Below are 288,358 nucleotides of genomic sequence, written 5' to 3'. Positions count from 1 at the left end.
TGAAGCCTACTATAAAAATGAAAAAGAAAACTCCTTGATAGTCTTCTATAAAACACAATATTCAAGAATGAAACATAGAAAGTAAACACTGTGTACTGCTAAATATTTAAAAATATAAAAAACTGCTACACAGATTCCATTTTAAGATATGCAATTTCACACTTTCTAGAGGGGAAAAAATAGAAATAATGTAAAATGCTGTATAAAAAAAGGAAGCACTTTGCAATTTATGTATTCTCTGAGGTCAATTCCCATAAACTTCCAAAAAAAGAAAGAATCCGAGTGCCTAATCAGAGAGGAAATGAAAGAGGTGGAGTGGTTTGCATGCCATTATACATTTGCCTGAAGCGTAAACCACATTTTACTTTATTCCAGGGAGAATAGAACCTGGCTAAAAGATGCAGATGAAAAATTTTAAAATCAACAGCATAATTGGGATATGCTTTGGTGCATTTTTCCCAAAGAAATATAGATATATTTTACCCTCTGATCAACCTAGCATAGGCTATTAGACCCTAGCATAGGCTATTGGACCCCAGGCTGTGATCTCTTTGTAGTTTCTTGCTAAATAGGAGTAAGTACCTAGCAGCAGCACAATAATATCAACAACTACAACAAAACAAACAACAATATTAATAATAACAATACCCACCGTTTATTGAGGAATGGTTTTGTGGATTCTATTTTATTTTTTAAGAAATTCTACAAATCAATAGCATATAAACTTCAATTAAAAAGTGATAAATGGAAATTAAAACAGCATAAAAATACAATTTACATCAAATTTAAGGGAAAAAAGTGCAACCTTGCTAATAAATAAGGTGAATTAAAACAGGACTCCATTTCCATCGTGTTTTTTTGTTTTGTTTTGTTTTTTGTTTTGTTTTGTTTTTTTGAGATGGAGTTTCACTCTTGTTGCCCAGGCTGGAGTGCAATGGCACAATCTCAGCTCACTGCAACCTCCGCCTCCTGAGTTCAAGTGATTCTCCTGCCTCAGCCTCCTGGAGTAGCTGGGATTACAGGCACCCACCACCACGCTCAGCTAATTTTTGTATTTTTAGTAGAGATGAGGTTTCGTCACATTGGCCAGGCTGGTCTCAAACTCCCGACCTCAGGTGATCCACCTGCCTCAGCCTCCCAAAGTGCTGGGATTACAGGTGTGAGCCACCATGCCTGGCCATTTGTTTGTTTTTTAATGAAAATACTCAAAGGAGAGGGAAACAGGCTCCCATCCATCACTGAGTATTAGAAATTGATAAAACCTCTCTGGAGGACAATTTGGCAACTGGGATTAAAGCCTTCATAATGTGCATACTGTTTGACCTAGAAATTTCTTTTCATTAAACTTATCTTCAGGAATGATAAATGTGTACAAAGACTTATGTATAAAGATATTTATCCCAGTATTTACAGAAGTGAAAACATGAATATAACTTAAATGCACTAAACAGATATTTAATAAAATTATTCTGGCACAACCAAATGATGGAATATTGTCCAGGCCAAAACAACATGCTTTAGCAAAATATTTAGCAATAAAGAAAAATATTAAAATATTTTCAAGTGAAAAAAACAAATATAAAAGGATGTTATAATTCTAGTGATCGTGGCTTTGCACACCACACTTAATTTTCCCTGGGCCTCTATTTCATTATCTTTGAAATAAAAAGGCTGGTCTGAATGATGGCTGAGATCTGTTTCAAATCCCCAGTGCTAAGGTTCAAAATTTTTTGGTTTTGACTGGAAAAGTTTCCCTCTACGTTTAAGAGCTAGCTAATGGCTTCTGGCACATTCAGCTCTAGGCCAAATCTAATATTACTCCATCAGTAGGTGCCACTAATTCTAATTAAACAAATTTTATTCCAAGTGAAAGCCAGTTTAAACAGGCAGGGGGGGATAGACAGCATCACCCTTTGAGCTATACTATGAAGGCAAATTTTGTTTTTCAAAGTATTTGGTAGCATTTCACAAATGGTGCTGACACTCCCATTTAAGCTTCAGTGTTGGTCAATCACACCACCATGCAAATAACTTCAAAGAACTTGTTTCAGTGAGGGTTATCCAGGAACACAGAACCAGTAGAATTGAGAGGGGGAGAGAGAAAGAGAAAGAGAGAGAGAGGGAGAGAGAGAGGAATTGGCTTATGTGATTGTGGGGCTGGCAAGTCCAAAATCTGTTGAGCAGGCCAGCATGCTGGAAACTTGACAGCAGAAGTTGATGTTGTGGTCTGGAAGCAGAATTTCCTCCTTTTCTAGGTAATCTCAATTTTTAGTGCTAAGGACTTTCAACTGATTAGATGGGGCCTGCCCATATTATCTACAGTAATCTCCTCTACCTAACGTCAACTAATCATAAATGTTGACCACATCTGTAAAATAGCTTCCCGGTAACACCTAGATTAGACTTTGATTAAATAATTAGGTGCTGTAGCCAAGCCAAGTTGACACATGAGTATTTTTCTCCTGACACCAGGCTGCAATCAGTCCCTCTAAAACAACACAAATTTTGCTTGGACTTGCAAGTAAAAAAGAAAATGGATTGAAGAGGAGTAGAAAGAGAAGCACTTTTTTTAAATGGGTAGGTCTTGAGAGAGGTCTATTTATTCAAAAATGTGCAATGGGACATATGGAACTGAGAGTTTTGGGGGCAGGAGGGACAGGGTTGGACTCTGAATAATTTGAATCACCAGGAAGGCAATGTGCATGTACCAAGAGACTGGAGATGTCATGTGAGAAGATGGAATCTGGAGGAGGGAAAATGAGGACTAACAGCCTCCTGGCATTTTGTTTGATGGTTATAATGGTAACATTAAGCCCTGGCGATCATCTCCTGCTGCCTTGGCTGGTCTACTGTGGGTTGCCAATGCCTGCCCTAGGCTAATGAAGTACATGTTGCCTCCATTAACAGGAAAAATCAGAGTTTCTTTTAAAATAAACTTACCAGTTTAATAAGAAAGAAAATGATAGTCCATAATCACCATTTAGGTTTCAGGTACACAGATAAATGTCATTTGAGTTTTGAATCCTAGGAATTGATTAGGAATATGCTCTTTTTTACAGTTTCAAAATTAAGTGATTTAGCATATCCTTGACTGCTCAGCAAAACACATTCCGTTCTTCTATATCCAACAATCTGCCAGCAGAACTCCCCTATTTATCTAGCTAACCAGCCTTTCAAAACGATTTATCAAGGGCCTACTATTTCACTAAACAGTGAAAAACTTAAAATTTTAGAATCAATCTTGACGTTCGCCTCCTGTCTATTCTACTCCACATATAATAAGACTTCCTATTCACTGCCAAAGTGATTGATTATTGATTATCATGTTTTTCTCTTTTATTATAAACTCCTAAATCTCCCCTTCCAAATATTTCTCCTTTGAGTACCAGGAAACTCTTCAGAAAACAAAGTTTGTACATTTCACTGCCCTACTCAAAAACTTTCTACAGTTCCTCATTTTTTTTATAGAATACATTTTATTTTCTTTATCAGGGAATTCAAAGCACTTCTTATCTAGACCTACCTCCCATTTTTTCCATTTAAGGTATACTCCAGTTTGAATACATTCTGAGATTTTCTGCCTAGATGGCTTTGCTCAAGCTGTTTCCTACCAGAATGGCTATTTAACCTTAGCCCAGTAATCTGTATTCCATATATAAGTCAGTCATTTTTTTCAACGCAAGTGGAAGAAATTGAGCCAAAACTATCCTACACATAAAAGCAAAATTGTTGGCTTATGGGCTAGAAAACTCCAGAAGTACAAAACTGCTTCAGGCCCAAGCAGAGATCTGGATTTACGTTCTCAATCTATTTCATTTCTTTATGTGAGCTTTACTTTCAGGCAGTTTCCCTGTATGTGGTGACCAATTCGTAAAATGATTATTTAAGAAGACAGAGGAGGGAGATCAGAGTAGACATCTAAGCAGATGAATATGGGTAAGTGGAGCCTTGCCTTTGCTTGTGTCTGTAGCCACTTTGCAGAGCCTAGAGGCTGTTTTCCACTCAGCTTCTATTACCAATTATCAGCCTTTGTGTAAAGAGCTCGCCCTGACTGTGGCACAGCAGGCCTAGGCATTTGCTCTGGCCTTTCCTTGCTGTGTTAAATCCACATACCCTAGTGTATGAACCAATATGTTTACTTTAGAAAGTCATGATTTGAGAAGGTTGTACATAGTTTAAAATGCAAGTTAGAACAAAGCAAATGGTCTGAATTATTTAAAACAAGCCTTACCAAGACAATAGCTGTCACTTATTTCTGTAGTTTTTCTAACTCAACTGATGAAAAATCATTCAGCTTTCAAAAATTTCATGCTGTCATTTGGTTACCTTGCCACTAGATGAAAGACATTTATAAGGATCATGACCATACTGTGCGAACCATAAAACATAAGCCCTAGGTGTATTTCACTGACAACTTAAAAAGAGACTCACTGCCTGAACTTTGAAGTGAGCCATTCAGTGTCTTCCCTTGTTGGGGGGAATTTATACATATACGTGTGTGTGTGTGTTTGTCTTCCCTTGTTGGGGGGAATTTATACATATACGTGTGTGTGTGTGTGTGTGTGTGTGTGTCTTCCCTTGTTGGGGGGAATTTATAGATATACGTGTGTGTGTGTGTGCGCTTACTTTAAGTAATCAATAAATCACCACTAAATAAAAAATTAAAGGTAGAAGAGTCTAGATTTGATAATTTCCTCACTATTTCTTACCTGCCTTTGAACTCGTATTGGAGCCCAAGGTCCACCTCAGTAGTTTATCCTTGATATCTCTCCTGGCTCAGCACCAGAGCCCCTCCATTGCTTATCTCTCCACTGCTGGATTATGTCTCCCTGGCCATACACGGCCTGTGTTACCTACTTGGTCAGTGCAAGATAATCAAAAGAGAAGGATTTATTTTTTCCTTCTCGTGAAGTCATAAAATTTTCATTTGGAGGTCTCTTAAAGTTATCCTAATCCATCTATTTATCGTTGATAAAATTAGGCCTGAAGAGGTCAGGGAATTCTTCTGTCAGCATTTAGCTAGCTAGAGGCCAGGCAGGAACTAGGACCGTCAATTTTAGGAAACAAAGTTACACATAGCTCAAGCTAAAAGTGCTAAATAACTGATAGGAGGAGGAAATGAAAACAGTAAAAAGGACAGTGACATCATACTGGTTAAAGGAAATTAACCCCAGCACCACTGTGGTTGTCATTCACCTGTTCCACCTTATCAGTCTCTCCTCTCCTTCTAGGCCAGCGGTTCCCAATGTCTGGGCCACACACCGGTACTGGTTTGTGGCCTGTTAGGAACCGGGCTGCACAGTAGGAGGTGAGCATTACTGACTGAGCTCCACCTCCTGTCAGGTCAGTGGCAGCATTAGATTTTCATGGGAGTGTGAACCCTACTGTGAACTGCTCGTAAGAGGGGTCTAGATTGTGCACTCCTTATGAGAATATAACCAATGCCTGATGATCTGAGGTGAACAGTTTCAATGCCAAAAAGGTTGGGCACCGCTCTTCTATGCTCTTGTAAGGATTGTGCCTCTTGCTTTCCCAGTGGCTGGGTGAGGCCATAGGACTGTTTCTCTGCATTGAGCTGGGAGTGGAAGTGATATGTAGCCCATCACCTGGGCCAATGATTGAGCACGATAGACTATAATACTTGTTCTTCCTATTGACTTCCCATTGAGTTGCAAGTGACATGCAACCCCTCAACCTGAGTCCCCGAGAAGGATGATGAGGATATGGAGTGAAAGTCCTCAGCTGACTTATGTTGGATCTCTAGGGTAAAAAGAAATGCCTTTGTTATTTTAAATACTGATATTTGGGGAATGTTTGTTAATTGCATTACAACTTAACTCTGTCCAATATAGGCATGTGCCACATAACAACATTTTGGCCAAGGACAGGTGGGTGGCCAGGAGGTGGGGGACTGGGGAATCATAATGGAGATTGGGTTCCTCAGTTCCTGACCAGGCCAGAGGAGCCAGATGACAGTGTCCCCAGGAGTCCTTGGCACGCCGGTGACGCCAGCTCAGTGGACCTAGTCTGAGTCACATGGATAGCTGGCACAATGGAGACAACAGCTCTCAGCTGCAGCCAGGGAGCCACTCCTCCTGCAGCCAATGTGGCAAGACTTACTGCCAGCCCGGTGACCTCTTGAACCACCACACTCACAAGACAGACCAACACTATTGCCTGCTCTACTCCCAGGAGTTCTTGAATTCTGTGGCCACTAAGAGCCACAACCACAACCACACAGATGCCCAGACCTTTGCCTGCCCTGACTGTGGCAAGGCCTTTGAGTCCCGCTACAAACTGGGCAGCCACCTCTGCAGGCTCATGCCAGGGGCCACAGCCAGGGGCCAGCCCAGATAGAGGAGGCCAGATGTCCCAAAGCTTGGACTGGGGAGGACGAGGTGGGCCTCCGTGGTCAAGGGAAAGCCCAGGAGACCCCACTAGAAACACCAGGAGGCCCAGGACAGAGTGTGCAGAGAGCTAGAAGAGGATAAGGGGTGACGTCCACAGTAGCTGAGGACAAGGAGCGGCCCTTCCGCTGCGCCCAGTGCAGGCGCTTCTACCACCAAGCCGGCAGTCTGCTGACACACCAGAAGACCCACACCACGGGGCTGTACCCCTGCTCCCTCTGCCCCAACCTGCTGTCTTTTCAGAACCACAGCAGGATCCACGCGGACCCCAATCACCACCACTGCAGCATCTGTGGCAAGGCCTTCCGGACAGCTGCCCCACGGGAGGGCCATGGGCGCACCCCACCCCGGGAGGGGACTTTCACCTGCCCCCATGGTCCCTGACACTTCTGCCACAGAATCGGCTTCATGTAGCACCAGCACCGGCTCCAGGAGGAGTGGACAGTGGCAGGCTCTGGAGCCCCAGTGGCACCAGCGGCAGGCAGAGGGGACTTGTCGTTGCCCCCTCCACCCACTCTCACGACCCCACTTCTGGGCCCTTAACCCCAGTGGCCTGCAGACCTCAGCTTCTCCCTCTGAACTTCAAGTTTACAAAGATCAGAATCTGGGGGAGGGGGTGCGTGCAGGGAGGGGCTTGATCTCCACGTTTTCTCAGGAGTAGTTTGGGCTCCCCATCTCTTCTCCTCTCCCCTTGTGAAAAGGACTCAGATCTGGCTTCTTTCCCAAGAAGAGGGTGGTGTGCTCTTCGCATCCCTGTCCTTGAAGGACCTCCTTCCCCCAGCCTTTATCACCGTACTCTTCCCAGTGCCCGCCTCTGCCGAGATGCCAGGCCACCCTCACCAGCCAGATTGCAACACAAGGGAGCAGGGATGCAGAGTGCTATGGGTGGGAAAGTTGCCTGTGGAAGGGAGCCTTTTGCTACAATTTGTAACTTATTTTCTAAAGTCTATTTTGTAACTATTTAAGTTTGAAAAAAAAAAAAAAAAAACTAAAATTGCTGCCCTCCCAAAAAAGAAATTTTCAAAACAAAACAACAAATATATATACATTTGTGTATATATATGTATATATATTTGTATATATATGTATATATTTGTATATATGTATATATATTTGTATATATGTATATATATTTGTATATATGTATATATTTGTATATATGTATATATATTTGTATATATGTATATATATTTGTATATATGTATATATATTTGTATATATATGTATATATGTATATATGTGTATATATACATATATACATATATGTATCTCAAGGTAGTCCCATAAGAATATAATGGACCTAAAAATTCTTATTATCTAGTGTCATTTTAGCCCTCATTAACATTGTAGCACAATACATTACTCATGCATTTGTGGTGATGCTGGTGTAAACAAACCTACTGTACTGCCAGTCAAATAAAAGTCTAGCACATGCTATTGTGTACAATTGTGCACTTGATAATGACAATAAATAGCTATACTAATGGTGTATATATTTACTATACTATAATTTTATCATTATTTTAGAATGAATAATTTTTATAATAATTCTAATTATTACAAAGTTCACTATAAAACAGCCTCAGGCAGGTCTTGCAGAAGGTATCCAGAAGAAGGCCTTGTTATCATGGAAGACGACAGCTCCATGTGTGTTAGTGCCCCCTGAAGACCTTTCAGTGGGACAACATGTGGAGGTGGAAGACAGCGTTCTTGATGATTCTGACCCTAAGTAGGCCTAGGCTAATATGTGTGTCTGTGTCTTTGTTTTTAACAAAAAAAGCTTTGAAAGTAGAAAATAAATAATTTTAAAAATAGAAAAAAAAGTTTATGGAATAAAGATACAAAGAAAATTTTTTACAGCTGTACAATTGGTTTGTGTTATAAGCTAAGTGTTATTACAAGAGTCAAAACTTTAAAAAAATGTACAGTAAGTTAAGGCTAACTTATTAAAGAATGAAAAATATTTGTATAAGTTTAGTGTAGCCTATGTCCAGTGTTTATGAAGTCTACAGTAGTGTGCAGTAATGTCCTAGGCCTTCAGGTTCGCTCACTATTCACTCACTGACTCACCCAGAGGAACTTCCAGTCCTGCAAGCGCCATTCATGGTAGGTACCCTATGCAGGTGTACCATCTTTTATCTTATGCCATATTTTTACTGCACCTTTTCTATGTTTAGGTATCTTTAGAGACCCAAATAATTACCATTGTGTTACAATTGGCCACAGTACTCAATACAGTAACAGGCTGCACGGGTTTCTAGCCTAGAAGCCATAGGCTATGCCATACGGCCTAGGTGTATAGTAGGCTATGGCATCTAGGTTTGTGTAAATACACTCTTAAATATTCAAACCATGATGACATCACCTAATGATGCATTTTTCAGGACATATCCTTGTCCTTAAGAGGTGCATGACCATACAATTATCATGCTGCTACACAATGTTTTGTTTTGTTTTGTTTTGTTTTGTTTTGTTTTGACAGAGTCTCATTTTGTCACCCAGGCTGGAGTGCAGTGGTGCAACCTTGGCTCACTGCAACCTCTGCCTCCCAAGTTCAAGCGGTTCTCCTGCCTCAGCCTCCCGAGTAGCTGAGACTAAAGGCACACACCACCACACCCAGGTAATTTTTGTATTTTTAGTAGAGATGGGGTGTCGCCAAGTTAGCCAGGCTGGTCTCGAATTCCTGACCTCAAGTGATCCACCTACCTCAGCCTCCCAAAGTGCTGGGATTACAGGCATGAGCCACCACACCCGACCCATAGTTTTTGACTCTTATTTCTTATCTGGCATTTGCAAAGAAAGGAAGTAGGACCAATAAGAGTAGAGAGTTTGAGTCAATGCTGCATTTTGGATCTAAACTACAGTTCTATCACTTCTTGTGTGGCCTTAAGAAAGTTACTTAACCTCTCTGGGCCTTGGTTTCCCAGAAATTAGTGATACCACCATTTGAAAGGGTCTTTATGAAGATATAGCAAGCAAGCCATACTATCCTGAAGCTTTTCAGTCACTCAATTAACTGCTGTTTCTTACTATTGCCATTAGAAACCAGTTCTTAAGGTTCCCAAGCCACTGCTCTCTGCATGACACCATCTTATCTCACATTCCCTATCTTACAACTCCTGCTTCTGTTCTGAATACGTAACAGACAAGAAAGAAATGGCATCATATTGCTAAGACTGTTCACCTGACACCACCACACCACCACTCCTGCCCTCCTCAAATCATTCTTCAATCAGTAAACTCAATTTTTGAATTTTCCTCTTTTCTGGGATACTCAAATTTCAGAGCTAGAACTATATGTAATTCCAGTTGCATATAAAAATTCTTTATGTCAGCAAGGATTAAATGCTATTATTAATGGCTTGAGGTAGGCTAGTAGGGTAACCAAGATTTCCTTTGGAAACCTTTCTTCGATGAGCAAATTTTCTTTTATATAGAAAAATACAATTTGGACAGGATTTTTACCAGAAATTTAATTTAAACAGAGATAAGCTCATAAAGAGATATGAAAGTGAAGCAGGATTTTCCTCTCGGCCCCTTTGCCAGACTCCCGGCAGGGGTTCCCCGTCTACTCTGCCCACTGCGCTCAGCCCTTTACAGGAGGGAGCATGTGAGCAAATGAGTGTGGGATCTGGCCAGCCACTCCAAGCACTGACACAGAAGCAAGCACCGTGCAAGGCCTGTGGCCAGAGCAGGCATGTTGCCTCGAGGGGAACACAGAAGCACCCAGGCAAGGGTTCCTGTGACCCTGAAGCCCTAGAGGTGGTGTTAGTGAGCTAATCAGCTCTTTTAGTTCCACTGTCCACAGTCCGATGGACAGCAGCGTGTTAGCAGCTCAGTCAGCCCCTGGCCCTGTTGTATGAGGCAGCTGCCCTCTACTGACAAGAACAAAAGGACAGTGTCATAGCCTTTCTGGGTACCCACACTCTGTGGGTCCCAAGCTCTTGTCCAGCATCCAAGAAGAATGAGGATATGCTGACAAAGAGTGAGCAAGGCAGGGAGTTTTATTGAGTGATGAAACAGCTCTCCATGAAGAGGGGACACGGGGGTGGTCCCCCTACCTGAAGGCAGGAAAGCCCCCCCGCCAAGTGACTGAGTCCAGGGCTTTTATGGGCTCAGAATAGGGGAGGGCAGGCCATTTGTAGTACTGGAAGAGGCAACATTCAGAAAGAATCAATGGGGAAAGGGCAGGCAAACAGGAGCAGAAGTTCTCACTCTGGGTCACCGGTTTCATTAGGGATCAGCAGTCTGGTCTTTCAGCCTTCAGGCTGTGTTTTGGCTTGAAGGTGGGGTTTACCAGGAACTCCCCCTCATCTGCTTAGGCATTTGTCTGCCTCCTGTCACTATCAAAATGAGGTATATTTTCTTGGCTAAAAAAGAAAAAGAAGATGTCCAGTTAATGAGTGTTGCCACCCAGAAAAGGGGAATGGATTCAAGTGATCAATTTAATGATGAAACAAAAATCATGGATTTAACCTCCTGAGATATTAAGGGTTTAAATTGCCTTGAATGTGATTACCAACACTGTTTCAGCCCACTCACTTCTTTGGGCAACAGAATTTGCACTGACTAATTTTGCTGTTATTGATAGGACACTGTCATGTCAATATGACGTATGGCACCTTCACAGAATAGGAATAGAGCACCTTCTTACAATAAGTATTGAGTTCCTTTGATGAAAAGTCTCCTGTGTACACACTGCGTTGGGTGTTCTAATTTCATGCCTGTCTCTTGTTAAGCCCACTCTTAACAATTTAGCCACTGGACTCCAAGTTTATTTTCATGGATAATTTAGGTTATATCTTCACATTAGTTATTTCTAACTGAATTGTATTAGATTGCTTTCTCCCCACCTCTGTTAAATTTCTGTTCATTCAAAAAGTAAGAGTAATGTTTAATATTATTTAAAATGAACTGTGAGTTGTAAAGACTAGGCAACTAAGTGACCAATTAATATGATGTCACGTGAAACATTTCCTTCAACAGAGCAGAATTTCCCTAAAATAAAACCATTTCTCCCCATGCCTTTTGGGGATACAGAGAGGAAAAGTGAGTAAGTATGGATTCATGAAACATTTTTTTTATTCACATTCTGACCAAGGCTGTCAGAAGGTACAACATACCTGCAACATTTAGGGAGATCACATGTCCTCAGGGAGCGTTTAACTGACACATACACAAATTCTTCCCTCCTGACTTAATCTCTGTCACATGAACCCACCCAGATTTCTCCCTAGACCTCCCACTATTCTCTGTACCACTGGGGATAGCAGGAGACAACTATTTACTTCATTTACATAACATCGAACATGATACCACTCAGAAGACGGATCCATGGTAGAGATCAGCTAAGATCTTAGATTTACTTCATTGTACTTGAAATGTGTACTATAAGTACTGTTCCTTCTGCAACTGCAAGAATACAAATATGGTATCGTCTATTTCTTCTTATCATATACGCTTCTTCACAAGTGCCAATTTAGCACAATTTCTCTGAAGTTTACTCACTTAACTCAGTTTAATTCCCTCCACTATGATTGATAATTTCTGTTGGTCCCACACAATAGCTTTCCTCATTTTATCCATATTGCCATTCAACACTTTCAAACATAGCAATAATATGGCATTCCCCAAATAAAATATTGTCTGGAAATGTTAACATGTGTTCTGGGGGGAGGGAGATAGTCATTGGTTTTTGAAAAGCTTGGGAAATATTGGATTAAAGATTTTTAAAATGTCTTTATTGCAGGTCTTTTCAGAGTCTTTACACTGTTACGTGCCTCGTAAAGTGCATAAAAAGGAATACAGAACATATAATCCCATGTACTCTAGGACCACGGTTCTCTTTTTTAACTTAGCTGTCACAGAATCATTGCATATGGAAAACAGTGCTAAGTTCAACAGCAATTAGTTCGGGATTACTAAGTAACACTCCATAAAATAGCCCCACCTGTGTGGCAGTCTTTTTGCTACAGCTATCATATTTATTTATGCTATTCCTTATACCTATTCCTTATACCAAAAAAAACTTATTATGACCTCAAACATGATTTAAAATACCATAAAACAAAAACTAAATGAAAACAGAGACATCAGAGTGGAAAAATATGGAAATAATGCTAAAGTAAAGCCAGAGTAAAAAAAAATAGGATATAGAAATTTATTCTAGAAAGTCCAATCCTACACAAAAGCTAATGGGGGTCAAAATTGCCTCTCAGTTTACAGTCAAATCTAAAAGAGAAAAACAATTCATTATAACATTTATAATTGTCCTATAAGATTAAAAGTTACCAGATGATTTGGAAAGGCATAAAATTTCCTGGTCCTATGGGCTGAAAAATGTTCTCTTTTGGCTCTTTTTAAAAGAGACAATGTGTGATTTAGCATAATGATTTCCAAATCCAGCTACATATTAAAAATCGCTTGGGAAGGAGCATAAAATACATCTTCTCAGTGCCAACCACGAAGTTACTGAAGTAATATTTGTAATATGGTCCCTGGGTGATTCTCCAACCAACCTGCAAGATCAGAAGTCAGGAACTCCTATTTTAATAAACAATGTCTTACAAATGGCTACGTTACAGTTGTTTGAGAAGTTACCTTGGCCCAAGATTTCACCTCCACAAGAAAACATAAACTTGGTCAATATCTTACTTGAAGTTATTCTTTTAATGTATTTTCTGTTGTCCCATTGTTCAATAGCAGAGGAATCTTTTATAAATAAAAATTATATTTGAGCCCTACTTCTCTGAAAGCCTGTGATTCCATTACCCAATTGAAGTATTCAATAAAGTCAGTGAATATTTATTTGGAAAACACTCAGCTACAATAAAACACAACTTAAAAACAAAAACTTTCATTTATAAGCAAACTCTCTTCTAACTCGAAACCATCAACATTAATTGGCAACAGAATTCTCCACTTCTGAAAGCTACATAAACAAACACAGATGTCAAACAAGAAACAAATTGTTAGGGTACACAAAATTATCTCAGTTGCCTTACAAGGTGACACTGAATATATTAAACAAAAGTTGGAAAGAAAATTTAATTTACAAATCTCACAAGAATATTGGTTTTATATTATAACAGTTAGTTCTTATACTGTGAATTTTCCTGCAAGGGGGGAACACCAATGGAGTATAATCTCTAGAGATTTCACACGGTAGTACAAAACAATAAACAGATCAGAAATTATCTAATCAATGTTGGAAGAAATGTCAAAATAAAAGCACAGATTTAAATTCCTTTCAGAGATGCTTAAAACTACTTAGTTTTGAAAGAGGAGAAACTGAGATGTTTCTTTTTAAACAATGTTCAACAGACAGTTGTAAGGATGGCCTCAAAGAGTGGCAAGACGTCACTTGATCAACTTAGGGTCAGAGGGCTTATCTTCACAAATTGCTGCTGTTGGTTGAAAATGTTAAGGACCGCAAGGATTTTGTTTTTTTTTAATTTATCTCAAGTCCAAAATGAGTAAAAAATTTAAAACCCAGCAATGGTGAGAGGGGCAAGGAAATAAAATGTTGCTCAATCAGTGGAAGACCCTTATAGCAATCAGAAGCAAGATTGACTTTCCCAGCACTAGACTTAAGTCACGGACCATTGGACTGCAATGTTGTGGAGCAGTGGTTCTCAGGCTCCAGTGTGTATCCAAATCCCCGAGAAAGCCTGACAAAACAGTTTACTAGGCCAGATCTCCAGAGCTTCTGATTCAGTGCGCCTGGGCAGAGGCCGTAGAATTACCATTTCCAACACATTTTCAGCAATGCTAACTCTGTGGGTCTTGGACCACACATTGAGAACTTCAGTTGTAGAGTATGGGTGACAAATTCACATTCCTGTAGAATCTAGAAAAGGTTACTAAACTGAAACTAATTGCTGCACTGGGCATACATAGGTTAAGTATTCTGGTTTCTCAACTTATGTCAGAATCCCAAATTTTTATGTGAAATTGCTTGGTTTTTAACCATTGACAGCTGATTTTTTTTAAACACTGAGTGAGCTAAACAATACACATCCATGGGCCTGATTGCATCTCAGAAAGGTAATTCTGTTTTAAAAACATAGATTCAGTGTCCTTCTAAAACCAAGGTCAAGTTTAAAGACCCCAGTTGTCAAAAAATAATAAAACATCAAGAAGTAAAAACTATAATAATAAATATCTTGCATCTTTTCCAGTTTACTAAATACTTTTTAGATAAAAAAGTATCCTTAAACCCATAAACGAGGTAAGGATTTTACTGTTATTTCTACTTTCCAGATTGAGAACCTCAGAGAAAATCAGAGAAATTAAATTTGCAGAGTTTTAAGACTCTATTATGAAAAACTAACACTATTTTTCTATAGCAATAGCTTTATACTTTTAAGGGTAATTCACAGCCACGTTTAAAAAATCTCCTTATAACATTTGGGACAAAAATCCTTTTAAAAGTCTAACAAATGTAGATTTGGCTTGGGTTCCAGGCTGGCCCCAGAGCAGGTAGGATGGGCAACCACCAAGGGAACTATCGTCAACAAGAATTATTGAGTGGCACTAAATTCAAAGCACAGTGCTTGTTAAAATAAAATCTCCTGTGGAACTTATGGAAAATGCAAATGCCCAGCCTTCACTTCTGAAGACGCTGATTACAGAAGGCTAAGGTCAATGGAAAGAAATGGCCTTTTCCACTGGCACTTGTCATTTATACTTCAAAACTCCCAAAGAAGATGAATTTTGATGGGAAATGTTTTTATCCCCTCTGTATTGTAGTTGATCAAAAATTGTGACCATAAAAAGAAAAAACAAACTTATTATGGAAATCTTCAAGGAAAAAAGTACTAAACTGTTTCAGTGGATGAAAATCTATTCTGTTTTTTTCAAAATAGCCAGAGAAAAAGATGATTCAGTTCTTTTGAGACATTCTATATCCAATAATTTTCAGTCCTAGAAGTTATTCTTCTCTGGCTTAAGCTTTTAGTTGAGCATCTGTAGTTTATGTGTTCTTAATTCATGACCCACAACACATTGACCTCTCCTACACATTTTTCTGTAATATATCACACACCACAGCCCAAGATCTAAGTGATTGGTGAAGTTTCTTAAGGAGAATTTTTAAAAAACAGAAAAGAAAGAATGACCATATTTTTCCAAAAGAAACATCACGATACAAATAACAGCTTTCCAAGTGTTTGAAGTTAAAACCATCCAAAAAAATGATGGACATTGGTTATTTGATACAATATGAGCATCTACATGTATAAATCTACTGGTAAAGTGTACGAATCCAGCCTCCATTCTCTCCACTCTGAGACCTGAATGCATAATTGTCTTCCTGCTCCCGGAGAAGAGAAACAGGAAAGGCATGGGCTTCAGAATTACACTTGCTAAGTCACGTGACTTAAAGCACATCACTTACCTTCTCTGGGTCTCAGATTCTTCCTTTGACAGAAGAAAAAAATAAAAGAAGAAACAATTATACTTACGGGAATTTCCATGAGGATTAAATGAAAGAAATGACATATGCGAATGTGTGTATATCAGGCCTGCAGTAACTTCTTGATTTATTTTTATTTTCTTCCTGTCTTCTCTCCTCCTGTTCCTGCTTTCAGCATTTGCTACTAAATCTGGTTAGCATAAATCAGGACTTCTCAGCCTCCTCAGCACTATGGACATTAGAACCAGAAATTTTTTGTCGTTGGGGCTGTACTAGGTATTATAGGATACTTAATAGCATCTCCATGCTCTCTACCCACTAGGTGCCAGCAGTACCCTCCCACACACAGTTGTGACAACCAAAAATGTCTCCCAACATTGCCAAACATCTCATGGAGGGAGTGGGGAAGAATCAGTCCCAGATGAGAACCTCTGGAGTAAATACAGGGTCAGCTGTAAGAAACAGACTCAACTTCTGCTTGCCAGTTTTGACCACTCATCTGAGAGGAAAGAAATAAGTGAGTGAGTAGCCTTAAATGTATCTATCTTTAAGTCCTGGCATTAGAGGGTATAAAGTAGAATTGTCAAAGTAATAGATGACCAGCCTCTTCACTAAGGTGGTATGTATTTGAAGGATAAAGACAGAAACAAAAGAACAAATCACATTTCTGAAATGTTTTCATCTTCAGACAGACTTTTAGATTATAGCACTATTAAAATGGTAATTCTCTTTCTCTCCGTCTCAATCCATCTCTCTCCTTCCCTGCCCCTCAACAACATCAAGTATACTTTGGGTCTCAATTAATTAGTGTAGTAAAAACAATACTAAAATGCATACTTTATTGAGAACATTTCTGAGCTATAGTATTGTGAAGAGAGTATCTTGAATAAATAAATTGTTGTTTTAAACTGAATTCATGATACTATTAAGTTTTCGACTTCATAGTCTGGAAAGGAGCATTTCAAAGATAAACTATCTTGATATTTTCATTTCAAAGACAGGTAATAAGTGGAATACAACAATTTCCAGGGGACTCCAGACAGGCATAATCTACTTTATGCAACCAGTCACCATTCTGAGGCTTCTCAAAGAGGTTTACTTTATAGTCAGTGTGAGCAGCTGCAGGATTTGTGGTGATGGCACTGCCTACACAGTAAAGATGGATTACTTGATTAATAAATTCAGAGGGAAGGAGATAAGAGGGGAGGACAAGGTGAAGTGCAGAACTAAAATGAAAAGATAAAATAGGTAAGGAAAAACACAGTCAGGTGAGGAGAGAAGGAAAAAGCAGTTAGGATGCTGCCTTTTTGTGTGTTGAATATTTGGATACACTATTTCTGAGAAAATGTGATTGTGAAATATGAAATATTCTCTTCTACCTAGGATATATTCCCCCTCCCTCTCATATCTTACTTTATAGGTAACAAATGTACTCGAAGATATACAACGCTGATCTATTCCAACTGTTTATGAGACACCTGTCTTTTCAGAGCCAATAACAAGAAAGTATCCCTGTACCTAGGGAGTCCAAAGTAATAGGAAGGAGAAAAGTGTTTCCATCACCCAGTATGAATAAGAAAACTGAAGATTAAACAGAGCACTGCTTGTGCTCTGGAACTTGCGGTTAATTTAATCAGACGCTCTTGTGGTTTGGGGTCTTAATGAGAAAAAAGCAAGTTTTCTTGATAGCTGAACTTTTTTTAAGTTAGAGAATTACAGGCTTGAAAAATGCAGAGGAAAATGCATCCCATAGGAGAAGATGCTGTGTGAAAAGGTAGCAGCCACTCTTCAAGAAGATTTAAGAGCATCACAGAGTTTATGAGGATTATGCAGCATCTGACTATGTGAGGACATCTGCATGCAATGCTCTGGCCTGAAAGACTGCAGGACATGCCCTTGTGAAAACCTCTCTCTAGGTGATCGGGAAGGACAAGAGTCTTTTCCTACCACTGGTCCTAGAGATAGAATAGGTATCTGTATATCCCGTCAAGCCAGAGTTGCTCAGTGTTCCAGAGAAAGAGCAGTAAATAAGCAAGTGTGTTGATTCACGGGCCCTGAGGTATACGGCTTGAATATAAAGATTAGGGAAGCAAGCCAGGAGAGCAAGCTTCCGCACAGCACTGGGGCTGCCTCTGCCCAGGCAGTGGCTTCTCTCTGCAGTGCCTTTCATGGTTTTCCTCCCCCCTCTGCCTTCCCTCCAGGCTTGGGCTTCTGTCCTGTCAATCAAGCCCTCACCAACATTTGACCCATCACCTCCTGTCATGTACATGAGGAACAGCATTTGAGTTAAAAAATCATTTGAGGTGCAAAGAGTAAATGACTCGGTCACAACCACGCTTCGAGACCCTGCAAAAAATCAAAAAAATTAAACAGATCTCTCCTGACCGTTTTTCCACTCAGGACTCTCTCTGCCCTCTACCCTCCAGTCAAGACTTACAGAGTCCCACATGGAAAAATATCATTAGCTACCAAGTTTGTCAGTGTGAAATCTTCACCACAACACAAAAGACAACTGATTTGATATTCAAAACAAATAAGGGCTCCTAAAGTTAAGTGTCCTGAGTCAGTGTCCTTTGCTTAGCTTCTGATCTCTCTGTTTCCTTCATAGGCAATGAAATGCAGGTTCATACTGCCCTGAGTCTCCTCAAACAAGCTTGGATGGCAGAACTGCCTTGATATGCTGTCCGCTCCAACAGAGGCTACACACGTGGATTTCTTTCAGTCACCAGCTAAATTAGGGATTGTCTTTAAAACGCCCTCTGTGTCTTTAACTATGGATTATAGTAGGGAACTGTCCTTCTGAAAATGATGATATAACAGCTGGGCATGGTGGCTCAAGCCTGTAATCCCAGCACTTTGGGAAGCCAAGCCAGGCAGATCACTTGAGGCCAAGAGTTCAAGACCAGCCTAGCCAACATGGCGAAACCCCATCTCTATTAAAAATACAAAAACTAGCCAAGCAGGGTGGTGGGCACCTGTAATCCCAGCTACTCGAAAGGCTGAGACACAAGAATTGCTTGAACACAGGAGGCAGAGGTTGCAGTGAGCCAAGATTGCACCACTGCACTCCAGCCTGGGCAACAGAGCGAGACTCCATCTCAAAAACAAAAATAAAAAATAAATACGAGAATGATGATTTCTCTCATGTTCTATGAAAAAATTCACCATTTAAAGACACCTTAAAATGAAGGCATATGGTGTCAAGATATAGGAGAGTAAAGCAAGAAGTGCTAAAGAGAAGCACTCAAGGTTTTAACCAGCATTTTATAACCAGACATATTCCACTGGGGTCCTGCAGAGCAAAGGCCTAAGCACTACCCCCAACGAATCCTAGAACCACAGCTCTTCAGATTCGGAGGGCCCTTACCAGTAATCTGATCTAGACCAAGTCCTTTTACTTACAAAATATATAAAATAAGAGACTCGTGGCGGTTAGGTTCATTTCCCAAGATCACCCAAGCTATGTTCTGTTTTCTCATTGCCAAGAACTTTGAAAGATTCCCATTTTACTCTACTTAAAATCTAACAAGTTAGCCTGCCACTTTAACGTGAATGCTAAGAGAAGTCTTAATGCAAGTCTCCTGGGTCAGAGGCAAAGGTCTTTATTACTCACAGCAACAATAGCAGCCAGAATATCAGCACTTTCTTGTGCCAGTTCCCCAAGCCCCACTTTCCACGGGGAGATTTAAAGAGGACAAGGTGGTACCTGCACACACAGTGGATTGAGTTATAGGATGAAAACCCTAAGGTTAGGAGATCTAATTCTTGTACAATGGACACTAATCATGACTGCTCTTTGCTCCAAAAAGACATTCATGATCATTAAGAAACCAGAATCAAGACAGTCCAGAGCAAAGGTAGTCAGTGCCTCTTCTTGCATGCTGTGCAGAAATGTTGGAGCATGTAGAGAATTTACTTCCAACAACATGCACCCTCTTTTCTACATTGTGTTCACTTTTGGTAAATTTTTCTGAGTATACCAATCACTCAGTCACTCTGATCAATCTTACCAATTGAGGAAAGGACCAAATCTGTTAATTTGCCTTGTGCAATATTTCATGAAGGCTGCTATCACAGCCGGCTGAACAAACTCCATTAACCATTATGATCTACCTTAAGAAACAAGGTTGACTTTATTATGCTTTGATATGATTCTCCATTTCATCTAAGTTATCAATTAACCTAGGGTACAACACAATGTATTTGTGATTGCATGTACTCCATCATGGCCCACAAGGAGAAAATGTAGGGCAATTTTATTATCCAAAATAATCCAGGCAGTTTGTGAAAGCTGACCTGAAAATAACAGGCTAAGGACAACCTCTACTGTGAATGACTCCATTGTAAGGATAATTGCCCAGAGCATGCATAAATAACTAATCAGTTATATTTCTGGGAACAGTAGAAGTGGTTTGTGCCAATTCAGCCTAGAGCTTATAAGAGCGAATGTGTCTCCTCCATGCTTTCTTTCCACTTCCTGCAGGTGCATGCAGATTACGAATTGCCCAGGAAAAGATGGAGACACAGTTGGAAGACAAATGAGTCCCTGAGACACTTCACCGAGGAGAACCACCTTGTATTACTCATGGTTCTCCAGAGAAACAAAACCAACAGAACAGATAGATAGAAATATAGGTAGGCTGGTAGATAGGCAGATAGTTTAGATAGATAGATAGATAGATAGATAGATAGATAGATAGATAGATAGATAGATAGATAGATAGATGATAGATGATAGATGATTAGATAGATAGATAGATAGATAGACAGACATATAGAGAGAGATGTAGATGTATCGTAAGATATTGGCTAATGTAATTATGAAAAGGAGGCTGAGGCTATAATCTGCTGTGTGCAAGCCAGAGACCCAGGAAAGCCAGTACTGTCGTTTTAAGACCTGAGAGCTAAAAAGCCCATGCTATAGATTCCAGTTCCAATCTCAAGGCCTGAGAATCAGGAGTACTGAGGTCAGGAGAAGACTGATGTTCCAGCTCAAGCACTCAGGCAGAGAACCAACCAATCATCCCTTCCTCCACCTTTGGTTCTATTCAGCTTCTCAGTGGGTTGGATGAAGCTCACCCACATGGGAGATGGTCATCACTTTTGCTCAGTTCACCAATTTAAATGCTAACCTCTTCTATGAAGTCACACTTTACAAAAACACCCAGAAATAATGTTTAACCAGATAATCTTGGAATCATGTGATCCAGTCAAGTTGACACATACAATGAAATATCACACACCCACTGATGTGAGCATCTGTTCTGGGATATTATGAGAAAAGAAATTAACTTTTTTGTGGTATCACAGATTTTCTGACTTTCAGGAGCCTACACTAAATCATGATGTAGCAATTCCACTTTTAATGTGCTCCTCCCAAAGAAATATACACACATGCAAAAGAAGCCTCAGTGATAGCAAACACAGCTTAAACAAACCATGATTGACTCAGACAATAAAATACTATACAACAGTTAAAGTGAGTATGCTAGATTCACATACATCAATATGGTTAAATCTCAAAAACATAATGCTGACTGCAAAATGCAAGGTGCAGTGCAGTGATATATACATTCTAATGTCATTTATATAAAATCATAAACCACATAAATAACAGTATGTTTTGTTTCTTGATATCTACATAGCAAGTAAAAATTTAAGTATTCAAGGAAATAACATAGATCAACCAACTTCAGAATAGCAACTATTTCTAGAGAGCAGGGAGTGGAAGTAATGCAAAGGAGAGACATTAGCTCTATTGACAACTATTCTATTTCTTTAAAAGAAGAGAGAGAAAGAGGTCTGAAGCATATATATATATATATATATAATGGCAAAATATTGACATTTATTAAATCCAGGTACAGGGTGCATGGTCTTTATTACATTATTTCATATGCTTGTCGGCATGTTTGAAATATTTCATAATTAAAAATAATCTTTCAAGCAATATAGGGATATTTCTGTATTCCCAGAGGTCTGTCACTGTGAACTTCTAGAGTTTATCTAGCCTACTTACATGTGAAAATCTTTGGGGAGAAAGAGGCATAATTTTACTAAAAGCAGGATGTTATAGAATTCATGCTCTCTAGGGAAATAAACAACACACAGTAGCTGCTTCAGATGCATAGTCAACAGGGAGTCATCCAATTTCACTCATCTTCAGCAAATGCAGGGAATCAAATGCAAAATTTAACCCTCTGGGGCCATGTTGTGAAGCCATGGCATTCCCTGAAGATCTTCAGGTACATGAAATAATTAATGGACTATGCTCACCCATAACTAATTTTCTCATCTCTAAAAGAACTTATGGAAAATTGTCTTCATTTAACTAATCAGAGTATAACTCAACATGAAGTAAAAATATTTTTACATTTTTTAATCACCTCAGACCACTGTTCAAATAGTAGTTTAAATGGATTAAAATTGTTTATTCAGACATGGGAGTGAAGTGGTAGCTGTCAAGTCAGCATGGGACAAGCCCTACCACCTCTACCATGGGACATTCCCTAATCATCAAGTCCCTAGAAAGTTCCCCCTCTTCTAACCTCTTAAATACTATATTGAGTCTACCCTTAATTTCTACTTATGTCATTAGCCAACATCTATCAGACATTGTTAAATCAGTTGAATATGCCTTGTTTCATGCCATAGCACCCAGTACAAGTCTTACACAGATTAAATGTAAAAAAAAAACAGGACTTGTTTTGTATAGACCACTAGCCAGACTAATAAAAAGAGAGAACAATCAAATAGACACAATAAAAAATGATAAAGAAGAGATCACCACTAACCCCACAGAAATACAAACTACCACCAGAGGATACTATAAATACTTCTACACAAATAAACTAGAAAATCTAGAAGAAATGGATAAATTCCTGGACACATACACTCTCCCAAGACTAAACCAGGAAGAAGTTGAATCCCTGAGTAGACCAATAACAAATTCTGAAATTGAGGCAGTAATTAATAGCCTGCCAACCAAAAAAAGCCCAGGACCAGACAGATTCACAGCAGAATTCTACCGCAGGTACAAAGAGGAGCTGGTATCATTCCTTCTGAAACTATTCCAAACAATAGAAAAACAGGGACTTGTCCCTAACTCATTTTATGAGTCCAGCATCATTCTGATACCAAAACATGGCAGAGACACAACAATAAAAAAATTTCAGGCCAATATCCCTGATGGACACCGATGCAAAAATCCTCAGTAAAATACTGGCAAACTGAATCCAGCAGCACATTAAAAAGCTTATCCACCATGATCAAGTCAGCTTCATCCCTGGGATGCAGGGCTGGTTCAACATATACATATCAATAAACGTAATCCATCACATAAGCAGAACCAAAGACAAAAACCACATGATTATCTCAATAGATGCAGAAAAGGCCTTCAATAAAATTCAACACCCCTTAATGGTAAAAACTCTCAATAAACTAGGTATTAGTGGAACATATCTCAAAATAATAAGAGCTGTTTAATACAAACCCATAGCCAATATCATACTGAATGGGCAAAAGCTGGAAGCATTCCCTTTGAAAACCGGCACAAGACAAGGATGCCCTCTCTCACCACTCCTAGTCAACACACTATTGGAAGTTCTGGCCAGGGCAATCAGGCAAGAGAAAGAAATAAAGGGTATTCAAATACGAAGAGAAGAAGTAAAATTATCTCTGTTTGCAGATGACATGATTGTGTATTTAGAAAACCCCATTGTCTCGACCCAAATTCTCCTTAAGCTGATAAGCAACTTCAGCAAAGTCTCAGGATAAGAAATCAATGTGCAAAAATCACAAGCATTCCTATACACCCATAATAGACAAACAGAGAGCCAAATCATGAGTGAACTCCCATTCACAATTGCTACAAAGAGAATAAAATACCTAGGAATACAACTTGTAAGGGATGTGAAGGACCTCTTCAAGGAAAACTACAAACCAATGCTCAAGGAAATAAGAGAGGATACAAACAATGGAAAAACATTCCATGCTCATGGATAGGAAGAATTAATATCGTGAAAATGGCCATACTGCCCAGAACCTACAAGGAGCTTAAACAAATTTAGAAGAAAAAAAAACAACCCCATCAAAACGTGGGCGAAGGATATGAACAGACACTTCTCAAAAGATGGCATTTATGTAGCCAACAGACATGAAAAAAAAAAAGCGCATCATCACTGGTCATTGGAGAAATGCAAATCAAAGCCACAATGAGATACCATCTCATGCCAGTTAGAATGGTGATCATTAACAAGTCAGGAAACAACAGATGCTAGAGAGGATGTGGAGAAATAGGAATGCTTTTACACTGTTGGTGGGAGTGTAAATTAGTTCAAACATTGTGGAAGACAGTGTGGCAATTCCTGAAGGATCTAGAACATTTCTAGAAATGCCATTTGACCCAGCAATCCCATTACTGGGTATATACCCAAAGGATTATAAATCATTCTACTATAAAGACGCATGCACACGTATGTTTATTGCAGCACTATTCACAATAGCAAAGACTTGGAACCAACCCAAATGCCCATCAATGTTAGACTGGATAAAGAAAATGTGGCACATATACACCATGGAATATTATGCAGCCATAAAAAAGAATGAGTTCATGTCCTTTGCAGGGACATGGATGAAGCTGGAAACCATCATTCTCAGCAAACTAACACAGGAACAGGAAACCAAACACGACACGTTCTCACTCATAAGTGGAATTTAAATGATGAGAACATATGAGCACAGGGAGGGGAACATCACACACTGGGGCCTGTCGGGAGGTGGGGGGTAAGGGGAAGGAATAACATTAGGAGAAATACCTAATGTAGATGATAGGTTGAAGTGTTCAGCAAAGCACCATAGCACATGTATACTTATGTAACAAACCTGCACGATCTGCTCATGTATCCCAGAACTTAAAGTATAATAAAAAAAAAACAGAACTTGTTGATTAAGTAATATCTGCAATAAATAGTCCAAGTTTAATTTTAAGATTATGTGGCCAGGTTGTTGGTTCATGCCTGTAGTCCTAGCACTTTGGGTGGCCAAGGTGGGATGATCTCTTGAGTCCAGGAGTTTGAGACCAGCCTGGAGAAAATGACAAGACTGCATCTCTACAAATAACTTAAAAAAAGATTAGCTGGGTGTGGTGGTATGCATCTGTAGTCCTAGCTACTTGGGAGGCTGAGGCAGAGGATCCCTTGAGCCCAGGAGGTCGAGGCTGCAATGAGCTGTGGTCTTCCCACTGAATTCCAGCCAGGGCAACAAAGCAAGACCCTGTCTCAACAACAAAAAAAAAGATTGAATTGTGTGACCCTTAGATTGAACTTCATACTCCCACCTCACCTTACTTTCCAATCCAACATTCAGCCTTTGGCATGTGATCAATGTTTCCTGATAAATCAGTCAATCGAATAAATGAATAAATAAATTCAAATGTCATACACAGTTATGGGTAAGGACACATTTTTTTTTCTATTTCAAATGATGAGTTTGGAGGCGGAAACTGATCATTTTGCATTTAATCTTCTTTTTGTCTTTCCTCCATTTCTTCTACAAGGAGAATAGATCAACCATTTGCTAACTACGCTCCAGCACAATCATTCCTGAGCTGTATACTTAATGTGGCAGGAAGAGCAAATCAAAAGCTAACAGCATGTGTCCCATCCTTTACCTGGAAAAAACAAAGATGTATTGAAAGGCCAAACCTTGGTAACGAGGTAGGCTTCACAAGAAGGGTATATACCATATCGAAAATTATGTCACCATAATCTATGGCAGGGAAGAATTTCTCAGGCAGTTGAGACATATTAACTTTGACACATCCATTATTAGCCAATGACAAAATAACAAAACGCTTATAAAAGGAATTGAAGAACTAACACCTCAGGACTAATGAACACAGCATCTGTAGGAAACGTCTAAACAAGGCCAAAGTCAAAATCTCTACTTCATCATGGTATCAAAACCACAAACCAAGTTTTCCCCATGTTAATTTAGAATATGGATAATGTGGACAATGGATTTAAATATGCAAATAATTATAATTGTGAATTTTAACCCAAGATTTGCCCTTCCTTTGTTCTCCCTGCAAATCACAAGCTGAAATTACTGAATGTGTTGATTTTAGATTGGCCAGAGGCACTCCCCTCTAGAAGCCATCAGTGGATTTCTTTTACCTAGGAATAATGTTCATGCTCTTTAGCAAGACATTAAATGTCCTTCATGTCCAGGTGCTAATTTATATTTAGAGGCCTGTATCCTATGACATCCCTCCATTGACCTTGTAGTTTTTACTTGCCAATCTATTTACCAACCCAGGAATAGAACACTGATATTGTTTGGCTGCGTCCCCACCCAAATCTCATCTTAAATTGTAACTCCTGTAATTCCCATGTGTTGTGGAAGGGTCCTGGTGGGAGATAATTGAATCATGTAGGCAGTTTCCCCCATACTATTCTCATGGTAGTGAATAAGTCTCATGAGATCTGACGGTTTGATAAGGAGTTTCCCCTTTTGCTTGTCTCTCATTCTCTCTTGTCTGTCACCATGCAAGATGTGCCTTTTGCCTTCTGCCATGATTGTGAGGCCTTCCCAGCCACGTGGAACTGTGAGTCTATTAAATCACTTTTTATTTGTAAATTACCCAGTCTTGGTATGTCTTTATCAGCAGCATGAGAATGGACTAATACAAACACATTCTTCTACTTGGTGTCTTTCTTTGGTGTCTCTTCTTCTTGGTGTACCTTCAGTCTGGGGGGTTCTTCCATACCTTCTCCCCCACTGAAACTTCTAATCATCCTCTAAGAACCAGTTTAGTTGTTGCCTCTTCTATGAAGCTTGCCCTGATTCCTCCAGACAAATTAAATATTCTTCTGTGGAACAATAGCAAACTTCTTGCACATTGATTGAGCCCCATTAACAATGACATCTTGTGTAATTGAAGACTATTTGAATGTCTTTTTCCCTTCCTATATTATATACCCCTATGGTTAGGATCTATTCCCAGAGTCACTGTGCTAACATGCTGCTTTGCATTCAAAGGGACAATTTATATATATATTTTTGATGACTGAATGAACAAATCAAAGTGTAGAGTTGTTTATGGTACATTTTTAACTTGTGATATTATAATACATAGACCATCCAATAAGCTATAAAACCATTACAACCAAAGGAAATAGGAAGACAGGTAACCTACAGAGTAGACTTTAAACAGAGAAGAAGAGTAGGATAGCAACATGAGGTGTTTATTGCTATAAATTTCTCTCTTAAGATACGAGAGCCAAACTTCAGTGTAAAATTAATGCTTCAATGCCATATAAGGAGAACACTCATTTGGGGACCATTACACCTGAATTCATATTCTGACTCTACTATTTAACTCATCAGGATCTATTTCCTCTTCTACATAATGGAAGAAGAAAGCTTTATCTGTCAGTGCTATTGTAAGGACCAAGTGAGATAATGTGTGTGGTAGAAATGGGGAATGGAGATGAGAGAAAGGCTACTATTAGGAGATTAACCCATGTGTTTTTCCCGAATTACTATAAACTCTGGTCAGGTAGAATTCTATTGCCTCAAGGAAGGCATCAAACAGCAGAAGTAGAGTAAACGGGAGCCAGTCCTTGGGTTTGGAATTTCAGGAGCCTAACTTGAGAGGGAATGGAAAAAAAAATCATGTGTATCTATCATCAATTTGGAAGAGTAAGTTATAAGTAGGAGCTAACTTTCCTTTTTCTTACCCTCACTCCAGGCTTCACCTTTTAATGATACAAAATGTTCCAGGCTGGACAATGGAGGCATCCATTTAGATGCTGCAGGGCAAGGAAAGCAGAACCTTCTAAGGGTACCCAACGCCCGCTGAGCTCTGGGGAGAATGGAGAATCATTGTGTACGTTTATGGGATTTGAGAGCAAAGGAGGCCTCTGCCTCATTTCTCATGAGGCAGCAAACCCCTAAGAAGAAATTATTGAAACGTACGTAGAGAAGAAAGAGCCTTAAAAATTCTCACCACATCCCTGTGGCTCAGTGTGGCCAAAAAGTAATAGGAACATCAAATGAACCTACTGTGACACACAAGCGGATGAGGCCTCCCACAGCCTCCCAGAGGTCCTACAACCCCAAGTGGGAAATATATCATATTTTCTGTAAATCCCAAGGGGGCAGAAAAGATGCAAAGACAGGCATATCCAATGGGACTTTCAGGATGGGAACAAGAAACAATATAGTAGGTCTTCACAGGTGAGTGACAATTACCTGACAACAGTGAGGCAGATGACAGGGACCTGCCCATCCAACATCTCGGTACTGTGCACTTCCCCTCACCCAGAGAACAGATAAAATCCCAGGGAAAGAAGAGAGGGAAAGACTGAATTAACTGAACTAACAGGGATTTAAGTTTCTGACATCCAAGAGGATGGTGTTTCATAATAGAAATTACATTAAGTTTTAGAAAAAAAAAGAAGGGAAGTTACATAATTTATTCCCCTGAGTTTATAGACCTGGGCTTTACTTACACAAAGTGTCCAGCCCAGAGTTGACATGGAGTTCTCAATTAATGTAGTTCCTTCCTCTCCTCCTCTTACCTCCTGGATGGACATGATCAGGATTTTGAATGGATATTTAGTATCTTATACAAGACACAAGGGTTGATACACTTTTTCTGTAAAGGCAGATCATAAATATTTTAGGTTTTGCATGCTGTAGGCTCTATTGCAATTACTGTATGCTGCCCTTGTAACATGAAAGCAGCCATAGACAATACATAGACAAATGAGCGGAATGTTCCAATAAAAATTTATTTCCAAAAGCAGGCAATGGCCTAGATTTGGCCTGCAGGCCATAGTTTAGTGACCCCTGGACTAGAGGAAGGGAAAGTGGCTGAAAGAGGCTATTAAAATAATTATGAGATAATATAGACTTGAGTTAAGATAGCACCTGTAGGAATAGAAAGGCATAAATAAATTAGAGAAGAGCAGGCAAGCAGCTACAGAAAGAAGGATCAGTGAACAATTCACATATGATTCTACCCTCGTAGACTGAAAAAAATGAGATAGTACTGAAAAAAATGGAGCACTTTGAAAAAGTGTGGAATCCTAAGAGAGAAGAGAATATAAATACCTCCCTTACCACAAAGGGTCTTAGTGCCCTTAATTCTACATATGTAGAATTCAAAAGCAGAAAGAACAAGAAAAACAACTGTTTCTGCAGGTTCAAGCTGCTACACTTCAGCAGTCATAATAGGATAATATAATATTTCACAAGTGCCGTCTGGACTCGGTGCAGAAGTCATGGTTGAAAACTCTTCAATTCTTCATGCAGGCAGTTTGCTGTGCCCGAAACCCAACCACTTTTCTTATCAGACGTCTACTCTCCAGAGCCACTAGGCACATATCCCAACCTCCCCAGGGCCAGGTAGCAAACAAGCAGGGACAGCATCTATGCCCCAACTCCCAGGAATTATGCAAATTAGCTGATCCCCAGGAAGCCCCTGAACCTAACTTCCTCTCACTTGCCACACATAAGTCACCTGCTACATTTTCAACTTGCTGTTACCCCAACTCCAGGTGCAATCCTCTCTGTGGCCCTTCAAGGCAACCTTCTCTCCTTTGGAGCTGTAAGTAGTAAAGTGTTCTGCCTTTCATCTCTCTAATTTGTCACTGTGCTGTATCATACCATCAAAAGAATCTTTAAATCTTTAAAGCACATAGTTACCTTATAATATTGACTTGAGAGGTGATTGGAGAAGAAAACTTTTCCAAATCTGATTTTCCTCCAATTCCCATTTTAGTCAAACGGTTCAGTCAAACTGAACACTACATGTATAACAGCACTTGCCCAAACATTTCCAAACAGTTTTCCAAAGCAGAAGCAAACATTCAGAGAGAAAATTGAGGAAAGGGACTTGCCATTTGATTATCACAGTACATCTGTTTTTTAAAAGTCAATCCCACAATGTTCCTAACAGGAGGTTATTTTGCTACTCCTAAAATGCAGTCAGCAAATGACATCAAGGAGTGAACAGACTCTCCTTGATGAAAACTGGAGGAAGCTTTGTTAGTGGGTGCCTCCACCCATGACTGTCACATGTAAATCACTGATAGGGATTGTGAAGTTCCCTGGAAGTGGATTTGAGTGCTGTCCCTGCAGGATTTCCATTTCACAGGCATTTGTAATCTGCTGTCTGTAAAACTTGCTTCTTGCCATCTGTTCTGAATTTGTCACCCTTAGTTTACATTATCTAAAACTGTAAAGGAGATTGACATTAAGCATGCAATTTGAGATTTTACTTCTATCAATAAATTCGCTCGTAACCACCAGTTTGGGCTTTATGTAGCTTCTCTCTGCTCTCCAACATTGGTGCACTTAAATACCACTCTAGATGCCCTTCACTTCTGTTTCATAGCCATTTCTTGAATTCCCCTTCATACCCCATCCTGTCCTCTCCCCTCAACATGCTGCTTTCCCCCCATTCCTGGCTTATCCTGCTCCTCCTTGAGTTCCTTTTCTGAGCCCTCTTTTTACTCCCGCCTTCTTGGCCTTTTCTTCATTTCTTATTCAGTACCTCCAAGAAGCTTCTCATTGCTTGATCTCTTTATTAAAATATTTCTCCAAATACCAATATCTAGGGCCTCCTCAAGACTTTGTTCCCTAGAAATAAAAGATTTTGTCTCAAGAAGTAACAGAAAGAGTATAAACTTCAGAATTTGGACCCTATAGTTTATCAGCTTAGTTTCCTGCCAAGTCACTTAAACTCTCTGCTATGGTCTGAATGTTGGTGTCTCCCTCACATTCACATGTTGGCACTGAAACCCCAATGTAACAGTATTAAGAGGTGAGCCTTTAGGAGGTGATTTGTATGAGATTAGTGCCCTTACAAAAGATGTTAAAGGGATCTGCCCTCCCTTCTGCCATGTGAGGACACAGTGAGAAAGCTCCATGTTTGACACAGAGCAGACCCTCACCAGATATTGAATCTGGTGGTGCCTTGATCTTGGACTTCCCAGCCTCCAGAACTGTGAGAAATAGATTTTTGTTGATTATAAATTACGCAGTCTAGGGTATTTTGTTATAGCACCAGGAATGGACTAAGACATTCTATAAGTCTCTGTTTATTTATCTATGTAATGGGGATAAAAAAGTTACTATTACACAGGATTAATGTGTAGTAGTAACACACATTAAGATGTAAGATGCAAAGTAGTGCCCAATAAATGTTATCTGTTGTTTTTAGCAGTGGTTTATAGTCTAATTAATGTTCTAGTTGAGTTTAAGTTATTGGCTTATTTACCATCTATATGTAGGATTCTCAATTCTGTCTTTTCAAAGTATGACTCAATTATTCCAACACACTATTTTATATTTATGGGTATACTTTGCAAATCTGTTGAAAGAATCTTAATTATAAAGGCTGAGGTAGAACAAAAATAGGATCTTCAATGTAAAGAGATAACCCACTAGTTGGACCAAGAACTAGGGTCTTTATTTTAACAACTATCAGCTGAAAGCTAATTTTAGAAATCCCAGTAAGTTACATTGCATTTTGACACTCCTTGGGAAACTTTGATCTGAGCTCAGAAGTTTCCAGTTCTACCACAGTGAAGGTGTTAATTTATACTCAGTTTGAAGAGGACAAAACACCACCATATTTGGGGCTATTTGTACAATTGTTTGGAACTAACTTTATTTTATTCCTTTTGCCCTTTCTTTATATTCTAACCTCAAATACTGCCCCTAATGAAGAGAGCCATCACCTAGGATCCTGGATGGTGGCAATAGCTAGGGTTGTCCTGACTTTCACCCAAGGCAGGGTGCATACAACCCATAAATATCTAATCTATGAATTCTCTTATTGTTACACAATAGGAAAAATATTATTTTTAGCCCAAGGCCTATTTACTGCCTAGATTTACTCAGGACTGAAGCTCAAATTAAGGAAGAAGAAGGAGGAGGAGGAGAAAGATGAAGGAGGGAGAATCACAATCCTTTTTTAAAAAAAAGTATATATACCAAAGAATTATCATAGAAACAAACATTCAGGTAGAAAATTTAGAAAATATAAAAATACACAATGCACATAAAAATGACTCAAAATACACTACTAAATGATAACAATTAATCATTGTTAATAATTTGGTACTTTCTCACAGGGTTTAGTATACATATTATCACACACCAGCATAGTATGAATTGAATTATTCATGCATTTTAGCATTTAACTTGTGTACAGATTTCATGACCTATTTATTGCTTTTCCCAAGATGAATCGTCCTACCTCATTAAATTCCTATAATAGCAAACTGTTCTATTTAATTGAATTAATATTTAGAGGCTTAATTAATAGAAAGAGGGGAAATCGTTCTTGAAGAAAAGCAGGAACATTTCACAATTCTTGACCCAGCCATATTTAATGGATTTCTAGGGATCTGATAGCTAGTTTAAAGACAGAATGGTTTGAATTTCCAAAAATCTACATATAGGCCTTTCCTTTAATTCTTTCCTTTAGTCTAACCCAATGGTTTTCAAATTTCAAAATGTATAAGAATTACTCAGTAGTTTGTTATACATAAAACTGTGTATTATTATTTATGGGTGAATTAAAATACCTCTAAGCATGATTTTCACTATAAGTGATCTCTTAATTAATAGATGACTTAATTTTATGTAATATAACTTTACTATATGCACACATACATTACTGTTACACAATGTAGATTATTAAATAACCTACTGATTTAAGTTAATACAGACATTTTTCCATGTTATTAAATATTTATCTACAACATTCCTGGTAATGGCTGCATATTATTTCAATCTATGAATGTACCATACTTTAATCAATACTCTACTTTTGAAGTTCCTAAGTTGTCATTAAGCAATTACCCCTCTTAACATGCCAAAATGTGAGTTCAGCTCGATTAAAGTGAAAATACCCATAATCATTCAGAAGGAATTAGCACAGCTCTATAGCCCCCTTCTCCATCTTATAACAAAGACTCAGATGGAGACTCCAAATCCAGGAAAACAAACAAATTAATTATGTTTGGGGTTATTTCATGTTCCTGAGAGAGGTACTTTCTCTTCTCTAGAGTGTGCAAATACATAGATAAGTCTAATCTTTCTTCCTTGGGGGAATCAGAAGAACAAATGACGTCATTAGATGGAAGGTGAGAGCCCTAACGTAATAATTGATCTGGTAGGGACCATCAACAACTGCTAACACTGAATGAAAGGTTGTTAAGAAAAATGATATCCACACAACTTCATAATATCATCCACAGATGACTTAACATTTTCTTACATTTTCAAAGAAGAGAAGGTCTATTGATCACTGCTTGTTTCATATGATTAAATGTGACACCACCAATAGTGGTAAACCTGATGTTATGTCATGTAAAAAGACATAGACAAGGAGGAGTGACATCAGTAAGATAGCAGAATAGAAAGCCCAAGTCCTGCTTTTCCAGCGGAGAAGACACTGATTCAAAAACAATACATGGACCAATTCCTTTTGTCAGAAACCCAGAAATGAGCTAAAAGACTTCTGCACTGTGGACAAGTGTAAAATCAGCCATATCAAGCCAATAGACGAATCTGTGGCATCCAGTTACCATAGTCCCTCCCTCTGGCTCAGTTTGATGCAAAATGAGAAAAAATGCCCAGCTCTCAGCTTATCTCTCAGCAGGGGGAAAAAAGTCTGAAACACAAGTTTCAGACTCTTTGTGGGGCTATTGGAGGAACCAGTTTTTCTCTTGCCTGAATCTAAGTGCTGGTAGGAAGAGGTGCCAGGTGTGGCGCTATTGAAAACAAAAGCAATAATTTAGACTAGCACACACTTACTGGCCCTAGTCCCTTCCCAGCTCAGCATGAAATAGGAGTAAACAAATCCCCATCTCCTGGTTTCCAGCTAGGAAGAGAAACAGTTGGAACATGCATACAATATTCCAGCTTTTCAAGAGACTGCCCAAGAGAATTGAAGAAATAGAAGGAAATTACCTCAACATACATGTAAAGCCTACAGTTAACATGCTGCTCAATGGTGAAAAACTGAAAGGTTTTCCTCTAGAATCAAGAACAAGACAAGGATGCTTGTTCTCACAATTTATATTCAGCATAGTACTGGAAGTTCTAGCTGGAATAGTTAGGCAAAGAAAAGAAATAAAAAGACATCCAAATTGGAAAGGAAGAAGTGAAATTATCTTTTTTCAAAATTGACATGGTATTGTATGTACAAAACCCTAAAGATTTTACTTTAAAAAATCTGTTAGAATCAATAAATGAATCCAGCAAACTTGCAGAATAAAAAATCAACATGAAAAGTCGGTTATATTCTTATACATTAAAAACAATTAATCAGAAAAGGAAATTTTAAAAATAATCCCATTTACATAAAAAAGAATATGATATTTAGAAATAAACTTTACCACTGAGGTGATATGCTTGTACACTGAAAACTAGAAAACAAGGACCTAAAGAAATAAATAAGATAGAAATAAATGGAAAGACATCCTGTATTCACGAATTGTAAGACTCAATATTATTGAAATGTTCAAACTTCTCAAAGCAATCTACAGATTCAATGTAATCCCCATCAAAATCGTAATGGCTTTTTTTGCAGAAATAGAAAAAAAATACTAAAACTCATATGAAAATATAAAGGACCCTGAATAGTCAAAACAATCTTGAGTAAGAACAAAGCCACCTGCCACATACTTTTTGACTTCAAAACATATTACAAAGCTACAGTAACCAATGGTACAGTGTAGTACTGGCATAAAGACAGACATGTAAACCAATGGAACAACAGAGAGTACAGACATAAAGCCACATATACATAGTCAACTGATTGTCAATGAAAATACCAGGATACACAATGGGGAATAGATAGTCTCTTCAACAAAGAGTGTTGGGAAAACTAGATATCCACATGCAAAATAATGAAATTGGACCTTTATCTTATACCATACACAGAAATCAACACAAAATGCATTAGAGGCTTAAATTTAAGACCTGAAACTATTAAACTCCTAAAAGAAAATGTAGGGGAAAATCTTCATGATATTGGACTTGGCAATGATTTCTTTTATATAAAACCAAAAGTACAGGCAACCAAAGCAAAAATAGGTAAGTGGGACCTACATGAAACTAAAAAGCTTCGGTGCAACAAAGGGTAGAAAGTCAACATACGGACTGATGGAAAATATTTGCAATCCATACATTTGGTAAAAAAATTAATGTCCCAAATATATACAGAACCCCTCCAACTCAATATCAAAAAAGCAACAAGTAACTTCGTTAAAAAATGAGCGAAAGTATTTGAACAGGCATTTCTCCAAAGAAGACACACAAATGACCAAAAAGTATACAAAAAGATGCTCAATATCACTAATTATCCGGGAAATGCAAATCAAAACCACAATGAAATATCACCTTAAGCCCGTTAGGATAGTTATTATCCAAAACAACAACAATACCAACAACAGCAAATAACAAGTGTTAGAGAGTGGAGAAATTGGAATCCTTGAGCACTGTTCATGGGAATGTAAAATGGTGCAACTGCTATGGAAAATAGTATGGAGGTTCTTCAAAAAATTAAAAATACAACTACCATGTGTTCCAACAATCCCACTTCTGGGTATTAATCCAAAAGAATTAAAATCAGGATCTTGAAGAGGCATATGCACGGTCATGTTCATTGAAGCTTTATTCATGATAGCCAAAAGATAGAAACAACCTAAATATCAATCAACAGAAGAGTGGAGAAAGCAAATGCAATACATACATGCAATGGAATACCACTCAGCCTTAAAAAAAGAATGAAATTCTTTTATATGCTACAATGTGGATGAACCTTGAGAGCATTATCCTAAGTGAAGTAAGTCAGTTACAAAAGGAAAAATATTGCATGATTTTCTTATATAAGGTATCTGTAGTCAGATTCATAGAAGCAGAAAGTAAAATGGTGATTGCCAGGGAATGGGGGAAGGGGAACTATTCAATGGATGTAGAGCTTTACTTAGCAAGATAAGAAAGTTCTTAAGATCTGATGTACAACAATGTGCATCTAACTAAATATTTGTACTACATGCTTAAAAAGTCAAGAGGGTAGAGCTCATGTGTGTTTTTTAGCACAATAAAAAAAAAGAAATGGACATGACTGCTGTCTCACATCTCAGGATTGCTATTTTACTATTAACATTTAACCATAAAATCTCAGTGGCGTACAACAAATAAACATTTACTTTTTGCTTGTACATCTGTAGGTTGGCTGGGGTTCTGCTGATCTAGGCAAGGCTTGGCAGCAAGCTGAGTTTTCAATTCAGGTTGAGTCTGTATATCACTCAATTTTCTGCGAGCCGGAAAATGTTTCTCTTATGTAATGGCAGGAGCACAGAGGATAATCCTAATTGCTCTACTAAGTTCGACTAAGTTCCCATTGGCCTTAGCAAGTCAAACTCAAAGACTTGGTCAGGAAATATGCTCCACTAAGGAATGTTGGAGAAGAAAATGGGAGAAGAGTAGTGAAACTTTTTTGGACACTAACTTCTATACCACAGTCATTTTTGCAACATTCCTGCCAAACAAAGGTCTAACTTGATTCTAATCAAGAGTGAAGAATCAGACAAATCCAAAATAAATGACATTCTACAACTGGCCTAGATTTTTGAAAGAAAAGTCTTTGACACAGAAAATAAACAAATGAAAAAGATGAGGAGAAATTATTTAAATTAAAAAAATACTAAATGCAAAATTAAAACTTGATTGGATCCTGGAATTATAATAAAATAGCTATAAATGGCATTTTAAGACAACTAGTAAAATTTGAAAATGAACTGTATGTTAATAGCATTTGAGTCTTTTTAAATTACTTGGGTGTAATAATGATATGGTGGTAAACAGGAAAACACCTTTCTTTATTCTTAGAAGATCAGTGCTAAGGATTTATGAGTGAAATGTCATAATATCTATAATTTATTTTCAAGTAATTAATCAAAAAATACATGTATTTATATAGAGATTGAAAAGGTGTATTTATATAGAGATTGAAATATATGTTAAAATTTATTTAAAGTTAACAATAAATTAATCTAGGCAAAAGAAAAATAGATAGTCATTGGACTATTCTTTCCCCTTTGTTGTAGTTTCCTGATTTTTTTAATGTTAAAAGAAAAACAAAGGGTTGAATTAATTGCCTGAAGAATTCAGGACAATTTTAAATCACATAGAGGAAAACCTAGGGGTTTTACATTGAATTAAACAGATTGAGGGCTATAAGAATTGTATTCTTTGGAGGATTGCTTAGTGAACCATTTCAGTTTGCCCCATACTGGTTGTAAGATGCTCGACAAACCTAATACATTGAGGGCTTGATACAGAGCTTGGCCAATTAGAGTGCACATTTTAATTTGATAAAATAATTAATAATGATACAGATAACTAAAGATTAGGGAAATATTTGCAGGTAGAAGGTAGGGATCCCAATAAAGGACAAAATAACTTCTAGGCCAGGGGTCCCCAACCCCTGGGCCATGAACCAGTACTGGCAAACAAGCAATGCTTCATCTGTATTTACAGGCACTCCCCATCTCTCACATTACTGCCTGAGTTCTGCCTCCTCTCCGATCAGCGGCAGCATTAGATTCTCATAAAAGCACAAACCCTATTGCGAACTGTGCATACTAGGGATCTAGGTTACACAATCCCTGTGAGAATCTAATGCCTGATAATCTGTCACTGCCTCCCATCATTCCCAGATGGGACCGTCTAGTTGCAGGTAAATAAGCTCAGGGCTCCCGGGGATTCTACATTATGGTGAGTTGTATGATTATTTCATTATATATTACAATGTAGTAATAATAGAAATAAAGTGCACAATAAATGCAATGCACTTGAAAAATCCCAAAACCATCTCTCACCCTGATCCATGGAAAAACTGTCTTCCACGAAACCAGTCCCTAGGGCCAAAAAGGTTGGAGACCACTATTCTAGGCCAAAGAGGCCCAGCTGCCAGAGCCAGGGTGTTTCCCCACACCTTAGTAATTCTGGAAAATCTGTTTATATGATCATGCCTCCATCCCAAACCACACTTTCTGGAAATAAAATCTGCTTTGGTTTCTGTGAGTTACTTCCTCAACAAATGCATCGTTTACCCAACTCAGAGTTTCTCACCAAGAACCACAGCTCATGTTTCTTGTAAATAAGTTTGATAAAGCTCATTAAGAATTTGATCTTTTTCAAGCATCAAATTCTCACTTTGCTTCTGATCCCAAAAGATTTCCTCTTGTGGCCCTGGGTCCCTGTTCAGGGAGGAGCAGGTACAAAACTAGAGAGAACAAAAGTAAATTTGAACTTGGCTGTTATTATGCATATCCCCTGAGTGACTATTTTCTTATCTACATAAAATAAATTCAGCAAACGTTTTCTGTTCCTCAATCTCTTTGGGGAACTGCAGTCCATCCTGATGAGGAGTCTGCTCATTAATAGAAAGGGGAGTTTAAAGATTTAGTATTGTTTAATTCCCATTTTTCTACAAAACAGAAAAAGCCAGTTTTCTCAGTAAGGCCAGTACCTGGTAGAGAATAAATTTTATCTCAGGGAGTCACTATATTTTGATTTATCTAAGCTCTGGTGGTAATATCATTTTAAAGTCATTATTTAGCACTTACTTAACTATGTTTCTGTTTCAAAAGAAGTTCAGTTGTATAATCAACCTCTGAGAAATATCCATGTGGTCAAAGATAATTTTATCCATAAGGTAAAGTTGGAAGACCTTTGGATTTTTCATTTCTTTACTCTTTTATTCCCTTATTTATTCATTTCTTTATTATACATCTTCTCTGTCCCAGTTTTTATTAGTTTCAGGTTGCCTCTGATGGCGATTCTAAAACCACAGCTTTCAAATATGAATCAGGATTTCTCTCTCAAATGGGGCTAGAATCAACAAAATCCCCAGCTCCCACCCACACACACCCTCCATGGCCTTCCTTGATTGGGAAGCCAGTACTGTCTCTGTGCACAGGTCTCCTGAGGCAAGTATGTTTCTTCAGACCAGTGCCAACCTTGACCTCAAACTGCCGGATTTCAGAGTCTTCACCACTTCTTTTGGTCCAGGGAAAGTGAACTAGGCAATTACACCTGGTATAGTAAGCACTTAACCTGACAATGTTTAACTTCAGCTGAGAAATCTAAAGTGCCCTATAGGAGACCCAAGTGTCACTCCACATCTTAGAAAAGTGCTTTGTGTCTGTTTGCTTTTTTGGACAAAATAAACCTGACTTCTCAAGGCCAAGAAAAGACATATCGAATCTTGGTGGATTTACAAAGAACCTGGAAATATAAATCATCTTGCTTCTACTGTGCTGTCTTCAATGGCACTCTAGTGCTCCATCAAGAAGGAAACTATAGCCAGAGGGACCCTGGGCAAGGCAATTGTGTCTAAAATAACCTGAAGAAAAGTGTCTTTGGGCCCAATTGTTCTTAAGTTACAGAGGAGAAAGGCCAAGGGGCTTCAGTTCACAAAATTACTGGATGACAAGTTAAGATTAGAATTTACAGCTCATATTCCTAGTCCATCATCCCATAGTCCCTACTATTCCTACCTTTTCAGATTTTATCTTCCACTTTACGTATATATGTGGCAAAATCCAAAAAGAAATCTGGCATCAATAAATAGGCAAAAGTTTGACCTTCTGCCCCCATAAGTTTCTTTCTATTACTTACAATAATTTCTTAAAATTATGAACCCTGCCTGAAACATGTATAAATAAAAGGCATGATTTGAACTCTTCTGATTTCTATAATAAACTTCTGTTGTCATCTACCTGTGAACCAAATGTTGTCCAGCTTCTTCAGACCAACTATTGATGTTTTGCCCCTCTTTATTTAATACCATCAACAATGTTAGCCACAAGAAAATAGTATTTTCCTTAGCTCTCCAATTTTAGGAGTGCCTGAGATTTCATATGTGATTAAAATGCCTTGTTGTTTTAATAATATTACTAATTCTTCTTAATAAACATGCTAAAAGAGAAGGAACTTTATATAAATATCTGTATATATATGAAAGGTATATATAGGTACTATAGATACATACATACACATATACATATATATTTAAAAAACACATTTTATTAGATCTGTGGGTAAAAATATGCATAATAAAGGCAAAGACGATGTTATGGCATTATTGCTTTCTTGCAATTTTTAGCACACAGAATACCACAAAAAATATCTGATTAAAATACTGAGATTTTAATTTTTAATTGCTATACAGTACCACATATCTTTAAAGTACCTGAGTGTATAAGAAACTGTTCTTAATATACCAAATGTACTATAACTCATAAAACTGCAGCATAAACTCAGCTCACCAAGAAAATATTATTTTGAGACCCTGAGTTTCCTGATTAAAAACTGTAGGTAGTTAAAGTCATAGCTGCTTTGAGACTCCTAAAAAGTAACTACATGTGTGAAAAAAAGGACAAAGAGGTATTCCAAAACAAAAGAAGCCCTCTGAAAAATAAGTCTCTAAAAATACATGAAAAGTATTGCAGTCTTATGCAGACAATGGAATGCTGATTTGGAAAATATAAGTGTAAGAACGGACAATGACAGATTAAAACTCATTAAAAGTAAATCAGCTCATTGTGTATCCTTAGCTGAAGGAAAATGATTCTTTTGTAAAAACATGCGTGCTCCTTTTTTCTTGTTATATACAATAATCCAGCAAGACAGTTATCAGGTATTTTAATGTCTATTCCTACTCCTATGGTGTTGTATTCTACAAGAAAAAAAGAAAAAAAGACCAAGGCATCCAGGACATATGAGAAACTTTGCTGAAGAAACTTTATTTGACCATCGGCCACTGGGCTGAAACAAAAAGCAGACAATACTGTCATCATGGTCTCTGTGGGGGTTTTATGTGGAATTCTAATTAACCAACCCTCATTTTCTTTTCAGATATCGAAAAAAAAAAAACAATCTGACTAAAGTTCCTAAGGAATTTGGAAGGAAAATATGAATTTATATGTGGCATACATTAGAGGGGGCTCCCTGCAGATTCTTCAGGAGACTACTTGAGCATCTGTTTAAAACATTTCTCTAAGTCTTGAAATTGAAATGCCACTCATCAGAAATTGAAACCACTAGAAAATACCTACTTACAAAACAGAAAACTGTAGCATTCCAGTGTCTTGGGGTTGAAGAATAAAGTTTAGATGATAAATTTCTGGCACACAAATCCCCTTTGTAAGTCTCTATTTAATGGCCAGCCCATCTTGGACTATCAAGCCCCGTGAAGGACATGATGGGGTGGCTTGTTCATTGCTCCATCCCAAGGGTTAGGGAGCACAGTGGCTAGGACACAGAAAGTAGCCAGTAAACATTCGTTAAGATTTTTTTTCCAGTAACTTCTTTCTAGACATGGAAGAAGCAGAGAAAATGAACAAGATCAGCAAACCTCAATTGAGAACTAGGAGCCTTTTAACAAAGGAGCAGAAAGAGAATGCAGAGAAGTAAATCTTCATCTCTCTTTGTTGCTGGGACTTTTCTCCCCACCTTTCGAAGAAAAGCTCATGACAGTAATAATAGTAACAGTGGCATAAGGTAAGAGCATGCACAGCTATTAATAAATTTGCCAGGTTTTCTTTGATCTTTAACAAAGCATCATATTTGCATGATTTGGCCCAGGAGTCAATAATCTGCTGGGAAATCCGTGAACCACCGATGTATTTTCGAAAAATTCTTAATCAATCAACACAATGTTGGGCATCAGAATTCAGTATTTGTTTTTGAATTATTGATCAGTACTCACATTTTAAAACCTATAAAATTTGCTTTAAAAATCTGAAACCAGTACAGATGTTCACTCATATGATGAGAATCATACAATGTAAAACTCAATATACCCGATACAACATTTTGGTTTTAGGTACCTGTTCATTTGGGAAACATCTGTGACATGTTTGGAAACCAACATAGGTGAAACACGGAAGACCTACAGACTCCCAGATAGGCTGGTGTCTATTGCTGCCTGTGAATTATTCTGAGCCAGTATCTTGCTGTTCATTTGCTTCCTCTGACTTTGATAATTATTCCACTAGGCTGCATAAAACCTGTTTTCACTCGGGACACAATTACCATAGGTAATTGCGTGTGGGCAAATATCTGCCCTTCCATTGGGTAGTCACAGCATCACCCGTGTTCCAAAGCACCAAGCCCCCTTTCAGGGATGCACTTGACATGTCATTGTTGAAGTAATTAGCACGCTTAGGGTTTTTAAAAACTGTATAAAAGCATCAAATTTTCACCAGAGACTTTTTGTTCTTGTCAAAATCTCTACCATAACAACCTGTGAATTACAATAGAAGGTAATTGGAACACAATGTTCCATAGGAACATGTTGAAATATGGAGCTATCTCTCTACAGCATTAGCTAGGGAGACAGGTGCAAATATTTCCAAGCTCTCAATGCCATTTTCATGAGTTTCTGTTCACACTGTAACTAAAGAATTTCAAGTGCATGAGCCTGAACTAGTCACAATGGAATGATGGCACAAACACATTAAAAGCAAGGAGTGTTCTGTGTAATGCAGACAAAGCAATTCAAAGCACAATACAGAATTTAGAGATTTTCAGTGCTCACTTGTCTGCACTGATAGCAGCAATAGCAATATCGATTTTATTTATTTACTTGCATCTTGATCCAAAAGCTGTAAATGTACCTTATAAAATACAAACAACACAATAGGGTTCCTTTTTTAGCAACTTCAGAACTCCAGGAAAAAAAGAAAAAAAAAGACAATAAAGTCAGAGGTGAAATTAATATAAAAAATGCATGCTATGATGTCCAGATTTGACACTGAGCTTTGTAGTAACACAAAGAGAGAAACATAACAAAATTCAAGATGTCATTTTTCAAGAGAAGCAAAACAATTCCTGGTAAGCAGACTGGTAATTCTTAAATTCTAATTCTATTTGGTTTTAAATGACACCTTGTGATTTACATTCTCCACTGAATTTGCTTTCCTAAATATTATTGATTTTTAGTTATAATGAAAGTAGCTGTATTTATGAACACACATCTTCTAAACTGACATTACTGAAATTTGGAATTACTTGAAGTATATTATAAAATCAAACTTTTTTATTATGATCAAGAACATTTTAAGAAGAGAAATGTTTAAAATGTAATGCACATTGGATAATTAGTTTCATGAAAATTTTGCTTTAATTTTATATATACAGTTAGCTCTTCATACCCACAAGTTCCACATCCATGGATTCAACCAACCACAAATAGAAAATATATGGAAAAAAACACAATACAAAAATCACAGTACAATTAAAAATATTATAACTTTTTAAAAAATATATATATAATGTGGACAAGTAAATAGTTAGATAGAAGAAATAAGACCTAATGTTTGATAAATCAGCAGAGTCACTATAGTTGACATTAATCTATTGTACATTCCAAAATAGCTAGAAGAAAATAATTCAAGTGTTCCTAGCATAAAGAAAAGATAAATATTTAAGGAGATGGATATCCAAAGTGCCCTGATTTCATCTTCACGCATTATATGTATCAAATTACCACATGTACCCCCAAAATATGTACATCTCTTATGTGTCAATAAAAATAATTTGAAATACTGTACAATAACCATTTACATTGCATTTATATTATACTAGGTATTATAAGTAATCTAGAGATGATTTAAAGTATATGAGAAGATGTGCATAGGTTATATGCAAATACTATTCCATTTTATATAAGAGACTTGAGTATCTATGGACTTCGGAATCTTTGAGGCAGAGAGGTGGGAGGGAGTAAGATTGTGAGATTTAAAATAAATTTTTTATTATGAGTGGTTGTTAAAAAAATTGTGAAAGCCCTTGAGCTAGTCTGAAGAAGCGTCTGCTCGCGTTGATTGGACAACCACAGGAAAGCAGACATGAAAAATCCACAGAATAGAGATGAGAGAGAGGTCTGTGCTTCTGCTCCTTGTGCAGTGAGAGCGAGTAAGGCAGCTGTAGGTAGAGGAGGCAAGTTCTCTGGAGGATTCTAAGTAAAGCTTTATAACTGCAGAAAGTCCCAAAAGACAATTATCTTCAACTACTCTCTTGCTACTACTTTTGATGATGAATTTTAATTAGTAGTATTAAGAAGAGGAGATAATAGATATTAATGTTATCTTTAAATCACAATTCAAATGTTAATACTACACCTGCTTCAGGACCTAGTTCCAGGGAATCTGGGTCTGTGTGACTCTTCTACCCTCAACACTCCTAGGCGCAATCAATGGCTTCCTCATTACATGAGGATGCTACATGCCTCAGCTGGAGTCCTGACAACTTTCTCGTAGGCCCTCACTGGACTCAGAACCTTAAAAGAGAGATGGTGCCTTTCCAGCTGTAATCCCACTTCTCAGAACTTTGTAGACACTCAAGGCATATTTCTGGATAAAATGAATGCATGAATGAGTAACTGAATATTCACATTACTCCTGTATTTCTATGATGCAATCAAAATTTGTCCTCACAGCGATGAACACCTGACATTCCATGATTCTATAAGGGTTTAAGAATTAAGAGAAAAAAGGGGGGCTTTAATGTTAATTTAATACATTCTAATTTTTCGAATCAGTGTTTGACACGTATCAAAGATGGCAGATCAGTTTCAATTCATGCACTGACACTTAGGGACTGGCAGCAGTTCCCCGGAGTACCATGAGAGAAAACGTTCCAAGGCTGGCTCTGAGCTGAACTGGCAGAAGTGAACACCCAGATTGTTGAATGGTGCACACGAGAAGTTGACATTGGCTCACAAGCCACCTCTATGATCTCCAAATACTTAATCAGAAGACCAGAATATTCACCCGCAAGGGTACTGAAAATTGATTTTGTTGAAAGCAACACTCCCAATTGTCCCAGCTCCTCCTGAAAAACAGCTGACTGTAAGGAGTTTGGGAATGAGCAAATAACTCATGCGTATGTTTCATTCACTTCGGTTTCATTGTTGACACTAACAGATAGTATAATCATTAGTTCCCAGGAGGGATAGACATCAATGGAATTTATTATACAATATCTCTTCTCCTTGGGGTGGGGCAGAGAAAGAGAAAGAACAGCCACATAAACACTGCAACTCCTCAAACAGGTATTTAATAACTGCTATTAATATTTCACAGTAATTTTTTTAAATGAAGTGAGCAGCTGTGGTAATTGTAGTCAAGTTGTCAAAACTTTTCAGTGTTTGTTATTTTTTGATAGGCGGCTATTCCCCCATTTCCTCTAGGATCTGCAGGGTTGAAATAGGGTAAGCAGCTGTCTTAAATGCTACATGAGGCATTCATTTCAAAGAGGGTCTTTGGTTTTGTTTCTTTTTTCTTAGATCCGTGTTTATAACCAAGATCTCTGTGAAGTAGAAAGCAATGAACTCTAGAGGAAATTGCTTGCAAACAAAAGAGAGAATTCAAAATTACAGGTCAGAGCCATTTGCTTGCAGTTATAATGAAAATTCATGGTTAGATTTCAGAGCACTACTTGATCATTAAAGCATTGTTTGTAGTACCTTACTTGGGAAATTAGATAATGAGCTCTTAATCTCACCCATACCTCCAAGTAGTTCTGAATAAAGGTAAGTCACCAACAGTTGGAAGAGTCCCATTAATGTCCTCTAGTTTGAAGAAAAGCTTCCTGATGTAGAGTAGGCCCATGGAACCCATTACCTCCCACTAAAGTTAAGGAGAGCATTATTAGGGAGAGCAAAGTTAGGGAGAGCATTATTACAGAACTGATGAGCTGAGCTGGAGGAAACACGGTGAAGCCCACAAAAGGGAATGCATCCTGCTCTGGACAGAGAGGGATTTCAAACAGAACATTTAAATAATAACAAAAAAAACACTGAAAGAGCCCAGTTAGGGCTGCATTTGCTGCTAGAATTGCTCTCCATCTGTCCCACCTCCATATCCTCAGACCCCAAGGAATGTGTAGAAGGCAACTCTCAGGCACAAACTGTAGCTGAGGGAAGGAAGGCTAGGTGGTTCTGAGAAAGAGAAAACAGGTAAATAAGAGATCTGGGTAGAGCCACTCAGGTTAAAAAGGAGCAAGATAGAAAGGAACGACATGAAAACTTTGCAAACAGACTATAATCAAAAGGAAAGAAAGAAAGAGGGAGAAAAAAAGAAGAGACCATAGTATGCAAAGGGAAAGTAAAAACTCAGACAGCCAGTATAGAAGAAAAATCATAGTACTACAAATGTAAGCAGTTAAAATATGCATTATTTAAAAATTAATAAGAACACAGCATCTGTAAAACAAATGCCCAAACTAAAGTGATAAATAGCAATAATGAAATGAAAGGCAACACACTAAATACATTTGAAACAGGAACAAAAGGATGCACACGATTAACAATCAATCACTTAAAACAGGGGTCTTCAGACTTTTGTGTAAAGGATCTAATAGTAAATATTTCAAACTGTGCAGGCCATGAGTTTCTGTCTGTCACAGCTATGGAACTCTGCTGATGTATCCAGAAAGCAACATGTAAACAAATTAGCATGGCTGTGTTCCAATAAAACTTTAGTTAACAAAAACATGCAGAAGGCTAGATTTGGCCCATGGGCTCTAGTTTGCCAACCCCTGCTATAGAGAACTGAATATATATGAAATAGAAAAAATATTCAGAGATAAAACTCAGGAAAATTTCATAAGACTATATAAAGAACTGAATCTCCAGGTGACAATAGGATGCTAGACACCAGGAAACATTATACAGATCATTGGTGTGATGCAGTATGACACTAATGAGAAAGGAAGTATAGTGATTATGGCCACACTGTGGAGCTGTAAGACTTGGGACTAAATCCTGGTCCTGCCACCACAATTAAGGTTCTTCACTTAAATGTGCATTACTTTACTTGTCAGATAAATATGAATAACATTACCTGCCACCTCAATAAAATGGTCTGAGGGATTAAAAATATTAATATACATGAAATTCTTAGAATAGGACCCAGACATAGCAATTTGGCTGTGATTATGATCAATAGCCAAACACATCCAAGTTAAATCATCAACCTTTAAAAATAAAGAAAAATATCATGCAGGAATCTAGACAGAAAATTACCCGTAGTAGGAAAACTCAGATTGGCCTCATGCTTTTCCACAGCAATATTTCATTCCAGAAGTCAACAGAACAATGTCTGTAACATACTAAAAGGCAGCCTGTGTAACCAAGAATAGTACACCCAGTCAAGTGTTGCAAGCATAAAGGCAATAGGCTGGCATTTTCAAATATGAAAGAACACTAAGAAGGAAGAACTTATAATCCCCTTGCTAAAAAAATAAATTAATAAAAAAATTTAAAACTACATGACAATAAAATCCAACCAACCAAGTGATAAATTAAAAAGTAAACTCAGTAATGGAAAAGTTATGGTAAAAGGACTAGCACTGAGCAGAGCTTCCATTTAAATAGAGAACTCATAATGATCAACAGAGGGAATTATGTTTGCAGAACAAAATGTAATGCCACAATGCTGACCAAAAAAAAGTAATTTGAAACAAAAATCAGGATGTAGAGGGAGGGGAGGAAAGGTGAAAAGTAGAAGAGTCCTTATCATCCTAGCAGGTTGCCTATAAATATTATTTAAAGAAGAAATATGTAATTAGAAATTTTTTTGACTTCAATCTTGTAAAAAGTCTTTATGTCCTTAGTGGGATGACATGAAAATTACTATTTCTTATTGATGAAGAAACATTGGCCATCCTTTAAATGTCACTTCAGCTTCTTTTTCTTCTAAAATTTAAATAAGTTTAAATAAGCTTTAATCTAAATAAAATTAAACGTAGTATTTTTATGCAGAGAATGATTGCACTATTTCAACATTATTTTTCACTTTTATATTCAATTATTTATCCATTCACTCTCTATATGTCTAGAAAAGTCATGCGGAATGAACAGAATGATGTTCCTCAAATAATTTTTAGATGACAGAGTTTAGGGTGATTTCTTTTTTCTTTGTATTATGTGGGTGCAAAAGTAATTGCGGTTTTAAAAACCGCAATTACTTTTGCACCCACCTAATACTTTACTCCATCATGTTTTTTGACAAGCAACATATGGAATTTCAAGCTGTCTGCCAAAGTCCTTTCTTCCTTCCTGCCTACAGTCACGGCTATATTGTTTCCCGCCCTCTCTCGTACCCATGCATGTCTATGTGACTAAGTTCTCTTCAACAGATGGTGAGGACCAAAGGAGTGTTCAAATTTCACCAGGCGTGATCCTTGACCTTTTCTTTCTGCTCTCTGCTTGGTGACTAGACCCAAATTAGAAAGCATGTGTTGTAAATGGCAGATGTGTCAGGCCACAAGTGTGAAAAAGTGTGTGGAAAGAGCCACTCAACAGCCACAAATGTTCACCTTCGTTGCGTTGCCTGGTAGAGCAACAAAGGTTGAGTTCTTATGCCATGTTATTGTGATTCTTCTTATAGACCATCCTATTCTTTTAGTATAGTTAACAGAAGCATGCATTATTTTATTAGAATATATAGTAAGCCAATAATCTAAAAATAGAATCAAAGTAGTCTAAAAAAATAAACAAAATGGATGAGAAACTCTCCGCCCATAAGCCACAGATTCTGATTAGTCTGGCAGTAGTGTAAGAACACATGTGGCCACCCCATCATGACTGAGGGTGCTCTCACAGGCTGGGGGGCCTAGTGGTAATGACATAAGAAGTCTCTCAAATCTTTTGAATTTTGACTTGTTTTGTGTGTCTACTTTTTAGAGAAAGTTGAGTTTATAATGCTTCAGATTATTCAAGACCGTATGCTCCCCCTGAGTGCAGAGGATATTAGTCTTGAATATCATTAACCTTGCTATCCAATCAGACATTTCACTTGGTTCTAAGGCTATCAGCTGGATCTAGACCAAACTATCATCTCTAAACACTCTTTCATACCATTTAAAAAATTAATTTTGACACAGAACCCTTTTTCATAAATTAATTTAATTCCTTTGTCCAGAACACAGTCAGGGAAATATTGCCAATATTCCATCTACTGTGTTTTTGACAAGTAACAAGAGATTATGACCCTATAGCAGTACATAAGGCTATTGAAAGCCAGTGAAATTCTTTGGATCATTTGGATACTAATCCTGGAAGCTAAGTATTTATAGGAAAAAATTATCTGAAAACTGGAAGGGACCTCAAGAGACCATTTGGTCCAGGCTCTTCTGAGTAAAGTATCAGATATTTTTCTAAACTTTTTAATTATGCTGCAAGATGACAGGTTTCCAGATTTTATTTGTCACCACTGAGATAAATGGTTTTCAAATAATCACTGAGGAGAGGAACGTGGGAGGTTAAAATAAAAACTCTCATTTAGTTCCCTTCACACATCTGCCCCTGGAAAATCTTTTTTGAACTCCAGTTTTTTTTTAATTTTATGAAAGAACAAATTGGAGTATGAAAGGCATGAGAATCCTAAATGTCTGGCTCACTTCCTCTCAAGGAATAAAAATCTTTCAACGATGTGTTTATAAGTTAGAAGCCAGACGCAAACACTAATTTTTCAGTCCAGAGATATCCAATTTCCATTATAATGAATTTAAATCTCTGCAAACTGGAGTGTTTTTAGAAACCATGCCAGTCAAAGATGTCTAAAACAATGTTGCTTGATTCTTTTCCTAAGTTAGCTTTATACCAATTAGCTATTATTTCTAGTGAGTAGTCAGCCCCCTCAAAGATAACCATTCTATTCTCTTTATTCTTGACTATCTTATTAATTTTGACATTTTTCCTTTTATACATTAAGGTAGCAATAGCAGCACTATCAAATTCATCAAGTAGAGAAAGATACTTCCAACTTGAAATCTAATTAATTTTTCATGTTCATTATCTTTTAAGAGTGTTTCTTGGAAAAGGACATTATCAGCTCCTCTTTTCATGATAATTGATGCACTGCTTCCCCCACCCTTTTATTTTTTTCTAATAGGTTAGGAAAGACCTTTAATATTTACAATTCTTGCCAATGACTTTTTAAAGGATAAGTATTAAATATGTCATTCAAGATGCATAATGTGTTACAAAAATTAGATCCATTAGAATAAGAAACTCATTAAGGGGTAAATTTAAAGAGTTTACAGAAGTACACCATTACTTTGTGAAGTACTGAGTTGTTAATACAAAACATGCTAACATTCATTACCTTTTGTTAAAGAAATCCTATAAACAGGAAAACTCTTTAAGTGAAAACATAACAAATTCTATAATGAATATTTTGAAACACTGGCTCTCAATTACATATAATAAACCACCCTAAAGGAAAAAAAAAATGAATGTTAAGAGAAAGGAGTGAGCAAGTTTGTCCATCCACTTGTGTTTCAGGAAAGAAAAGGGAAATAATCAAAGCTACTCCAAGTACCTAAAGTACTAGCTGTGCATTGAAAAAAAATAAATAATAAACCAATATTTTATGTAAAATTGTAATCATTCTTAATGCTGGCAGTAAAAACACAGAACTGAGTTAACCTTTTTTTTTCATTTGCCATTAGGAAACAATTCCCTATAATACGCCTACCTACTAAGTCTGCTAAAGGAATGTCTGAGACTGTGAAAAAGGTCCCAGTCTCTCTTCCTAGTTGTTCTACCCTGATGAGCCATAAAACTAAGGGTCACTAATAACTACAGGAGAGTCATCAACTGTCAATTAAAAGAAAATGCATATAGACTTTTTAGTATTCAGAGAGAAGGGAAAAAAGTAGGGTTAAGCCAGCTGAAATGAAGGGAATCCTAACTAGCAGGCTAGCAGGTTCCTTAAAACAGTACCTGCATCTAAAAAAAGTGAGGGCGAAGGGCACGCACCAGAGCCATCTGCTTTTCAAACTTAACTTGTGACAAAGCATTTGTCTCTTCAGAGATAAAGATAAATTGAGTCTCAGAGAAACTATTAGTCCTGATCAATCCAGGACTGCCTAGCACGACAAAAAGAGAACAGAAGGTCCAAATCCAAGCTACCAGTAAGATTTATCAAAACATACGCTAGAGTGTTATTCACTGTCTACTCTTTTTTTAACCAACCATGATGTTGTAGATGCTAATTCTGTCCTTGCTTCCATAGAATACCCTGAGTTGTCTTCTCAGCAATGGAAGCATACTCTCTCACTTGGAATCAACAGAACATATTAGCAAACTGAAGTCATAGCTTTTGCCTAATGAAGGGCATTTTTCTCTGTGAAAATCTGGCTAGTTCATTAAGTAGGATCGAAGCCATATACTCAGTTTCATTAGGTACATGTCTATGCAACTGAACTATCCAGCCCAAGAAAACATTAGAATGCATGTAGCATGGACAGAGAAATCCTGAGGATTCACATAAACATATACCTTTGCTTCTCTACTCAGGCATAGATTTAAGAATATTAAAGAGCATATTTAAGGGAATAACAAAACAGCTAGCAATTTATTTTTAAAAAGGAAACATGACAAAAGAAAATTAGAGAATTGAAAAATTTTACCTGAATGATTCCATGTCTCACCATTGGAAGAGAATGGGGTTTGGCATTTTTTTGAAGAATTTACATGGCAAAGCCCCTGCTGGGTAATCCACATCCCATGCCTAAGAATTCACACCAAAAATAAAGCAGGCTCTCAGCAGGCATAGTTGCTTTTTAAGTTGACTTAGAACATAATTTTAACACTTTCTGAAATTATAGGATTTTTTATGCATTTGTCCTACTTACATCTCAGTTCTTTTTTGTTATCATTAAAAAAAAGATGAGCAAAATTCAGAGAGTGAGGCTAAAAGGTGAGCTGTTTTATAAAGAAGAATAAGCTAACACTTCCATGGTCATGACATATAATGCCATATAATTTGAGAAGAAAATAAAATGAATCTCATCTTCAACCTATGAGTCTTCAAATGTGTTCTGAATAAACCCAATCATGACACCATTATCTTCTCCATTTAGTTTTCAATTAGATATGCAGGGTTTAAATGATCACCTTTCCTTAGGAATATACATGCTCTCTCCCTATAAGAAATACTATTTCCTGTCAACGTTTTGTTGATACCTTCTTCAGGAGAGCTCATTTCTGTGTCCTACAAAGGTGGTTCTGCTGGCATGATCATTATCGTCATTAAGCATTTGTGAAGCACTTTAGAGTTATTTACTAGAACTCATGATATGCCTATAAGACAGTTTGGTATAATGGTCTTCTTATAAATGAGAAAATGGAGGTTAAATAACTTAGCCAAGGTTACACCGATAATTTGGATAAAAGACTCAAAGTCCCTGACTTCCTGTTTAGTATATAAATGAAAACCCTTAAGTGGCATAAAAAAGTTATCTGCTTCAAAACTTTACACCTTAACGGTTAGTGGGCATAAATAACTAGAGAGATGGTGTTTTGCTCTAACCCTGTGGCTGACAGAATTGTTTCAGTAGATCTGTGATGTCAGGGCCAGTGTCTCTCCAGTTCTCTTGGTGGTCCCTTCTTGATCTCAAGATGTTAGCTCCAGCTTCAGGCAATATGCCTGCGTTGGAGTATAAAAGAAAGAAGCTGTGTTAACAACCCTGTAGATCCCCATCAGGAAAGCAAAAACTTTCCAGAAAATCCCCAGTGCAATTCTACTTAGAGAGCTTTGTCAAGAGAAGTTGATCATATGAACATTTAACTTTCCATTCTTCATAATAGATCAAGAAACGCAGTTGTGCTGGTCAACCAACGGTATCCGCCAAAGTCGTTCACAGAATTTTCTTTTGGATATTTATTTGCTAAGCATTATTTGGTTGCATTATATGCTAGCATTTGTTTAACAGATCAGTGGGAGCCAGCCCCCTAATATTTTTTAACTGGGATAAAACTAAGTTGAGAACATTTTATTCACTGAATTAATTTGATGAGCAGAAAGAAATGATACAAAGATAGCCATAAATTAAGCCATAAATTAAGATAGCTCTGCATCAAGCGGACCTAATAGACATCTACAGAACTCTCCACCCCAAATCAACAGAATATACATTTTTTTCAGCACCACACCACACCTATTCCAAAATTGACCACATAGTTGGAAGTAAAGCTCTCCTCAGCAAATGTAAAAGAACAGAAATTATAACAAACTGTCTCTCAGACCACAGTGCAATCAAACTAGAACTCAGGATTAAGAAACTCACTCAAAACTGCTCAACTACATGGAAACTGAACAACCTGCTCCTGAATGACTATTGGGTACATAATGAAATGAAAGCAGAAATAAAGACGTTCTTTGAAACCAACGAGAACAAAGACACAACATACCAGAATCTCTGGGACACATTCAAAGCAGTGTGTAGAGGGAAATTTATAGCACTAAAAGCCCACAAGAGAAAGCAGGAAAGATCCAAAATTGACACCCTAACATCACAATTAAAAGAACTAGAAAAGCAAGAGCAAACACATTCAAAAGCTAGCAGAAGGCTAGAAATAACTAAAATCAGAGCAGAACTGAAGGAAATAGAGACACAAAAAACCCTTCAAAAAATTAATGAATCCAGGAGCTGGTTTTTTGAAAAGATCAACAAAATTGATAGACCGCTAGCAAGACTAATAAAGAAGAAAAGAGAGAAGAATCAAATAGATGCAATAAAAAATGAAAAAGGGGATATCACCACCAATCCCACAGAAATACAATCTACCATCAGAGAATACTACAAACACCTCTATGCAAATAAACTAGAAAATCTAGAAGAAATGGATAAATTCCTCGACAAATACACCCTCCCAAGACTAAACCAGGAAGAAGTTGAATCTCTGAATAGACCAATAACAGGCTTTGAAATTGTGGCAATAATCAATAGCTTACCAACCAAAAAGAGTCCAGGACCTGATGGATTCACAGCCGAATTCTACCAGAGGTACAAGGAGGAACTGGTACCATTCCTTCTGAAACTATTCCAATCGATAGAAAAAGAGGGAATCCTCCCTAACACATTTTATGAAGCCAGCATCGTCCTGATACCAAAGCCTGGCAGAGACACAACCAAAAAAGAGAATTTCAGACCAATATCCTTGATGAACATTGATGCAAAAATCCTGAATAAAATACTGGCAAACCGAATCCAGCAGCACATCAAAAAGCTTATACACCATGATCAAGTGGGCTTCATCCCTGGGATGCAAGGCTGGTTCAACATATGCAAATCAATAAATGTAATCCAGCATATAAACAGAACCAAAGACAAAAACCACATGATTATCTCATTAGATGCAGAAAAAGCCTTTGACAAAATTCAACAGCCCTTCATGCTAAAAACTCTCAATAAATTAGGTATTGATGGGACGTATCTCAAAATAATTAGAGCTATCTATGACAAACCCACAGCCAATATCATACTGAATGGGCAAAAACTGGAAACATTCCCTTTGAAAACTGGCACAAGACAGGGATGCCCTCTCTCACCACTCCTATTCAACATAGTGCTGGAAGTTCTGGCCAGAGCAATCAGGCAGGAGAAGGAAATAAAGGGTATTCAATTAGGAAAAGAGGAAGTCAAATTGTCCCTGTTTGCAGATGACATGATTGTATATCTAGAAAACCCAATTGTCTCAGCCCAAAATCTCCTTAAGCTGATTAGCAACTTCAGCAAAGTCTCAAGATACAAAATCAATGTACAAAAATCACAAGCATTCTTGTACACCAATCACAGAAAAACAGAGAGCCAAATCATGAGTGAACTCCCATTCACAATTGCTTCAAAGAGAATAAAATACCTAGGAATCCAACTTACAAGGGATGTGAAGGACCTCTTCAAGGAGAACTACAAACCACTGCTCAATGAAATCAAAGAGGATACAAACAAATGGAAGAATATTCCATGCTCATGGGTTGGAAGAATCAATATCGTGAAAATGGCCATACTGCCCAAGGTCATTTATAGATTCAATGCCATCCCCATCAAGCTACCAATGACTTTCTTCACAGAATTGGAAAAAACGACTTTAAAGTTCATATGGGACCAAAAAAGAGCCCGCATCGCCAAGTCAATGCTAAGCCAAAAGAACAAAGCTGGAGGCATCACGCTACCTGACTTCAAACTATACTACAAGGCTACAGTAACCAAAACAGCATGGTACTGGTACCACAACAGAGACATAGATCAATGGAACAGAACAGAACCCTCAGAAATGATGCTGCCTATCTACAACTATCTGATCTTTGACAAACCTGACAAAAACAAGAAATGGGGAAAGGATTCCCTATTTAATAAATGGTGCTGGGAAAACTGGCTAGCCATATGTAGAAAGCTGAAACTGGATCCCTTCCTTACACCTTATACAAAAATTAATTCAAGATGGATTAAAGACTTAAATGTTAGACCTAAAACTATTAAAATCATACAAGAAAACCTAGGCAATACCATTCAGGACATAGGCGTGGGCAAGGACTTCATGTCTAAAACACCAAAAGCAATGGCAACAAAAGACAAAATTGACAAATGGGATCTGATTAAACTAAAGAGCTTCTGCACAGCAAAAGAAACTACCATCAGAGTGAACAGGCAACCTAAAAAATGGGAGAAAATTTTCACAACCTACTCATCTGACAAAGGGCTAATATCCAGAATCTACAATGAACTCAAACAAATTTACAAGAAAAAAACAAACAACCCCATCAAAAAGTGGGCAAAGGACATGAACAGACACTTCTCAAAAGAAGACATTTATGCAGCCAAAAAACACATGAAAAAATGCTCATCATCACTGGCCATCAGAGAAATGCAAATCAAAACCACAGTGAGATACCATCTCACACCAGTTAGAATGGCCATCATTCAAAAGTCAGGAAACAACAGGTGCTGGAGAGGATGTGGAGAAATAGGAACACTTTTACACTGTTGGTGGGACTGTAAACTAGTTCAACCATTGTGGAATTCAGTGTGGCTGTTCCTCGGGGATCTAGAGCTAGAAATACCATTTGACCCAGCCATCCCATTACTGGGTATATACCCAAAGGACTATAAATCATGCTGCTATAAAGACATATGCACATGTATGTTTATTGCGGCACTATTCACAATAGCAAAGACTTGGAACCAACCCAAATGTCCAACTACGATAGACTGGATTAAGAAAATGTGGCACATATACACCATGGAATACTATGCAGCCATAAAAAAGGATGAGTTCATGTCCTTTGTAGGGACATGGATGAAACTGGAAACCATCATTCTCAGTAAACTATCGCAAGGACAAAAAACCAAACACTGCATGTTCTCACTCATAGGTGGGAATTGAACAATGAGAACTCATGGACACAGGAAGGGGAACATCACACTCCGGGGACTGTTGTGGGGTGGGGGGAGTGGGGAGGGACAGCATTAGGAGATATACCTAATGCTAAAGGACGAGTTAATGGGTGCAGCAAAACAACGTGGCACATGGATACATACGTAACAAACCTGCACATTGTGCACATGTACCCTAAAACCTAAAGTATAATAATAAAAAAAAGAAAAAGAAAAAAAAAAGAAAGAAAGAAATGATACAAAGATAGCCATAAATTAAATTTAATGGATTAAATCCATGGTCTAGTTTATTGTGTTCTAATGAAATATAGTTCAAAAGTTACTATTTTAGTATAAGTAGCCACACATTTTCTAGCCTGCATGCCTTTCTTTTCCTTGTATCAGCCCCCAACAGATATATTTTCTTCATCTTCCTCCTTTTTGTTTATCTAAATCTGATTGCTTTTAAGGTTTGGTTCAGCTCCCACCTTTTCTATGAATGTTCTCCATCCATTTAACCCATGATTCAATCACTTATTCGGCATAACACACAACGTTATCTTGCTGGGACATTCAGCACCTGCTATGGGAGCATTTACCAATTATAAAAGTTCATTATATAATTTTTTATTTACATTTGTCTCACATCCCCAAGGAGTGTGGTCTCTCTTCTGTTTTGTATACATCTACACAGCACAATATATAGAACAGCAGCTAACACTGATTGAACACTCAGGATGTCAGCTAAATAATTTCCACGTATGATCTTAATTCTTTCAACAACCCTGTGTGACTAGTACTATCATTATCCTTGTTGAATAGATGAGGTAATCCAAATTCAGAGAGGTTAAGCAACTCACTCAAAGACACAATAAGTAATGCAGCTTGAATGTCAATTCAGGCAACCTCTCTTAATCACTATGCTTCTACTCATTCTTCAATGAAAGAAGGAAGATGGAAGGAAGGAAGAGAGGGAGGAACGGAGGGAGGGTAGCAGTCAGCGAGGGAGGGAGGGATGGAGAAAGGGATGGAAGAAATAAGGAAGGAAAAAAGAAAGACCTGGAGTGTAGCAAGAATGGAAAAGGCAAGCACGCAGGTAACAGGCAGAGATGGACTTATCATAAGACTAATGAAACTTAAGTGTCAGGGCCCTGCAATCACATAGGCTTTTCCCAGCCCTTGAGAGGGGCTCTAGCAATATGCTTTTGTAATTTTGTGAAATTATCAAGAGACATTTTAACTGCAATTACTTAGGACAACTTTCTCTTTTCATTCTGACTCCGCCTCTGTTATACTTGCCCTTGTGTTCAGGGGCATCGGAGTGGCCATGGGTAATTTGGGATCCAATTAAAGTAAGTTGAGTTTAGGATGTATTTGGATCTGGCAGAATATATTTATGTAGTGTGCAGTCACTTGCTATATAGCTGCTATTTTCAATCATCCTAGTATAGAAATGGCTTCTAGGAAAATTCCCATTGCCCTTTGTGTCAACTCAACAGCCTCGTTATATGAAGGTACCATATATCCCAAAGATAACCTCACCAAATGAATGTGGGCTATGCTGCCTGGCGCCAAAAGTAGATGGGAGTGCATGAGAAACAAAGCTTGAAACACCTGGAGCCAGAAGCTAGTCTGTAGAAAATTCTTTCAAGCATTGGATATGTAAAATTATAAGCAGGGAATCTGCCTAATGCCTAGTCAAAATGGAAGTTCTCGCCTTTCAGGAATATTCTAGCCAATGCAGATTATTCCATTATAAAGATTCTTATATTTATTTTCTTTGTAATGGGAATTGTACCAAATAGAATTTATCAGTATCCCTGTGTTTGTAGGGCGCAAACCTGTGATAGGCTACAAACAGCAAATACGTCTGTGAGTGAATCCACATTTTATGTATTCTCATGTGCCTTAGAATGACACTACCAATAATAAAAAGTGTAGCAATAACACACTTTTTTGAATTGTCAATAGAAAGACAAATTCCATCAACTGTAATAGAGGAAAGAATGGATTTTATTTTTTTCTTGATATATACAGAGAGAATTACAAAATCTTTGCCCTATAAATAGGCAATTAAAAAGCATATGACCAATAATATAGAAAAAACGTTGGTGTGTCAAGTGGTAAATTAATGAAGGGATACAATTTTTTTATAAACTGTATGATGATTGTGGTTTTGTCGGCTTTTAAAAATTGTAAGTTGCTGTCATATATTTTTATTTTAGATGAATATTAATTTTATATTTGCAACTTTGTATTCCATTTCTTAAAGAGGTCCCAAATATTGCCCAAGCTTCGGGATTGCTCATAGCATGATTCTGCCTCTGAAAGAAAGAAGAAAGATAAGACTGTCTAATCAGCATGTAAATGTTTCCTTAAGGAATAACACAACGCGTACACTCTTACGAAAGACTACAGATGTGAGCAGCGAAGATGTTCCTCAGGATGGTGAGAAAAGCATCCTTTCCCCAAGATGATAACTATGGAAGTTCGTTTGAAGCCTCTGTTAGAACTCAGGATTATCCAGACCCTTTGAGGGGAAGCTGGGTTGCCAAAAGTGGAAACAGTATTCATCAGTATAACTTTTGAAGATATTCAATATTTGTCTACATACAACTTTTAGTACACAATCAAATATACCAATTTAGTATAGTAATAACTATATGCAGAATAAGCAACAAAATTTTTAAACTAGCTAAGGAAGAGTTCAGTTTCTGAAGCAGAAAGGATGGAAGCAGTTGGAGAAGACTCTCAGCAAGATGAAGTTGCACCAGTGACTAGAATAGAGAACCATGTATGAAGATGAGAACCAAAAGGAAAATGGCAGCAAAAAAAGGGTTAGCAAGGAGAACTCAGAAAAATGGAGGAGGAATGAGAGCCCAGCACTGATGCAGCACAGCTCAATTAAGAATTGCTTCTATCCACACTTCCCCAATTTGAGGGTTTATGGAGCTAAATAAATGAATGGCCGTGTCACAGGGCTAATAGCCCAGTTGGGGTGAATACATTGTCAGCCTAACTCTCATTAGCTCAGGCTATTACTAGAAAAGAAATAAGAAATAAATAGAACTAAATAAGAGAGAATGGAGAAGACACTGAGAATGTAGGAGAGAGATGAAAGAAGAATGACCAAAAAGAAGCCCCACCCATTGTGGAGAAGGGAGGGGTCCCCACTTAGACTTGAAGATGTTCCAGATCCACAGGTTGTCCACGCTCTGACTCTATCCCATACCATAACACCCCTTTCTCTGCTTTTACCAAATACAATTTGTTGGTGGAGAAGAGGATTCTTGAGGTAGGGCTCAACTAGAGCCTCAGAGCAGCCAGTGATTTTCTAATAGAAGGCAGGACAAAAAGAATCAAGGTATCTTGGAATGAACTGTCAGCTGCATTTTCCTAGATACGCCCAAATGGTAAGAATAAGAGTCAATGTTTGTGCTGAGTATGAGCAGACCAGACATTAGGCTACGCACTTTGAAAACATTTATTGTGCACAGCAACACATTGAAGTGGCTATATTATTTTCATTTTATAAGTTGAGAAAGTTCAGGCCTAGAAAAGTTAAGAAATATGCCCAAGCTCACATAGATACTAATTGGTGGAATTTTAGGGTAGTCTTCCTGAATACAGAGTTGAGGTTCTTTAAAACTACATCATAGTAACTACTATTAAGTTAGACTCAACTCTAACTTAGATTAGAAGTAACTTCCGTTTCTGGTTTTGCTCACTTAAAGCTGCAGATAGGATGTTATTTCAATTCTTTTCATTTTTCTGCCTTTTACATTCACCCACGTACATCTGTGTCTGCAGAAAATGCATTTCACTGCCTTACTTCCTCAAGTAAAAAACATTAGAAGAGTATATTTTGAATCTCTCTTTTTTCTTTCATGTTTCTTGATAGAAAAAAACATCCAGTCTCTTGTAGCAGTCTCCTAAGGTAGCACTCCATCCAAAAGCTAAAGTCAGATTTTTGGCCATGTTATGTATCCCACCCTCAGAGGGTAATGAGCTTAGGTTCCATCAAGAAACACCCAATGACTTCCAGCATTCCCTTAGAATAGAATCTCAGTTATCAAGTCATTCATTATAGATCGCTCTTTTGCATGAAGATTGAAGATAACTGTGCTTTTCTTTAAATCTCAGTATCTTACCAGTTTAGTACATTTATACACTTACAGAAAATAGCTAAGGAACTAATGGCCCACAAAATTTCTTATCTTAGCTTGAAACTGTGTTTAAGTTAGAAGCCACTAGTTTTCGCTTTACCCTTCTGTAACTTAAAATATCCAAAGTTGAATTATACTGTTTTACAATATAATATGTAGATTATTGTATTCATAAGTAGAAAACATTAACAACTTATAACTTTAAAAGAAATTTAGCAAACGTGACCAAATTATAAATCTTTGAAGCAGAGAGTTCTCCAAGACTGTGGTGAATTCTAACATAGATATTATAGTCATTTGGAATATATTTAAGATTTCACTGAATGCTAGTGTATTTTCTAACACGTGACTAACAAATAGCAACCCTGGGCTCCAGTGTTATTTCAAACATTCACACTGTATAAGCTCATTTTAAAGGTATAATGTTTAAAGGTTCTAGGCCTAGGACAAAAGTATGAAATATGTGTCCTGAGTGAAGAGCCATGGTCCCTGGGCTGCTTGAATCTGTACCAAAGTGTCTGCAAAATTTTGGATCTTTGGATTTGGATCATATATATAAAATATTGACTTTGATATTGAGTAAGCCACAAAACTTCTGTGAATTCCAGCCCCTCCTTTGTATAATTGGGACCGTAATGCCTCTTCCATCGTTAGTTGAGTGCTAAACACAGTGTGTATAAAGCACAAAGCATGGATAAGCACAAGGCGTGGATCAGCCTATAGGGCATCTCTTCTTGAATATCTTCCAGGCGCTTTAAACCCAACACATCCCAAAAGTGAACTTATGAATTTCCCTCCCTCCACCATCATGCTTGTCCCATTCCAATGACTCAAATCAAAAATCACAGGAGGCATCACTAACTCGCCTCTTCTCCTTGAGTTTCCATATCTAGTTGTACCTGCAAATGCTGTCAAAACTGTCCTCTTAACAAATCTGGTCTCTGTCTCCTTTTATCCTAGCTGGAGTCTTCATCCTTTCTTCATGGAATCATAGCAAGAATGACTGGTCTTCCTACTTTCTGAGCTTTTTCCCTCAGATCCAAACTCCCCATTACTGGTAAAGTGCTATTTCTAGATTGAAAATCTGATACTCTTTCTCCCCCATCTAAATCCTTCCAGTGATCCTCTCATGACTCCAGCATCACCAAGTCGAAGCTCCTAAAACAGAATAAGGCACTTAGTGTCCTCATGTCCATGATCATGATTTTACTCTTCACTGCTAACACTGCTCACCCCACATGCACTGTAACGTTAGCAATACCGGGCCACTTGCAGTTCCTGGCAAGTCCCCCATGCCCAGAATTCCCCCACCCACTTCTCTTCCTCCCCTAGATCGGTGCCACTTCATCTAGACAGTCCACAGCAGCAGCTTGTTAGAAATGCAAATGCACAGGCCCCTTCCCACATTTGCAGATTCCTTTCCTTCCCTTATTTGCAGATTAGGCCTTTATAGAAAGGCCCCTTCCCTTATTTGCATATTAGGTCTTTATAGAGCTAATGAAGTTAACATGAGGTCATTAGAGTGGGCCCTAATTCAATATGACGAGTGTTCTTATAAGAAGAGGAGGCCGGGCGCGGTGGCTCACGCTTGTAATCCCAGCACTTTGGGAGGCCGAGGCGGGCGGATCACGAGGTCAGGAGATCGAGACCACGGTGAAACCCCGTCTCTACTAAAAATACAAAAAATTAGCCGGGCGTGGTGGCGGGCGCCTGTAGTCCCAACTACTCGGAGAGGCTGAGGCAGGAGAATGGCGTGAACCCGGGAGGCGGAGCTTGCAGTGAGCCGAGATTGCGCCACTGCACTCCAGCCTGGGTGACAGAGCAAGACTCCGTCTCAAAAAAAAAAAAAAAAAAAAAAAAAAAGAAGAGGAAATTTAAACACAGACACATAGACAGGGAAGATCATATAAAGATACAGGCAGAAGATGGCCATCTACAAACCATGGAAAGAGGTCTGGAACAGATTCTCCCTCCTCACCCTCAGGAGGAACCAACCCTGCAATACCTTGATTTTATACTCTGGCCTTCTGGATTGTGGTACTTATTTATATCAGCCCTAGAAAAAAAAACACTGTCATCCCTTAGTACCCGTGGCAGATCAGCTGCAAGACCTCCCTAAGGATACCAAAATCCACAGATGCTCAAGTCCTTTATATAAAATGGCATAGCATTTGCATATAAGATATGCACATCCTCTTATATACATATACTTTAAATCATCTCTAGATTACCTCTAATGCCTAATACAACGTAAATGATATGCAATAGCTGTTGTACTATATTGTTTAGGGAATAATGACCAAAAAATGTGAGTACAGATGCAATCATCCACTTTTTCCTTATATTTTCAATCTGTAGTTGGTTGAATCCACAAATGCAGAACCCACAGTTAGCAAGGGCCAACTGTGCAGCAACCCAGATTTTTTTCCTTACAGCCTTTTCATAATCCCTGCAACCAAGGAAGGGGTGGATGAGGCCCTTCAGAGGATATAAAGAAGATGGGATATAGGAGCAGCTCTTGCCAGCTGAAAAGTAGCACAGAGCCCATCAAGAGTCAAGGGAAAGAGCTGAGCTGGGGGAGAAAGAAAGGGAGAAAATGAGGACATAGAGAAGAAGAAAAAATACGAAAAGAGAGAAGGCTCAGAAGTGTCTTAAATTTCTGCTATCCTTAACTATAGAGTTGAAGTTCTGAGAAGAGGTACAGTAGAAACACCCCTTAGAGGTATTGCTTCTCATTTATCCGGCAGTTTGCAAGCCCCTTAGAGACATTCTGAGTTGGTCAAGATGCCAGAGCATTATGGTTCCAACTGGCATGGGGGTAGAAGTACAATTGTCTGGGGGGAATGTCTAGGTGGATGGATAGAAACAGTACCCCTGATTCTCCCCAACCCAAGGATATAGAAGCCCCATGTGCTCCACTGGGGGATATGTGAGTGCTGAGGGAAGTTGTAGGCTAAGAGAAGCGTGAGTAAGAACAGAGGCCACAGGATCAAGTCAGGGTCAGGATGACCAGAGGTGATGGTACCTCTGACTCTATCAGTGCAGATATTGATACCAGTACAATGCTCAGAGCACAAGGCAGGACCAGCCACACATCAGTGGACACCCGCTAGCTTGCTCAGTGACCAGATAGGGTGAGATATTGCAGAGAATGCAGGCAAAATCCCAGAGGACAGTAAGTAAACAATGGTCTTTACTACCATGTGAACGCTTAAGCATCTGCTTGCACGCAGAGGGTATCTCACACGGAATAGAGACAGACAAGGCCCTCTGTGATGGGAGAAAGAAGTTTGAACTTTGAATGGATTAAATGTTTACCACAATATAAATCTTATTTTATACTAGAAGATACTGAGCTTCAGGTACTTGGTAAATGGAACTTTTTGCAGCCATCTTCCACCCTGGGAGGAAAGGGCCTCCCAGGTAAGGTAAATTTAGCTATAAGATAGTCATTATTTTTATCTTGATTATCTGAAGTGTACTGAGTAAATTTCTAACCCCATCCCATTAGATAATGAGCCTGAATGACAGGTAGTTTAAACTAAAAACAAACAACAACAACAAAAAAAAACTAAAATAATTGACATTTTATTGTGCAAGGAAGTGCCACACTAGGCTCTGCAAGGGATTAAAAGATGCCTAGAGAAGCAGATCCAGAAGGCTTGCCAACTCACAATTGTTACTGTTTAGTGGGCACCCAAGGCAAAAGTTTCCACTGCCTAAGGTGACATACTTCGCACTCCAACTTGTCCTTCTGGTGTGCAGTGCTGAATCCTTCTTAAAGGCTTTCAAAAATAGGCTGGAAAAAGAAATATTATGATGGGGTGAGTAGGGTGGGATAAGTCATACATGGAATAATCTCCACTTTCAGAATCAATGAAGCTTGTGGTTTACAACATTGTGGTTTAACTCTCTATGCAGCAAGTCCGCATCTCCTAATCTATATTCAGGTAATGATTTTGAGTATCATGCAGCTTGAAAACTTGAAGTGAATTTTCTGGGTGGTTAATAAGTGATCTGTACAAGTATTAACGAACAATGACCGTGCACTGGAACCAATGCTCCCTAAGTGTTTATCTCATCATTACTTCTCTAATATCATAGTGTTTTGCCTCCTTACTTTCCTGGCTCTTTACTGTGAGCCAGTGTTTCTACCTTGCAAAATCAGGCATGCTAAGTGGGGACATTGGATGTGTATCCACATATCCTTCAGAAGTCATACCTGAAAGATGTGACCAAATCTCTGAACTGTTTTCTTTAACTTTCATTAGTGTCCAGTATGCCCTCATATAGCCTGAAATACCTGTATAGGTATGGAGATTTCAAATAGATCAATCTGATTTTTTCTTGAGCAGCCAATATATGCTATGTACTGTCCTGAATGATAATATATTGAAAAGATGGAGACCATATAGTCTCCATCTTAAGAACTGTTTACAGAAAATTCAGAAGTCTACATTTATAAGAGATTTACATGTAATAAAAACATTTAAAATGTGATACACCATAGTCAGTCCTTATCCATGGGGGATGCATTCCAAGACCTCTGGTGGATGCTTGAAGCCACGAATAGTATCGATCCCTGTATAGGCTGTGGGGTTTTCTTCTATAAAAACCTACCTATGATAAAGTTTAACTTATAAACCAGGCATAGGAAGAGATTAACAACAATAACTAATGATAAAATAGAGTAATTATAACATTTACTGTAATAAAAGCTATCAGGCACTGTGGCAGTAATTCCTGCAGTTTGAAGTGTAACAATAAAACTAGCATGAATTTCTGTTTCCTTCTTTGCAATTTCATGGACAGAAGATTCATTCTTACCATAGATCTTACCAACCGTGGCATAGAATTTTTTATTTAAAAAGTGCAGAACTTTCACTTTGCACTTAAAGCAAGCACTTTAAGGCTTTTCTTTGGTATATCTGAATTTCCAGCATCATTACTCTTGCACTTTGGGGCCATTATTAAGTAAAATAAGGACTACTTGAACACAAGCACTATATTCCAAGATGGCAACTCAGTGACTAACTGGCGGGCGATGTAGACAGTGTGGATATTCTGGACAGAGAGATGATTCATGTTACAGGCAGGACAAAGTGGCATGGCATGAGGTTTCATCGTGACAGAATGGTGGCAACTTAAAACTTAGGAATTATTTCTGGAATTTTCAATTTAATTAGACCATGGATGACTGCAGGCAACTGAAACCTCAGAAAGGAAAACTGAGGATAAGCGGGGAGTACTGTGTGTGTGTGTGTGTGTGTGTGTGTGTGTGTGTGTGTGTGTGTGTGTGTACATTTCTAACAATTGTTCCCCACAGCAATTCTATTCATTAGGTAACAGTATTAACTCATTAGGTAATTTTATAGATGAGGCAAATTGCCTAAAGTCCTGTTGCAGCTGAATTGTGGTGAATCTACTATTCAAACCCAGGGCTCTCTAACCAGTATCAAAAGGAACACTCTTATCTCACATACATTTCTATTTTTGAAAATACTGCACAAGAAACTCCATAGCATAATATATAATATAGACTCTGTATCAGCTAATTATCAAAATTACCTGAGAAGCTTTTTGAAAAAGAAAATTACATATGTATATGTATATCTGGGTTTCACTTCTAGAGATTCTAACTAGGTAGATCTGGACTGACTTACAGATCTGGATTTTTATAAAGCTACCAAGCCAACTTTAACAACCAGTCAGGTTCAGCAGTTACTGCCATAAGAGCTCTAGAAGCAGGTCTACACAGACCAATGAGAGAAAGTGCTGAAAAATATTCACATTATTTATTGTACTTTTAACAATTAATTCAGAACAAAAATAGGGGGAAAAGTAGCCAGGAATCCTAAAACATCTTGATTAGTCAAATTTTTTAGAGAAAGGAAGTAATCTTTCTTTATATGATAATCAGAGTATCACTGGAAACTGGCTCATGGGGTATGAAAATAGCTAACCTCTTGTCCCTTGAACAGTAAAAGCTACGGTCTTGCCAGATATGTGTTTTTTCCCCTAAATTGGTTTCCCCTGGGATTTTTCTGCTAAGTTTGTGTATCCACAGACTGGGATTAACTTTAAGACAGTCAATAAAGGCGAGACCCTGCCTTGAGTGATAGACACACAGGTACGTGGGTTGTCTGTGCAAACCTTCAGGGAGAACAAGCATTGCCTTTTCAGGCTTTTGCTTCCCCCACCTGGGGCCTCAGGTCATGCCCTATATATGGTGGGCACTGAAAAATATTTGTGGACTTAGGGTCTCATCCTTTCTTGCTTCTCTTCGAATTATTTCTCTTGAATTCATAACTTCTTCCATCAAAGAGTTAAACCTTATGAAAAAGAATAATTGATTATGCAAGATTAACATAATATGATTCTTCTTTAGTCTAAATATCTGAGTTCTCTGGGGATTAATTATGTCCAGTCCCCACCCACAGTATTGCCCTTCAATCCCAGAATAACTTGCTATGGGTTCAAGTCATTTCAAGAGTAGGAGGCAGTCTCCGGGTGCTTAATTATGTATGTAGAAAGGAAATCAAAAGTTCCTCAGTGTTGTCTATCATGTATATAAAAGTAAGAAAATGAAAGGAGTTTGTTGTCACAGATACTGCCACCAAGAACAGATTTCTCTTAGTCTGTCCCTAGAAGACAAGATAAAAACGAAAAGGTATAAAGGTATTTTAAGTTTTTAGTTGAACTTAACTTGAGCACTATTGTTTCTCCACTCAAACATCTCATTAACAAAAGCACCATAAACCTCAAATGTCAACTTTGAAAACTGTTATATCGGCACCAGTCATTGTTGTTTTTGCTTTACCTCTGCCTGTCAAACTCACTTACTCACTCATATTTTCTCTCCGCTTCATTTGTAATTTCTTGGCTAAGGTAGATGAGTAACTATGATGAACCAAACTCCCAAGTGTCAGAAGGAGACTAGAAAGAAAGCTATTGTGCACACACAAATCACTTTTATGCAGTGTGACTTGTCACAGTAAAAGGCCTCTCTTCCCTGCCCCCTCCACTTACATAGACTTTCAGTTCTGCCCCACCTCCTATTCCCAGCAAGATTGCAGAGGTCAGGGATAGAGAAAGCAGAGTTTATCATAGCAGAAAGTGAATGTGCTGAGACTAGGTAGCTCGGAATGTAGGTAATGGACTGTAGAAGCAGCTGTCTGCAGGTCACCAGGTCTATTCCAGCCCAATAGAGGAGTCTACACATCCACATCTAATGTGAAGTCTGGAGATGAAGTATTTTCTGGATAAAATAGTTGCCTTTTTGGAGAAAAAAAATATTTTATATTAGAAAAACTCTCGTACTGAAGTGTAAATATCCTATTTAAGTATAAATATATTAGATTTACTATCCTTTTTTTTTTTTTCATTTTACAAAGCAAGAATTTATATGAGGGTATTGCCTTTGGGTGATTCTATGTTAATTGCTCTTGTTCAGACATGCTATGCATAGAGGTATCAATGGACCTGATCCCCTCTCCTAGCTTTATGTGATATGGGAGAAAATGGGCCACAGATGAAGCAGCTATAATTCCATTGGAAAAGAGAAGAGTTACAATTACCTCTTGCCCTGATAGTATTTTAAGATTCACGTCAATGTTTATTCACTCAGCAAACATTGATTGAGTACCAAATATGGCCAATAAATGGACTATGTCCTGGGGTTACAGTGGTGATTAAATGTGGAGGACATGCCTTCTTGTACTTCTGGAGCCCGTGATCTAGCAGTGGAGAAAGACAATTTTATAACTAATAGCAATCAAGTGCAATGTATGTTGCTATGGGGAAGTTTAAGGAGCTACAGGAACAAATAGCAAGAGGAGCTAACCAAGGCCTGAAGGGAGGGATGGCTCCCGGAAGAAGTGACACCTAAGAAGGACATGAAGTTAGAGTTTTCTTGGCATAGCGAAAAGCATCTGTGAAGGCCTGGAGGTAAAATAGAGCTTGATATATCTGAGGACCCAGAGAAACCAAGGTTAGACATGCAGGGTGAGAGAATGGACTAAACAAGAGGCCCATTAGGTCAGCAGGGCCGGCAGCGCTGGTGGAGCCAGCACCACCCACAGGAACACCTGTCCTGCTTCAGGGCAGTGCTTTCAAGATCTCTGGTTGAAACTCTCCCTACTTTCCATCCCAAGAATTCCACATCATTGCCACATTCCCTCACTTTCTTCTTACTCTCAGAAGAGGGCCTCACCTCCTCCTTTAATGAGGTAATTCCCTCCTGTATGGCTCAAGATGGTTCTGTGTGTTCATTCAACTTCTCCTTGCTCCCATTTCAGAAGAGGAAGAGCCAGTCAATATGAGAAGCCAGCATGGAACATCTACGGGGCTTAAAGCTTTGTGCTGGGAATTGAGTGGATACAGTTATGAGGGAGAATGCCAACAAATAAAGCTAAGAATAATAACCCCCACAGCCCTGTCTCCTCTGTGGTGTCAGTAGACTAGGTCAGGGGGCAGGAAGGAGAGTCTTGGGAGGAATAAGTGAATAAGGGGATCATGAAACTGAATTTGAAAAGGGCAAGGCTCTGGACACATATCTGTTTCTTCCTTTCCTATCTTTCTTCTTTCTTCTTCTGAAGCAGCATTTGACAGGGGGGTGAGGGGACAGAAAAATAACGTGGAAGGAGGTGTGTATTTTCTGCATGAAAAGCAACAAAACAAAAAAGAACAAGAGTCAGGCCTAAGACAAAGGGCATGAGGGGTGACCTTGCTCTGGCCTCTGAGAAAAAGGATAAAATGTGGATCCGGAGTCCCTCCTGTCTAGCACATCAAAGTAGAAGAGCAAATAGGAGTTCAGGGAATAACAAAAACAATTACCAAAGGAAAAAATAAAAGAGCCAGGCTGCTTGGTGCTTTCAGGAACTGGGAGATATTGACAGAGGAGAATTAAAGAAGTCACAGAATCACCTGAAGCCAGCAAGCAAGACATGCACATCAAATTGAAGAGACACATTGCCTTCAAGAATGTCGTACTGATTGCGAATCTCCCATTACAACTTACTTATAAGCCAACTCAAATTTACTTAAGTGAGTCAAGAGGTGTCATCAGGAGTCAGCATCTCTCCACCATTCAGTTCTGTTCTCCCCCATGGGGCTTCATCTTCAGGGTCCATGTGGTGGCAAGATGACCCCCAGCAGCTCCAAGACTGTAGCATCTTGGCTTTGAGTTCCACTGAAAGGAGCACTTCTCTTTCCTCACCAGATGATAAAACTTTTATAGCTCTTACTCTGTGACAGACACCAGTCTAAGAGCTTTCTCAGTGCTAATTCCTTTGATCTTCACAACAATCCTGTATTACACTGAGAGACAGAGGAGTGAGATAACTTACCGAAGTCACTCATCTAGCTAGTGACAGAGGTAGAATTTGAGCCCAGCTGTCAGGATCCAGAGTCTGGCCTATTTATCACCATGCTACAGCGCGATGTCAGTGGGGGGAAGTGGATCAGGTGTGTATTCCTGCGCCAATCCCCTTGAATTTGATGCTTTGACTAGCCAGATCTGAATCACATGCCACACAGATCTGGAGCAGACTCACCGCCACCTGAACCCTAGGCTGACAGTAGTCAGGATGGTTATCCAGAGAAAATCCAGGATGCCACCAGCAAAGGGAAAGGAGTGAACAGATAAACAAGATGTCCACTACAGAGTAGAAGCAAAGTGCTGCCTACCCACACCTCTGATCCCATTCCCACCCATCTTCTTCTCTCCCCCTCTTTTCTTCCCTTCTGCCAAATACACAGAAATGTTATGTACACTGTGTACCAGACACACAGATGGAACATTAACTAGAACAAAGACCTTGCCCTCAGAGAGCTTATGTTCTAATGAAGGTAGTGACACACAAAATATAAATATGTAATATTCATTGGTGCTCTGAAGAAAAAGCAGAGCAAGGGGCTAAGAATGACAGCAGAAGGAAGAAAGAGTGCCGTTCTATATAGAATGGTCAGCTGAAGCCTCTTAGATGGGGAATATTTGAGAAAAGATCTGAATAAATTGAGAGGCAGTGATCTGTGCAGATTCTGAAGAGAGATCTAAGAATGAGAAGAGCAAGCCCAAGGGCCCTGATGTGAGAACGTGCTCAGTGAGTTCCTGGAATGGCAGGGAGCCAGCGTGGCTGGAATGGAGGGAATAAGAGAAAGTGGGAGAGAATGATGCCAGAAGAGCTTCTCAGTCTGCTCCTTCAGGGTCATCTTGCCCAGGCTGTAGCTCCTCTCTGTGAGCAGATAACTGGGAACCTAATCTCTTGCCAAAGGAGTAGCCCCTATTTCCAACCACCTCAATATAAAAATCCCAGTAGCATCTCAGACTTAACATGTTGAAACTAAAATCTTCTTAGACTCAGACCTGGTTCTCCTCCCAGCATCTTCATATTTGCTGGCAACTACATAATTTCCTGTTGCCCAGAAATGAAAACCTTGAACTTCTCCCTTTCACCCACCAAGACCCATTCAAATTGTTTTCATTTTTATCCTCTTCCTGAAATGCCTCTCACATCTGTTCCTGATTCCATTCTAGGAAGACTTTCATCATTTCTGATCACAGACAATTGCAACAATCGCTACCTACACTCACAATGTCCACCATACTCCTTCCCAAGCTGGGCATTACACAGCTGGGAGACTAATCTTCAGAACACACAACCCTAATCACTCCTGGGTAAATCTCAACACATTCTAATGCCTTCCTGATCAAACGTAAACTCTCAATGTGGACTTAGTTAGTACTCAAGGTCTTCAATAAGGAAGATCCCAGAATAATATTATAGCCTTGGCTCCTACTTCCAATCAGCCAAGCTGAAATCACTTGTCCTTCTGGGCTTCTCTACCTTGCTGACTTAGTTTAACATTTTCTTCTGTTATGATGTATAATTCCAATACCACTAGTGACAAAAATCTTTTCAACCCTTCAAGGTTCCGTTTAAATACCTCCTTTCATGTGAGCCTGTCTTTATTCCTCCAACTGGAAGTAATTTCTCCCTAATCACTTCTCAAAACCCTATTTATCCCATTTCATCTTGTTTGACAATATAGTCTTTTATTTCTCCAAACTGTATTCTTAATTTCCTTCTCCAAAGCTGTTTCTCCTCTCTCTTTTCCCTTCTCAATAAATAGCATGGACATTTATTTATATTTTTTCAGGTAAAAATCTAAATAACACTTTTGATTCTTCCCTTTCATCTCACATACATACCATCAGTAAATACTGCTGGCTCCTGTTCTGATAGCCTCCTATTCACCCCACTGGTGAGGGAAGAAACCCCCTCCCTAAATAGTATGAAGATGGCAAACACACAACACTGGGCGAATGAGAATGACAGCAGTTTATTAGTCACATATATTCACAGCCCAGGGAGGAAGACACTAAATGCTGTGTAGGGCCACATTGGGGTTGCATTCAGGAACAGAGTAAACAAGAACAGGCTGTGGGAAGCACGCTTTGTAGTAACAAGAGTCTGGGGTGACCCCTGGTTCCAGTGGGAGGATATAATTGGCTTGTTTGAATAATTTTTCAGACCAACAGAGAAGTGAAATCCATTAGCTTAAGGACTGGATAGGGTAGAGCTGGTCCAACTGATGTGAGAGCTAGCTGGATGGGGGCATATCTGAGGATTGCAGGGGGCTTGGGCTCGGGGTTGGGGCCCTGTGAAGCACAAGGTTGTCAAGACAGCACTTCATATTGCATCTTAATTTTAACCCTTATACCACATTCAGTACCTTGATAACTTGAGGTTAATTTAAACCTTGTTGATAACTAAGATTTTTAGAGAGTGGAAGCATTCCCCTTGGAAGGGTCATCAGCATTAACCAGGAAGGATAGGGCCACATGGTGGAGTAGACATCAAGAACATGAACTTAGAGGTAGCTCCCTTTATGGCCACTGAAGATAATTGATAGACCCGTGGGGCGTAAGTGGAGGAAGCGCACATCCCTAGGGGTGTGAATTGAGATTAATCAACACCTATGGCAATAGTGATACCCAGTAGAGGGTCCATTTACTACTTGATAATTTAAACAGGAGTTATCTGGGGAGCTCATTAGGCCTCACAGTGAAACCAGTTGCCTGGTTTATAGTAAAAGTGGAAGTTCCATTGAATGTCTTCTTCAAGAGCCCAGCATTGTATATTCTGAGAAGTGAATGAGTGTCTTGTCAACATTGGTGATGTCTGGAACTACTTCACAGGAGCTAAGGAGTGCACTGGTGAAGACTCGTGTTGTGGCCTTAGTATATGTAGAGACACCTCTTAACTTGATTTATATTTTTGGTATCTATGAGGCAAGATATTTCCAAAGTTTTTTATCCTGAAGGGGGCAACCCTTAGGCAGTAGTCCAAGAGTATGTAAAAATGTGCAGATGGGGCCATTTATTGGGCAGAACATCCAGTTAGGTAAGATGACTGTAAAGGTTGGCCAATTGTGCTTATCCTTGGGTACCATCCTTCATCAGGGCTGTCTTGGTTAAGAGATGGGAACCAGCAACATTCCACTCGGCTCCATCACATAGGATGATGGCAATTCTATCTGTGAAGTGTACAAAATCTCATTGCAAATAACTCCATTAATTCCAAGGAGTTTCCTGGGTAGCCAAGGGTTCTGGAAAAGTGGTGTCTTTCTCCAGTGCCAAAACATGGCAAGAAATTAAGGACAGAGAAGGCCATCCTCTCCTGCAAGTAGAATATACAGATGGCCCAGATTTGGCCCCATCCTGTAGCAAAGAGACCTTGGCAGCCATGCTGAGCTTTGAGGGTGACATAAGGCATAATGGACAGCTGGATATGGAGGGTAACAGGTTCACAGTCTGTTAAAGCCTCTGTTTCCAGGAGAACCCAGTAAGTGGCCAGCTATTACCGCTCTAATGATATATAGTGCAGGTCTGAGGAAAGGCAGCTTCTTGAATTAGAAGTCCATGGACAACTAACTACGGCCATCGTAAGTAAGCCAGCGACTCCAGTGGCATAAGGAATGTTACTAAAGGCTCTACAACAAAGGACTCTGTAAGGGCACTAAGGGAAATTCCTGATTATTTCAACTGGACAGATTCTAGAATCTTTCGTTGAGAGGGGCTCATTCAAGGTGGGCTGATTTCAAGTGACAGCCTAAATATGTCAAGTAAAAATTTAAAATGTGGACTATGCTGCCTTCAGAATCCCAAAATTACTTAAAAAAATGGACTTGTATTAACATTTGAAAAGGTCAATAGCTGTTTGTTTTTTGATACTGTCAGGAATGAAACATCTCTTGATTTACCAATAATTTTCAAAAATGTAGCCAAGGTGGCAGGGCTTTATACTATGTGGGGCAATTGCCTATTCCCTTTTTATAAGCTATTTTATATTTTCATGTCCTTAATTAATGTGTCAAATGACCTCAGGAGGATGTCATCAATATATTTTCATAGCAGTGCTTCTGGGAAAGGTAGATGCATTGAAGACATTCCTTGCAAAGACTGTGTGCAATGGCAAAGCTGCTGGTGTACTCCATGGGCAGCCTGGTAAAGGTGTGTTGGGTCCCTTCAGAGGGAAAGGCAAACTGCATCTCAGAGGCTGCTAAAATAGGCACTGAATAGACTGCATTAACTAAACCTATAATAGCAAAATATTTACTGATTGCTGATTAGATTTTTAAAAAGTAATTTCAATAATATTTGGTGTTGAGTATGGGGACCTTAGCAGATGCAACCACAGGATTAAGACTATAGTGATCTACAATCTTCTATTATTCTTTCTAGGTATAAGAAAGCACAAGATTGGGCTGTCAAATGGAGAAGTAGTGGAGATAATCATCCTGTTACTAATTAGGTCTTATATAATGAGGTTTGATCCTTTAAAATCCATGTTTATATTGGGCCATATTAATGATATTAACTAGGGGGGTTATGTAGTTCCATTTTGTCAAGCCAATTTTTAGGTGCCAAAGACTTAATCTAATTTTAATTTTTATTATTTATTGATTGAGTCAGATTATCCATGCTTACTGTGAGACATTTTAGAGCAATGGGTGCTATGACCATGGGAATTTATTTACCAAAGCAATAGCTTTGATGGTTAAGGTGAGGCATACCTGTTTGTTATTTTATATTCAGTAACTCTCCCAAGATTATAGCGGTAACTTGTTTAAAGTTAGTGGAAACCCCCCCCCAGATATAACAATAATTTGAGCCCCAGTGTTGAAGTACATGAAGGTCCATGAATTGTTAATTTCAACAGATGTTAAAGTGAATTCAGAACCTATATCATAGAGACACTAAAGCCAATTAGCACTGCTTTATCTTTTTGCTGTTTAAATTATTTCTAGTAAATTTTGAATTTCAAATTGGGCCAAATTGTGGACCTATGTTTTAATTTAATTACATATATATAAATTACCTAAATTTAAACATGTATATGCACATATGTTTAAATTTTCTCTCCTGCTGTATCCAGGTTTCTTTCTCTCCCTCTTTTTTTCTGTTTGTCACTGGATATACTTCAATGGGGAGGGTCCCCTCTACTCTGCCTATATTTATAAAAAGTCTTCTTCCAGAGAGCCTCAGTATTGTTAGGCTTAGGTGCCTCCCAGGTGGCAATCGTTATGGTTTAAGGGCCCTGGGTTTAAGTCAGGTTTGCATAAACACCTTTGCTGTGCCACAGGGATACCATGAGTGTTTTGTTGTTTGGGGTATTTTTCTAACCCTGAGGATTAGCCTGTGTTGTGACAAAGCCACAGGCAGCCCAGTGATGCAGCAAAACAGTGCTGGCCTACAGCCCAGAGGCTGGGGAATAGAAACCAGCCTCTGCTATAACACTGTCTTTTTCTGCAGGGTGGGCTCCCCTCACCTACTTATTTTCTTTCTGTACAAATTTCCTCAGTGTATTTTGGTTTCTGGCTGCATTAAGCCATGGATTTCAGTTTCTGTCTCCATCCAGTCACTCATAGTGCAGACATTCTGGCCCTATCCAGAACCAGCTGGTTAGCAAAGAGCAGATAACTAAAGCTACAAGTTCTTGGTAGTGGTTGGGCCATCCTGCTTTTGCCATCCGTTGTTCTGATTGCCTCCTATTCACTCCATTGGTGAGGGAGGGATTCCTTGCTTCAATCAGCACAACATGGACAAATACAAGCAACCCAACACTGGAGATGAAAGCAGCAGTAGTTGATTTGTCATACATTCTCACAGCCCAGGATAAAGGACCATGCATACCATGCAGGGTCCCACAGGGTTGCATGCTGGAACAGAGTGAACAAGCAGGGGCTGCTGGGGAGAGACTCTGCAGTAACAAGAGGGTGCAGTGACCCCTGTTTCCCATAGGAGAATATGATTAACTGGTTTGAATAATTTCACAGGCTGAAAGGGAAGTGAAACCTGTTGGGTTGAGGACCTGCTAGAGTATAGCTGGTCCAACTGACGCAGGGACTAGTGGGTGGGGAGTGTAATAGCAGGGAAACTTGCAGTGACGACTCTGGGGTTCTGTGAAGCTTAAAGATGTAAAGGCAGCAACTGCAACTTCATTTCAGGCCCCAAAGTTCTATCCCCTGGATCCATCCTGAATTTCATCCACTTCTCACCCCCTCCATGTCTACCATTGAGTGCCAGTTCTCGCCTCCCTCACCTGTTCTACCCCAATGGCCTCCTGTGCAGTACCTACACTTCACTCTTCTCTCCACTGCCCAACACCACCATAGCCCATAGACTTTACCCATGTCTATGATAAATGTCTGCATTTTCTACTCAAAATGCATCATTATACTCACATCACACTTTGAACAAAATAAAAACCTTTGGCATGGCCTATAGGATCCTGAGATCTGGGCTCCACTTCCTTTCTTTCCCAACATCAGTTCCTGACTACTCTTCTCATTGCACACTCTGCTCCAGCTACACGGTCTTCTTTCCTTCCTTCCACTAAGTCAAGCTGCTTGTAATCTAAGGGCCTTCACACTTACTGTTTCTCTACATGAAGTCATCTCCCAAAAAATATTTGCAAAACTGTCCCTTTTCATGATTCAGGCATCAGCTTTAGCATCACCAGGCTGTTCTTACCATGCTTTATCTTCTTCATAAAACTCATACCTACTGGATTTTATATTACACATTCTTCTTGTCTGTGTATCTCCTACTGCAATATACATTATAAGGCAGGAGATCTTTTCTGTCTATTTTCTACTATATTCTCAGCATCTAGAATGTGCCAAATATATAATAAGCATCCAGTGGTATTTGTTAAATGAAATAATAAATGAATAAAGGATATGTGTAAAAATGAACAAATGAAATTGTCTGTATCATACTTGGCACAAAGTAGAGAAATATTATCTATCCTCATTAGTAGGATTATTAACATTATAGGCTGACCTTTTCCTAATTATGAGCATGCACTGGGGGTCATATTCTGATTAAGTTTACTTGTTATTATGACTTAGAAGCCTCTGAGGAATGGCACACTTCTTAATGTCAGGCATATCTCATTTTTATTCTTATTTCTCCCCAGCAGCTACACTAAGCAAACACTAGGTGCTTAATAATTAAGAAGCACACATACCGTGTGTCAGTTCCCAGTCTAAGGACTTTATATTTATTAACTCACTTAATTTTCATAAAAAGCTTGTGAGATGGATACAGATGGACACTCTTGATATCTTTATTTTACAGATGACGAAATTGAGGAACAGAGAAGATAAGATATTTTCCCAAGTTCAATTCAGTTAATAGATTTGTCAGCCAGGGCTCTACCAGAGAAACAAAACAAACTGAGAGACAGAGAGACATAGAGACAGAGATAGAGAGAGACAGAAAGAAACAGAGAGTTCAAAAAATTGTCTCGTGTGATTGTATAGTCAGCCTGGGCAAGTCTGAACTCTGTGGGGCAGATGAGCAGCAGGCTAGAAACTTCCAGGCAGGCGCTGAGGCTGCATTCCACAGGAGGGATTTCTTTTTCCTTGGTGAAACCTGTTTTGCTCCTAAGGCCTTTCAACTGATTAGATAAGGCCCACTCAGATTATCAAAATAATCTCCTTTACTTAAAGTCAATTGACTGTAGATGTTAAGCACATCTACAAAAATGCCTTCACAACACCTAGATTCATGGTTAATTGAATAACTTGACCTAAACAACTTGACACATAAAACTAACCATCACAATAGATTTGAATCCAACCTTCTGACTTCAGACCTAAATTCTTAAGCATTGTGATACCCTGTGTTTCAACCAGTATTTTTTGAATGAATAAAAATGAAAGAATGACTCCATCATGACAAAATGGATGACTGTTGTACTTCCTGAAATAACTGTATTCTCCCTCTCACCTGTCCTCAGCCTTGTTGAATACTTCAATTTGTAACTTGTTTCCAGGATTCTTTGAGCAGGGCCATTTAAAATATATTTGAAAAGAGATTTGACGTGTGAAGCTTACTCGTTTTCTAGCCAGAGGTCTCTCTATATGTTAGGGATTTGTAGTGGAAAACTCACAAATGGAATTTCAACACATCTGAATTCAAATATCCTGGTTGCCTGACAATAGGATTGGCAGCCTAACAGCTTCCAAGCTGACACCATCTTGCTTTCCTGGAGAGAGTGTCTAAAAGCAATTTACACATTACAGAGGGCTGAGAGTGTCTTTTCTTTATCTGCCATAGAGAGCACAGTAACTGATATCAGTATAGACAATCAGAAAGTTACCTCTATATCCTCCTTAGACTGACTCAGAAGTTGAATTTTGAGCATCAATCTCCTTCTTATCACTCCTCTACTTGCTTAGAGGCTGCCATCTTGCTTCCTAAACCACCAATCCATGCCTTTTCCTACGTATTGTCAGGAATTCATGACACCTAGGAATTACTAATTAAGCCTTGGAGGATACAAGAATTTTCTTTTGCTCAACTATTTTCCAGTCCTACTTCATTTCCTTTTGAACCAATCAACTGTTTGCAGCTTCTGCAGACTGAGCTTTTGAATAAGAGGTCTGAAACAAAAGCACATCTGAGAATGAACACCTGGAAATGAGTACACTGAGTGTAGTCCCTGTTTGAGGCTGTTGTTACTTCTTTTTAATTCTCTCAGATACTATAGAATGCTACTTAAATTTGTTACTCAATTTCCTTTAATAAAAACGGGATAATTGAATTCAGTAAATATTGGCTCAGTGTTTACTTCACAAAAAGTACTCTGAGGGAAAAAAGTTTGAGTAGAACACAGGCCCTTGAAAAGCTTTAACTATAAGAGGGGAGGAAAGCACACAAATCTAGGGTAGGTACATAAGAGAAGTTAAAGCTATGAACATTCATGAAAGCCGGAGCATTTCAGACTCTTTCTCTCTGGGGATCGATATCTATAGGCTGGCCTTGAGCTGAGCACTGACGATCCAGTGAGTGCGTAACAAAAAAATTAATATCCCTCTTTATGTGTGAGAAGACAGATAATAAACAAATGATAAGTACATGAGAATTTCAGCCAAAACTAGACAGACCAATGGATATGGAGTTTCTCAGGGAAGGAATTATTTTCTACATGATAATTCAGGACATCCTCTTTGCGAAGGTAACATCTGAGCTCAGTCCTGAATTTTAAGAGGCAGACATTTGGGGCTAAGTAGATTCTACACAGATTGAGCCATACATGTAAACTCTCTGAGGGATATCTATACTTCAGTTGTCCAAGGAACAGAAAGAAGGCCCACAGAGCAGGAATATATAATATAATAATCCAGGAAAGAAGAGTAGGCAGTGAAGCTGAGGAGGCACCAGAGACCAGATCACCTAGAACCATTGCAAGCCACTGTGGGGTTTTAAGCAAGGACTGAAATGATCTGATTTATACTTTTACAAAATCACATTGGTTTCTGAATGGAGAATTATTCATGTGGGTCATAAATGGAACTAGAGGGACCACTTGGAGGGCTGTCTGCTTCGGCCATCCAGGACAGCTGCTGGCTTGGACGAGAATAGGCACTGGGGAGATGGTAAGTTCTTGGAATCTGGGTAACATTTTTTGGTAACATAATTGATACTTGTTGACAAATGGTGGAAGAAGGGAAAAGAAGAAATCAAACAGACCCCTATGTTTTTTCCCAGGCAACGGGGTGCTTGATGATGCCATTCGCTGAATTGGGAAGTGCCCTGAGATAAACTGATTCAGCAACATATAGACGTGCATTTTATACAAGATGAGAAACATGGACAAAGTCCTAGAATCAAGAAAGGAAGCAAAGCTTTCAGGAAAGTCAGTGAACATTTGGCTGGAAAGCAATATACATGTCAGGAAGCTAGGGGGCACTAGACTGAAGAGGCCAAGGTTGTATATTAAGGCTGTATAATATTGAAGGCCATGGGTGCTGTGGTTAGGGTGAAGGGGGTAAGTATTAGACAAGGAAGCCACAAATAATTCAAAAAATAAGAAAAACTGGAAGATCCTTATGCACAGACTTATTGCTGCCTTAGTAAACCCAGAAACCAAAGGGACCCAAGTTGGCCACTCAAAAACCACACAGGCCAAGTACAGAAAGTGCCTATAGGCCATCAAAAACTACCCAAGCTTTGTCAGGACTCTTGGAGGTGGTTTTTATGGACCCACTTCCTCTGAATGCTGCTCTTCATAGCAGGCAGATGGGCACCTACTTATTGAACAGTGGCAGAATAGACTCCCTTCCTGACAATCCCATTGTGTGGGATCCAGAATCTTAGTTGCCATCATTAACAACAAAGAGGCTATCAAGAATAAGCTATCTGAAACTCTCAATATCTTTATAAAGTACATCTAAAATATCAGTTTAAAGAGAACTTGGGGGTTATCTAATTCTCTTTCCAAAATGCACTGTTGAAACATTTTCTCCACCTAAACAAGGGCCATGATTTTCAAAGAAAGAAGGAGAAACCACACCCTCTCCTCACTGTTGCATCAACATGGCCTGGAGACCATTCAGGCCGAGCACAGTGGCTCATGCCTGTAATCCCAGCACTTTGGGAGGCCAAGGAGGGAGGATCACGAGGTCAGGAGATCGAGACCACCCTGGCTAACATGGTGAAACCCCGTCTCTACTAAAAATACAAAAAATTAGCCGGGCGTGGTGGCGGGCGCCTGAAGTCCCAGCTACTCAGGAGGCTGAGGCAGGAGAATGGCGTGAACCTGGGAGGTGGAGCTTGCGGTGAGCCGAGATCACACCACTGGACTCCAGCCTGGGTGACAGAGCAAGACTCCGTCTCAAAAAAAAAAAAAGATGGCCTGGAGACCATTCAAACCACACATCTACCTCCCGGAATTGCTGAAACACCTGCATGCCCCACCTCCTTGCCCAGGGGTATGTGGCTCCCCACCTTTAGAAGGATCCACATGGAAAAACGGAAGGCTGAGACCTTCTGAGTCAGGGTGCTACAGGCACTTGCTTTTTGTCCATTTAAGTCACTGATATGCAATTTTATATCAGGAGGCAGAGTCTAAGGAAAAGAAAAAGGATCAGACAGCTTTTTGAAACCAAATTATTGCCTCTCTGACAGATACCACTGTGCCACTTACAAGTATTTTTCCTATTAAGTTTTAGCAAGTACAAGGGCTATAGTAAATAACCTTTCATCTGCAGAAGCCTTTTCAAGGAACAAATAACGAGCAATGCAAAGTAATCCTGAGAGAAGTTTAAAGAGAGATCGTATCACCTGAATTTAGAGTAATAGAATAGAAGGAAAAGTGGAAACCTATATACCATTGCTTTGGGGAGGGAGGCAAATAATCCTTCTTTCTAATATATAATTTATATGCAAATTGTTGCTATTATAAAAATAATTACACCTATTTGGATTGGAAAGATATATATTGGAAATATATATTATATATATAAATAAATATATATATGAGATTACATATATATGAGATTACATTTGAGGCAATGAACAAAATCTGACATTAAGTAACAATACTTTGAAACATTTAGGAAGGTTTTGTTATCAAATAATTAATAGAGAATTCAATTTTTACTTTCTTATTTTGAATTTTTCTTTTTTTCTCTCAGCTAGAGGAGAGAGATGATTTCTGTGGCATATGATGGTAGACTTGTTACGAGGTAATATTTTTATTTTTTCAAGGCTCAACTAAACTTTGTATGCAGTAATAACCACATTTCCAGGAGAAGTTAGGAAACCTCATAATGTTACACATGAAAAAGAAACAACAAGACCAGGAGAATGCTGGAGTTTGCACTGGTTTGAAACAAGCAGTGCATAGCTAATCAGTCAGAAAACCCTGGATTACAACCAAACCATAACAGAAGAATATAAATGAACACAGGGCATACGAATGATTCTTGCTAGGGAAAAAAAAAAACTTGAATTATCAAGTAGTTTTCTGAAAATTGAAAAATAGCAAACACTCGATTATTGGCAGCACACGTCCTCGATTAGGCAAATCTGTGTGTCAGTCAACTAGAATATACAATAGAATAATTTAGGTTCATTCTCTCTCAATCTACAGACATAATCATTTTCACATGGAAACTCGGCAATGTCACACCTCATTTCTCAGCAGACTTAAGAACAGTGTGCAGTCTTGAGGTGTTTTGGATCACCTTTACAAAATGAATCCCAGTACATTTCCACTCTCCTTACAGATTGTTATCACGTACAATTAAATCTAAACTGCACTTGTCAAAACAAGATAACAAATCACAGTCCCTGGTGCAGTAGCCCTAGATTTCTTTTTAATCATCCTTTGTCACCTGCTCTCAAAGTTTACCAATTGAACCATTTGCAATACAATCCCAATACTTACCAGTAAGACAGCTATAGTTAAAACTTTACACCAACAAATAATTAGTACCTAACAGCTTTATAGGATGTTTAATGAAGTGGCAGTAATTTTCCAGAAATAAAACTTCAGAAAAGTGACAATTCTTTTTTTTTCTTTGTCTTTCTGTTTTGGAAACTTGTATTATGATAAAATAAAACCAAAGCCTAATTTAGAATCTAAGATCTTTAGAGGAAGAACACAGTTTTACATGTGCATCAACAGACTGAATGACTTTGTTCTTTTCAGTTTATCAGTTAAGATGGGCTATGGCACCAAATCTCAGTGGCTTAACATGACAAAATTCATTCTTCATGCATGCTAATACCTAATATAAGGTAGCAGTGGAGGCCTTGCCCAATGTATTCATTCAGGCAGGGACCAAAGCAAACAGAGGCACCATCTCAATACATGCTTCCAAAGTATAGAAAGGAAAGCCACACATATCACTTCTGTTCAATGTTCACAAATCTTTGGCAAAAGCAACTCACAGAGCAAAGCCTATATTCAAAAGGAGGATAGATGTATTAGTCCATTTTCATACTGCTATAAAGAAATACCTGAGACTGAGTAATTTATAAAGAAAAAGAGGTTTAATGCACTCAGAGTTTCACGTGGCTGAGAAGGCCTCACAATCATGGCAGAAAGCAAAAGAGGAGCAAAGGCATGTCTTACATGGTGGCAGGCAAAAGAGTGTGTGCAGGGGAACTGCCCTTTATAAAACCATCAGATCTTGTGAGACTTATTCACTATCAGGAGAATAGCATGGAAAAAACCACCCCCATGATTCAATTACCTCCTATGGGGTCCCTCCCCATGACATGTGGGTATTATGGGAGCTACAGTTCAAGACGAGATTTGGGTGGGGACAGAGCCAAACCATATCAGTAGAGATGTACAATCCTACCGCATGCCTAGAAAGCTACCTATTTCCAGTATTGAGGCAATAGTTTTATAAAATGTTCAATATTCCATATAGACAAAACCTGAAATTATCAATAACAAAGTAAATAAATGAACCACAGAAGAAAATCTTCTGCTATTTTAATTAGAATCATACATATTCATTTTCCCCTTCGGGTCCCCTACTTACACATCAATCAATGAACTACTATAATAATAAGTGACAGAATGGATTCTTACCCTGCCAGTATTGTGTGGTCGATGCTGGTACCCAGAGATCTAGTCTGGGAGCCCAAAAATGAAATAGGTTACTGACCATTGTAATACTAAAGGGAGCTTGACCATGTTGTTCATAGGAAGTTTTGCCTCTGCCCATTTGACACAGCCATTCTGATGCCATTGTTTTATCCAGGGAGACATAGACAGCTAGTTTGACACATCTACTTTGACACAATCTTGTCAAAATTGCAAAGGCCAGATGTAATAATATTTTGTATTGTTGTTAAAATATGTAACAGATATTTCTAACCTTCCGAAGCCTTCCTTAACACCAATATACACTCTAGCAAATCATAACAGAATGAAAACATTCTTTGTGTATTATGTTTATTATGTAATAGTTATAAATTCTTGTCACTGACCTTCATCCTATTATTGAATTTCTCTCCATTCTTTAATGTCAACTCCTCTCATGTGTTTGCTAGCACTTTCAAACATTCTCTACCCTCCTCATTCCATCCCAGAGTCAGCCCCTTCCTTGCTTCTCTTCACTGATATTGTCTAGCCTCAGCATGTACAATCACTGAAAATTATTCATAATATATTTTTATCATCTGTAAATCCATGTTTTGCCTTCACAGGAGATTTTGTAAAATATTCATAATAATTGGTACTCATTAAGTGTTGGACCAAAGATTGACAAAATAATTTCACAATTAATCCACAGGAATTTGAGAGCTACTCTTCTCAGATACTCACAGAGAGTTTAATTTTTGTATTCCTTCTTTACATTTGAGATTTTTCTATCACTTCTAACCGTCACAATGGCCACCTGTTCTTTCCTTCTTTTGTAATGTATGTGTCCTTTATCTTTTCAATGTTAGACTGTGAGTTCCATCAACAAGTTCCCAAATGAAAATATCCCTTTTTAAATTTTGTTTCTTTCTATTTTTTTTTTTTTTTTTGAGATGGAGTCTCACTGCTCTGTCACCCAGGATGGAGTGCAATGGCACAATCTCAGCTCACTGCAACCTCTGCCTCCCAGGTTCAAGTGATTCTCCTTCCTCAGCCTACCAAGTAGCCAGGATTACAGGCGTGTGCCACCATGCCCGGCTAGTTTTTATATTTTTAGTAGAGACGTGTTTCACCATATTGACCATGCTGGTCTCGAACTCCTGATCTCATTATCCACCCACCTCAGCCTCCCAAAGTGCCGGGATTACAGGTGTGAGCCACTGCTCCCGGCCTGTTTGTTTGTTTCTAAAGTTGATAGATGCCTTGAACTAGGGGATCATTTATTATCATTATTTATTGACTTATTATGAAATGACTTAAGATGGCATAAAAACAATGGAGCCTGACATTGTCCTTGATCCTGTATGTACGTGTGGCTGGTGAGTATGCACATAAGCAGCTCATAGATGGATAGATATATAGATGGTAGACTCTTTCAACCAATTTTAAATTGGATGCAGTCTTTCAATTTTGTTGCCTTCTGAGACTTTAAATGTACATTTTAGTTGATAATATAGCATTTTTATTTTTTTAAAATGGCCCTAAAAGAGTGTTACATGTGGGATGGTGGTCAGAGGTAAGTATCAGAAATACACATCTCAAAACATTACCTAATAATGAATAATAGAGTTTTAAATAAGGGGAAAAAATAGCAGTGGGACAGAAGCCAGGAATGAAATGTATACCACCTTTGTGTACATTACTCATAAGTATATAAATGAACTTAGTGAGTTTTTTCTTTCTTATACATTAAAATATCTTAAAGTCAAAATTTCTGCTTCAAATTTTCAAAATGTTGTTCATATTTCCCAGGATTGTATATCTGAATAACAATTCTATTTATTTCAAATGATCTGCAGACTAACCTCAATGTGCAATGCACCGTGCTTAAGTGTTTTAGAATAGATTAGAAAAAAACACAGAGCTTGACCTAAAGATCTCCTCAACTGAAAAGATAGGTGTGGTAAGTACCATTGAGGGTAGAGAGTCACTAGCCCTGGACGATGGCTCTTGGACTTCAGAGAAGGGAAAGCTAATTTAACAGACTTAGGCCAATGATTTAGAAGTCCACTGTTTCAAAGAGAAATGTATATCCATTCTCACATATGACTATCCTTTGGAGGTTGGACCTGGGTTCATTATTCAGAAAAATTTGAAAGCTGAATCCACCAGGCAGGTTTAAGTGTGAATTCCCCCAAATTTATTTTCTGAGCATGCAAAATTTGATCTTCAAAATGTCAAATGTGTGCAGAAGACACTCTGTGCTGAGATGCACGCATCTGTTGAAGTGCCAACTGGTCTGGCCAAAGAAAGAACAGCTGCCTGAGTCTTGAGGCAGAGATAGGTTGGAGACATCTCTGCCTCCAAGGCTAGTTCACTTAAAACATGGTCGGTAAGAAGAAAAGCCTCACCCTTATCCTGTGCCTTGAGCATCAACATCTGTTTCCTAAGTTCTCAGTGAACAGCCTGCTCCTGTTTCTTCACAGAAAATACAAATAATCAGCATTTTTCAAATAGCAGCCTCATGGTACCTGCCAAACAGAGGCCATGTATTTAGCATGTATTTACTTAGACAAGCTTTCTTCCCATCATGGGCCTGAAAAGAGTGTTCTACTCTGCTAGGTAGACACCTGGAGATTAATGCTTCAATTGCATTGCCAGGTATGCTACTTTTTGCTGTTATCCTCTTGTATGTCATTGTCTAAAATATATATATATATATATATATATATATATATCATATGTTACATAAGTGAAGGGTGAGTTGTGGAGAGAAAGAGTTTCAATAGATCCTATAATTAGGTTTTCTATCTATTAGGTTTTATTAGGTTATAAAAATGAGCTCCATAATTAAGATTCTGTGGTCACCCCTCTTAAGGACTCAGTATAATATTTGTTGAATATGGTTGAAGTCCACCATTTGTATCATGGAAATGCCTCCTTGGAAAAGTATGTACATAAAGTCATTCTAAACATCTTAACCCTAGGCAACATTGTAAAGTAAGTTCGTGTTTTATCTTCAATGATGTCTTTTTTCTCTAAATCCTTTCTTCATTAGATTCTAATTTTTTGAATTCCCACACCAATGGGAAAACTATTGCCTCCTGATGCCCCATCCCTCCAGTCACAGGGAAAAAAAAAAAAAAAAAAAAGGTACTCTGATAAATTCTCACATTCAGCAAGTTTACTAGTCCTAAACAATGGGAACACAATGGATTGCTTCTGTCAAGTTGCCTATAGTCAAGTGAGGGCAACAGATATGTAAACAACACCTCCTCTCTACAATTACAGCCTATAATAATCAGTCTTACAATAAAAGGAAGCTCAAATTGCAACTGGAATACATAGGGCATCAGTCACCCAGACTCTTTAGACAGCGTTCTAGAATTGGTGACAATTATTTTGAATCGTGACAAAAAATCAGACGATATCAAAGCAAAAATGGGTTTATTCCAAGCAGAGGCAACAGCATGTGCACAATCACAGAAATGAAAAAGGGGATGACCATCAGGAGTGTAACCCCTCCCAAGATGGGTTCACCTAAAGCCAGGTAGAACCAGCTGGAGCCGAAATCCCAGATTCTGGCCTGTGGTTTTGGGCTCCACACACTACAGACAGGCCAGACACATAGTCCTGACCTCAGTCACTCTAACACTCCACAGAGTTTTTGTCCTAGAAAATCCACAAATTCTTCATGCTCCACCTCACTGATTAAATTAAAATTAAGCCCACTATTAGCAGTCATTTGAATTCTTTGTATGATCAGAACATCAAAAATAGGAAAATTGAATAATGATACAACTATAATAAACATTTCCGAGTACCATGTCAGGCACTGTTTATAGAATGCACACATATTAACTATTTTAATCCTCACAACCCTACAAAGTAGGTGTGCTGATTATCCATTTTGTGAGGCATGAAGAGATGGTGCTGATAAGAGGTGTAACTGGCATGCTGGGCCCAGCACCAACCTCCCACACCTCAGAGCACACATCATTTCTCTGCTTTGAGCTGAGGTTTCCGGGATCATATGCTTGGATGCTGCTCACTGCCTGATCCCCAAATCCTAACTCTAGACTTCCTGATGGCAACAGAAGGAGCAAATTATAGACTTTAGAACATTTAGTTTTTATTCCTATTTTCAGGAATTAACCCACGCCAGCCTCACAATGTCCCTAGAGAGCTATGTACAATTGTCCCATTTTATAAATGGAAAGCCACTGCAGGTTTCTAAGCAGAAGAGGAACAAAATCAAGTTTGCACTGTGCAAAGATCATTCCAGCTACAGTGTACAGAATGGATTAAAGAGAAGGAAGGGTGAATGTGGGGAGAGGGGTTAAGAGGCTATTGCAGTGAGGGGGGTGAGAGATGATGGTGGCTAGGCCCCAGGTGGGGGCAGTGAAAAGGACAGAAATGAGCACATTCAAGAGCCCTTTAGGAAGGGGAACCCTCAGTTCATCCTCCACATGGCAGCAAGATTTGGAAGGCAAGTCAGATAAAAACTGTCCTCAATTTAAATCCTTTCAAAGGCTTCCCGGTGCCCTTGGGATGGAATCTGGAATCATTTCCAACAAGACTGTCTCCAGGCCTCTCTCTGCTGTCTACATTGCCAGCCCCTGGCTCTCTGTTTCCGTGTTTTTCATGTGCTAATTCCTCTGCCTGAAGCCCTCTTCCGACAACTTCCACACTGAGGACTCCCCCTTGTTTTTTAAGTCTCAGCTTAAATATCCCCTCCTCCCAGCAAACTTCCTGGACCATCCCATCAAAGTAAGTACCACACTATGACCTACCTCAATGCCTCATCCTTTCCCTTCCCAGGCCTTAGAGCAATTTTTCATCATTTGTCTGTTTCTTGTTTACTACCTTTTGTTTGTCATGAAGAATGTAATATCATGAGAGCAGGAGACCTATCTGCCTTGTTCATCTAGCACAGTGCCTGCCCTGCCATGTAGGGAGTTCTCAGTAAATACACTTACCAAATTCACAAAGCAATACCTATGGACAGCTTGGGAAGCTCCCATTTTCTAGCAGGCAGAGTTAGCTGGGTGATGGTGACCTTCTCCAACGACCAGGTTTGGTGGAAAATAATCAGATTTTAGGTCCAGAAGCTACATGTTAAACGTCCCCGAGATTTTTCCAAGAAGGTAAAAAGAGCGAATGGCCTATAAATTTTCAGACAATATGTACAGCTTGCTAAATCGTCTTTTTACTGTATTGTCTGTTATACCCATATTTTGTTTCAATTTCTTAAAAGTTGCCAGCACAATGAGAGGCCACCATATTTAACTAGATGATCAAAATAGCAAAAGGTCAAATTGAGCTGCATTTTGATTACCGAGGAGATCTTTCTGATTACTAAGGGAGAGACCCCAAGGGATAGGTACAGTTTTAATTAGTTATTAAATTATTTCCTTTTACATTCTGGAGAATTTTCTATTTGAAATCCCACTTCCAGTGATTAATCTTTATCATTCTCCATAGAAGGCAATGTTTAGAAAATTGAATAATCCCTATATTCTAACTCAGGAAATTGAAGTAGGACGAGATTACCCTGGCCAAGAAAGAGAGTGATTTTATGGCTGAGTTGGTTTCAAATTCAGAGTATATCCCAGGCTTTCAACACTCTACTAATGAACTGTGTACTATTTTCATTTCTGTTTGCTTACATGAGTATTCACCGAGCCACTAGCACCATATAAGATCAGTATCCAAGCTACAAAGTCTTCTCAAATTGCTAACACCAGACATAGTTCAGATTTTTAAATACCAGGAAGCAACTGGGAACAGCTGCTTTTGAATCAGACATAAATCTAAGCAATGCTGCCATATAGCAAAAGGGAAAAAAAGACCTTGTCTCATTAAATAGCTAACAGGAGAGTGTATCTGATAGTAAAATCTTGGCAGAACATAAAATACCTGTTTACTGCCAAAATCTAGTCACACAACATTAAGGTTACCTATTTAAGCACAGAGCACTGGCTTCTCATCATATGTAATTCTATCAAGGAGTCTCCCTCATTGCCTTTAGAGCGGGTAGAAACATGACTGCCAAGATAACCAGGACCCATCCTCCCAGGAATTTATAGATAAAAATTAATTTCTCAAATGGTGTCCAAAAGCAAATCAGTGACTAATGGAGACTATCGAGCAAAAGCATAACCAACCTCCTGGAGCCTGTAGCAGCCAAAGCTTTTGAATAATTTTCCAGGACACCTCCTCGGCAGAGCACATAGACAAAATCCCATCTGGGTGTTATCAACAGGAACTATACAGACATGGTCTGTTTATTTTTTTTCTTCTTCTTTTTCATGGCCCTCCTCCAATTATTGTATTTGGGTGTCTTCAGTTTGTTATAGGGCAACCAACTCATGACCAGAAAAAAAAGGTATGTGTATATATAGGGGTGTGTGTGTGTGTGTGTGTGTGTGTGTGTGTGTGTGTATCCCTTTTTTTTTACTTGTACACAGCTAAAAGATAATTTCAAGAACAATCCTGGGGAAAAATATCCCATGGGATATTTTTAATCAAGTAGCACAACATTTCTGATATAAATATTGCATAGGGACTGCCATGAAAATAACCCATTAAGTAAAATATTCCAAAATCGAATCTAATAAAGCTGGATAGAAAAATCCATTCTTCTGCTTTGGAATAGAATGTATAATAAAACTAGGGAAATGTTCACATGCCATTAAACTACACAAGCCTAGGGTAATCCAGAGCATTCACAGAAAAGCACAGTAAGAAATGGGAAAATGAAAGGGTGATAGCATTCTGCCATGGCCACGACTAATAGATCTACCTTCAAATAAAAGAAAAAGAAAATCAATTCAGTTAGAAAGATGTCAGGATGGAGCAATTATTCATGGCTAATTACTTCTTAAAAGATGATGACAATGGGTTAGTTTTCCCTGATATTGATGAAGGAAAACCTTTGGGGAAATCATTTGCAAAGGTTAGCAAGGATATGAATTATTCTCTGGTATGTTGGAAGGCAAAGCAGAGGGAAGAATAAGTAAAATACTAGTACAGCCTAGTGAAGGTCATCAAGACAACTGAGCTGATACTATGAATTACCGTTTTCTAAAATCCAAACCTGTCATCAACGTGTCTCACAGTGAATTATTTCCTAGAAAAGATGATTTGTTATGAAATATTCAGTAACTCACCAGACAAATGACTTTAAATAATTGTATTCAGTAGTACATTGTGAAAGCCAAGATTAGATGTAGTTGTTCTACCTATAAATTAAGAATCCTTTTGAAACAATTACTATAATACTATTTTAATGTGTGTTCTTGGCTTTGGCCTTAGAAAAGTTGGTGGTGTGTTTATTGACACCTGCTCACAGAATTCACCTGCAAAAAATTTTTAAAAATGGTAGTTTTTGCAGGCAGTCTTTGAATATAGGTTAATTATAGATTATAGCCTATAGCTCTGATCAAAGACCATGCATATTTGTAAGAAATGAACAGACTGTGGCATATTTGGTCTATTCATTTTCATCATCAAAAGCACCTATAACTAACAAGAGGAGATGTATATCAAAGAAAACCTTTCCCCTTGGTATGGTGAAGCAGGGGCTGCCTACTGTACACCAAGATTTTAAATCAACCACTATTTAAACTCTCTGTCCAAAATACATACACAGTTGGCTCTCTGTAGCCATGGGATCCACATCTGTGGCCTCAACCAACTACGTACTGAAAATATTCAGGAAAAACACAGACGGTTGTGTCTGTACTAAACATGTATAAATTTTTTTCTTGTAATTATTCCCTAAACAATGCAAAAAAACAACTATTTACATAGCTTTTACATTGTATTAGGTCTTACAGATAATCTAGAGATGATTTAAAGTGCGTGGGAGGATGTGAGCAGGTTATATGCAAATACTACATCATTTTATATAAGAGACTTGAAGCATCTGTTGATTTTCGTATCCTCAGGGGATCCTGGAACCAATCCTCCGTGGATACTGAAGGGCGACTGTATATGTATATAAATGGATTTGCATATACTAATGTGTATCTATGAGATCATATTTAAGGTCATGTGTTACCCCCAGACAAAAAGACATGCCACTGAGAACCATTAATAATGGCTGATGTACAGACACACTTTGAGCAGAAAACATGTGTGTATTTGCTCTTGTCTAAAGCACAGTGAACAAAATAAAGATTAGCTAGTACTGTTTAGTCATCCAGTGTTTGACACTAAACTTGAGTCAGTTACTGAGACAACAGGGTTAATTCCTGCTTGCACAGAAATTTATTTTTCCTGACTTGCTGAAACCACAGTTGCAAATCCTAGTTTGTAAAACAGTTAAATGATTTCATCTTTCATCGGGCATTTTACTAGTCTCCCCTCTCTTGTTATTTCCCACTACTCCAGGTTGACCGAGCAGTTCCCTGACCTTCCCAGCTAACCCCAGCACTCTGCAGCTTTTGCCTGAAGCAGTTTTAATTGTGTCAGTCCCTCTACCTGCAGTGCTGTCTCTCCCTTATATACCTCTTATAGACCAATACATACCTCTACTCTTTGTTACTGTAGCTTATTTATACCTCACTTATCTAGCACAACCCAGGAAGCCTTCTCTGACTGCAGCAGCCCACAGTGAGCCCACCATTCTCTGGCAGTCCATACTGTCAGACTTCACATTCTCTTACTACCTCATGTGATTATTTGTCTTTAATAATTATGTCAGTTATAAACCACTTGAAAGCAGGCCAGTGCATAACACATCTCTGTGTCCTTAAAAATAATAGCATCATATCTCATTTATAGTAGGGGATCACAATATATTTTGATTCATGAATGGATTGATTTTAAATGGCCTTCAATGTTTCTCCAGATTTTATGTGGGCAAATTAGCCTATAAGCAGATGGCATGCATATAAGCAATTAGATGAATTTCTGTTAACCATAACATACACGCCAAAATTCTACATCATGATGTTACTGTATAATAGAATTACTCTTAATTAAGTCAATAATGTGAAAAACAAACTGTAGAAAACAGTCGTTATTATCTTAGCTAAAATTTGCCCTTGTTGAGATCATTATTTTAAGTTAGGAAATTCAGTGATCAAGAAAATGGTAACTCCAAGTTAATTTTCCTTTCATTGTTCTTATTTAAGAATGTTCATTCATTGCTTTTCAGAAAAGCTATTAAGAAAGAGGAAAAGTTGAAGACAGAAGCCGAATAAGGAATTATTTCAATGGAAGATACCTGCAATGAAACAACTCTTCCCTTCTTTTTAAAAACATTTCTAGAAATGGGGGGAAAAAATGAAGAAACAGATCGAGGAGGTGTCAGACTCTAACACTCTCAAACCTGAATATGGAGTACAGTATAATGAAACAACAAAGTCCCCTTGCTAAGTCTTATCAAACATTTCTGAAAACATACATTAGCCTCTTTTTCCTTTCAATATGTGACTGTTCTGCCAGAGTGTTGCTTCTTAGCTGGACATTTTAATTCAACAATGAGAAAGAAAACCCTCCTTTTACCATCTTAACAGAATCAAGACATTAATGGGATCAAATTGTCATGGTCCAGAGGGATTCCAATAACTGATTTTCTATCCTCAGCTGTGTAAGGGAATTCACCATGTCTATTTGTTCATGCATATTATAAACATTTTCAACATCTTTTGTGAAAATTTCATTATAACCAGCTAAGGGCATTGGTTTTTCAAACCTCTGTAAGTGTTAAGAAGAGTTTGGGTAGGCTCTCTTCTGAATAAAAGAATGATTACTCTGATTGTTCTTCCTAAGGAATATTTTAAGATTATGAATGCATTGTATCATGTGCATTTAACTCAACTCTACTTTTTTATGAGCATCTAGTGGGCTCTTAAAAACACAATAAAATTTGAGCTAAAATTCCACAAAAACTTAGATAAGAGAAAATTACCTATTTCTGAATCCTCTTTGGAGAATGTTTTAGAGAGTTTGAAAAAGGACATTGATGGATTCCTGCAGAAGAAAGTTTAAGAAGTAATAATATCTGAGCTGAGTGGAAAAAAAACAAAAAGATGCTGAAGTGTTTCCAGTGTATTCTGCTGATGCTTTAAGTTCTACACTGTAGTAATTGGAATGGGATTTCATTACGAGAAGTTTTTACCCAATCACACCAACAGCATCCTTGTAAGAGTGATGGAGACTAAGCATACCTGTGATGACCATTACCATCTAGTCTCCAGGGAAACAACTCACGAAGTTATCAAAGCTATAAAAGTATAGAGGAAAAGCATAACATGCTGCCAACAAGCCCAGCACTCCAAAATGCTTAAAGCTTTGAAGCTTTAAAATAAAATAAATAAATAAGTTACAGAATTCCACCTAAACAGTCATGAAGAAAAATAGAGACTTTATTTTGAAGATTTTAATACTACAAACAACACATTTCCCTTGAGAAATATTACTCATATTTCTTTTTTCTTCAAAGAATATACAGATTTAGTAAGATTTTCAAGTACAGTGCAGTTGAAAGTTTAGGTAAAGTTAAAATTAGCCATCAATGCAGATAATTCTATTATAAGTTCTTTAAATATAATAATTATCTGTGCTTCATGTTTCTATTTTTGCTTCCAGAGGTGTGTGTCTAAATAATACTTGAGCAAGACATTTAATAGAAATCTGTTATATATGACGGCAAAATTCTCAACTCCAAGCTCTACACCTGGGATGCACATTTTCCTTCTTGTCCAGGGCTGTCTTTGAAATTCATGGGCTCTTAATGCAATGTGGTAAGTGGTTTAAGGGCAAAAGGTGGTGTTAGCTGGTGGATCTTTTCTCTAGCCTTTTTAGTGATCCTCAGTCCAACTCAATCTGAGAGGCAGTCTCCTGTTTTAAAGTTCCTGCTTAGTGAGGAAAGATGGAGTGCCCAAAATCTTTACTACCATAGGCAAGAGGATGTGCACACCAGTACAGCAGCCTCAAGCCTGCCTTCTTCCGAGCTGGACTTTCCCAGCTTCTGCCATGTTGCCCTCAGGTCTTAATGGCGTTTGTCAAGCCTAAACCACTCTGGTTCTAGCTGGAATTGACCAACAGTGGACCAAGAACATCTGGTTTGTACCTCCTAACTTGGCTTACTCTGTGAGGTAAGAAAACCAAACTTAACTATCGCTAGCAGAGTCCAAAGACAAAGGAGAGAACAAAGGTGAGAGGGGTAATTTTAAAAAACTTCAAATAGCAGGTGGTTCTGAGTATTTATTTTATAGTAAATACAGCAGACTCCTGTTGTCTGCCTAGCCCCCATCTTCAGCAGAGCTGAAGCTCTGCTCTTGAGGGTCAAGGAAGGCAGGGGCCCTCTTCTCTCCCAGAAAAGAGAGAGAACCCTGCCTAGGGAAGAGGGAGGACGACAAGGACAGATCTGCACATCCCTGGAACTCTCTGAGCCCAGAGTTCATTCCTTCTCCATTTTTAGAGTATTCTTCCGCTTTAAATATACATATTCTATCCTCGATTCTTTTTTCCCCCTCCAATAACTCTCTTCGAAAAAGTCTGGACCCTTAGCTCCAATGATCAGGGAGGATTCAATTTTTGTGAAGGCAGAAATTTATGCAACTTTGAAGAAGAATGCAAAGTTGCAAATACGAAATGAGGTATGAAAGTGAAGGTTTACTAAGAATAAGAAAAGAAAACACAACACATTAGTGGGTAGGTCATGGCTGGTCCTAAGTGCTACCCACCAGGCCCCTTCTACCATCAGAAGATTTAGACTGGGGCTGCCACTGCTACCAAAACTACGACGCCTACCCTCATTCCCACTCTGTCGATTTCCTTTTTACATAATTGTGCTTTAGAAAATTTCCCCTTTTGCAAATAAGGTGCCTAGTTAGTTAAGAGATTTCATTAAGGCTTATGGGTCTTTTGTGCAATATTTCATTAAGCTGTTGTATATCCTGTTTGATAACTACAAAAGGAAATGAACACAGTTATTACAATTTTAAAAAACCTTTCGGACAAATCTTTACTTTCTTTTTTCCAAGCGTTCTATTTTGTTTTACATACATTTCTAAATCACAACCACATGTAAAAATGAATTTTATTTTAAAGCCTCACCATTGCTCTGTAAAATGCACATAGATTTGCAAGATAGATAAAATATAGACTACAAATTGCTCTCAGTAGTTAAAATTCAATTTCATTGATGAAATTATGGGAAAAGGTTCATTTTCTGGTGCTGTCTCTGGGTTTTTTGAAATCCTGGTTGCTGGCTTACTCACTAATTTGGTAATTTGCAATAGGCTTCCCAGTCATTAGTGCAAATTAGCAAGGTTTAGCTATAATGTGAATATTAATATCTTCATTTAGAACCATTCCACGTGCTTTCTCCTGGTTTCTAAGGACAAGTTGTTTTTTGAAACCTTGGAGAAAGGCTATACAAAATACATGAATATGATGTTTATGAAAAGGCATTTGGTAGCCCACACATTATTTTTCATCTCCTATGAATAAAATGTCAGTGACTTTGGTAATATTGTATTTCCAAAGCCCCAAAGACTGACAGACAGCCTCATGCACATATTGTGCTATATTAAAGGAATATTGGTCCTTGGCTAGAAAGGATTTTCTAACCCAGTCTGAGCAATAACCACTTGATCACACATCTCGCTGGAGTCTAAGCTCCTGATAGCAGAATATGTGCCTCTCATTTGCTGGCTCCAAGCCCTCACTCAGCATTCTGCACAGTCACTGGGGCTGTGTGCCTTCAGCTACATGACCTCTGGGGCATGCTGGAGAAATGTTGCCTTCTGTCCATGACCCTTTTAAGACCCTTTAATGTCTTCCAAAGTTGTCACCGTGGCGCTCTCTTGCTTTCATAATTCTCCCTGACAACCACTCCTCCTCAATGCCTGCTTTCACTGTAATGCTATAATTTAAGTGCATGCCACAGACTTCCACTGTCAGTGTATTTTTTCCTAATAGAGCAACACTGGAATTTTTCTTGCAAATACACCAAAACTAGTAACTCATGAATTTCTTAAGGATAACCTTCTCAGCCTAGAACCTCATATGGCTTCGCCTGACTCAGGCCTCAGAGAATTCCGATGCTTTCTCCCCATTTCTTTCCTAAATGTGGCATGATTTAAATTTAACACTTGTAATCAATCAGCTTTCAGGCAAGAATGATCACATGAAACAATATCCTCATGAAAAAGAAAGATAAATGTACCAGCTGAGACCTCCAAACAAGACAGTAAGATGGATGGGGGCATGAGAAATCAGAGTTCCTTATTTTTCTGAATTAAATCACCTTAAACTTATAGTTCTAATATTCCTGAAAGAATATTGAGGTTTAGATTTGAATCTCTGACACATCTCAAAAACTCAGTTTCCCTTAGTTGTAAAATGAGGATAAGTAATATGATTTCACAAGGCTATAGTAAGCCCTAGGAAGAAATATATGTAAAATACTTAGCACAGAGCCTGGTGCATAGTTGAGCCTAAATAGATAGTGATGTTATTGTCTTAATTGAGTGTATTATTTATGAGGTATGTGCCTGATTGTCCACTCTGGTCCTTGCTGGGGCCCTGGGGTTGACTACTAGTGAAATAGTCATTGACAAGGTTAGGCTCCTAATCCAAGAAGGATTCTGAGAGTAGCATGTGTACAAAGAGGCAGAGAGGCAAGCCAACTCTGGATTCTTTCAGAAATTCTAAGACTCATAAAACAAGAGATTGTCCATACTGAATTCAAAGGGCCAAGTGCAGGAAATGTTAGGGCCAAGATTTCAGAGTTGGGATGGAGATGAAGTCAGAACAAGAACAAATGGGGCACAGGTGACAGCCATCCTGCACCTTAAATGCAGGTGCCTATTTCCAGCTTACTCCTCTGAGCCAGTGAACATGTGGCTTTTGGACAGGTAGGACAGGTGTAAAGGGTCCGAAACGGGACAGAGAACATAGAATAGAAGGGATAAAAATGCTTTCAGCAGCCGGGCGCGGTGGCTCAAGCTTGTAATCCCAGCACTTTGGGAGGCCGAGGCGGGCGAATCACGAGGTCAGGAGATCGAGACCACGGTGAAACCCCGTCTCTACTAAAAATACAAAAAATTAGCCGGGCTTGGTGGCGGGCGCCTGTAGTCCCAGCTACTCGGAGAGGCTGAAGCAGGAGAATGGCGTGAACCCGGGAGGCGGAGCTTGCAGTGAGCCAAGATTGCGCCACTGCACTCCAGCCTGGGTGACAGAGCAAGACTCCGTCTCAAAAAAAAATAAAAATAAAAATAAAAATGCTTTCAGCCCACCTGAGCTATTTTTTTAAATGCTGCATAAATACATTTCTAATACTACCACCTTTGGAAAATACCTGTCTTCAAAGCCTATCTTCCTGAAAGACCACATTTTCTATAGACCAGCAGTTCCATTTCCTGAAAATCCCACACCTGCTACCCAAAGTCACATTCCCTGCTGTGCAGAGGCAGCCAACAGATCCAACAGCTGTGTACACTTGAACTGCATGGCAAAGTGACCCTGTGGGGGCAGAGGGCTCTGTAGAGCATCCCTCAGAATCGCCTTGGCATGCCCTCTCCAGCTGCAGTCAATCTGTCAACAGCCTTTGTTGGGCATTTGTCCTCAGGGCTGTGGACAGTTGTGTGAACCAATGTGGGGTTCTTTCCAGGAGAGAATGAGATGTGACCTCCTCTACACAAATGTTTGGGCAGCCCCTTCACATGGTTTTTTTTTTTTTTTTTTTTTTTGGGCACTGAAAGAGGTTTTTTTATTTTTTTTTTTTTTTTTTTTTTATTATACTTTAGGTTTTAGGGTACATGTGCACAATGTGCAGGTTTGTTACATACGTATCCATGTGCCATGTTGATTTCCTGCACCCATTAGCTCGTCATTTAGCATTAGGTATATCTCCTAATGCTGTCCCCGCCCCCTCCACCCCCCACCCCACAACAGTACCCGGAATGTGATGTTCCCCTTCCTGTGTCCATGAGTTCTCATTGTTCAATTCCCACCTATGAGTGAGAACATGCGGTGTTTGGTTTTTTGTCATTGCGGTTTTTTACTGAGAATGATGTTTTCCAGTTTCATCCATGTCCCTACAAAGGACACGAACTCATCATTTTTTATGGCTGCATAGTATTCCATGGTGTATATGTGCCACATTTTCTTAATCCAGTCTATTGTTGTTGGACATTTGGGTTGGTTCCAAGTCTTTGCTATTGTGAATAGTGCCGCAATAAACATACGTGTGCATGTGTCTTTATAGCAGCATGATTTATACTCCTTTGGGTATATACCCAGTAATGGGATGGCTGGGTCAAATGGTATTTCTAGTTCGAGATCCCTGAGGAATCGCCACACTGACTTCCACAATGGTTGAACTAGTTTACAGTCCCACCAACAGTGTAAAAGTGTTCCTATTTCTCCACATCCTCTCCAGCACCTGTTGTTTCCTGATTTTTTAATGATGGCCATTCTAACTGGTGTGAGATGGTATCTCACTGTGGTTTTGATTTGCATTTCTCTGATGGCCAGTGATGATGAGCATTTCTTCATGTGTTTTCTGGCTGCATAAATGTCTTCTTTTGAGAAGTGTCTGTTCATGTCCTTTGCCCACTTTTTGATGGGGTTGTTTGTTTTTTTCTTGTAAATTTGTTTGAGTTCATTGTAGATTCTGGATATTAGCCCTTTGTCAGATGAGTAGGTTGCAAAAATTTTCTCCCATTCTGTAGGTTGCCTGTTCACTCTGATGGTAGTTTCTTTTGCTGTGCAGAAGCTCTTTAGTTTAATGAGATCCCATTTGTCAATTTTGGCTTTTGTTGCCATTGCTTTTGGTGTTTTAGACATGAAGTCCTTGCCCACGCCTATGGCCTGAATGGTATTGCCTAGGTTTTCTTGTAGGATTTTAATGGTTTTAGGTCTAACATTTAAGTCTTTAATCCATCTTGAATTAATTTTTGTATAAGGTGTAAGGAAGGGATCCAGTTGCAGCTTTCTACATATGGCTAGCCAGTTTTCCCAGCACCATTTATTAAATAGGGAATCCTTTCCCCATTTCTTGTTTTTGTCAGGTTTGTCAAAGATCAAATAGTTGTAGATATGCGGCATCATTTCTGAGGGCTCTGTTCTGTTCCATTGATCTAGATCTCTGTTGTGGTACCAGTACCATGCTGTTTTGGTTACTGTAGCCTTGTAGTATAGTTTAAAGTCAGGTAGCGTGATGCCTCCAGCTTTGTTCTTTTGGCTTAGGATTGACTTGGCAATGGTGAAGGACCTCTTCAAGGAGAACTACAAACCACTGCTCAATGAAATCAAAGAGGATACAAACAAATGGAAGAACATTCCATGCTCATGGGTTGGAACAATCAATATCGTGAAAATGGCCATACTGCCCAAAGTAATTTATAGATTCAATGCCATCCCCATCAAGCTACCAATGACTTTCTTCACAGAATTGGAAAAAACTACTTTAAAGTTCATATGGAACCCTTCACATGGTTAAAGGCCCTTTTCCCCGCCCTATCTCTTGCTATTGTGTGTCATAACTTTCCTACAGCCACCATCCTGGTACATCTGTAAATGTTTAATACTTTAACACAACATGCCTCCTCTTTAGACTCCTCATGCCTGTTCTTGAAATTCACCGAACTCTTTCCCCACAAGTTATCACATGCTTCCTGCTGGTCAATGTGCACCCACTTCAAAACTTAATTTTTCAGTGTAGTGTTTAAGGGTTTAGTCTAGGGAAGGAAAAAAGAGAAAAATAAAAAAGTGAAAATGTGAGCTTCATGAAAAGGGAAAATCAGAACAGATTGCAATAAAGCTAAACTGTCTATTCATTTGAATCAAATGCTATAAATTTCTAAGCATAATGTTTGACAGTAAACTGTCATCAAAGCAACAGACTCATTATAAAAATGCTAAGGGTATATAAATCTCATTGACTGCTTATCATTAACTGTACGGGGTGCTGATAGGAAATGCCTGGTTATAATTTATATTTCACTAATAAGGTCCATTTTAGAGTATAGCTGTCAAATCTATTACTCACCTTTCCCCAGTTTTATGGTTGTTCTGGACAGCACTGAAATTGAATGTTAAAAGTGTGGTTTCAAGCGTTATCTTTTCCTCTAATATCTCATCCTTGCATATTGAAGCATGCTTCACCTTTAATCAGAACTCAACAGCCAGATTGTTTTTCAGAAAGTAAACCAAAAGGTGGGGGGGAGAAACATTCTTTTTAAAAGGCAAGACAGAACAGAGTATTATTTGCCCACTTTCAAAATGTAAAAGGTAAAATGCAATTATAATATATCCCAATTATTTTATTCTTCAACATGCTATCCATATTAATAATTTGGGGATGAGGGTTTTGGTGGTCTGGGGGAGGTGGCTGTAGTGACAAAAAGCTGCCAATAAGTTATTACCCTTTGGTAGGCACAAGACTAGGTCCTTCCACTTAGGTTATTTTATTTATCTTAAGGCTGGTTCAAGGACTTCAAGAAGTTTAATCAAGAATTATACCACATATTCATAACCTCCCAATAAGGAAAAAAGTCATTCATCCCACACACGATGTGTAGAGCACGGTATGTGTGCAAGGAAAATATTAACACAAATACCAAAAGAAAGCAACACAATGTTTAACTGCCAGCACACTTTAGGGTCCATATTGTTGGTATGCAAAACACTGAAAAAGTCTCAGTAAACGTTAAGTTTTCATATTGTTGGCATGTGATAAATGGAGTTACGTGTTGACTCTCCAGTGCACCAGTTATTGTTCACTAGACACTTCCAAGGTATCAAGAAATAGAAAGAAGATTCTAGAATGTATCAAGCTTATGCATTAGGCAAGGATATAAATTGAAGGCCACAGTGGGAGTTGAGTTTTAACAAAATGTCAAATCAATGAAGAATAGGTTTAGAGTAATGAAATCACAGAACTACTAGGTCAAGACCAGCTCTGAACTGAGGAGTTCAAATGTGGCAGGTCTAAGATAAAGTCCGCTGGACAAGGAGTTGTCCCCAGCCAGTTGGATTTGACTGTGAAATGCTTCCTCTTTGATGGCCATACCCTTTGTGTATTTAATGCAATAGTATTTATGAGTTCTCCTAGACCCAAAAGATTATAAATTTTAAGCATGAAGTCACTGAACGGCAGTACCACTCCACAGAGGCACTATTCTCAGAGTCAGTGCCCTTGGAACTTCTGGTGTTTCTAAAAATTAATGCCACTGTCTAGAGGACAAGTGGGAACTATGTTACACCAAATTCAGCTCCAATGGGTCTGGGTTTCTAATCCTCCAAATAGATCATTCAGGTCAAAATCAACATGATAGATTATGGAGAAATTAGTTGTTCATGTCATTGATGCTTAATGTTAGTATCCTACTACTACTCCCTCTGAACTCTGCTATAACTCTCCAGAAACTTCCCCTTATTCAACAACTCTTTAACTAAAAATTGTGTAACTTCTACTAAATGCCCATCTTGCTGTTTTCCTAAATATTTTGAGAATTCTACATTTCCTCTTAAGATCTTGTTCCCTTTCCATTCTATGCAACCAACTAGCATTCAGCTTATCCTCCCTTTGTCCTGAGCCATAAATCCTTATCTACTCTATCTCTTCTAGTCTCCCCTTCAGCCTTTTAGTGAGATGAAAAGAGCGCTAGTGTATTTAGTCAACCTGAATGAAATCCTGCCTCAAACATCACTAGATATTTAACTTGAAGAAAGTCACTTAACCTCTCTGAGCCTTTTTCCTCATTATCAAAATGAACATGTAAATCTGATCTAGTGTGCCCCTGCTCAAATATGTTCAATAGTTCACAACTGCCACAGGAGTAATCTCAGCTCTTTTCCACTTACATTTGACATATTCTCAAGGGCACAACTAGCTTTTATAGTCACTCAGAGGAGGTTACAGATAGGGTATTGGAGAGGTGTAATTGCTACTCCCCAACTGCCATTTGTCACAACTTCTATGATAAAAATCTCTTATAGTGTATAAAGGCTAAGTTCCTTTGCTTGGCAACCAAGGTTCTTCATAATCTGCCTGCCTCTGCCTGCCCGTGGGTAGTCCCATCTAGCCCAGAACATCTCCCCTCCAAGTGTCCCCACCCCAACACACACACACACACACACACACACACACACTCTTTAATACCCAGCAATACTGAACAACCGTGCTTTGAACAACCATGCTCTCTTTTGCCTCCAGACCTTGGTATATTTTCCTCCTCCTGAACTGTTCTGTTTTCTTTCTTTTTTTTTTTTTTTTTTTTTTTGGTATAAACTTCTAATTGTCCTTGAGGTCTCAATTCAAATTCTATTCTGACCAAAAATTTCCCTGACACTGCCCACCCAAGCAAACTGTGATTCTTCTACATCTATCCTCTTTCTATAATTTAAACCCTCTCTTATAGCAGTTATCACTGGTGATTATTTGCAAGGCTAGCAGCCCCCTAGATGTTAAACTTTTCAAGGGACTGTGCCGTTTGATCTCATTTCCAGATGTGCACAGTACCCAGCACATTGTAGTTGCTCAATAAATATTAGAAGGATAAATGAATGTTACCAATCCTTCTCCAAACCTAACCAGAAACTTCAAAAAGAATAAACTATTGTCCAATTTTGCAGCTACGTAAATATGGCATTGGTCTCATACATCCTCCTGGCACTGTGTTCATAATGAGAGCTGAATAACAATTTGCTCAGATCATCCCAAGCCAAATGTAACTTCATCTAGGAACTTATCAAAATTGACCACATATATGAAGTCACACAACCCTTAAAGAATCATACAGGATCAAACTGTGCAACAGTCACACTCACTGGAGCCACTGACTCTGCAGAGTGGGGAATGGAGGTAAAAAGATGAAGACAGCAATTTGGTGCTTCTGAGGATCCATGAACATTACACAAGGAAAAACTGTGCTGTTTAATATTTGGTTACATACCTAATATTAGCCAGATATTTCACTAAGGTGAGAAAGCACATACCATAAATCCATCTCCATAGGTGGAAAAAACTTCAATGCATATATATCATGGATAGATAAATGATGATACGACTTCCTTAATGGAAGCAAATGTGTGTGTGTGCATGTGCGTGTGCGCATGTGTGTGTGTGTAAACTATGCAACTAAATGCTTCTAGATAGTCTAATCTGGCCAAAAAGACAGTCAGAATCAAACCTGCGTGCGACAAGCAGAGTAGTAGAAGAAATAAGGCAATCCTCCTCCTAATTTAAGCTCACCTTCTTCTTACCATAAACCAGTGAGAGTATGCAATTCAGTTAGAAACACTGAGATAACAATAGCCTCAGAAGTGCTCCTGAAACTCCAGACATGCTAAGCAAAGAAAAGCAATTTTTATTTTTTGCTGATAAATGGTTTAATCAAACCTAACAGATGAGGCAATATATTTTAAGAACATTTTGTTGTTCAGATCATGGGGTCAGTAATTTTCTTTGGTTGAAACACATTACAGTGTAACTGAATATGTGTTGTTGGGGGGTGGTGAACTAGTGAGGGAGGATGACATAGATCTCCTGCAATAGGTAGTGTATTATGTTCTATCTAGAAAATATTTTATAATTCTTATGTTTCAGAAATGTTATAAGAGGAGAAAGGCATCAGAATTGATAGGTTTCCTGTGATTTTGCAGAAAGAGAATAAAATAGCAATGCAACATTATGTCTCTCAAAAAGAACACAAAAATATAAAAACTAAGGTAATAAAAGAATAGATGTTAAATTTTAATACAGCTTTCAAAATTCAACACATCTTGTATATGGTAGGAAGCCAACTTTGGCAAAAATAAATGATCACTAAAAATAATGATCAGGTCATCAAATTACTGTCATGTAATTTATACAATTTAATTCCATAAAAGAGATGATCCTAGGCTGTAACGTTAGAAAGACACTGCTTTTCATGGCCAGCTATCCCTATGTCATAGCCAAGAGCTTCCAGCATTCGAAGCTGTGTATCATGTGCTTACAGATTTTGCTTTATGTTTTTGCACAGGCTTTTTTTGTGCATATATATATATATATATATGCACAAATTATATATATATATATAATTTCAATAGTTTTGGGGGTACAAGTGATTTTTGATTACATGGATGAATTGTATAGTGGTGAAGTCTGAGACTTGAATACACCAGTCCTGAGTAGTGTACGTTGTACCCAATATGTAGTTTCTTATGCCTCACCCCCTTCCCACCCTCCCTCTTCTGAGTCTCCAATGTCTGTTATACCACTCTGTATGCAATTGTATGCCCACAGGTTATCTCACTTATAAATGAGAACATATGGTATTTGGTTTTCCATTTCTAAGTTATTTCACTTAGAGTAATGGCCTCTAGCTCCACCCAAGTTGCTGCAAAAGACATTATTTCACTCTTTTCTTGGCTGAGTAGTACTCCATGGTGGATATGTACCACATTTTTTTCATCCACTCATCAGTTGATGGGCATTTAGGTTGGTTCCATATCTTTGCAATTGCACAGGCCTTTTTATACGCCTGAGAATAGACACTTCTAGAACCACACTGACTATAACTTTTTTTTTTTTTTTGAGACAGAGTCTTGCTTTGTCTCCCAGGCTGGAGTGCAGATGGGCGATCTCTGCTCATTGCAAGCTCTGCCTCCCGGGTTCACGCCATTCTCCTGCCTCAGCCTCCCCAGTAGCTGGGACTACAGGCGCCCGCCACTATGCCCGGCTAATTTTTTGTATTTTTAGTAGAGACGGGGTTTCACCGCGTTAGCCAGGATGGTCTCGATCTCCTGACCTTGTGATCTGCCCGCCTCGGCCTCCCAAAGTGCTGGGATTACAGGCGTGAGCCACCGCGCCCGGCCCTGACTATAACTTTTAATGGACAAACTCAGCGTGTGTTTGTACAACATTGCTATGGGACAATGAAAGCTCTTCCCATTTGCAGAGCACTTATGGCTTTCAAACTACTCTCACACACACTGTCCACTGTCCTTTCAAATTTCCAACAAACCTGGGATGCATACAGGAAAGCACTATCTCATTTTACAGATGAAGACACTGAGGCTGAAGTCAACTAGCTTTGGAGAATCTCTAACTAGATTTCCCAAGGTGTTCCAACTCCAGCCCAGGGCTCCTGTCGCCCTCACAGCTGCCAAGAATGGGAGCTTTGCAGATGTTCCATCGTGGATTTGAGTATCAGCTTCATCAGTTCCAACACTGGACTACTGTGAGGATATTGCCAAGTCTTCTACCTCCTGGCCTTACAGAAAGCTGATCTCAGAAAGCCTCAGCTCACACTCCCTTCAGATTCTCATTCAGCTACATCCCCTGGAGGTGCTAGAGGTTTCTGCAACTAAATAGGGCAGAAATGCTAGGAAGATAACCTCCAAGACATAAGACTTCTAGGGCAAACAACTGCCCCAGTTTACCCAGTTATCCCAGGACTGAGGGATTTCCTAGTACATGAGACTTTCAGGGCTAAATTAAGAGTGAGAGCTTTCCTGGGAAGCAGGATTTAAGGAACAGTCCCGGGAAAATCAGGACAGTTGGTCACCTTAGTTTTCAAAATTCTAGTTTAGTGTTTTTAGAAACAAGGACTTGACTCACCAAAGGTGTTTGGAATGCTCTTCCCTTCTATTTCCAATTCACCCATCAATAAAATTTAGGAAAGACTTATAAGATGAGCCCATTTATGAAAGACCCAGTTTAGGGAAAAATTGAAACTGAACTCACCCTTTATTGAGCATTTATCTTACTTTCAATCATTTGTTTAATGTAATTGTTAAATGTTTTGTGCTTCATGATAAGCTAAGTATTAGAGAATATATTGTTAAACAATCAAGACTTAGAACTTGCCATCAAACAACTAGAGAGATAGATGACTAGAAATGAAGCATCTATACTTTAGTATGGAAAAGACAACGGATGCTACGAGAGGACAAAGAAATAGGCTGGGCACAGTGGCTCACGCCTGTAATCCCAGCACTTTGGGATGCCGAGGCAGATGGATCACCTGAGGTCAGGAGTTCGAGACCAGCCTGGCCAATATGGCGAAACCCCATCTCTACTGAAAATACAAAAAAAAAAAAATACAAAAAAAAATTAGCCAGATACAGTAGCACATGCCTGTAGTCCCAGCTACTTGAGAGGCTAAGGCAGAAGAATTGCTTGAACCCAGGCAGCGGGGGTTGTAGAGAGCCGAGATGGAGCCACTATACTCCAGCTTGGGTGATAGAGCGAGACTCCGTCTCAATTAAAAAAAAAAAAAAAAAAAAAAAAGACACGAAGCACACTATGTTTGGAAGAAAGAAAAAGGGAGTGGACATTCAAGAAAGGAATTTTGAATGAAGAGATGTTTTAGCTCATGGAACTTAGTTGAGTATACAGAAGAAAGGGCATGAGGCTTGGGCTTGGCTGGAACAGGATACTCCCAGCAAAGAATAAGAGGCGCAAAACCTAGGAGGCAAGACAGAACATGGTGCATTCAGAGTCTTAGGGCAGGGAATTCAATAGAGGAGCATCAGGAGATGGTTCTAGAGAGGCGAACATGATGGACTTTTACACCATGCTAAGGAGTTAAGACTTTCTCCTGTGTGCAACTAGGAGCCACTGATGGGTCTTAAGCAAGGCACACTCTGGTTTCAATTTGAAGAATAGATTTGAGAGAAAAAGGAGTAAGACTAGAATGCAGCAAGACAGGAGCAAGTGCTAAAAACTAAATGAGGAACCGCAGTGGCTTGTACTAAGGTAGTGGCAGTAAGGATAGAGAAAAATGTACAGATTTTAAAAAATATAAAGGTAGTAGAATAAGTACAACATAATAATTGATTGAATATAGTTTTTAAGGTAAAGGAAAGACTCTAAGATGCCCAAATATGTTGATAGAGGTAGAGATAGATATATCATACCTGTGTGTATATATAATGAATTTATGTTTCTCATTCTTAAAGCAATTGTGTCCCAGACATACAAACTTTAAATTTTGCCTGAGTAATAAATAGAAGAGCTTGGGATTCTGTAGCCAGCTCCTGCTACTACCTCTTTAAAATATTCAGGAAATACATGGTTATATTAGCGAGGACTTCTGGAGGAGATTCTCTACAGAGGCTCTTGCAGAGTTGGTTATATATTTCCATCTCATCCCATCTCTCTCTTCCAGTGAGTTATTTACAGAAAAAGACTGTTTCTTATTTATTACAGAGCCGTGCACAGTAAGTGCTCAATAAGATGGATGGATGGATGGATGGATGGATGGATGGATGGAAGGATGGATGGAATGAAAGGAATAAATGGATATTAACCTGATCTCAAAGGACTGAGGAAGAATGGCCATCAATTCATGGAAATTAACAAGTAAATAGTGCTTTATGGTGAAAAGAGATTTATGGAGAAGGTACTGGATTAAATGGTCTATTGGTTCAATTTTGTTTTGTGGAGTTTGACCCTTATTAGTTGATTCTCATTGCTTAGTATTTATTGAGCCAGATTTTCTCTGTACTTAAGCTACTCCCTGGGAGAAGGTTAGGCACTTCTGGAAGCTGCATTAACTCTTTCAAGCCACTAGGGTGCTATTCAATGAATTACTTTTCAGTAATTAAAGATGCTGCAACACAAAAACACAATGTGCTGGGAAATTGAGAGCTAATCTCTCTCTTGCCTTCCCCAGCTGCCTATTTCTGATTACCGAAAAGATAGGGTGCAACTATGTGGGGATTACACAATGACAGTCATTCCTGGTTTCACATAGGAACCTACAGTAGTCCCCTCCTAAAGCCCATGAATTTTTAACATTAGAGAACAAAGATTAGCAGGATCAAGTGACTAAAGCACTTAACAGCTTTAATCCTTATTCCTGCACAAATTCACTCTGTGGTCTTATACTTATCTCCTTCAAACTCTTTATACCTTCTTTGCTCCTCTCTGTGCCTCTGCAGGATGATAAGAGCAGTTGTGAACCCAGGACAACCAATATCTCTAATCTTTTTTCTCCTGATATTAAAAAATATATATACAGTTAGTTTTGAATGACTGCCTCTCTTTCCTGGTACCTACATACATGCCTGAAATCAGTTCATTAAACAGGAATGGTTTGCCCTCCCCCCCACCTCGCTTCTTTAAAGCCAGTGATATTCACCTTCCATTGTCAAATATCTTGTGCTGCTAGTTTGCATCTTTAATTACCCAGAGCACTGGTCTTGTTTTATATGACTTACAACAAGCAGTTTTGTTCTCAGTTCATTTAAGCAAAATCATCCCTGGTTTGAGTCAAGACGTATTCAATATACAATTACCTGGTGGGTCAGGGCGCTGCCGTTTTGTCATTTTTACTGGCATTTTCTCCATTATTGCTAAGTACTGAGCAGTCTAAGCTGTCAGAGCCACATGGCTGGCCTGAAACTTAATTTTCCTAAATTGCACAATTCTTCAGAAACAGCTTATCCCCCAAGCACAGTCCCCTTGACAAGGGGCAAATAGGGTTAAATTTCAAACTGAGTTATACAGAGCTTGCCAAGAGCAATGGTAGAAGGAAGCAATTAAGCAGAATTTGGGTTTGCAGGGTGAATTAGACTTTTAGAGACAATGCAGAATTCTGTGTCAAAGTGGCAGCTCAAAAGCCTTTGAGTAGCAAGAGGTTTTAGATTATGTAGTGCTGGAGTAAAAGGAAGCAGGCAAGGTGAGGAAAAGAAATGCTTACTGAAGACCTATTATTTAAAAGACAGTGCGTTCCATTTTTATATGCATTATTTCATTAATTCTGATAACCTTTAAGATAAATAATTTTATTCCCATTTTACAGATGAGAAAACAGAGGTAGAAAGTTTAGTGGATTGACCAAGGATTGCACAGTTAGTAAGTGAGGCAATCTTATTCAAACCTAGCTCTTCTGAATCCATGCACAATGTTCCTTGCAGTGAACCACCATGGAGATAGTTTAAAAGAAGTTTTCTCGTAGCAAAGGACTAATAATCCAGCATTATAGGCTCCCTGATTAAAAGTCCTGAGATATAACCGAGAAATACAAAATGCCCAGAGTTAATCTTTCCTAACCTTCATCCCATTATCCTCAGTGCCACTCATCTGCTTTCTGCCTTGCCTCCAGGTGATCGAAGAGAAGCATGTCCTAGGAGAGAAGAATCTCCTATTCCTATTCTGGGTAACATCTTAACTCCCTGCACTTACTTCTTATGAGGAGAAGCCCTTTGAAGTCCAGTAAGCTACCCAGTCCCCAGCACCTGGGGAATTTGAGAAAACACAAATCAGCTTAGCCATTTGCATTGCATTAGCCTCAAAGACAAACTGTGCCAACTTTTAATGAAGAGCAAAACAAGATTACTATTTCCTAAACCAGAGTGTCCGGTGAGCAAGTGCACACCTCAGAGCACGTTGAAATCCAAATGCTAATTATTCAGAGAGAACCTGACAATTTGCCCAAGTCTTTGCTCTCTGGCCTGCCACCTCGCTTGCTCGCTCTCTCTCTCTCTTACTCTAAAGGATTGAGAATTTGTTTTAAGCAAGATTTATTACTCTGTCATCATCAGATATTTCTGTTTTTGTTGTGTGAAGATAGAAGCTTAGACTATGAATTCATAGCCACTAGTGGTCTACTTGAATGTAAAAACTGGGGCAAGCCTAGAGATCGGACTGTTCTGACCAAATATGTGCAATAGCTGCATTTCTACTCAGGTAGCATGTCTCACCTGGTCTCTTGGTGAAGCAGAGTTCAGCCCATGCAGTTCTGGACCACGGCAGGTGGCCATGAGTCTCCTGACAGCATTTTGTCCCACCGCTCATGCTCCCTGCCCACCTGCTTGCCACACCTTTTCGCAACCTGACAAGTTTACACATACATGAGCTTTGGGTCAACCCACATTGCCCAACAGCGTGGTGAAGAATTAACTTCACCCAGTCAGAAGTCTGGCCTTTTTCCTGGCACCTTAGAAGCAGCCTCTAAACCCTTGGAATTGCCCAACTGATAGTGGCGCCTTTGTTATTCATCATGGTCCCTCAGACCATACATGACCATCTGTGCCAACACAGTGACTCACAGTGGGTACCTGACAGTTTATGCTAAAGAGATGATATGGGGTGGAGCCAGCCACATGGATAGGTTTAGGATGGGGTCATGCCACAAAGAGCAAACATGCGATTAAAGAATTGGAACTTTAGGTCAAGTGAAATCAACCTGACCTCTGGAGAGGAAAGGGCTGGAGACTGAGCTCAACCATGTGGGGAACAACTCAATCAATTATGCCCATCAAATGAAACTTCAATAAAAACTCCATAAACTAAAGCTAGGATATGTTTTCTAAGTTGGCAATGTTCTGCACATTGCCACACATTGATGCCAGGAAGGTGCTGTGTCCCTGAGAAGATGAAAGTTTGGTGTTTAGGACCTTCCCAGTCCCAGATTCTACCCTGTGTGTCTCTTCCATTGGCTGGTTCTGATTTGCATTGTTTGCTATCATAAAACTGCAGTTGTAGGTATAGCACTTTCCTGAGTTCTATGAGTTACTCCACCAAATTATCAAACCTGAGGGATTCCACAGGGATCTCCAAGTTTGTAGCCAACTAGTCTAAAGTAAAAGTAGTCCTGGTGACCTCCACACTCGGGATGGGTGTCAGAAGTCTTTGACAGGCTTGACACTATGGAGGACATTGTCCTTAAGCTAGATTATGGCTGATTCTGGGTGCAAACCTACTTTCTGAAAGCAGTTGTTTAAATCTAGTTCCACCTGCTTTTTCTACTGGCCCTGAATCAAACCTAGTATCTTCCTCATTTTCTAACTCAGTCTCATTGTAACACTCCATTTAGTGTCCTGAGATGTGTCTTTCACAGGCTCACCCAAAAAGTCAAAGGTTAAAACCCTTAATTTATGATCACTACTCCCTCTGTCAAAAGAAAATTGTTTAAGTGATTCCAATAGAGATTAATGACTTCATCCAGCCAATGTACATCAGGAAACCTCTGAAGACTGGGGACCTCTCTGAGTAGAAGAGAAGCAGGATTGGAGTTTTATAGTGTGCGGAGATGAGAGAAGTATGTGTCCTTGTGGTCCAGCTCGGGTAGCAGTTTCATCTTTTTTTATATATTTTTTTAGTTTTTTTTTTTTTTTTTTTTTTTTTAAGACAGAGTCTTGCTCTGTCACCAGGCTGGAGTGCAGTGGCGCAATCTCGGCTCACTGCAATCTCCGCCTCCCGGGTTCATGCCATTCTCCTGCCTCAGCCTCCAGAGTGGCTAGGACTACAGGCACAAGCCCCAACACCTGGCTAATTTTTTGTATTTTTAGTAGAGATAGAGTTTCACTGTGTTAGCCAGGATGGTCTCGATCTCCTGACCTCATGATCCACCTGCCTTGGCCTCCCAAAGTTGTGGGATTACAGGTGTGAGCCACCGTGCCATGCCCAGTTACATCTTTAACTGCTCTGAAATTTGAATTTAGAATGTTGTTCAGGCATTCGTGCAATCTCATCCCGAAAACTGTCAGAACAGTGCTCTCAAGAGATGCTTTTACAAACCTTGCCCTTTGCAGCTTAGTTAGGATTTGGGGATGGGGTGGTAGCATGAAGGGGAAAGGGAGAAAAAGAGAAAAGAAGCAAGTGTCAAAGGTAAGAGAATTGGGGGAGTCTCTCATGTCTGTTTCAGTCTTTTCTAACTTCCTATGCATGGATCCCCACCATCTAAGTGTTTAGAAGCTTAGCGTCCCCCGCTCCGCTCAGTATTCTTTACCATTCCTGCCCCTTCCAGGCAGGCATCTAGTCATTCCCCCTGCACGTTGGTATTACTGTTGCAGGGCCAGAACTTCCCACTGTGAGATGGATACCACACTTCCTGTAGATCTACGTGGAACATAAAGAGATGCCTAGCTTTTCTTCTAGGCTCTCCAATGTGACATGCAGTATCTTGTTGGCATTTTACTTGGTGCCTTAGACATGAGTCTTGTTGACTGCTAGGCTTTCTGAGCCTGGTGATTCTATGTTTTCGTACTTTCTGGAAAAAGAGACCTATGCAATGCCAAGAATACTACTCACTCACTCACTTACTCACTGCAACACTGCTCCTCCAATAATCCCCAGTCCTCTGAATGCTGCTTCTTCCTGCCTTTTCCTCTCCCATGACAATCAGGGAGGGGATGTTTACTGAGCTGTTGGAAGCTTGGAGCACTGAGGACCCTTGATATCCCTAAATACTTGTGCTACTTGCTTTCCACTGTTTATTTTGTGGGAAATAGTCAATTCTCTGCACAGAATGTCAGATTATCCTTCCATATAAGAAAATGGGAGAACTGGGAAATTTTTTTAACATCTTTGTAAAACAAGAGAGAAAAATCTTAAAAGAAAGTCTCGCTATTTTAAAATGCCACATGGAATCTCTGATGCTTCTACTGTCCCTTTCTAGGCCTAAGAGAAGGAAAAAGTCTCTGGAGTGGAAGTCAAAAGACCCAGAGTCCAGGTCCAGCACTCCCCTCACTAGCTGTGTGACCTCAAGCAGGTCACATGACCTCTACAGGCTTCAGCTTCCTCATCTATGAAACGTACAGATGACCTTAGAGGTCCCTTTCAGCTCCAAGTTCCCATGGTAAAGAACACACATAAGCACACACGCTCCCCCAGGGAGGAAAAGTGAGGACAGGGAGTCAAACATGAGAGAGTAGGCAATGGAAAGGAGGCCGTTTATGTGTGGCTGGAGCCAAGAAAGAATCAGATCCCCCCTTTCTTCATAAGGGACTGCCTTGCCTGTAGTGACCCTGAACACCTTGGCTCTGAGAAATATATTAAACATCTGAGAACCGCTATTATTCCAAGTGATTAAATGAGCCACTGAGACTAAAGTGCACATTAAACTGAAACCATCCTGACTGGTTAGACTGTCCTTGATAGTGTGCCGTTAAACAACCACCTGAGTGGGCATGCTGGGCCCACAGAAAGAAGAGTATTTTTACTTAACAATGAAATAAACCATTATAAACCTAAGGAGGTCATTTTAATAGTGGGAGGGAAGGTAATTTGAGATGATTCTATTAAAATTAGTTATCCTACTTCGCTTACTTTTTTTTTTTTTTTTTTTTTTTTTGAGACAGTCTTGCTCTGTTGCCCAGGCTGGAGTGCAGTGGCGCAATCTCGGCTCACTGCAAGCTCCACCTCCCGGGTTCACGCCATTCTCCTGCCTCAGCCTCCCCAGTAGCTGGGACTACAGGCGACTGCCACCATGCCCAGCTAGTTTTTTTTGTGTGTGTGTTTTTAGTAGAGACGGGGTTTCACCGTGTGAGACGGGGTTTCACCGTGTTTGCCAGGATGCTCTCGATGTCCTGACCTCGTGATCTGCCCGCCTTGGCCTCCCAAAGTGCTGGGATTACAGATGTGAGCCACCATGCCTGGCCCTTCATTTACATTTTAAAGCACAGTTGGCAGGTATTAAATAGACATGAAACATGTCATTTGTTATGCCAGTTGCAAATATTATTGAGGCATAAAAAAATGAGGTGATATAGTTTGGATGTTTGTCCCCTCTAAATCCCATGTTGAAATGTAATCCCCTGCATTGGAGATAGGGCCTGGTGGGAGCTGTTTGGGTCATGGGAGCAGATCCCTCATGAATGCTGATATGGTTTGGCTGTGTCCCCACCCAAATCTCTTCTTGAATTGTAGTTCTCATAATCCCCACATATTGTGAGACGGACCTGGTGGGAGGTAATTGAATCATGGTGGCAGTTACCGCCAAGCTGTTTTCGTGATAGTGAGTGAGTTCTCACTAGATCTGATGGTTTTATAGGGGGCTTCCCCCAAACCCTTTACTTATACTTCTCCTTGCTGCCACCATGTGGAGAAGGACACGTTTGCTTTCCCCTTCTGCCATGATTGTAAGTTTTCTGAGGCCTCCCCAGCCATGCTGAACTGTGAGTCAATTAAACCTCTTTCATTTATAAATTACCCAGTCTCAGATATGTCTTTGTTAGCAGTATGAGAACAGACTAATACAAATACCTGGCTGCCATCCTCACCCTAATGTGTGAGTTCTTGCTCTGAGCTCACATGAGATGGGGTTGGTTAAAAGAATATGCACCTCCCCACCACCCCTTGCTCCCTGTCTCACCATGTAACCACCTGTTCCCCTCTTTGCCTTCCATCATGATTGTAAGCTTTCTGCATACTCACCAGAAGCAGAGGCCAGTACCATCCTTCCTGTACAGCCTGCAGAACTGTGCACCAACTAAATCTCTTTTCTTTATGCATCATCCAGCCTCACGTATTTATTTATAGCCATGCAAAATAAAAGGACTAATGCACAAGGTTTGGAAGTTTCCTTTGTAATATCTTGGCTGTAAAGTCTATTGTAAGTTTCCTGATTAGTAAAGCCATTCCAGATTGAATCTATATTTTTGTGCATTTTGAAAGGCAGCAAGAACGTAAGATCTTCGAAATATAAAGAATAAAGCAAAATAAAAGCAATTAATACTTTATGCCAAAAATGCTGAGAACTTTAAAGCTTGAAAGGACCATTGAGATCCATCCAACTTCCAATTTGCAGATGGACATCAGCAGTGGGAAGCATTTACACTGTGGAAACGTATCTTTTTTTTGTTGTTATGGTTTGCAGCACATTATTGCTTTGCTTTTTTCAGAAATAATTAGGGTTTCTGAATTTCTTTCCACTTGAGCATCATAGAGACTCAGTTCTAAATCTCGTTTTCACATTAGCAAATATTCTGCATTTGACATTTTTTCAGTTTTTGCCATATTTTGGTCTTCAGCCCCAATATAGGGTGGCAGTTAATTGACAAACAAAATCACCTACGATGTGCCAGACACTATGCTAGACCCTGGGAGGGAAGCAAAGATGGTAGGGATGCCTGCCCTAATCAAGGAGGCAAATATGCAAACAACAGAGCAACACTGAAAGGGCAACAGGTATATGCAGATGGAAAAAAGTCTGCTTAAAGGAATTGGATAAGGCTTTCTCTACAGAACTCTGTACTTTTATATACACAGAACACTCCAGATATTCAATTCCTAACCACTGAAGACATATAGCTATGGAAAGTCCTGTTAAAAAAAGAATTGCTGCTTATATGTGCCGCACAAAGCCCTTGTGACCTCTCAGAATGGGTAAACTGAAAAATTAGGAAAAGTATCCATGCTGAGAAGTGATCCCAAACTAAGAGTTCACCAGGGCACATGATGCATTATAGAAGGCTGAGTATAACACATTACATACCCACCAATCTTTCTGCCAATTAATATCTCACACAAAAGCAAAACACACTAAGAATTTCCATTTTGAAAACACACTTCTCCCTACCTCCCAGTGGTACAGCTTGCCAGGCATCAAAGGTCCTGTCTGCCTCCTCTGGCTGTCCTGCCAATAACAGAAGCATAGCAGACCTAAAAGGAAGAAAACAAAAGGTGAGAATAAAACATGATGTTTCTGTCGGCCAGACAGCACAGCTTTCCCTAGAATCTACACAACTGCTGAGGCATACTGGAGAACATTAAAAATCAGGTTGACACTTGCTATTTAGAACTGCAATAAGAAAGTCCATTATGCTAGTTGTTAACATTCTGAATAATACTTAAAAACAGTAATCTATATACAATTTATCTCCTAATATAGCACACTATTATTTCTGGAAAGCTTGCAGCAAGACTGAAATGGCCTTATTCCAACCACCAAAATCAATTCTTTTGTACAAATTTGATATAGGCAGCCTGTGTACCATTTGAAAAGGCTCACTGACCTGTGAAGCCTGGCATTTACACCATAAAATTTAGATCCTATTTGATGAAGTTATTGAACACTGTACTTACCTCCTCTAAGGTTTGAAAGCAATCATACATACTTTCACTTTTTCTCTTTAGGAGGAAGTTTTGGATAAGCAGCAAATCAAATTGTTTGTGCTTTGAGTTTGGGTAAAAATACAGTCTAGACTGCACTTAATGAAAACTGTAAGTTAGTTTTGATTGTCATGCTGTAGGTTCATTGCCAAGTTGAAATGATGGAGATTATTTTTAAAAGGCTTTACAAGTGAAGAAAAAAGAGACATACTGCAATATTGGAATATGAGTCTATTTTCTTCACTAGATTGCTAATTAAAAGTTTATTTTCATATTCTCTCATCTTAAAATTCAGGGAAAATGAATGATACACAAAATCTATATGCTGTGTTAAATGGGGACAATAAAGAATAGGAATATCCAACCTTCTTAATAATCGGCTCTACAATGATCCACACACAAATGAATGGCCTGATTTTTCACTGCCAAATCACTGCTAATTATGGACATCGACTTTTAACAGTACAGAAAAAGCAGTCCAAAACCAGCTTGATCCACTTTATTCACAAAAAGAGCAAGCTTAGTAGCTGTGAACACTCTTGTACATATCTGGTAGAAATTTGTACTCAGTTTTCTTGGATATTCCTGAGAGTGAAATTGCTGAGTCATGAAATTATATATTTAGCTTTAGTAGATACTGACAAAGAGTTTTCCCTAATGATTGTACCAGTTTGCACTTACCCAGGGTGTGTGAGAGTTTCAGTTGATCTGCACCCTTGTCGACACTTGGTACTCTCAGTCTTTAACTATTCTAGGTATATAGTGATATTGTTGTGGTTTTGATTTGCACTTTCCTCACGAGTAGTGTAATTCCATACCTTTTGGGCATTTGAGGAATATTTGTATGTCTTCTTTGTTGAAACACCTGTTTAACATTTCTGCTCATTTTAAAAATAGAATGTTTTGTCTTTTACTTAATAATTTGTAGTTCTTTATATATTATAGATATGAATTCTTGTTCAATATATATATTACGAATTTTTTTTAGACTAAAACCAAAGCAAGTTTAGTTGTAACCATTCAACAGTGTTTAACAAGACCATGAAAATATCAGTATTAAACAGACTAAGCCATGGGTGAAAACTGCTACGCATAACTCTAATCTCACCACAGGTTCACATTACTGATGAGAGTTTCCAGCATCCAACTTAGACAACTTCACAGAAGATAATCTATGATCACAAACCCAGAAGGGCCCAAATATTGGCTTGACTGTGGCAAGAGTCAAACTTTCCAGGATTATTCTGATATGCCTTGTATAGTGGGCATGATTTTCTTTAAGTATAATCCATTTATTTAGAAATTTGACAAAACCAATACAGCAGACACTTGATAATTGGGATAAATCCTAAGGTTTCAACTCAATAGGCAACCGTGGAAATGTAATTGCACTCAATAAGATCCACATCATTTCTGAAATTGTGACTTTGTTTTGCAAATCTTCACACTGAGTGATCAACTCTTTCAAGTGTAGGTTGCTTGCTAATAGAAGTCTCAGTCTTGTCTCTTCAACTCACAGATATACTTTGAGTCTAGATACATACATATCTCATAGGAGGTAGGTATGTGGTAAGAACAACAGGAAGAAGATCTCTGTGAGTATAGAAATAAGATTGCCCTCTGAGATCTACCCTCTAAAATCAGCATAAAGGGAGTAATTCTTTATTATCCTCATTTTAGCATATTAGCATACAGAGTCACCATAAACAGGCAGGATATCTCTCAGGACAGCAACTCTGGCCCATAAGTTACTGGAATCTGTTTGCCAGCTGCATCCATGAACCTGACAGAATGCATCATGTGGTCATAACCTAGTGCTATAAAGCATAAAGATAGAGGTAACTCCTTCCAACACCGTGATTGCCAGGCAGCTGCTGATAATTTGGCTTCCTGTGGAGCTTACCCACAAAGTGAGATAAGCTGATCAAGCCAGTTTGAAAGTATACTCCACTTGACATTGCATTTATCAGTGTAAATTATAACAGCTGACTATTATGCCTGCTCCACACCAGTAACATTCTAAGCACTTTAAATTCATTTTCTCATTCGGTGCTCACAACAGGACTGAGAGCTAAGTCGCTTAGCCAAGGTCATAATGGAGAAGCCAGGATTTGAACCTAGGGAACTTGCATCTAGAACATGTATTCTTCTCTGCCGTGCTCTCGATAATCTAATTTTAATTATCAGTGTTGTTGGGAGCTTCAACAACACTTGCTAGTGTCCAAACACATAATCATTTGTGAAGCACTAATAAGATACTGTTTTCGACGCTGAAGAGTACATCTAAACCCAGGACCATAGAGAATTCCCCAAGGAAATGCCACCCTGTGGGTGAGAGGCCACCCATGGCTCCCAAGAAACATCTCCATACATTGCCATCCCTGTGCACTTTGATTTTTAAATTCAACACTTGAAGAAATTAACTATGTTTCTGTTTTCTTTGTTGCAGTTTCAATTTGACTGAGTACAGATTATTTCGTCACTTGAATAAGAAAGTGCAGTCTTCTACATCATTGGGAGTCCAAAAGCTGGACTCCCAGTGATATAGAAAGCCAATGGCCTGGCCTCCAGTTTATGTAAACCAAATCTCCAGGCTCTTCTTGAGTTTTTCCAAATATCATCCAAACTGTACACTGTTAAAGACATAGTCGTGAACAGGACAAGAATTTACGTGATCGGTGGCTCCATCATGTCATGCATGAAAACTGGATTCAGTGTCTTCTATTTTTGACATGAATAAACAGTCAAAATCTTTGTCTTCCATCACTTTTTTTTCTGACTTTTTATCTGGAGTTAAATTGGTTTATCCTCACATGGATCAACTCTTGAAGGTATGTGAGTAGGTACTACAACTTTTTAATATCCTAAATAGTTAAACACACACATTCCTGAATGTGTAATGTGGCATCATGTTTGGTGTGTGGTATTTACCCACTGACTTCATATTGAGTAGTTTTTTAATAAGATATTCCTGTGCATTCAAAAATATAAAGTATGCCCAGACTGGAGTGCAGTGGCACAATCTCAGCTCACTGCAACTTCCACCTCCTAGGTTCAAGCAATTCTCCTGCCTCAGCCTCCTGAGTAGCTAGGACTACAGGTGCACGCCACCATGCCCGGCTAACTTTTCTATTTTTAGTAGAGATGGGGTTTCGCCATGCTGGTCAGGCTGGTATGGAACTCCTGACCTCAGGTGATCCACCTGCCTTGGCCCCCCAAAGCACTGGGATTAGAGGCATGAGCCACCATGCCCAGCCCAAAGTACTTTATAAACATTGCTTATCGTAATTTAACAATTCCCAAGATGTATTCTGTAAAACAATTAATACATAGACTATTAATAGAGGTAACCCACAAGAAAAAAAAAGATTTCTGAGGCCTCAGAAGTATTTGGAAACACTGAATTAAATGAGTCTCTTTACTGTGTGGCTTCTCAGAATCTTTATTATATAGTAAATACTGTGAATCTCTAAGAAAAAACGATAGCATATAGCATTGTTTCTCTGACTATCTGTGGTGAAGGATCAGTTTTGGGTTGTTTTTTTTTCCCTAATTCATACAGGAGTATTATTTTAGTAAAATATAACAGAAGTGATTTACTAGAAAACTGAAATAAAAATAGTCCCTAATTTTTAATTACTAGATTTAACAGACATAAAATTTTTACATCAAGTTTCTATTCAGGTCTCTGCATAGTCTCATTTTTGTATGCATCACATCACAGACAGGAAACAGTCTGGGGACTGGCATCAGTTGACGGACCACCCTTAAAGTAGCAGCAGATACAGCATTTGCCACACATACTTAATCACAAATCTTTGCTTTCCAGATAGTTTGAGTCTAGTGTTCAAGATAACACGTGATGAAAAATGCTTCTCCATTTTCGAAACCTGTTTTTATTGCTTTTCAAGTTTACTTACCAAAATAGGGAAATTATCTCAATTAATTTTTAAAGAATCCCAGTTACTTGAGAGGCCAAAGTGGGAGGATTGCTTGAGTCCAGGAGTTCGATGCCAGCCTGGACAATATAGCAAGACCTTGTCTCTAAAAATAAATAAATAAATAAAATAAGGTTGAATTATGTTTATTTTAAGTCTAAGTAATGAGCATGGCCAAAGTGAAAAGCATGTAGAATTAATTGATGGTTGGGTTTAGCATATGAAGATGTAGAAGATGGGGCAGGCAGGTTGCTAAGGAATGAAATGGTATCTACCTGGTCATTGTTGCCTGCTGATATCTGCAAAGTCCAAACAAAGTAAAAGCTAGTGAGGAAAAAGAGGAGAGAAAATGTGCAGTGTTTGCTTGTATTTGGGTTTATTTAAATAAATTTCCGTGGTAAGGAGACAGAGCCTCCCATCTTAGATATAATAGCTTTCTGTACAAACCTACAGTGTCATGCAAATTTCAACTAACCTAATTACAGTTTCTCCTCTAATCATTTTGGATCAATCAATCACATTTTTCATTGATTATTCTGTACTTAATAATGTGTCAGATTCTATGTCTTTTCTGATTCTGAGCCTGTTTTGTAATATAAAAGTCAATTAGAAGGTTTCTTGAGAGCTCTTGGTGTTTGCCTAAGGTTTTTTCCTCATCAGAAATGTTAAATTATAAAATCATAAAACACAGGTTTAAGAAATATGCCCTTGTCTAGGAAAAATATATATATTAATTTTGAAATTTAACTCAAAGTTTGAGCCACTGAAAGAGTTCTAAAAAAACAAAAGTAAATAAATTCTGTTGATTCTGTACTTTCGTTTCCAGAAAGGGGTACCAAGAGAGTGTTCTTGGATCTCCTGCAAGAAAGAATTTAGGGCAAGTCCATAGAGTAAACTGAAACCAAGTTTATTAAGAAAATAAAAGAATGAAAGAATGGCTACTCCATAAGCAGAGCAGCCCTGAGGGCTGCTGGTTGGCTATTTTTATGTTTATTTCTTCATCATATGCTAAACAAAGGGTGGGTATTCATTAGTTTTCCAGAAAAGGGGTGGGCAATTCCCAGAACTGAGGGTTCCTCCCTTTTTTAGTCCATATAGGGTAACTTCCAGATGTTGCCATAGCATTCGTAAACTCTCATGGCACTGGTGGGAGTTTCCTTTAGTATGCCAATGCTTTGTAATTAGCATATAATGAGCAGTGAGGAAAAGCAGAGGTTACTTTCATTGCCATTTTGGATTTGGCAGGTTTGGGCCAGCTTTTTTTTTTTTTTTTTTAATTATACTTTAAGTTTTAGTGTACATGTGCACAACATGCAGGTTAGTTACATATGTATACATGTGCCATGTTGGTGTGCTGCACCCATTAACTTGTCATTTAACATTAGGTATATCTCCTAATGATATCCCTCCCTGCTCCCCCCACCCCACAACAGGCCCTGGTGTGTGATATTCCCCTTCCTGTGTCCATGTGTTCTCATTGTTCAATTCCCGCCTATGAGTGAGAACATGGCGGTGTTTGGTTTTTTGTCCTTGCGATAGTTTGCTGAGAATGATGGTTTCCAGCTTCATCCATGTCTCTACAAAGGACATGAACTCATCATTTTTTATGGCTGCATAGTATTCCATGGTGTATATGTGCCACATTTTCTTAATCCAGTCTATATTTGTTGGACATTTGGGTTGGTTCCAAGTCTTTGCTATTGTGAACAGTGCCACAATAAACATATGTGTGCATGTGTCTTTATAGCAGCATGTTTTATAATCCTTTGGGTATATACCCAGTAATGGGATGGCTGGGTCAAATGGTATTTCTAGTTCTAGATCCTTGAGGAATTGCCACACTGACTTCCACAATGGTTGAACTAGTTTATAGTCCCACCAACAGTGTAAAAGCATTCCTATTTCTCCACATCCTCTCCAGCACCTATTGTTTCCTGAATTTTAATGATCGCTATTTTAACTGGTGTGAGATAGTATCTCCTTGTGGTTTTGATTTGCATTTCTCTCATGGCCAGTGATGATGAGCATTTTTTCATGGGTCTTTTGGCTGCATAAATGTCTTCTTTTGAGAAGTGTCTATTCATATCCTTCACCCACTTTTTGATGGGGTTGTTTGTTTTTTTCTTGTAAATTGGTTTGAGTTCTTTGTAGATTCTGGATATTAGCCTTTTGTTAGATGAGTAGATTGCAAAAATTTTCTCCCATTCTGTAGGTTGCCTGTTCACTCTGATGGTAGTTTCTTTTGCTGTGCAGAAGCTCTTTAGTTTAATTAGATCCCATTTTCCAATTTTGGCTTTTGTTGTCATTGCTTTTGGTGCTTTAGACATGAAGTCCTTGCCCATGCCTATGTCCTGAATGGTATTGCCTAGGTTTTCTTGTATGATTTTAATAGTTTTAGGTCTAACATTTAAGTCTTTAATCCATCTTGAATTAATTTTTGTATAAGGTGTAAGGAAGGGATCCAGATTCTGCTTTCTACATATGGCAAGCCAGTTTTCCCAGCACCATTTATTAAATAGGGAATCCTTTCCCCATTTCTTGTTTTTGTCAGGTTTGTCAAAGATCAGATAGTTGTAGATATGTGGCATTATTTCTGAGGGCTCTGTTCTGTTCCATTGGTCTATATGTCTGTTTTGGTACCAGTACCATGCTGTTTTGGTTACTGTAGCCTTGTAGTATAGTTTGAAGTCAGGTAGCGTGATGCCTCCAGCTTTGTTCTTTTGGCTTAGGATTGACTTGGCAATGCAGCCTCTTTTTTGGTTCCATATCTTTACCGCGTCCTGTTTTATCAGCAGGGTCTTTATGACCTATATCTTGTACCAACCTGCTATCTCACCCAGTGACTAAGAATGTGTAACCTGGCCGGACATGGTGTCTAATGCCTGTAATCCCAGCACTTTGGGAGGCCAAGGCGGGCAGATCACCTGAGGTCAGGAGTTTCATACCAGCCAGGCCAACATGGCAAAACCCGTCTCTACTAAAAATACAAAAATTAGCCAGGTGTGATGGTGGGCACCTGTAATCCCAGCTACTAGGAAGGTTAAGGCATGAGAATTGCTTGAACTCAGGAGGTGGAGGTTGCAGTGAGCCAAGATCGCGCCATTGCACTCCAGCCTGGGCAACAGAGTGAGACTCCATCTTTAAAAAAAAAAAAAAAAGAATGTGTAACCTCCTGGGAATGCAGCCCCACAAGTCTCATCCTCATTTTACCCAGCCCCTATTCAAGATGGAGCTGCTCTGGTTCAAACACCTCTGATGCTTTGGCACCATTGTTGAAACCAAAACCAAATTACTTGAATATAGACTCAGGTGTTAAAAATGAACCCATCTTACAGCAAAATGTTTTCACCAGAATTTAAAAGTACAGGAATGGTGTTTGTGGTGTTCTCTCACTCTTTACAATGGTTTTTAAGAAAGATGGGCACTTGTGCTATACATACGTATAAAAAGCACTTGATTGATGATCATTACAACAACTGCAAAGGTGTCGTAATAGATGAAATGGATTATTCAGTTTTAGAATCCTTTTAAAAAGATAAAACATTATTGCAAATAAAGAAATGAATCTGAGACAAGGATAGCTCTGCCAATATTTGAGGCCACAATTACCATTCGTTATCCTTTTACCAAAGGCTGCCTCCATAGGTTAGAAACTCAGAGCCAATAGTAGAGTTAGAAGAAAAAAACAATAATATTTCTGAGACTATCTCCACTCATTTCATAAGTGAAATGTTGTTGGTTTCAGCTGACCTTTTCTGCCCTGTACTCTTCTTACTTTTACTAATGTCCCATTTTAACACCTGAAAAGGTCATTGTTTTACTGCAGTCAGATACGTGAGAACTGATAATAATGATGGAAATTTTGCCATCCCCATAGAGTCAAACGATGCCACACGTTGCTTGACATTATGATGTAAGCAGGGTAAGCCCTGTAGAAAGATATTACAAGTGCTGTCACTTGAGAATGAGCAAAATATCCACTTCATCCTCCAAATTTCTCTCCCACTGAATGCTGTATTACCTGAAAATCTCAGCCTTGAAATTACTATTTGAATTAAATAAAATACAACGTCCTCATATCAGTATCCTTCACTAATTCCTTCATGGGAATGGTATTTTTTATATACATGAGCCTGACACATAACAAGATACTAAGGCAAGGAATGCAGAAGGTGTGGAAATGGAAAGGAATGAGGTGAGAAATATTGAATCTGTTGAACACTGTTGTGAGAGTGGTGAGAAAGGACAAAGAGAAAATAACCACCTGGAGTTTCCAAGAACATCACAAGAGGAGGCTGGAACCAAAGACAAGATGCATCACCTATAGCTCTGCCAAGAGATTGAAACTATCCCCACAAGGTTGGCAAAAATTGCACGCCAGGTTCTGGACAGAAATATCATTATAATTAAGCATTAGTCAGGCTGTACTTTTGCCCCACTTTCTTGTTGCTAAAAGTCACCACAACACTAGATACTGACCATTTGCATCCCCATTGTTCCTATAGATAGGATTTCTGATGTTAGAATCATAAGGCTTTTGTTTAAGGATTGCTTAAGATGTTTTCCAGACCCAAAGTCCAGCAAAACAGCTGACACCAACAAGTTTGATGACCCCCACAGAGAAATGGGTTCAGCATGAGAATACTGCTTCTTCAACTTCCTGTCTCATGACCTCACCCTGCACTCTTCAACCAATCAATGATCTCCACACTTCAGCCCTCTCCAAAACCCTTAAAAACCCTAACCCCAGACTCCTTGCAGAGATTAATTTGAGGTTTCCTCCCATCTCCTCATTTGGTGACCCTACAATTAAGCCTCTTTCTCTGCTGCAATTTGGTGTCTCTGTGTATTGACTTGCTCTGTGCATGGAGTGACAGACATATTATGGTTACAAGATCTGCATATGAAGTAGCTAACCCATGCTGGTACATAGAAAATGTTCAATAAACAGTCCTCCCTCTCCCTTCTCTTCTACTGGGGAAGGGCCTAGTTTAAGGGATTGGTTTACATTATAATAAACCTGAACAGAAGTTTCCTGTTTTGTAGTTTGAAATTGACATGCATTTTATAAGCTTTACCCTCAAACTCTCAAAACTGGAGGAGGAGAGAGGAGATTTTAGATACTGTAATACATTTCAGTTGTTTTCTTATTTCATCTGCTTATTTACATTTTCAAACAGGGTGTGTTTGAGCTTGTTTCATATCTAAGATGTAAAAAAAAAAAACCTAGGTATAAGAAGGAGTAAGAAATATCAGGGTCTAGGACCAGAATAAGAATCCCTGGTCTCTGTCGTCTGTATCTAATATTCTACTAAATCAAAATTTCAAGACTTACACATAATGTGCAATGCTTTGAAGCCATTTATGTAGCATTGGATCAGGATCTGAAAGTTGTGAAGCTCTATGAAAGGCAGCAACTGGGTCTTATCACTGCTGTATCACAGGACCCATCAACAAAATCTCATGTGTACTAGGTGGTCAATATTTGCTTGTTAAGCCTTTGAGTGTGTGGAAGGGAAGCTATTGAGAAAGAATTGGAGAAGAACATGAAAAGCATGGAATTTAGTAAGTCATCCATTAAATTTTCAAAAAAGCTGGGTTCTTGGTGGTACTATATCATGTGAAAGATACCTCCAGTGCCCTATGTCAAATTTTCTCCTACCATATGTTAGCTGCACCTTCAGTGGAGATTTGTGTGCAAGAGTAGATTCACACTGCACTGATATGCACCCCCTCAGACATGCATTGGGTGCGTTACTGTTTTCTTTCCCAGGACTTTTTCTGATTCTGACAAGTCTCCTCTATTTACACACACATGCAATCCAGAAGTGCAAGGGAGTGAATGCTTCCAGCAGAGATCCTCAACCCAAGGGGGATGGGAGCCTGGGGGAAAATGCTCCAACCTCCCCTTCTTGAGAAGAAAATTTGGGGAGGAATTCTCTCACAACCAAGAAGATGAGGCAGCATTCACCCTTATTCCCTATAGCAGTGACTTAGAAACCCCACCCCTGGCTTGGATTTTCTTCTTTCTCCTCTCACTCTCCCCAATCCTTTAGTCTGCTTTCTGGGATCAATTCCCAAAAATCTACATGCAATGAGTTCTTGACTCAGACTCTACTTTCAGGGGAACACACCTAAGACCATCCTTAAAAGGGTATATTGATTAAGACTCAAAGTTTGGTGGAAAATATATATAAGGAAATAGACCATTAGAATTATTTAATAGCATGATAAGTGTGTTGCTAGAGGAAGCATAAAGGGCCTCAGTCAAGGCTAGTCTTCCACGGGTAAAACTGCCATGGGCTCAGCAGTTAAGCCATTATACTAGGCCTGTACCATCTGGTGTGTAGCTGTTGCTCTGAGCTCCCAGAATGCATCTCTTCATCACCCTAGCTCCCTCAGCCTCTCTGTACCTTCAAGAGTGCCTCTCAACTCAGCAACTAAAGGAAAGATGCCAGGGGTTCCCAAGACCCCACTCTACTGCCAGGACAGTTGTAAGATCATATTGATTATGCCAATGCTAGACTCATTATTAAATACTTATAATATCATCCCTGGCTATAGTAATTCATAGGAAATACACCTAATTTTAGGAGTGAGGAAAGTGATTATTAGGGAAGACGTTCCCAAAGAAATGATACTAAAGTTGGGTAAATGTATACCAAAGGATTGTTTATATGAAAGCCTGAAGATGAGATAAATTATAGCACTTTACAAGGGAAAGAAAAAAATTAGCATGTCTGGCCAGGAATATAAACAGAGGCCAGACTATAAAGGTCTCCTACATTAAGATTTAAAGAGTTTCCCAAAGTCATTGAAGGAAGAAAGACTAATCACAGAGATTATCATAGTGGTTTCCACCACATCTAACTCAGGGATAGGAAGTCCTTGCTCAGAATGGAATGAGTCCCTAAATAAACTTTTTGAAATGGCATTCCCTCAATAACAGCAGAGAATGTTTATTGTCTGTCTGCTTCCAGCATGCCAGACACTATTCTAATTAATTTGTTTGTAATAAGTCATTTAGTCTTCACAACAAACATGGAAATTAGCCTCTATTATTACCCCCACTTCATAGGTGAGGAAGCTGAGTCAAAAAGAGGTTAAGTAATTTGACCAAGGTTACAATGCTAGCAAGTGGCAGAGCTGGCTCCTTAATTCCCATGTTTTACACATTAGAGAGATTAGTCCAATTTCAAATTAAGGACATGGAATTCAGAAGCTACTCCATACAGTGTTTTTTCTCAGAGCTGGAGCTGGGTTTCAGCACAGCACTTCTATCCAGATTAACAATAAGTGAACAGAAACCCAATAGTCAATTATAGGAGTTTGAGTCTAAAAACACTTCGTGTTGGGTCAGCAAATCCCAATGCCAGTGAGGAGTTCCACAATATCATAAATATATAATGCGCAGAAAATAGAAGAAAACTCAATGGTCAGTCAATGATTGACATCATAAAGAACATATATGGGATTTGGAGAGTAAGCGTAGAAGAAAAGGGTGAAATATTTATAACTATCAACTTCTCATTTACGAGTGAATACAAGTCTGAGTGATTCAAGCATCCTTAGTGGGTATCACAATTGTGGAAGGTATAAAAACGAAGGAATTATGTCTCCAAAATATGGGAGACATACTTCCCACTCTCTAGGAGCTTACAATTTCTCAGAGAAAGACAAGATAATAAATAAATAACCACAATATGAGGCAGGATGCAATAAATAAATAAAGTCCAAGGACTCTCCCAGTGCAGGGAAGGCAGGATACAGAATATAGACTTAGAGTTGGGTCTTAGCAGTAAAGGTGGAGAGAATGTAACTATTCCAAAAGAGCAGAAGACAAAAGGAGAGGGTAGGAAATATCATTTTGTAATTGAGAAAATAATAATTTCAATTGATTCAGCATAGAATTACAGAGAGGAGTAAAGAACATTTATTCATTCATTTATTCAGCGTATTGTCATTCAATGCTCCTATGTCTCAAACATCACGTTAGGCATTGTGGATAGATACAGCAGTTGACATGGATGAAAGTGTCTCTGCCCTTACAGAGCTTATTTCCAGTGTGAGTGACAAACAGTAAAGACAAATAAATAAACAAAGCGAGTAAGTTGAAATAAGTGGCCTGAAGACTGGAAAGGTACACCGAGCGTTCCGTGTGGATAGCCTGCCGTACCATGCCACCTCCCTCCTAAGGGAGCATTAGGACTCCCTTCTAAAGGCAACAGGAAATAACTGAGGGGTTTTGGTCCTAAGAGTGAGAGGGGAGTGACAGTCAAACTAGATTTTTGAGACATTTAATACCAGGATGGCATGTAGGAGGGAAGACTAGAGCAAAAACACTGGGTGGGAGGGTGCTACACTGATTCAAAAAGGAGAACTAAGGTAGCAGATGTGGAAATTTAAAAGTGTATTTGTGGGAAAATGCAAAGAGAGTCAACACACATCTTGATGGACAATTAGATGTGGCAAGTGAAGAACAGGGAGGAACCTACAGCTAACACCTACTCAACCAAGGAGGACAGGGTACTGCAAGCAATGTGTAGAACCAGGAGAAGGTGGATTTGAGACTAAAACAAATGTTAAATTGCAATATAATGTCTATTTGAAAACGTCTACTAGTCCATCAAGATCAATATCTAAGTACCTATTATGTACTAGGTACTGCTATAGGTGCTTCCAGTGAGTAACCCTGCAATTTGGGTAACAACTCTGAGCTGAAAAGAGATCTGCCAGGAATTACTAATATAGACATGACGGTTGAAGCTATAAGAAAAGATGATCACACTGAGACACATCTAACGCTGTACATGTCACTAGGTTCTCTTTTTATTCCTAGATAGAATTTTTTCTTTCTAGACCAGAGACAAAAACTAAGGGTGCGGGGATGTCAGTTGCCTTTGGAAACATTTTCTATCAGGACCACACTTGGCTTTTCATGGGAATCCCTGAGACACTGCTTTTAGGAGCTTTCAGCTAGCATTGAGCTTGCATACTCCTGACTCTTTCTTGTTCCCTCCTCCTGCATGCGGTACTAGCAGCCCAGAGGAAAAAAGGAAGAGAGTCAAATAACAGTTCTACTGCCAGAGTATGAGAAGCAGCTTTATAGATATCTTCTTTGTTGTTGTTGTTTTGTTGTTTTTGTTTTGTTTTGTTTTGTTTTTTGAGACAGAGTCTCGCTCTGTTGCCCAGGCTGGAGTGCAATAGTGTGATCTCAGCTCACTGCAGCCTCCACCTCCCAAGTTCAAGCGATTTTCCTGCCTCAGCCGTTAGTAGAAACAGGGTTTCACCCTGTTAGCTGGATGGTCTCACTCTCCTGACCTCATGATCCGCCCGCCTTGGCTCCCAAAGTGCTGGGATTACAGGTGTGGGCCACCGCGCCCGGCCTGTAGATACCTTTTTAAAACCACTATATTCTACTTAACTACTTCTTGGTATTTGTAAATATTAACTGAGTCACTTACCGTGTCACAGAAAAAATACATTACAGCTGGGGGGAAAAAATTTATTGTCACCTATTGCTTAGTCTATCTAGGCCCTGGGGAACAGCCCAGACATCAGCAGCTGCCTGAGTTCACTCACCTGATAGCAGGCACATGACACAGAAGAGGCAAATGTACCCTTAGTAGTCTGGCTTGAGATTTTATTCCCACATTGCTAGCTTTTATTTCAATGTTTCAATGTGATGTCTAGGATTAGCTTCAAAGTAATTCAGTGAAAGGAGTAGAGTGAGGAAAGATAAAGAGGAAACAAGATTGCTCATGAGGTATTTGTTGAAGCTGGGTAACACCCACATTGAGGTACATCATACTCTTCTCTCTACTTTTGCATATGCTCAGATTTTTCATAACAAAAGTATATTTTCATTTTAAATATATTCCTAGAGGTAGACCTGGGCTTTCATGCTGCTCCCCTCTGAAAGAAGCAGGAATAAACTGTAGAAAAGCCAGTGTTCCCAAAAGCTGCAGCCTGAGATGGTCATAAATCATATCTGCCTCACAGGGGGCTTCTGAGAATAAACTAAGCATGTATCTTTACCCCACATTCTCAAGAGGAATCACAATGAAACAACATGAATGTTGCACAAAACAGAAATAAATCCAAGAACGCATGGTGAACAGGTGGTCAATCTTCATTAGTTAGGAGACATTGCTGAATTTCTGAAAGGTAGGAATAAACAGAATCATATTGAAGTTTACCCTGAGCAAAGGAAGGCTCAGAAGAAAGCTTCAGTGGAAGTGGGAGCCACGCCTCCCCATAGAGCCTTAGGAAGTCCTCAACTCCGAACCATCTGTACTGAGAAGGAACGGAACACCGCAGAGGAATCAAAAGTCTGTACAGCACACCTGTCTCCCTATGACTCTGTGCAAAGATGCTAACAGTTGTGGCACTGGCCCTTGGGGAAGCAGGCGATGAGCTCTCTGAAGAAGCTGAACAAGCTGTCTGGGGAGAGCTAAGGCTGACATGCCTGGCCACACACACTGAATTTGCAGTCACCTGTATGTAAGAAGAAGCCCTTTTGGAAAAGCACACCCACACAATGCCAGAGGAAGCCCATGCCAGCTATCGGGAACTGAAGGCATTGATATTAACAATCAAGGGACTCCAAATGCTGTAGGAAAAGACAAAAGTCTACAAGCTGGAAAAATTATCCTGGAGGATATAGAGATAGTTTAGGAAATGAAAGATAACTTTTAAAATACAAGTAGTAAACTCAGAGAGATTTGAAAGATAACCTAGCCATAAATGAGAAGAGGATGCTATTTAAAAAATAAAAATCAGAGAGAATTCAAATGAAAACTTTGATCATCAGAATGAAAAAGTACAGTGAATGACATAGAAGATAAAAGGGAGGCCAAAAAAAAAAAAGTGACGCAATCTCCCAAAACACAGAGCAAAATTATGAAAAGATGAATATTTCATTCCAGGATATTCAATATTCATCTAACGAAAGTTCCAAAAGAAGAAACTAGAAAAATATGGGAAATAGAAAATAATTTTAGAAAGTAAAAATAGAAAATTCCAAACACTGAAATAAAAAGTCCACTTTGAAACAACCCATTGAATTTAAAGAAAAAAAAAAACCTACACCTAAACACAACCTCAAGAAGTTGAAATGTTATAACTATATAACCATATAATGTAAAAGCAGTAATCTAGAGCTGATAGACGTTTGGAAAAGAAAAATGCAAACCTCATCTTACATAATAAGGAGTCAAGAGACACTGTTTACATTTGATATATCAAGAAATAGACTATGAAGTTATGATTTGAAATCATAAAGGTAGTCAGTAGAAGGTCTAAAAATAACAAACGAGTAATCATTAGTAGGAGTAAAGGGAGAGAAAGGCATAAGTAAGCTATACTCCTCATCTTTCCCAATGATAATGATGATGACGGGGTGGCAATAGATACATGTCCACAATCAGTAAATCAAAGAATTGAGGTGTGAATGCATGGTATTCAAAGTTGTATAGAGAACCATGTAAGAACTAGAAATAGCCAGAGGAATGATTAATAGAAACAGAAACCATCAGAATGTCAGCCTTAATTCTTCCCAATGACTTATTCGGCTCCTTTACAGAGCTGAGTTCCTCCTTTTGCCTGGGTGCCTATACCACTACGGTTAGTTCTTCTGCCTCAAGTTATGGGGAAACCATTGAAAGTAGTTACTTCTGAAGAATAAACTTGTGAGTGGGGAGACAGGCATAGGGTGGGAGAACACAAGATCATATTTTATAATCAGATTTGATGTGCCTGAAATATAAGACATATTTTTTATTTAAATTGAAAGACTCTTGCCACTGGATCAAAAAAATGTGAGCCTATGGACCTTTTCACATAAGTGAACATATCACTGACATAGGCTGTGCCAAGCATCATCAAAAGGACATGTGATAATATTGCCATGAGTGAAGAAAATGCTAAGCCCGTGAAAACAATGACTACAACCAAGGACTGTAACCACTGCGATAGCTGAGAATCTCACAATGGAGACTAGCATTGCTGATGGTTGTGGGCTAGTATCATGAGTCATTCGGTTGGATATTTGCTAGTGCTTTTTGGTTGTTTGTTTCATGAGTAAATTTTTATATATTAAATGCATAGAAATAAGTTATGCTGAGAAAATAAAATGTGTACATTTTAACTAATAGCAAACATCACCATAAAATATGTAAATATATAAAAATGCAGTGACAGCGTATTAGTAAGAAGAGAAAAATATACATATGCAAACAGAAACAGATTAATACATTAAAATACACTGACCTTCTATTATTGAGGAGAAAAAATACATGCATATGCAAATAAACAACCTCTAATGAAATTATATACCATATGCAGGAGACAACAATTAGCAGCTTATAAAATCTGAATGCTGAATTACGAAGACACATCTGAAATAAGATTGCTAACCTTGAACAACAAATGCTTTAGAGGCACAATCTAAAATGTTAGTGGGAAGAGAAAAGCAATAGTAATATTAATGTCAACATATTTGATTTTCCAACACTAGAGCTATTGATTATTTCCTCTGGCACATTGGTTGGAAACAACCATTTGTCTGATATAATTTTATTTCAGTTATTATTCCCAACAGCTACTTTTTCAAATAGCAAGTGAAAAATATACCAGATTTGAAAAGTTTTGGAAGGTTTTTTCCAGTGGATTGTAGTAGACGAAAGCCTCAAAATAGAAACACATAAGGAAAGGTCAGTTTAGTCCAATAAGGCCACTGCTTTCAGAAAATCAGACTTCACATTTGGGTTAGTATTTATTTAAGCATCTCTAAGTCCAGACCGTCTTAAATTGGCAACTGAAGACCACAAAAAAACAGCTCCTGGTAACCATAAAAAGGGTTGCACAGTGAGAATTATGACAAGCCCCTAAGAAGGCACGTTATTTGTCTGGGTCTACTAAGTTCCACTGGAGTCTGAGCAATCTTTTGAAAATGAATGCCTTATTTGAGATAGGGAAGCTGGCTGATCGAGGTTCATAGAGATGACAGGTCTAGACCAGCCATCATTTCCGGTGTTAGGACAGCATCAAAGCGTCACTAATCCCAGCAGCTTTGAACTCCCAGCCTCTGCCTCTCTCCCTCCCTCAACAGAGTGGAGGTTCTAGAAGCCAATAGCCTGCCATGTAAATTGACAAGATCAGTCTTCTCAGTGGATATCTTGCACTTTCAACGAGTTGTGGAGCACAACTTACCATTTGCATATTTTTGAGAAAGGGTTATTTTAGAGCTTCCTGAAAGTTAATATTCTTTCACCCATTAAAAAGAATGCTGGTGTCAGTAATGCAAGCCAGGCAGCCCACACTGCTATTTGCTGCCAATTTTAATAATAGAATCATGCCATAATGAAACCTTTTTAACGTATGGTAATTTAATTGCAGAAACTCTGTCTGTTTCAACAAAAACCTTCCATAAGTAGCTTTAAAGATTAAGTTATGGGATGCAACTCTCACGCCATCTCCCAGTGGATATGTACTACACTGCATTACATTCCTGCCATTCTACGCTGGCACAAAGGCAGGCTCAGATCTCCTTAACTCAGCTCTGAAATTAAAACTTAGATTTGTAAACCTATGAATCATTCTGCGCAGTTGCAGGAGTTAGCTTTCAACCAGCTTCAGAACTTCACAATCTAACTGTGTTTAGAATAGGAGAAGGTAGAGTATATTCAGACCAATATAATGATAGGTATAATAATTGGGTAATCACAATAGCCAAATGTATTCAGCTTCAAATGTGTGTCATGAACTGTGCTAAGTATTTGACTTAATCCTTCAAAACAACTCTGGAGTAGGGGGTCTTTATTGTCCCACTTTTAGAGAAGGGTTTGGCGTGGGTACCTGCTTTAGTTTTCTAGGGCTGCTGTAACAAAATGCAACAAACTGGGTATCTTAAGGAACAGAAATTAATGGTCTCACAGTTCTGGAAGCCAGAAGTCCAAGATCAAAGTGCTGGCAGGGTTGGTTTCTTCTGAGGGCTGTGAGGAAAAATCTGTTCCATGCCTCTCTCCTAGCTTCTGATGGTTTGCTGACAGTCATTCGTGTTCCTTGGATTGTAAAAGGATCACCCTGATCTCTGGCTTTTTTTTTTTTTCCACATGTCTTTCTCCCTGTGTGCATACGTGTGTCCAAATTTCTACTTTTTATAAGGATATCAGTCATATTGAACTAGAGCCCACCCTAATGACTTTATCTTAACTGATTACATCTGCAATGACCCTATGTCCAAATAAGGTCAAGTTCATAGGTACTGGGAGTTAGTTAAGACTTCAGCATGTTTGTTTTTAGGAGACATAATTCAATCCTTAGGCAGGCTGTATTTCAGGCAGTGGAGTGACCATTCTAAGCTCCTTTGTCTTCCTTAATGTGCTTTCCCTATGACTTGCCTGTGCTTATATTTTGAGACTTCCTCAAAAGGTACGCTGCATCCTACTTATACTTTAGACGCACTAGTACCAGGTGAGGCGAGTCCTTGTGGCTCTGAGTGATCCAGGCTAAGTCACCAGGAGACTGTGATTTTTTGAAGTAGCCACAAGTTATCTGTCCCCTTTGAAGCTCTGAAAGAGGTATGCAGAGCTGGTCAAAGATTCCTGGAGTCCCATTTTCAGCAAACATCAACTCCTCATCCATTCTCCCTAGCATGGGTTATGATCTGGCATTCTAGGATGTTCATGGGAGATCTGGTTATGAATAGAGTATGTCCCAGGGAGCTCCTTGTGATGACAGCATGCCCTGAGAGTTCCTTAAGATCCAACATAAACTACAAAGTGTAACACACAAGGAAACCACAGAGACTGAGGATGAGAAAGCAAATGTGGGTCAGCAGGGGAAGTTCGAAAATAATATGCACAGAAGAAAGTACCCTATATGGAATGAGAAACATAGTGCAGTCATTGCCTTTCCCCTGTAAGGCAATCATGTAACAACTGAATTCTCCTTAAAAATAGTGAAACCTCGGCAGGGCGCTGTGGCTCACGCCTGTAATCCCAGCACTTTGGGAGGCCGAGGCAGGTGGATCACATCAGGAGATCGAGACCATCCTGGCTAACACGGTGAAACCCCGTCTCTACTAAAAAATACAAAAAATTAGCCAGGCGTGGTGGCGGGCACCTGTAGTCCCAGCTACTCAGGAGGCTGAGGCAGCAGAATGGCGTGAACCCAGGAGGCAGAGCTTGCAGTGAGCCGAGATCGCGCCACTGCACTCCAGCCTGGGCAACAGAGCAAGACTCCGTCTCAAAAAAAAAAAAAAAAAATTTAGTGAAACCTCACTTTTCCCTCATCTGCAGAAATCTAAAATGGAGTTGGGCTTCTCAATGCATGAATGTTTGGATAGGTACCTTCCAGGACATGCAGCCTCTGGAGTAGACTTTGTGATCTATTATCATCATTATTGAGTCTCCACACAGAAATGTCACAATCAAACAACAATATTCACAGCCTCCCCTCTGGACTGATGGACAGCCATTGGAAGTTTTAAGAACACAGAAAGCTATAATCTTGCTGTTATCCACAATGCATCAGTGTGAGGGCTTCACAACAAAACAATATTCCCAGAGGGTTGCCTGATGGTACCTTTCCAAATCACCAGGACCTACTGCGGTAAACATTTTAAGGATAGCCACATTTCCCCTTAAGTATTGGTCACTGTTCTGCTAAATGTATCATGGCATGGCACAAGTCTTTCCCAACATTCCCCCAAAATTATCAGCATTTAATAGGACTGTTTCAAAAATGATGAGATTGTTTCTTCTGGACTTAGAATCCCTGAATGATTTGCCCGATATTATCCAAACCACTGTGATCCTTGGAAAGGCTCAGAGTCATTAATTCCCAGGCCACTCCTGGAAACATTAGCCTCTGCACTCCATCACCCCTGTCAGGACTCGGCGTGCCTGACTTTTGTCCCATGATATGCTTCCCTATTGCACTCTCTGAGTTCAGTTCCATTTGCTGTTCTTCAGGAATGAATTGTTTCAATGGTTGATACCTTATGATTATAATTCGGCAGGGCACTGTTAACTTATTAATGAGGTGAGCACTGTGTAATTTATTAGCACAGGAGCACAGAGTGTTTTTTTTTACTTGTAATTGCTCTGAGCACACCCAGGGAATCTAAAATTAAAGGGGCTGGGGAATCAGTAGCCCTGCCCGAGGGGAAAGAATGTAATAATCTCATCTTGCTTATTCAAAACAGTCTTCTAGGCAGAACAGGTACCTAAAGGAGGACAGAAGCCAGCACAGCATCCAGCAGTCCCCTAGCTGACCACCACCTTCCCCTGCCTCCATCCCAACAGACTCAAGGAACTTAAGGAACCTTCCTCAGCTGTTGAAGAAGTAATTGCCTTTGCTAGCTTTAACTGACTTTTGGGTAGCCCTGAGAGTTTGAGGTAAAACAAGCTTCCTCACAACCTTCACAACTTTTCTCACTCAGGAAAAAGGATAAGTGGATTCACATCCTGAAAATCAAGCAAGTTTTATATAAACTTTGGCTTTTTTATTGAAGAGGAGACTGCTAATAGCAAAAACTCTACCTGAAAGACTTGAGTAGGCGAGGTGGTGCCTATCTTCCCTCTCTGGCCAGAGGCTTGTGGTCAGGGAGGATCTAAGATGACAGGCAGGAAGGCAGGAAGGCAGGCTTGTAGGAGAGAGTAGCCAGGGGTTCTGAAGAGCTTATGGGAGGGCAAAGAGAGGTGGGCATGGAAGCATGCCTGGAGAGATCTGGTTGGCTTACAGTTAGCTTACACAGAGATTTTTTTTAAACTTGATAAAATTCGTACTTATTTCCTACACTGCCAACTCTGCCAATATCTCTGGTTTCTGGACTTGCTGACACAGGAGAATAACTGCTTTTAACTCTAGAACGTGAATTCAAACCACGCCGATAGCTGTTTGACCTCAAACATTTCCCTAGCTTCCATACATGTGGTTGTTTTCTAGAAGGCTGTTGAAAACCTACTTTTAAGGCTCTAATCACGTAGGCCAGTCTCACAAAAGATATATATATATTTTTTTTTTAAGTCCCCTTAACATTTTTGAGTATCTACATGGGCTAAACCCTGCACTAAGTGCTTTTATTTGTAGCCACTCAAAAGACCTGTATAGGATAGAAGTTAAATGCTTGGGTTTAATAGTCGGACAGACAGGACTAAGTTCATACATCTGCATCTTGCAATCTCCGTGAACTTGGGCAAATGAAATTGGGATCATAATTATTTCTACCTCCTGGAATTTTGGAAGGATTAAGTAAATTAGAAAAGGAGGCCAGGTACAGGGGCTTGTGGCCATAATCCCAACACTTTGGGAGGACAAGGCAGGTGGATTGCCTGAGCCCAGGAGTTTGGAACTAGCTTGGACAACATAGTGATACCCCATCTCTACAAAAATTACAAAAAGTAGTCAGGTATGGTGGAGCACATCTGTAGTCTCAACTACTCAGGAGGCTGAGGCAGGAGGATCACTTGAGTCCAGGAGCTGAAGACTGTGGTGAGCCATGACCATGCCACAGCACTCTAGCACTCCAGCCTTGGCAACAGAGTGAAACTCTGTCAAAACAGAAGAGAAAAGAAAAGAAAAGGGAAGGGAAGGGAAGGGAAAGGAAGGGAAGGGGAGGGGAGGGGAGGGAAGGGGAGGGAAGGGGAGGGAAGGGAAGGGGGAGGGGAGGGGGGAGGAGGGGGGAGGGGGGAGGGGAGGGGAGGGAAGGGGAAGGGGAAGGGGAAGGGGAAGGATAAAAAAGAAAAGAAAAGAGCCTAGTGCTTGACACATAGTAACAAGTTCTTAAGCAATGCCTGGGGTTCTAGGGATGGCCCCTGTGTCAGAGGCCAAAGGGTAGTGGACAAAGTCCAGGATAGACTGAAGGTGATGAAATGAGGCTTGTCTGTAAACCAAATAGCTTCTCTGTCCATCCCTCATTTCCCCAAGACAAACCTGAAAATGTAAATGATCCCCAGGAATAAAAAAGCGATAAATCTATCCTTATCGGGGGCAAGTGAAAAGGTCCAGCTCCTGTGAATCTTTCTCAGCCAGTTTCTGATAATCTTCTAAGACAGGCTCCCTACCTGTGTGGTCTAAGTAGCACTGCAGTGATCTCTGCCCCTCTAGGTATGACCACATGGCACCTAGGTTACAGCACCAACATTTTCTGATGTTTCTATTGTTAGCCTTCTCCTAATTGCTGGAAAATTGTGGAGGTGAAGTGAGTCACCTCCACACCTATCCCATCACTCCTATGCCATGAAAATGCATTATCCTCTGCTGCAAAGCTCTAGAGCAGAGGGGAGCTAGGTTCTTGGTTCTTCCAAGCCCTGAAGGTAGACTTGCTTCTGATTGCTGCTGCTCTCCTTAGGAGCCTGACATGTATTTTCAAGTTACCGGGACTGCAGACAATTTGAGGGATGTTCCCTGGTTATACTCAAAATCAACCATTCATCAACTGCAGACCAATCTCATGTTTTTAATTCTCTCTTCACTAATGTAAATTCCTTCTTCCTCTGATACGTCACTTGAGAGACTAGACAGTGCAATTGCTCCCCCAAATGCTTGGAAATCCTGGTGCTGAGAAGCAAGATATCAGTTTTATTATGTTCTTCCTACTTGATAGCAAAAAAACCTCAGCTGGTCTATCCATCCAACTTCCAGACCTGTCTTAGTTCATTTGTTTCTTTTTGTTGCTTCATTATGGCTGCTGTCATGGATGTTTGTTTTCCTGAGTTCCTATTAAAGGATTCTTGGAAATGTCTTAATTTAAAATCAAAAGAATTCACATTAGGAGGATCAACGTGGTCCCTGAGGCCAAGGTCTGAATGACAGAAGACATCCCTGCTCTATATTCTGTAGCACCAGAGTGGGGGAGGAGGAGGAGAGAACCAGGGATCAGGGAGAATTGGAATAGTGGTTGTGGATCTCTTCCCACCAGGGTTTCTCTCCTCATCTTGTCTTGATATATTTGTCAGAAATGATTTGGAAGAATTATCCAAAGGGAGTACCCCATTTCAAATCATGTACAGTCTTTTCTAGTGTTTGCCAGATACTCTGCCCTCCAAAGCCATTACAGAATTCATGCAGTTTGGACTGAGCTGATCGTTTCTAAATTAATAATAGCTCACAAGATGCTGTGACTTTTTAAGTCCTTTATCCATTGCTAATTGTCTTACTGTCTCATACTTCCAGAACAGCTCCTCTCTGATGCATTGATATACTCTTGGTGATAGAGTTACAGAGTACTGAGAGGGAGGAGATTAAGAAGTAAGAGGGAAACAATGAGATTTCAGATGAGATTGGAAATTAGATGGAAAGCTGGTGAGAGAAATTTGATGAAAGGAAGCCGGGGACCAATAAAGGGAGTCCAGCAAGAAAGAGGTTTGTAGGGAAAGACAGAAGGAATGTTTTGGCAGCTGCAGGAGCAAGAAATAGAAAAAGCAAAAGTTCTTCAACCACATCTCCTAAATTGCCTTCCAACTTTGTGATTTTCGAGCAAGTTAATATGCAAACTCTTGTGTCCTTTCATTTATTCAATGCCGTTAAATTGAATCCCTGCCATGTGTCAGGCAGTTCTCAGTGTTAGGAACACAGCAATGACTGAAATAGACAAAATCTTATCCTCATGGTGCTGAAATTCTAGAGAGGAAGCAGACAACAATGAAGAAATATAAAAGATCAGTAATAGCAAGCACTGTGAAAAAAAAAAAGCAGGATAAGAGGTTGCAATATGATAAACAGTGATCATTTAAATAAGATGGTCAAGGAAGTTCTTTTTGGGGAATTGACAACAAAGCAGAGACCCAAAAGAAGAAAGAATTTGGGAGAAGAGCCTTCCAGGCGGAAAGAATAGCAAGTCCAAAAGCCCTCAGGCTGAAACTCTATTACCTGGAAGCACTGTGATGAGAATCAAGCAAAGAGAGGGTCAGACATGAGACCAGAGAGCATGTTACATCAGGCCTGTAAGCTACGGAAAAGCTTGAATTTCAGTCACCCTGCAGTGAATTGGGCAGAGCAGCTTCATCCCTATTTATAGCTGAGGAAACAAGTTCGACTTGAATTCAGGACACCTTACTACAAGTTAGGGAATTTAGTAGACAGAACAAAAAGAAGAGATGGCGATTGAGAATGCCACCAAATGAGCTTGAACCAAAATATAAACTTTAGGAATCTACCATAATTTGAAAGGGAAAAACAGGAGCATTTATATCTTCCCCAGTACCACCATTGTGTCCAGAATTTATTCCTTCTGGTGGATTCTTGGTCTCGCTGACTTCAAGAATGAAGCCGCAGACCTCACGGTGAGTGTTACAGCTCTTAAAAATGGCACAGACCCAAAGAGTAAGTAGCAGCAAGATTTATTATGAAGAGCAACAGAACAAAGCTTCCACAGCATGGAAGGGGCCCCGAACGGGTTGCCATTGCTGGCTGGAGTGGCCAGCTTTTATTCCCTTATTTGTCCCCACCCACGTCCTGCTGATTGGCCCATTTTACAGGGTGCTGATTGGTGGGTTTATAATCTTTTAGCTAGACAGAGAGCGCTGATTGATGCGTTTTTACAGAGTGCCGATCGGTGCATTTACAATCCTTTAGCTAGACACAAAAGTTCTTCAAGTCACCACTCAACCCAGAAAGTCCAGCTGGCTTCACCTCTCACCATTATGCATGAAATTCCACCATTAGTAATTTATTTCTTTAAATGTTGCAAGTTTTTCCACAAACACATATCTGACATTGGTGACATAGTTTGGATCTGTGTCCTCACCCAAATCTCATGTCAAATTGTAATCCCCAATGTTGGAGGTGGGGCCTGGTGGGAGATGATTGGATCATGGGGGTGGAGTTCTTATGAATGGTTTAGCACCATTCCCTAGGTGCTGTTCTCGTGATACTGAGTGTGATGGTTAATATTGAGTGTCAACTTGATTGGATTGAGTTAGTGGACGGGGAGAGGCAGGCCCACCCTTAATCTGTGTGGGCACCATCTAATCAGCTGCCAGCACGGCTAGGATAAAAGCAGACAGAGGAACGTGGAAGAACTACACTAGCTTGGTCTTCCAGCCTACATCATTCTCCCATGCTGGATGCTTCCTGCCCTCAAACATCGGACTCCAAGTTCTTCAGCTTTGGGACTCCTGGACCCTCCAACCACAGACTGAAGGCTGCACTGTTGGCTATCCTACTTTTAAGGTTTGGAGACTTGGACTGGCTGGCTTCCTTGCTCCTCAGCTTGCAGATGGCCTATTATGGGACCTCGCCTTGTAATCATGTGAGTCAATACTTCCTAAGAAACTCCCCTTTATATACACCTCTATCCTATGTTTTCTGTCCCTCTAGAGAATCCTGACTAATACAGTGAGTGAGTTATCATGAGATCTGGTTTTTAAAAGTATGTAGCACCTCCCCCATCTCTTTCTCTTCCTCCTACTCCAGCATGTAAGACATGCATGCCTCCCCTTCACCTTCTGCCATAATAGTAAGTTTCCTGAGGCCTCCCCAGAAGCAGATGTCAGCATTATGCTTCCTGTACAGTCTGTGGAACTGTCAGCCAATCAGATCTCTTTTTTTATAAATTACCCAGTCTCAGTTATTTCTTTATAACAGTGTGAGAATAGACCAATACAATTGGTTATCAAAAAATTGAGAAAATCCCAGCTAAAATGGGTCACAAAATAGTACAATGTCAAAAAGAGGTAGAAGAGTGCTGAAAATAAAACGGATAAATAATAAGCATGTGCCAACAGAATATTCTGAGCCTTTGCTCTTATATGTAACAGGGTATATGCTTTTGCAATAATTACCAAGTTGGTTCTTAGCCCACTTTACAAAAGAGAGATCTTTTCTATCTTCATGATGTACCATTATTAATAATAATAGTTAATACATAGATGATGCCAACCATGTGCCAATGTTCTGAGTACTTGCATTACTAATTCACTTAATCCTATTAAAAATTCAATGATTTATTTCCATTTTACAGATGAGAAAACTGAGGCACAGAGAGGTTACTAGCAAGGTGACTTGTCATTCAGATAGTACATGGTAAAGTCAAATTTCAAAGCCAGCCAATATCTGGTTTCACAACCCACACTATTTACCACCATAATATGCTGCTTCTGAGTATTTATTGAATTATATTGATTTATAAATATATTTTCCCTTGGAAAGAAAACATTGTATTAATATAGTTTAACTAACAGGTAATATAATCCAGGGGGTGGCATGCTTTTTTATAAAGGATCATATAATAAATATTTAAAATTTTGAGATCCATACCATCTCTCTTGCAGCTACTCAACTCTGCCACAGGACAGGGAAAATCACTATAAACAGTGTGAAAATGAATATGCAAGGCTGAGTGCCAATAAAACTTTATTTACAAAACAGGGAGGGGCCAATTTGACCCACAGATCTAAGTTTAATGGCTTCTTGACATAAACAATTTCAAAGGGAGATACATAACTTGCAACTATATTACAGTTATGTTTGTGTTGTCCCTAAATTACAAAGCTCAGAAATGAAGTGTCAGAAATGTCTGTGAATTGAAAGTCCCAGATTTTACCTAAACGTCCTGCATCTTTTCATTTGAAATTTCATGCCAAATTCTAGAGAAATCTCATCAGATAGCTCAGTAGGAGAGCATAAGCATGCTGATCCAAATGTCTTAGAGAAAACATACATTTAAAAAAAATATTCATCCCCAACAAGATGGCAAAATTTTACAGTCTCTTAGTATCTTAAATGAGTTTTGCTACATTTACATACAGTCTTCTGAAAGCAGTCTCAACCTCTAAAGCCTTTACCTCAAAGCTGTTCACCACCCCATTGATGTGGCCAAGCTATGCCACATTTTCTTAGCCTCATTCAGTATCTTATCCTGATATAAAAGAAAAGTTTCACTGGATACTTATTACAAAAGGCAGGGAAGACTTCACTAAGACTATTACAACAGGGGAGGAGTCAAACTATTGTAATAGGAGAGAGAGATTAAGCTCAGCTCCACTGAAACAAAAGGTGGGAAGATTTTTTTTTTTTTCTTTTTTTTTTTTGTTTGTTTGTTTTTTTTTTTATTATACTTTAGGGTTTTAGGGTACATGTGCACAATGTGCAGGTTTGTTACATATGTATCCATGTGCCATGTTGATTTCCTGCACCCATTAACTCGTCATTTAGCATTAGGTGTATCTCCTAATGCTGTCCCTCCCCCCGCCCCCCACCCCACAACAGTCCCCGGAGTGTGATGTTCCCCTTCCTGTGTCCATGAGTTCTCATTGTTCAATTCCCACCTATGAGTGAGAACATGCGGTGTTTGGTTTTTTGTCCTTGCGATAGTTTACTGAGAATGATGTTTTCCAGTTTCATCCATGTCCCTACAAAGGACACGAACTCATCATTTTTTATGGCTGCATAGTATTCCATGGTGTATATGTGCCACATTTTCTTAATCCAGTCTATCGTTGTTGGACATTTGGGTTGGTTCCAACTCTTTGCTATTGTGAATAGTGCTGCAATAAACATACGTGTGCATGTGTCTTTATAGCAGCATGATTTATAGTCCTTTGGGTATATACCCAGTAATGGGATGGCTGGGTCAAATGGTATTTCTAGTTCGAGATCCCTGAGGAATCGCCACACTGACTTCCACAATGGTTGAACTAGTTTACAGTCCCACCAACAGTGTAAAAGTGTTCCTATTTCTCCACATCCTCTCCAGCACCTATTGTTTCCTGATTTTTTAATGATGGCCATTCTAACTGGTGTGAGATGGTATCTCACTGTGGTTTTGATTTGCATTTCTCTGATGGCCAGTGATGATGAGCATTTCTTCATGTGTTTTTTGGCTGCATAAATGTCTTCTTTTGAGAAGTGTCTGTTCATGTCCTCTGCCCACTTTTTGATGGGGTTGTTTGTTTTTTTCTTGTAAATTTGTTGGAGTTCATTGTAGATTCTGGATATTAGCCCTTTGTCAGATGAGTAGGTTGCAAAAATGTTCTCCCATTCTGTAGGTTGCCTGTTCACTCTGATGATAGTTTCTTTTGCTGTGCAGAAGCTCTTTAGTTTAATGAGATCCCATTTGTCGATTTTGGCTTTTGTTGCCATTGCTTTTGGTGTTTTAGACATGAAGTCCTTGCCCACGCCTATGTCCTGAATGGTATTGCCTAGGTTTTCTTGTAGGATTTTAATGGTTTTAGGTCTAACATATAAGTCTTTAATCCATCTTGAATTAATTTTTGTATAAGGTGTAAGGAAGGGATCCAGTTTCAGCTTTCTATATATGGCTAGCCAGTTTTCCCAGCACCATTTATTAAATAGGGAATCCTTTCCCCATTTCTTGTTTTTGTCAGGTTTGTCAAAGATCAGATAGTTGTAGCTATGCGGCGTCATTTCTGAGGGCTCTGTTCTGTTCCATTGATCTATGTCTCTGTTGTGGTACCAGTACCATGCTGTTTTGGTTACTGTAGCCTTGTAGTATAGTTTAAAGTCAGGTAGCGTGATGCCTCCAGCTTTGTTCTTTTGGCTTAGGATTGACTTGGCGATGTGGGCTCTTTTTTGGTTCCATATGAACTTTAAAGTAGTTTTTTCCAATTCTGTGAAGAAAGTCATTGGTAGCTTGATGGGGATGGCATTGAATCTATAAATGACCTTGGGCAGTATGGCCATTTTCACGATATTGATTCTTCCAACCCATGAGCATGGAATGTTCTTCCATTTGTTTGTATCCTCTTTGATTTCATTGAGCAGTGGTTTGTAGTTCTCCTTGAAGAGGTCCTTCACATCCCTTGTAAGTTGGATTCCTAGGTATTTTATTCTCTTTGAAGCAATTGTGAATGGGAGTTCACTCATGATTTGGCTCTCTGTTTGTCTGTGATTGGTGTACAAGAATGCTTGTGATTTTTGTACATTAATTTTGTATCCTGAGACTTTGCTGAAGTTGCTAATCAGCTTAAGGAGATTTTGGGCTGAGACGATGGGGTTTTCTAGATATACAATCATGTCATCTGCAAACAGGGACAATTTGACTTCCTCTTTTCCTAGTTGAATACCCTTTATTTCCTTCTCCTGCCTGATTGCTCTGGCCAGAACTTCCAGCACTATGTTGAATAGGAGCGGTGAGAGAGGGCATCCCTGTCTTGTGCCAGTTTTCAGAGGGAATGCTTCCAGTTTTTGCCCATTCAGTATGATATTGGCTGTGGGTTTGTCATAGATAGCTCTTATTATCTTGAGATACGTCCCATCAATACCTAATTTATTGAGAGTTTTTAGCATGAAGGGTTGTTGAATTTTGTCAAAGGCCTTTTCTGCATCTATTGAGATAATCATGTGGTTTTTGTCTTTGGTTCTGTTTATATGCTGGATTACATTTATTGATTTGCGTATGTTGAACCAGCCTTGCATCCCAGGGATGAAGCCCGCTTGATCATGGTGGATAAGCTTTTTGATGTGCTGCTGGATTCGGTTTGCCAGTATTTTATTGAGGATTTTTGCATCAATGTTCATCAAGGATAGACCAATAACAGGTTCTGAAATTGTGGCAATAATCAATAGCTTACCAACCAAAAAGAGTCCAGGACCTGACGGATTCACAGCTGAATTCTACCAGAGGTACAAGGAGGAACTGGTACCATTCCTTCTGAAACTATTCCAATCAATAGAAAAAGAGGGAATCCTCCCTAACACATTTTATGAAGCCAGCATCGTCCTGATACCAAAACCTGGCAGAGACATAACCAAAAAAGAGAATTTCAGACCAAAGGTGGGAAGATTTTTAAGCACAGGGTTGAGCTAATGGAAAGGTGGAACATTAGCAGGGAGGGTGGTCTATGTGATTGAGTCATCTTTATTTGCCAAATGTTAACGAAGTCAGGTTCCTACTCTCCCATAGAGACTGGAAAAGTGAGGCCCTGTCTTTCCTGATGATTACATTTCAAAGGGATGGCTTCCAGGTCCTTGAGAAAGGCACTCCTAGGTTGTAGAAGATTTACATCTCAAAGAGGCACAGAAAGAATTTACAACTGAAAGTTTTCTAAAATAAAAAGAGGTTGGGGCCCATAGCCGGGAAAAAGCTTGTCTAAAATTGAGTCAAGCTGAGGAGAATGTTGAGGTTGTCTTGGTCACTTGTAGGGAAGCCTCGGAACCTTCCAGTAAGCTTTCTCTCCTAAAAACAGACACACAATCTGGAGTCCTTTCACTCTACCCACAACACTTCCTTTAAAATCATACTTTATCATCTCTGTCTTTCACATCCCAGTTCCCCTACTTATTCTATTCTTACAGTTTTTAATAAAAGTTTTATTTTAAAATAGTTTTTGATTTACAGAAAAGTTGTAAAGATAGTACAGAAAGTTCTTAGATATACTCTCTCCCTACACACAGTGTCTTCAATTGCTAACATATTAAGTATGGTATATTTGTCCAGTAATGAGCCAATATTGACATGTTATTATTATTTCAGATTTCCTTAGTTTTTATGTAAAGTTCTTTTTTTTGTTTGTTTTAGGACCCCATCTCTCTTAGTCAGTTTGGGCTGCTATAACAAAAATACTGTAGACTGAGTGGCTTCAACAAATTTGCTTAACAGTTATGGAGGCTGGTATATTCCAAATCGAGGGGCCAGCAGATCTGGTGTCTGTGAGGGCCTACTTTCTGATTTGCCCTTGCATGACAGCAGACAAAGACAGAGCATCCCTCTTGAGTCTCTTCTTGTAAGAACACAAATCCCATTCATGAGGGCTCCACCTTCATGATGTAATTTCTGCCCAGAGATCCCACCTGCTAATGTCCATCACATTGAGGATGAGGATTTCAACGTATGAATTTTTTGGCTCAAACTTTCAGTCCATAACACATTCCAATACACCATATTACATTTTTTTTTACTGTGTTTCCTTTTGTTTTTCTTATGGATTTGCAAATCTAAGAAATGTTGGGTTTTTTTTTTTTTAATAAGTCCTACCAAATAAGAAACTTCTATATATGTTCAAGAAACTTCTACCTTCTGGTTTCTATACTGGCTAGAGCCTAGGGTTGATATGGTAAATGTTGAGAGAACAAAGCTAAAAAGCTTAGAGATCTAATAATGCCAAGCTCAATAGTTTGAAATTTTATTCTGTAGAAAATTGAAAAACATTGGAGATTTTTAAGCAGAAGAATGACATAAGGTGATAATTTGATAAAATTAATTCATCAGCAATGTACAAAATGGATTTGATCTGGAAAATTCTGGAGGTAGAAAGATGACAGCAGAGGTCATGGCCCCAGTATATGTGCAGTCAATATGACCTAATTTTTGTTGCTGCCTATAGAGGTAGCAAGAACAGACACAAATATAATTTAGAGAGGCAAAATTGCTAGGAGTTGTCAAATGATCCAAAGAAAAGAGTAAAGAAGAAAAGAGGAGATATTAAATATTAATTTAATGTTTCTTGTCTCAAAAGTGAGGAAGGGAAGTTATGCTATCTTCAGAAATGCTGAAGTTAAGAGGAATAACTTAATTCTGAGATACAATAGTGGATGTGCACTTAGAACTCCTAAATTTGAGATGTGGGTAAGACTAATCTAGCATGTCAGTGATAATATCTTCTCTTTCTCCCCCGTGGTGGGGCTATAAAGCATTGTATAAGCTGCAAAATTCTATATAATTTAACTTTTCTATACTAACTTTGGATTGATTGTTCTGGTCAAAAACTTTCTAAAAATTGCCATATCAAACAATCAACTGAAGGGGCAGCCCTCTCTGTATGGGTGAAAATTGAAGAGATCTTCACCAACATGTCAGATTGCTCATGTTTTAACTCAGTAAGCGACGTTATTGAACATTGGATGTTCAGCATTGTCATCAAGAGTCCATGTCAAAAACAAAAGAAAAACACCTATGTCACTTTTCTCTCTTTCACATGAAGCTGCGATACTGTTAACATTTTCTGAATTGATGCTAAAATAGTATGCATTTCTCCATGTCAATCTATCCTTATTGTGGAAAAAAAATCTATATAAGAGAAAATGAGCTTTTTAAAAGCTGTCTGTAAGACTTATGATGTGCAAGTAAAGATAAATATCTTTATAGTAAAGGAAACTCCAAATATAAGGAACTTTAGTACTTCTGAGGTTAATACATTTGGCCAAAGGTCAAGTGATATGACTTAGCTGGTGGTGGGCCACCGTACACAAGTAATTGTAAAATGCTTCGTTCCTGGTATAGATTCAAGCATTTGCTACAACCTTTAAAACGGGATGCTGTGTCTAAAAATGCATTAGCCTAGAGCCACAGCCTGGCAAATTTTTACCAAGTGCCTTGCCTGTATTTCCTTTCCCTTCATTGCTGATTACCTAGACACATATGTGTGTAGATAGGAGCATTCTCATCTGTAATTATCTTGCTCCTTCTGCTTAATTCAGTTGGATGCATCAATTCAAGTTTTGTGACATCACAATTTCACTAAAATGAAAAGAAATGTCGCATCTCAAGCTGTGGGTTGTAACATCGCTGAATGAATCAGACAGCAGGGCAAGGCTTAATTTTAAAAAGGAGCTTTTATTTACACCAAAAAATCCTGAGTCATAGAATGGAAAAATAAAAGCCAGAAAAGGTACAGGCCATTCTGAAAAGATTTTGGATTGGCACAAAGTCCAACCATGGTTGTTTATTTGAATATTCTGGAAATTCATAGTTTTGCCAGGAGCCATTTTCTATCTTCTTTTTGAGAATTACAAACTAATAAAATCATAGAATCAGAACAGACCTTAGAGGTCATCCAATCTAACTCTGATTTTATACATGAGGAAGTGGAAACCTAGAGAGATTAGGTAACTGTCTCAACAACTGTCAGTGAACAGAGCCAGACCTGAGCCCAGACGTCCTACCAACTCATTCCAGTAATACCTGCAAATTTCCACTTTACCTGGAAATGCAGTCCTCTGGGCAGAATTCACTAACTTCTCAGTACCAGAGATTCTGCATCATGTGGTAGCTTAACCGAAGGGCTAATAAAATCCATGCTAAATAAAGGAAAACTTGTTGTTGTTGCTGTTTTTAAGGTAAAGAAGTTTACACATGTTTTCTCCACATGTTCTGAAATAAATTTCAGTAGTTATAAATTTGCATTTCTGTATCATACCCCTTCATATAAATTCTATTCTACCTGGGTGTGATTTCAGTAATTTTCTCAAAAGGATACTTTAACTAACTCAAGTCGCATTTTCTAGAATTACCACCCTGCTCCACTACTGATCTGGGTTTTGATGAGCATGTTCTAACCTCTGAGCCAATGGCTTCCAATGATTGTGATGGTGTTCTCTGCAGAATATGGAGATCTTCAAGGGCAAAGGGGAGGTTCTCATAGTTGTCCTTTAATGTTTAGTATTTTTATGGTGAGAAGAAAGGGACTAAAAAATGGATAATATGTACTATATACTCTGATAGTTTCCTTTTTCTTCTCTGTAGATGAAAGAGATTCTCTTGATACACTTATTGTTCTCCTGGTGTATGCAAGTGCCAACATCTCTGATTCAAAGATCACAAATTGATCTCAACCCTTTTCTTTTTTTTTTTTTTTTTGTTGTTGTTGTTTTATTTTATTATTATACTTTAGGTTTTAGGGTACATGTGCACAATGTGCAGGTTTGTTACATATGTATCCATGTGCCATGTTGGTTTGCTGCACCCATTAACTCTTTTCTTTCCTTTACTTTTGAACTGGGTTAGTAGCCAAATTCTGCTTTATCCCAAAGCAAAATATCCTCCCTGTGTAGCTCTTTCTACAACCTTCTTCACTGGTCCACAGAATAGGCAATCTTGTAAATGGAATATTCAGGACCCAGAAAGGCCACTATGATCCCAAATGTCTTTTCTCCATGCAGATACCAAGATCTAAAAGTCGATCTGTACAGGTATAGAAGCTCCAAGGGACCAAAGGCATCCGTCTACAGGATAAGTGATTTGTCCAAGCCTTTGGCAATGCACAGTACTCCCAATTTGAGACATATGCCATGATCTCTCCCACTTCTTATTTCACTGCTATTTCCCAAGTTGTCTTCTCCATGCATTGTTTTGAAAATCCCAGAGTCAAGGCTTTTCACCTAGCCTCTAAACCTTTTGCCCAAGTTTATACTCACCTCTCCTTTCCTTCTCAATTCTAGCTTGGTTTGTTCAGTCTATCCTTCTCCAAATTAGACTTTCAAGGCAATAATTCATTTTTAACCTTCAACCTGCCACTCTACCTTCTATTTGCATAATTAGCAAAACCTTGCATCTACACTTATACCTTGTGTGTATACCCTACATATGTCACTCATGTTTCTTGGAAGTTTGGCATTATAACCTCTCAGAACCCAATTTCTTAAATACTAGATCACAAAAGTTATCAGGAAGATAGAGAAAAAGTAAGGGGAGTACAAAAGTTTTTCATAAAGCTAAACGTATCTAAAGATCTAACCTTCCTTATGAGATTATATGCTTCCCACGTATTCTGAATTTTCAAAATTGTACAATCCCTGAATTTTCTTGTATAAAATGATAGTGATGACAAGTAGTTAACAAAATAAATGATATGCAACCCTATGTGAACTACACACTCCTCAAATTAAAAAAAAAAAAATATGTGATGTCTAAAAGTTTGGGAACTATTGTCTTAGAAGACATAAAATGCAATCTATAATTCTCTCTCAGCTATGCTCATGACAGAGCAACTATAAGCATTCAGAAATAAAATTGGATAATATAAGAAAGTGTTGATAGTCATTATTGCTGCTAAACAAATGTCTATTTTCTCCCTAGACACATGATAGGATTGTATTTTTGTTACCTTTAATATTACATGTGCCATGTGGCATTCTTTGGCTAATAAAATTTTAGTGGAAAGGATTTGTAGCCCTTCTGAGTGGAAACTAAAAGAGCTATAACATAAATTTGCCACTCCTTCTTTCTCTCTTCTTCAGGGACTGGCTACACTTCGGAGGGTGGCCCAGAGTGAGGATGACCGAGCTCAGATACCCCAGCCAATCTTTGTAGTGTCAGCATGAAATAAACCCTGTTGGTTTAAGCCACTTAGATTCTGACAACTACAAATGCACTTTGAATGAGTTAGAAAAAGCATATCAATGCAAGGTATTATATTCTTTTCCCTAAAACTGAAAGCTAGGAAATAGACCCCCAAAAATTAGAAGGAAGTAAAGAGTTCACCTTATGTGAGAGCCTTCATTTCACATATTTTCACAAGTGGGAGATCTGACTGACTATTGGCAGATTGATTAACACTGCGGAAGGACAGGACAGAGTTACACTATACATATCAGGGCTGTTTGATCTGTTCAATGAGATGTTATCAGAACCTGCCCCCTTTCTATGAGTCTAAAAAAACTCAATCTGAAGAAAAATAGCTTTGTCCGCTCAAATGGCTGAGACTTAAATGGCATACAACACAGAACTATTGACACAAAGTTTTACATTGCCCTGGCTTTCTATCTAAACAGAGAAATCCTGAATTCATCCCTTCATCTGCTGGCTGTGGTACCAAAACGTATTCCTCTAACTTGATAGGATGAAAATATTTTCGTGCTGTTAAAAGTTCCTTTATACCCCAAGCTCAAGTTACAGCTAGAAACAGTAATTCTGGATCAGAAAAGAGCAAAGAAGACAGAAGAGAAATCTCTTCAGCAGCTGTCCACTACAACTCCCACATTTCCCATAGTTGCGTGGTCCAAAATACTGCCTTCCAGCTCACATTTCATGATGGCAGTTTGCTAAGTGAAGGATGCTTGTCTTTTACAGCCAGGCAGCTTCAAAGACAGCTCTAACCAGACTCCTGCCCAAGGAGTACCCCAAAAAGTTAAGTTTGCAAATGTAGGAGGACACTGGCCAGGACCACTGCATTTGTTTCTGCTCTGACATCTCAGATGCTGGTGTTTTTAAGTATTCATGAATACATAACACTGATTTATTGAAACTTAAATGCTAATTTTATTAAAACTTTAACAACGACTTCCTCATTATAAACCGTTCAAAAATCCTCATGTACTTTTCACCAGAATGAGCTTAGCACAATTATGAGATGAGTGGATTGCCAAAGCCCAACAACACAGAGTTAATGAAATTGTCATCAGTGTGTGCAGTGAGTGGCAGCTCCATCTCCTACTCCGTGGTTAGCATGTGAAGAGCAAAAGCAAAAGCAAAAGGAGCCTGTTGTATTTTAAATGCTGAACAATAGTATGCCCAGCCTGAGCAGGCACATCAATCCAGACTCTCAGGGAGATAAATGGAAATTCAAGCAGGTATAAATCATCGTAAGAAAGTGCAGCCTAGTAATGTGAGTGGCAGGGGAGGCCTGGGTTCCAGGCACAGCTCTGTTACTGAGCAGCTGTGTGACCTTGAGAAGGTCGTATACTTTTTCTGAGTTTGCTTCCTTACCAGAAAAATAAGGAGATGGAACTAGGTGATCCCTAAGGCCACTTTCCTTTCTAACACTCTGTGATTCTCTATGAAATATGTATTGAGTAGGGTGGTATGGAGAAGCATTCAAATGGCAACTGCTCTGCCTTAACTATGAGTCTCATCCTAATTCAGTGAGCACACTCCCATAAACACAGTACTCCTTCCCCAGGCCCCACAAAGAATAGGGTGGGTAGGGAGTATGCACTTAGAACCAAGAGCTAAAGTGAAAATCCGAAAGTCATTTGGCTTGGCTGGATCTCTTGGCTTCAGGCATTACTCTTGGTCGGAGAGAATTAATTACCCATAGTCCTTTCTATCGCTGTCGTGGTCGGGATCACCCATCACACATCTCCAGTTCAATGGCATTACCAGCCCCTCACCTATGCCTGAATTCCTACTGGTCCCAAGATGATCTAGAGTCCTTAGCATAATCCTTGATAGTTCTTCAAGCTCCAACTTTCCTCCACTTCCTTGTCACCACAGCCAGCTCCATTTGCATCTCCTGATCATCCCAGCTCTTTTGGCCTCAAGTTATAAACTCTCCCTTGGAGGATGACTGCTTTTTGTATGTCCCAGAGGCTACTGTTCATAGATCTTTTTGGTAGCCAACAAAATGTCTTCAGTATCAGCAAGAATATGGACAAGATCTAGATCTAGAACCAGCTCAGGAGCTGGCCTGAAATATATCAAAGAAACCATCCTCTAAGTTGTGCTATTATTTCTCCTCAATTGGCCCTAGCCCTAACTGTGCCTTACAATGGAGTTTATGGCCTTAGTTCTCTTTTATTAACTTTTCATCCAGGGTTCATTCTTGACCTTTCCAGAGAACCTTCTCCAAAGATTTGAGGGCAGCTTTTCTCTCCTATCTTGGTGTAAGACTCTTCAACCCCAAATCCAGATCTTATCTTTAGATCTCATGTAATTACAATTTCTGGTGGCCTAAGGTGACATCTCATAGTTCCTGGGTTTGGTGAGCCAGTTACACATTGCCAGAGCCTTCAGTTAAAAACACAAATAGTCCGAACGCAGTGGCTCACACCTATAATCCCAGCACTTTAGGTGGCCAAGGCAGGTGGGTTGCTTGAGTTTAGGAGTTCGAGGCCAGCCTGAGAAACATGGCAAAACCTCATCTCTACCAAAAATACAAATATTAGCCAGGCCTGGTGGTGCATGCATGTAGTCCCAGCTACTTGAGAGGCTGAGGTGAGAGGATCACTTGAGCCTGGGAAGTGGAGGTTGCTGTGAGCCGAAATTGCAGCACTGCACTCCAGCCTAAGTGAAAGAGTCAGATCCTGTCTCAAACACACACACATACAAATGGAAAACAATATGATTTAAGCAATATAAACAGCCAGTTGTGTCACATAGATAATAAACTTCATTATCATTTCAGAAAATAAGAAATAACTTGAAAGCTGAAGTAGCCTGTGTTATCTTTCCAACTAGATCATTGAGAAGGAGGGTTAAAAAAATTGGTTTTTGAACCTAGGCAATACCATTCAGGACATAGGCATGGGCAAAGACTTAATGACTAAAACACCAAAAGCAATAGCAACAAAAGCCAAAATTGGCAAATGGGATCTAATTAAACTAAAGAGCTTCTGCACAGCAAAAGGAACCATCATCAGAGTGAACAGGCAACCTATAAAATAGGAGAAAATTTTTGCAATCTACCCATTTGACAAAGGGCTAATATCCAGAATCTACAGAAACTTAAACAAATTTACAAGAAAAAAAAAAAACCCCATCAAAAGGTGGGTGAAAGATATGAACAGACACTTCTCAAAAGAAGACATGTGGCCAAAAAACATGAAAAAAGCTCATCATCATGTTTATGTGGCCAAAAAACATGAAAAAAGCTCATCATCACTGGTCATTAGAGAAATGCAAATCAAAACCACAATGACATACCATCTCATGCCAGTTAGAATGGTGATCATTGGAAAGTCAGGAAACAACAGATGCTGGAGAGAATGTGGAGAAATAGGAATGCTTTTACACTGTTTGTGGGAGTGTAAATTAGTTCAACCATTTTGGAAGACAGTGTGGCGATTCCTCAAGGATCTAGAACCAGAAATACAATTTGACTCAGCAATCCCATTACTGGGTATATACCCAAAAGATTATAAGTCATTCTACTATAAAGACATATGCACATGTATGTTTATTGCAGCACTATTCACAATAGCAAAGACTTGGAACCAACCCAAATACCCCTCAATGATAGCTGGATAAAGAAAATGTGGCACATATATACACCATGGAATACTATGCAGCCATAAAAAAGAATAAGTTCATGCCCTTTGCAGGGACATAGATGAAGCTGGAAACCATCATTCTCAGCAAACTAACACAGGAACAGAAAACCAAACACCACATGTTTTTGCTCATAGTTAGGAGTTGAACAATGAGAACACATGGACACGGGGAGGGGAACATCATATACCAGGGCCTGTCGCGGGGTGGGGGGCCAGGAGAAGAATAGCATAAGGAGAAATACCTAATGTAGATGACGGGTTGATGGGTGCAGCAAACAACTATGGCATGTGTATACCTATGTAACGAACCTGCACATTCTGCACATGTATTCCAGAACTTAAAGTATAACAAAAAATAAAATAAAATAAAAAAATTTTAAAAATAGATATTGTAAAATAGGTAATTTTGGATACAATTATAGGTTAAAATGATAATATTTTAAATATATTGGATTAAAATATACTATTAAAATTTAAAAAGAATTAAAATAATCATTAAAAAATTGGTTTTTGTGTTTCTAGAATATTCCAGGAACTGTGCTAGTTTGTATCTCATTTAATTCTTACAATCACCTTATGAGAAAGGCACAAATGTCATAATTTTATAGATGAGTAAAGGTTGCAGAATGTGAGTATCTTGCTCCAAGTCATTCAGCTAGTAAGTAGCAGAGTGGGTCTTTAAACAGCAGGTCTTTCTCACTAATGAAAATGTTAGGTCTATCTTACTACTGTCTTTTAAAGTCTGAGTCATGAATTACCTGAACCAGATCTACCTGGTTTACCTCTTAAACTATAGATTCAAGAGCTTCCTCCCAGGGCTACAGAATCAGAATCTCCAGGCACAGTTCCTGTTTGACAATCCCTGCTGGAGGCTCGTATATGCTAAAGTTTATTTACCAGCTTTCTATAGCATGCTGGCACCCTCTAAAGTCAAAGGCTGTGTCTCATAAATCTTCCATATCCCTGGCAGCATCAAGCACAGAATTGGGCACCTGGTAAGTGCATAATTAAACTCATGTAGAAACAAATTTGTTCAGATGCAACCTTTTTCTTCAACTGAGCAACAGTGTCTGTGCGGAGGTTAAGGTGACAAGAACACAAACACGGTGCTACAAAATCAAATACAAATTGAAATGCCTGGAAGAAAAAGATTCAAGGAAAGTCCTGGGGCTTTCTCACTTTGATTCCTTCCACCCCACCCATCCTGGTGTCGAGGGACGGGGGTTGCTTCCTGAGCCCCAGTTTGGTCTAAAGTAGCTCTCCTTAGCTCCTGTGCACTCCTGCAGCTCACTCAAAATTTCAGAAATAACTTCACCAAATAGTACTCAGAAGTACAAAGAAAATATTTAAAGAAAATACAAATAACAATAAAAACAGTTCCATATCTAGGACACATATCTATGACCTTATTGACCTTCAGGTGTGACAAACACAGTGACAGTGAAGAGCTTCCTGAGCCCCAATGCCCTCTGAAAAGCAACTACATCTCTGCCCAAAAGGACTAATTGGCATAACATCAAAGGACTCTGCCTTCCTGTCTGTTGTTTGCTTCTATATGAAGTTAAGTATTTTTTTCCAAAATAAATTCTCCTTTTTGCAGAAAAGAGAAACGTAGGAAGATGGTTTAACACTGCCTTCCTATTCAGGAAAGAGAACAGAAAATGTGGGAAGGAATTGCAAAAGCCAGTCTTTGTGCCATCTCCTGGAATGGAAGTACCCACAGAGGGAAAGCACTGATTTCTCTAGTGAGTCGTTTTTTAAATTTACATGTCAGCATGGCCTTAGGAATATATTCAATTAAAATTCAGCCTGATTATTTATTGATTTTACATTTTCCTGCTCTGCTACTGTCCAGGCAATTTGCTAACCATTCTCAAAATACCTCTCAGGCTTCCTGGGAAAAGACTGATACAAACCAAGAATTCCCAAACAAGAGCTGAAGTATAAAGCTAATTATTTCAGGCATGCCTCTGCCACTATAGCAGGTCTTCATGGGTTCAAGACAAGTCTTAGGTCTGCCACAGAGGCCAGATTTCAATTTGGGTAATTAGACTTTGCCCTACCCTTGAGAGTTCCCCTGACATAGTTTTCTTGCTTTTCTTCCTGAGTCTCTATACACGTCTGTTTTTTTAATATTCTTAGTTCCTCTACACTTTACTGGCCTTCTTCAAGCAGATGGCTCTGAGTGCACATTCCTGAGTTTCTCCAGCAGGATCAGAAGCAACTGCCTCAAATCTTCAGGACCAGTCCTAATGTTGGCTGCCCCCCAAATCCTTCCCAACTGACTCCCCAGTAGAATTAATCATGGCTTTTTTTCTCTATCCTTTAACATCTCTCCCTTATTAACATGCTTATTTCATTTAGTCTCATATTACAGTTAATTGTGTGCATGTCTTTCATCCGCCATTGGAATGCAAACCCTTTCAGATCCCAAACACATCTTACTTCTCTCAACAGCCCCCATGGCCCCTAAGTAGAGAAAGGAGAAAAGGCTAACATTTATTAAAGCTTTTTATGTACTAGGCAATGCAAATAACATAATCTTACTAAATCCTGAAAACAACAATTGATCCTAATTTTACAGATGAAAGAAATGGATTAAAAAAAAGACGCATTATCCTACTCAAGGCTGCAGTGTTGATAAGTGGTAGAGCAAAGCTGGTTTTCCAGAACTTTGGAACTGGGGTGATTTCACAGCCCAGCACCACTTCCTTAACTTTACCTAGAGCCTGATCTACAATGGAAACTCAAGATTATTGATCAATAAGTGAAGAAGAGCTTCTATTATATAATCCCTTTCTGCACCTATCTCTCTGTTGATGATCTAGTCCACTAACCATCTGTGGGGCTGGAAGTCTCTCCTTGTAGGCTCCTCCCCATGGCTATTAAGGCTTTGATAGAATCCTGTCTCCACCCATGGCCATTTGAAGGATCTTTAAGCAATGGCGTAACCCTCCTTTTTACTTTCTCCCTACCGCTGTGTGATTGGTTCTGATCCAATGACGTAGTAATAGGTAGGAAGTAAAGACGAAAATACGATTCCAGTATTGTATGGGAAAGCTCTCCCACGGTGGCCAGAAAAACAGACTGATAATTCTAACTCATTGTTAGGAGGAAAAAAAATAGTGATTAAAAAAATGACATAGTGACATAATTATTCAGTACTACGAAGTACTCATGTCAGAGATTACAGCAGTCATCCTGGAACTGGGTTGTCATATGGCTCTCTCCAGATGTTACTTGGGTTGGAAAAAAAAAAAAATTTTTTTTGCCACCCAGGTTTCAGACTTTCTGTTTCTGGAAACAGAGCCAATAAAAAGTGTTGGATTTGTATGAATTTGGAGGTATTTAAACAACCCAAACCCAGTGGTTCTGAAATTTCTTTCCATGATTCCCTTTTTATTGTTTCTTTGAGGTATGAGATTTTGAAGTTTTTTATTGGGGATCATCAGCATCGGAAGAGAAATATATTAGAGTAGTGAACTGGAGGGGGGTGTTATACAACAATCCCCTATTGATTGAGACAAGCAGGCAAAAGATGGAGGATGCAAGAAGAAACAAGATTTCAGGTCAGAAAGCAGAAGGGTGGGTTCCAAGACAGGGAGCCAATACCCTTTCCACCTGGAATAGTCTGTTCTCTTCTGTCTTTGTTGTCAGTGGCTGGACAGACTTTCCTGGACAAAGGGGCTTCATAACTCCCTGGGATAATGTCTTTTATTCCATGGTAAACATCCAGAAAGGGGAAAGAGCTTCATGTGATCGATGATAGCTACATCTAAAAAGGCAAACTGAACAGACTTACACCCTGCCCTTATAAAGAATGATTGACTTTGGTGATTAGTATATTAATAATGGCATAAATACTCAGTTATAAATATATGGCTGTGACCATTATCTGAACAAAGTGAGGACTATGGTTCAACTTAATTGTTCTATAAATTGCATGTTTGTGTGTTCATTTTATAACAACTCTCAGATGAGTTGACTAATTTTGACAAAATTTGGTGCATTTATAAAGGGAATAAATTTACATCACATGAAACTTATGAGTCAATTCATCAAATGACAGCCAATAAAAGCTTTCAAATAGCTCAATTTTCTACAATTTGTAATGACTTTCAGAGCCTTTATACTCTTACCCTCTTTAACCACACTGCAGAACACCACAAGACAAATCTCCCAATTTCAGCTTAGTTCATCATTTTCTATACGCCACTCTCCTGCTTAAAAACCTAGCCTCTTAAAATCTAAATTTCTCCACCTGACTTTTGATTGACTGATTGGTAGGCAATTGAACAGGGTAAGACCTACAATTCACAGAATCACAAATATCCAGGCATTTTTCACCAGGCGATGAGCAGGAAAGGCCATGAAATATATATTTGCGGGGGGTCACAGAAAGGGCCGCCTGTCTCTAGTTAGTCAAGGAAACTTCCTAGAGGCTTTCAGGATTCTGAGAAGTGTTTGAAAGGTGAGGAGTTAAAGATGTCTCAGGCATATGGTTCTTTTTGGGATGAAGTTCTGTTGCAGTTGGGATAGGTATTTAGAAAGCCATCATGAAAAGGAGAAATGTGATCGGCTCTGTGTGCTCTCTAGAGAGTAATCCCCAACTTTAACATGCTCATGGATCACTGTGGATCTCACTGAAATGCAGGCCTGATTCAATAGGCCTGGAGTGGGGCCAAGTGCTGACTTTACAAACCACAGGTGATGCCTATGGTGCTGGTCCCAGGAACTATGTTTTGAGTAGCCAGCTCTGGACAATAAGGAATAGTTTCGGGTGTGTTTGTTGGTTGATTTGTTTTAACAATCAGAACTGTCAAAAGATGGGGAGGAGAATCTGTCAAAAGAGACAGAGTGGTTTCTCAGAAAGTGCCAAATATGGCATGTAGACGGAATAAGATCTTTATCCTAACTCCACCACTTAGTAACTAAACGTCTTGATTTAACTAACCTCTTTAGACTCAATTTCCTTATATTAAAATGGGGATAATAAAGTCCAACTTGTAAGAATGGTGATAAAAATCAAATGCACTAAGGGGCCTAAAGTGTCTCTCACAGATTTTGTGCAAGTCAACTACTCAGTATAGGTCAGTTTCCCTCCCTGACCTCAGCCACCCCTTCCATCACTGGAGACGTTTAAGCAGTGTTTATAACACCAGGCCCGGGTCAATGGAACCTGAAGCAAGTCATCTCCAGGATATAAGCCCCAGATAGATACATCAGTATCATTCAAATCTGTTATTATTGTGAACACATCTATTTTGCCCTTATGATAGATCAACGGTCTGGAATCAGAAGCTAATGACAACTAATAACTGAATAAACAGTTCAATAATGAAGTCCTTGTGTGCATAAAGATGTTTCCATCAATATTCTTTACAAAGGGCCTTTGTACTAATACCTTCCATTTTATACAGTCTTTTAAGTTTTTTGAGAGCTTTCAGTTCTATTATCTCATTTGAGCCTAACGGAACTCTAGGAGTGAAGATTATAAACCCCATTTTCAAACAAAGGAGCTGTTTTGTGATTTGCCCAAGGTCCCCACACCACTGAGGCCCAGGACCAATCCCAGAACCCTGAGCTGACTTATCTCTTCTGTGCCCTGCTGCCTCTTTGAACAAGTTGTCAACTCAATTGAATCCAACAAATATTAATACCTTCATGAACAAGCTCTGCAAAAGAAAGAAAAAGGTACAAATAGAGATTTTAGGGCATACAAGAATATTTGCTTTCACCTATTCCAACTCCTTTATTTTATAAGTCAGCTCACTAAAATTCAGAAAAATGCAGTGACTTGCCTAAGGTCATGGGTTAGTTCCTGCCTACAAAGAGAAAGTCCATTGTAAACATTTTGTGAATCCTGAGTAGCCGTTTTTAATATTCCACACTCCAGGACACCCGGGTTTATCATTTTTTTGTTCCAGATCCTTTCTGACCTGCCATCATTACCATTTAATCTGGGGCTATAGCATATTTATTTTAACAAACACGTAAAAACCTTGAGATTATGGTCAGGGGAGAAAACAATCCTCCAGTTGTCTTATTCCTCTTTAAGTCAAATATTCTTGTGAGACGTGTGTTCACATTTAAAGGTAAGATATACGGCTAAGCTGCTAAAACTAACAAGGGCTGGGGTTGAAAAGTTTCAAATCTGAACTGGTGTGAAGGGTCACACTCTCATCTTCCCAATGATGAATTAGCCAAGTCCTGGCTATTCTCCTTCCCATTGCTGCCACTCCTTTAATTAAAGCTGAACAAAATGAATTGCAAATAAAAAGGGAAAAAAGAAAACATTAAATATGAAAGGCCAACTTGCTAGCCTATATTTTTAGTTCAAGTGACAGTTTTAAAATTACAAAGGTAAAAACCTTTTGCTAAATCAGGTTTTAAATGTGCCACTTGTCAAACTAGTACATTTTTACAACTTTTAAAACTACGGTTTTATCACGAAAGGTAAAAATACAAAGTGGTGGTATTATTCTTCATTTCTACCACCACCCCACACCACCCCTCTTTGCACTGGAGCGGTGGGGAGGCGGGTGGAGGGGGTGTTTTTCTCTGTGGGAAACTGGGCTTTTCTCAGCAAAACTCTTGGAAAGACACATTTTCATTCATGTCGCAACACTGTTAGATCACTTTCCAACCCCAGAGCTGTTATCATTGCACAGGAAGGAGGAAAATAAGCCTTGCAGCAATCACAAAATTTCATAGCTGAGAGGAACCCCAGACGTCATCAGGAACAGATGAGCAGAGAGGCGAGAAAGGTAAACCTACCTGCCCGTGTTGCTGGGCCCCTAGGAGCAGAACCTGGCCGAGATTCCAACTCTCTTCCCACCTGATGAGTGGTTTTGTATCATGTCCCAATGCCCTTCCTAACACCGCCCCCCTCACATGGCCAGTGCCTTCTGGTTTTGCACCTGAGATCTCTCTCCCTCTACCAGCCAAAGTTAATAGCTTTAATTACAGAATGACCCTCATCTGAAGACTTGTAGAATCTTTGTAGAGTTAACCAAGAGAAAAACACCTTTCCTGCGACGTCAAGAAAAGGCCGAAATCACTGTTTTATTAGAAATGAGATGTGTCTGGGAATGAGAGGAAGTAATGTTATCAAAAAGAGAGAAGAGGAAGCTACACAGGGAGCACAATGGAACCTGTCCTGTAAAGACAACTCTGTTGTCCCTAGCCAACTCTGCCTTTCCTTCATGATTATATTCAAAAACAACTTTGCAAATTTTCCCTAAGAAAAGGGGAGAAGAAACTGATTTCAGAGGCACTCGGAGGCACTTTCCTTACAGCTGTGGAATCTGTGCGTCTGAATATAAATAGCACTGGCTGATAGGAAGTGGGCTGAAACCGTCATCAAGCAGGGAAAATAGCATCCCAAAGGATTCTCAGACCAGGTTCTGCCTCCCATCTTCTATGGACTACTCATCAACCCCCCTCACTTTCTGCCATTCTCCATGCTTACTCCTAAAATGGAAGCCCCAGTAACGCATTTGTAAAGAATTTTGCTTAATCCCATCCACAGAACCCAATATAGTTGTCCATTTCCACCTGGTCCTCTAACGCCAGCCATCCTGAAAATAAGACAAGCCTCAGTCTGGGAATGAGGAGACACCAGCAGATGAACACCAAGCACTGGTTGAATACGAAATGCCTCATAATGGAATTGCAGCCCTAAGTCTAAAATTGAAATTTGTATTTTGCTAAAAATGGGGTATTACCATGTGATTCATTATTAATTAAAGAAAAAGCATGTATTCACATTTGCTAATTATTTTACTCACTTATGGAAAAAAAAGAGCTTTAAACCCTATAATCTGGTCACCAATTAGTCTTTGATTTACCCTCATGTACTTGGAGGATTTTTTTAATATTAAAAAAGGCTTGCAGCTGAAAATTTACATTTAAAATGTAATTAATGCCAATTCAATGAAGAAATCCTCAGTTTCCTATAGAATTGTACTGAACTTCAAGTCCTTTATAAGGCCCGCAAAAAATGATCACCAGTAACAGGTGCTTCATTGGTGCTCTGCTGGACATAATGCACACAGTGCCTTACTCAAGGTAGACTGATATCAGACCGCTTCACTCTTCATACCTATGGGCATTGTTACTCAGAAGACAGAATCTGACTAACAGTTACGTGTCAAATTCTATTTCTTTTTGTTCCAGCTGAGTGCCTCTTAGGCATAGACCAGTTCTGCTGCAGAGAAACCCAGGACCAAGATAGCAGATTCAGGCAGAACCACTCACCTCCTAGGCCAGCTGAATTCCTCCCTCCCCCATCTCCTTTCTCCCCTCCCAGGTTTCCTGAGACCTCATATACCTATTTATTTTCTTAGTGTGAAAAACTTACCATCTCATTCATCATTTTCTTCCTGCACCCTCCGAAACGAGTGCCCCTCTCTTAGCGTAGGAGGGTGTGGCGACCAGAAGCAGCTGCTATCCATAGAGGAGTAGTCTAGCTTGCAATTATCATTCTGCTGTTATAAGAGCCACAAGTGTTAGAAATTAACCTCTCCAAGGTTTTCTGAGCCAGATAAAAGAGGATATTTGGCAGTCTTTTTACTATTGGACCAAGGAGATGTTTCATTTTTTCTTTTGAATAGACTCCTTCTGGCTTTTGTGTTGGCATAAACTTGAGCAAAATGCAATTTACTGAATGTTTCCCTTAAAAGCAAAGTAAGTGGGGCTATAGTATGTCCTGGTGTTTCCAGAGAGTGCAAGCCATATCAGTGATTCTCAACCTTTCATTCTATCACTGCCATTCAGATGTAAACACTGTATCCTTTACAGTTCTCCTTAAACTAGTGATCCCAACTGGGGGTGAGGGGACAAGTTGGGGGATGGGAATCACTAATGCCTGCAATATGTAATATATTCAAAAAATAAATGCCAGATACACAACAGAGACTCCATGTGATTTTTGATCAGTATCAAAAGACCAATATTAATAAAATTATTTTATTTGACCATTTATTTTTAAAATTTTTTTAAAGATAGGGTCTCACTGTGTTGCCCAAACTGTAGTGCAGTGGCTATTCACAAGTGCAGCCTCACTACTGATCAGCACAGTTTCGACCTGCTCCATTTCCCACCTGGGCCAGTTTACCCCTCCTCGGGGAACCTGGTGGTCCCCAGCTCATGAGAGATCAACATATTGATGCCGAACTTAGTGCAAACACCCAATCAGCATAGCACACCAAAACCCAGAACTCCTGGACTCAAGCTGCCCTCCTGCCTCAGCCTCCCAAGTAGCTGGGACTACAAGCACACACCACCATGCCCAGTGACCACTGTTTCTGATATCCCCAATTTACTGTAGGTTTAGTGCAGGGCTCCATGACAAGGCTTTGGGCCATGCATGTATGTGTGTATATGCCATTTCCATTTATTGAACAGTAACTCTGTGCCAGGCATTTTGCATACATTATCTCCCATATGCCTGAAAAGGACAATCTTATGACCATTGTATTGATAAGAAATCTCACATTCAAGGAAACTGTTTGGACCAATGTCATTAGCTAGTGAGTGGCAGAGCTCAAATTCAAACCAATTCTATCAAACTCCAGATACTACATTACACAGAGACTTGCAAGTAGGATGTATTCAGAGTTACAAAGTTTACATCTGGAATTCGAGCATGTAGCCAGTAGCCTCTGTATAAATTCTTTATATTTAAGAAATCTGAATGCCTAAGCTAGCACACATCATCCAAAGACATCAGAGATATAAAGGATTCAGATGTTCCTTCTGGCATCTTCATCCAGCAGCTGTTTGCTGGGTACCTTGATGGATAGCCAAGCCCTGGGCAGTGGAAGGGGCAGGCTTTATGGGACACGAAAGGACTATTCCTAGTAACTGGACAACAGTTCTCCTCTGTGCCCATCTTTGTCTCCCCAGCTCACAGAAGCTTGAGTTTTAGGAAAGGTCCACCCCTGGCCTGGCTGCCCCTGCTGCTGTACCTGCACTGGCCAGGCTGAGAGGCATCACAATGGCCTCCACTCCATCAGCTCTTAGTGGTTTCCAATCAAAGCATAGGTTCCAGACCTGAGATCTGAAGGGTCTTTATCATTGTTAGGTTCCCATATTGCCCTCCCAACAAGTGTCTTCGAAATCCAACAGTCTCAGGATGTGCAGAGTCCATGATGAGCCCTGGGCATCCAGATATTTCCATCTTATAGTCCTATAAGCCCCTCCCACATTGACCCTGTTGATAAGACAGATCTTCCTCAGTAATTTCCTCTGTCAAATCTAGTCCACACCAGCTTCCCAGGCTAGGTCTGGAGACACCTGCTCGGTATCCTGGTATGTTAGGGGTCCCAGTGGCCCACCTTGCTCCACCAACCTTCTTTGCCAGAAGCTGGAGCTTTTTTCTGGTACTCAGGGTAGCTGGAGCCTTGCAATGTGTGAACAGACCTTCCAGTCCCCATCTCCCACTTGGCTAATATGTGTCCAGCCTTTGCACCTCAGGGCTCTGCCTCCAGGATTGAGCTAACCCAGACCCACTAGTTGTTGCATAACAACAGACACTGTCCTTGAATAAGCCAGCAGCTCTTTTTAGGTGGCCCTGCTAATCCCCCATTCCCAGACTAAATGAAAGATTCCCTCCTAGGGCCAGATCACTCCCAACCCTCAGGCTGTGAGTTGCTGCCCAAACTGCCCCAAACACTTGGCTTCAGAGCTTGTCCAATTTACGACAGTTTCCATCTGGGGACAGGATTTGGTGCCCCTACCCTACTTGAGCTGCCTTTTCCCCTCACTACCACCAAAATAAATAAAGGAAATGGCTGTTTTCCTCTCTTTAGGAAGCCTGTTGTACACCAAATAGCCCATAACTAATTAGAGCTATTCAAAGTGACCCGGGAACCAAGTCAGCTTCACCAAGTCACTCTAGTTGAATATTGGATAGGCTTCTAATCTAAATATTTGGGAAATATTTTGAAATATCCAAGTGATGGCCAATTTCTTAATGATTTCGTTTCAGTGATTGTCACCATGTAAACCCAGCAAGAAGCTCAGCCAAGAGGACTCAGGTGTGAAGGTCCTACAAGGGTCTCCTAAAGCCTCAGGACCCTGTGCCCAGGCTGGTAGTGTAGAAAGAACAGGAGGGCATCTACCCAGCCTAATCCAGGACACACAGATAGGAGCAGCAGCAGCAGCAGCACAGCTTTTGCCTCTAAGAGAAACATGCACTATGGAAATAACATTATTTCTCTAGCCGTTTCATCCTCTGCTACAATAAAAACCAGTGCAGCACCATGCACCACCAAAAGTAGATTTTTCAACCTCTGTAAGCCTCACAGACAGGAACCAGATTGCTTGGGCTGGCTTCCAGATATATGCGGTGGCACCTAATTCTAATAGCCTCCTTCCCAAGACGGAGGCTGCCTCCCACACAGCCAAGCTAATGAGTGATACTAACAGTAGTGTTAACTATGTCACTTTGTTAATTGCTCAGTCTAAATTAATCAGATATTCTGAAATTTCTCTTGTTTTTCCAAAGGCTCCTGTTAGAGCAGACTTAAAAGAATCAGGGTCTCTCTTAATGAGGGCAATAATAATATTCTGTTTTAATGTGTGGCCCTACCACCTACTAACTCAAAAGTTTACTGTGTCTACACAAGCAAAAGGAGTACAGGGCCAAGCAATTGCCCATAAATATAATCATTATAGATATTTAACCTAGTTCAACCAGGCCTAAGGAATATTTTTCTGCAAATAGCAATTTAAAATCTGAATTATATTCATAATGACCTTGGTTCTCAATGCTTTCCTTGTTTCATTATATCTCAGCATCCCAGAATGAAAATGCCAGAGAACCATAATGCTTCTTTTTAAAAGTCCCTTTGCTGCTTGCATGCCAGCCAAAATCATATCTCCTGGAAAATTTCTTTTCCCAAAAGTGTGGCAAAAGAAAAAGATAGGCCATCTTTCTTTAAATCTGGAAGGCTATCCCTGACTTTTTCTTTCGCCTGAGATGGGGTTTAAGAGTAAGCAAAACAGGTGACCCTTCATTCAATGTGATGTGAAGGAGGCCAAGCAAGAGCTCCCAACCAAAACATCACTTCCCTTCATTTAATTTGATCCTGAAATTATATAATTACTGCTTTTATGTTGTGAAGGTGTTTCAGTCTCCTAGAGATAGAACATAAGAGGAAAAAGCCTAGGGTGGGAATCAAAAGACCTTGATTCAAGTCTCATTTCTGTCATTTACCAGCTGTGTGACAATGGCAGGTTGCTTCACTACACTGAGCCCTAATTTCTCACATGCAAATTGCAATAGTACTAACCGCATGTTAATGCTGTTGCAAGTGGTAGATGAAATCTCATTCATAAAGTTCTTAACTAAGTTCATGGAATATACTAAGCAACCTATGAATGTTAACTCTTTTGTTTTTGATTACGATGTTGTCAATATTATTATTATATTATATATTAACATTACAAATAAGAGTAAGAAAGTAATCTTTGTTAACTCAAAGAGGAGATGAAGAATAAGGGATAGGGTTAAACAGTTGTATACTTATCCCCAAATTCATCGAGTTGTATACATTATATATGTACAGCTTTTTATTTGCCAATCATCCTTCAATGAAGTGGTTTAAAAAAAAAAAAAAAAGATACGGTCTTACAGGTCCAGTACCATGGACAGCTACCTTGCACCTTGGTTGGCGGACAGAACAGGTCCGGAGAAGGAAGAGTACTATCTGCAGATATTTCCCACCTCTAAAGCTTTGCTCAAGGCCTAAACTTTCTGGATCATTTCTGGGGCAGAGTTGAGTTTTTTCTGCCCTAGGTCGCCTTTTTATCCACTTTCATCTTCCTGTGGCCTCCTTCAATAACAACAACACAATCAACAGAGGGGAGGCCCTGGTGAACAGAGAATCAGAGATCCGGAGGCAGTGGAAGAAGCAGTAACCTAGCGAGTGGTGCACCAGGGAAAGCAGAGGAAAGCACGACAGCTTCTGAGGAGCTTGTGAGGCCCCATAGCAGACAGCTGCAGGTGGAAAGTCAAAGGTGTGCCTCATACCCCATCCGGCTGTAAATCAACAATGTATATCTTGGGTGCTGACCTTCTCCCACCAATACTTTCTCATTATGGTCAATTTAGAGAAAAGAAACCCAGTGGCACACAGGGAAAAACATAGGTTTAAAAATTCCAGATTCCATTCACTTCACTAAGTACCCTCTTCTAACGCTCATGTTGTATTTAAAATACAGTATTTATTATTAGCTATACACTAGGGTCAAATGGTAAAGATACAGGAAAACGTCATACATAAAGACACACCAGAAAAAGCAATTACAATGCAGTGTTTAAATACTCTGATAAAAGTGGCAAAAGCTGCTTGGGAGCGTAAAGAAGAGACAATCCAAAAAATCCAGGAAGATGCCCCAGTAAAAGTGATGTTTCAGCCAGCATCTAAATATAGGTAAAAGATAGCAGGATAAGAGGGAGATTGAGAATGTTGCAGCAGGCAAATAGTCCATATATGCAAAGGACCAATAAAGGTTCTTCTTGTCAGAACTAAGAGAATTTTCTTATTCAAAGGCAGAGAAATAGGTCTGAAGAAATAATAAAGACTGTGTGATATAGGGCCTATAAAACAGAAGTATGGCATTGCCTTGAGAGTCTACAGAAAATAAATCAGAAGGCAATTCCTGTGTATCAATCAGAAGAGTCTAGGTTTTGCAGTAGTAACAAATAATCCCAAAATCTCAACAGCTTGGCACAACAAAAGTTCACTTCTTACTTCTACTAAATGCCCAACATGAAGTTACACATACAATATGACTTGGAAATGTGGCTTTGCCCATTAAGATCACTTCGGGGACTCAGGCTGACAATAGTTCCATCTCTAAAAATCTTCCAGAGTGACCTAGGTGGGGAGAACAGAATGCAACCATTCAGACCAGATTCTTAGAGCTTCTGCCTGAAAGTGACACACAATTCCTTCCACTCACATTCTCTGGCCAAAGCAAATCATCTAATGTCAAGAGAGCAGCAAAAGGCGGCAGGAAGGAAAAAGAACCTGAAATATACAGTGAATTGCACTAATGATATCAATGCCCCCTTCCTCCTTCCTCATGGTTAATTATAAACTTATGTTTATAAGTAAGTAAACATGTTTAAATGTAAGTCATTAGTGCTCCCTTACATTGGGCATACCAAATAGTTCTTGTCAACTTACTCTCACAGATTTACTTGAACCACAAGATGCCTCCATTGAGAGAGCAAGTATTACTGTGCCCCTTTGATTAACAAGGAAAATGAAGAGAAAAGAGATGGAGGAATCCTTGCCAGTATCATTCAGAAGTGGAATAGAAGCAAACTCCTTGGCCTCTATCTGTTGATTTACCCATTTCAATCCTATCTCATCACTACCTAGAAGAAGAAGTAAACAGAACTGAATAAAGCAAATTCCTGCAGAAACCAGAGATGCCTGTTTTTCCTGGGTCCCAGCAATGATGAAGGTAAATAGAGCAAGCCATCCTGCTCCCATCCTTTGTGCTAGGCAAATATTAAATCCCTGGATCTGAACCATGCTAATGAGATGAAGTTTTACAGTGCCACTGGGAAAGTTCTGAGTCCTCCGGGAATGAATGCAGTTAGAAAAGTTGATTCTTTGTAGGTTCACGACTCTGAAAGTAATTCACTGGAGTTTTCCTGTCCGCTTATAATTGCAAAGTCTGAAATGGAAGCATTTGCAAGGATAACTAAACCACACCAGTATGATTCCCTAAAGGTAGCACTTTGCTAGTGAATGTCATAGGCTAACTAAGCTGGCTGATTGGAGGACTGAAATATTTTCCAGACAATTCAAGAAAACTCAAAGAACATCAATTTCAATGGCTTGGTTTGTATGATGGGGCTTATAGGCCCAATGCAGATAACGGACTTCATGCTTCACAAGTTAGTGACTACCAAAGCATTTTCTGAGCCTTTTTTTCGCTTCTTTGATCACAGGTCCTCTTTGTGGGGAAGCAAGTCCAAATACCGTAAAGGAAGGATACGCAGTAACATAATATAAAACATCTTATATTGTAGAATGGGCCACTTTCTTTCAAGCACCAGGATTTGTTCTCATCATCCTAACAATTATTACTCCAAACTATTAAAATCCTGCTGCAGTAATGATTAGCTTTAAATAATAAAAAAAAAGTACAAGTAACCCAAAAGGCTATGTGGTTTGATAGGCACATAAACTTTCAAATTTGTGAGTGGGCATGTGAAATGTTAGAAAAGGAAACAGATACATGGTTTTCCCAGAAACAAATGAAGCTGTGGAAAATGCCACAATCTCCTCTCCTTTTTGCTTTTTGCATAGATTTCAGATTCTAAATCCAAATAAAATCTAGCAATTTTTCCTAAATAAAACAGAAATCAGAAGCTTAACCTAGACTCAAATACCGACTGAGGTTTCCATATACTGACTGACCCTGAACTCAGTGTGTGACTCAAATTTTTAAAAAAGAAAAAGAAGGAAAAATGTACTCAGCCAGTGGCCTGCACTCTGAAATCTCATGGGTGACTTGGAGCAGTCTTCATTTCCTGCTTTCTTCTGAGGGTGATTTAGCCTTAGCTATTTCTGAAGGCTTGGGAACAGAGATAAAGATTATCTCTCTTCCTGCCCATTTCTCCATCAGTTCTGAGCTATATATCTGGGGTCCAAGACATATGTGTCCTCGTCCTGGATATTGAATTCTGCGTTCACCTTGTATATCACTCACTTGCTGCATTTCCTTACCATCGTTTCTTTCTTTCTTCCTTCCTTTCCTTCTCCCCCACCCCACTCCTTTTGAGAGAGGCTGCCAGGCCATTTTAGAGCATAAAGATGCAAATGAATCTAACTTCAGTATGTAGGCCATTCTCTTTGGAATATTTAAATGAGATAAATGATCCCGATCTGAGCACCAGTTCCCTGACATATTGGAGTGCCAAGAGCCATGTAGAGCTGTCACTCTGAAGAATGACTTCCCAGCCACCATCCTGCTGTCCTGCAGTCCTTCCATCCCCAGCACCCTCACACGAATGTGTATTTCCTGCAGGAGGTGGGAAGGCAAGCCCATTCGTACTGCTTGGGGCCAAAATCAACTAAGAAACAGGTATTCCCTTAGAACAAGCTAGCACACACTTACCCACACAAACCCAAGGTTTGAAGTGAGGAACTGAAACTGCAGTAGTGTCTTCCACAAAACGGATGTGGATTTGTATTTGTTGCAAATGTCTCCAATAGCCAGCAAAGCTGTGAGGGTGCATGATCCCTCTAAACTGCACTATTGTATTCAAGCTGTCATTTTTCATTTTTAAAATCCAGATCCCTTTAGGTAATCGGTAACCTTGAAAAAAAAACCAAACATGGAAGCACAGGTCTGCTGAAAGTCCTCTGAGAGACTAGAACACTTGGTGAAAATATATAAACATCAGTGCCCACACTGCACCCCTCCGCCTCCTCCAGTGTTCCCCATCCTTTCCTTCTGTCTTCACTTTGAATGTTTCACAAAGTTGAGACAGGTTTAGGTTATCACTCAAATGCTATGACTCAAACTCGGGGAAATTGTTCCTGTAATGGAGTTCTCAATTTATTGGTCAATTTCACCTTGATTTTGTGTCACTGTTAGCTTTGCTAGCCCTTCAGCTTGTATTACATGCTCGAAAAATGTGAAACATTTTCAAATATTTTAAATATCACAGATAATTTTATTCAGCTCATAATCTCCTTCTGGAAAGATAAATAAAAATAATTTTTTTTAAAAAAAAGGAGATTCTTCTCTGTACTTGTCCTTTCATAAATAGCTAAAATCTGCCACCTTCTGGATTTTCCAGGATAGCTACAACATAAAGTAGCCTGCGATTCTTTATCACTTGCCCAGCTAGTCTTTAACTATGCAGTGACACGGCCATCTAGTGGGCATTTTCTAGACTATTAATTCAGCAGAAATGTATGAAAGAACGTGGTTTTTTTGAGGAAGCAAATATTCATTTAGATCAATGTACTCGAATTACAATGACCAAAAGAGAACAAACTTTATAAAGTCTATTGAGAGTTGAATCTAAAAGTCAGAATTTATAAAATACATTTTCAGCATGGAAATAAGAAGATATTTATGGTCAAATTAATACAGCCTCATGAAAAATGCATTTTTACTTCAAATGACAGTGAACAATACCCTCAGTAGAACCATGGTAACTTCATTCTCCACCTAAAAAAGATGGAGAAATTGAGCTATTTTTCAGTGTTTTTACTTCGTCAGAGGAATAGATTAAATCATATAGGTGGCTTAAACTCAGCTCTTATGTTGCAGTGAAAATAAGATCAATACTCTTTTTTTAAAAACAATTTCTAGGCTCTGCACTTTAGACCCATTCTTGAATTTCTTCCGTGCCTTTAGGAGAAACCATTTCAAAGAGCATCAGAGGCCAGCAATGTTTGACTTACTGGTCATTACCCAGTTTCATCCCCAGGAATCAGGTCACAGTGAGAGCAGAATGTAGGATCGGATGGGGCCCCTACTTGTGATGTTTCAAGGATGTAATTTCATTGCTTTCTCCTCTCACATGTTTTGAAATCTGCCGGGAGTCCTCCTTTGGTAAGATGAAAGGGTTTCGGGGGATCTTTGCCCCCCATGTCAGAAACAGTGACTGTAGCTATGCACTCTAGTTTGGTGAGTTGTCAGGAATTTAACAAACTATCTCGGCTGCTGTAAATCTACTTTGCGCTTGAAACACAGTAAAGCATTTACTGTATATTCACAATCTGGCACCAAATTTAGTTTCAGAAAATCAAAATCGGATTAAAGTTTTTACTGACAGAGAGAAATAAGCACACCATCCTCATCCTTCTTCATGTCTTCTTTCCCATGTATGGGAGGGCATCTGCCTGGCCTCGTCTTTTCACCTGCTGCAGCCCTAAACAATTCCCTAGAGCCTTTGTTCTTCGTGATGGTCACATGATGCCAGCCTGGGAGCACTGACTGGCTCACCTCTGCGGACGTACAGGTAGCCTCAGGTCACTTGTCAACCCCATCAACGTGGCCACAAGAAAACTTCCCCCTAGTGCCATCTTATCTCTCCTTCTTTAGCTGTTTGTTTGTTTGCTGTTTGTGGAGAAGGGGTTAGGGTTAAACACATAAAATAAGTTGAGTTGACCACCCAGGAAAAGAAACACTGCATTGAAGCCAGCCCCAAACCTCACAGTATTTTAAAATTTGGAAACACAAGCAGCAGAAGCTTGATCTGGCTGAACTCCCAAGCCATTTGGGAATCAGAGGTAAGGATTTCAGTAATGCTTCTGCTCAGGGTATTATTAGCAACACCATCTCTAGGCAGATATTGATCACAGAGGAACTACTACATGTTTTTTTTTAATTCCTCTCTCCTTTCTCTCCCCCACCTGCAGGTGACCTGCCTGCAAAGCCCATTTTCAGGTCTGCTTTGACGGGACATGAAAACATGCAGATTGGGGTGAGGGACTGAGAAGGGGATGCTGTGGCTAGAAAAGCAGCTCTGTGGCTTTGGTGACATTTTGACTGCACATAGATGAGGCTTAGATTTTGAGTTTCTGCCTGCTAGTGCCCTCCATGAGATGGCCCTAGCTTTCTGATCTCTGGGGCCATAAGCATTGTCCTCACAAAACTCCGTATCTCATCACCAGCCCCCTTCAAAGGGAAAAATAAAGTAGAGGTCAGGAAGATTATTTGCATTGGCTAACCGTGGGTGCTACTCTAGCTCTCAGCTGTTGGGTAACTTAGGTATTGTAACATGTTAGGGACCCAAGATGGAGGCATGAGTAGGTTCTTTGGACAAGGTATCACAACAGCAGCTACTCACAGTGGGCTAGGCTGGTGGCAAGAAGAGTTGGGGGGTCAGAAGATGCTTTTCCTGGAGAGTAGGCCTCAGAGTGAGGGTTGTCCATTTCTAATTTATTGCATAAGTATATCCCGATAATTCTTCTATGCCAAACAGTGCTAAACACAAAGGATTCAAAATGTCTCCTGGATTCAAAGGGCTCTCAGGCTAGAAGGAGAATCAACACTTTTATAACTAACTGTACAACAACTTGGCAAGTGGAAAGAACAAAGAAGTATGGGAGTGAAAAGGATGGAGTAACTGATTTTTCTGGAAAGAGTCAGAGAAAATCTCGCAGAGAAGGTGTCATCAATAAGGCCTTGAATTTTAAGAAGGGAGGGATGGAGGTGCTAACAACTCAGGAAAAGCACGTGTGAAAAGGCAGAGAGGCCAGGGCACTCATGCAGGTCTGGAGAGCTGAGGCAGAAGAAGCCTGAGTCGACGTGATGGGTGAGGCCTGGAGAAACCAGTGGTCCCTCTCAGCTGGAAACTAAATATCTTACAAAAAAGTGTGGCAATAGGGAGCTGGCAGAATTCTTCAAGCAGGAAAATATATTTGAGATTAACTTTGGCAGTAGTAATGAGAAAGGCTTGGAGTGTGTATTAGTCCATTTTCACGCTGCTGATGAAGACATACCAGAGACTGGGCAATTTACAAAAGAAATAAGTTTAATGGACTTACAGTTCCACATGGCTGAGGAAGCCTCATAATCATGGCAAAAGGCAAGGAGGAGCATGTCACGTCTTACATGGATGGCAGCAGGCAAAGAGAGAGGGCTTATGCAGGGAAACTCCCATTTTTAAAACCATCAGATCTCATGAGACTTACTCACTATCACGAGAACAGCACAGGAAAGATCCACCGCCATGATTCAATTATCTCCCACTAGTCCCACCCACAATGCACAGTAATTATGGGAGCTACAAGATGAGATTTGGGTGGGGACAAAGAGCCAAACCATATCAGAGTGACAGGCTGGGGGCGGGAAGACCAGTAAGAGGCTATTCCGATGGTCCAGGTGAGAAATGATAAGATCTTTAACTTTAGACAAATAACTAGAAATAGTGAATAAAAGAGAGTTTTGGGAGAAAAGTCCAAAGCAAAATCGAAAAAATCTTATTGGAGATGAAAGTTAAGGGCAAGATGGTTAACTTACATAAAACTAGGGGGTGATGGTGCCATACCTTCAGAGAGAGAGAACAGTTTTGGGTTCACCTAATAATGAATTTGGGTTCAGCGATGCTGCACTGATGGAGCTTTGGGGATGTCTGGCAGGCAACTGCAATTACAACTCTGAAGATCCTGTGAGAGGCTTATAGCACAGATTTGATCCCATAAAAGCATGAGCTCCATAACTGTTTTGTTCACCAGCACATCCCAAGCCTAGAACAGTGTTGGGCACCTATTAGAGGCTCAATGAGTATTTGTTGAACAAATGAATGAATCTGATGATCATAAGCCTGTGGGAGACAGCAGAACATACTGGAGGTGGGTAAGATTTCTCAGAGAGTGGAGAGCCAGGGTTTGGTGGACCTGTGATTGCCCAAGGCGTCAACTTGACTGGATTGAGGCATGGCTGGATGGCTGGTAAAGTATTGTTTCTGGGTGTGTCTATGAAGGTTTTGCCAGAGAAGACTGACATTTGCGTCAGTGGACTGGGAGAGGAAGACCCACCCTCAGTGAGTGTGTACCATCCCATAGGCTGCCAGCATGCCAGAACAAAGCAGGCAGAAGAAAGGGGATAAATGACTTGCTGAGTCTGCTTGCACTCTCTGCCTGTGTCAGACTCTTGCTTCCTCTCCTCCTGCCCTTGAATATCAGACTCCAGGTTCTTTGGCCTTGAGACTCTGGGACTTACACCAGTGCCCTCCAGGGAGCTCTCAGGCCTTCGACCTCAGACTGAAGGCCGCACGATTGACTTCCCTGGCTTCAAGGCTTTTAGACTTGGACTGAGTCATACTACCAGCTTCTCTCCTTCCCCAGCTTGCAGGTGGCCTATTGTGGGACTTCACCTTGTAATCCTGTGAGCCAATTCTTCCTAATCAACTCTCTTTTATATGTCCTATTTGTTCTGTCCCCCTGGAGAACCCTGACTAGTACAGTGGAATTGAGGAGGACATCATAAAAGTCTAGAAGACACTTTTAAGAAGTTTGCTGTGAAGAAGAGGAGAGAGGAAGGATGGTAGCTCACGGTTTCTTTAAGATTGGCACAATTGCAGAGTGTCCTAGCTGACAACAGCATTTCATTCAGATATTTCATATGAAGAGACTTGATGATGAGGTGGTTGTTCGTGATCTGGACACAGTTAATAGGACCATAAGGAGTGGCGTGGCACTGATGCCATAACAACATCAGAGACCGATGGCAGTAGGAAGCCCTTATTATCCCCTGGTCCGAAAGGGCAATGGCAGGAAATAGTGTTACCAGTGCCCAATGAGAGATGATAACTTGAAGCAAAACCTTCAGGCAGAAGCTGTGGTTGCAGAGGGACAAAGCCATTGCCAGACCACGATGCCAAAACAGGGAATCAGTAGGAAAGAAAACTCCTGACCTATTTCTTCTAACTTCTGATCTCTTGCCCATGCCTCCCATTGACAGAACCCAACTGGAAACCAAAGGGCAAGGGAGTGAGGCAATGCATTGTTGGGAACCCCATCTCCTGGAGCACAGAGCAGGACAGAGAAGGGACAAAAAGTGATCTAGTGGGGTGGGGCAAATGGAGAATTGCCAACACATTGACCCAAGTGAAACAGCATAAAAATAGTGGAAAGCTTGCAGATGCAAACATGAGTGGGGCTAATTGCTGGAGTTAGGGGACCTGACTACGAGATGGCAGAATATAGGCTTAAAAGAACTAGTATTTCAAGACAAGTAAATTTTGATGACACCAAGCCATTCGATGACCCTGAGTGCCCCCTCTCTAGGTGCCAGAAATAAGTGCTACATTAAGATCTCCCTTCCTGTCTTCCAGGATGACACTGATGCTGTGAGTTTCAGGGACTTGGTTCAGCTGGCTCATTCCAGGGCCACCTCTGGGCATATCCTAAGGATCTCTGTTTCCTCCTGATACCACCACCACCTGCTACCTCTCCAGAGGCCGCAGATGCTGAAGCTTTCTAGTGAGACATGAAGCAGAGCCCTCCAGAAGCGTCATACCACTGCAGCTCTTAAAGCTGAGTTTTTACCAACACATCCAGCCCAAACAGCTGTCCATGAAACACAGCCTGCCAGATACAAAAATAGCTTTAGTTGCTTTAGACGCCCTCTCAAGAACACTGGAAAGTCACTGTAGTTTAGGGACGAAAAACTGGCACTTAGGAATCTTAAGAAACTTGTCCAAGGTTATGCTGTACTATCTGACTCCAGAGCCCATGCTTGGGACACTTTTTTCAGATAACACATATTCACTGACCATCTAGTATGCACCAGGAATAGTTCTAGATGCTGGGAATTGAGAAATAAACAAGGCAGAATCCTCACCCTCCTGGAGCTCACATTCTAGGCGGAGTGGCTGGGCAGCGAGTACAAACCCATATGATCATCTCGGATAGCAAGAAAGCCCTCTCCCAGCACCTTGTTGTGCAGCCTTTGGATATTCTCCAAAGCCGAGCTCCAAAAATCCGTGATCATAACACAAAACCTTGATTGTTAAGAAGGCAACACATCCACACAGCAGGTCTGTCTGCTGTTTGTGCTGCATCTTCCCACCAAGCACTTGAAATGTGTTAAATAATCATTGCCATCCTACTGCAAGTGCATTTCTCTTTTATTTTAATCCTATTATAGAATTTTTTGATGGCAACCTGCTGTTAGAGTACGTCTAACTATGTTAAAGCTCCCCAGGCCCTGAGCATGAAAGAACCTCTTCAGAACACACGCTAGGACAGGTCTACCTTGTTAGCATGGAAATGAAAATAAAAAGGGCTGCTTTGGGGCAAGGAGGAGGAGAACGGGTGTTCTAACACCAGCGCTTAGGAGGTGATCTCTCCTTGTTCTCTCCTTCATGTTTCAGGTGGTAGTGGCTTGATGGTGGGAAGGATTCTTTTCTGTATTCTACCCCGTGCCTGGTGCTTGGTGTTTAAGCAGAGATGATGAGTAATATAACTTGCAACTCTTTAGCTAAAGGTCATCTCTGATGCTCTTTTGCTCCAGTTGCTTTTTGGTGCAAGGGAATCAGTAGTCAGCATAACCTACAGGCTCACTGCTGAACTTTGGTGATATTTCACTAACAGAGTGGAAATATATATCATTTCGATATGCAGGCAAACTTCTTCCACCTGCAAATATGCAAATAGAGAACAGCCCTGGCGTGGCACGAATAACAGCTTCCTAGAGACTACAGAGCTATGTTTATGGATTGCCACAAGAAGTTGTATTCTAATGAATTATTTCACTTTAAAAAATAACAACACAGAGGTAAAACTTTACTGGCAGTAAAAATTAGAAAATACGTAAGACACTCAGACTTCTGAGTGACAACCTGTATGCCCAGGAGAATATTTAACGGATGCCGTGAATATTTAATAATTGAAGCTTATTTGGAGAAGACATGCTGGCTCTTGTTTGTGGTTGTGGAGGAGGAGGTGACAATCATTAGCCACTCTTCATGTTCTGAAAGGCCAATTCCTGAGAAAACTGTTTATAACAAGTAGGTTCCCCTGTAAGGATAATAACTTATTCTGATCTTTTTGACCCATAATACACTATTCTGTCTCAATATATATTCGAGAGTCAATATGAAGAGTTGAAATTACTAATAATGCCTTCTGAATGTTGCTCATGAATTCTTTTCTCACTAACAGCCACAGTTGTACCAAGGAGATAGGAGCAGATTATTTTAAAGAGAATTTGGCCAAACCATTTACATGTAAGAGTGTGCTTGTGTGTGTGTCTGTGTGTGTATGACAACTAGATTCCTTGCTGATATGGAAGTGTGACATACAAGTCATCTCCTTAAAAACAGTCTAGGAAATCATATCGAGCAAATCCCTCAACTTGGGGGTGACAGCCAACCAGGCATGAAGCAATCAGAGCAGACCTTGGCTCCACCAATGCATTGTCACAAACATGAGTCCTCTCTCAACCCATGTGAAGCTCTCATTAAATGAATAGAAAGGAGCATCTATTCATTTAATAACGAGCTCTTTCTAAGTTCATTCTGTGGGGATCAGGGATCCTGGGCTAAATGATAGTGATTCATAAAATAAAAAGATACAGCTCCTGCCTGCAAGGAGCTCAGAGTCTATTAAAAAATATAGGCCGGGGGAGGTGGCTCATGCCTGTAATCCCAACACTTTGGGAGGCTGAGGCGGGCGGATCACAAGGTCAGGAGATCGAGACCATCCTGGCTAACACGGTGAAACCCCGTCTCTACTAAAAATACAAAAAATTAGCCAGGCATGGTGGCAGGCACCTGTAGTCCCAGCTACTCAGGAGGCTAAGGCAGGAGAATGGCGTGAACTCAGGAGGCAGAGCTTGCAGTGAGCCGAGATCGCGCCACTGCACTCCAGCCTGAGCGACAGAGCAAGACTCCGTCTCAAAAAAAAAAAAAAATAGAATGTATACAAAACTCATAATACTTAATATGCATAATACTCGGAAGAAGGCATAACTGTCCTAAGAAGGGTATGCATGAGGAGCTAAGGGATTTGAGAGAAAGGAAAACTTGCCATAGCTGGAGGAAACAGGTAGCTCTTCATGGAGGAGGTAGTATATCAATGGTGCTTGAAGGGTAGATAGGATTCAGACATGAACAGTCAAGGAAAAGAGCATACCATGGGAAGGAAAAACCTAAGTGTCAGCTGAAAGGTGAGAGACTGTGGGGGCAGATTCAGAGAATTTTTCAGCTTGTCTGTATCACAGGACTCATGAACCCTGGTAAAAAGAGACACAACTAGGAAGGTAGACTGGGGTCAGATCATAATAAACCATGAACACCAGAGTAAGGAATTTGGACCTGATTCTGTAGGACTTGGAGCACACTCAAAAATTATTTCAGCGGGAGAGTAGCATGATCAGAGCTTCATCATCAATCAGCTCAACAATATTTTAACCTTAACAGGTAATGGTGGCAGCAAGCTGGCTCCAGAATGCCAAGCTCAGCTGTATAAGGTCAGGCACTGGGTTACATGTGTCTCTCGCACCTGAGCCTGAAGAAATAACTGCTTATTCGGGCTGTCAGTCACCAACTCGCTGGAAGCACCCTCTGTGCAGGGACAAAGATGAACGCTTCTCCAACTTAGTACTTAGCAGCAGGATTTTGCTCTGCTCCACAGCTGTCACCCGAGACCAGGACAAAGGAGAGGCTTAAGAGGATCTGAGAGGGAAGTCTATGGGCACACCCATTTTTACTGTATATTTCTGTGAGCTTGGCTGACAATGCTGGTCGATGTTGATGTTTCTGCATGAAATAGAAAAGCAGAACTCTGTTGATTTTATGTTTTATGGCTGATCGATGGGAGGTCAGGATGAGGCCTTTGAGAGGTGCTGAGTGGGAGGAACTGTGATGCTTTTGATGGCCTCATTTGTGTTGTATCTTCTTCTGGGAAAGAGGAAGGTCAAGGTGAATCCCTCTTTCAGACACACATGGCTCAGGCGATGTCACCCCTGGGCTGAAAGGCAATGGTGGGGGCGTTTCCAGCCAAGCTGAGCAAGGAGAAGTGACATTTAAGGGCTTTTGAAGAAATACTGCACTTTTGGCAAAGAGACCCCAAGCTGCACCTGCGTTTCTGCAGGCTCTTCACTTGCTTTTTATATCCTCACAGGCTGTATCTGGAATTGCTGAAAGGTGGAAAATCTGCACACCCCCTAAGCATTAAGAAAGACAGCAAGGGCAGGGCAGAATGTGATGAAAACTCAACAGACCTGACTCCCCAGTTACCAGGTATGTATAACTCCAGCCCTTACCATGGTGCCTTCAGCCAAGGCTCATAATCTTTATTTCTGTAATACTACCACTAATAATAACTACCAATTATTAAACACCTTCTGTACTGAATGCTTTACGTGTATATTATTGCATTTAATCCCCACAATAACCTCAAATGAAGTTATTATTGTCCTTATTTTAAAGAAAAAATTAAAGTTATGGCAGGTTAAGTAGCTGGCCCAAGATCACATAAAAATAAGCAACAAAACAGAATTGATCCCAAAATTTCCTGTTCTTAATAATTTGTCATGCTGTCTCCTCTACGTTACTTTGCTTACCTATGTAATGGGGATAACCAACATAAGAATCACAACCAAACTAATTACACAATATGGACAGACAGGCCTTACATACCATGAAGGGCTGGGCAAATAGAAGACTTCACTGCTGTAAAGTCCACTCTGCCTCTCTTTTGTTAGAAATTTGTGAGATATAGATGTGAATGTGCCTTCAAAAGCCAAAAAGATAATGCAAATTGAAGTGTTACTATTGTAAAAAAAATTTTTTTTTTGCTGTATTATACAGCACATATCAGGAAAGCAGAGAAACAGGAGGGATCCTTGGGATCCTTTGGGAAAGAGGTTAAATGGCCTCTTGAGCCAAAGCAAGAGGAAACAGACAGTGCGGAGACACATCTGCTCTATTCGACAGAGCAGGAGACGTGGTCCCTGACACAGCATCGCTCTTCTCTCTTCTGCCGATTTAGGTTTTTTTTCCCATTGTTCTGCTCCCACTTGGTTTTCATGTAAAAGCAGCACAGTATGGACATCATTAAAAGTATCGTGACTAGAGGCTGAAATGAAACACTGATTGTCCTATTAAGCAACAGATTTCATAAACAAATGCAGTTCATTCTGCCCGCAGCCTGACATCGCTGTCTGAGGAGCACTGCTGAAAATAATTTATCTGCTAGCGTTCTGGTTAAAGTTTCAGATTCCAAAGGGCCCCACTAAGTCAAGAAGAAATAGGTCGGCAAATGGTTTGCTGCAGCCGCACAGTGCTTAGTGAGACCCCTCCCAAATCACCCCCGCGCCTGCCCCCAGAAAGCCTCCCAGTGTCCGTGTTGCTGTAAAACCGCCATGGCTACAAAGCCACCGGTGCAGCCAACCGAAGCTATGGCCTCCCGAGAAGTGACAGATTTAAAAGAAGAAATACTGTGCATTTGCTGGAGGCAAGTTATTTTAATATAATGCCGAGATGACAGCTCTCCACATTTAATCATCAGACTCCTGATTTTTTGCTACGACGTTAGAATTTCTCACAATTTGAGAAAAATGTTTCTTTTCCATCCAGGCCTGACAGTTGCATGTTTGCAAGAAATGTCTGTAAACTCCAATTATTTTTAGTAAAATGTAAATGATTGTCTACATAAGCCCTCTCGTTCCCAACAGCCCTCACCTCCAGCAAAGGGTAGCAGTTGGCCTTGCTTTGGGGAGAGGCCTCTGAAGCTTTGTCACTTTCCTAGTGGTACTAAGTTGCCACTCAGAAGGCTTGCCTCTCTTTGTCACCTGTATTATGACCATTTCTTTCTTTAATAGCGTCTGTGATCAGCAGCTGTCAGAGAAGCTGTGCATTTGATTATCTATGCTTAAGTGGGTTGAAGCAGCCTGGCTGGTTCCCAATCATAAGCTCAGCTACATCTTCAGGTTTGGCAGCCATTAAAATGGACGTTTGCATAATTCTCTAGTTTGCTAATTCATACAAGGTCTCTTAAGGTAGGTCTGTACTATTCTCATACCTGTTTCTTTTTTAACAGATGAGAAGCTGGAATGGAGACAGGTTATAGCTTCATTAAAGATACACAGCACAATAAGACCACTGCCAGGACCCACACCCCACACGCAAGCAACTCCATTCATTTCTTTTGGGAAACTTTCGGTAAATGTCTACTCTCTCGAGGCCCTGAGGATGTAAAAATAAATAAGACATGGGTTCTTCTCTAGAGGAGGTAACAAGGTAATGGAATAGATAGAGAAGAAAATAAATAATTGCCACACGTTGTGAAAGGCAAGGCAATCCAGGTAAGCTCAAAGTGTCACGGGGATGTTTCCACCACTGAGCCTGCCTGTGGGTTGGGGAAAGACTCACAGAGATGGTTAGGTAGGGAAGGAAGGGGGACTTCCGCCTGCAGACAGATAGAGCCAGATCTGCACAAGCAAAGGCAGGAGACGTGAGGAAGCACAGAGCGTTTGAAGAGAACGGCACCCATGGCGAGAAAGGAGTACAGGTCACTGAATGGAGGAAACACCTGGAAAGTAAGCTGCAAAGGGAGACTGGGGCCACATAGATGACATTGGTGGCCTTTTCACTCCTGAGGGTCTAACACCCATCCCAAAGCAGTCTGGAATAAGTTTTTGCACATCAGCAACACTTCTATCCCTGCCCTCAAGGAAGGGCAGCCCAAAACCTATGGCCCCTCAAGGGAACACCAACCCACTGAGTGAAGTTCCCTCTACCCACTGCGATAAACCAACCAGGGTGCCTTCCAAAAGACAAAGCAGGCCCTGAAACTAAAGAAATCATTTCTGGCACCTGAGTAAATAGGAGAGAACTTTGCTTTCCTACAGTAACCTAGAGAAACTCAGCCTATTCTTGAACTCCTGTTAAATAATTCCTCACCTGCCCATTCGTGCTCAGCCCACTTCATTTACAGGCTTCTCCACTGGCTTTGGCCTAGCTATACCTTATTAACTGCAATGTGGGTCTCCCAGAGAGAATGAGGTCATCATTAATACCCTTTCTCTGTCACCTGAAAGAGAAGTGTTGATATGCATTCCCCTGGAAGCATGATGAATTGCAGCCTCCACCTTTCTTTGATCTCATTGTCACCTATTTCTGAAGTGGAAAGCTGGGACTTGAGAAGTGGTGCTCCTGCTAATAACAGGAGGCATCTTGCAGATCCGGGTTAACTTCCAGATTGTATCCTGGGTAAATAATGAGTGCTTCTCTATAACGGTCTGTGCTCTAAATCGCTACTCACCAGAAACAACAAGTGAGGGACTTTCGAGTCCTACTGAGGATGTCCCTGGAGATAAGTCACATTCCCTGCTCCATTACCTGCTGTGTTTACCACTGGGCACCTCGCCCAGCACCACCGACAGCGCTAATGGGATAACTCATGTAAGCAGCCTTCTCAGAATGCCTGGACAGGCTGCTGCTTTGTAAATGCAAAGTATTGTTCCCAGCGAGGCAGACGCCTGATTCTTAGCAATGTACAAGATTCGGTTCTGCAGCCACTAGCACTTGTGCTATCTTTGCAACCTCTCCTCCTTCTCTTTCAAAGTGCTAAATTGAGATACAAATGATGCTGAAAAGGAACCCAAACTCTTTTACAAACTATACACTCCAAAGGGGAGGAAAAACATCTCTGGAGGTGACTGTGTTTATTCTAGCACAGCTCAGTATAATCGCCACCAGACCACCTCACCACAGGTTCCAATGAAAAATTTTGAGGGCCGTTGAACACACTGCAAGTTTTCAGAGCAGATCCGTGGAAAGTTACTTAGCACAGTCGTCTCCGTAATTGTGACACATTAGGGAAGTGTGTGGTGTTCCTTGGCCCTCGGCCTCACGCTTGCCCGGGTGGTGGGACAGCCTGAGGTTAGGATTCTGCACCACAGCCTGTTAACACCAGCAGGGAAACTGCTGCCTGACAACCGCATCACAAGCTGGGCTTTGCAGCTTAATCCTATTTGGTTTAATGGATTTGTTTCCTGAATCAGAGGGTCATGAATAGAAAGAGGATAAAACTGGTGTCACGGTGATGCCTTTGAACCGGCCTGGTGTGCCTATCAACTGGGCTCTTTTTCTCTGATATCCACATATCCAGGTTGCTAAACTACAGAGTGGAGATACCCTCCAGGGTCCTCCTTAGCCTAGAAGCAACTAGAGGGTGTCTTCTCCTCCACTTTCACTGCCTCCCACCCCCATGCCCAGCCCCTGCCCCCGACATCATAATTCAATCCAATGCAGTTCCTAGGCAGAAAAGAGATTTAAGACATTTTAACACATGAATTTTTTTCTTTAGATCTTCTTTCAGCTGTATGTGATTTTGTGCTTTCTAATTTTACTCAGTGAGGGGCATGGCATGGCATCAATAATCACACAAAGTTAACAGAAATCCCAGGCTAACTATGTGCCAGAAAGACACTGAGGACATAACTTATCATTGCTTTTTTACTCTTCATAAAAACCCTGTGAAATAGCTATGATTATTATGTCCATTTTGCAGATAAGCAAAAAGAGGCAGGAAGAGGACATTTTTAACCAGACATTATTGACTGCAGGATTCTGTGTATTATTACAACAATGCCATAATAATGATGTCAGTCACCAGTCGAAGGACTGAAAATTTCCTTCTGAAGTGGAAGAAAGAACTCAGATTTCAGAATCTAATCTGGGTTAAAATCCCAACTCCACTACTTGCTAGCTGTGAAGTTTTACACTATTTTCTTAATGCATCTGGACTTCAAGATAATTGCACCTAAGGTTGATTTTTGTAAGAGTCGAATATGGAAAAAATATATGATGGGTTTAGCACAAAGTAGGCCCTTGATATATGCATCTGCCCCTTCTTTTCTCTGCCTACCCACCTCAGTTCCGCATCTCATGAACAACAGTATTATCTGTTTAATTGCCTGTGGCAACTCACCGTCACCTTATAGGTGTTTTATATACCATTAAGATGTATAAATGAAAGTGGTGGGGTAATATGTACACCCTCATCCCTACCCAGAAAGGGCATAAAATAAGGGTGTGAATTACTAAAATGCCTTAGAATGATTATCTGTTCATAAAAAAAATTACAGAGGAAAGCCTTAATTAACCAGACCCCAACAATGAAATCAGTTAGTTAGAATTTCTAGCTATGAGACAGAATTATGAAATAATAACAACAAAACAGTCTTCAAATACAGTGAGCTGCATCATTAAGTAATGAGCTCCCTGTCACTGGATATTTTCAAGCAAAGCCTGGACAACTAGCTATGAGAGAGGTTGTGTTAGTACATTCTTGTGTTGCTATAAATAAATGCCCGGGGGTAATTTATAAAGAAAAGAGGTTTAATTGGCTCGTAGTTCTGCAGGCTGTACAGGAAGGATGGTGCCGGTATCTGCTTGCCTTTACTTATGGTGGAAGGTAAAGCAGGAGTAGGCATGTCACAGAGCAAAAGAGGGAGCAAGAGAGAGAATGGGGAGGCCCCAGACTCTTTTAAACAATCAGATCTTACATGAACTGACTGAGTGAGAATTCACTGATCACCAAGGGGATGGCACTAAGCCATTCATGATGGATCTGCCCCCATGATTCAATACCTCCCACTAGGCCCACCTCCAACATTGGGGATCACATTTCAACAGGAGGGGACACACATCTAAACACTATCAGAGATTATAAAGGGAATTAATACATGGGCTAAGGATGCAACGAGATCAGTGATTTTTCAAACTGTTTTTAGCAGCAGAATAAAAATGAGGCAATGGTAGAGCCACTTGGGCCGAAGTGAGGTGAGAAGCTCTGATCCCTCCATGATGGCTCTAAGGAATTCTTATGATGTCTTGGGACTCTATGAAACTCTTTATAAAACAACTGACCAAGATGATTTCTAAGATTCTATAATTCTGTAACTCTAATTCCATCAGGAATTAAGCCAAGAAGAAAAACCAACATTTGCATAGTATCTTCCAGTTTTGCAAAGTCTTCCCATGCATGGACATTATATTGCAGAGTGTGTTATAATGTGAGTTCAGACTAATATACACTGTGATTTACAGGGCCATACACATGATAGCCCAAATAAGATAAGCACAAAATTGTAACCACAGTGCTATTATGGAGACAAGAAAGAAGGATGCTGAGGGGTTGGGGGAAGGGGTTGACAATGAGACACAAGAAATATTAGCATCCTACAACTTCTAACCAGAAGGAGGGGCATATTTTCAGGCACTACTCTTTGAGACAAATGAAATATAGCCTTTAAATTATCTACCTGTTCTGAGGCCCAAATTAGGGAAACAGCCTAGAGGGAAAAAAAGATGGAAAGTAGAAGCCTTTTTTTTTTTTTGCAATGAACATCTGCAACTAGAATTTTGCATTGTGCACCCCTTAGGAAAGTGATGACCTAAGGTCTAGTATTATTACTCACAAATCTGTGTGATAATTAATCTGAATAGCAAAGTGGCAAGAGTTATAGCAATGTGGTTCATGGAAACTTATCATTAAGATGGAGATTTTGTGCAATCACCAACAGATAGACTGAGGTTTTTCTGTGATTTAATAACTTAGCTCTTACTTTTAAAGAGAGCATCTCATTCCTCACAAAACAGGCCTAAGATTATGAAGTGCTTGATCAAAGTTCTTAATTGAAACTTTGTAATCTAGTAAGTTTCAAGAAAAATAAATTCAATACTGTAGAATATTATATACAGGAAGTGTGTGTGTGTATGAGTGTGTGTGTATTTGTGTGTGTGTGTGTGTGTAGCAGAATCATTACACACACACAGGTAATGTAAACAGGTAAACAGATGATTCTAGAATGAGGTTTTAAGAATTCTTCTCAAGAATCATAGCCCAGAACTGACCACCAAGGAAGCTCCTGCCAGAGCAACTCACTCCTAAATCATGTAGGATCGGCCGTGATCTGTGACAGCAAATAGATGTGTTCCAAATGAAAGTGTCCCATGCATGCATGTGATTAGTGGAACCTCATCATGTACACAGCCCCAGCTGCAAGTGAGCCTGGGAAATGTGTTTGGTTTCCATTATCTTAAGGACAAAGAGTGAGTTCTAGGAGGAGGATGGAACAATGCATACTGTTCTCAACTGAACCACTGCAAAAATACAAAAGATGGGTAATTGGAATTAACAGAAAGTCATACCATGGATTGTATCTCATTTGCTGTATTATGTATGTTTGCTCAAATTTTAATCATAAATTAAATATTTTACTCTAGAATGTAGGTTTATTAGTTCCCATCTTGTCCTTTTGCTGCCCTTATAAGATCCTGAATTGCGAGTCCTTCCAGATGGAGAGAGCACGGTGAGTTTGAAAAGATAGGGGCTTTCGAATCAGAGAGCCCAAATCCTGAATCCTAGCTTCAGTACTTACATAACCAAACAACAGGTTGTTATTAAATCTTTTGAAATTTCTATTTCTCTTTCTGTAAAAGCAAACATGCGCTACCCACCTTTCAAAGTCAGTGTGAGCACTAGGCCAGGCACAGTGCCTCCTGCCTGTAATCCCAGCACTTTGGGAGGCTGAGGTGGGTGGGTCACTTGAGGTCAGAAGTTCGAGACCAGCCTGGCCAATGTGGTGAAACCCCGTCTCTACTAAAAATACAAAAATTAGCCGGGCATGGTGACATGCACCTATAGTCCCAGCTACTCAGGAGGTTGAGGCTCGAGAATTGCTGGAACCCAGGAGGTGGAGGTTGCAGTGAGCAGAGATTGCGCCACTGTACTCCAGCCTGGGAGACACAGCCAGAGTCTGTCTCAAAAAAAAAAAAAAAAGTCAGTGTGATTACTGAGTGAGATCTTATCAACAGTTTTTAAAACAGCCTGGCACGGAGCAGGTTCTCAATGACTGTTTGCTTGTTTTCTTCCACCCTTGTTTTTATCAGTTAAACAAAGGACTAACTAACAGTCATACAAAAGTTCTCTGGTAAGCAACATCCCTTATGCAGTCCTAATAAAGTCTCCACCAAACCATCTAACAAAGTCTTAGCCCACAGAAACTCCAGATTAAGGATTTCCTTTTGAGGGACATTTCTTGTGAGTGGTGATCTGTCTTAGGCAGAACTAAACCTGGTATTCCCCCTTGGTTAGAGCCTGCCCCAGAAGAGTTGGCCTCACTTTTCCAAGCTGATGTTAACCTTGATGGCAGTAACAATGGAAGCTGTCAGCTAACTGCAGCCTCTGCAGCTGAAGGGCAAGTTCTTCCTTGAAGGGTAATCCAAGTGTCCCATCTCCATGACTGCCACAATTTAAGAGTAATTGAAAACAAATTATTCACACATATTATAGACAAACACTATCATACTCAAACACTAACATATAAGGACTGAAGGTTTACTATAATAAAAAATTGTTAATGTTGTCATCCAATAAATATTATAATGAGTATTCACTCTGTGCCAGGCTCTAGTCTAGTGTCAGGGTTATGACAAAGATTAAGAATGATAAGGTCCCTATTCTTGTGAGCTTAACACAGGTTTTTGTGAAGAAGAAGCAGAAAAACAAATAGTGCTATGTCCTAACAAAATTATAGTGGAGTGTTGTGATAAACAGTCGCAATGTGAATACTTTCAATTAGATGATTTTAAATTTGGTGGTGGGGGAAGTTCTTCCAAAAGCAGTGATATTTGAATAAGAAAAAGGTGCCAACCTTGCAAAATTCTTGGGGAATCTTACTCTAAGCAGAGTTAACAGCTGGCACAAACTGCTAAGGTGAGAATAAGCTTAGACAGAAGAATCTAAAGACTCCCAGATCCAAGCAGCCAAAGGGATTGAAATTAAAACCAAAAATAGCATCCAGACTTTTGGGTTGAGTAATTGGGAAGATGGTGGTTCCATTATTGAGATAAGAAGAAATGACAGGTTCAACGGATGAGAATCAAAAATTCTATAAAGATATTAGGTAAGATACCTATTAGATACTCAAAAGCATAAATGATACAAGACATAAAAAGAGTATGGAAGGAGGGTGGGCAAGAGATGGAAAGTTCCTTTGACCTAGTTTTTTTTAACCTGTCCCTTCTTCCTTTTTTCCCTCCTTCCTCATTTTTAACCATGTTTATAGGAAAGTGTTTTGGGTGGGGGATGAAACTCTGGAACCATACACCAAGTAATTCTAAAATACACTCTGAAACTGCAAGCCAGAATTATTCCTATAGATACAGGCATCACCAGGAGAGGGGGTAGGTGCTTCATTGAAGACTTCAAGTCTACTGAGTCTTCCTAAAACTATTCCAGTTCTTCAGAAGTTCCATTTCATGGGGGGAAAATGTCAGTTACCGAGTTGCTAAACCTTTGGCAGTCACACATCCTATGAATCCATGAGGCGAAGTTGGTTGGCAGGCTCAAATGTCAGCTTCGGCTTTGTTCTTTGCAGAAAAGTGTAGCAAACCCAGCTCAGAAGACACATCAGCCATATCCCTCCCCACTGTTCCCTGAGGCAGTGCGCTACAAGATTGTCTGCCTAACCCTTGAGATTATGATGCAGAGATGTGCACGTGTCCCATTAATAGATCACCCTGAACTCATCACTTAGAACATGAAAATCTGCCTGTGAATTGACCAGAAGATATGTTTTTGTGAATAAGCAAAAGATATATGTTATTTTAGGTATTTGGAGAGAGATAGATATTTGGAGTGTGCAGCATTCCCCGCCTCCCTCTTCTCTTTATGCTCATTTTCATAATGTGAGACTATGAATGAAGACCCCATGAAGATTGGTGCTTCTAAGGTGCATCAACTCCAAGAAGCTCTGAATTAAATAAACAGGTAGAGCCTTTAAGGAGTAGAAATAAAACGTGGATATGTATGGGTTTAAATGATTCATGGGGGAGAAAAATACTGTATTTATTCCACTCTAAGAGAAAGACTTGACCAGTTTGTTGAAATACATAAGCCCCACTAACATAAAAGAAATCCATTTTTGTGGTTATTTGTAGTCAATTTGAAGTTATTCATAAGACAGATCAATCCAACTGATGACCAGACTTCTCTTTTCAACAGCAGTATTCCAGGTTTCTTCTCCAAGATGTGAGTTCCTTAAACTCCTGTGTGTTCGGGTTACCCGTGACAGAGCATTATTAATTCTGATCCCTTTACAATTCGGAACTTCAACGAAGTCTTCCCATTTGTCACCTCTTTAACCCAGCACAGATTTGACACCTCTCAGATTAATTTTGGTGATGAATCCGATTTCAAAGAACATTCATCCAAAGTTGAACCTATGCACCTGTTAATGTATTTCACTACTTTTACTAATAGCTTTAGAAGGCTTTTTAATTTATATTTCACTGTATATTAAGATATCCTCCTTCAGTTCGCCTGCCTCTCTGTGAGAACATTTTTCATATTTCAGATAAGGACACCAAACACTAGAACTAAATGGATGAGATCATTTTAAATATTATGCAGATACCCACGCAGGTCAGGTATTTTAATATTTTCTCATCTCTAATTTATTTCTGTACTTATTGAATGTAGCTTCTCATACGTCCTTTTAAGTACTTTCTTAATTTTAATGACATTTTCGAAAATTATTTTAGTATGTTCTGTGTGTAGAAGTTTAATATAATGGGAAAAGGCCATGGGGGTAATGAAGTAGAAGCTATTCTTGTTTGGAGTTTCTAGCACAATATGAACACATAATGCAGCTATCAGTATGTTCACTGACCTTGGACAAATCACTTAACCTCTATGTAAAATGGGTCAGTTGATGCCCATCTCATCAACAGCCACCCAACTCTCTCAAGACAAACTTCACAGTCACCATCTATCCTGTGCTCTCCTGAATCGAATCTGTCTCCAACCTCTCCTGCCCCTATAGTTTATTCAGTTCTATCCCCATCACTGCATCCCTACCAATCACTTTCCTAGCTTAAGCATCTATCATGCCTCATCCTGATGGCTGCACAGCCTCCTACTTGGTCTTCCTGCCATACCTCTCTTCTAAAATCCACAGGTTCCTCTAAGATCTGATTACACAATTCACCTGACATCAAACAAATGAGGCTACCCTCAGCAGCCTCCTTTCCTACAGAAGAGTCAGTTACGTGTAATAATTGTTTCTTGAATATTGGAACTTCTCAGCTAGGCAATGAGAGACCTTGCAAAGCTACTGGCTGGGCCAAAATTGAGAACCAGAAGGATAGGACATGAGGCAGACATTCCCTGACCAAGTATCTGTTTTCATTTCTTCATATGCATTCAGGGATTTTTGGGTCACTGTTGACAAAAACAAGAGGAAGATAATGGTGCATTAATAATGATGCCTGTGTACCAGTGGGAGAGATAAAGTCAGAGAAGACAGTGGAATGGTAAATGTCTTCCCTTTGGGCCTGGAGGATGACTTTAAGTCCTAATGAGGAAAGGGTGTAGGATACAAGCTGAAGTGTATTCCGGAGAGAATATAAGATTCCAATTTCGAGAAATACAACCTCACGGGACTCTCTCTCTCTCTCTCTCTCTGACATACACACACACACACACACACACACACACACACACACACACAGGTGAAGGAATAGAGGACACAGCTTGATCTATCCCCGCGACCCCATTTGCAGTCACAGATCTGGTGCCTTAAGAGTTGAAGGAGGCCACCAGAGAAAGTACCCTGGGCTAGGCAGAAAACATTCTGGTGGAGGCCACGGTCAGCAGTGGTGAACTCAAGGAAACTCATTGAGGCCACCAGAGCAGAAGACTGAGACTAGCTAATCCTGAGTCTAGGCAAAACAGATGCCTCTTGGGGAAAGGGAAAGTTCCCAGAAATATCTGGGAAAGACTTTGGGCATGGGATACCCTGAAGGATTAGAACTTCTTTGTGAACAACCATCAGAATCAGGACATTAAATGTTAACATTAACACCATTATACTCATCAGCAGGTAAGTCCTGGGATTTTACCACGACAGGCTCACCTCCCTCTGCACTCTATCACCAGCCTCTCGTGAACAACCTGTATCCCAGGCATCTGGAGCCCTGCACCCGCATGCTTCTTGGGTGTTTGCCTAGATTAACTGTCCCTTCCTTCTCTGGGTAGTGATAATCTCCTCATCCTGCAAGACTTACCTCCTTTGTCAGCTCCTTGGTTAAGCCCTCTCTCCAGCCATATCATCACCCCTCCCAAATGCACTTCAGGCAGAGTCAATCACTCCCTCTACTGTGCCCCTGGCATTTGATATGCACACTGCACTTTCCAATTCAGTTCTCAATTGCTGTTTATGGGGTAATTATCTCACTAGGTTGAAAGGCAAACGCCAGGCTTACTCAGTTTTATGCAGACAGTAACCTGGGGCCTGAACACATGCCCACTCCAGTTCCCTACACCCTTCCTGAACCCACAAGTGTGGTTTAGGCACCTCTCCTCTTGTCAGTCATGCTCTCTGTGGATTCATCACCACTGGAACACTTAGCATATTTGCCTGTCACCTCCATATGACTGGTAGGTCCCCATTGCTCGACAATGGTTGTCATATGACAGGCACTCAATGGTTATTGAATGAAGGAATTCATTGAATGATTAATTGACAGAACAAATTAACAAGATTTTTTTTAAAAAAAGAGTATTTGCCATGTTTCTGCTAGGCATGAGTGTCTGTGAGCATTCATAAATGACTTGCAAAGTTCCAATGCAAGAAAGATGATTGTTGAAAATAGACCCCTCTCATTATTTTTTAAATATAATTCAAATGCCAACTTTGCGGTTTTGTCTGTTTTGTCTGTGTGATCGTAAGAAAGTCACATTTCTTTCTGAGGCTCGGCTTCTTTATCTGTAAAGTGAGAAGATGCTACTATTAGCTAGAATTTATTGACTACTCACTCTGAAAGACGTTGTTAGCCACTTTAGTTGCATTGTCTCATTTAATCCTCAGTAACTCCATGAAGGAGATGCTATATTTTGTATTCCAGAATTTAAATAATCAGCTCCTGGTCACACAGCTAATGAAGCACTGAACACCTGAGCCTAGGTGTACCTGATGCCAAAATCCAAATGCTCAATTCTACCCTTACCTCCTTTAAAGTGCCTTTTGCTTCCAAACTTCATAAATGTTAAGAAATGTCTGTGGCTTTGAACATCATGCGCCAGACCAGTTGTAAGTCCCTTTTCTCACCACACAGCTGCATCTCACCCCAAAGCTGTGTAAGTTTGTGAAGACAAAGCATCATATTGCATTAAATTCATAAAAATAGCATGCAGTTTACTCCTTTGTAACACTAGGATCACATAGGCAACACTAACGATTCTTCTGTTTTATTGCGAACACTTTGAAACTGTCTGTGCACATCCAAAATGGCTAAACAGGGAATACGAGGAAGCAACCCAAGTGTCCATCAATGGATGAATGAATACACAAAATGTGGTATATTCATGCAATGGAAAGTTATTCAGCCTTTAAAAGGAAATTCCACCACATGCTACAATGTGGGTAAATCTTAAGAACATTATGCTAAGTGAAATAAATGAGTCAAAAAGAGACAAATACTGTGTGATTCTTCATATAGGAGGCATCTAAAGTACTCAAATTCATAGAAAAGGAAAGTAGGGGAAGGAGAATGCAGAATTATTTAATGGATACAGAGTTTCAGTTTTGCAAGTGAAGAGTTCTGGAGATTGGTTGCACAACAGTGTGAATGTATTTAACACTATTGAATGGTACACTTAAAAAATAGTTAAGATGGTAGATGTTCATTGCCATAAGCAATTACCCCCAAAAAGCGTTGAGAGAAATAAAAACCACTTCTGAAATTTCAATCATTGACAAATACATCACAGACACCTTAGCTCTCAGTCGACAATTGTGAAGGGTGGATACAGGGCAGGGGAGGTTTAATGGGCAGAGAGACACGCTACTCAGACTCCATGCAGTATGAGTCTGGGTAGGGGCAGGAGCAGCAGGAAGACCTCAGGGAAGAGGGACACAATTTTCCCAAGTGTTGTTTGGGTTTATTTTTTTTTTAAGAGATGGGGTCTCGCCATGTTGCCCAGGCTACAGTGCAGTGGCTGCTCACAAGGCAATCATGACAGTACACTGCAGCCTTGAACTCCTCCCACCTCAGCCTCCCAAGTGGTGGAGACTACAGGGGAACCACCCACTCAAGTGTTGCTGTTGTTTCGAGAATCAGTCATTTTGATACTATGTACACACAATCTAAAAAAATTAATTGATTCAAGAACTAGGTTTTCCTTCTACTTTTCTAGTTTTCTCAGTAAATAATTAGATATGTGATCCTGAGCAAGCCATTTAACCTCTCTAGATGTTTATTTCTTCCAGTAAAATGAGAGATAGCAGGATTTGATGGCATCTAATTTTCCTCACAACCATAAAATCCTGATTCCATGCCATATTACAGTTTTCACTCCCCTTCACCAACTAACCAGCCCCACCACCACACATAATATAATTTAACTTATCTTTCCTCCATTCAGTATCTAATATTTTCCTCATGCAAATTATCTCATTAAATTGAAAATATTTTTCTCCATTGCGAGGGGTATTTTTTTAAGAGACACATTATCTTCATTAATACAACCACACACTTTGTTTCCATTTAAATGATAAAGAAAAAAATAACAAATTATCTTCTTGCTCCTATTCCTCTTCCTCAAAACTCACCAGCTGTTTCATTACCCTGAATACTTCCTTCAAGAAAAACAAAGAGTGTGATAAGGTAAAATGTTTTCTTTCTAAATTCTTTTTTAACTTGAAGAGAAATAAATTGTATTGAGACAGATGTTCATTTATGGCAGCTTCTGCTTTAAACATCTTGGAACAGAAAAATAAAATAAACATAAAAAGTCATCTATTTCATAATGATATGATCTAGAAGGCAACAGACTATGGGAATAGGAGAATTGGGTTTTAACTTCTTGCTTCCCTACTTTTCCTCTGTTAAAAAAATTACCATAATGAGAGCTGGTATTTGGCTACTATGCACAGGTACAGCCATATCTGTTTCTCATGGTTGGCTTCTTTTCTGATTCATTAAGCAGGCTTTCTGATTAGTTCATGTATTAGCCCATTCTCTCATTGCTATAAAGAAATACCTAAGACTGTGTAATTTATAAAGAAGAGAGGTTTAATTGGCTCACAGTTCTGCAGGCTATATACGAAGCATAGCAGCTTCTGCTTTGGGGGAGGCCTCAGGAAGCTTTCTATCATGGCAGAAGGCAAAGGAAAAGTGGGTCTCTTACATGGTGGGAGTAGGTGTAGAAGAGAGAGGAAGGAGGTTCTACACACTTTTAAATGACTGGATCTCATAAGAACTCACTCACTATTGTGAGGACAGTACCAATAGGGATGGTACTAAACCATTCATGAGAAACCACCCCCACAATCCATTCACCTCCCACCAGGTCCCACTTCCAACATTGGGGATTACAATTCAACATGAGATTTGGTGGGGACACAGATCCAAACCATGTCAGTTAGGCACCGTTCTGATGGATGAGGCAGCTGTTCTGATTGATTGGCACCCATGCCAAACAGTTGTCAAATATTTTATCATTGCCCAATGCCTATAATTCAGCAATAGAAATACTGTGCTTTCTGACCTGTTTATTTGGCCCAAGCATCAGAATGATACCCCATGAGTAATGGAAATGAAGAGAAGAAGAAAAAATGAAGGGAAAGCTCAACGGAATTGCTACCGGCATAGTAGCTTACCACATACAGATTACTTATCACATACAGATTACATGAATTAAATTTTGAAATTATCATGCTTTGTAAGCTACTATGCATAACACTCTATTCCTTAGACATGCGTTGCATTAGATTTTAAAATTAACATGCTTTGTTAGCTAATCATAGGACTCTATTCCTTAGACAAATAAACTGAATTAAACAATACCTTGTTATCATTCTCTTTATACTGCAATTTAATATATTTGAATTGGTACAGGCTGGTTGTCAAAACACCTAAACAATAGAGTGCTGGGGATAGCATGAATCTCCTCCTGTCAGTGAGTTAAGCGTTTAGCCCTTATATTTAAGCATAATTTTCCAAGTCATCAGTGATATTTTTAGAGTCTTGGAGGAGATCATTTATTACCTGAAATTCCAAGTTTATTCACCTTCCATGGATGAATGGTTTGTATTTAGGGAGTAGTATAGATCATTTATCAAAGGATCTGACCAATGTTACCCTCATTTTGTTTGAAAGATTTCTCATGATTGTTAAAACATCAGCTTTTTTGTTTTGTTTTGTTATTGTTATTGTTCTGTTTTGTTTTTTTGAGACACGGGTCTCTGTCACCCAGGCTGGAATGCAATGGCACTACAGCCTTAACCTCTCAGGCTCAAGCAATCAATCCTCCCACCTCAGTCTCCCATGGACCTGGGACAACAGGTGTGTGCCATCAAGCCCAGCTAATTTTAGAAACGAGAGTCTCCCTATATTGCCCAGATTGGTCTTGATCTCCAGGGCTCAAGGAATCCTCCTGCCACAGCCTTCCAAAGAGCTGAATTGTAGGTGTGAAGCCACCATACCTGCCTATAAACATCATCTTTGACACATTGGTTAACCTTTTAAAAAAAGTCCTCTGTAATACTAGCTAAATTTCTATTAACTTCCCACCTTCGAAATCTGAACATTTATCATTGTTTCTTAATTTATATTTGTATTAGTCTGTTCTCATTCTGCTAATAAAGACATATCCAAGACTGGGTAATTTATAAAGGAAAGAGGTTTAATGGACTCACAGTTCCACATGACTGGGGAGACCTCACAATCATGATGGAAGGCAAAGGAGAAGCAAAGGCACGTCTTACATGGCAGCAGGCAAGAGATCATGTCCAGGGGACCCCCTGTTTATAAAACCATCAGATCTCATGAGACTTATTCACTATTACAAGAACAGCATGGGAAAGACCCGCCCCCATTATTCAATTACCTCTCACCAGGTCCTTCCCATGCCACATGGGAATTATGGGAGCTACAAAGATGAGATTTGGCCGAACCATATCAATATTCTATCTTATTCTAAAGCAGACTTTTAAAATACTCTAAAAGTATAGTATAGTGAATAAATACATGAGAAAGGCCATATATGAAGTTAATATTCTCCCCAGGAAAAAAAATATATATCTAATAAAATCCTATATGTTTGTTATGAATAAAACAGAAATGCAAAGTAGATAACATAACAATTACACAGTTTATTTTATCTTTTTTTTTTTTTTTTTGAGACAGAGTCTCACTCTGTCATCCAGGCTGGAGTGCAGTGGCGCGATCTCAGCTCACTGCAAGCTCTGCCTCCTGGGTTCACGCCATTCTCCTGCCTCAGCCTCCCGAGAGGCTGGGACTACAGGTACCCGCCACCATGCCTGGCTAATTTTTTGTATTTTTAGTAGAGACAGGGTTTCACCGTGTTAGCCAGGATGGTCTCGATCTCCTGACGTGATCCACCTGCCTCGGCCTCCCAAAGTGCTGGGATTACAGGCGTGAGCCACCGTGCCCAGCCTATTTTATCTTTTTAATAAAAATACACTGGCTAATTAGAAGCAGCACTCTTCTTGGTACTGAGACTAGAGAGAAATTCTTTTTTGGATCCTTCAAAAAATAGCATTGCATATGAGGGCAATGTTCTCAAAATAAAAACTTGAATTGCTTAACTATGGGGGACCATTGCTTGAACTATGTAGCTTGCATTAGACCAAGCTTCCTACTAAGAGTGATTATAAAATGAGTACAATGCAGAAAATTAGATCAGCCACAAAAAGATTCTGGACAAAAAATAATTGTAGGGAAGTGAGTCAACATTTTGTATTATGTTCCCCCTAAAATCTTTGCTGATTTCTGAATTCCCCATAATGAGAAGCCAGGCATTTACGTCAGGCCTGAATATTGTTAAAGTTTGTGAAGTGCAATTTCCCAGATGCAGCTTGTACTCCTCTTGAGTACAGTTCCTCTACTTCTGAAGACCTGTGAACCAAAGACACAAGTTATCTGCCCCCATACACTCAACATAACAGTGGTGGTACCAGGATGTTATAACTGCAATGGACAATGCCATTCAAAAGCTGGGGATGGGAGTGGAGGAGATAAGAGGACAAGAGTCACATGGCAGTCACTGGTCCAAAGCATTTCTGAAATCTAATTGGGCATATGTTGCCAGTTCCTTGATTAGGGTTTGGTTCTGAGAGTTGTTTTCCATGGCTTTTATTTCTATCCTCAGGAATACTGTTGTCTTCCTCTTGGTTATTAATCTCAATCTTCCTTTGCCACAGAAATGGTTCATGTTTGCAGCTAAGTAACTGTCTCGGCCTGATCCTTGCTGATATAAGATTAGGAACCCAAAGGCATCTTTTCATTTCAAACTGACTCTGACCCTTTTAGTCCAAGCTTATGATGTTTCTGTATACACAATTCTCTTAAAGATTGTATAGGTTTCCTATGAATAGTAGTGGGGTTCACTCCAGTAAACAACAACTTCACTCAGAAATCTCTCTGATACAGGCCCCAGTTTGCCTTGTGCTGAAGGTGAGAGTGTTGAGACATAACACTCTTAAGATTCTTAGAAAACTTTTTGTCTAATTCAAATGGTCTGTAAGGCACACTCTTAAATCTTCCTGAAATCTTAACAATGTGTCTTACAGTTGCACTGTCACCCAGGCTGGAATGCGGTGGCACTGCATTAATAATAATCATCTGAAATAATTTTTATCCTGAGATCAGGTGTTATGTTGACATCCTTTGCAATACAGAGTGGCTAAGACTAATATACAGTTTCACTTTTACACTTAGTAAGCCCTGAGTTCTTTATATCTTCTCTAATTTCTGCTTTATATTAGAAAATTTCTTCCTTAGCGCTTCTCTCTCTTCCTCTTTACCTTATTATACATGGCTAAAAAATAACCAATTTTCCTTTTGACATATCCGTACATAGTTTCGCTGTTTCATTAGGTATATTTTCTATTGTTCATCCTATATCAGACAACAGTTCTCCTAAATTTTCTGACACTACATAGCATGAGTTTTCTTTCCTCCAGCCTCTAATTACAGACTCTTCACTGTCCATCAAGTTTCCATGAACAATCCCTGAGGATCTTCCATCCTCCTCCTGCTACTGGTCCCAAAGCAGACGCCATTTTTTTTAAGATGTAGTTACAACCACACTCAGAAAATAATATAGATATTATTTTTGTTCCATTTATCTATTTCAGTGTAACTAACCACACCATAACTTACAGCCTTAAAACAATTATTATTATAACAGCTCTCCTAGTTCTGTGAATTAATCAACTTCAGCTACACAGTTCTTGCTTGGGTCTCTCATGCAGCTGCAGTCGGTAGTGCCAGGGCTATCATTGTTTGAAAGCTGGACTGGGCTAGACTTCCAAAATGGGTTAATCTTGTATCTTTTATCTCAGATTTTTTTTTTATCTCCCTCATTCTCTCTGTCTCCCTATCTTCCCCGCTCTCGCTCCCCAGTAGAAACTTATGTTCTAGTATCTTTCAGGGCTTCTCTATGTGGCTTGACTCTCTTACAGCACAGTAGTCTCAGAGGAATTGCATTTCTCAACAGTTTCCCACAGGAGCATCCTAATAGTGAGTGTTCCGAAAAGCCAAGCAAGCAGCAAGACTTCTTATGTCTGGGCTTTGGAAGCAATGCAGTGCAAAAGCTGGTGTACTTTACTAGTCAGAAGTGTCACAGCTATCCTAGATTAAAGGAGAGGCACATCGTAAGGACATAAATACTACGAGGCATAATTCATTAGAGGAACATCGTTGGAAACTAACTAACATAGTAAAACCATTGAAAAACAAAGATGAAGAGGAAACTCTGAAAAGCAGTCAAAGAAAATATGACACACTACCTTCAAAGTTGCAATAATAGGACTGACAGTAACTTTTCAAAAATAAAATAATAGCATCCAGAAGATAATGGAGTATCATTTTTAAGTGCTGAAAGAAAACAACTGCCAACCTAGAAATCCATATCTTACAAAAATATCTTACAAAACGTGTAATAAGATATTTCACAACAGCATCAAAGAACATCAAATTCTTAGAATTAAGTCTAAAGAGGTATAGAGGTCTTCAATATGCTCAAGACCTCTACACTAATGAGAGACATTTTTTAAAACCTATAGATTCAATGCAATCACAATAAAATTTTAGCCAATATTTTGACAAAATTTACTGATTATTCTTATAAAAATAAAGAGCCAAAAATAAACAGAATAATTTAGAAGAAGAACAAAGCTGGAATCTTATTCTGTCATATATTAAAACCTATTGTAGGGTCAGCAAGGTAATGATGCAAACCTACCTATGGAAGAGAACACAGTTCAGTGCATAAAAGTTTATCTTCATACTAAATGGTGCTGGGTCTGTTGGATATCTATATGGGGAAAAAAATGTAACTTGAGCTCTGTTAAAGACCAAATTGTGTCCTCCCAAAATTCATATGTTGAAGTCTCAACCTTCAGTGTAATCATATTTGGAAATAGGGTCCTTAAGGAAGTAATTAAGGTTAAATGAGATTATAAGGAAGAGGCCCTAATCCAATAGGACTGATTTCCTTATGAGAAAAGAAATTGACACTAGGAGTACATGTGCCCAGGGACGAGATTATATGAGGACACAGAGAGAAGGTAGCCACCTGCATGCCAAGGGGAGAGGCCTCAGGAGAAAGCAACGCCACTGGCACCTTCATTTTGGACTCCGCCTCCAGAATGATGAGAAAATAAATTTCCATTGTTTAAGCCCAGGCTGTAGTATTTCATTGTGGCAGTCTTAGCAGACTAAAACAGATTTTGGTACTGTGCTGTACTGTGCTGCTAAAGCAATTATCTGAAAGTATTGAAGTGACTTTAGAACTAGGTAATGGGTACAGGCCAAAAGAGTTTTTGAGACACGTTGGTGGGAATATGGACATTAAAGGTGATCCTAGTGAGAACTTGGAGTAAGTAAAGAATATGTTATTGTACAACGGAGAAAAGGTAATCTTTGTTATAAAGTGGCAAAAAACTGGGCTGAATTGTTTTCTAGCATTTTGTAGATGGTAAAACTTTGCCAGCAATAAAATTGGATATTCAGCTGAAGAGATTTTTATGCAAAGTGTTGAAGGTGTGGCCTGGTTTCTCCTTACTACTTAAATGTAAGAGGAGAAAGATCAATTGAAGAAGCTGTTAAGCAAAAAGGAATATGAACTTAAAGATTTGGAAAATTCTCAGCCTATTCATTTTGCAGGATAAAAAAGTATAATGCAAGTTATGAAGAAAACACCAAGGGTATGACTGGACAATCACCCCAAAAAGAGATTGTCCATGGATCCAAGCAGCCATGTCAGCAGAAACCAGAAGTAGAGGTGAGTCTGTACCAGTAGAAACACTGCCAGCATGGACAAAATGCAGGAAGACTGTTGGATTTCTGGGGTTTCACAGGATGGAATAGTGAAGCTATTTGGCTAGAAACATGCATCATCCTTCAAGAAAAAGAATAAATGACCCTGAGGCTATTCAGAGATTAGCAGGGGTGCCACTCCCACCACAGGCCCAGAACACACAGGCCGGCCCCAGGGGCAAGTGTGCTCCTCCTTGGTGTCAATGGCCAGGCTGCCACCACCCAGTACCTCAAGCTCAAGGCTGCCAACCACAGCCTTGGGGGCAGGGCTGCTGCCTGAGACCACAGGGGAGAAACATTCACTCCGGTGGGCCCAGAAAGCAGAGCATCAAGCCAAAGAGGATTGTTCTCTAGCCTTAAGGCCTAATGGAATTTTCCTCCTGGGTTTTGAACTTAGTTGGGACCCATCACCCCTTTCTTCTTTCTGATTTCTCCTTTTTAGAATAAGAATGTCTATTCTGTGCCAGTCCCGCCATAGTATTTTGGAAGCACATAATTTATCTGATTTCAGAGGTTCACAGCTGGAGAGGAATTTTAACTCAGGATGAATCATACATCAAGTCTTATCCATACTTGATTTAGATGATATTTAGATGAGACTTTGGACTTGGAGTTGATGCTGGAATGACTTAACACTTTGAGGGCTGTTGGGATGGGGCAAATGTATTTTGCATGTGAGAAGAACATGAATTTTGTACTAAAATTTCATAGCAGCACTATATGTAATCAACCAAAATTGGCAACTACCCAAATCCATATCAATAATGAATGGATAAATAAATATCTGTATATCCACACAATGGAATACTACACAGATAAGCACCAACTTTATAAAACTACATGCAACAATATCAGTGAATGTCACAAGTTCACACATAAAACTGATAAAAGAAGTCAGTCATAAAAGAGCATATAACATATTATTCCACGTATGCAAAATTCAAACATAGGCAAATATAATCTATGATGTTAGGAGTCAGAAGAACGGACACCCTTTGGAAGCAATAGTGACTGGAAGGAGCATGCGGAGCTCCTGGGATGCTAGTCATGTTCTCTTTCTTGAGCTTTTACACAGCGCTGATTTTCAGTTTGTGAAGATTCGTTGAGCTGTATTTTTATGAGGTGTGCACTTTTCTGCATGTATGTTGTAGTTTGATGATATTTTGTTTTTAAATGGAAAAGAAAGAACAATGTTTCCAGATAAATTAAATACAGGGAATTCTCATCCAGCAGGTTCAGAGGAAAAGAATTATTAAAATGAGTTCCTCAAGCAGAAGAAAATGACCCCAGATGGTAGCATAGAAATGTATTAAGAATAACAGAAAATAAATAAGTGAGTCAAACTAAACAGATATTGACCATATAAAACAATACAAATATTAGCTTATGAAGTATCATGTATATGTGAAATTAAAATACATGACAAAAGCACAAAAGATAAGAGAGTGGTCAATGCAAACTGTTCTTCATTCTGACATTTTTCAGGAAGTGACAAAAAGTTATAATTCATAATAGATTATCTTAAATCTAGTATGCATGCTGTAATCTCTAGGCTAACCACCAGAAGAAAAATAAAACAACCTATACAGATTATAATATGTAATCTATAAAGAAAACAAACAGCAAAACAATAGATGTAAGTACATGAAATAGTAATTACATAAATATAAATAAGCTGTTCTCAGACTAAAATTTTCAGGATAGTTTTATTTTAAAAAACTATGCTGCTTATAAGAGACATATCTTTAATGTATGGACACACAAATATTGAAAGTAAAAAAGATGAAAACAGATATGCCATGAAGACAATAAACAAAAGAAAACTGATAAACCAATATGCTATACTATCATTTAAAGTAGATTTTAAGAAATAAGAATTACTAGAGCACAACAGTGTTAATGTACTTAAAACTACTCAGTTATACACTTTAAAATGGTTAAGATGTCATATTTTACATGTTTTTTGCAATTAAATTTTTTTAACTTTGTAAGGAAAGAAAGAAGCATCACTAAAGATAAATAGGGATTTTATAATAACAAAAGGGTCAGTCTAGCAGAAAGATACAACAAGCTACCAGAAAAATAAAACGATTCTAAATTTGTGTTTACATAGCATAGCCTCAAAATACAGAAAGCAAAAACTGAAAGAACTAATGGGGAAAATGGACAAAAACATCCTTACAATAAATACAATTGTGAGTTTCATAACTCTTCCTCTTACACTGTTGCCCCAAGTTGGCCCTCTGGCTCACATCCAAAGCCAAGTTTAGTAAAAACAAGTCTTTTGGAGGGCAGAGTGATTCATTCCAGGTATATAGATCAAAAAAGGCTTGCCTTGATCTATAAGTACATTTTAGGGTATCTAGAAGAATGTATGGGCTGCATATCCATCAGATAATCCCCTGAAAGGAGAAATGTACATATTAAAATGAAGCACATGCAGCTTGCCAGAGAGATTACTGATATATAAGATTTTCTTTGTCTGTTTTTTGACACCTAACCACTAAAAACACCACTGGCTGTGATTCAAGATAAGAACCTTAGTCACTGGGGGCATATTGTGTTTAGTAACATATGTGTGAAAAACTGTTCTTAGTGGCTCACAGTCTCCATTTAACTGTGTTTAGTGACATGTGTGAAACACTTTGTTTAATGGTGCATGATACATTTGCCACTGTGTTTATTGATATATGTCTGAAACATGAGAAGAACCAAACAATGTGACTGCCAGGTTTACCAGATAAGGCAGCAAAATATAGTAAAACAATATGTGAACTCTCAAATCAGACATAAATAATTAAAATTTCAGTTTGACAATTTTATAACTTGTGCCCTCAGGTAAGTCACTTAACTTCTCTGAGTCTGGTTTCCTCATCTTAAAATGGGGGTGATAATATCTACCTTTCAGAAGTCTGCAAAGGTTAGAGATATGCAACAGAAAGCCTCAGTCCTATACCTGTCACACATACTGACATTCACAGCCTGAAGTCACTTCTCCTTGTGGAAGGCCTCCAGGCTACAAAGCCACATTCATGCAACCCAATTTCAAGCACATCTAATCATTTCCCAGCACAAACTCTATAGGTCTTCAGAACAAGGTCTTCTGCAAGGAGATGAATTTATGCCTAAGTTTTTGCAACACAAACAATAGACTTAAAATATGCTGATACTCAGAGTGGCTGAACTACATATAATGCCATGCAGATTTTCATTCATCCTTTACTAAAGTAGTGGTAAAGCTTGACTCTATTTCATCCAGGGCTAAAAAAGAAAGAAACATGCCTTCAGCATGTTCATATGAAGTTTAAAATAAAATACGGACATAAAAGTATGCTAATTCTATTTAAACGAAATTTTCATTTACCTAACACTTTTCTCGGCTTAGTCATCTCATTATTTAACACGTATTTCCTGAAAGTCTACTGATGTCAAACAAGATAATTACTAAGGCCTTTATCTTAGCCAGTTCAGGCTTGCTATAACAGAATACCATTAACTGGATGGCTTATAAGCAACAGATATTTATTTCTCCCAATTCTGGGGGCTGGAAGTTCAAGATCAGGATGCCAGCATCACTGGGTCCTGCTTAGCACCCTCTTCCAGATTGAAAACTATACTGGCTTCTTGTTGTATCCTCGGATAGCAGAAAAAGGATGAAAAAGATCTCTAGGGCCTCTTTTATTTGGGCACTAATCCCCTTGATGAGGACTCCACTCTCATGACCCAATTATCTCCCAAAGGTCCCACCTCCTAATACCATCATATTTGGAGTTAGGACTTCAACATATACATTTTGGTGGCACACAAATAGTCAGTCCATAACAACCCTATACAGGGAGAAGGCAAAAGCTTATCTGCTGTCACTCTGGACTGGCTGCATAGAGATCAGACTTTTAATACTTCTAACTTGATTAGATCTTAAGCATAAAGAGAAAATGGAGAGGGAAAAATGAATGAAATAAGATTGTAGTATATATTTTCCATTTCCCAAAACATCCCAGCCCAGGTTTCTACAAAACTGAAGATGGGAGGTTATCTGAATCATCAGGGACAACCCTCTCAACCATCAGGGACAGCAGTAAATCCATCATCTTTCCAAGCTGCTGTGAACTTGGGTGTTTGATGGGGGAGCTCACTAAGCAAGGAGCAGATGACTATAGAAAAGAACCCTCCTTCCAGACAGCTGGGACCCAGTCTGTCCCCAAGCTCAGCTGTCTCCTTCCCCTCTGGGCAGAGCAGGTACTTAGCAAGAAGGAAAACTCTATAAAAGGGGCTCACAAGTCCAGCTGAATATGGACAACCTCTAAAGCTGATAGGACATGCATGTATGACCTTTTTCTCATAAGGTCATCTAAGTAACTAAAATTACTAACCTTCAGTCCATGAAAAATGTTTTTTCATTGAATCTCTTCTTTGGTTTGCTTTAGAAAGCATGGGTTTCAGCTATGGCAACTGTTTAAAAAATTATCATTGCATAAAACCGGATTCTTTCACTTTTCTGTATATTTATGGCTAAGTAAAGTCTATAAATGTGACTCTTGTGGTCAATAATCTTGAAGCTTTTTTAAAACAAGAACTTGGATATCTAACTCAATTATTCTCCAAGTTTTAGCTTAGTCTTTCTGAGGAAATGTGGGCAATCAATTGCATGGAATTATAAGTATGACTGTGTGGGATGCCAGAAAAAAAAAATTACCCTTATGGGATGAAGTTGATAACAGTTGCTGAAAGCTAGTATTCATATCCACTCCCTACTCCAATTTATTCCATGTATCTAGAAAAATATTAGTAGAAACTGAAGCTCTAAACTTTGTACTGGTTGCTTGATTTATTTGATCACTTTTCTAAAACACTTGATGGGCCAAATTACAAAAAAGTCAAACACATATGTTTGACTTTCCTCGCTCTTCTACTTTAGTTCTAGCACTAGAAAAACACTAATGAGTAGGAAAAAAATTAACAGTATCCAGGAGGTAAAAAAACTAAAGCCATAGAGGAGAGAGAAGGAAAATATTCAGGTTATTGACAAAGCTGACATAAGTCTCAGAATTAATGAAAATTATATACATATGGAGCTAGGTAAAGACTGAGGCACTGATTTATATCTATATAAACAAGGGCACAGTATCATTGGAGGCATTATGGAGCTGTTCAGGTGTATAATGTGCTGTCTTAACATTAGATACTGTGCACTGAGCACTTTCAAAATGGATTTTCATAGTTTCTTAGCTTAGGGTTTTCTTCCCCTTTAGGGAGCAATATAAAAATAAGTCAGATGACATTACCATAACCAGATGGAGGAGGGCAAAAGAAAGTTAAATACTTCAGAAAAAGTATTTATTATTTTAAAAAGTAGTTTTCTTTTATTTTAAAGAGTAGTTTTAAAAAGTAGTTTTATTTTAGAAAGTTAGTGGTTTGTGAATTACAGAACAACAACAACAAAATAGGTTGCAAACAGGTTAAAACCACCTAAAAGAATCATTGAATTACAAGTATAAACCCCTGACCAGGCCATTAACTGTTTTCTAGTGTTTTATGTAAAACTCAAAATTAAATTTGCCAACAGACCTGGAAAATTAAATTCCCTTGAGGAAGTTCCAAGAGCCCACACTTTGCTACAGGAGAAATAGAACATTAACGGAAGTTGCACAATATCTGTCTTTTTTAATCAAAATCTCAACAGGGCCCTGAACAGTAGCATGCCTCAAAGGAAGTACCACCGAGAGAGGGAAAAAAGCTCCTCTTTGTGCAAGACCTGTCATGTCTATCAGGAGCATGCATGATGGATGAGCGGTGCTCAACCAGGGACCCGATCACAGCTACAAGTGGTTGAATGTGCATTTAGACTGTTCATTTACTCCTGGTGATTTCAGCAAAGAAACTACCTAAATGGGGTTTTTGATACTTTGATTTCCAAGCCTATACACATAATAAAATGAAGAACTAATAAGCTAGAGGAAAGGCAGGAAGGCAGTGTGGAATATGCGCTGAACCCAGAAGACATGCCCTGGCATTGAAGCTTCACCACACACTGGTTCTGTGACTTTGTTAAGTGATTTAACCTCAATTTTCTTATATGGAGGAGAAAGATAATCATAGTACCTGCTTCACAGGATTGTACTAGCACTGTACACCAGAGGAGCTCTACTGATATTAGTTATTACTCCATCATCACGCCTGATAGACATAATTAATTAAGAAAGGATATTCCACACTCTGCCTTGTCCGAGGTTGGGATCAGGGTAGAATACTGCCTAAAGAAGGACATGTGGGCTGTCCCCTAGGAAGCCTTAGGGACTTGCATTTATTGTCTTTGTCAGTTGGACATAATACAGGATCCAGCTTTCAGATATGCAGACTCAGAACCCTGGTTATTCTGCAGTATGAATGAGATCCTTCCCTGAATAGCAGAATCACATCAACTCAACCTCATGGAACTAATGTATAAAACCAAAACACAATTTAATATACAATGAAAATTCTAATTTGCACAAGAACACAGTGCATGCTCTTACATGTCCAGCCCATTCTCTCCCTAAAGACATACCTACACAGAACACTAAGTCGTAGGCAGAAGGAGGAAGGTTGCTCAGGGACATGGACTTAAATGAACCAGTTATCCATGCCTTTCAGGTACCTATTTCTCTAAAGACTCTTGAGTGGATTCTGGTCTCAGGGTTGAGAAGTGGGCCTGGCTCCTGGGATCAGAGCTTGACTTATTGTCTCTGTGGATGCCCTTTCTACGGTGACACTTAGACAGGAAGTGCAAGCAAGAAGGTGACAAGAGATGAAGCTGAAAACCAGCAAGGACCAGTATGCCTTTTATAAATATGTCTGCAAAAATGTCTATAAATGTCTGTGAATGTCTTCTGGGTTATGTAGGAGATGTTCTATAGGTTTTCCTGGTTTTAGATGGAAGAAAAATACCCTTCAGATTGAGTCCTTCCTAGAAGACTCTCTTATTATGTAACAATGCCGCACTATCAATAATCTCCCCAGTTACAGTGGCCTGAGCTAGAAGCTGATCATTTACCCTTTTATTACTTAATGCCTCTTGCAGGGTATTACAACTACATACTAATGGGAGTATTTGGGATACAGAGCAGGTGGCCTACAGGTTCAATTAAATGGCACACTAACACGTGTCAAAGCAAGTAAAAGGGGGATACCTACTTTTGTGAGATTATTGTATAATCCTTAAACTAAAGAATCAGTATATTTATTATTACTGAACTCTGATCTTTCCATTTAAGTACCCTCATACGTCTGTCAAGATTGCCACTGGCTTGAAATATAGCTGTAGACAAAATGACCAACTGATGTAACTTTATAAGAACTATTGTAAAAAAAAAAAAAAAGTTTCTACTAAGGAATATTTTTAAAATCAGTCTCATACTGCTGTCAAAAATATTATGGTCCCCAGGGATTTAAATCATTTTTGGTCACCTATTTGAAAAGTTAGTTTAAAAATAATAATGGTAACCAACCAAAAAAGATGGAAAGTATTAATTGCACCAAGCAGAAAGAAAGAGAGAAAAATGCAGGAATATTTAGAATACGACACCAATTTAAACAAAGGAAGAGAAAAATGAAAAATGTTAATAACATTAAAAACATTTTTGGCCAGGCATGGTGGCTCACGCCTGTAATCCCAGCACTTTAGGAGGCCAAGGCAGGCAGATCACCTGAGGTCAGGAGTTCAAGACCAACCTGGGCAACATGGTGAAACATCGTCTCTACTAAAAATACAAAAATTAGCTGGGCATAGTGGCGAGCACCTGTAATTCCAGCTACTTTGGAGGCTGAGGCAGGAGAATCGCTTGAACCCAGGAGCCACAGGTTGCAATGAGTTGAGATTGCATCACTGCAGCCTGGGCAACAGAGCGAGACTCCATTAAAAAAATCTGATGTTAATAATAATAAATATTTATTAAGTTATTACTAGGTGAAAGGCATTGCTGTATGCATTTTATACATACTGTCTCATTTAGCTAACATAAAATAGCAATGAAGTGGTACTACTCCCCCACTTTACAGGTGAGGAAACCAAAAACAAAGAGATAAAGAGGTTGTGATACTTCTTTTAAGAAAGAAGACATTATTTCACTGTTATTTCAGACAATTCTTTACATAAGCAGTAGTGTTCAGATATAGTTAAACATTACATCTTCTGTGTTGTGCCAGGGAAAAAGGCATTACAACTTGTCAAAGACTATACAAATCCTGTATGACAATGGCAACATGAATTACTCTCTAAGAAAACCAGGCACACTGTGGAAACCTATTCTATAACACACAGGTCAGGTCATTTCCCTAGAATGTAATGCTGCATTGTCAAGAGTTCAAGAAAGCTTGAGAGAGCTCAGTTAGCCGGCAAAGTCCATTTTAGCTTCATCTTCCAACACTGCATTACAAAAGGGCTACTCTGTACAACATCTAACAATAAGAATCAATGGGCATTAAATTAAGATGAGTACCAGTCTGAAAGAGGGTGATAGAGCAGGCATCTGGCTGAGGTTTTTCCTTCTACTACAGCTAAATATTTCATCTTCCTCAAACAGTGAAATGACTAGACCACACCTAATTAAACGGCATAGCGATTGTGCTGTGCTGCCTTTAAAGAATGACAGACAGATTGCCTCACCGGTAGTAAGCTACAGAAATCAATAGCTGACATTCACTCGATGAAATACAAATTGAGATTAGCCAGCTTCACTTTTTATTCAGCAAATTCAAGTCTGCAATCAATTCCTGTGCATGTGTAGACTATGGAAATTGGTTTTAAATTGATTTGTTTCTTCCTTGGCTAATTACAGTATACAAGTAAATGAATGATCAATTGCTAACTCTACTCTTACTGCATATATTTCAATGAGTAAAACAGTCTGTCAAGATGGATATTATCATGGTCTTTTCAAAGAGAAGCTACTAAGTGTTCCACATACATTGTAATACATCAGCTATTTAATTATAATGTAAAAGACTCTCTTATTTGTTGAACAAATAGAAGACTTCTGCCTGCGGTTGTTAGTTAAGCTTATAGAAAGTTCTCTACTGAATCAATATCCTGCTTAGAAAATGAGAGCTTAAAGACCTCATAGAGAGCTCTCAGTCTTTATTAGCTACTATTGATGTAATGAGTGTTACACAATGGATAACAGTGGAGTCAGAAAACTCAAGGTTCAAGCTGGGTGCAGGGGTGCACACCTGTAATCCCAGCTACTAGGGAGGATGAGACAGGAGGACTGCTGGAGCCTAGGAGTTCAAAATCAGCCTGGGCAACAGAGTGAAACCTAGTCTCAAAAAAAAAAAAATTCAAGGTTCAAACCCTAGATACATCACTCTTTGACGCAACAATTCTACTCCTGGGTATATGGCCAAGAGAAATAAGTGTTTATGTCTACCAAAAAAATGTGTAAATTAATTCATTATTCACAAAAGTCAAAAACTGAAAATTCCCCTAATCTCCACCAACTATACAATGGATGAATTATGGTAAATGCATACAATGAAGTACTATACAGCAGTGAGAATGCACCAACTATGATATACACAGCATGGATGAAGTTCATAGACACAATTTTGAAGCAGGCCCCAAAAGTATAAATCGTATCATTTATATGAAGTTTAAATACAGCAAAAAGTAATAGATAGTGAAAAAGGTTTGAGTAATAGTTACCTCTTTTAAATGTTTTAATTGAAATTTTATATATTTAAGCTGTACATCATGATGTTCTCATACACCTATACATAGTGAACTGATTACTATATTCAAGCTAAAAATCGAATAGTTGTTTTTTCCACATGTGATGAGAACACTTAAGATACATTCTCTTAGCAAATCTCAAGAATCAAATACAGCATTATTAACTATAGTCACTACGCTGAACATTAGGTCTCTAGAATTTATTTATCCTCACTGAAACTTTGTACCCTTTGACCAACATCTCCCAGTTTCCCCTCCCCCTCACCTAGCACACCACCATTCCACTCTTTGCTTCTATGAATTTGACTTTTTTAGATTGCACACGTAAGTGAGATTGTGCAGTATTTTTCTGTCTGTGACTGGTTTATTTTACTTAGCGTGGTGTCTTCCACTTTCATCCATATTGTCGCAAATTGTTAGTATTTTCTTCTTTAAGGCTGAATAACATTCCATTATACATACATATGTGTGTGTGTGTGTGTGTGTGTATATATATATATATAAACTGCATATATAGATATAGATATATAACTGCCATTTTTTAATCTACTTATCCATCTATAGACACTTAGGTTGATTCCGTATCTTGGCTATTATACATAATGTTGCAATGAACATGGGGGTGTAGATACCTTTTCAAAATAGTGGTTTTGGTTTTGTTTCATTTGGGTTTACACCTAGAAGTGGGGTTGCTGGATCATATGGTAGTTCTATTGTTAATTTTTTAAGGAACCTCCATACTGTTTTCCATAATGGCTATAATAATTCTTACATTCTAAATAGTAGTTACTTCTGGAAGAGGTATTAACCCAGGAAGGTATATGTCGGAGCCGTCTAGGGATCTGGAAATATTCCAAACCTTGATCTAGGTGGTGCTTACAAGAGTGAGTATATATAAAAGTTCATCTGGCTGTAAACTTGAAACTCATGCACTTTAGCGTTTTACCGTAATTTTGTTTTTTTTTTCTGAGACAGGGTCTCCCTCTGTTACCCAGGCTGGAGTACAGTGGTGTAATCACAGTTCACTGCAGCTTCAACCTCCCCAGGTTCAAGTGATTCTCCCACCTCAGCCTCCTGAGGAACTGGGACTACAGGCACATACCACCACGCATGGCTAATTTTTGTATTTTTTGTAGAGATGGGGTTTCACCGTGTTGCCCAGGCTGGTCTTGAACTCCTGGGCTCAAGAGACCCACCTGCTCGGCCTCCCAAAATGATAGGATTACAGGCGAGAACCACTGCACCCAGCCTATACCATAATTTTTTAAACTCTGAGCTCATTTGCTTACTGTGTAACCTCAAGCATATTACCCTCTTTAAACTCATTTCCTCATCTATAAAATTGAGGTAGTAATATAATTACCTCCTAGGATTGTTACACGGTGGAAAAACAATAATTCATGTAAAGCATTTAGCATAGAACCTTGCATATAGTGTTTGATAAAGATTGCCTATTATTCTTCTTAGGAATGCAATCATAAACAGACAAGATTCAGGAATTATAAATTGCTTTAGGAATCATAATTAAGGTAGAAGCTAATATCACAAACACGAGAGCCTCATTTTAAGAAAAGTAAAAATATCTAATTCTACGTTTGTAAATTTGAGGAAAAGTTTTAGATTCTCAGCTTTTAAAAAATGTTTCCCACAGAATGCATTTACACAAAAAGTTACTCTAACATTTTCAAATATTATTAGATGTAACCCAAAAGACAGGTGTCCATTTTACTTTTAAGATATGTATCAGAGAAAGCAAGGAACATTCACATTTGCCGCAGTCTCTCTGGGGCCTAGACTACCCGATCTGGAAAGCTCACACTTCAGAGGAACACTGACTCTGAAGATAACATGGGACTCAGAAACTAATTTCCAACAGCAGTAATTTTCTACAGCAGACCAGTGGCCAAAGGATTGAAGTTCTTCCTAGCTTCTTGCCTGAGTATGGCTAAGGAATAAATTACTGGTTTTAAAAACTGCTGAATTATTTTTGGGAGTGTTTAGGAGTGAGAGCGTGTAGGTTTTATCATGACTATTGTTACAAAATCTCTGAAGTTATTGGACTGAATATGAGGACTATAAATTTAAGGTGCTATAGCAGAGGAGCCTTTAGAAATTCTCCAGCCTACAGAATACCTTCTACCATTGAGAATTCTTGCCTTTAGACATTTTTTCGAAGATTATGTAATGAATAATGTGTCAATCCATTTTAAAATACATGAACCACTAAAAGGCTAACTGTCATGAACTAGTTAGTTCTCCACACTTGGAAGGGTGGAAAACAGACAAAAACACACAGTTCCCCATATATGTGCTGAGCAAGGACAGTGGGTCATTGGCTACCTTGAATTCCCAGCCTGTGAAGGTAGACCTCCGGCCCACTCCTTCTTCTACACCAGCGCCATCCATCAGAACGGTCTGTGATGATGGAAACATTTTATAGTGACTCTGTCTGAGACTGAAGCATTTTTCATTGTATTGAGTTGTAATTCATTTAAACTTAAACAGCCACACGTGGCTGGTTGTTAGTGTAGTGGGCAGCACAGTTCCTGCCCATCAAATCTTAATGACCCCCAGGCTCTTCTAGTTGAAGATAAAAAACATCCTGCACTTTGCAGACTCAATTCTTCCCACAGTCCGAGCCAATCTTGCAGAAAACAAGACACAATCAGATGCTTCCATCTCATCACCCAGCCTTGCTGCCCCTGGATCTGGTTGGACCCAGATGAAGCCCAGCTGCTCAAGTAGCCTTTAAGTCACTGCATCTGGGGCCCAACTCTTCCTTTAATCCTTGCTGTTATGCCTCAGTTTTCTCCTAGCATCCTGTTCATAGCTAGGAAGGAGTCCTGCTAGGAACTCTAGCCCAGATGGCTGAGGCCATAAGACACTCTCTCTCTCTCTCTCGCTCCCTCTCTCTTTCTCTCGCTCCCTCTCTCTCTCTCTCACCACGCTGCTCCCTGTAGCCCCAACCTCTGATTGAGCTGATGCTGTGAATGGGATAAGTGCCCAGAAACACATCACCATCCACTGCCATTTGATTTTCACCCACTGCCATAATCTGCCACTGTTATACCCATGAAACACTCAGCAACCCTCTCAGAAGCCAGGCTAGAGAGACAATTTGAGTAACCCCTACTGAGATACCTCCTGCCCACAGCTTCCTCTTCCTCCTCACTGGGCCTCATGATTAAGGTCCGGGTCCAGGTTCTTAATTCAACTTAAAGTTATTCTGAAGTTGAATTGCATTCACAGTAGAATCACATACACATTCAAATGTAAATTAGTAGCTAGACTGAATATTTTATTTATATTCATAAAAGGTACTAGAATATAAAATTCATGATCATTTATTATATTCATGGAAGTAAAGACCACTTTTAAGACTTTTTGGTAAAATATCCTAGATTCTATAAAATCATCCTGTGCTGTGTCATGGATTGTCAACTTAATTTAAGAAAATGTATATCAAAACTAGAAGGCTCATGCATGTAGACTGGCTTGTAAACACTTGACAGAAATGACCATCTATGTGAATTGCAGCTTTTTAGAATGAAGTGGCATTTTCTGAAGTATGTGAAGGTGATCCATCCACTGAAGGATGATTTAATTCATCATTCTGTCCAAGAATGGGGAAGTGGCATTGCTGGCCTGCAGTTCTGAACTCTGTCATAGACACTTGGCAGCCCTTCACTTGGGAGGCGCAGACTTGAAAAGAACATCAATTGAGTTCTGAGTGTTCTGGTTGGAAATTTGTTATTTTTCATCTGGGAAATGTGAGGGTAAAGGGTACTTGAAGAAAGTTCAATCCTGTAGCTATTTTCATGACGTGATGAACAATTTTTGCTGGTTTGAGATTCCTGGTTTAATTTTTCAGGATCCTTGAATGTTGTCATCCTGAATAATCTGAAAAAAAACTTGGAAAAAAAAGAATAGTTTAAAATTGAATGCTACATAGAAATATACTTTAAAATATAAACAATATTCAGTTGTTCCAGGACTGGTTTTCTAGCTGTTTGCTTCTTTTTTCTTCCTCCGGATTTTCTGCCACTGACTTGCACCTCCACCTGCTGGTGTACTGAGGAAATGAAGTGGAAATAAAATTCAAGCAAGTCAATTAAACTATTTGCTGGAATCTTTAATACAGGTTTGGTGGGAGGAATGGGTGAAATTAAAATCTAAAATGAAGTTTCTGAGGGCTAGTAGTGTATTTATTCATTCATTCGTTCTCTGTGTTAACTATTAAAAGATGCAAAAAAATTAAAATATTTTCATTAAACTTATCTCCTCGCTATCAACATGTAATTCAACTCTCTTGCCATTACCTACGTGTCATCCTTTCAATAATCCCACTAAAAGTTTTACAAGAAAATGCAGCAGAGAGTTGGAAGATAAACCAAACCATAAATCAGAGCATCTCATTCAAACTCAAAGACAGAAACATCCCCAGGAATGTAAACTGGCCCTAAATCTTTAAAAGACTCATAAAATAAGTGTTTAAGAACCTGCAGAAAAATATGCTACAGCAGAACATTAAAAGCATGAACTCTAGAACCAGACTTCCCAGGTTGGAGACCCAGCTCTGCCCCTCACAGCTGAGCGGCCTCAACCAAATTACTCGAACAGCTCTGTGCCTGAGTTTCCCATGTGTGAAATGGGGTCAAATGATAGTACCTGCCTAATAGCATTGTTGCATGACTCAAGTGAGTTTAATACTTATAAGGTACCTAGAACAGTTTCTGGTACATAAAGAGTCCTCTGTAAATGTTATTAAACAAATAAAAGGTTTTTGTTGAATACAGGTAAGAAGCAATGTTGTGACTATTATTTTTTTTGTGACTATTATTACTAAGAAAAAATATTCTCTCAGGTTGAATGCATTGCCTTGATCACATTATCGTTTGTCATCACAGCTCTTTGAGTTATCATGCTTATTATTAGGAAGAAGAAACTAAGTTAAGACAAGAATAAGCTGGTAATTTCCTAAATAGAAAATATAAACGGTAGGAGTTCCGGTCCTTTGATTCTTTTGAAAAGGCTAATTTAACACTAAATGATCCGGAAACATAAATTCACTATAGAATCTTCAAGTTTTAAGATGACACTAAAATTTTTCAGAAAGCTAGGCAGTACAATGCAACTTCCAAAAAATACCAATACAATTTTACCCTAATCTAAAGTCCAATATGATCATAAGAACTAGTCATACAAGTTTCAATGTATGTGCTGGTTAGACCACACCTTTCATTAGACCACACCTTTCCACTCAGTAAATTTGCTGATTTTTGTTTTGCTCTGTTTTTTTGTTTCGGTATATATCTGATGGTGGCCATTCAACATGGAACAAGAGACAAATAATAAACAAATAAATATACAAATAATGCCAGGGAGTGATAAACGCTAGGAAAGAAAATAAAGCAGAGTAAAGAAGATGGAGAGTGACAGGGAGGAGAGGGAATCTGAGGTTTGAAAGACCCATTCGATTAGATGGACACGTGAACAAAGGCCTAAATGAAGGTGAGAAGCAATATGGGTATCTAGAGAAGGTTTACCAGGTGAGGGAACGGCAAGACTCTAAGGTCTGAGATGGAGAGATGCTTTGTGTATTCAAAAAACACAAGAAGGCCGATAAGATTATCTAAAACCTCCTGGAGAAGAGGGCTAAGAAATCAGGTAGAAGAAAGAGCCAAGGGCAAGATAATGCAGGACTTTATGAGTCATGTGTGGCTGATTTACAAGCATGAACCTCAAAACTCTGAAAATTTTCTAGGGCAGGCACAGGGTCTTTGTCCCCTCCACTTGAATCTGGGTGGGCTTAAGACACCTTGGACTGTAGAATATGATGGAAATGATCATGTAATTTCAGAAGCTGGGTCATAAAAGAGGATGTGACTTCTGTCCTGTTGGATGAATCATTCGTGTTTGCAGCCCGAGCTGCCATGTGACTTTGCAGAGGCTGCCAGGCTGTGGGAAGTCAAGCCACATGTAAAGAGAACACGAAGCCTCCCTTTTTCCCACTCCACCAAGTCAGCTCTCCTAGACTTTGGCTCATCCAAGCCCACAAACCTGGCATGTAACTAAAGAAGTTTTCAGATGGTTCCAGCCTCCAGCCATCATATCATCCCAGCTAAGGCCTCAGATACTTTGAAGCAAAGATAAGCCATCCCAGTTGTACCTTGTCTAAATTGACCACAGAATCCATGAGCATAATAAAATGGTTGTTTTATGCCACTACACTTTAGCCTGGCCTGTTACACAGCAATATTAATTGAGACATCATGATAAGGATTTGGGATTTTATTTAAGTGACAAGTATTTGGAGAGTTGAGTAATGTGACCTGATTTATGAAGTAAGAGACCGGTCCAGTTCTCATATGCAGAATGGTCTGCAAGAGGGCAAAAGTAGAAGAGGAGCCAAGTTTGAGGCTAGTGCCATTGCCAGGCAAGTGATGACAGTGCCTGGGGTAGAGTGGTAGCAATGAATGTGGGGAGAAGTGAATTGATTGAGAATATATTTTGAAAGAAAATTCCACAGAATTTGCTGATGGATTGAAAGTTGTGTGTAGGAAGAAATAAATCAAGAATAACACCAAGGATTTAAGCCAGAGCAAGCAACTAAGTGAACAGATGTGTCATTTTTACTGAGATATTGACACTAGAGGAAAAACAGGTTTGGAGACTAGAAACCAAGAGTTTAGTTTTGAACGTATAGCATGTCCATTCAGAATCCAAATGGAGATATTGAGCAGGCAGTTGTGTATACGAATCTGGACCTCAGAAGAGAGGCTGGTACCGAATCACTGTATACAACTTCATGTTCCTCATTTTAGGAAATATGTTGACCACTAGAGAATATTCAGAGGAAGGTAACCAGGAGGTGGATGCTTCTGGAAGCCCCTCATTTAAAAAAAAAAAAAAAAAAGTCAAAGGAACTGAACATAGATTGTGCGAAAACACCTGTTATGGTGAAGAGGCATTTGAGTCAGTAGGACATACCATTAGGACTCCACTTTGAGTAAGATATTTTCTTTGAGAGACTAAAGATCTAGTGCTCATTTTCATGGAGACCAACACAAAATACCTCATAATTGATAATGCCTTCACCACGGGAGCTACCACTCCATTACCAGACACCATTACAGAGAATTGGGCCTAAAGCACACCCCCAAATGACACAGCAGATGGACTACATAGAATGAGGTTGCGTTGGTGCAGCATTCTGTAAACAAAGCAAAGCCAAACAAAATCACATACTCATATATTTCCAGCAAATGGAATCTTAGCCTATATAAAATTCATTATCTATTATGAGAAATAGATGTTTGTTGTTTAAACCACCCAGTCTATGGTATCTTATTAAAGCAGCCTGAAATGACCGAGACACTCCCTCTATGAATATATAGTTGGGGCCACTTATTTAGTATTGTAATTAAGTCAGGAATGAGTCTTATGATGCTTTGAGAGGAAGAGCTTCAAAGCCACAGGTTTGAACTTACCCCCTTGTTTTGCAATCATTTGAAAGGATGCTTTCTTGAAACCCTCTCTGCTGATATCCAAATGGCTGTCATTCAATTCACTGTCCAATTTTCCACTGTTCTTCATACTGAATTCATCCAGATTTGAATATATACTGAAAGTGAAAACGAAAGAATTACTTTGGTATCCATAAAAATGTATAAAATGTCAAACACATTGCTTAGAGATAACAACAAATATTCTGAAATTACCTTAAACTTGCCGCAGATTTATTTTCTCCATAAGGGGATGAGGAATGAAAAGGAACTGAGATTGAACCCTATTTGTAAAAAGGGGTGAGAGCAGCAATTAATCATATTTCACCGTCTAATATCAAATCTGACAGAGCAGGCGCCACATTCCTCATCCGGAGTGCTTCAGAAACACAGCATTAACCCTGAGGGTCGACTGTACCCAAAGGAAGTTATCATAGGCAAAAACAGCAGAAACAGACATGGGCCTACATGAATGAACATGTGATTATCAAGCCTCCCCCTAACCTTGCCTGTGGATAATTTTTCCTTTCGAATAAAAAAAAAAACCAAGCCCGGAAATATCAGCCATTTGAAGTCTCAAATCAGGCACTGAATTTTCATAAGGCTCCTAGCATGAAAAACTACTCCAAGAGAATGAGGACACTAAGAACGGCAGGGGTGCCCTACCTGGGCCCATGCAGTCCTGCTCCTCTCCCGACAAGAGGAGCTCCAAGACACCTCACTGACCTCAGACTAGGAATCCTGCACAGACTCGACCGCCTGGGCCCCTGTGGAAATGGAAACTGGCCGTGTGTCCATAAAGAACCTGGAGCGGAAGCCCCCAGAGTCAGCCCCTATGGCTCTGACACGTGGACCAGCGTGGTCACTTGTTGCCTGAAATCTGCTTGGGGAGTGCTCACGGATCTTCTTCACCAGCGTCCTAGCCTTGCCTTGGCAAGAACAAGTCACAGTGATGATGGCCACTAGCAGAAGGACGCAGCCGCTGGCCAAAACACTGACCAGAAGAGGGAGGGTTCAAGCTGCCCTCCCATTCGCTGCCTGATGTGTGGCTCTCCTCCCTCGTGCGGCGGCATCAGCACCACTTCCGCGCCAGGTGGCGCCCGGCCGGCGGGCACGAGAAGCAGTGTGGCTGTGCACGACAAAGTGGGCCGGTCTCCGTCCCGCACCGCGATGATCGCCGTCAGCGGGCCGGCGGGCTGCGGCGACAGGCGGCGCTGCAGAGACAGCTCACACGAAGCCGGTGCAGCGCCAGCACCCCGGGGCTGCCGTCGCCGCCGAGAACTAAGTAAGTCGGCTCGGCGTCGGCTCCCTAGTCCGCGTCTTTTGCATGCAGACGGGTCAGCAGGTAGCCCAGTGGCGCATCCCAGGGCAGAGGCAGCTGGGCTGAGCCACGGAGGAGCAGTGGGGCCACCAGGCGGGGTGCGTGGTAGTTCTGGTCCTCCACCTGCAGCCACACTATGGCCGGACCCCATAGTGGCTGAGAGCAGCCGTCTAGCGCCTCCAACCGCAGCTGCATCTCCGCCAGCTCCTCGCAGTCAAAGTGCCATCGAACGCGCAGCTCCTGGTGGTTGGGTCCACCAAGACCTAAGTGGACACAGCGCCCCCGGCGCGGCCCACCTCGGCCTCCAGCAGCCGGTAGGGGACCTGGCCGTTGCGGCCCAGGTCCGGGTCCCGGGCGGCCACCATGGCCAGGTAGGCGCTTGGCGGGGTGTTCTCACTCACCGACACCTCACAGACCGGCCGCGTGAAGAGAGGCGTGTTGTCTTTCTTGTAGCCTACGCGCACCGTGTAGGGCCTCCTGGTGCACAGCGGGGGCGCGCCGCGGTCCGCAGTCACCAGCGTCAGGTTGTACTCCGCGATGCGCTCGCGGTCCAACGACGCCGCGGTCACCACCAGGCAGTTGCCCGCGTAGGCCCGCTGCAGCCGGAAGTGCACATGCCAGTAGAGGGCGCAGCGCATCTGCGGGTTGGCGCCCGAGTCCCTGTCCGAGGTGCTGACCAGAGCCACCGGGCTCTCGCGCGCCGCCCCCTCCAGCACCAGCGAGGCCACCTCGGGCGTCCCGGCTCCCGCCGACTAGCTAGCGTCCGCTCCCCCGAGGGCAGCGGCGGCGGCGGCAGCGGCGAACGGCGAGGCAGCCGGCGAGCCCGGGGTGGCCAGCGGGGTGATGGTGATGTCGGGCGCGTTGTCATTGACGTCGCGGATGCGCACGATGACCTTGAAGGCGGCAGCGCGGTCCTGCGCCCGCACGTGCAGCTCGTGGGTGTCCTGACTTTGGTAATCCACGGGCCCAGCCAGATTGAGGCGGCCCGACCGCAGGTAGAGCTGAAAAGAGGCGGCGCGCCTCCGGCTGAGTGCGGGCGTCAAAAGCGAACACCACTTCACCGTTAGGGCCCTCATCGGGGTTGGCCGCGTCCAGGTCAAGAAGCAGGGAGCCCACAGGCGCGCCTCTGCCAGCTCCACTTCGGCCACGGTGCCCTACAGGAAGGCCGGGCTGTGGTCATTGGCGTGCAGGACGCACACGCTGAAGACAGCCGTGGTGGAGCGCAGCGGGCGGCCACGGTCCAGGGCCACCAGCTCAAGGCTGTAGGCGGCCTGGCTCTCGCGGTCCAGCTCCTGCAGCAGCACCAGGTCCGCACACTGAGCGCCGTCCGCGCGCTTCTGCAGCTCCTCGCTAAAGGGGCTGTGCGGCTGAGCCAGGCGCACGCTCTGCAGCCCGTTGGCGCCCACGTCCTAGTCCACCGGCACCTCCAGGTGCGTGCCCATGGCCGCACCCTCGGACATCTCCACCGGGATCTGGGCCCGGGGGAAGCGCGGCGCGTGGTCGTTGACGTTCCTCACCTCCACCTCCAAGTGCACCAGCCGGAACTGTTCCTGCGCGAAGCTGACCACGTCGAAGGCCAGCACGCACTTCGGGGCCTGGGTGAACAGCGCCTCACAGTCCAGGCCGGTGTCCCCGACGGTCAGCTGCCCGTAGCCCTCGCGCACCCGGAGCAGAGAGCTGTTGAATTGTTTCATCAGCTGAAACTGACTTGGCACCTCGCTCTGGGAATTAAACTGGACGTGATCAGACAAAAACACCGATGCTGGTGCCAGGGGTGTCTTCCTCACAGGTGAGGAAATTGACAGTATCGGTGCAAAATCCTGACACTAGCAGCAGCCACAGAATCAGCAAGGACTCCAATCCAACCCTGCATGAAGTGTCAGCAGGAAATCTGAGCCTCCAGCGAGACATTTATTCCTCAAAGAGAAAAGCCAATCGCAAGCGCTGCACTAAGACTTTCAGGCTTCTCAAGCCCTCCCGAGTGCTCAGTCAGAAGACACTTTTCCCCTTAGAACATCTCATCACTAAGTCCTCTCTGCTATATACTTGCTTTTCTCTGCCCTAAGCCTAAGCATGCCTCTTCAGAACCCTACCGGGGAAGCTACATACAGAAGAATATGCAAACAATCATCCATTTGGGCCAGTCCACAGTCTCTGGGCCTCTGGGCCATGCTGTTTCACTAAAAGGACCCATAGAAGGGCCTGAAGAGCTGACCAGTGGCCAGGGTGGTGCAGGTGGTTATTAAGATTTCTGCACTATAAAAACACATCCTGCTTGCTTTTCCATTGTACTGGCCTCACTTCGACAATAAGAGCAGGAATCCACAGCCACTTTATTCCTTCCTAAGCAGACTCACATATTCCCCACACAGAGGCACATTTGACCCTCTTTACCATTTTAAGATGAACGCACACATGTTTAGTGCAACGCATCCTCTGCCACCCACAGTTACCCATCTATGTTGGGTTGTCATTTCCTGTATTGAAAGATTTTTGGGAAACATCTTCTAGAGTGTCAGGCAATGTCTAATTAGGGAAGAACTGTTTTCCAAAATAATCATTTCTAAATAGTTTTTTCTATAGCAAAGAAACCATTAATGATGAAATTTCAGCCCCTTCATCTCTTTTTATGTCAGTAATTACTTATATGTGAGGAACCAGTATCAGACAGAGAAGTCTGTCAACCACAAACCACTGTAAGGGATAGTTAAGGGTAAGAAAAAGATTTAGAGAAATATATTGCAGTCAATCTTGTTAGAAAATTGCTACAGACCAATTATTTTTTAAAAGCCCTTGGCTGAAGGAAACCACGGGTGGTCTGATAGGATGAAGGCTAAAAAAACATTAAACCATCTGTCTAAAGCCCAATAAATAGTCCTGTGTTAAGTTCTCTTTATGTGTGAAGTGTTCAAAATGCTAAACAGTCTCACGTGTTAATGATGACATTGTTCCTCGTGCCATGGTGTCCTCATTAGTGCAGAATGTTATTTAACTAGTCATCTCAAATCAGTGAGTAGGCCGAGTTATTAATATGCCTAGGCTATTCTTGTCTCCTCTATGATCTGTAATGTTATTGATTCCTGCAGGGACATGTCAGTAAATGACTATTTTTCCTTTCATTCTTAGGAGGCAGTTGGCATTTATTTTAGTGCCAAGACATATGATCCAGTTCTGAAAGTGAGCCATCTTTGATGAGATAATTAATTTTTAGGGGTTTTCATTTAGTGAAGCATTTGGCAATGACTCTGATTATAAGTACCGGTAACCGGTATTGGAGAAGTATACTGGGAAGCATGAGTTCATTTGAGCAGGGTACTCTGAGATCCTAAAAAGAAAAAGTACTCTATTTTCCTAGATTTTTAATTTTGCCTAATGAGGCATCTGTCTGAGGAATAGAAGAGCTCTACTTCGGCCTGGTAAGAACAGACTTCTTTTAAGCCAGTATCCTCAATGGCATGTTGGACAGCTTTCTTTCTTTCTGAGAACCAAATATCTCTGGAAGTTCCTGGTTATTCAGCCTCTGGGTCTCAGGGAAGACAAGAGAATCTGGTTCTTCCACCGAACATCATAATTGCTCTATGTCCCTTAACTGAAAACTGAATCTGCTTCAGCTGATGTCTTTAAAACATGCCTGCTTCCATATGCATTAGCCAGGAGAGGGACCCATTTAACCACAGTCCAAGTCTCATGTCTTCCTCTTCTCCTTTAGCTCACACAATTCCTGCCAGGCCTAGTCTCAGCTAGCCTTCAGCATTACTGTTTTTCTGATTATCCATGATCAGAAAAATCATTCAGCATTCTGAAAATGAAGAACAGTCCATGACTCCACCTACAGAACATCAAAAGATCCAGATAAAATATTTTAAAAAGCAGGCAATCAAACATATTACCTCCACAAAGCTAAGCATCTGGATACTTATGTTTGGAAACATCCAGCTATGATATTTAAATGCTTGACTGCATTTTTCCCCACATTTCCTCCAGCTGTTTGGCATAAAGTAGACCATCCATGATAAGAAGTGTGCTGTATTGTTAGTGATTCATTATTAGCGCTATCATTGTTTCATACTAAACAACCACCTTATTAACACACCGCTTTATGAATGAGGGACAGCTGGAGTTTCAGAAAAGAAACATTTTTCTGAAGCAAAAATCAGTTCTGTGCCAGTAGAATAACAAGCTGAATAATATAGAAACTGTATAATCTGTCCCCCTAGGGATATGTCATCAGGAAGCTGTGTTTACAGCTCTGGGCTGCTGGTGCACTCATGTTACATTCTGTCAGCTCTGTTAGATAAAAATCTGTCTCAATATTAAAAGCATTATGGAAAAAATTTGCTTTATGTTATGTGTTTTCCCATTTGCCAGCATATTGCCAAACTATAATTCCAAAAAACAATGTGTTTTGATCTCTGTTGGAGTCAAAGATAAAGCAAAACAAACAATAGACTGAAGGGGGTTACCATACCGCAGGAAGACCAAAATGTGAATGAAGCAACAATTTGTTCCTCTTAGTTTGGTTTTAAAGGGTGAGGATTTTGGTGAACTCCCTACAGAGTTTACTTTTGTTCCTAAAACGAAAGCAACAGATATGGTAGTATTCCCCGCAAATGTCAAGAAATCAGATCTGAAAAACAGGATTTATATTCCAATCATTTAAATAAAAAATTTTCTGTGTTACTGAACACGTAACGTCAATGTATCCACACACTAGAGCATACTGTATGTAAAGAAACGCAACTTTCATCAAAAACATGGGAAAATATTAGTCCCCTAATGCAGAATACTGTCTGTGCCTTTGCATATTTCCCCTTTCCTATCACGGAAAACCAACAACATATGTTTGGGGAAAAAATTAAGCCATAAGAAAGTTTCTAATTTGCAAATTTGGCTGGATTACTGCATCCATGTGTCAGAGTAAGCATCAACTTACACAGGACCCTGAACTAATACTTCCCTAGGCCAGAAACAGTTTAGTGCCATTTAGAACAAATCACCCTATGTACTATACTGAGACCCATTTTCATTTCTCAACTGAACAAACATTCTGGAGATGAATGAGCAAAATATTATCAAGTGCAATGTTACAGTCTTCAAGAAGTAAGTTCCAGAAATTGAAGCTGTTAAGACTGTTTGAAAGAAAACAAATCAACCTAACAGCTTTTTTTAAATTTTCTTTTTTTAAATCATTGCTTGAAAAAACTGAAGTCAATCTTCAGCAATATGAGTCTCCAAAGCAGAGAGAAATTGTTTTAAGTTATTTCATAACAAGTATCATTATCTCACATTCTTGTTACCCCATTGTATAATCAATTTGTTATTAGGTCTTGACTATGCGGTTATTTATAACAAAAATTATCAGCAAATTGCTGGTCTTTCTCCTGTAAAATCATTTCAGAGAAAATAACTCAGCCCTGAAGTCAGCCAAAACACCCTCTACAAGAGTAGCATAGAAACAAATGATATTTTATTCATTACTTAAATGCTTTAACCCAGAGAAAATCACAGAAAACCTCTATAAAATATCAACACTAATCACAAGTTCCCCTTAACATAAAATAAGGATTTAAATGATGTAGTCTTCATTTAGAAAATAAGTTTCCCATAAAGATCATTATGTTAATAAAAATATTAATAAAACTGTGTAATCTTAAATCCTACATAAAATTACTTCTTAAACTACTGGTTTTATTAAAATCTCTGCATGAAGGAAATTCAATTAATGAATAATAAAAAAAAAAATTTTACTGGCTGGGCACAGTGGCTCATGCCTGTAATCCCAGTACTTTGGGAGGCTGGGGCAGGCAGATCACGAGGTCAGGAGTTCTAGACCAGCTTGACCAACATGGTGAAACCCCGTCTCTACTAAAAATATAAAAATTAGCTGGGCATGGTGGCACGCACCTGTAATCCTAGCTACTCAGGAGGCTGAGGCAGGAGAATCGCTTGAACCCAGGAGGCAGAGGTTGCAGTGAGCCGAGATCACGCCAATGCACTCCAGCCTGGGCGACAGAGTGAAACTCTGTCTCAAAAAAAAAAAAAAAAAAAATTCCATTTGGCTCATTAATCCAAAGTGAGTTAGTGAAATTGACTTTGGTACTTGACTTTCAGTTACTGGTTCATACTTTGTGTCCTTCCCACCCTGCAGGCAAGAGGCTTTCTCCTTCACCAGAGAGTGTATCAAAGCAAGATAAAGGATAAAAATTAACGACTGAGGAGCCAGGTGCAGTGGCTTATGTCTGTAATCCTAGCACTTTGGGAGGCCAAGGCAGGAGGATTACTTAAAGCCAGGAGTTTAAAACCAGCCTGAGCAACATAGCAAGAGCCCTCTCTACAAAAAGTCAAAAAAAAAAAAAAAAGCCAGGCGTGGTGGTGTGCACTTGTAGTCCCAGCTACTCAGGAAGCAGAGGGGGAAAATCTCTTGAGCCCGGGAGTTCAAGGCTGCAGAGAGCTATGATCATGCCACTGCACTCCAGCCTGGGCAACAGAGTGAGACTCTGTCTCTAAAAAAGAATAAAAATTAAAAATAAAGACTGAGAAGCAATTTTTCATCTGTGCCTTATTTTGTCCTCATCTCTTTTCCTCTTAGCTGAGTCCCTCTATTCCTACTCTGCGCAAAAGCTCATGTCCACCGGCAATTAGAACACTTTCAAGCCCTTTATCAACAGATGTTTAATCACATATTGGTAATGCAATGAAGGAAACAGCCTTGTTAGAAGAAAATACTTACACATTAAAAAAATTAACTCATCATAGTTTAGAGAAGGTCACAAGTGCCAATGACACAGACCAAGTTATAGGAGGTAAAAATGAGAAGCCATCTCAGAGTTTACAGATAAGATTACCATCAGGCTGCACATGGTGGTTCACACCTATAATCCCAGCATTTTGGGAGGTAGGCAGATCACTTGAGGCCAGGAATTCGACACCAGCCTGGGCAACATGGTGAAACCCCTGTCTCTACTAAAAATACAAAAATTAGCTGGGCGTGGTGGTGCCCACCTGTAGTCCCAGCTACTCAGGAGGCTGAGGCAGAAGAATCGCTTGAACCCAGGAGGCGGAGCTTGCAGTGAGCAGAGATTGCGCCATTGCACTCCAGCCTGAGCAAGAAAGCGAGACTCCGTCTCAAAAAAAAAAAAAAAAAAAGTGAAAAAGATCACAATCAGCCAAAATTTCCAGTAATGGAGAGAACCTAGGAATACTGTGAACAAAATGTGGAGAAGGGCAGGCACAGACCCTACAGGGACTGAGTAGGCCAGCTGGTTGCAGTGCATGGGTCAAGAATACTATGTAGAACAAGTATGAATGGATGGCATAGCTGAGGAAGACCTTGATGCTAAGCTAAAAATTTTCAACACTTTTAAGGCAGCAGTCAAAAACCATTGAGGTTTGTGGAGCAAAGGATTATTGATGTGTGTTTTATTAGGATAATATGGATGATTGCCTTTCTAAACATTGATGAGATCCTTAAAAATGATTGTGCTTTATGTGAAGCTTTAAAGCAGCATCCAGGACAATGACTGCCTCATAATAAATATTTATTAAATAAATGATCAAGGCAGTATTGTATGGTGTACAACTTTTGCCAACTTCAAAAACCCACTTAGTAGCAGAATGAATTAAAGAGAGACTGAAAGTAAAAAGAAGGTCATTTAAAGTGCTCCTGCAATCTAGGTACAGGATGTTGAAAGCCTGACCCATGAGTAGGAAGAAGTATAGGGTAAGACCTGAGAAACATTACTTAGGAAGAATTGGTAGGGCTTCATGACAGATAAGCTCTACAAGATGGAGAAGAAACAAATAAATGGTCCCAAAACTTGTGGATGGCTAAAAGAATGGTCATGCTTTTGTAGTATTCCCAAATACTGAGAAATAAAATACTTCCAAATAGAATTCCCAAAACTTCCTTCTACTCACTAGCTGGTTGACCAAAAAGACTTCATCTCTTCAAACCTCAATATCTTCAGGGAATAACCTTGAGGAATTGCTTTGAAATTCAAGGAAGAAAATGTGAGAGGAGGAAAAAGCCCAGTGCCTAGCAATTTGTGGGACTTTAGAAGACAACTGTGTCCTTTGTCATAGGCATTTCACAATACACTGTGATTTATTTATTTAAAGTATATATCTTACCCCCATTCTGAGTCCTTCTAGGGTATGAACCATGTCTTCATCAAATTTGTATCCCAGTCCCCAGTTCAGTGCCTACAGCATAAAACGGGCTCATCAGTATTTGTGGAATACTGGTGAAGTTCCCACCATTTCATATGATTTCTGTGAAATACTTACCACATAACATCATCTGAATTTGAAACCAGAAGACTGACTAAAGGATCATAGGCTTAGTATGTGGAACTAGTATATTATATGAGACTTCAGCAATAAGTGGAATTTGCTTAATAATATTTCAGAGTTGGTCCAGCCACATGTGATAAAATTGGTTTTTTAGAATCTTTATATTTCTTCTACTTTTAATTTTTTGACCTGCAGAGTTTATTTGGGTATAAAAACTGGTTTCTTGGATCAATTTCAAAACTGACCTATCAGGACACGAAAGACATTTGTTGTTTTTACCTGCTCAGCATCTAGTTTTCTTTTAAGAATCCATCCCTTCACCAAATTAATCATGCAAGTAGAGTACGATAGACCCCCCACTCTTGCTGTTAGGATGGCCACATGACCCAGGCTTAGCCAAACTAGAGCATCCCATCCAACTAGCTACAGTGACTTATCCAGATAGGTACATGTGTCCCAAACCAGGTCCTTCTTAGCCATTGGGGATCACCTCCAGGATTATTGCTGCAACTACTATGAAAGAGATATTATTCCCCACTAGAGTTGCTGAGTTCAGAAGATAAAGGCTGGGATGTGAAACTACCAGGTTGGGAATACTTGCCTGAGAATAAAATCAGTGTTTTGCAAAGAAGAGCTGAGATGGCTTTTAGATCCAACCATACCTGATCTCCAAATGAATTTTTCATTTAAGTGAAATAAGTTCCCCCAATATGTTTAGGTCAATTAGTGGTTGGATTTCGTCACTGACTCCCTAAACAATCAAAACAAATTCCAAATTGGGAAAGAAATTGTAAGTAAAAGACCCTAACAAGAGTGATTAGCTGAGAGGATCTAGGAGGAGGTTCATGGAGACCTATCAATACTAAGTTGAGAGGCTGATCTGCATTCTTCTTAGGTGATTGCACAGCTGCTGGTAAATCGCTGCTCATATTTTGAGACACGGATTGTGTGTCTGTTAAAGCCAGAGACCAAACAGTCAGGAATTGGAAGGGATCATATATATTTCTAAGAAAAATTTAGTCTCCTACTGAACATAGTCCCTCAGAAAGCAGAAAGAGAAGAAAATATAATATCACTAAAATAGACCCTTTCTGACTGAGGCCAACAAACCGGGAGAGCTGAAAGTCAGCAACCTGGCAACTTTTAAGGACAGAATTTGCAAACTTTTCCCCATCAAAGTAAAGTTAGTGCAAGAAAATCAAAGGAAAACATAATCAAGGAGATAAGAGTGAAGCCTCACAGAGTCTTGAGCTCCATGTCTCTTCCAAACTCCCCTTAAGTCTGGCATATCTAATTGAAGAAAAATGGCAGTCAACCTTCAGCAAAAAGCCATCCCCTGAGATGCAACCTGGAAGCAAAAGGGGAATATTAGCTGTGATCTCCACCCCAGGAAATTCTGAATGTCCCTGAAGAGGCTCAGGGAGAAGTCATTTAAGCTGAGGGCTAAGGGCATGAACAAATCATCAAGATCCATTACTCAAAGATGAAAATCGCTAGGCTCTGAGTAAATTCAAATTATCTCCAGGTTTGATTGTGGAGTTAATCAAATGCAAATAAACACAAAACTTTTACCTGGCAAACAAGCGACTGTGACAGCTGAACCCACAATTATAAACGGCCTGTTATGTTGGCAAAGCCCCTGAAATGTCATCCTTAATGACCAGCTTAGTTGTGGTCACAAAGGACACAAGCTAAGAAAGACCACTGTTGCGACCAGAATCTGGGGAGGCCACACTAGGAACACACATCTCCGGCAGGGTGAGGAGTTCCTGCATCTTCTGGCCAACAGGATATTCTCATGGGCTATGGATAATGGCATAGCCCACCCCACCATGTGTGGGTTTCCCTTTTCCGGATGAGATTAATTGCCGTTATCTGTCATTATATTTGTTGGGGAAGGTTAACTATATCATACATATAGTCAGATTTTGAGCAGGTATGCCCAGTCCTGACTGAGGGCAACGCAAATCTTCCCAACATCTGACTTGTAGGACCCAGCAATTATATCAGTCTTTGAGCTTCCTTAAGGGAACTGGTTAAGTCACCAACTGGTGGGAACAAAGAATGTCCTAGTTAGCAAGGGCCAAAGTACAGGAACAGAGATTTTGATTTTTACCTTTCCCCTTTTCCCTCTAATTCACCCTCCCTGAGAAATGCAACTGCTCCTGATATGAAGCATCCTGTGTCTAGCTGCACTTATCCCTTCCTTGTCTTTGTTCCTCAACCAATCATTGGGTGTCTTTGTCAACTCATTTTGTGTCTGTAACGCGGCTGTCAGCCTGCAGATGAAGATTCCATTCAGTTGACTCACCCACCCTCCAAAATCCTCTTCCCTTCTCCTTTTAATCCAAGGCAGACAAGGCTCCCCCTCAGGTCTGAGAATGTACCTCTTATCTGTTTCTCTTATTCCTGGCTGCCTTATTCAGGACAGCTGACAGCTTTACAAAATAGCTTCTGTCTCTCACATATTCCTCATCAAAGGAGTCTAGGGGGACTTGGGAGCCCTTCTCAGAATGAGAGAGCAAAGGAGAGCCTGACCCATGCAAAATACAGAGGGACAATATACTTTGTCTGCTTGTTCTATCTACTCATGAAGGACAAGATTGTGTGGGTTTTTAAATCCCCTAGGTCAGTTTAACCATCAAATCCCTAACAGTAAATGCATGATAGGTATAAAATTCAGAAGTGTTCTTTTTGCCATCAGGATTCACTTCATTCTCTTTTAATAACCTCCATAAAATTAACACCTATTAATAATAGATTTGTTTGGTGATATGAAGACTAAAGGAAATATGTAGAGTCACGTCTTACTGAAAAGTTACATTCTGAATGTATCACAAAGCGTAAGTATTTTATAAATTTTAAAAGTCTAGTCAACAAAAAAATTTCATCACCTTCTGACCAAAAACTTTGGTATTCCCATTACCTCCAGAACAAGATGTAGTTCTCAAGCCCTCCATGAATTCTGCCTTACCTATCTTCCCACTACTCAACATCTTTCATTCCAGTTTGTGCCACAGCTCAACCAGCTATGCTATGCCCCCCAAACGGCTTTATTCATTCCCACCACTGTGCCTTTGCTCTTGCTATTCCCTGTACCTACAGTGCTGTTCCCTCTGTATATGCTGCTGAAATGCTATCTGCTCTTTAAAGCAGTGGTTTTCAAACCTCAATGTGCCTGCAAATCTCAGGAGGATCTTGTTAAAATGCAAATCCTGATTCAGTACATCTAGGGTAGGGTCTAAGATGCTGCATTTCAAACAAGGCATGCCATTGCTGCCCCTCCATAGCTGCTCTCCGAGGAGCTAGGCTTTAGAGCTTATTCCAAGGTCAGCTCTTTAGGGAAGCATCCTCTCACTGCCTCAGCTGTGCAGCATCTCCCCTACCAGACTTATTAGTCTTACCTCATTTAGCCATTCTGCCTTACTTTAGAGCTAGGCTTCAAAATAAAATTATGATGTGGCACAATTATTCTTGTAAGCTTAGTTGTATACTTTAATGTCATAACAAGGGTACATCATACTTTGAGAAATCACAACAGTGTCATGCTCAAAGTGGTTGTTGTTTAATGAGTGTAGATGATTAAGGCTAGACTGGATAAACCAGCATTGCTACAGAGTATTTCCCTTAAAGGTGCATGTTTATAACAGACCCAGACCGGGTTTCATGGCAACCACCTAGACACTGGACAGAGCAGTGCTTACGAGTGTGGACGGATGACCTGGGTTTGAATCCTGGCACAATTGTGTCCTAATGATAGGGCTTAGAACAACTCACCTAAATTCTCTAAGTCTCAGTTTTGTTCTCTTTTACAAAATAACAATAATACTACTTTTTAGAACTACTGTAAGATGTAAATGAGATGGTGTTAATAAAGCGTTTAGCACTGTGCCTGTTGAATAGTAAGTGCTCTGTAATAAACATGAACTTTCATTGTTAGCTGCAGTGACAGTTCTTTTTTTTTTTTTTTTTGAGACGGAGTCTCGCTCTGTTTCCCAGGCTGGAGTGCAGTGGCGCGATCTTGGCTCACTGCAAGCTCCGCCTCCCAGGATCACACCATTCTCCTGCCTCAGCCTCCCGAGCAGCTGGGACTACATGTGCCTGCCACCGCGCCCGGCTAATTTTTTTTGTATTTTTAGTAGAGACGGGGTTTCACCGTGGTCTCGATCTCCTGACCTCGTAATCCGCCCGCCTTGGCCTCCCAAAGTGCTGAGATTACAGGGGTGAGCCACCGCGCCCAGCCAACAGTGACAGTTCTTTAAGGTTGCCATGAAAATTCTAACACAGGTTTAGATCCTTTAATCATTGTAGGGCTGCTCTTGAACACTTCCACTGTGACTCTACTACTCTCTATAGGCTGAACAGTTATCACAAATACAACCTGTAAGCGTTAATAACTGCAAGTTATTGGCTTGTTCTTGTATGTTAAAGCTAAGAATATGCCAATTCCAACTCTAGAAACTGACATAAAAGATTTCTAACATGTAGTCTATAAGGTTACCACAGCAACCGCTAGATGTCATCTTTAGAATGTCCTTCTGCTTTTTTGAGTAGTAGGAGCTGTAAAGTATATACATTCGCCCATCTACTAAATAACTGGCTCACATACAGTCTTAAGAATAATTATAACCACTTATGCATCAACATAACAACTACAGCATATATTTTTAAATGCACACATTTAAAATAATTTCTATATTTTAAAATGTATGTTAGTATGGCCTTTTTCTTTAAAATTAGTGAATTGCAATTAAATTTGCTTATATATACATACATATATGTGTGTATATTTTAAAAATAAAAATATTTGCAAATATTGTTTATCCTTCTTTTGAATGTCACTTATTTTTTTCCTCTTAGTAAATTTTTTCATGTCATTTGAGCAGTTGCTTGGGATTCTACCCTGTGCCTGTATCACAATTTTACTCTCCCTTTGCTGTTGAACACTGCATTTCTTGGGATTTGATTTGGCTATTTGTGACAGGAAATTTCAAATACAGCTGCTTAAACTAGATTGAGGTTTAAATTTCTTCATGTAAAATAAGACTGCAGGCTTGCATGGTTGATTCCCACAGCGTCAGGACCCAGAGTCCTTGTGTCTCGCTGTTCCATCATCCTTAGAGAGTTGCCCCATGTTCCAACATGTGTGCTCAAGTCCAGCCATCACATTCACAATCCAGTAGGCTGGAAGAAAAAAGATCAAATAAAACCTCCCTGTAAGGCAAGTTCTTAGAAGTCACACACAATATTTTGAATGACCACAAATGAGCTGTAAAGGAAGGCCAAGGTATGAAATGCGTTACTGGGCAACAATGTACCCAACTACAATCCAGGATTCCTATTGCTAAGGAAGAAGAGATGAGAATGGAAGGAAAACAACAGTCTCTGACACAGACATTGAACTCGTTTTCAATTTTTTGCTATTGTGAATAATGCTACATCCTTGTGCACACATTCATACACACATCTCTAATAATTGCCTTGGGATAAATTCCCAGAAGGAGAATTGCTCAGTCCAAGAATATGCCAAGAGTTTTGATACATATTGCCAACTGGCTCTCCAGAAATATTGTACCAATTTCTACTCTCATTAGAAATGCAGGCTGGGGGGAGAAAATGCTGTTATAAGATTTAATTTAATTTGACTGTTCAAAGATTCCAAACTTTCTGCAAGGAAGATAAAGATTCCCCACATCTTCGGGAAGCTAGTGATTGAGAAGATTTCAGAAAAAAACTCAGTGCCAACTGAAAAAGGCTTTTTCTATCTAATAGCATCAAAGGAAATGCAATTTAAGGCCTAGCAACAGAAAGGACATTGTTAGCTTTGGTTATTAAAAATATTTTCAAAGGGATGCATAGTATAGTGGAAAGGTTATTGGATTTAGTGCCAAAATATCTGAGTTTGAATCCCAGTTTCCACCTTACTATGACTCTAGACTAGATATTTAAAACCTCTCTGAGGCTCTTTTTCTTTAATATGAAGATGGGGTAGTTAATGCCTTTCTCTCCTGCCTTTGTGAAGTTTAAATTTGCTTATGTGGAAAGGTTTGATTATAGTTGTATTTGAGTTAAAAGTCACGTTCTTCTCAAATTTTATGATATTTTTATTCAATATTTCATATTCCTCATAACTGATTGGAGATGAAAAATAATTCCTTTTTTCTTCAGTAAGAGGACCATTCAATGAGGCATTCCTGAAGGCTTTATTTTTCTTACTGTTGTTTTGTTATTTTTACTGATAAAGGGTGTTTATTTTCTAACCAACTTTTACATACAATAAAATGCATGTATTTTAGGTGTACCGCTCAGTGAGTTTTGGCAAGAGTATACACCTGTATCTATTGCCACCACAGTTCAGATGTAGATAGAACATTTCCATCATCCCAGAAAGTTCCTTTAGTGCCACTTAGTAGTCAATCCCACTCCAGGCAACTCCTGATCTGAATCCTATCACTGTGTTACTTCTATACCAGTTTTTAAATTTCATATAAATGGAATCATACAATATGTTCTCTTTTGTGTCTTTCTTCTTTCACTCTGTATAGTATTTCTGAAATTCATCCATGTTGTTCCATGTATTCCATTTTTGTTTGCTTGTTGTTTGTTTTGTTGTTGAGTAGCATTCTATTGTATGAATATACTACCTATGTTTATTATTCGCCTGTGTAGACATTTAAATTGTTTATAATTTTTAGCTCTTAGGAATAAAGCAGTTATGAACACTTGTGTACAACTATTTTTGTGGACATGTTCTTTGAGAGAGGGGTAAATACCTACAAGTGCAATTGCTGGAGTACATAGTAATTGTATGCTTAATTGTATAACTGTCAAACTATCTCCCATCATGGTGTGCGATTTTACATTCCACCAGCAATGTGTGAGGCTTCCAGTTGCTCCACATCCTCACTGGCATTCTCTATTTACAGTCTTTTAAATTTATTACATTCAGGTATGTGTAAAGTGATATCCCACCATGGCTTTAATTTTCATTTCCCTGATGGATAATGATGTTGAACATCTTTTCATGTCCTTACGGACCATTTCTATATTTTCTTGGTGCAGTGTTTGTTCAAATATTTTTCCTGTTGTAATGAATTATCTTCTTCTTAACCTCTTATTAAAGTGCAAAAGTTCTTTGTGTCTGTTGTGAAGTGCTAAGTCTTTTGCCATTTGTAATGAGTTGTTTGATTCTTATTGTTGAGTTGTAAGCATTTTTTGTATATTCTGATCACAAGTTATTGGTCAGAAATATCCATTGTATTTTTTTCAGTCTATGATTGCCTTTAATGATGTACTTTGAAGATTTTTATTTTGATAAAGTTCAAATTATCCTCTTTTAAATTGATTATTAGTCCTTTTTGTGTCCTATCTAGAAAATCTTTTTCTATTCTAACTTGACATAGATTTTCTTTTAGTATATTTTCTAGAAGTTTGATAGTTTTAGCTTTGACATTTAGATCTATGATCCATTTTAATTTAATTTTTCTGTGTGACATAGAGTATGGGTAAATATTTATTTTTTTCAAAAGGTTATCAAGTTTTTTCACTATCATTTGTTGAAAAAAGTGTCCCTTTTCTATTGAATCATCTTCTTGCCTTTGTCAAAGTCGATTGATCATATATGTGTGGCTCTATTTCTGAATTCTGTTTTATTCCATTGATTATATGTCTGCCCTTCTGGCAATTTCATACTTAATTCCAATAGGATTGATTACTGTTGCACTTATAGTAAGTTATAAAACCAGATAGTATAAGTAAGTCCTTTACTTTATTTCTCTTGTTTAAAATTACTTTGATTATTCCAGTTCTTTTGCATTTGTGTGCAAACGTTAGCATCAGTTTCTCAATTTCTACAAAAAAAAAAGTGGTTGGGATAAGAAAAATGGTTGGGATTTAGGTCTAACATATAAGTCTTTAATCCATCTTGAATTAATTTTTGTATAAGGTGTAAGGAAGGGATCCAGTTGCAGCTTTCTACATATGGCTAGCCAGTTTTCCCAGCACCATTTATTAAATAGGGAATCCTTTCCCCATTTCTTGTTTTTGTCAGGTTTGTCAAAGATCAGATAGTTGTAGCTATGCGGCATCATTTCTGAGGGCTCTGTTCTGTTCCATTGATCTATGTCTCTGTTGTGGTACCAGTACCATGCTGTTTTGGTTACTGTAGCCTTGTAGTATAGTTTAAAGTCAGGTAGCGTGATGCCTCCAGCTTTGTTCTTTTGGCTTAGGATTGACTTGGCGATGCGGGCTCTTTTTGGTTCCATATGAACTTTAAAGGAGTTTTTTCCAATTCTGTGAAGAAAGTCATTGGTAGCTTGATGGGGATGGCATTGAATCTATAAATTACCTTGGGCACTATGGCCATTTTCACGATATTGATTCTTCCAACCCATGAGCATGGAATGTTCTTCCATTTGTTTGTATCCTCTTTGATTTCATTGAGCAGTGGTTTGTAGTTCTCCTTGAAGAGGTCCTTCACATCCCTTGTAAGTTGGATTCCTAGATATTTTATTCTCTTTGAAGCAATTGTGAATGGGAGTTCACTCATGATTTGGCTCTCTGTTTGTCTGTTATTGGTGTACAAGAATGCTTGTGATTTTTGTACATTAATTTTGTATCCTGAGACTTTGCTGAAGTTGCTAATCAGCTTAAGGAGATTTTGGGCTGAGACAATGGGGTTTTCTAGATATACAATCATGTCATCTGCAAACAGGGACAATTTTAATTCCTCTTTTCCTAATTGAATACCCTTTATTTCCTTCTCCTGCCTGATTGCTCTGGCCAGAACTTCCAGCACTATGTTGAATAGCAGCAGTGAGAGAGGGCATCCCTGTCTTGTGCCAGTTTTCAGAGGGAATGCTTCCAGTTTTTGCCCATTCAGTATGATATTGGCTGTGGGTTTGTCATAGATAGCTCTTATTATTTTGAGATACGTCCCATCAATACCTAATTTATTGAGAGTTTTTAGCATGAAGGGTTGTTGAATTTTGTCAAAGGCCTTTTCTGCATCTATTGAGATAATCATGTGGTTTTTGTCTTTGGTTCTGTTTATATGCTGGATTACATTTATTGATTTGCGTATGTTGAACCAGCCTTGCATCCTAGGGATGAAGCCCACTTGATCATGGTGGATAAGCTTTTTGATGTGCTGCTGGATTCGGTTTGCCAGTATTTTATTGAGGATTTTTGCATCAATGTTCATCAAGGATATTGGTCTGAAATTCTCTTTTTTGGTTATGTCTCTGCCAGGTTTTGGTATCAGGACGATGCTGGCTTCATAAAATGTGTTAGGGAGGATTCCCTCTTTTTCTATCGATTGGAATAGTTTCAGAAGGAATGGCACCAGTTCCTCCTTGTACCTCTGGTAGAATTCGGCTGTGAATCCATCAGGTCCTGGACTCTTTTTGGTTGGTAAGCTATTGATTATTGCCACAGTTTCAGAACCTGTTATTGGTCTATTCAGAGATTCAACTTCTTCCTGGTTTAGTCTTGGGAGGGTGTATTTGTCGAGGAATTTATCCATTTCTTCTAGATTTTCTAGTTTATTTGCATAGAGGTGTTTGTAGTATTCTCTGATGGTAGATTGTATTTCTGTGGGATCGGTGGTGATATCCCCTTTTTCGTTTTTTATTACATCTATTTGATTCTTCTCTCTTTTCTTCTTTATTAGTCTTGCTAGCAGTCCATCAATTTTGTTGATCTTTTCAAAAAACCAGCTCCTGGATTCATTAATTTTTTGAAGGGTTTTTTGTGTCTCTATTTCCTTCAGTTCTGCTCTGATTTTAGTTATTTCTAGCCTTCTGCTAGCTTTTGAATGTGTTTGCTCTTGCTTTTCTAGTTCTTTTAATTGTGATGTTAGGGTGTCAATTTTGGATCTTTCCTGCTTTCTCTTGTGGGCATTTATTGCTAGAAATTTCCCTCAACACACTGCTTTGAATGTGTCCCAGAGATTCTGGTATGTTGTGTCTTTGTTCTCGTTGGTTTCAAAGAACATCTTTATTTCTGCCTTCATTTCATTATGTACCCAATAGTCATTCAGGAGTATATGTTAGACCTAAAACCATTAAAATCCTACAAGAAAACCTAGGCAATACCATTCAGGACATAGGCGTGGGCAAGGACTTCATGTCTAAAACACCAAAAGCAATGGCAACAAAAGCCAAAATCGACAAATGGGATCTCATTAAACTAAAGAGCTCCTGCACAGCAAAAGAAACTATCATCAGAGTGAACAGGCAACCTACAGAATGGGAGAAAATTTTTGCAACCTACTCATCTGACAAAGGGCTAATATCCAGAATCTACAATGAACTCAAACAAATTTACAAGAAAAAAACAAACAACCCCATCAAAAAGTGGGCAGAGGACATGAACAGACACTTCTCAAAAGAAGACATTTATGCAGCCAAAAAACACATGAAGAAATGCTCATCATCACTGGCCATCAGAGAAATGCAAATCAAAACCACAGTGAGATACCATCTCACACCAGTTAGAATGGCCATCATTAAAAAATCAGGAAACAACAGGTGCTGGAGAGGATGTGGAGAAATAGGAACACTTTTACACTGTTGGTGGGACTGTAAACTAGTTCAACCATTGTGGAAGTCAGTGTGGCGATTCCTCAGGGATCTCGAACTAGAAATACCATTTGACCCAGCCATCCCATTACTGGGTATATACCCAAAGGACTATAAATCATGCTGCTATAAAGACACATGCACACGTATGTTTATTGCGGCACTATTCACAATAGCAAAGAGTTGGAACCAACCCAAATGTCCAACAACGATAGACTGGATTAAGAAAATGTGGCACATATACACCATGGAATACTATGCAGCCATAAAAAATGATGAGTTCGTGTCCTTTGTAGGGACATGGATGAAACTGAAAAACATCATTCTCAGTAAACTATCGCAAGGACAAAAAACCAAACACCGCATGTTCTCACTCATAGGTGGGAATTGAACAATGAGAACTCATGGACACAGGAAGGGGAACATCACACTCCGGGGACTGTTGTGGGGTGGGGAGAGGGGGGAGGGACAGCATTAGGAGATACATCTAATGCTAAATGACGAGTTAATGGGTGCAGGAAATCAACATGGCACATGGATACATATGTAACAAACCTGCACATTGTGCACATGTACCCTAAAACCCTGAAGTATAATAAAAAAAAAAATTAATAAAATAACATATATCGAAAAAAAATGGTTGGGATTGCATTGAATCTATATTTTAATTTAGAAAAAAAAATGACTGTCTTAACAATATTGAGATTGTCAGTCCATAAACATGATATATCTCTTTATTTAGAATTTTTAAAATTTATCTCAGAGTTGTTTGTTTTCAATATGAAAGACATGTCTTTTATTATATTTATTTAAAAGCACTTTATGTTTTTTGATGCTTTACTAAATACTATTTTTTAAATAATTGTTTGTTGCTAATATATGGGAATATAGGGGTTTTTTTAATTGGATGTATCCTGGGGCATTACTAAATTTATTCATTAATTCTAATTGTTTTTTTTTTTTGTATTTTGTAGCCTTCTTGACTTTTCAAAATAGGTAATCATGGCATTTGTGAACTGAGAGAGGCTCACTTCTTCCTTCTCATCTTTATTTCTTTTATTCCTTCATCTTGCTTTATTCCACTGGCTAGCACTTCCAGTATGACATCAAATAAAAGCAGTGAAAGCAGACATCCTTGCCATGTTAGTGTTTCACTATTAACTATGATATTTGCTATAGATATATTGAATAACCTCTGTATTGGTTTTAGAACATTCCTTTTTATTCTTTATTTGCTAATAGATTTTATCATATGTGGGTTTTAAATTTTGTCAATTTTTTTCAGTATTTATTTGAGAGGTTGTCATATGATTATATTCTCTTATATTTTGTTAGGGTAGTTAATTACATAAATTAGTTTTCAAATGTTAAACTAGTCTTGTATTCCTAAGACCAGCCTGATTTGTGCATAATATCCTACCTTTTTTTAGATACTACTGGTTTTGATTTACTAAAATGTTTAATTTTTGCATCTATGTTAATGAAAGATATTAGTTTATTAATTTTTCTTCTTGTGATGCCCTTGACAGACAATTTAATTACTGGATAGTAAATTTGAACCTATTAGCCTGTGAAAAGCCCTATTGTTTCTCATTTCCCCAACTTGGTGTACTCAACCTCCAAGCTCTGTCTCTTGTCAAATCTTGTCAAAGCTTGGTTTTCTAGGCTTTATCAAGGTAGGTTCAGAGGAGGACCTACTGTGAGACATGATCCTTTATTCTAAAGTGTGACATTTCTGGTGCCTCAGATGAATGCCTCGGGTGTTGATATGGTCTGGCTCTGTGTCCCCACCCAAATCTCATCTTGAATTGTAATTCAAATTGTAATCTGAATTGTAATTCCCACGTGTTGGGAGAGGGACCTTGTGGGAAGTAATTAGATTATGGCAGCAGTCTCCCCATGCTGTTCTAATGATAGTGAGTTCTCATGAGATCTGATAATTTTATAAGGGGCTATTTGTTCAGCACTTCTTCGGCTGCCATGTGAAGAAGAACCTGTTTGCTTCCCCTTCCACCATGATTGTAAGTTTTCTGAAGCCTCCCCAGCCATGCAGAACTGTCAGTCAATTAAACCTCTTTCCTTTACAAATTACCCAGTCTCAGGTATGTCTTTATCAGCAGTGTGAGAATGAACTAATACAGGTATTCATGAGAACTCTCTCCTCAGGCTGCGTCAGAGCACCAGAGTCTTCCAGTGAAGTTCTATCTGGTATTTCCGTTCTAACTCTCAGCCCCACAGTAGCATGACCTGTATGATCTTGCCCCACACCTATACATCTCAGTCCTCAGTCAAGAACTCACGGGAACGCCTATAAAGATTTCTTTCTCGGCTAATTTTTTGTATTTTTAGTAGAGACGGGGTAGTCCCAGCTACTCGGGAGGCTGAGGCAGGAGAATGGCATGAAACCGGGAGGCGGAGCTTGCAGTGAACCAAGATTGCGCCACTGCACTCCAGCTTGGGTGACAGAGCGAGACTCCGTCTCAAAAAAAAAAAGATTTCTTTCTCCATCTCTCACGACCCAGCATAGTTCTTTCCTCCTTATCGCCCTATATGCAGCTACGCTCCACTTGAGCAGGCCTGATCTCTTATCCTGCCTCTTCAGCTCAGCTGGACCATCGTGTTTTGCATGACCTCCAGCTTCCTGTGCCACAGCTGGAAAATTAGGCAGAGAGTGAGGTGAACATTGAGAGAGTCTCTCCCTTCTCTTGGGAATCGTGCTGCTTGTTTGATACCTGAAAACAGTTGCCTCATATATTTGTCCAGTTTTAGAATGATTTATGACAAAAAGTGGAAGTCCTCAGGACTTTGTTTGATATGAACTCTTTGACCTATGGCTGCCAGAGGGAAGGCTTCAGAAGCTTTAGTACAATTATACAATTGATTCTTTATTGTATCAAAGTAGTGTTGAAAGCAGGAAGGTTGCAGGTTTTATATGGACATTTGGGAAAAAATCTTCCATGTTTTTCAGTCATTTTTAGATCTTATCTTCTTACCTTTTCCCAAGAACTCTGTTTATTCTCATAGTATTCCATGAATTTTTTTGCTGAATCAACAAGACCAGAACAGTTGTTCCTTGTCACATTCTGAAAAGGAAATGGAAGCAGAAAATCCACCTATGTTTCTTCACTGAGAGTGATTAGGACTCAACTAGTTAGCTGAGTTTTTCCTGGAACTAAGTGTGCTTGACCAGAAAGATGAGTACGAAGATGCTCCTTGGTAAATCTGGGAAGCAAGAGACCTGTTCATAGGAACTAGACACAAATCCTTGGTTCCAACTTCAATTAGGAAAATGGTGGAGGAGATCACCACTGTCTTTCCTCCCATCAACTTCCCCTTTAGAATGTCCCTCCCCAACTTACAGATCTTTTTCTTGTTGTGTCAAGTATCTGTTGCAGTGAATCAAACCAATATTTCGTGGCTTAAGTAACCAACATTTTATTTGCTCTGATTCTGTGCATCAGCAGTTTGGGCTGAGCTCAGCTAGGTGGTATCTTTTCTGGTCTCACCTGGGGTCACTCACGTTGCCACAGTCATCTGTCAGCTCAAATGGTGTTTGTTAGTCTAAGCCTCACTCACAAGTCTGGTGGGTGGTGCTGGCTGTCAGTTAGGCCATATGTCACCAGCAGGCCAGAAGTCTCCTAATAGTGGCTATGATCCAAAAGTAACAAAAGATAGGGTAAACGCTAATGAGCAAGCATTTGTTGAGCCTCCACTTGTGTCACATTTGCTAATGTCCCATTACCATCAAAATAAGTCACATGGCTGGGCCCAGAGTTACTGTGGGAAAGGATTAATAGAGGGTGTAGATACAAGGAGGTGTGATTCATTAATGCCATTATTATAATAATCTATCACATTTATTGAGATATCTATTCATGTACCTAAGCCTTCACGCATTTGTGTCATCCTTCTGCTGCAATTTTTCAGTATCACAATGTTCTTCTTTAACAGAGGTTGCAACAGTGTGTAAAATCAGGAAGATGGACTGGTGAGTCCTGAGGTCTCTTAGGAGATCTGCTTAAACAGTTTGAGTCCAGGGCTCCATTCCCAAAAGTGTAGTTGATATTTACCTAGCATGCACAGGTGCAGAGCTACTGGCTGTTTATAGCAAGCCTCCATTCTGATTGGTGAGTACTTACAATATAAGGTTGGTAAATATTTAGAATATCAACTTTGCCTATATAGGTTGGTTTCTTGTAACACACTAATCCAAGCCTGATAAATACCTTAGGCATAATTCACAGACTCATGGGTTCTCTAACACGTTTCCAAACCCTTCAGATTACACATGAAGAAGCAGGCCCAGAAAGATAAAGTGATTTTCTTTAACGATATCATAGGACAAGAAGATGGGAGAAGCAAGCTTGAAATTCAGACCTTTCTACTGTTAGGCCAATATGCTCTTTTTTGTTTGTTTGTTTGAGACAGAGTCTTACTCTGTCACCAGGCTGGAGTGTAGTGGTGTGATCTCGGCTCACTGCAACCTCCACCTCCTGGGTTCAAGAAATTCTCGTGCCTCAGCCTCCCAAGTAGCTGGGATTACAGGCAGGCACCACCACACCCAGCTAATTTTTTTGTATTTTTAGTAGAGACGGGGTTTTACCACATTGGCCAGGATGATATGCTCTTAGTAAAGCATCCCAATTGATTTTCATGAGATTCAGTCCTGCCTTTATGCACTTGAGTCTCTCACACTGCTATTTTACTTTATATATTTAAGATCTGCATTATAGTCACAGATTTTAAATGTAAACTTTCCAAATTGATAAATAGGAGGCAGAAGAGATTTGAGATGTCCTTCCTCTAGTCTTTAAAGAGTTTTTGATAGGAACGCATTTTGTCCCAGTAATCCTACCCCATGGCTTAGGAATGTGTGGGAATGAGGAGGGAGTGTTATTCTAACGATGGATGGAAAAACTTATTTCTGAATTCTCTCACTCATTATTTCATCCAGAGCATCCCTGAGCCCTGATTCCACCAAGTGACCCTGATACCAAGGAATTTCAGCACCTCCATCATTGCTTTAACATGGCAGTCATCTTCAGAAATGTTTTCATTCTGATTTAGTTACCTACTAATATGTGCCTCAGAACCACTTCAGCATTTTAGGATCTGGGATGTTTTCCCCCAAAAGCAATCACTTTAAAGTAAGTTTGATCTGTCCTCCGAAAGCATTCAACTTGGGTTCTATAGTAGGTTAAAAGGCAGGACACTGAAAATAGAACTGTCTTTTGCATCATATAAAATCCAAGTGAGTCTTTCAGAACAAACCAAAGCATACAACAAAAAGAAAACTTGCTCTGGTGTCAAAATCTTATGGACATTTGAGGCTGCTCAGACCACAAATTTTACAGTTATATAGCCATGAGAACGCTATACAACTACAAATCACTAATAAGTCTATACAGGAAGACATTAGAAATCCAAATTCATCTTTAGCAAGTGAAGAAGAGTGTTCTAACAGGAGGAAGTATAAACAGAGCATGGAGAGAAATACATAAGAAAGGTGCTAACACACCAGTTCAAACTCTTGTCAGACATCTCTTAAGAGCTCCTGTCAGCAGGAAGCCAATTACTTGAGAAAAAATGAAGTTTGTTTTATGAGCACAATATTACAAATGCAGCCCCTTCATCCTAACATCAAGGAAACATTTTGCATTTCCAATAGAAGCCAGCAGTGTTTTGCAGCTGATGAAGTGGTAGTTTGTCTTAGAGGTTAAAGCTATGGTAGGTATATGGGAGGAATAAATGAGCTCCTTAACTCCCTAAATTTAGCTCTTGTGATTAATCTATGACACTTAATTTGTGTTAACCTGCTATGTTAGACTATGGTCCTCAGAGCACAGTAACTAATGCCATCACTTAAGTCTTGACCTCATGGGCTTCTTAAGGTCTCTAGTATGACAAACCTTTAATGTTTTTGGCATTGGAAACTTATGATCTTCATCAGAGGGATGGAAAGAGAAGCAAAGAGCATCACCCTCCATTTCATTACTTACTGGCATGATTACTATTATTTAATAATGTAATATTTTCTACAGAGGAACAATCTTTGGCAAGTTTGCCCACTTAAAAAAAAAGTTTTCATTAAAAGACCATCTTTGTCCTTATTCTGCACACAAAAACATCTAGTCTCTAGTTTGTCTCATTTTGTTCTATCCCTTTCCTTCATATTCAAGGAAACAGATAGCAGGATTCTTAATTATTATGCACAGTGTGCTTGGTTAAATACTGGTGTGAAGTGCTTCACTGTGCTCCTAAAACTCGGCCAAATTGTATCCACAGAAAAGTAACACTTTACATCAATTAGAAGAGGAAAAGTCCAGGGATCCCAGTCCTTAGGGAGGCCGTGGGGGTAGGGGGGGTCACCTGAGGTCAGGAGTTCAAGACCATCCTGGCCAATGTAGCGAAACCCCGTCTCTACTAAAAATACAAAAATTAACCGGGCATGACGGTGGGTGTCTATAATCCCAGCCACTAGGGAAGCTGAGGCAGGAGAATCGCTTGAACCTGGGAGGCGGAAGTTGCAGTGAGCCAAGATCACGCCATTGCACTCCAGCCTGGGCAACAGAGGGAGCCTCTGTCTCAAAACAAAAGAAGATGAAAGGGCTCGGGCCATTTTACAGATCTTTGGGGTGATAGAAGTATCACTTTTACACCTGAGTGTAACAGTCAATGTTTTTAATATTATTATTATTATTTGTCCCAGAAAACTACTCTAAACTGGTCATTTGATCTGTAATACACTCAACCACAAAACAAACACTTTAAAAGCCCTACCACGACATTTCTGCACCACAGATACACAATTCCCTGAAATTTCAACAGAAAGAGAATGAAAAAGAAAGAATCTACTTCATTTCCTTGGGCTAGCTACTTGACTCCTACAGTATTCATTTTAGCACAATATTTGTTCATCTTTTAAAACCTAAAGAAGTTCTAATTTCTATTGAGATTTCTTCTTTGACCCATGGTTTATTTAGAAGTATATTGCTTAATTTCCAAACACTTACAGATTTTCTAGTTATCTTTTTTATTATTAATTTTCAGCTTAATTTTACTGTGATCAAAGAACATGCCTTGTATAAATTTAATGCATGGAAATTCACTGGGACTTGTCTTAGGTTCCACTGCAGTTGTTGGATGTAGTGTTTTATGTATGTCAATTGAGTTAGTTTGTTGGCTATGTTGTTAAATTATTCTATATTCTTAATAATTTTTTTCTGTGCTTATTCAATTAGTCATTGAAAGAGGTATATTAGAATTACCTAAAACTATTGTGAATTTATCTTTTTCTCTTTTTTTGTTCTGTCAGTTTTACTTAATAAATTTTGAGGCTTGTTATTACATCCATGCAATATTGTCATGACAATATTACTCCCTGGCAGATTAACCACTTTATTATTCTGAAACATCCCTCTATTAATTCTTCTCACCTTAATATCTATTAATATCTCAATATTTATTAATATCTTAATATCTAGTGCCTTAATATTTATTTGGTCTGTTATGAATTTAGCAAAAAAGCTTTGTTTTGATTAACGTGAGCAAGAAATATCTTTGTCATCCTTTCACTGTCAGCCTTTTTGCCTTTTCGCTTTTTAAGTTGTTTAATATAAGCAAAATGAAGTTTTTAAATCTAGTTTATACTTGTTTTTCAACTGGAATATTTAGTCTTTTCATTTAATGCATTACTGATATATATATGGGTCTAAATCTACCTTCATGCTGTACATTTTCCTTTCTGCCTCAACATGTTCCATGTTTCTTTTGCTCTCCTTGTTGCCGTATTTTGTTTCATTAAATATTTTGCATTATTTCATTTCCCCTTTTATTATCTTGCTTGTTATACTCTTACTATTCTTTTAGGGTTTACCCTAGAATAAAACATGCATTATTGACCTGTCCCATGACATAATGAAAAGACCTGAGGATAATTCCATTCCATTCCATTGATCTGTTCTCCAGCCTTTTCTGTTTTTGTCATGTGTCGATCCCATAGATATGTAAACCCCACAAAACATTATCATCATCATCATTATATACTTTCACTATTTATCTAGACTTACCCATATATTTATTTTTTGCATTGCTTTTCATTTTCTCCCTGTTTCTGGCTGGATCTGTCTCCAGAACTCGCTCTAGTATTTACTATCATACATGTCAGCTGGATAATAAAATCATCTCAGTTTTTGTTGGCCTAAAGTTATTTAGTTCGCCTTATTTTTTAAATGACTTTTTACCGGGATGGAATTCTAGGTTAACAGTTTATTTTCTTCAATAGTTTAAATAAAAAATTTGAAGCAATTTTTTAACTTTGAATAAATAATTTGTTAGCTTCCGTTGTTTCTTTAGAGTAGTCACATTACAGTTTTATTTTGGCTTCTGTCTGCTTCTAAGATTCTTTTTTTTTCTTTGGTTTGCAGCAGTTGTACTATGATATGTCTAGGTATGGTATGTTTTATATGTATCCTAGTAGAGATTTGTAGTGCTTCTGGACTCTGGGTATCCTGCGTTATTTCTGGAGAATTTTTAGCCATTATGCCTTCAATCATGGCTTCTCTAGCAGAAATTTTATTGATACGTTCTAAATGTACATATCATTTGGCCTATCCACCACATTCCATATTTCTCTTACGCTGAGATCTTCTTCTGGTTTATTTTTCAGAGTACCAATTCTCTCTTTAGCAGGTTTTTGTTGTTGTTGTTTTGTTTTTTGTTTTTTTTGGTTTTTTTTGGTCTGCTATTAAACCTATCTAGGGAGTTATTAATGTCAGTTGTTATTTTTCATTTCTAGAATTTCTTTCTGATTTTTTAAAAAGTTATTATTCTCTTAAATTCTCCATCTTGCTTTTTATTTTCATCTTGTTTATTAAGTTTATGTCAAATAATTTCAATACCTGGATCTCCTCTAAGTCTATTTTTACTGTTTTTTTTTCTCCTGGTTTCCAGAAACATTAAGCTTTTCTCTAATTGCTTCAAACAGACTTTTAGAAAGTACATTTTGTATAGATGGTTTTAGTTCACCATTCTACCAGTGCCCTGGTAACTTTTTATTAAATGCCACACTAAACTTTCTTTTGAGAAGTCGTTTGGAATTGTGGATAACGTCAGCTTCTTCAAAACAGCATTTACTTTTGCTTCTGACAGGGTAAGGAAAGATCATCTTACTCTGACTTGAGAATGAACTGACTTAAATCTGTGCTCAGCTTTGTGTGGCTGGTCTATTTCTAGTCCACCCTCACTCCTATGGAGTAGCCAAGCCAAAGTCCTAGTTAAAACCCTGGAGGGTTTGCCAAGATCTCCTTCCTCCAGCGGGCTCTGAATTCCAATTTTTGTCCACTAGCCCATGACACCACCAGGAGCTCTTTTGCCTTCTTGACCTTTCAGCCATCAATTTCTGCTCAATTTCTCAGCCTCTCTGCTGCTGCTCTGGAATTGGCAAATGCCTTAAAGGGAAAAGCAGCCCTGAAAATCATTTCCTCTGTGCACTTCTCTTCTCTCCAACACCTTGGCCACTAAAGTTCTAGTTTATTTGGTAGACTTTTTAGAAAATATATTTTGTTTAGCTGTTTTTAGTTCACGATTGCCAGAAATATACAGCCCCCCCCAAAAATACTTCTAACATTTTTAACATCCTATGCCAACGGCAGCAGAAATTCGACAATTCCTGTAAAATACTAGATGTCTTAGGTTTACTAAGGGGGCATTCATAGCTTCCTGGGTGAGATGGCTCCTATTTGGCCACGCACAATTCTCAGCAGCACAGGAAAGCTGTGAGCTATTAGCAGCAACCACTTATAGCAGCTGCCAGATTGCTGCATTAGGTGAAAAGGAGGTCTAAAAGGGCCTCAACCGCATTGAGTACAACAGACAACCTGATCATTTCAGTAACACAGCTGCTATGGGGTTATGTGTCCTCCAAAATTCATATGTTGATATTTAAACCCAATGTGATAGTATTAAGAGGTAAGGCCTTCAGGAGGTGATGGATGCTCTTATAAAAAGTGGTATGGGGGAGCTATTCCTCCTTTTTTGTCCTTCTGTCATGTGAGGACACAGCATTCAAAACATCATCCTGCAAGCAGAGACAGAGCCCTCGCTAGATACTGAATCTCCCAGTCCCTTGATCTTGGGCCTCCCTGCATCTGGAAATGCGATTATAAATTTCTGTCTTATTTATAAGTTACCCAGTCTCAAGTATTTTGTTATAGTAGCACAAACAGACAAAGATAGCAACTTTTTAGCTAGGTCTTCCTTATTCCTTTGCCTGTCCCATGGCTAACTTCTTTTTCTTTCTTTCTTTTTTTTTCTTTGAGATGGAGTCTTGCTCTGTCACCCAGGCTGGAGTGCAGTGGCATGATCTCAGCTCAGGGCAACCTCCACCTACCTGGTTCAAGCAATTCTGCTGCTTCAGCCCCCTGAGTAGGCAGGATTACAGGTGCACACCACCACACCCAGCTAATTTTTTGTATTTTTAGTAGAGATGGGGTTTCGCCATGTTGGCCAGGCTGATCTCAAACTCCTGACCTCAAGTGATCTACCCACCTCAGCCTCCCAAAGTATAGGGATTAAAGGAATGAGCCACCGCACCTGGCCCACTAACTTCTTTTTCTAGCTTCTCAACAAGTAAGATTGAGGGGGTCTGAGAATGGGACTGTGTCTGGAATTTATTCCTTCCAGTGCGTTCTTGGTCTCGCTGACTTCAAGAATGAAGCCACGGACCTCGCAGTGAGTGTTACAGCTCTTAAAGGTGGCACGTCCAGAGTTGTTTGTTCCTCTCAGTGGGCTCCTGGTCTCACTGACTTCAGGAATTAAGCCACAGAGGCTCCCGTGAGTGTTACAGCTCATAGAGGTAGTGCAGACCCAGTGAGCAGCAGCAAGATTTATTATGAAGAGTGAAAGAACAAAGCTTCCACAGCATGGAAGGGGACCAGAGCCAGTTGCTGCTGCTAGCTGGAGTGGCCAGCTTTTATTCCCTTATTTGTCCCCACCACATCCTGCTGATTGGTCCATTTTACATAGTGCTGATTGGTGCTTTTACAATCCTTTAGCTAGACACAGAGTGCTGATTGGTGCATTTTTACTGAGTGCTGATTGGTGCATTTACAACCCTTTAGCTAGACACAGAGCACTAATTGGTGCGTTTTTACAGAGTGCTGATTGGTGCATTTACAACCGTTTAGCTAGACACAGAGTGCTGATTGGTGCATTTACAATCCTCTAGCTAGACAGAAAAGTTCTCCAAGTCCCCAGTCAACCCAGGAAGTCCCGCTGGCTTCACCTCTCAATCTTCATTCTTGAAATCAGCAAGCCCAAGAACCCACCAGAAGGAATAAATTCTGGACACAGGACTATGGGGAAAGACCCCAACCCAAAACATACACACACAAACGCAAACACACACACACAAACACACACAAAGCATCTCCAACACCATTCCCAGACTATGCACCTCACTTCCCTGCCCCAGTAGAATACGCCATTCAGCCTATTGAAGCCATCTTGTACTGACCATCAGATCTCTCAGGCAGTGGACTTTCAAGATACCTCTAAACTTGTCACCATGTCCAGTTAGCCCACAAGAAAACTTGCACCTCTGCCTCTTCAAAATCTGGATGTACAGGACACTCCCACTGTGGCCTTCTATCATTGGTCTACCTTCGGGGATTCTCCACAAGCCTCTTGCTTTTAAGATTTTCCAAGCTACAGCTAGGGCTTGATCTCTAGGTCCAGACTCTAGAGGATGTAGTTTGACTTCTCCCTACCCTGTCTGCACTTAGCTCTGCTCCTATGGTGTTGCAAGAACAGATGGGATTCTATAGCTCAGCTAACAGTCAGCCAGGGTGAGATGTCAGACTTCCTTTCTGACAAACACTGTACTTTCTCTCAAGTCCTTCTTACATGGCATAGAGTAGGAGGAAGCACTCCCTTGATCTTAACCCAGGAGGAGGGGAGGGGATACAAAATTCTGATTCATTTGACTGCGAAGAATAAAAAAACCTCATTACAACAGCTTGAAAAGATGTTTGGTAGGTGAAGGACAGAGAGACATATTCTAACTCCTTTTGAATTAGGTCCCTATTTTAAAAGTGTTTCTATCTTAAACAATAATGGGCAAAGTATTACTATTCTTGTCCTTTATGCTTCCACCAGAACTCAGGAATTTTATACTTCTAACACAAATTGCCATAAGATGCTATTAATTATTAATTACTTGATTCTGAAACATTATTTTTTTTAAAAGCTAAATGTTTAACTTAATGGAATTTTTTCTCCAGAGAGGACGATTTTCAAGTTTAGAAAGGACACGTAGAATATAGGCTATTACCACGCAGTTGGCATTCCCTTCCTACTGAGTGACATAGAATCAGCATTAAGGTCTGACTTTTAAGATAATTTCATGTTAGCAGACCACACTGGACAAAGCTTTCTTCCTTCTGCTCTTTCATGAGCCATGAAATCAGAATATTTTAAGTCACTATCACTATATCTGAACTTCAGGAAGCCATGTACAATGTACGTCCTCTTAATTAATTCATTTCTAAGCATTTACTGAGTGTTTGACTCTGGGCTCAGTGCTGACTTAGAAAGCCAAACAAGAGATGGGTCACTTCTCTCAAGGAGCTTACAGACTGATAAGAGAAACAGAAAAATAGATTATTAATATATAGCTGAACAATGATGGAGATATGTACAGAGTGCTATGGGAACCCAAAAGAGAGCAACCACCCTGTCTTGGGTGGTCAAAAGGTGCTTCCTTAAGCAAGTGATATTTGAGTTGTCTTAAAAGACACTCAAGAATCAGCAAAATGATCCTCAGTTTCCTATCTTGGGTAATTGAGTAGATGTTGGTGGCACCAACGAAGACAGAAAATGTGTGAGCAAGACTTAGAAGGAAAGATCATGAATTTAATCTTGAAATTCATGGGCTTGTGCTATTGGCCCAAAAAAGCAAAGATGGCTGGTAAACATTTGGATATATAAGAATAAAACTCAGAGGAAGTTTAAGCTAGAAATACAGGTTTAAAGTCATCAACATTTAGTAAGCATTGAAATAATGAGAGTGAACAAAATTACGAAGGGAGAAAATATGGTAGTTTTACATCATATGGTTCATAAGTGTTTTTGAGAATCTGATGAAAAGAATGTGCTCTCCAGAGGAGAGATCCAGACGTGGCTCACGCCTGTAATTCCAGCACTTTGGGAGGCCAAGGTGGTAGAATCACTTGAGGTCAGGAGTTCGAGACCAGCCTTGCCAACGTGGTGAAACCCTATCACTACTAAAAATACAAAAATTAGCTGGGTGTGGTGGCAGGCGCCTGTAATCCCAGCTACTCGAGAGGCTGAGGCATGAGAATTGCTTGAACCTGGGAGGCAGAGGTTGCAGTGAGCAGAGATTGTGCCACTGCACTCCAGCCTGGGCAACAAAGGGAGACTCAGTCTCAAAAATAATAATAATAAAATAATAATAGCTGGCTGGGTGCGGTGGCTCATACCTGTAATCCCAGCACTCTGGGGGGCCAAGGCGAGCAGACAACTTGGGGTCAGGAGTTCAAGACCAGCCTGGCCAACAGTGAAACACTGTCTCTACTAAAAATACAAAAAAAAAAAAAAATTAGCAGGGCATGGTGGCAGGTCCCTGTAATCCCAACTACTCAAGAGGCTGAGGCAGGAGAAGCACTCGAACCTGGGAGATAGAGGTTGCAGGGAGCCGAGATCGGGTCACTGTACTCCAGCCTGGGCAACAGAGCAAAACTCTATGTCAAAAGAAAAAAAAAGTACACAGAGAGATTTTTTTGCATATACTTACAATGAATTCATAGGTTCCCTAAAGCTCATCCATGTATTCCAGGTTAAGAAAATACAATATTTAATAAGAAGGGAAATTAATGGATGAGCAAAACTTCTGAGTCACAATTGAAAGTATTGATGTCTGAGACAGCATACAAGATAAAGTCATCCAAACAAAGGAGACTTGAAAAAGTTGGTTCTTCTAAACTACTTTGCTTTCTCATAACTATTTAACTACATACTACCTGCCTTTGGAACCAGCACAGTCTATAAAATGCTTTGCCACAAATATCCAAAACCAGAGGCAATTTTGAAATATACATGTGAAATGAAGCTGGAGCTATTCATATTACAGCCCCAGAGAATATATATCAAGCTAGAAGTAATGAGTTCCAGTTTTTAAGGATTTTTACAGCTCAAAAGAAATTGGCTTTTCTAAAGCTTTCCTTTTCTCTAGGTTGCCAGAGCACTGTGCTTATGCTTCTACTATAAAAGTATTTTCATTCCTTCTTGTTTGTAAGTCAGCATTTCCCCTTCAAAATGTTAGGATTCTTGTAGACAAGGACAGATTCTTGTTTATTTTTGCCCATAATGCTATTGCCTCCACTTCCCCAGCCACTACACACCTAATACAGAGTCTGGCACATACATTTGATAAATATTTGTAGAACTAACCTGAATTGTCTACCCAATCACAGAATCTTTGTACATTAGCAAATAAGAAATCAAAAGTGTGGAAGACAATGGAAGCCACTGGCTCCAGATGCCTCTTTACAGGTAGGGTCTGATGTATCTCATTTCTGCAGCAATTGACAAGAAGAAGTATCACAGTAAATAGTATTAATCAGTCCAGAGTTTGCACACCACACTTCCTGTGCTTATATTACACTATGGAATTAAAGAAAACAGAGGAAAAAACATGAAAGTTCTCAAGAACCAAAAGGATAGAAAGAATTCTGTTCTCACACCATATAGAAAAATTACATCCTAGACAAAAAGGAGATTATCATTTATGCAACGCAAAGGACAAAACAGGTGTTAGTACAAGAATAGATCATCTCAGTGGTCATAAACTGAATCCTTGCTCTACATAAATCAACACAAATCAAGAACACACATGCAGGAATTAAACCACAATTTGGCCTTGTTTGCTGTGTAACATTGTAACTAAAACTGGTACTACATGATATCTTTAAGCATTTCATATGAGCCTGAAGGAAAGCTGTTTTCTGACCTTTGCAGATTTACAGTCCCACCTAGTATGAACAGAATATGGTTGATGTTTTCAGAAGAATATTTGCTCTAGTCCTTTGTTGATGCCTTCATTACCTAACTCCAATAAATCTTCCCTTGCTGTTTACAAACGAAGCACATTTTGCTCCACAAAAGGCTAAGCGTGTTGCAAATCAGACAAGGCACTTTTGGGGGGTTTGTGTTCTTTTGTTTTTTTGTTTTGGTCTGGTTTTATGGCTTGCCCATTTTAAGAAATCTAAAGGGCACTTAAACCCCAATGACTCACAATTCAAAGCATGAAATAAAAAGCAAATGGAGACCAATTTCAAACTAGCCTTGACTTAAAGTGAGCCTCTTGAAGTTACACAGCCCAGGATAAGCTCTGGCCAGAACTGCGGGCTGCCCAAATTATTTGTCTTTCCTATGGGAGTGGAAGGTTTGTCCTTTTTCTGGGCTGTTACATAGAGGCTGAGATAGCTTTGGGGAATATAAAGCATCACTTTGGCCACCAATCTTCCCCCTCACCCTACTGCCAAAAAAGTTCTAAACCAAGAAATCAGTTTGTCCTAGACAAAGAAGGCAGCATAATAAATTCAAGCAGGAGAGAGTTGCTCTTTGTTAGGCTGGGTGTCTTGTATTTTTATAGTGAGTCAAGTGCTTGATTCAGAAGATTTGGGAAGAGAGTCAGGCAAAGGAGAGGAGAGAAAATGGCAAGACTAGAACAGTGACTGAGAAAGGAGGAAAAATAATAAATAGGTCTTGAATTGTGACTATTTAGCTCTGAAAATGGAAATTTGACAGTTGGGTTTCTTTTCATACATCCAGGACTTAACCTGGAACGTTTTCTCACACCCCCCCTACAATATCTGTCACATGACAAATTCATATCCATCATTCAGGCCTCAGCTTATGCATCGTTTCTTCTGTAAAGCTTCCATAATGCCATGAAAAGAACTCCCTTGTGTTGTCATCTCACTTAATTAGGCTCTTTCTTAGCGAATGCCTCCCCCACCACTCCAGGAGCACCTTGAGGACCCTAGATTATACTCATCATTTTCTCCCCAGAACCTGTCATTATAGATGACCCAAAATTTTCTTAATAAATGCCTGTTGAATAAGTCTAAGTAGCTAAGAAGAAAAAAAAAATTAAGTCTCCAGATACTTAAATTAAAAAGACATCTAATGGAGTTGCACTCACTGTATGTCATGAAGACCCAGTCTGAAATTAGGGAAGCACACCAGAACACAGCCATTATGAAATCAGCGTTTGATATCACAGCCCCTAAAAGGAGCTGGAATGGGGACAATTCAGAGAATAATTTTGTAAGAAAAATGAAAAATAATAATCTATCCTTTTGGTTCATTTTCCAAAAGGATTTTAGCAATAAACACATTTTTTTCTTGAGAAAAAAATGAAAATATTTATTCTAAAATATCCCCATGTGATGTATAATGATATTCTGGGCAGAAATGTTCTACACCCACATCAGTGTTACAGATCACATGGGTAAAGAACTGAGGAATCTTCTCCCACTCAGAAATTGCTCAGTCCTGTTTATGAGCAGCCATTTAATGCTATTCTTAAAAAGACCAATTTAAAATGAATGCAGCATGGACTGCTGCACAGATTACCATGGACACTGTCCAAATGTTGCCTCATAGTATGATAGAACCTAAAGCTTATTGAAAAGGGTCTATTTCTTTTCAATAAACCCCTTTTCAAAACCACATTTAGGAATGTGCTGGGTTACTAAAATTACTCAACTGCTCTATAATTTGAATAACTTTCTCCAGAAGAGTCTCTCAATTCTCTGCAGGGCATCAAGAGGCCTATGATGATCTATATTATGAGCATTCTGAAGACAGACATTCACACACACAGACACACCCACATACACTCACATATATGCATGTTCACACCCATTATGCACAAACTCACACATGTTCACATACGTGTTCGCCCATACATATTCTCTCTCTCTTTTCTCTCTCTCTCTCTCTCTCTCACACACACACACACACACACACACACACACACACACACACACACACAATTAACAAGCTGGGAGGAAGCTCAGTGAAGAGAGATCCTTTTCAGAATAGCTATTACCTGGTACTCACATGATGAAATGGGGGTACCTAGTAAGTTTCAGCAGCACTTCCTAGGCCTTGAAGTTTCTCTGTATGGCTTCTCTAACTCCAGTAAATAAAAACTGTTTTTCCCATGGATTTCACCTTAGCTACACTTGAAACTCCACTGTATCCCCACGGCAAATGAATGAATGACTGGATGAATATGGCAAAACTCTCTAGTTAACATGAACTTTATCCAGGATGAGTCAATATGTGGATGTTTTCCATGACATGTGGTCTGCTCCTTTAGAGAAACCAAGGGGAAATTAGAAGCATGCCCAAGGAAATTTGGCCTTTCCCAGGTGTGTCCATGCTGAGAGATGCATTTATCAGCATCCTTCTCCTCCAGGTGCTTGACTTCATTGTGGAAGCTTTGTTCATTTAGAAGAGACTGAAATCATGCATACTACTTTCCATACAAATTATCTTTGTTTCTTCCAACAGTGACATGCAAGAGAAATGACTCAGCTTGTACCTATGAACAAAGAGGGCAGAGCTGAGCAATTGTCCAATGACACTAATTGGAGCAGCAGAAAATATGTATTATTCAAAGCCTAATTTTTTCCTTAGTTGAAATGTTTTGACCAGAAAATCAGATAATTATTTCAGATTTACACCTCATTTGTCTTATATAAGCATCATTTCACTTATACTAAAGAGAGTTAACTCAAAGTTTTTGTCTAATCATTTGTACTAAATAAATGAAGTCCTAGACTAGATTTCCAACAAAGTTTGAACGAATAGATGCACAATTGTATTACATAGAGGTTCTGCATAAGTTCACATCACACTCTTTAGCCAAGTTGAGATTGAGAGAGACTGAATGAATAGAGAAATAATTATAGTATTCAAACTAAGAATAAGATCAGGTTTGGAAAAGTGACAATATACATTCTGCACCTATTGCGTGTGTGTGTTACATGTACATATTATATATATATATATATGTGTGTGTGTGTATAAAGATTAAAAGACACATACAAATCTATCTATACAGAGTATCACACCCCAATCATGCCTGCTATATTTTTAGTAGTTGTGGCATCTGCAAAGCTACAACAAAAATTAAAAGAAACAAAAAGACAACAAATAGGTCTTTGAAATCCATGCCAAAGAAGAGCCCTTTTAGCTTGAACTAAGCCACAGTGTTCAATTTGTCCCTGCCCCAGACAAAACAGTTTCCATTTGGAATGCTACATGAAGATGTTTTGCTTTTGTGGAGATAATTGGCTCTAAGCAGTCATAGTAATTAACAGCATCAGGTAGCTCAGGCAGCATTTGGTTGCCCATTGCCTATTTATTTGTGAGCAAATGGGAGGGGGTACGGGTGATGGGAACAGATGGGGAAGAGACACAAGTGCTTCACTGGCACCTTACATGGATGCCTCATGCTGCCTTTCTCCCTCTGGCACCATCATTAGTGCCTCTGGCTTCAGAGCGAGGTCTGAAGAGCCCGTGGGCAAGTGCAGATGCCACCAGCTGTGCTGGCTGCTTTTCTCTATATCCTGCTCTTTGCCCTCCACTCATCTGGCATAAAGAGAGAATTTCTGTGCTGATAACTTCAATCTCTGCACACTAGCTGCGGAATTTTTTAAATAACAACCCAGTAGGGCTGTAGTTAGAGGTTAATTGTGCATAAAGACAAAATGTGAAAAGACCCAGCTATTCCTCTCAGAGAGGATTCCAAAGAGTTATTATAACTGATTGTTACCTTTCAGTGACTCTCTAGTCTGGTGGCAGTACCAGGAACCAAGGTGGGATCAAAGTCATGGGGAAGGAATGTCAAGATGAGATGCCTGTAAAAAGAAGGAGGGTGAAAGTGCAGGGGAGAAATCATAAAAAGTGAGAAGCACAGAAAAGGAAATAAATACAAAGAGCCATAATAAAATTCTCTGGCTAAACATATGGTAAGTGATGTTTATTGAGCAATTACTATCTACCAGACACTATTGTAAGCAATTTGCAGGACACAACACTGTGAGCTTCATATCAGAATTATCCTCATTTTACATATGAGAAAACATTGGCTTTAAAAATGGTTGGATGCCATTTACCTGTTAAGTACCATACGGTGATTCAAACCCAAGAAGTCCCTTCTGAAGGCTCTCCTGGGAGTCCGGGAACCTGGCATTCTGCTCTGGACCAGCTTTTGTGTAGTGGAATAATTTCCAGTGGGTCACTGAATTTCAGCATCTATCTCTATAGATAAGAGCAGCCATTCCAAGTATGGTTGACCACCTCCTGCACTGGAATCACTGACAAACTTAGTAAAAGCATAGATTTCTGGGTCATTTCTAAGTCTAATAAATCAGAATCTTTATGGCAAGGTGCTCAAAACTGCATTTGTAATTCCTCTGAGAATTTTTAAGTTTGATAAAGTTTAAGGATTGTTCAACCAGATGACCTCAAAGTATCTTTTGAATCAAAAATTGTAAGGCACTGGTGGTTGCTATAGCATCCAAGGAAACCATTGCATTCAAATTTTGCTTATTTAAAAGAACACTCAAAATAGTAGCTCTCATTCAGCAGTTTTATACAGTATAAAGTGTTTCTACATACAAGAGGTGATTTTGATGACTTTCCTTTATTTCCAAAATTCAAACCCATCTTCGAAGGGTTTCTAAACATTGAGGAAATGAAACACCTCAGGTTTAGGACTATTCTAAAAATGTCCACAGCCATGGCAGTATATTTGGAATTGGACCACCTGGTACAGTTTTAAAGGAGGCAATACTCTTTTGGATGTATGCACGCTTTTTAAAAAATAAATAAATAAAACTTGATTACCCTGATCACACCTCCCAAACAGTAAACTGTGTTCCATTGAGACATCTGAATTACTTTTTACTTGCAAAAACAGTGATTTCCTGTAGCTTAACCAAAAATGTGTGCATATGTTTGTGAATGTGTATCTGTAGGGGCTGGGTATAGGTCCTGTGATGACAGTATTTAAATATCAACTTGCTTGGTCCTTGTAATGCAATGCTGCTCTCTTAGTGCATTCTCAACAGATGTTAAGTGATGATATTAATGATGAAATTTCCCACTCAACTTCCCAGACTGTGTCCTAAGTCCTTAGATCTTAATAAAAAAGTAAATCTTTACAACCACAGTAGACCAATAAACAATCAAACGAAGAATCTACTAACTTATTTCTTCCCATCCTTTCCCAAACATAATCTAATACATGTGCCTCCAGCCCATAAGAGCCATGGCATTTTCCCCAGTTACTCTGCATATGTGAGTTTACTGTGTCTTTTGAAAGGCAGCTTATCATCCAACAGATTTTGTCTGCAGCCTATTTCTTCACACTATTCAGGCCATTTTCTTCCAACTAAATATTCAGTTGTTGTCACTAAAAATATATCAATAGGATAAAGAAATCTAAAAGTCAAAAATTAAGCAAAATGACATAGATTTGCATGGATTGAATGCTTCAAGAAAAAATAAAAGCAACTGAGCTCACTCTGCTACATAAAATATTTGTGCCTTTTCCCCCTTTGCGTCTTCCTCCTTGGTGCCCAACTTCGGGTGCCAGTGGGACACTATTTGGCAGCAGTGAGCTCTAACTAAAGCCTCTAGTAGCTCTCATTCAGCAGTAAAATTGTTGTCTTCCTCTGATCCTCAGATTATGGAGATGAGGAGATGAATGTACAGCACTAAGATTCCTTACCGAGATAGCTTTTCACTCTTTTCAGTGAGAAAAAGATCAAAAGGAAACTGGCTAATTAGCATACCAAAGGAGACAAAACCCCTAGAGCTTTATCGTTGTTGCAATCCAATAATAAACACCCGAGTACAAAAAAGATTATTTGATAATGACACACAGAATCGAAAGCCTTTGAAACAGAGCTTCTAGAAAAAAAATATTTTTGGAAGGGAAAATATCCATAATTATACAGAATAATGGCTACACATTGGGGAGCGGCTCTTTAGTCCTGTGAGAGCTGCTTGCAGAACTACTTTGCCTAAGAACAGCAGTGTGGGTTGCCTTTATCTGCAAAACTCAAAATGACTACAAAAGGTTTCAAATCCCTTCCCCAGTAAACATTCTACTCTTTCATATTCCCAAAAATTAAACACAGAATTTGTGTCTTAAAAATAAGCATCTTCTGTTCCCAGACCAGCACCCAGCCAAAGGCTTGTGCTCAAAACCACAGAAATTTGCAACTCTTTGAGACTAATTATCCTCTCTACAGCCTTTTCTGGTTTAGAAACTCTGGTACTCTCTGCAAATATGGACTTTTTTCAAGGGAGGAGAACAAAGCAACTGTTTAATTATAAACATGTTACTCCAGGACATGTGCATAGGAATCCCCCAGGCCTATAGAGAAAGAGCCTTAAAAGAAATGCAGACCCAATGATATGGTTTGGCTGTGTCCCCACCCAAATATCAACTTGAATTGTATCTCCCAGAATTCCCACGTGTTGTGGGAAGAACCCAAGGGGAGGTAACTGAATCATGACGGTTGGTCTTTCCCGTGCTATTCTCATGATAGTAAATAAGTCTCACAAGATCTGATGGGTCTATCAGGAGTTTCTGCTTTTGCTTCTTCCTCATTTTTCTCTTGCCACTGCCATTTAAGAAGTGCCTTTTTTCTCTCACCATGATTCTGAGGCCTCCCCAGCCATATGGAAATTAAACCTCTTTTTGTTCCCAGTTTCGGGTATGTCTTTATCAGCAGTGTGAAAACAATCTAATACAGTAAATTGGTACCAGAATTGGGATGTTGCTGAAAAGATACCCGAAAATGTGGAAATCACTTTGGAACTGGGTAACAGGCAGAGGTTGAAACAGTTTGAAAGGCTCAGAAGAAGACATGAAAATGTGAGAAAGTTTGGAACATCCTAGAGATTTGTTGAATGGCTTTGACAAACATGCTGATAGTGATATGAACAATAAGGTCCAGGCTGAGGTGGTCTCAGATGGAGATGAGGAACTTTTTGGGAACTGGAATAAAGGTGACTCTTTTTATATTTTAGCAAAGGGACTGGTGGCATTTTCCCCCTGCCCTAGAGATCTGTGGGACTTTGAACTTCAGAAAGATGATTTAGGGTATCTGGCAGAAGAAATTTCTAAGTAGCAAAGCATTCAAGAGATGACTTGGGTGCTGTTAAAGGCATTTGGTTTTATAAGGGAAGCAGAGCATAAAAAATTTGGAAAATTTGCAGCTGACAACGCAATAGAAAAGAAAAACCCATTTTCTGGGGAGAAATTAAAGCTGGCTGCAGAAATTTGCATAAGGAGCCTAATGTTAATCCCCAAGACCATGGGAAAAACGTCTCTAGGCCATGTGGGAGACCTTCACAGCAGCCCCTCCCATCACAGGCCCAGGAGCCCAGAATGAAAAAGTGGTTTCCTGGGCCAGGCCCAGGGTCCCCATGCTGTGTGCAGTCTAGGGACCTTGGTGCCCTGTGTCCCCCCCACTCCAGCCGTGGCTGAAAGGGGCCAATGTAGAGCTTAGGCTGTGGCTTCAGAGGGTGGAAGCCCCAAGCCTTGGCGGCTTCCACGTGGTATTGAGCCTACAGGTGCACGGAAGTCAAGAATTGAGGTTTGGGAGTCCCCCCACAGAGTCCCCACTGGTGTGCTGCCTAGTGGAGCTGTGAGAAGAGGGCTACTGTCCTCCAGACCCCAGAATGGTAGATCTACTGATAACTTGCATCATGCACCTGGAAAAGCCTCAGACACTCAATGCCAGCCGGTGAAGGCAGCCAGGAGGGAGGCTGTACCCTGCAAACCACTGAGGCAGAGCTGCCCAAGACCATGGGAACCTACCTCTTGCATCAGCATGACCTGGTTATGAGACCTGGAGTCAAAGGAGATCATTTTGGAGCTTTAAAATTTGGCTACCCCGCTGGATTTTGGACTTGCATGTGGCCTGTAACCCCTTTGTTTTGGCCAGTTTCTCTCATTTGAAAGGGCTGTATTTACCCAATACCTGTACCCCCTATTGTATCTAGGAACTAACTAGCTTGCTTTTGATTTTACAGTCTCATAGGTGGAAGGGACTTCCCTTGTCTCAGATGAGACTTTGGACTGTGGACTTTTGGGTTAATGCTGAAATGAGTTAAGACTTTGGGGAACTGTTGGGAAGGCATGATTGGTTTTGAAATGTAAGAACATGAGATTTGGAGGGGCCAGGGATGGAATGATATGGTTTGACTGTGCTCCACCCAAATCTCAACTTGAATTGTATCTCCCAGAATTCCCACGTGTTGTGGGAGGGACCCAGGAGGAGGTAATTGAATCATGGGGGCTGGTCTTTCCCATGCTATTCTTGTGATAGTGATTAAGTCTCGTGAGATCTGATGGGTTTATCAGGGGTTTCTGCCTTTGCTTCTTCATCATTTTTCTCTTTCTACCACTGTGTAAGAAGTGCCTTTCACCTTTCACTGTGACTCTGAGGCCTCTCCAACAATGTAGAACTGTAAGTCCAATTAAACCTCTTTTTGTTCCCAGTTTTGGGTATTGTGTATCAGTAGCATGAAAATGAACTAATACACCCTTACTCTTTGGGTTAATATTAATATTGTGGTGTTTACCTTCAAACATTGAGGGGACAATAATGACCAACCATCAGAATGGATTTTCCAGTAGTCACAGTGATGACTAAGTTGTGAACCCTCCTGTCTCTTCCTCCAAGACATATGTAGACCACGATGATCAACATGGGGCCATAGGTAACATTGGGCATGTGATCAAGCCTTGCTTCCCCCTGTAAAGCTGACCCTCATCTAAATCAACTCGAGGACCTCACTAGGACAGGAGATGATGAAACTGAATTGACAGGTAGGGGGTGTTGCTAACAGAGAATTTCTACATGGAAGAACAGGGATTGCCCCTCAGCCAAGTTCCAATTTAAAATGCCTACAGGGGCCGGGCGTGGTGGCTCATGCCTGTAATCACAGCACTTTCGGAGGCTGAGATGGGCAGATTACTTGAGGTCAGGGGTTCAAGACCAGCCTGTCCAACATGGTGAAACCCCATCTCTACTAAAAGTACAAAAATTAGCCAGGCATGGTGGCAGGCACCTGTAATCTCAGCTACTCAGGAGGCTGAGGCAGGAGAATCACTTGAACCCAGGAGGCAGAGGTTGCAGTGAGCTGAGATTGCGCCACTGCACTCTAGCCTGGGTGACAGAGTGAGACTCTGCCTCAAAACAATTAATTAATTAATTAAAAATAAACAAATAAATAAAATGCTTACTGGCCACAGGAGAGGTATCATTTTGCATGGAGATCAGCCAGGTTATTATAATGGACTTGCCAGAGGCCCCAGGCTCTAAGTCTTTTGCATTAAAAAGCTCAGAGGTCCTATCCTGTTTCTAATAAACGAATCATTGTTAAAGGGTCAAATGGTAATGCATCTCTCTACAAATCTGAATTTAAATGAATAATTCCTCTCCTATTTTATAGATTTATTTTTTAACAATAAGTGGATGAGAAGTATGTCTTTGGCTGGACACCAAGCGGACTACCTTCCTCTCTAGGACCTTTAGTTCCTTTTAGATTGGATAAGATCACTTAGGATCTTATTTTGTTAGTTTCATACAGAATTTTGTTGCTGTTGTTCCTCTTGATAAATTGTCCATTTGCAATGAAACAAGCCCCAAATCAGAAATTTACTTAGAAAATGTGCCTACAGGAGTAAAATAAATGTCATTTACCTACCACTCCAAAGTATTAATTAGACTTAGCTATTTGCCAGCTAAGTACTAGAGGAGCTCATGGTGATTAGCTGCACTAATTGGAATTTCAAGTGGTGCTGATAACCACACAAAGATAATAGGATTATACCTTTCCTCCCTGAAAAAAGAAGTAGCTTTGTCATAACTGTTTAAATGATGGTTTTAAGCTGTTTCACACCTAACTACCCCCAAAGAAAGGGAACATTTTTAGATTCTATTTTTATTCCTATAAGAAAGAAAAAGAAAATTCTTCCAGGTAGCAGTAAATGTACAAAGGAATGTCCCTCCCTGTCTGGGTTTCAACTTGCTCTCAAAGAAGCACAGAAAAGCAATTTTACTTGCCCACCAACGGGAACTCAAGCTGAGTCAGAAAGTCAGAGAGACCTGCTCTTCCCTACAGCAACATATTTTTGTTTTGGTTTGCAGAAACTCTCTCAGAAATTATGAACATCTTCTTCCCCAGGATGGTCAGAACTGTAAATATAATTCATCTTTGGGAAGGCTGGGCAGATGTTACTATCTGCATTTTATATTTTAAGAAAAACTATCATTGAAGACTGCGGGCAGTGGCTCACTCCTGTAATTCAAGCACTTTGGGAGGCCAAGATGGGACCCGGATCGCTTGAGCCCAGGAGTTTGAGACCAGCCTGGGCAACGTAGTGAGACCCTGGTTTTACAAAAAAATAAATTTTTTTTAAAAATTAGCCAGGTGTGATGGCACATGCCTGTAGTCCCAGCTACTTACAAGGCTGAGATAGGAAGATTGCTTTAGCACAGGATGTCGAGGCTCTACTGAACTGTGATTGTGCCACTGCACCCCAGCCTGGGTAAGAGAGCGAGACCCCGTCTGTCTCAAAACAACAACAAAAAACAAAGAAACTATCATTGAAGAGATTAAGTGAGCTTTTCCTATTCTTGTCTTTACTTGAGAACATTCCACATTTATAGAAATGTATTCGTTTCCAAACCCAACAGGTCCCACAAGCAGCAAGAGGCAGAGTCTGGCTGCAGCAGCTTCTGGCCACCTCCTCCCTGGGAGCAGGCTCGGGGGCATCCCCCTCAGCCCAGCTATCTTCCTTGGGTCCTGACACCTCACTTAATCCTCACAGATAAAAATCCCAGGCCAGGCGTGGTGGCTCACACCTGTAATCCCAGCACTTTAGGAGGCCGAGGCGGGCAGATCACGAGGTCAAGAGATCAAGACCATCTTGGCCAACATGGTAAAACCTAGTCTCTACCGAAAATACAAAAAATTAGCTGGGCATGGTGATGCACACCTGTAGTCCCAGCTGCTGGGGAGGTTGACACAGGAGAATCACTTGAACCCAGAAGGTGGAAGTTGCAGTGAGCTGAGATCCTGCCTCTGCACTCCCACCTGGGCGACAGAGCGAGACTCCATCTCAAAAAAAAAAAAAAAAAAAAATCCCAATGCGGGTAAAGAGCTGAAAACCCTGCCAGAGGGTCATATTCCCTGTCTTGTGATCCCCTCTGATGTCCAGATCAGCTGCAGTAGACTACATCATAAACAATTATAAAAGAAAATGGTACCAGGGAAACAAGGGGTGGGGTCAGAAATCTTTTTCTTCGGATCTTAAATACACAGAAGAGATAACATAGATTTATTTCAAGTAAATATGAAAAGCAAATGCTGGTCACAAAGTTACTTACACTTGCTGTCAAAGTTCTGGTGGCCACAAAGTACAGATTTTACTATGGGGCTAATTACATTCCTTCGGATCCTTGAGGAGCCATAAGATGTTTTCTTAAGTAAGGGTGTAAAGCCAGACCTACATTGCAAACCTCTTTGGCCTGAAAATAAATTGGAGAAATTTAATTGCACAGCCACTGGTTCTATCCACACTTGAAAGCATGCCTTCTCCAGCACAAGGGCCTGGTCACATGGAGAATCCCAGGAGGAGAGACAGAAGCCACATGGAGTTGCCCTGGCAACTTAAGGAGGCCTGAAAGGCCAGTTTACCCCTACATATCTTCCTCATATGCCCAGTCATAGTTTTAGACATTCTTTAGGTTGGCATGTTTCATCTCCAGAAAAGAAAAATATCTGTCTAAATGTTACCATTTTATCAGAGAAAGCAATGATGAACCAATATCACATTACTGGAAAAAAAAAAAAAAAAAAAGCTTTGGAAAATTTGGTCAAGACCAAGGCCCTGGGGAAATCAAAGAAGAAGATAGAGATATATGTATTTGTATAAAGAAAAGCGGGAAAACTATGGATGGATTCTGAGGCCCATTCTGGAAGAAATCAAGCAAAGGACAAAGGCTTCCTAGGAAAAACGTAAAAACAGTAGACCTCAGTGACTAGATTTCCAAAAGTGGAGAAATTTTTGCCAACAGGTGAAGTGAGGTAAGCCAAAGACAAGTTTTGTTTACTTTGAAATTTTCCCTTGGGTTATCCAATAACCAAAATAGACTTCCTGGTTAATATATTTTTTAGGATAAATGACAAGTAAGTTTCTCACTAAGACAGTAAGTATCATGCAAGAAAAAAAATGTACTTACTTCTGCACCCTAAAGCCAAATACTATGTACCCGGATAAAAGGAAGGAACGAAGGGAGGAAGGAAGGAAGGAAGGAAGGAAGGAAGGAAGGAAGGAAGGAAGGAAGGAAGAGAAGAGAGAGAGGGAGGGAGGGAGGGAGGGAAGGAGGGAGGAAGGGGAGAAAGAGAAGAGAGAGAGGGAGGGACGGGGGAGGAAAAGGAAGGAAGGAAGGGAGGGAGGGAGGGAAAGAGGAAGGGAGGGAGGGAGGAAGGAAGGAAGGAAGGAAGGGAGGGAGAAAGGAAAGACGAGGAAGGGAGGGCACGGAGGAAGGAAGGGAAAGAAAGACAGGCAATTGTTGATTGCAATCTTTCTAAGAAAACTGAATCTTAGGCAATTGAGAAATTATTAATAACTGCAATTATGACTTTACAGTGCTGAAAATGATGATCCAGAAGATACAGGGGACCAAATTAAATGTGTACTTATTCCCCTAAGGATATAACTTAAAAGAGATTTTTGTTTGAGTTTTTGTATTAGTGAAGAATGGAAGGGCAGTGATAAAACAGCTATCAGACACTGGAGAAAAGAAAACTTGAATCATGTACTGGCTGAACAATTGGTAAAACAGTCCCTGAAGTAACTTGAAAGTTAGAAATTGATACCCAAAGTGGAGTACTCCTACAACAAAAAGCTAAAACATGTGGGATTTGGAATTGTGCAATAGGTGGAGACTTGATAAATCTCAAGACACTTAATGTTAGTTAAAAGAGCAGAGAGGAAATTGCTTTCTGGAAGCTGGAGAAAAGAAAACCCAAGCTATGGATGGGTAGATTCATTAGCAACACTGTCACCAACAGTAATATGCGAAATAGAAAAGATACCTAATTAACTTGTGGATCCAGCTATGAAGATATCCACACAGGATGTTTAAAGTAGCACCTTGCATCTTTTAGTTGCCTAAGTTAAGTTATGGGAAGTGTAAGATGAACTAAAGAATTAGCTATTCTGTTTTCAAGCAGAATTTGAAGAAAATGCAAAGCCTTTGGGGTTCAAAAATAAATTCTCATCCCCAGTGTTCCTTGGAAAAATATTCTCAAAGTAAAATCTGCCTCATATCAAATCCAGGACAATACCAATAAAATAGGGACTCAAAGTAAAGATGAAATCAAGGATACTGTTTGTGAGATCTCAGAAAGATTTAGGGCTCTGACCCATAAATTCCCTTGGATAGAAAAAGGGGCTTCTAAGAATCCTCACAAATTGGCTCAAACTCTCTCAGCTAAAAAAAAAAAGAAAAAAAAGAGAAGAAATAAAGATCCTCTAAAAATAGTAAAGGTATTATGCCATAGCACCCTGACTTGCAGGCAAAATTAGGAAGGGATAGGTTTTAAAGAGCTTTGTGGGTATAACTTTTGTCTAATGAAGTTAACCCCTAATAAGATACATAAAAAACCCACAAAGTTTTAAAGAAAACTGTACTATCACAAACATTGCCAGATTGAACTGAAAGAGACAGAAGCATTTCAAAATAAAAAGAAGCCTCTGTGCTCTCAACCTTCTATGAGCAAGATGAAGACTGAAAGCCACTCAGTTGTAAGCATGAGCCATGGAGAATCACTTCCAGATATCAGAACTAGGCCGTAAGATCTGAAAATATGTACCCAGCTAGATTGCAGGTTGCGTAAGATTGGTGACCGCTCCATTTCTCACATTTCCCCCTTTTTGAATGGAACCTTTTATTGCCATTGCCATTTTTCAGTCCTTGCTTCACCATTATATGTTGATTGTTATGGGCATGAGGGAGAATATAACTTATCTCTTCATCTCTTCAGTTCACAGGTATTCAAATCAAAAGTGATTATACCTAAGAAGCCTCATCCTTTACCTGGGCCTGATTTAGATGATGAGATTATAGACTTCAAGTCCAAATCTCACGCTGTAATAGAATGAGATTATGGGGGTCTCAGTAAAAGCAGAGTGTATTGCAGGAGGAATGAGGATTATTAGAGGCCAGATTATTGACAGTGATAAACAGGTATTTTGGTAGCTCTCAGTGAACCAGTTCTCTTATCATGCCCTTGTGTAGTTCTCTGCCAGGTTGACTCTAGGGTTGACCATGTGACTACCCTTAGTCTATGGGACATTAGGAAGTGTGATGCAAGCAAAGGATTGATAGGCACCTGAGCGTATTTTCCTGGAATGCTCCATCTTGAAATCCAGCTGCAATACTGTGAGGAACCCCAAGCTAGCCATTTGGAGTAGACACATGGAGATAGAGATGCTCAGATAGTCTCCACAATTTAGACATTCAACTGAGTCAATAGTCATGTGAATAAAAAAGACATTCTGGACATTCCAGCCCAACAGATACGGAGCACAGGTGAGGTTTTCCTACCAAGCTTTACCCAAATCACAGAATTCTGAGCAAATATACAATTACTGTTGTTTTAAACCACTAAGTTTTGGGGTGGTTTATTCTACAGCAATAGATAACTGAAATAGAGTGTGTGTGTTTCCATTTTTAAGATTTTTTTCTTTTCTTAAATATTTTGTGTGAATTTATTTTCCCATGACAAATTTTTTAATAGAAGACTAAGATTTTTAGAATATACTGGCACTGAAATCACAAGAAAGTTATTTTGTGCCATATTATCCTGTTCTACTTTCTTTATGGCATTTATAATTATATGCAAATATCTCATTTATTTGGCCACTCCTTTTTTTAACCCTTGTTCGACACAAGAATGTAGCCTCTAGTATGTCTTTTTCACCGTTGGATCCCAGCATCTACAATACTGCCTGGTACATAGTAAGGGCTCAGTAAACACTGTACACAACACTAATATAGGATACTTTTTTTAGGGAAAAAGAAAAGGTCCCCGAGATTGACATTTCAAGTTTCTGGCTTGCTTAATGCTAAGATGAAATTGTCTAGGGTACTTTGCTTCCACATGGAGGATTAACAGTTTAAGGAACTGCCTGGACTTGTACAAGATTTTTGCCTCAGCAAAAAATAGACTTTGTTGTATTAAATCACTGAGAATTTGGAGTAATTTGATCCTGCAGTACAACCTAACTTATCCTGACCAATATAGTGCTTAACAGTGAGTTTATATACTTTGTGAACTCTGACCTATAAAGTCTAGACAGCCATTTCCGGATTCAATGATAATTTATTGAATACCGATCACGTTCAAGGTACTGTGCTAGGTTAAGAAATGGAAACAAAGATGGATTAGATACTGCTTTCAAGAAGTTTATAGTTTGATAAAAGAAATAAATTATGCACATAATAAACTGCAATACAAGGTAGAAAATCATGAGTGTCATAGATAGGTACAAGTAAAGTGCTATAGGAATTTATCTGAGATGCATATGAAAAGGTGCCTTAGCTCAGACTCTTATTGGTATGACAATTTATGAAAGTGAGAAGAACGACTTCCTGTTTATATATGCCATAGTGCAAAAAGTCTAGCTGTTAGGCTTTCTTTTTCCCCACATTTTCATTTCTCCGTGCACCCTCACTCTAGGCTGTTATAGGTCAAATTGTGTTCCCCACAAATTTACATGTTGAAGTCCTAACCCCAAGTACTTCAGAATGTGACCTTATTTAGAGAAAGAGTCTTACAAAGGTAATTAAGTTGAAATGAGATTATTAGAGTTTGCCTTAATCTGACATGACTGGTGTCCTGATAAAAGGGGAAATCAGGAGGCAGACATACACACAGAAAGAACAGCAAGTGAACATCAAGGCAGATATCAAGGTGACGTGTCTACAAGCCTAGAAACAGCAAAGATTACCAGCAAACCACCAGAAGTTAGGGGAGAGTCATGGAACAGATTCTTCCTCACGTCTTAAGAAAAACACAACCCTGCCAACACCTTGATCTTGGACTGCTGGCCTCCAGAACTGTGAGACAATAAATTTCTGTTGTTGAAGCCACCTAGTTTGTGGCACTTTGTTACAGAAACATTAGCAAACTAATACAAGCCTTAAAAAGATATATGAGACAGGGAAAGGAATAAGAGCCTGTGACTAGCCAGCTGTATGTTCCAGCTGCCCATTATCTAGTTCTCTTTCCTCTTCCAGACAACAAATGGGTTCATTAGAAAATGGTGGAAAGTAACCAAAAATTTCTGACTATTGTCACCTGTGGTGGAAGAAAGAAAGAAAGAAACAACCTGGGAGAGGGGGTGGTCATTAGTTGGTTTTTCAGAACATTTGATTAGACTCCTGGAAAGAGGGCAGAAAGGAATTGTGTGTGTGTGTTGGGGGTGGGGGGTCGTGGAGGTTATTCTCCCTGTTTGCCTTCTTTCCTTCTTTGGTGAATGTCTTTTAAACGTAATTTTGACTTTTTTTCCCCACGAGATCCAGTATAACAGAAATTTGAAATTTTAAAATGCTTTAAAACCTTTCAATATTTGTGTTTGAAATTTTCTTGAGTTTATGTGGGTGTGTACAGAACGATTTGCTTCATATTATTGCAATGAGTTTCTAACTCATTGACTTTCTGAGACTTGCACACACCAACACAGAGCATTCCCTTGGATATATTTTTCACTTTTGGTCTCTCATGTTCTTTTCTGTGTATCAGATGTGAAATGAAGTAATGGCACTAGCTTTTAATATGGTTTTCACAAGTGGTTCTGAAAGCAATTCCAGATGACAAGAACCAAAATATTTGGAGTGATGACAGATCTCTGATAGTGTAGACTCTATAGTCTCCCCTGCTAACCACTTTAAAGTGCAAATGTTTTTAGTTTACCCAAGTTCTGTTATTTTTAAATCTCACTAGTTTGTAGTCCTAGCTAAGATTCTTTGGGGTTATTTCTGTTGTTGGATTTTTTTTGTTTGTTTTGAGACAGGGTCTCGCTTCATCACCCAGGTTGGAGTGCAGTGGTGAGATCATGGCTCACTGCAGCCTCAATTTCCCAGGGGCTCAGGTGATCCTCCCACCACAGCCTCCCCAGTAGCTGGAACTACAGGTGCGCATCACCATGCCTGGCCCCAGATAAAATTCTAAACATACATTTTGCTTCTTCTTAAGGCAAGCCAGCCATTGCCAACATAGAGTAACAAAATGCACATTGCTTTGCTAGGGACCTTACAGAATAGATACATGATACAATGTCTTCCCTCTAGGGAGGATAAAAAGAATAATGAAAGATGTGTTTTTTCCATAAATGCATATATTAACATTTGACTTCACAAAAAGTGCTCATGTAAAGAACAATACTTTCCCTTGAAGTTAAGAAATTTTATGATGGATCTAACAGTACAGGGAAAAAGGAAAAAGGTCTTGGGGCTAATAATTAGCACTTATGTTGGTACTTTCTGTGTTCAAAGCATTCTGTGGAAGATTAACTCGTTATTCTCCCCAGCATTCTTGTCAAGTTCATAAAGCTTTAGACTGTTCTGATGTTCTCTCCAGTACAATTCCATATAATATGGGAACATTCATTTGATTTTTGCATACAAATACTACTGGAGTTCTGATTAGCCCACACTGTGTCTGATACCCAGTAAACTCACAAACTTTGGTGGAAAGAATGGATGGTACTTCCTGCATCCTTATTTCAAAGATCCATTCAAAATTCAAGAGTCTGACCAAAGAATGGATTATAACTTTAAGCATCCAAATATATTTTATCCAAATGGTCTCATTTTACATTTTTCTTCACTTAAATAATGAGTTCCTCAAGGACCAGAACTGTGTGTTTTTCATGTTTGTTCCAAGGATCACCTAGGCATGTGTTGGCTCAGAATCATGCTTAGTAAGCCTGTGTTGAACAATAAAAATGAATTCTTTATTGATAAGTTCTTATTAAATTGTGAAGAATAAATACCATGTGGTATCTGTCCTGCCCTCTAGGAATAAGTATGAAAGAGGAAGCAGGGCTTATATACAGAAAGCAACTGGACACAAAATAGAAAAATACAAAATACAACTAAGTGTTATAAAGTGTGGTTCGAGAAATGAGCGCTAAGGAAAAATTACACTTGTTTTGTTTTGTTTTTTGACTTCTCAGCCCATTAGCTCCACCTCCTTCCTTTGGGTATATGTGTATATATACAGAAAGAGTGAGACAGCTTTTGGCCTGCAATAAAATGTAACAGCGTGTAAAAATATTATATTTTCTACTCTGTTTAATATAGAAAGTTCATTCAGTTGGAAATTATATGCAGATTTTTAAAAGTTTCTTTCTGTACAAAACAACAAAACTCCACACACAGAAACACACGCACAAATACACTAAACTTTAATGGTGATCTTTATTCAAATTACAGTTTCAGTGCATACCTGTAATGCCAGCTACTCTAGAAGTTGATGGGAGTATCCCTTGAGCCCAGGAGTTCAAGTCCAGCCTGGGCAACATAGTGAAATCCCACCTCTCAATCTGTTAAAAATTAAATTACAACTTCCCATATTATAAAAAAGCACTACAGCTCCAAGCTTTAATGGAAAGTCATTCGATTTTTATGAATTTGAAGACAGTTTATTTCTGAAAATAAATTTTGTTGAATTTCTTCTTAAGGTGGAAATTTGTTTTTCATTCCTTTTCTTTGCATGTGAGTTTTGTATCAGTTGTGGAACTCTATCGCTCCACTACATATTTGAGTATTTGAATATTTGAATCTGTTGTGCTTTTTCCAGGAAATTCTGAATTTTAGGATAGTCTACAGGTACCATAAATTGAGAAGTCCAAACAATTCATTATCTTCCTTGAAGCCCAAACCTGCCATTTTTCTCAGATAGGAAAGCCACCAAACCTAGGGTACATGTCTGCCACTTCCCTCTGGCCCGTCTCTGGCTCATCCGCCACGGAGACCTATTTATTCCATCCCCTGAGTATTCCTCTAATTTCCCCTCGGTTCCATCCCCACTCTTTCAGCCACGCTTCAGAACCATGGTCAGTGCATCGCTCAGTCTCATCCTAATTTATCCGCAGCTCCACCCACTCCAACTTCCTCTCCCCTCTCTAAGACAACCTTTACTTCACCGCCTATGCCTGTTCCAATTTACTGTCTCTGAGCCCCACATATGCCCTTTTCTGCCCTACATTATGATAACTGGAGCTGGACCTAATTTCTTTCGTTAGCGGGCACAATGTTAGGCCTTGTCAGTAGAGGGCGCTAAAGGGACACTGCACAAGGAAGGGGCTTCTCTTCTGGTTCCAGCTCTGTTCTTAGAAAACACTGAGCTGCTTCCTTGCCACCCAGCAGCTCCCTTGGTAGGGGCATGCAGAAGACCTGATGGCACAAACCCTCCAAGGAGTTTCATCCTCACCATAACAGGTGGCTTCCTGCTCGGCAGCCCATCCTGCATCACTTCAGTGGACTTCTCTGACATCTACTAGATCACATTAAATGAATCACAGCCTTGAAACTGAACTGGAAGGACTTCCTTCAAGGTTATACCTTCTTTGAATGCTGTCTTTCAGCTCTATGCCTAGTGACTGCTCCCTGCCTCTTACCCCAGTTTTCTTGAGAATTCCCTTTATACTTCTTAGTAGGTAATACCCTTTAATTAGTTCCTAATTTTTATGTGGTATTAAGTTTTCCCTGTCCAAACTATTAGTCATGTCTCACTTAATGATGGGGATATGTTCTGAGAAATGTATTGTTAGGCAGTTTCATCATTGTGTGAACATCATGGCATGTACTTACACAAACCTAGATGATAGTATAGCCTATTACAACCCTAGGCCATATGGCATAGTCTATTGCTTCTAGGCTACAAACCTGTACAGCATGTTACTGTACTGAATGTGGTAGGTAATTGTAACACAATGGTATTTGTATATCCAAACATACCTAAACATGGAAAAGGTACAGTAAAAACATAGTATTGTAATCTATGGGACCACCATCATGTAGGCAGTCTGTGTTGGACAGAAATGTCATTATGCGGCTCATGACTGTACTATTGTGATTTCTGTCTCCTGACCAAACACTGACTGCTTTACCACTTTTGTTCTTTCTTTCTTTTCTTTCTTTTTTTTTTTTTTTTTTTTTTTTACAGAGTCTCGTTCTGTTGTCCAGGCTGGAGTGCAGTGGTGCGATCTCGGCTCACTGCAACCTCTGCCCCCTGGGTTCAAGCGATTCTCCTGCCTCAGCCTCCTGAGTAACTGGGATTACAGGCATTCACCACCATGCCCAGCTAATTTTTGTATTTTTAGTAGAGACAGGGTTTCACCATGTTAGTCAGGCTGGTCTCAAACTCCTGACCTCAGGTGATCTGCCCATCTCAAAAGTCTAGTTGGGAATGGTAATCACACAGTTTGGCTATCTCCTCAGGTCAGATTACTCAAATAAGGATTAAACTCTGCTTATCTTTATGCTTGGCAGCATGGTATCTGGCCACGTGGTACCAAGAGTGACTCAGACATGCCTTACCCTCTCTATGCTACACAGCTCACCTCCAGCTAGAGCTGTTGAACTGTAACACAGAAGCACCCATTTCTCTGTTCACAAAGTGTCATGGTACCCAGGGACAAAACTAACTCAGCCACAATAGTACTCAAGTGTTCTCCATCATTCCAGCTCAATCCAAAGACCCTCAACACATTCCCTGAAATGAGAGATGAAGTGCACTGAAAGAATTCAAGCCATGTTTGAGATAAACTTTTCTCCTTGCTTAAGTCTTCTCGGAAATGGTTGGCTCTACCAATTTCATTTTAAAAGGCCTGCAGTTGTGTGCAATGAAAGTAGTTCCAGGCTGCTGTATCTTGCTCCCTTTCCCACAGACATCACCAGAAGCCCAATTCATCACATTCTTAACAGTACTCTTCAGATTTATCTGTCAGGGCAAAGGATCCAGATTAAAAACGAAACAACCATTTCACTTGCTTGACAAGGGGAGACCCGGTCTGCCAAATTTCCGTCCCTATCGCTGGAGAACAGGACTTTAAGAAATAAATAATAAATGCTTTCTGACCTAGGGCCACCTAGCCTGGAATACTTAGGGGCGTCTTATCTTAGTGCAACAATTATTCCAGTTGATAGGTTAAGGGATATATATATAAGATTACCCGTAATCCTTTCACACTGTTGTTCAGGGCTTATTTGAGATGCAGGGCACACATATTTAAGGATTAGCTCCTTCTCTCCCTACTCATACCCTTAGAGTGATACTACTTCCTGCTATCTTCTCTTGTGGAATCGAAATGAAGAATAGTTACACTAGGGGAGTTATTACAATCAGGCTCTTTTATATCTTTAAGGCAATTACAGGCAAAGACAAGAGTGCCTAATGCACAGCATTTCCAGAATTTGTAATTTTGGCATCTCATCTTGCCAAGCCTTGATAACATCCAGATGTTGCCCTATTGAAAGGTGTTAAATAGAATAAACCTCAAGCCAAGAGTACTTCCATGTTATATTTTGGAGACTTCCAAAATGTAAAACATTTTCTCTTTGAAATATCAGAACTTCGGTAGTTTAAGCAATAATGTTCTAGTCTGCATAATGTTTTAGCATCTAATAATAACAATAACAGCAGTAACACTTTGTTTCTCCATCTAAAAAGACTTATAGAGTGTTGACTATGTGCTTTTCAAATATTAACTTATTTAATTCTCTATGTGCTCTCTCCTGGTACAACAATCTGCTTCACAAATTTCTCCAGATTTTTATCTAATTCCTGTTGGACAGTGTAAAATGCCACTTCTTCCAGGGTTGTCTGCATATCATCAAAAGGGAAATAACACTGATCGAAGATGTGCCTTTGCTAGGAACTAGGACAAGGGTGGTCTTTATAAATTCATGAAGAGAAGGTATTGTGTTCATTCACAGACTTTGTGTAGGAATTAGGGAGAAAAATGTAAACCCCAAAGTTAATACTCCATGGACACATTCTGGGCACAAGTTACCTTGGAGACATTTTGAGGTGGCAGGGCTTTTCCTAGAGTGGACCACCTGTGCTATAAAGGAGCTGCCTAATATACTCATTCAGCAAGTCCCCAGTGAATGCCTGTAATGTCTCTGTGACATTACATATCTGCAGGCACATGCAGGAAAAGCAGCAGCCCCTGCATTCAGTACTCTTATGGTCTCACAAACACGGGCCTTGGATGGGCTGGGTGCTGGCAGAATTGTAGGCCCAGTGTGCTAAGGGGGCACTGAGGGAGGACACAGAACCCAGCATTTGGGCATCTAGAAGCCTTCCCAAGGGCTAAAGAGACACCTGAAAAATGAGAAAGAGTTACAGAGCCAGGCTCCCAAGTTGGCCCTGCCAACCACTCTCCAAAACCCTTAGATTTTTGCTGCCTTTGCCCTTGTCACTGTCCTTTCCCTGGAGCTGAATGTCTGGGGGTAGAGGAATGACTTTAAAAGTCCAGGATCAGGCCTAGTGTGGTGGCTCACGCCTGTAATCCCAGCACTTTGAGAGGTCGAGGCGGGTGGATTATCTGAGGTCAGGAGTTCGAGACCAGGCTGACCAACATGGTGAGACCCCCGTCTCTACTGAAAATACAAAAATTAGCTGGGCGTGGTGGAAGCCACCTGTAATCTGAGCTACTCTGGAGTCTGAGGCAGGAGAATCGCTTGAACCCGGGAGGCAGGGGTTGTAGTGAGCCAAGATCACGCCACCACACTCCAGCCTGGGTGACAGGGCCAGACTCCGAGTGTTCCAAAAAAAGAAAAAAAAAAAAGTCTAGGATCAGATGTATCTCCTTAGATCTGTCCTGTTCTAGAATCTTTTTAATAATGAGGCAAGCATTCTCAATAGTTTCTAATCCCAAAAAAGTTCTTTATGGCATTTCCCAACTTTTCCCTTCTAGGAGCCAGCGTATGAACTTGCTGCCTATCTTTAGCAAGGAGATGCAAATGACATCCACAAACCTCTTCTGCTGTATACCTGGATGAAAGCAAGGCTAGCTGTGTGTCCTCTCAGTAAGAAGGAAAGACGCTTACCTTAGATCCACCCACAATCTTCCCCTACTCCTACACCTCCAATTGAGAAAGCTGTACTCATTCTGAACATCAGCTCGTCCTAGGGGAATCACAGCTTTCTCCACAGATACAGGACAAGGTGAAGAGCCCTAGGCTGTTCTATTCCCTGGACCAAAGATGAGACTGGGGTGAGGTACCTCTGGGTCACTGTTAAGAAGTAAAATGTAGAAGCTCTTCATTGCAGTAGTATCTTAAGAATTCCAAAATCAGGCTACCACCTCTAAACCAGGCAAAAGGAAAATGAGACAAAGTGATAGGCCTGAAGGGTTAGGAACCATGAGGAGCCTATGTCAGGGAGATTCTGAGAGAAGGAAGGGAGGAGAGACCCAAAGAAACTTCATGGAGCTAATGAACAAGCACCTACAGAGAATTTATACACAATATCTGCAACCAAGAGAGGGGTATGCTAATTTAGAGGAAACCAGAAGGTAGCCAACACCTTCATTTCACAGCTGGCAGAAGGAAGACAAAAACGCTTACTTAATTGTTGCTAAGAATTGGTCTCTGTAGAAACGCTTCGGAGCAGAACACCCAGAAACACACTGCCGTGCTTGTTCATAATGTATGACAGCTGCCACCACTCACCCCCAAAACCACCCTTTCCAAGCTACGCAGATCCACTGGGATCCACACTTTATATGTCCTCACAACAATCCCACACCCAGTGTGTTCGGGATGAGGGCAAGGAGAAAAGCATCCCATTTTTCACCCAAAAAGGAGGCACGAAATTAAATGTAACTCCAAGAGTTTTTGTGAGCACATATTATTTGGGGACACAAAGATGAGAAAGACATGGCCTTCTCTTCCTGAAAGAGTTCATAGAGCCCAAAGTAAAAGACAAATTGATTTGAAAAAGTAATTGCAAAACAATTCAGGCCCTCATGCATGCATGCATTTAACAAACATCCCCTGGGCACAGTTTGGAAGTAAAAAGTATATGCAAAGTGGTATATGAGTACAGAGATGCTACCACTTTACCAAGAACACAAAACAAATAGGAAGAAACCCGACCATTTAAGATAAGAAAGGATTCTAATGAGTGTTTGCCCACTGTCCTTAGAAAGTCCTTATATCGAGGTAAAAAGAAAAGAAGTGACATTTACTCAGCACTTTCCTCATACAATCTCTGGGAGGTCCACGAAGACTGTGAGCTCTTTGAGGGCAAGAACCATGTCCTACTTACCCCAGGATCCCTGCCCTTCATCAGTACCTGGTACGTAATAGTTAATAAATATGTTTTAGACTGAACTGACCTGAGGTTTTTCTAATTCTTGTTTTTCTAACTTTATAGATGGCACCAAGGACTGCAAGATTGTAAGACGTAAGAGTAAGTGGATTTTTAGCTGCTATATTCCCTAATAGCTAGACTTTAAAAGTATTTTTAACTCTTTTCCTCTATTCTTGCTAGGTGAACAAGGCTAAAACCTGGGTTTAGTTTTCGTTTTATAAATTATTCTTTAAAAATAAATTATTTCAACTGTCTTGAAAAGTCTGTAAAACAAGGTCTGTGAAGTCACAGAGGGAAAAAGAATCAGAAATCAGTAGACAGCAGTTGGACCACGGGTGTTTGTTATACATTCTAGACATTCATCAAAAGCTCAGAAAGGGAAAGTCAAGCATGCCAAATCAATAAAGTTTCTATCGTATTTCATCTCTTTGGATTTGCAGAACGCTTTGGTAATTCTGTTTCTCAAGCCTGTACATCACGAGCAAACAAGTATGCTTATGGGTGTCTTAGCCCAGTAGGCTGTTTATCAGAAAGCTACCAGTCCCCTGTGAGAAGCTGGCTTTCCTCCAAAATGTAGAAGGTGTTTAAGGGGACATATTTCTTTGGTACACCCTAAAGCAAGCTTGTCCAACACGCACCCTGCAGGCCGCATGTGGCTCAGGATGGCTTTGAATGCAGCCCAACATAAATTTGTAAACTTTCTTAAAACATTGTGATTTTTCGTATGTGTTTTTGTTTGTTTGTGGCTAATCATCTATTGTTAGTGTTAGTGTATTTTATGTGTGGCCCAAGACAATTCTTCTTCTTCCAGTGTGGCCCAGGGAAGCCAAAAGATTGGACACCCCTACCCTAAAGGCTAAGGAAAGTTTAAATCCTGTCCCCACCCACCTCAGGCCCATGTTGCTCTCTAGCTGGGTCAGCTCATAGAGTTCACTGTGGGCTACGCCCTAGTGGTGACAGTGTCGACAATGGACAACACCAAGAGAGGTGACTTTAAGTATCACACAGATCCTGCTGCAGCCTTTGGAGCAACACTCCGTCAGAAAAGAAATCAGCACTTAAGGCCCAAACTGAGCTTCTCAATGACGACCAAAAGTATTTGAATGTGCTGCCCCAGTAACACTGGCTGACCCTGGGGAGCTAGCTGCCTTGATTCATTAATAGCAGTTCCTGAGTCTTGCCAGTTAATTCAAGACACTCTCCAGAGACATGCTCCATCACTCTTTATTTGGCTTCGAGGATTTTTTTTCTTTTTTTTTTTTTGAGATGGGAGTCTCACTTTGTCGCCCAGGCTGGAGTGCAGTGGTGCGATCTCGGCTCACTGCAACCTCTGTCTCCTGGGTTCAATTGATTCTTCTGCCTCAGCCTCCTGAGTAGCTGGGACCACAGGCACATGTAACCATGCCTGGCTAATTTTTGTATTTTTAGTAGAGATGGGGTTTCAGCATGTTGGCCAGGGTGGTCTTGAACTCCTGACCTCAGCTGATCCACCTGCCTCGGCCTCCCAAAGTGCTGGGATTACAGGCGTGAGAAACCGCGCCCGGCCAGCTTCAAGGATCTTGATTGCAACCCAGAGACTTAGAATTTAAGAGGAGAGGAAAAGGGAGGAGGGAGAGAGAGAAAGCAAAGAAGGATGTGGGATGAGGTGGTGCTCAGGGAGAGGAAATGGATGGACCTACTGAGGAGGATGGACAGACACAGAAAAACACAGGCACAAAGAAAGGCATAAGGAGAGAGGAAAACAAGGCAAAGACAAAATAGACAGAGGGAAGGAGAGGCTGAGTGAAAACGACATTTTTCAAAGCAGGGCTCATTATTCTCCTTTCAGACACGTTAGTTACAGTTCTCTAATGTCACTAATGTAGCTTGCCTCATATTCTAAGGGCTGACAATGGTTATTTCCTGAAGGCCCTGCTGAGTGGAGTGGAGGCGTGGGTTAGGTCAGGAGAGGAACTGAAAGGGGAAAGGAGCTGCTTTTCAGTTTGGAGACTGATTTCCAGGAAGGGAGGCTGTTATGCAGGGAGAAAGATGGACGGCCCCTCCTCATGGAGGCAGCACACATTTAGAGCTGACTGTGAAGAAGAATTGTCTGATAAAATGTTTGAGAGAAATAATTTGAGGGTAATGGACAGAAAATAAAGGCTTATATCCATATTATCATGCCGGCGCTCACTAATTAAGTCCTTTTTTTCAATTTCCCTCATTCTTGTTTGTGCCTCTATTCTTGGCATAGGAAAAAAAATAAAGGCTCACCATGTTTTCAGCAAAAAGAGAAAAATAAAGATGAGTAATTTCCATACTACATTATTACATCAGGAAAATTTAAATTTGGTGTTATAGATTTTTTTTATTTACCGAATATGCTGTCAATTTGAAGAAAAACTGTTTGGTTCTCTCTACTTTATCAGGTGTGAGTTTAATTAATCACAATGGAATCGTATTCAAACTATTTTCCAACCCAAGAGGCAATTGTTTCCTAGAGCAGGCTGTTTCCTTCTAACTAAGGACAGCACTAAACCGGAGAAAACATTAAAACCCTGACGCGCATCATAATGAACTCCATGCACAGTAGTTATATTAATGTAATGGAGTCGAGATCTTAATTGCACTCGTGTTTATATTTGCAACCTCCTTTTTTAAAGCCTTTTTATTTTACTAAATGATTTGAACAACGAGGTAGGAGAGGTTACATGGCCTGCTAAATAGAGACGGGTTTCATCACACTAAAGGAGGAGAAATGAATCTGGGAGGGAAGGCTAGCTAATTTAATTTTGTAAAGTAGGTTTTATTCTCAGTTGATAATGGCTAAAATTGCTCTGTGAAAGCAATCTTTCCAGAGCCAGAAAATGTTCCCTGGACGCTTAAAAAGAAGCATGTCCAAGAGCCATTTTTGTTCCTCCCTATGACAACCATTAGCTGCCACTGAAAAACCTCCAGCCTGAGTGCTGAATCTTTACAAAGCAATTTAGGCGATGCATCCTCTGGCCTCTGATTTGAAAGAGCTGATATGTGGTAAGATAATTTCCAGTCGAATTTTAAGATAGGAGAGATTGCACAATAGGGGTATAAGGGAAATTTCCTATAAAGTGGACATTTAATTAAGAGTTATTGCTTGATGAACGAATGAGTGAATGAATGAATCTGTCAGGGCTTTTAATCCAAAAATGGTGACTCTCTCCTCTCTACTCTTTTTTTCTGTCCCTGCCCATCAGACACAGACCAGAAGAAAATATATTTATTTTCTCATTAAAACTCATTAATGTAGAGATTGGACAAATATCATACTATTTTTCCATAGCTCAGCCAGGAAATCAGAGGGAGAAGATGGCAGTGTTCACTAAATCACATGTGCCCTCATGAGAAACTTCTCTCAGTTCTCAGGATTTAGAGTGGTTGCTGTTCCCCAGAGCAATGAGTTATTTTGTTACGTAGATACTAATAATTGTATAAACTGATCTTGTACCCTCTGTTTTTGCTGCTGGGAAGCTCAAAAAAAGTTCTGCAGCCATCTCTAGTGCTGAGCTACTCAAGACAGGCAGGAGATACACTAACCCCGTCCCTCGCTTGATCCCACTACATTTTTTTTATTTGATTTGATTTTCAAATCTTATTTTATTTTTTATGTGATTGTATTCTTGGGGTAAAAGTGCAATTTTGCTACATTGATACATTGAATTATGGTAAGTCAGAGCCTTCAGTGTCTGCAACACTACAGCAATGCACACTGTACCCAGAAAACAACCTCCCATCATCCAGCCCCTTCCCACCTCACCCCAACTCCTCCAAGCCTCCACTGTCCATCATTCCACACTCTGCGTCCATAGGTACACATTATTTAGTTCCCACGGGTAAGTGAGAACACATGGTATTTGTTTTTCTGTGTCTGAGTGGTTTCACTTAAGATAATGGCCTCCAATTCTCTCCATGTTGCTGCAAAAGACAGGATTTCATTCTTTTTTATGGCTGAGCAGTATCCACTGCCACTACCTTTTTTAAAACCTCAGCTAGTTTGTTTTTTGATAGTTTGTACAATGCAGATTTTGAAACACTATCTCAGATTTTTCTCTAAGGGGAGAAAAAAAGAAGGGAAGGAAGGTAAAGAGATAAAAAGACATAGAGTTGAGTTACATTCACGGCTTTCCTGTTGAACACCAGGCACTGTGTACTAGCTGTTGGTGAGTGAATAGTCTAATGAAGGAGACAAAGGAAATTATAAAGTACAGAGTAGTACCATGCAACTGTGAATAAAGTACCATGGGATGCAGTACAGAGGAACATCAACTCTAGCAAGGGGGATTCTATTACTGCTATTACCAAGAATTTAACATTGCACTAGGTCTCAAAGGCGAGAAGGAACTTGTCTGGTAAAGAAGGGAGGAAAGGGCATCTCAAGCAAAGGAAACAGTATATGCAAAAGTGCAAAGGCATGAAACGGTATGCTGTTTCCAAGACACAACGAGAGGCTTGGTTTGGCAAAGTTTCCTATGCTTGGGGGTGGAGAGAGAGAGTAGAGGGCCAGAGCTTGAAGAATGAGAAAGTCAGAGTCAGATTTGAGAAGCCCAGAATGACAACATATGGAGTTCAGAGATTGATCCCAGGCAATGGGAAACCAGCAGAGTTTCAAAGAAAAATCAGTTACATGGTCAACTTTACTTTCTCAAAAGAAGTATACTTGGATTGGGATGAAGAGGGACTGGAGAGGAAGACTGGTAGAGGTGCTGGAGTTCAGTGAGAAATGTTGAGGAAGAGGATGAGAAGAAAACAGAAATACAATAGAAATAGTCCTTCTCTGCTGGAATGGTAGGGTTCACTAACTGACTGGAGACACGATCAGGGATAATGCTGTATAACTTGGGAGATGGAGGATGTGACTGAGGCTGGTAACCAAAATCTAGACTACAAGAGGAAGAAGGCAGCAGGGACAGAGGAATGCTAAGTGTAAAGTGCCTTCAGGACACCCAGGGAGATGGCGGAGAGCTAAAAGTATTGATTTGGAGCTTGGGCAAGGCATTAAGCCAAGGGAATTAGATTTGACATTTTCCAGCACACATATAGTACCTAAAAAGTGATAAAGAAGATCAGATCACTCAGAACATAAGTATGTACAATACAGCAGAAGAAAATATGGGGCCCTGAAATTGGGGATTATTTTTAATCAAGGGAGTTAAACTTATTCTCCTTTTCTGGAGGTTTCAAATATAGACTAAGTTTTCACCTACCTCGGGTACTTTAGGATAGTTATTCTTTCAGGCAGAAGTATCAGCCAGGTAATCTTTCAAATGAGTTCAAGTAACTCTCCCAGGAAAGGCACTACGCTTGTTAAAAGAGCAGCCATCTAGACTCCTTTAGTTTTGTTGAAAAAGCACCATGCCATAACATTAACAAGAGGGCACCTCTCAGTGCTTGGGAAAGAACAGGCAATATCACCCAAGGGACCCATGTCGTGTTTGGAAGAGGCAGCAGAGGTAGGAAACTGGGCTGTGTTCCAGTATAAAGTGATGTCTTAAGGCTATTTAAAATACACTGGAAACTATGTGTGTTGCTTTGAAAAAAGCAGAGGAGTGTCAAGAAAAAGTGGTAAAGAATTGTGCTGATGTATAAACAACGAAGATGGAAATTACCAGCCAGTTTTCAATATAGGTGAATGATATCAGGGACCAGGATGCTGCAGTGTTGAAAGAATTAAGAATAGCAAAGAGAGTGAGATGGAAGGGAGAAGGGCAAGGAAAAGAAATGTCCTTGCAAGGAAACAAAAGAGAAGAGCAGAGGAGAAAGCACCCAGCAGGAGCCAAAACTGCTGGTCAGAGAGTGGGGGCAGGGGCCAAAGTCACAGAAATCCCAAAGATAAAGACAGAGGGACCAGTGAATGTTGATGGAGGGGATATCAAGGACAGACAGGATTTCTTAGGGTCAAGGGTAGAGGTGTTAACAGTTGAAGAGAAAATGAAGGTCGTTGCTGAATCAATACAAGTTTGCCCTGATGAACAGACTTGAAGTAAGAAGTCCTGAGCTCAGATATAACCAATATGTCACAATATGACCTTATTTGGAAATAAGGGCCCTGTAGATGTAACCAATTGAACTCTAGGATGAAACCAAATCCAATATAACTACTATCCTCATAAAAAGGGGAAATTTGGACACAAATGCACACAGACACAACATGATGTGAAAACACAAGAATAACACCATGGAAAGACAGAGACACAAGGAACACTAAAGATCGAAGGCCACCACTAGAAGCTGGAAGAGGCAAGAAGTTATTCTCCTTTAAAGACTTCAGAAGGAGCATGGCCCAGCCAACACCGTGATTTTGGACTTCGTCTCCACAACCATGAAATAATACATTTCTGTTATTTTCAGCCACCCAGGTTTTGGTACTTTGTTATCACAGCCCTGGGAAACAAACATAACAGGAAGAGAACTAGAGGGAGGTGGGAATCCACAGAGCATGCTGAAACCTGCCATCAACAGTTTCCACCACAGGAACTCTAGACCTTAAAATCCTACACACTGGCATTACTCAGGATTCTTTTGATTGCAGTTAGCAATGTGCCGACAATCTGGGGTGTGTGCGAGGTGGAAAGAACAAGAAGGCAAAATGACAAGGCAAGTCCACGGTAGGACCGAAGTTAGGTCTGCAAAGGGCAATTCTCTTTTTTTTTTGAGATGGAGTCTCACTCTGTCCCCCAGGCTGGAGTGCAATGGCACCATCTTGGCTCACTGCAACATCTGCCTCCTGGGTTCAAGTGATTCTCCTGCCTCAGTCTCCCGAGTAGCTGGGATTACAGGCGCCTGCCACCACGCCCAGCTAATGTTTGTATTTTTAGTAGAGATGGGGTTTCACCAGGTTGGCCAGGCTGGTCTCGAACTCCTGACCTCAGGTGATCTACCCTCCTAGACCTCCCAAAGTGCTGGGATTACAGGCGTGAGCCACCGTGCACAGCCGAGCCACCTCACCCAGCCTTCAAAGGGCAATTCTCAATGAGACAGAAATCCATTCTCTTTGTCCAGCTGACAGAGAAGCAGCAACACAGGTCAAGGAAGAACAAGACAAATATGGAATATGGTGCCATAAGCATTCTTTAAAAAACAAACAAACAAAACCATGGCATTCATATTATTCTGGCAGAAAACCTCAAAATAGAAACATTTATGTCATGTGTACTTACCGAGTTGCTAATAAGTCAGAGAATCAGGAAACTGAGCAACATAAAGAAATAAACATACACAACAGAGAGATATTTGAAAACTCAATAAGGAAAAGTTTAAATTTTTACATTCTTTGAGAATAAGTTTATCCATCAGAAGGGAGGGAGGATAGGGATCTAATTTATGGAGTGCCACTTGGTGCCAGGCCCTTCCTAAGCATGGAACACAGGTACCACTTAGTCCCCTCACTAACTCTGTATTACGAGTGAGGAAACTGAGACTCAGGAAAGCGAAGGATTTAAACTCTAATATGCTTGAGTTCAAATTCATGCTGCGTTCCCCTCACCATGTGGGTTTAGGAGGATACAAATTAGAATTAAACTTCTCAGAAACCTAAAAAGTCAGCAAGAGAAATGGACTGAGATATGTTTAAAGGAGACCATGAGGGGATCATCCCAGCAATCCCAGCAGCCTGTCCCACGTGGAGCCTGCAGCCCAGCTTAGGCACTTGCTCAGCTCTCCCTCTCTTGCTCTCTCTCCCCTCTCTCTCTCTGTCTCTCAGGAGCTGCCAGCTCTCCACTGCGCCAGTGCACAGCTGGGGGACTTCCAGGGGGAATCTGGACTCCACTGGAGACAATTTCAGCTCTGCATTGTCCCACTGCAGAAATAAAAGCCCGAAGACCCGGCTCCACTCCCTGAAGACTTCCAGCCCCGCCCCCAGCCAGGTGTATGCTCCCCCACATCCTGAAGTAGCTCATTGCAATCAGGGCCTGAATAGTAAAACAGAAATTAAATTGACACTTTGAAGCATTAATCTAAGCACAAATTAATATTCATCAACATCTGCTATTTGTTCAGGTGAATATTCAGCTTAAACAAAAAATAGCCTTTCTACCCAGAGACAGCGTGTACCAAAGAAAATGGCGTCCGTGTGCAGGCCTTCTGCGCGCAGCAGTAGGAAGAGGCGGGCTCCCTGAGGAGACAACATCCCTGACAGACCTCCCAACAAAAGCCTGCATATTTTTCAATAAATCATGTCTATTTGGTCACTGTTTTCTTTCTGACTCTCAAGACATCGCCGTTCCTTCTCAAGAGGGAGGGAAAAGGAAGCTGTGTGATGTTTATTCCATCTCAGTGCTTGGCAACTGGCCTGCCCCTGTTGTCTGCCATGTGATCATCATTATCTGGGCAGGAAAAATTTCTTTGCTGGAAAATTACCAGCTAAATTTCAAAATGTGTGTAGAGAGAAGTTTGCAGGGGGACTAGATGGGATAGTGGAACCGTACGGGTAGCTCCGCATGGACGGAAAATGAAGCAATTACACAGTAAAACTCTGTACTGTTACAGCCAAGGGGGGTGTTTGATGGTGTAACACAGAGAGTATCATTGAGTCAATAACATGTTTAGAGCAAGGGAGTATTTTTTTAGGTCATAACCAAGCTAGCAGTTGTTCTCTTCCTGCCAAAAAGCCAGAAAAACTTCTGAAAGCCCTCTTGCGACTCCAGGCTGGGGCAGATCTGAGAGATATTTAGAAACATAATCTGTTCCCTGGGTAAAACGATGGCTTCAAAGAGCACTTTGGAGAATGTATCTCTTTACGTTTCAACATTTCTCCTCTCTTTGTCCCAGATAGTTGAAACACAGGCATTAAAATGGTAGAAATATAGCTAAGACAATAAACAAATTTAAAAACTACAGGTTCTGCATACTTCGGGGGGAAAATGCCTTCCAGTGACTAGTGGGAATTGCATGAATTTGGCAACCTGCCTATTCCTGTGTTGAGTAATGATAGAGGGATGTTGCAGAATTGTATATGTCATGAATGGGAGGAAAGTGTACTCATTAAGAGCAAGAACTCCAAAGTTAGATCCTGAGGTCATATTCCAGTCATACTACTTACTACCTGTGTGATATTGGGCAACTTACTTACCCTCTCTGTGCCTGGCTTTCTTTATCTGTAGAATGTGGATGTTGTGATGATTAAATGAGCATTTGAAACCGTATTTGCCACCTTATAAGTATCATATAACTGTCAGCTATTGTTATAAACTTAGTAATGAAAATTTTGTAATAGTAGTACAGAAAACTGTATAGTAATGAAAATTGTGTAGTAATGAAAATTGCCAGAAAGTCCCTGGCAATTCTATTAATAGAGACTGATATTGCTAAAGGTGTAGAGTGAATGATCCAAAGTTGGACCTGGTCAACCCATTAAATTCATTCTACTTGTGGGAGAGAAGGGAGGAAAGAGACTAATGGTAAGTAAATTAATGAATATAGGAATAAGAATAATATAAATAGGAATAAGAGCAATGCAGAGAATGAAAGAGGTTAATGTGATAGAGGCTAGAGATCCACCTTAAGCTGAGCAGCCAGGGATGTCTCTCTGAGGAAGTGACATTGAAGTGGAGACCCGTATGAGAAAACCCAGCTATCTCTACATAAACAGGGTAGAGTGATCCAAAAAGGTGGAAAGCCTAATGTACAGCCCCAAGGAAGGAGCATGCTTGGAGAATTCAAGGAACAGAAAGAAAAACAGGAAGGCTGGAGTGAAATTGATGAAATAAAGCATAGTAACATTAGAGGTGAGACAAGCAGGCTAGACATGTGGGGCTCTGCAAGACAACGAGATGTTGGATTTCATTCTAAAATGTAGCAAAAGCTGTTGGAAGTTTTAAGGAGGGGTGTGATATGATTTAAGGAGGGGCGATTTATGATTTTAAAAGATCACGCTGGGGCCATGTGGTAGGCAGCTTCTGACATGGCCCTCAGTGATTCCCACCTTCTGGTATGCACTCTTGTATGACCCCTCCCCTTGAGAGTGGGCC

The 288,358-nt window shown here is 39.7% G+C and overlaps 1 pseudogene; it reads right to left on the bottom strand.

The window, feature by feature from the left end:
• Positions 1-215,093: 215,093 nt before the first annotated feature.
• LOC116467489 (protocadherin-8-like) lies at positions 215,094-222,146 on the bottom strand (annotated as a pseudogene).
• Between the last annotated feature and the right edge of the window lie 66,212 nt (positions 222,147-288,358).

This window comes from Hylobates moloch, unplaced genomic scaffold, assembly GCF_009828535.3.
Source record: "Hylobates moloch isolate HMO894 unplaced genomic scaffold, HMol_V3 SCAFFOLD_4, whole genome shotgun sequence".
Classification (NCBI taxonomy): domain Eukaryota; kingdom Metazoa; phylum Chordata; class Mammalia; order Primates; family Hylobatidae; genus Hylobates; species Hylobates moloch.
This window is presented reverse-complemented; position numbering and strand designations above follow the sequence as displayed.